The 288,358-nt window shown below is 43.4% G+C and overlaps 4 protein-coding genes and 2 long non-coding RNA genes across 13 annotated transcripts in view; 4 read left to right on the plus strand and 2 right to left on the minus strand.

Moving 5' to 3' along the window:
- Positions 1-221: 221 nt before the first annotated feature.
- Positions 222-52,296, minus strand: LOC308471594 (uncharacterized protein). The gene is made up of 11 exons (XM_080995791.1): positions 52,183-52,296; positions 49,232-49,391; positions 46,764-46,855; positions 43,162-43,394; positions 35,159-35,395; positions 33,388-33,465; positions 31,440-31,653; positions 25,350-25,558; positions 22,294-22,366; positions 11,495-11,612; positions 222-1,168 (listed from the first exon to the last, which is right to left on the minus strand). Exons 1-11 carry the CDS (start codon positions 52,196-52,198, stop codon positions 973-975), a joined length of 1,626 nt encoding a protein of 541 aa, XP_080851917.1. The 5' UTR covers positions 52,199-52,296; the 3' UTR covers positions 222-972.
- A 2,318-nt stretch (positions 52,297-54,614) lies between these two features.
- LOC308471607 (2-epi-5-epi-valiolone synthase-like) lies at positions 54,615-64,387 on the plus strand. The gene is made up of 5 exons (XM_080995827.1): positions 54,615-54,916; positions 57,875-58,508; positions 59,871-60,104; positions 60,811-61,063; positions 63,088-64,387. The coding sequence occupies exons 1-5, from the start codon at positions 54,750-54,752 to the stop codon at positions 63,174-63,176; spliced, it is 1,377 nt and encodes a 458-aa protein (XP_080851953.1). The 5' UTR covers positions 54,615-54,749; the 3' UTR covers positions 63,177-64,387.
- Positions 64,388-69,219: 4,832 nt separating this feature from the next.
- Positions 69,220-208,517, minus strand: MITF (melanocyte inducing transcription factor). Of its 8 annotated transcripts, none has more exons than XM_080995794.1 (10): positions 208,240-208,517; positions 121,309-121,555; positions 91,351-91,578; positions 86,442-86,528; positions 85,321-85,416; positions 82,400-82,517; positions 80,250-80,306; positions 78,120-78,195; positions 76,558-76,705; positions 69,220-74,057 (listed from the first exon to the last, which is right to left on the minus strand). In XM_080995794.1, exons 1-10 carry the CDS (start codon positions 208,341-208,343, stop codon positions 73,653-73,655), a joined length of 1,566 nt encoding a protein of 521 aa, XP_080851920.1. In that variant the 5' UTR covers positions 208,344-208,517; the 3' UTR covers positions 69,220-73,652. The 8 variants fall into 8 exon arrangements, with proteins under 8 accessions (XP_080851920.1, XP_080851919.1, XP_080851918.1 ...); XM_080995793.1 differs by having other exon boundaries at positions 80,250-80,324; positions 121,309-121,552; positions 208,240-208,516; XM_080995792.1 differs by having other exon boundaries at positions 80,250-80,324; positions 208,240-208,516.
- LOC308471702 lies at positions 78,211-80,256 on the plus strand. Its single transcript, XR_013983099.1, has 3 exons — positions 78,211-79,158; positions 79,253-79,629; positions 80,117-80,256. It is a non-coding gene; the product is annotated as an uncharacterized lncRNA (long non-coding RNA).
- Positions 128,682-136,278, plus strand: LOC308472121. Its single transcript, XR_013983308.1, has 3 exons — positions 128,682-129,261; positions 131,332-131,380; positions 134,805-136,278. It is a non-coding gene; the product is annotated as an uncharacterized lncRNA (long non-coding RNA).
- A 67,176-nt stretch (positions 208,518-275,693) lies between the features above and the next one.
- The window catches only part of FRMD4B (FERM domain containing 4B), a 240,086-nt gene continuing 227,421 nt past the window's right edge, over positions 275,694-288,358 (plus strand). The window contains exon 1 of the mRNA XM_080995685.1: positions 275,694-275,857. The gene's annotated coding sequence lies outside the window, so the exon portion shown is untranslated. The remainder of the gene's footprint in view (positions 275,858-288,358) is intronic.

Raw genomic sequence — 288,358 nt, forward strand, 5'->3', positions numbered from 1 at the left:
AGACACTATGTTTAAAAATGTGTATTTAAAATGCAAACTTTGTGCAGCATTTTTTAAAATGGGATGCAGGTCAACCCTGGGCAAGAAAACAGAAGACAGCACACAGTTCTTCCACTGTCTGTCTCTGCATTGTGGTGCAAGGGAAAGCATGCCACTGCTTATAAAATGTGGTCTGAGCACGGAACACCACCAGAGCAAATAACAAATGACAATATCAAAAATGAATTAGATAAAGAGATTTTAATTTTGCAGTGCAGAATGCAACCCCAACACCTTTTAGAGCAATTGCTGGAATCATTTCCATTTAAAGCTGGGGGGGGGGGGAGCTACAACACAAACCGACAAACATTGACTGTCAATCCTCAGTTTACTTTCTCAAGACAAAATCCTGCTGCAAGAATAACTTAGCATTTCAAGCATTTCTCTTCCCACCCCCCGTGCAATCCCCCCCCTATATTTGACATTACAGCTGCAGTAGAAGTATCAACAAATTTTCTTGATTAATTGAAGCAGTAATTTAGCAAAGATTCAAACACAACATTCAAGCTGGCAACAGGATGTCTTCTCTGTTGGCTAAAATATAGGATCCTACTTTATTTTTATTTTTTTCCAGTACAAAATTATTTGCATAGTGGCAATCTGTTTTCTCCACTGAACTGAATGTGTCGATAGAGGGAAAATCAGTGTGTGTGTGTACTAGTATAGCATTCAGTCTAGGGCAGATTTTTTTTAAAAAAATAAGCAAACCTCCACATGCTGACCTTTGTTAAGACAAGAGCTGTTGTAGATTGGGTCTAAAATAGCAGTTTGGAAATTAGAAGCTCTATTTTTTGGAGGAAGGAATTAATGGACAATGTCAAGAGAGAAGCTGAACACTCGTAACTCGTGCAGAACTGCAATGTGATCAGGGGAGTCTTTCCTGTGTGCCTGTCATTCCTCCGTATGCACTGAAAGAGCGTTTCCATTCCTTTTCTACCATAAGCTTTGCCCTCCTTCAATGACTAAGTTGTGGCCAGTCATATAATCTGAAGCTTCAGATGCCAAGTATACGACGGCAGCTTGCAAGTCTGTCACTCGAGCCAGCCTTCCGGCTGGGATGTCCGTGAGCCAGCACTGCACAAGAGGTTTCAGCTCCTCAGAATGGATGAGCGGTGTTTCGACAATCCCCCTGTATAAACATATAAGACACAAACCGGCTTGTTATGGCTTCTTTCTTTCTTTCTTTCTTTCTTTGCAGCACAAAATTGCAACAATACAAAAATAGCCCTGGAGGTACTTTTCAAACGAAGGATGAGAAAGATTCCAAACCTCCCTGGCTAAAAGCCACCAGAAACTTCAAACATGATTCCCGTTAAATGTAGTTTTTATGTATCATCATTGTGTCCTTCATTTATTTCCACATTAGCGATACATTATTTAGCATAACGTCCCAATTGAAAGATTTGCCTCACAAACAATCACATCATCTAAATTGAAAGTGACTTGCGAGCATTTACCTACAAATAGATTTTTTGGAACTGGACATAGCAATTATTCTATTCATTAGGAGACACTGCGAAAGGGGGTCTACAATATGTTCAGCGAATGCAGGCGGTTCACATGCTATCATTTCAAGAGGAAGGCATAACCATTATTTCTTTCTTTTCTAATTTTAGAATAAAAGTTCACGTTCACTAGGACTTTTCCCGAGAAGAAAATGTCAGTTAGTAAAAAGCTTGAAGGAACTGGCTCCTAATACACACACACACACACACACACACACACACACACACATATATATATATATATATATATATATATATATATATCCCCCAAAAAATATATGAATGAGAGCCAAAGAATCCACAGCACTCCATAAACATTTGGTGGGTGTTTAGGGCTTTAACAATAACTGATTTGTCACCCTCCTCCTTAGCAACATATTTGTATTTTGAGAAATGTTATAATTCTCTCCCTCCCAGTCCCTGTATAAATATATTTACATAACTGGGCCTAACAAGAAATTACATTTAACTTCTCAGAAATGACAATAACTAAAACCTGAGCTGCCAATTCCACTTCATTAGTGTGGCAGAAATGCATTCCAAATGTTAATAAAAATTCCAACATGCTGATAAATTAGTGCTTCTAAGAAACATGTGACACCTTGGTTAACATATTCAACCTCAATTATATTTCTCTTCAGCACCCTGTTATCTGGAACCTTTGCTGGCAATCAGAGGTGCTGTTTTTCAGCGGCCAATTTTCTAGATAATGTAGCTTATCAACACTGTGGGTAAACTTGCCAATGAAATCAGACTGCACTGAACCACACACGCGCTAATTGCATCTCTTTTTTATGCATATTTACAGACTGTCACTTCAAAGAAATCAGTGGCCCATTGAGGCAGCCAGTTAGCTGGAAGAATTGCCTCTTGCAAATGAAAATTAGCAAACAAGCTAGTGATAAATATGAAATGAACAAAGTCTCGAAATGCCGTTTTGTTCTCAAACTTCATCCTCATCCCAATTTATGCTTCCAAAGAAACAGGGTTTAGAAACACTGAATTCTGGGAACGAGAAACCTCCGCCTTGTACTTTTGTTTTAAAAGAAACTCTTGCGATATTGTTTAATGGATGTGGTTCAGACTTTGCTCTCTTTCTCATATACATGTTTTAATTTTTTTGCTTAACCGGGGCACTCTTCCACAACCCTACTTTCTTTTCAGTCTGAAACTGACAATAAACAGGATAGCTATTCAGAAATAATACCACACAAGGGCAACATGATTGACCTCTGGCACTATCCTGCATTCCAAAGTAATATTATAATCACAATATTATTTTCCCTAAGTAGTTCCCTATCCCAGTCTTCTCAACCCCTTGACTCTAGCACGTTTTCTACGAAAACAATTTGATTTTTCAGTTGCAAAAGAATATCAACAGGCTTATCATTTACTGTTACTCAACAACATTTTACCCCATATATATTAGACACATGCACACACATACAAAATATGAAACAATACTAGGCTTGGATCACACTGATAATAATGAGAATAACAACAATAATAATTATCAAAATGTGCTAGGTGCTCTAGGGGTAATGACGGATGATCCAAAGAAGGCCAGCCATTTTATTTTATTTTACTTTTAGTAGACATTTGGAGACTTGGGGGGGGGGGGGCCGAACACCAATCCCATTTTTTCAAGCATTTCCTGTGAATCTCTGATTACAATTCAGTGCCAGTTTTATTTGCAAATGTTAGCAGGGTGTGGCCTTAGGCTTCATGCTACATCATTTTATTTTCTATTCATTAGAAACTAGATAAACAGTCTGGCTTTGATCATTTAAACCAGATCCAAGATGCATCTCTTTCTATATGGAGATATATTCAAGAACCAATTGTGTAACAAATAGATAGATCGCTCAGTTTGTTTACCTTTTCACCAAACAAAAGGTTTTTTAAAAAATAAAATAAATGAATGGGTTTATTCAAATGAGGAATATTCACACAGAGATATTTGGTCGGGTGTATATGTGTGCAGTGATGCAGTTTGGTAATTTTAGACTCTGGAATCAAGGGGAAGAGCTCCTATTAATTCTGCTGAGTATGGCCCTGAACGTCTGCCTGAAAGTCCAATGGCACCCTTGCTGGGGGGAGAGGCATTGGGGGGGGCGCAGTCATCTCTGACAAGTCTGTCTAACCAGCAGTGTGTATAGTGGGGAGAAGGGAGAGCAAGCTTAGCTTCTCCTCACAACAAACAATACTGGGCGGGAGGTTTCTGCAGTAAGATCTTTGCAATCCTCCACTAGGGAACAAAATAGGATGAAGTAGGACTGCTTGAATGAACCTTTCCACCTCTCTCCATTTAACAGGCTAACAGGATCGTCAAACCTGTCCATTATAGTCCTCTAAATTTCTCCTTTTCCAATCTTAAATTCAGTTCTCCACATTTCCACAAGGTTTTTTTTTTAAAAAAATTGTCATGAACGTTCATCAGCATTTTAGTGTGAATTATTCCCAATAAACACATTTTTGTTGTATGCAGTTTTGACAAACGCACACATTTTTGCAAGCAGTTCTTCTTACTATACTGCCTTTTAATACGTTGTTTTCACTGCTACATGCATTTTTAGAATAGAATAGAATATATTTATTGTTTGGTTGTCAAACTGCCTCACAAAATTCAGACAAGCGTGCATTTTGAAGGATAGCTGTGTTTGGTTCACACATTGGTTCAAAATATGTGGATTAACTGATTTCTCAGTAAAATAAACACAAAATTTAATTTCGTCCTTAATAGCAGGACAACAACCAGCTTACTGAAAGGAAGGCCTCGGAAACCCTCCTGAGCTTATAGAAGTCCTGTGGACAGCGCTGCGGCCAATGCCTCCAGGCAAATAAAACCCAGAAAAACTGAAATTTCTGAAGTTAATTATGATATTCATAAATTATAGAGCACGGTACCACATAGTAGAACTTAGGCTTTTCGTTTAATTATGCTGGCGGTGGGAGGAAATTGAACATTTTATTCTAAAGACAGCATAATTTAGGACTGTTCTGGTTTGAAAAATAAGCAAACGAGAAAAATAATAACAACAACAACAACATAGTGGCTTGTAAGCACGCTTTTGGGTTCTTATACAAATATTAGATATCCCCCAGTATACTGCACATCTTCTGGGAGAGGCTCCGTGCCAAGATGGGCAATTTAATGCTGGAGATGGAAAAACCCTTTTAGGCAAATGTGCCTTGGCTCTTAACCATTCTGAGCGGTGACAAGTGCCAAGGTGTTAATTCTCTGCCTCATCTGGAATGCAATGCTGTTGCATAACAATGGCTTATCACACTATCTAGGTTCCCTTCACGGGAGATGCAGAACTGACATTTCGCTGCTGAAGGCAGCAGTGTGGGTTGATTTAAGACTCAAGTAGCCCCCAAACGATCCCACACTTTATGCCAGTGGATATGTTGGTCTTTGAGTGCCCTGTTTATCAGCTGCTCCCTTAGAATGGTCGCAAGAGTTCTTCTCCCAAAGTGTGTGCATTTGTGTGTTTTGGAGAAAGGGGTTTCCATCTGTGTATAAGTTGATTTCTTTCAGATGAGTTATTAATTTGAATGATTTAAGTACACTTCAATTACTCAGGAAGTGTTTAATCAGTAAAACCCACTTAATTGGGACATCTCCCAAGAAACTGCATAAAAGCCCAGAGATATTTAAGAGCAACTGCTGTTGCTTAATGGGGATGGTAATGCTGGTTAATTGGGATGCCTTTAAGTGATGTGATACGGCTTTGCTTGGTTCTTCCCTCTGCTGTCCTTTTATGCCAGTTCCATATACAGCGGAACCTTGGTTCCCAAACTTAATCCATTCCGGGAGTCTGTTCGATTCCTGAAACAGTTCAGGAACCATGGCGCAGCTTCTGATGGGCTGCAGCAGCTTTTTGCAGCCAATCAGAAGCCAGGCGTTCGGCTTCCAAAGAACATTCAAAAACCGGAACAATTACTTCTGGTTTTCGTTGGTTTAGAAGCTGAGGTTCCACTGTACGCACAAAAACTCATTGCCCCACCCCCAAATCAGTGTGAAGATGCTTCATCCAAACCTGAAAACTTTAGCATTCCAGATCTCTGGATTTTGTTGATCCAGATTGGAGAGCAGTGTTGGGATTGCTAGAATAATCGCTCGCAATCCAGCTGTTCTCAATTGGCCTTGTCATTCACATGTTATCACAAGAACTGAAGGTGCGCTTCCAAAGGAAGCTTCAGCTGTATTTATGTATGTATGTACCTAACCAAAGCAGCAAGGGATCTTTATGCATGGAAGTGGAAGGAGGAAAGAATACCCTCAAAGGAAGAATGGCTGATAAAAATCATGGAATATGCAGAGATGGCAAAACTGACGGCTCTGATAAGAGACACATTTAGAATCTTTCAAGGAGGACCATAAACTTTTTCTATATTTAAAAAATAATTTTCCATATGTGAAGTCCACAGCAGGGTTTGAAGTTTAAGGGGGGGGGGGAATAGACTATACTAAGATACCTGTTAAAGAGGATGAAACTGGATAGGATGGATTTATAAGACGCAATAGTATATATTTGTGATTATAAACATCGAGGATGGGTGAGTATTTTGGAATAAACTTTATAATTGCTGAGTGATAAAATGTAAGTTTGAATCTTGAAAGAAAAAGGAAGTGTAAAAAAAAGAGAGCTGTAGGTGCACTGAACATTATGGTGTGATTGAATTCGATTTGGACATGATCATGGACTAACTGCTGTGAGAATAAAGCAGCAGACGTTACCAACGATGGAGACCACAGTCAGTGGTTCACAAGAGCACAGAAGCTAATTTGATCACAGAACCATAGTGAGAAAATGGGGTTGGTTTCCTGGAAGTCTGATTGAGTGGGCAGCCTCCATAACATCCATTCCTTCTACAAAGTTATTCATGCCCACAAATCAATCTCCTTCCAACTCCCAAACCCAGATTTCTCTCAGACCAGGAATGGGAGACCTGTATCCCTCCAGATGTTGTTGGACTTCCACGGCCATCGTACCTGACCACTTGCCATGCTGATGGGAGCTGGAGTCCAAACCAACATCTGGAGAGCCCCTGGCTCAAATTTTGTGGGTTTTGAAGCTAACTGCCTAGCCCAAACAAAAATCGCACAATATCCTCTTTACACCACATTCACCCATCCTTCTGGGGATCCTAGGAAACCCAAATTCAAAGTCTTGGTGTTGACCTTTAAAGTCCTAAATGGCTTTGGCCCTGTATAACTGAAGGAATGTCTCCACCCTCATTTTTAAGCCCAGACACCAAGGTCCAGCTCCAAGGGCCTTTAGGCGGTACTCTCATTGCAAGAAGTGAGGTTACAGGGAACCAGGCAAAGGGCCTTCTCAGTAGCGGCGCCCTCCCTGTGGAACGCCTTCCCATCCAATGTCAAACTGATCAGCAACTACACAACTGACCCATCTGAAGCATCCCTGTATCAGGAAGTTTTTAATGTTTTGATGTGCTTTTGATTATGTTGGAAGCTGCCCAGAGTGGCTGGGGCAACCCAGTCAGATGGGTGGGGTATAAGTGATTAATCCTCCTCCTCATCACCCTGGTCATTTAGTTTGGGAGGCCCTATTGTTGTAAAAGTAACCCCATGCTTTCCTCTTTATCAGCCTGTCCAATCTTCCCCCATCCCTGCACTATATCTACCACTAATTGTGTGCCGTATATTAGGACATTTCTGTTGTTTTATGCATAACTGGAAACAAAACATAAATGCACAAGCAGATATGCATTAGTTAAGATATATGCATTAGCACTTTCATACTGCAATAATTCTGGCAATTAGATATTACTAAAGGAAGCCTTAGGCACCGACACAGCTATAAATATGGATTCTCTTGTAAAATATAGTTCAGGAACGCATTTCCTTATGGAGCTGGAGCCTGTACTTCTTGCTAAAACCCTGTAGAGCTTTAAAAAAATGTAACACATAGGAAACGGTGCATGCAGGGCTCATGTATTCACTTAGATAATACAAAACTATAATAATAATTTGTTATTTATACCCCACCCATCTGGTTGAGTTTCCCCAGCCACTCTGGGTGGCTTCCAATCAAGTGTTAAAAACAATACAGCATTAAATATTAAAAACTTCTCTAAACGGGGCTGCCTTCAGATGTCTTTTAAAGAGAAGATAGCTGCCTATTTCCTTCACATCTGAAGGGAGGGCGTTCCACAGGGCGGGTGCCACTACCGAGAAGGCCCTCTGTGAAACATGTGTCAAAGCTTCTGCAATTATAGGTATTACAGCCAAGGTAAAAGAGCTAATCACTTCAAAGTGCTTGTTGTTGTTGTTTAGTCATTTAGTCATGTCCAACTCTTCGTGACCCCATGGACCAGAGCACACCAGGCACTCCTGTCTTCCACTGCCTCCCGCAGTTTGGTCAAACTCATGTTAGTAGCTTCAAGAACACTGTCCAACCATCTCGTCCTCTGTCGTCCCCTTCTCCTTGTGCCCTCAGTATTTCCCAACATCAGGGTCTTTTCAAGGGAGTCTTCTCTTCTCACGAGGTAGCCAAAGTATTGGAGCCTCATGATCTGTCCTTCCAGTGAGCACTCAGGGCTGCTTTCCTTAAGAATGGAGAGGTTTGATCTTCCTGCAGTCCATGGGACTCTCAAGAGTCTCCTCCAGCACCATAATTCAAAAGCATCAATTCTTCGGTGATCGGCCTTCTTTATGGTCCACCTCTCACTTCCATACATCACTACTGGGAAAACCATAGCTTTAACTATACGGACCTTTGTCGGCAAGGTGGTGTCTCTGCTGCCTAGGTTTGTCATTGCTTTTCTTCCAAGAAGCAGCCGTCTTTTAATTTCGTGACTGCTGTCACCATCTGCAGTGATCATGGAGCCCAAGAAAGTAAAATCTCTCACTGCCTCCATTTCTTCCCCTTCTAATTGCCAGGAGGTGATGGGCCCAGTGGCCATGATCTTAGTTTTTTTGATGTTGAGCTTCAGACCATATTTTGCGCTCTCCTCTTTCACCCTCATTAAGAGGTTCTTTAATTCCTCCTCACTTTCTGCCATCAAAGTTGTGTCATCTGCATATCTGAGGGTGCTTATTGCCCGGTGAATAATGGAGGCCCATCAAAACAGGAACACAACAATCTTTTTTTTAAAAAAATACAGGTAGGCATGTTGGCCCATATGTAAAATTCCAAAACTCATCTTAGGGTGACACCTTTATTAGACCAGATGGCAACAACTGTGCAAGCTTTTGAGTTCAACAGGTCTCTTAATCAGGCTAGATGGCAAACAGAGCACTTGGGGTGGTGATGGTGGGGAAACAGCAGGAGATTGCAGATGTTCCATGAGGCAGAGGGCCTTCTCGGTAGTGGTGCCCGCCCTGTGTAACACCCTCCCATCAGGAAGGAAATAGACAACTATCTGACTTTTAGAAGACATCTGAAGGCAGCCCTGTTTAGGGAAGTTTTTAATGTTTGAAGTTTTATTCTGTTTTTAGTCCTCTGTTGGGAGTCGCCCAGAGTGGCTGGAAAAACCCAGCAAGATGGGCAGGGTATTATTATTATTATTATTATTATTATTAATAGCTGACACTTACTCTGAAGACCCACTTCCCTTTAAAATTTCACAGCCAAGAGCCCACTTCCGTTTAAAGAGAAGTACATGAATGGGATGAAAAGTTTAGGTTGCATATTTTCATCTTGTTGTGTCTGATGGGACTGTGTGTCTGTGGGGCCTTAATGATGCTAGTCTATACATTTGCTTATTCCATTTTTTTAATTAACATAATTGTAACATATTCTTCTAGGGGACGCAGGTGGCGCTGTGGGTTAAACCACAGAGCCTAGGACTTGCTGATCAGAAGGTCGGCGGTTCGAATCCCCGCGACGGGATGAGCTCCCGCCGCTCGGTCCCTGCTCCTGCCAACCTAGCAGTTCGAAAGCACGTCAAAGTGCAAAGTGCAAGTAGATAAATAGGTACCGCTCTGGCGGGAAGGTAAACGGCGTTTCCGTGTGCTGCTCTGGTTCGCCAGAAGGGCTTAGTCATGCTGGCCACATGACCCAGAAGCTGTACGCCGGCTCCCTCGGCCAATAAAGTGAGATGAGCGCTGCAAGCCCAGAGTCGTCCACAACTGGACCTAATGGTCGAGGTCCCTTTACCTTTAACATATTCTTATTATTACTGCTTTTTGCCCAAATTCAGTAGCAATGGTTGTTATTCATCAGAATCAACTAGCATCTATTTTTACTTCTACATGTTCTAGATTCAAGGTGATACCAGTGTTGTGTAAGTCTAAGTAGCCATGATTTGTCTAAACGTCACTTCAGGGGCAGTGAGGGACTTGCAAGATAATATTAATACCTCTCAATATCCATGGATGAAGCTTTACTGAATGGTTATTTCAACTACTGTGCTGGGGTCTGAGACGAGCCTTCTGCAATGTGTGTGTCTGCGTAAGAAAGTAAGGTGGTTGCCAATTTGAAGTTGACGAAGCAAAAAGATGTGTGTGGCCAGGAGCATTGCTTGGGTGCAGTTGCTCTCTTTGGAGCCCAGGGAGTCCATTAGAAAGTTAGTGTGCAGTGTAATGATCGGTGCCTTGGCCTTAGACTAGAAAAGACCCAAGTTCAAATCCCCACTCAGCTGCAGAGCTGGCTGGATAACTTTCAGCCAGTCCTGTGGACTCAGCTACATTACTCATGGTACAACGCTATAACCGCGTTATAAACATGCGACACCAGATGGCACTGTAGAGCCCAAAACTTTGCCTATGCGATTTTCCATAGAATCCCCCCCCCCCCACACCTTTCATTATAACCTTTTTTCCTGGGGGGACGCAGGGGTATGCATACCTCTAAACATTTTTGTGAATCTTTGTACTTTTGTCCATTTACTGTATTTATTTTCCCCGATTCGAACTATAAAATGGTGGTTTTCTTGAGTCAAAATGAAAGTACCCCTAAACAGTTTTTTTTTAGAAAAAATGCACTGGTTATAACCATTTAATTTCTGAATTAATTATAGCAGGGTTCCCCCCCCCCGCCCCCCGTGTGTAGATCCAGCCACAGTCTCTCAGCCTAATCTAGCTGACGGGGATGTTGGGAGAATAAAAGGCGGAGAGTGGATGCTGCCCTGGGGGGGGGGTCAGTCCAAGGCTTTTTTCCTGCCTCAGACAAAGGAGAAGATGGTGCCCCTCCCACTCCAAATTCACAGTTGAATTTTACTTTACACTGATGACAAGACAATGTCCTCCAGCATGCTGGAGGGCTACAGGGTGAGCTTAGGGTGAGCCCAGGGCAAATAGAGTGGCACACACAGCTCAGGTACCCAGTGTGGAAGAGAAATGTGTGTGCGCGCGCACACACACACACATGTATACACACACACATGCACACGAGTCTTGTATTTTTCCTTTTCAGAAATTCCCACCTTTAAGCCTTCAAAAATTAGGTAAAATGCAATTGATAATGAATGTATTTCATAAAAAACAAAAATTATACTGAGGTGACTTGTAATTGCTACCACCGAATGGAATTTCAATGATAGTAGTATAATGACGTCCCTTTTAAAGTGCCTGTATATTTGTCTGAGGTAAAAAGAAGCGTGAGGGGGAGACTGGAAGGGGGGGAATATTGTCTGTTAAGTGTCAAAAGCCTTTTCTTTTACCACAGAAGACTTGGACAGTAGCAAGGAAATATTTCACCTGGAAAAGAAATGTTAAAAACCACCCTTCACAAAATTAGAAAACCTGTTATCAAATGGCATAATCTTTTCAAAAATCCCAGAACATACACAGCAATAGAGACGACTTTTTGCTATGCACTTGGCATTTGTGTTATGCTTGAGAGTATTCTCACCCTTATTTAAGGAACTGAAGTTTTGCTAGCTAACAACTTTGCTTTCTTACATTTTCTTAACTTGAGAACTTCATCACATTCATCCTTATTTCCTCGCCGCCCCCCCAAACCCTACATGTTACTTACGGAGAAATGCAGTTCACTCTTACTCCTCTATCAATCCACTCCGTCCCCAACGTCTGAGTTAACTTTACAACCCCGGCTTTTGAAGCATTGTAAGCTAATTGCTTCTGTGGGTGAGGAACTGGATGGTTGGGAAGGGAGAAACAGAAATTTAATTATTACTTCCCGGCAGAGAAAGAGTAAATAAAAACTGAAACAGTTATTTGTAGAGGTTTGGCAAACAGGCAGGCATACCTTTCCATTGTATTATCCTGACTTTTGGATCAACAGAAGGAAAATGGAACAACTGCAAACAGACCCCCGGAAGTATCTACATTTTAGCAATGTAGCAAACCTATATGCTATTTAAAAGAAACTGCCACTGCGTTCAGTAAGACTTATTATTCCCATGTAAGTGTGTGTATCTTATGCCAGCCTAAAACTTATTATACCTGCAGATGCTTATTAAAATTAAAACTCAACGTATAAAAAGGCAAACAAGCACAAAGTTATAGAGCATGGGTAGGCAAACTAAAGCCCGGGGTCTGGATCCGGCCCCATTGCCTTCTCAATCCGGCCCGCGGACGGTCTGGGAGTCAGCGTGTTTTTACATCAGTAGAATGTGCCCTTTTATTTAAAATGCATCTCTGGGTTATTTTGGGGGCATAGGAATTCGTTTATATTTTTTCTCTCAAAATATAGTTTGGCCCCCCACAAGGTCTGAGGGACAGTGGACTGGCCCCCTGCTGAAAAGGTTTGCTGACCTCTGCTATAGAAGATCAGACATTTATGCAGATATTGGTACACTTCTGTCCCGGAAATGCCAATCTCTCAAAGCAACTTGACTGGTTGGATGCTTTGGATGGGGGGGGGGAGGGGGCGAATGCACACATGTCACATGTCAGTCAGAAACTAAAATGATCGGCTTTGTTAATTATAACGTTCACGCTTACAAGCGACTTTGGTATATTCTCCTCCTCCTTGCCCCTTTCCTTAAGCTGATATACCTGCAAAAAAGACAGCTTATTTTTAGCAACCAAACCATTTTCATGACATTTTAAAACAGAGTTTAGGCCCCACCAGGCAGTATCTATGAAAAGTGCCTATGAATTGATTTTAGAAGGAATTGATTTTAGAATGTATTTCAATTAATTGATTGAGATTTTATGTAAACTGTGTTACTTTTATTGTTGTTAGCCACTTTGAGCCCGGCTTCGGCTGGGGAGGGCGAGATATAAATAAAATTTTATTCTTATTATTAAAAATATTTTTTTTAAAAAAACTGAGAGGGAAATAGGACCATATTATTGGTCAATTTCATAATTAACATGAACTTGTTGACAAGGATGTATTTTAGACCCATTTTTTGTAATGCACATACAGAACTTTTCAAAGTTCAGACCGTCATCCCACCCAGAAATACCCGTTTTAGTAATCTATTCTTCATCTGGGCTATTTTTATTCCCTTCCCCTCAATTTTATTCTGGCGTTCATTCATTTGCTTCAGTATTTCCATGCTGACTTTTAGGGCCAAGCCCTTGCAAGGCAACTTAAATAAAACTGTCATAAAAATCATTAAGAACAGTGGCTTAAAACAGCAGCGTTTTGAATAATACACAGGTGAGCAACATATCATTGCAACTCAGCTAAAACAATTAAATCAGTTTCAGAATGGCAACAAGTATAAGACATATTTTTGTTTAATTGTTATTTCGATAATTATTGGGTGGGTGCAATTCTGCCACAGGTCACAAGTATGTGGAGTTTAACCATGATCTCCAATAGTGCTCAACCTGATCCCTGTATCACTACATTCCCCAGAAGCTCCATATCAGGCCACGAAACACTCTGCAAATTTTCTTTATTCAGTTTTTCTTTTTTTAATTACAGTAATAATAATATGCTTAAATGGTTGGAAGTGTGGTAAGATTTAGGCTTTTTTATTTCTAGAAAGAATAAGAAAATACAAATAAAAGGAAAACAAAAAAAGCCCCACAAATCAATAGTTAAATTATTACTGCATGTCAGAGCGGTTTTCATTTAATTGGGAGCAGTCCTATAACAAAGTCAGGAGAATTTGACCAAATAAACTAACTTAGTAAAACAACATTTTAAAAGGCTGTAGCAGATTTATCCTTCCAATTCATGTATTTTGCTTGCCTGCCTGCTTTCTCGCCGGTTTCTTAAAATCAACACGGTGGAAAAGAACGTTTTTGTTGAATTGTACAAAAGCATGTAAAAACATACCACATCTTGAAATCACTTAAATAGACATAAGACTGTAATCCTAGCCAGCCGTTGCCTCCCTTTTTCCACTGCATAATAAAACTTGATTAATAACGATTTTTTAAAAAGAATCCCTTTGCTTTACAACAGAGAAATCATTTTTACAGGCCCAACATATTTATTCAATAAGCTTTCATTACAAATATTTTCCCTCTTTTTGCTGTTGTTTGGTCTGGCATACCGGCAAGCAGCACTCCATGTGGGCTGGAGAAGAGGAGAGGAATCTAATTTCTTGATTAATTACTCTACTCAAGATCCAAGTTACATACAACTTTGGTAGTTAACCCCATCGCCCTTGCAAAAGTAGCACCTGCTAAAGTTTCCAAATATGCCTGTTTATGATAAATTACTGCATGTTTGCTTAAAGGGGCCAAACACTTTTGCATCTTTCCCATCTGAGAGTCTTTGTTTCCAGAAAAGCAGAAACTTATTTATTTATTCAGCCAGTTCTCTGACCTCTAATTCTGAACAGACCTATCAGGTGGCTTCCTGCAGTGCTTATCATACATTTTATAGGAGAAACTTTTGAGACTTCGTCCTACTTCATCCCACCCTTGAAAGCATAAAAGTTTGTTATAGAGATGGACAAATTTGTCAATTTCCGTTTCTCCCAGTTTCTCATGTTTTCAGTCTTAAGTTCTGTTCTCTTTTCCACATTTCTGCATCACTTTGCTTATTTATTTATTTTTAAATCCTCATTCAATAGCATTCTATGAATATACACATTTCTGTAGGTAATTTTGCCTGACATTTGTACAAGCAATCTCCCCTAATACAATGCATTATATATGTTCTTTTCAGCAACATATACATTTTTTGCACATATTACTTGTCTGGAAAACCGAGTCACAAAATTCAGAGACGTGCAAATTTCGAAGGACGGTTTTGTTTCCGTTCGTGTAGCGTTTTAGAAATTGCAAATTTGGGAGGTTTGCTCTTACACCGCATCAATTATTATCAGTGATACAGTCGGGGGGGGGAGCTATGAAAGGAAATCTCTCCTTGTTGAGTGAGATTGTGTGTATGCTTCAAGCTGCACAGCTTGCAGAACGAAACTGCAAATTGGGAAGAAGGACCGTGCAGAAGGTCCCAAATCCTATCTCCAGTCGAAAGGATCAGATAGCAGGTAAAGCAAAAGAATTCTGCCTGGGGTCCTGGAGAACCACAATTTGTCAGAGTGGTCAGTACTGTCATAGACAGCCAGCTAATATGATCCGATCCAAGGCAGCCTACTTTTTGGGAAACAGCCATGCTTAAGTCATTCTCACTATTTCTGATGCTTGTGCTGGGAGTGCCATTTATATAGACCAAATGGCATCATGAACATAAAAGAAGGAGGTACCAGCAGACTTGGAGGAATCTTGAGGTTTAGGGGGAGGAAAAGTCCTCATGGTGGGAACACCCTAAAACATCCTAATGAGGATTGAATTTAGGGGTGAGACTTTCCAAAAATCTCAATGTTATGACTGTCTGCATGGATTCTTTTCTTAATTCTCATCTCACAGCTTGATCTCAATTACAAGGGAATTATTCCTCCCTGGGTCCTTTAAAAATACAAACATATTATATGCATTATTATGTGTATCATTATAAATATAATATTACACACATATTTCATACATATCCCACCCCGGTTTTCCTAAGGTAACCAGCACATAAGTAAATATATACAAGAATGCCTATAAAATACTTAAGGATTAATTCCTTAACGCTGCAGAAATATAATACCACATGTGGTTTGACTATTTCATACTTTTTATACTCTCTGCAGGTACCCGTATTAAAATGTCTTAGATGCCTTCTAGAAAACTTTTTTATTTGAAGAAGCCTACCCAAATACATAATTTAGACTTGTATATTAACGTATGCTATTTTGCCTATGTGTTACTGCTAATGGCTTTATGCATTTAGAGGGTTTTTTTGTTTCAATTAAGCGTCTTACAAATCTTTCCTAATAAACAAATAAATAGGAGATGTATTTTGCAAATAATTCCCCATATAATGTGCCAGAGTGGCAACCCAGTCAGATGGGTAGAGTAAAAACAATAATATAAGAATATTTAAATAGACTTCAAAAACAAAGAAACCGACAGTTTGCAGGTGGCTCAGACATAAGCAGGCACTCTGTGCAAGAGGCAGTCCAATGTGGGCAAAGCTCACCAAATCCCATATGTAAGGGCATAAAGCAAGCCAGTGTAAGTTAAGCCAGTGTAAAGATACACCAGCTATACCAAACAGAGCGGCTGCTGCTCTGCCTGAGCCTGGCAGAAGGAAAATAAGCCTTTTTAAAGCAGTGTTTGATGCTGGTCATATGACCAAGGAGAAAGTATCCCCATGGTCCACAAACAGCCCCTTTTAGGGACTTAACACCAGGCTCAACTAAGCCAGATTTGGCTTACCTGGGATGAGCCCGTGATGCTGTCATATCATTGGCTGAGCTGGGGTTGGGGACCGAGCCGGTTTCAGGTGTGATCTTGCTGGTTTGGGGCGAGATCTCTCCCCAAATCACACAGGACCTCGTGCACTCTGCAAGCTCCCCTGCAATGATGACGAGATCTTGCCCGAAATCAGCACCAATGTCGGTGTCGCTTCTCCGCCTCATCCTAAGGCCTACCGACAGTGTTGCCTCCTCAAGGGTTTCCGCTGCTTGAGGCATTGGCCTCACTATTCCTAATGGGTGGGCCGGCCCTGGACTTCAAACTGGCTGAGCCAGGGAACAGAAAACAAAGGGAATGAAAGGGAGAGGATGGAATCCTGACCTCTGCACTCCACACAGCAACACTTGTGGCATACTACATGCATTTCTGAGTAGTATTTTGATATCTGAGAACCCACTCTTGCAGAGATATGACATTAAGAAGATAAGAAAAGCCTTGTTGGATTAGGCCAAAGGCCCATCTAGTTCAGCATCTAGATCCCTATAGGATGCCCCCAAGCACTGGCGGAGGAAGAGGAGTGCGGGGGGAGCGCACTGCCCCCGGCAGCGCGATCCTGGTGGGGTGCCATCGCAGCTGATCCCCACCTGCGCTGGGCGCCGCGCCCTCGCAGGCAGTGTGCCACACCCCCAGGACACGCATCACACCCCTGCGGATGGTGCATCATGCTCCCAAGATGTGCACTGCGCCTCTGGGACGCGCACCAGCCCGGCCCCCGCCTGCTCTCCGCCCCCCGGTGCCGGAGCATGGAGCTCCACCACTGCCCCCAAGCAAGACCCAAAGGCTTGAATTTATTGCAAACTTAAATTTTTAAAGTGCCGTTTGTTTTCCAGCTGAACAGTGAGCTCGTTTCCAGTGCTGCAAATTTAGGCAGAAACGTACTTTTAAATTAAACATTTCAGAGCAGAGTCGAAAAGAGATCAATGAATCACAGTGCCGAAAGTGCCCTTCTCGCGCTTTTAATATTATTAACAGGATCTCTAATCCAGTCCTATTATGGCAACAATGATATCAGGAAATTGTTTCTGGAAATGATTTTTCAGCAGCAGTGGATTACTCTGAACATGTCGGTTCAGCTCAGAGGAGTGCCGCTTTGCCGCTTTCGTGAAAAATAATGGTGTTTGAAAACATCTCTATATTACCCTAATCTGTTTTGCCTTCCCAGAATTCCTGATAGCTGTCTTGAAATAGCTGAAGGGGAGCTAGTATAGAAGATGGAGTGCGCTTGCTCTCACTTGCTCCAAAGGACCAATGGGTGGAGGAGGCAGCGATGGCCAGCACTAAAAGAGGATTGGACAAATTCATGAAGGACGAGACTATCAGTGACTATTAACTATGATGGCAAGGCTCTACCTCCAGAGCTGGAGGCAGCCTGCTTCTGAATACCAATTTATGGGAAGAGTGTTCTTGTGCTTGGGCCCTGCTTTTGGGTTTCCCACAGGCATCTGGGTGGGCACTGGGAGAAGAGGAGGCTGAATTAGAAGGGCCGCTGGCCTGATCCTGCAGGCTCTTCCTAGGTTTGTGGGTTCTCCCAAAAGTAAGGGTGGGAACACAGTGCCTTGGGAGATGATGGGCTCTCCTTCACTGAGAGCACTTAAGCAGAAGCTGGAGGACCATCTAATTGTGATTTATCCTGCATTGCTGATCCTGCAGGATGTTGGAACCAATGACAGTACAAGATCCCTTTCAACTCTAAAATCATTACTATTCTTTCCCCCCCAGCTCCAGTTCTTCAAATTTTGGCATTATAATATTCATAGTTGACAGACTTTGCCACAGTTGGAGGTACTGTTTTGAGCCTCAGTTCTCTTTAGGTCAATGGATCTCAACGCATCATGAAGCGTTTCTAGGCTGCTCTCTTAAAAAAAGCGAGAAGCTATTTATGCTGGCCTGACACGGAATGTTTAAACATCGTGAATGTCTAAACGTGATTCTTTTTCACGGAATGGAGTCTAAAATGTTTGTGAGATCTTCTACTTTACAGATGCCTTTGACTTGACTAGCAAGTCCTTAGTGACTCTCTCCCTTATGGCTTTGGAAATCCACACTTTTCACCTAGAGGGAGAGAGAGAGAAAGCTAAGCCTTTAAAGAAGGCTCTGGCTAAAAACTGAAGTATACTGGGTGCCACTGCTTCCTTGAGGAATCTGATGTAGAACCAGTGTTCGTACCTGCTGGTGTTTGCTTCCAATAGGCTTTGCTCGTATATTTGTAAATAAACATATTACATGATCTCTCACGCCTTTATAATCCAAATGTAATGCTTTTGTAGTCCTGCCACCAACGGAATTTCAGACCAGGATATCCTAAAGAATAACACTCTTATGCTGCCCATTCATTATGCATTCTTTTCTAGATGCATTGACTTTCCCATCTCTAGCAATTAGCTCCCAAAGACTGTTTCTTTTCCTTCTCTCCCTTTTCCAAACTTCCCATAAGCTATTCGGTAATCTAGTTAGTAGCCAACACAGTGCCCTATAGATGATGTTGGGGACTAGAGCTCCCCTCAGAGTCAGCTGAGAATTCTTCTTTTGGTCAGGTTAAAATCTATGCAGGTGAACAATTCAGGGGTCATAATGCTCAACTTATATATCAAATGATCACTGGGGGGAAAACATGTCCAGTGGCATCATTACGTTTGAGACAGATCCAGTGAGTTGCTGCCAATTAGGGAAAGACTGTACTGGTCTACATGGATCAATGGTCTGACTCAGAACCATCATTGTGCCCAATCTGACATTCTGTGAATGACATTTAATTAATTAATGGTCCTCTGTGAGCAGCCTTTAACATGGCTAGCCCAAAATCCAAAAGGGCAATCCACATATAGACTCTGTAACCTGAGAAATGAATGACCCTTTGAGGAGAATGAGGAATATCAACGCTGGAGTAATGCGGTCAGCATCATGATTATGTCTGGCCTCTCTAGTCTAAATCACCAGGCCTACTGTTCGTCAGTCATTTGATAAGGAAAGCTCATCCTCGATTATTTTCCTCCTTACTTAGGGAACACTTACTACCAGTCCAATGATGTCTAAATCGCCAAGGTGTTAAATGGCCATTTTGTAATCTATATTCACAGTGCATTTTCAGCCATTGGCCTTGCAGCCTAACTGCAAGCCACATGCATCATGCATCACAGGCCATTGAGCATTGCTGCTGTGCAATCTTCATTCCTGCAGACACTGGTGCAGGGAAGAGACTCTGCTAGACCATCAAGGGGTCATGTTTTATACCTGCCCTGCCCCTACCCTCTTCCTGAGACGCTTACAAGGAGGAGCTGCTCCCTAAGGATTTACTCCTGCTGTCTCTGACATTTTTGTGGGGACTGTCCTTTGCCAGGACCATGGATTTATTTGGACTTTAGTCTTTTTTATAAAAAAATACATAAAAAAGGTTTGTATTTTGTTGTCTTAAAATTTTGAAGAGTACATTTTCCCTCCTTGAATTTTATTCTCGTGTGTGAACCTTTGTGAGCTGCCTTGGGAACCTTTTTGGCTGAAAGGTGGCATGGAAACCAGCTTTAACTATCACAATCCCATTAATTCAAACAGGACTTCTACAAAAGCCATATTCAAATTTGGTGCACTGTAGACCTCAGCCTTCGCTTTCCATCACGTGTTCTGGGTCAGGTATTGGAAAGATCACCATTTATTGTACATTACCACTGAACAATAAACAATACAGGGAATGCATTTATTTATTCTTTTACTTTAATCCCTACAGGACTTGCTATTGTCCTAAACTGAGACCAGTATTTTCCTCCCCTTATTTTAAAAAAATAACCTTTTTTTTTGTTTGCAAAAAATGCCTTCCACTTGGGCAAGAGCGACATCTCTGGTATTAAAAACCGTAAGTGAAACAGCTGGTAAAAGCACTTGAAAAAAAAATTAACAGCAACATTATAAATGCATTTCTTTTCCTGAAGAAACAGTTAAAGTTACTAAGTAATAAACTGAACAGAATGTCATAGAATGTCAAACTGGGCACAGTAAAAATAAATGTTATTCCCAAGGAAAATAAAAAGACTGCATATTTATGTAACATTCAGCAGATGGACATGATATTAATATCGAGCTTTTCAGTTGCACTTCTATAGCTACTGGGCTTCTCTCTCTCTCTCTCTCTCTCTCTCTTTCTTTCTTTTTTTTTTTTTTTTGCCTAACTTGGCAGCCCACAGGCACCATTTGATTTTTGGATTTGGACAATCCTGCAACAGATGTCCAGACCAATAAAACAAATTCCTAAAGGGCTACGCTTAATTTGTGTAATTGATCAATTTTTGTTACATGGGCCTCAGTTCACCAGCATGTAACTGCCTTCCAGATTAGCTCTGCAGTTGGGATTTCGTTCCATATGTTGCAATAGTTTATTGGCTCCTTGACGACGTGGCTGATACAACAGCGCAAGTGGGGAGACACCTGTTGGCAAGAAGCCTCAAATAGAACAACTGGTATTAGAACAGAGGCAAGAGAGCCCAGCTGGCACACAAGGGTACACTCTCAGGCAAGGGCCCAAGGCTGGGATCGGAAAGGTCATTGCCAATAACAAACAAAGACCATCTTTCAAGGCCAAATGGGCCTGGATAGACAAGGCGACAGGGCAGAGGGTGGGTACAGACAAGGGTGTGAATCAGCAGAGGCAAATGTGGCCCAATTTGGCTCTAAGAGCTAAACCTGAGGTAGCGCTGATGCACAGCCTGCACATGTCACACCCGGAATAAGGCAGGAGGCTGCCTTATGATGAGTCAGACCACTGGGCCCATCTAGCTCAATATTGTCCACTTTGATTGGCAGAGACTTTCCTGGGTTTCAGGCAGGGGACAGTCCCAGCCTTGCCTGGGGATGTCGGGGATCGAACCTGCTACCTACTGAATGCAAAACAAATGTCCTGTCACTGAACCACGGCTCTTCTCCTTCTGGAACCAGGAACTGGTCTAAGGATGCATCAAATTGAGCAATTCAAAGGACGATGCTGGAGGCTAATCAGAGCTCAATTTCCATATACAGGGTGGCTCTTCACCTGCAGTATTTTGGGGCTGTTCTCCCCACTATATAGAATAGAGTAGTAGAACTATGGATTCCACCATGTCAGCTTTAAGGTGGGTGTTAAAGTATTATTGTTATTATTATTATTATTATTTTATTACAGTTGTACCTTGGTTGACGAACGCCTTGCTAGTCGAACGTTTTGGCTCCCAAACGCCACAAACCCGGAAGTGAGTGTTCCGGTTTGCAAACATTCTTTGGAACCCAAACGTCCGACGCGGGTTCCAATTGGCTGCAGTAGCTTTTCCGAATGTTTTTGAAGTCGAACGGACTTCCAGAACAGATTCCGTTCGACTTCCGAGGTATGACCGTATTGTGTATTTAATTTATATACTGTCCTCAAGTTCTCGAGGCGATTCACAAGATAAAAATACAGGATAGAAGCACAAAAGGGGTAGTTGAAACAAAACAGAACAATAACCCCATGCTTGTATGACTTCGCTTCTTATACTGCATAAGAAACTCTCCAAGTGCCATGAAAACAGCACATTAGGCAGAACTCTACACTGTTATGCTCATTCCATACTCTTGCAGGAAGCTCCTCACATGAGAGAACTTTTTTATTAAAAACAACAACTATACCTATCCTACCTGCAGCCTCAAGTGCTACAGTTCAGAATCTTACCATTTACCACATCATTCTGCATAATGGGTAAATTGGCTGTGAGCTTCCTGGGTGCATCGTGAGGTGGAAACATCCACCAACCAAGGCAAGGGACTTGAGTTCCAGTCCTGTATATAAATGGTGAAAGGATTAACACGCCTTTCACTCTGAGGGTGAATGTAGATTACACCCCACACCTTTCTTACATAATAAAATGTGTCAGCTTCAGAGGGCTTTAACCCCACCTCCTTATAGGAGTAATAAGTGCTCTAAAATGGAGAGGACAGATAAATGTTGAAAAATGATATCAATAAAATTTTTGTAGTACATTTTCCCTAATACAAAATGTCAGTGATTTACTTCTGCGCAATACAGGTTTAATTGATTCAAATAGCATCGGCAGTAATTAAAATATGGATTCTGAAGCACAACTGTTAGCTCTCATCACTCACCTATTAAACTTGCCATAGATGCTGTGTTAATTATCTTCCCATATCCTTGATTCAGCATAATGCGGCCTGCAGCCTGTGATAGAAATTAAAGGAAAGACCAGTGACCCCTTTTGTGATTCCGCTAATAATGACATGATAATAAATTAGTACTCACTTTTCAGAAGAGTTTATGTGCTAACTAATTTTCCCCTTCTCTAAAGTGCTTGATGTAAAAACTTGATATGGGGGAAATGGTTAATGCGGGAAAGTTTACGTAGCCATTTTAGTGCACTCCCAAAGTGCGGCTCCCAAAAGCCGTCAGCAAATTTGGGGTCTCTGCTTTAAGTCCTTAGAGCTGATGCTGAAAATATTAGCTTGAGTTTTTGTATCATTAGTAAATGCAAGATGAATGAAGCATCCCCCCGCCCAAAAAAAATCTGTATCCATTGCACTGGTTGTAAGCCCAATTCAACTTGCTAGTTTGACTTTAAAGACTCTAAATAATAATAATAATAATAATAATAATAATAATAATTTATTATTTGTACCCCGCCCATCTGGCTGGGTTTCCCCAGCCACTCTGGGCGGCTTCCATAGAAACAAAAAATACAGTAAAATATCACAGATTAAAAGCTTCCCTGAACAGGGCTGCCTTAAGATGTCTTCTAAATGTCAGGTAGTTATTTATCGCTTTGACATCTGATGGGAGGGCGTTCCACAGGGCGGGCGCCACTACCGAGAAGGCCCTCTGCCTGGTTCCCTGTAGCTTTGCTTCTCGCAATGAGGGAACCGCCAGAAGGCCCTCGGTGCTGGACCTCAGCGTCCGGGCAGAACGATGGGGGTGGAGACGCTCCTTCAGGTATACTGGTATAAATGTTTGTAGGCCACATGATTTGAAGGGCCACCTTCCCCCCCTCTTTTCGAGAGGTGGGGACAGATTGAAGAACTCCCTTCCAATTGAGCTGTGCATGGTCTCATTCCCAAGTGTTAAATGGATGTATAAAATACACCTCTTTAAGTCTGCCTTTTATAATTAAAGCCTTTCAAAAGAGCTGGCCCGGAAGGGAGAGTTCTTGAGTTCTGATATTGATGTTTGGCTGTTATTTTAAATTGTGCTAAAATGATTGTCTACATTGCTGCCACTGATGCTTAGTTTTATATTTTGCTATATTGAATTTGATATTCTCATGGATTTTGGAAAGAGAAATCAAGAAAAGCCATAATTTAATTTAATTTTGAAGTGTTTATCACCCACTCTTCAATGAATGTTTTCAATCTCTGAATGAGAGTTCCACGGCAATTCCTTACATGTCTAATCCTTGCTTTCTATGTTTGTAGCTTGGACTGTAGATCTTAAAACCTACAGAAGCTAAGCCATAGCAGTGGGATGTTCTGTTACTGGTCTGTGCTTCTGTACGTTTCTGCTCTAGTAGATAGAATATGGTGACGCCTAGGTGGCTAGTCTGATCCAATGAGATGATTGTGATATTACTGAATGCTAACGAGAGGCAATTCCAGATGGAAATTTATTGTGGTATCAGCACCGTTCTTGCATTGTCCACATGACATCATCATCACAATGGCAGCCTGATTTTTTTTATTTGTTTAACATTTAATCTAGAGTTCTGCTTGGAAAAACTGGTAAGTAACAATAGAGCAAGTTTTGGGTGGTGACATTTTGGTGAGTGGTCTCTATAGCCACATCCGTATTTTTGCTTGTGCCTCACCTGAGCACAGCCAGCCGTTTTGTTTTTAGTGACCCAAATGATGCAAGCATGCCTCCCTCCACCAATTGCCACATACCAAAGGCATTTTATTTATATTATTATATATTATATTATATTATATTATATTATATTATATTATATTATATTATTATATTATATTATATTATATTATATTATATTATTTCAGAGTTTCAACCACTCAGACAGGAGTAGCTATTCTATCAAAATCTCAACACATTGTGAGAGACTATGTTGCATATTGTGGTCAATATCCAATTAAGTAATTCCGTCAGCTCACGGATTTCTGGCTGTACAACAGAATCTACTTTCCCTCCGTTTCCCTCAATCATCCTGTAAATCTGTTCTGGGGGTTACTGCAACCCTCCAGAGCAAATCTGGAGAGGATGAAGGGCACATGAGGAGAGCTGTCCCTTATGGGGGTCAACCTTGCAACCTTGATGTTATCAGCACCACGCTCTAACCAACTTAAACTATCCTTGTGTTAATACAAGGTAACAGCCTGTAGTTGTGGTACATACATCAGGACCTTTAAAAAAAATTAAGTCAGAGGTCTTGTGCAAGACCTATTTTATCAGAATTTCAATCCAGCTAAATATCAGACTTGTGCAAGATCTCTCTTTCCTCTTTTCCCTAGCCTTTGACACTTGAGGAGCCTATTTTTATGACCTGACCTATTCCTGGGACTGTAATTTGTTATAAACAGTTTTTAATGTTATTTTAAAAATTGTTTTAAACTACCCTGAGACCTTAGGGCATGTAATAAATCAAATAAATAAATTACTAAAAAAAAGTGTGTTGTTTTTTAATTAAACCCCTAAAAAATAGCACAACCATCCGTTGTGCCCATTGAGAAACCTGATAATTAATGGGTGGTAATGTTTCTCTTGGGCTCTTTTGCATACTTCCTGCGCAGACAGATATAGAAATTGCCTGCACATCTGCAGATCAGGAAAGTACAGTATAGTGGAAAGATAAGCAGTGACTATTGAAGGGAAGTTTCAGAACACAAATCACAGAAACTTTCCACCAAGGATCACCCATGGAAACAGCATTATAGCATGCAAAGCAGACGGCCATGTGTGTGAGAGAGAGGGCCCTCACATGTCAATTGTGCACAAAGAAAAATTGAGATCCGAGCAACTCATTTGCAAGATATACCATAACTTCCATCAGGAAATGCCTTAGTAGATATAGTGTCAGCAAATTATTATTGCTAGAACCTTGTAAAGTAGTCAGGATCGTGCTAGCAAATCTCTGACCATATTGCTTTGAACGCTTAAAGACGGGAAACATGTTTTTATATAAAGCATTGCAGAGTCCGATACTCACCTGACAACACAAAAACAAGCCTCGTAAATTCACATTGAAAGTTTTGTCCCATTCCTCCAGAGAGGTGGCTTCACTTGGTGAATTCATGTTGATCCCTGCATTGTTACACGCAATATGGACTGTGCCCCACTTATCTACGATCGTAGCAAGCATCCTCTGCACATCTTCTGGTCTGCTTACGTCTGCTGCTATAGCAATGCTTTTTATCCCTAAATGAAGAAGCAAAACAAACAGAAAACATCTGACTTGCTTGCGGTTTTGTTGATGTTGTCATCTGTTTGCTCTTTCAACCCTCTTAATTACTGTGTGTCATTGCAATTAATACAGTAGTGGTAATAATTTACAGATGCATAATTTTCGAAGAAGCAAAACCATTTTGGGCAGTGTACAGTGGTACCTCGGGTTAAGAACTTAATTCGTTCTGGAGGTCCGTTCTTAACCTGAAACTGTTCTTAACCTGAGGTACCACTTTAGCTAACGGGGCCTCTCGCTGACGCAGCCGCGCAATTTCTGTTCTCATCCTGAAGCAAAGTTCTTAACCCGAGGTACGATTTCTGAGTTAGCGGAGTCTGTAACCTGAAGCGTTTGCAACCTGAGGTACCACTGTATGTGGTTTTTTTAAAAAGTAACATTTCAAAAGGGCTATGCACAATCAACCCCTTGCAAGGCTTTTGGATTTTGGCCGAAGCTTTGAACACCCTGCCATCTACTGGCAAAGGATTTCAACTGCAAGTCTTCTACTGAAACGTTTGAGATGCTGCTGTTGGTTGTTGAAATCTTTATTTGCGTCTTCTTCTCACCCCTCTTCAATTTTAGAATACAATTCACTGTATTTGGTGTGGGGGGGGGTTGTCTCTTGGCTGCAAATATATCTGAGAATGCTAGTACTCACAGCTGCCTCAGGAAGCAGAGCTATGGACACTGTGATTCCAGAAGGAGACTCACAGCTTTCAGGTTCTGTGAATAAAGTGAAGAAGTTTGGGGAATGCCATTCAGATTGTCCATTTGCACCTATTTCAATTTATTAGAATCAGGGCTGGAGCCCTGAACTTCCCTTATGTCTTGAAAACTGCATTGTGGGAAGTGACCTTTACTTTTTCTTAGGGTACTTTTGCAACGTAGTTGGACAAGGGTCAGATTAATTGGCCCACCCTTCAGCCAGGAATTACATTTGGCAGTTGCTGCTCTCTGCTCATGCGATGCTGCTTTTTGCAGGCTCAGTCTGGAAAACGCCTTTCGTGCGATTGGGGATGGTGGAATCTGACAATTTCAGCCTCCCTCTATTTCTGCATTGCAAAATTCAGAGAAGTGTGAATGTCAAAGAATGGCTGTGTTTCGGTCTCCGCAATTTTGTAGATCCATATTTACATGTGAACTGGATCTCCCCTGTCCCTCCCACACCCCTTTTCTGACAGTAAACAAAGAAGGCAGCTACTTTCCCAAGGTATTTGCTTTATTTCACTTCCCAACTTCCAGGTACGTGTAAATGCACCTAACCACTATGAATATGGTTGGGTACAGTTGCAGCCAAACACAGACCCCACCATGATTTATTGAGGTAATGTATTGGGGCATTAACTGCTTGCTGAATCCACAGTCAAATCCTGGCTGAGCTACTTACTCACCTGTCGGTCATGCTCAAACCCTTCTCTTTATCATCTACGATTGACCCCTGTGAAAAATGGGCCCCACAGGGTAGTTGCAGGAACAAAATTAGGTAAGGATTTTAAAAGTGCATCTCAAAAGTGCCCTATAGTTGATCATAATTTTGCCGGTTGCATATTGTGCCCATTCTAGGGTCAGCCAGCTAAGTCGGGCTTTGAGATCATTAAACTGGCTCATTCTTATCAAACTGTAACGAGCATATAGCTGCTCCAGGATTTTAAGAGATTGGGAAGCCCAGGTTTCCTGGCTTCCTGATCAACACAGGCCTGGGCAGCTGATCCAATGGCCAAGCACAACACATTTCAACATTGAGCCAGTTAAACTAAAGCAGGGCTTAGAAGGGTGAAATGCTCACATTTTGATAATAATAATAATAATAATATTTCTTCACATATTCCTACATGAAACAAATCTCTACGGAGCAATAGTCTTGAAAATGCAACTGATTAAATAAATAAAATGTAAACATAATTATAATGTAACAACAACCACACCCTCAAAGCTAAAATTGAATATTGTATTGAATCATCTTGTATAGGACCATTTTCCTATACATTTGTCATTATGTTGGCCTCTAGATTAAGGTGGAAAAATCTGTCAGTTTTGGTTTCACTCAGTTTCTCATTTTGCCCCTTCAGCTCTCCCCATTTCCACATCTGTTTGTGAATATATATACTTTTCCCCTCAAGGAAATCCATAAATGCTTTAGAGTATGTTTCTCTTAATATATTTTGTATATTTTGTATGCAGCTTTGCCTAATATACATTTCTTTGAAAAGCAAATTCCCTACTGCTATAATACATGTTTGTTGTTTTTACTAAGATGTGCATTTTTATGCACACTTTACCCTAATATAAGCATTATTTGGCTGCAGAATTGCTCTGCAGAATTTGGAGAAGTGCACTTTTTGAAGGATCTTCGTAATATTATATTACATGTTTCCCAAAGCCAATCTACCCCACAAGGCAAAGAGAGAAGGTATGGACCACACTGGAGTGGAAAAACAAGCCTTTTGCCTTGTTATAGGGAAGAATAACCATCCTCTCTATGTCTTCTCTGAAGGAAGCCCTGCTGAACTGAATGGGGCTGACGCCCAAGTAAGGCTACATCAGATTGCTGTCCTAAATCCTTATTCACTTGTATTGATTTCCTCTGAAGACATTTAAGTATTTGAAACCAAACTTAAACCAACTTCAACTGCTGGTCCATCTGGCCCAATCCTTTCCAACTCCTTTTGGCAGCAACTCTCTAGGTCAGGCTTCCTCAACCTCAGCCCTCCAGATGTTTTGGACTACAATTCCCATCATCCCTGACCACTGGTCCTGTTAGCTAGGGATCATGGGAGTTGTAGGCCAAAACATCTGGAGGGCCACAGGTTGGGGATGGCTGATTGAACTGGAGGAGTCAAGGATAGCTATCAAGCAATGCTCTTTCCCTAGCTATGGGAGCAAAGGAGCTCAGGTTCGTCAAGGTCTTCTTGCAGAGTTTTCCTTGCAAAGGAGCTCATGTCTTGCACAAATGTCTGCCTTCACCCAACCCTGCAGCTTCTCAGGTGCTCATTTTCACGAGCAAGCAAATTATTGGGGAGATGGCTTTAATGACATTGCTTTTAAAGCCTGAATGAAGATGGTGTTGACTGGGCTAGGGGTTTGGGAAGAGAGGCAAGGTCAGATTGAATTTCAAAGCCAGAGGCTCTCTCTTACTATCAGGTGTCCTCTCAATATGAGAGAGTTAGCAGGTCTGGATCCCATGGAAGCAACCTGATTTATTAATGCCCCCCTAGTGGAGCTGAGCCAGCATTTTTGATCCGGCAACCATTTTAGCATGTGTGATGCGCCTGTAACAATTTGCACATGAAGGTAATAAAGATCCCTGGACGGCGTTTGATCAGAACTGGCCCTAATTTGTTGTGGCTATGCAGCGGATGTGTTCTCTGGTAGCATAAAGAGCAGGGAGAGCAATAGCTGCTGTTTGGCTCCACTTTGTTAGGGAAAAATCTTAAATGCCACAGCTGACACATGATTTATTGTATGGAACACCTTCTTTTGCTGGCTGATTGATGTGTATTATATAGAACCGGTTAACAAAAGATTGCTCTCCTCTGTTCCCGTCAGTCATGCCTCATTGTATGTTATTTTTCCTTCAAGTACCCCAATGAAGAATTCTATATAGGGTAATTTGCTTTCCTGGTTGAATCATCTCTGCTAGGCAACAAGGATCCAGCTAAGCTAAGTTAGTCCTTGTTTACCAACAAAGAGTTGAGGCAGTAGCTTTAGAGAACTTGCTTGATTGTTCAAAACAATCCCCTTGGACGGAATATCTCTTAAGCCGCAGGTCACACACACCCGCCCAAATGTACTGATTCACCCGCCACCCCCAGTCTCTCACCTGCAAGGTGAATGCCATCGCTTTATGTAGCCTTAGAGAAACCTGACTGTTTGCAGCAGGACAGAAAATCTTTGGGATAAAAACCTCTGAGGGCAAGGGAGATCCAAAAAAAATAGCCCAATGAGGACTGAGCAATCTCAGTGGCCACAATATATCGACTAGCTGTTGGAGAGAGCAGAAGGAAGTTGGGGAAACGGAATGGAGTCGACTGGAGTGGCTGGCACACTGATTGGCAACCCTCTGCACTGCAACATTTTGTTGCAGCGTCCCACTTGTGAACATCCCACCTCTGACCTTTCCATTGCTGTTCTAAAAAGAAACATGCACAACGTCTTTGTACAAGAGCCATGCTTGGGAACTGAAATATGTAAACTTGCCAAATGACACCAGGAGAGCTCGCGGCGGCAGACGGCAAGAGCAGAATCATTGCATCCCGGACTAAGGATTTTACTGGCAATTGCTGGTCTGTGCTAACAAATGTTCCAGCCAAAGACAATGAGAGGTTTGTCAAGACAAGCAATGCCTGCTGGGCTGCCTTTGCCTTGGTGGGTTGTACAAAGTCCTTACAATTGCATTTATAGGAACCAGCGCTGATGGCAAATGTTGATGTCCAGGTACACGCTAAAAAGTCAGAGTTGTGTAAAAGATGCTGCGTTGGATTTGGGTCAGTGACCTTTGGCACTCACTGTTTCATTTGCTATTCTCCCTCGCAGGGCTGTTTTGAGGACGAAATAGTGGGGAGCAATGTATTAGCATACAGGAGCCAGAGCTCCTTGGAGAAAGAATAGAGTAGAAAAGTAAAGTAATATATAAATAAAGTGCATAATTGTTCTGAATGGTGTCCAGAACAATGGGGGGGTAGAAGATTATACTGTCTATCCAGCTCAGTATAATTAACACTGACTGGCAGCAGTTGTCCAGGGCTTCAGACACAGATCTCTGTCTGGAGATGCCTAGTGTGCAACTGGGTAAATTTAGATCCTGGATTTAATCGTCTTCTGCTCCTGCTCTTTGGGTGGCCCCTCAGTTGTGAACATAGCTGTCAACCTCCCCCTTTTTTTTGCGGGAAATTCCCTTATTCGAGCACCGTTTCCCTCTGCTTACCGCTGCTATCCCAGATTGTTAGATATCCCATAGACTGTCCCCGGGACAGGTGAGGCTGCTGATCCCTTATTTTCAAATCTGAAAGTTGACAGCTAGGGTTGTGAAACACACAGCATTTCCCTTCCTCCTACCATGCTTTACAACTACTTCTAGATGTCCAGATACATTACAACAGAGTTTCCCAAACTTGAGTCTCCAGCTGTTTTTGGACTACAAATCCCATCATCCCTAGCTAGCAGGACCAGTGGTCAGGAGTGATGGGAATTGTAGTCCCAAAACAGCTGGAGACCCAAGTTTGGGAAACCCTGTGTTAGAACAACTACAGCAACAAAAGACAAGCCTGTTTGTTTGTTTGTTTTTAAAAAGTTACTCTGAAAATGTGTTGTTTCACATTTTAAGCTCGCTTCAATCATAGCACCGTAAAGAGTTTTGTTTTTACTGTCCTGGTGCTAAGAACGTACTTACTTGGAATAGGCACTATTCCAAGGAAAGGATGATCCATATTTTTAACAGGAAAAATATATTAAAGTGAGCATATATACCCAATTACATAGCTGGGCCCCTGCTTTTTATTAAATTTGTGCACTGCCCCTCACCCGCAGATTCCAGGAGGGTTTGCAAGATAAAATTACAATATAAACAAACCAATAATTCCCCCTCCCACAACACATTTAAAAGGCCATTGGATGTCAATCAGCCAAAGGCCTGGTTGAAGAGGAATATTTTCACCTGGTGCCTAAAGGTGTATAATGGAGGCACCAGCCAAACCTCCCTGTTTGCTGGGTGCCATTGGCTAGGGACCATAAGATAGGGGCCGTGCCCCCAACCCAGCCCAACCCAGCCCTAGCTGCACCACTGGAGACGCCAAGGATTGAGCCTGGAACTTCAGCACAAAAAGCAGATGTTCTCCTGTTGCTATCTGTGTTTCATACCTTTGAGCCGCAGCTCACATGCTACTGCCTCTGCTTTGGCAAGCACCAGGTCCGCCACAGCTACTTTCGCCCCTGCTTCCCCCAGCGCATGGCAAAAGGCTCGGCCGATCCCCTGGCCTCCTCCGGTGACATAGGCGACTTTTCCGTCCAGCTGCAGGCGGTTGAGGATGCGGCGGCCACGGTGGCCCCAAAACACGTCGTCTTTCACAACACCCTTTTGTAACCAAAACAGAGGAATTCGCTGAGGCACGAAGGAAGCAAGCGTGACATGTAAAGATGAGCCGACACACTCTCACTTTCAAGAGCTTGAAATCAGGAAGCTCGGCAAGCCTTTCACCGTTAATGAGTGTATACATAGTGCCCCCATATGGATAAGATGTGGATTTCTAGCATGGGCATTTTTCCATGCTTAGAAAGAGTTGCATTTGCTGCTGCAAGCTTTAGGAAGGATTCCGCCAGTCCAACCCCCAGGAAGCGTAATCAGAATTAGCTCAACAATTGCAATGGATAATCAACATTTAAATGAGGAGCAGGACTGTGCCCTTCTCCCAAACTTTTTGCACTTGCTCAAGCTTTTTTTCTTTCTTTACAAAGTTGTTATTGCACTTCACCAGATCTTAACCTATTACAGTAATTGCAAGACTGGATTCCAAATATCATTGAATTTATCCATGGCAAGTCTGCGTTTATGTGCAAGTTGTTCATATGTTGCAAATTTGTATAAGTCTTCAATCCAATCGTAGAAGGGAACCACATTTTTACTTTTCCAATTCATCAGTATCAGTCTTTTGCCGTGGTAAGGGCACAGAGAGTCCACTCATATTGTCCTTTTGTAAGGTTCCATGTGCTGGGCATATAATTCAAAATGATATTTTGCTCTGTAAATGTAAGGTTGTTCTGTACAGTTCTGTTGATAGTTTCTGTCAGTGCTTTTTTCCCCTGGGGGGACACAGGGAAACATTTTGTGAATCTTAGTATTTTGTCCATTTACTGTATTTATTTGAACTATAAAATGGTGGTTTTCTTGAGTCAAAATGAGAGTACCCCTAAACATTTTTTTAGGGGAAAAAAGCACTGGTTTCTGTTACCTTCTGCCCAGAATCTTTCAATATATGCACTCACTCAAACTTGTGAATAGAGCACACACACAACTTGTATGCATCTATAGTAGGGGTTGACAACATTTTTGACACAGTGGGCACATTTGGAGTTTTGAGAAAGCGCCTTGAGTGCCAGCCCCAGAATCATAGAATTGTAGAATTGGAAGGGACCTCGAGGGACATCTAGCTGAACCCCCTGCAATGCAGGAATCTCAACATACGGTTGGTTGGTTCCTCCCCCCCAACCAATCTGAAAACATTCCAGACCTGGCTTGGCTTTGCAAATATGCTAGCAGTTTTATAAGGGAGCACGGGCAGGAGCTCACTGTTGCAACCACAGAGGTGTGCCAAAACAGCTGCAACTTCACTACTGCCCTTCCCCAGTCCTATGATGCCGCTGTTAGGAAGCAGACTCCCTAGTGCTAGCCCATTCACATGTATGACTACTTCTCAGGATAATATGGTGCTATCATGATTAGTGGCCACTGGGTGCTCAGGACTGTGTGGCTCAGGATTGCTGGTTAGGAAGTTTGACTTTATTTCCTTAGGGTAGATTCATGTTTTGTGTTATTTGTTTATTTAAAAAAAAAGTACGTATATGCCACTATATCACAACACTATCAAAATTCTTTTAGGATTATAGACATATATAATAAAAAATACAAATTAAAAATCAGAGGCCATCAACTGGGGGAGCAAAGTTCTGACTGGGAGGGATGCAAGTGTGTGAGGCCAACCTTACTGGCAAGTCAGTGGCGTGAGGGGAGAAACTTGCCAGATTTATTTTGTTTCTTTCTTTCAAGTTTGAAATGCACACAAATTCCTTTGAGAGAGAGGCAAATACATACTCCTAGGTTAGTCTCCTCATCGGCACATATCCGACTCCTTTGGAGAAGAATCAAGCCACCTTCCACAGGAAGGACCACCTTGATAAATGAAAACACACTTCATGAAACGTTTCAGATAAAACCTCATCCATTCACTTTGACCCCAGTCATGGCAACTATTTCAGAGAGGAATGTCCAAAACATTCGCAATGCCCCTCCCTCTCCCAGTAACAGGCGTCCTTCCCTCCCGCAGTGGTCTCAGGAAACACTCATTACAAACCACCTTTAGATACAGCAACGTCAGTTTTGAAAGGGATCAGTGGAAGGTTTTCTTCTATCTTGGTGGCGAAAACTAGTGTGTTTGCTGCTGGTCTGAACTGGGTCTGTGGTCTTGGAATGCAAGACTTCACAGTTGCCTGGCTTCTGTCAGCTTGAAGAGGGAACATAGAGGTGGGGGGGGGGGAGAGAAGCCAGTGTGGTCCTGGAGACCTAGGAGTAAGCAGGGCTCTCCTAAAGCTGTGCATGTTTGAGTTTACCTGAAGTACCTGGAGTCTAAGGCAGGCAGCCCTGCTGGGCAACAGCACACCTGTGTCTGCTCTTGACTTGAGACAGAGAGCACCCTTCCTTCCCTATCTTCCTTCCTTCCCTATTTCACACATGTGAACAGTGTGGAAAGATGCCCAGTGACAGCATGAGGGACATTCCCTCAGTGATGAGCGAGGGATTCGCTCGATTTCTTTGCCAGACTTACCCTTTCTCTCAAATTCGTCTTTTGCCCCAAAGCACCAGCATTAGACCCTGTCTGTGTCAGACTCAAGGAAAAATCCTGGGACCCACCAGAAACCCAATACAATTTCACAGGCCTATAACTATCTGATATGTAGGAAAGCCAGATTGACAGCTCCATCTCATTAGTGCCACACTAAGAAACATACAGTGAAAAGCTACGGTGATAACTTTTATCTGATTCCATCTAGTCTCCCCATGCCCAATGAGGCAGGCATCTCAGCTATCTTGAAACTTGTGGATCCGGCAGAGAGAGAAAATAAGCAGCTCTTAATGTATTTATTATTTAGTTTTACAGTGAATCCCACCAGAGGTTTCCTCCCACTCTTTTTTTACACTCACTCACTCTCTCTCTCTCTCTCTCTCTCTCTCTCTCTCTCACACACACACACACACAGAGAGAGCGCGCAAGGGAGAGAGAGTCTTATACAGTGGTACCTCTGGTTATGAACTCAATTCATTATGGAGGTCTGTTCTTAACCTGAAACTGTTCATAACATGAGGTACCACTTTAGCTAATGGGGCCTCCTGCTGCCGCTGTGCGATTTCTGTTCTCATCCTGAGGTAAAGTTCTTAACCCAAGGTACTACTTCCGGAGTCTGTAACCCGAAGTACCACTGTAACAGCAAAAGAGAGCAGCAGGCATACTTTGAATAAGCACTAAAAGCACCAAACATACTTTTAAAACTAGAGCACATATACCAAATCAAAAGGCCCGGGCAAATAAATTTGTTTTTACCTGGCAACAGGCAGAGCATTTCAGAGTGAGGGGTGGGGGGAGAGAGACAAACAAAGAAGGCTCAGTCCTCAGTCACCACCCACCTCACCTTAATGTGATTATAATATATTCCTATTAGCGAAGGAAGCTTATATAAAGATAATCAGTATGTTTATGTCAAATGGAAGGGAGCAAGCAGAAGCGCCTAAACAAACATAGCACTTCCACCCCGAAACATGCAGAAAGCTATTATAATATTGATGTCACCCTTAATTGTATCGCACTAACCTGCTCCGTGTGAGGATCTGAATTAATTACTTGATTCAGTTTTTTGACACCTAATACATTTTCATCTGCGGTATTCTCCAGGTAGGCCTCTCCTTTCATGAGGGCGTTCTCTATGCAGAGCATCCCATCCATCCTCAGCAAATGGTTCTCCATGACAAAGCGATAGTACTCTGCAGGGTTCCTTTGATCGGCATCAATAAAGACTATATCAAAATCTTTCCCCACGGCTGCTAACTCCTGGAATCAAAAATATTATAACCATGTCAAAGGAAACATCATAGCTATGTGTTATTTGGCCCCGAGGCCAAAACAAGTCAGGTGTCCTTGCTTTTAAACAAGCAAATGTCTTGCCTGCTTGCTTTTAAAAAAATACATAATAAAATCCAGCTGCCGGATAGTTCTGGTCAGGTCTAGCCATGTTCTTACAACTCTCACTTTGTGGATCAACATGACCCAAGCCAGCATTTCTAAGCTTCGCAAACTTAATACACAGTGGGCTTCACCCTGCACTGCTAGTTGACAATGGCTGGCAGTGGCTGGTGCAAAGACAAGAACGGCGCTCAAGCTGGTATTGCAGAGACACCTAAGGAAAAGAGACCTGCCGTGCTTTGAGTATTCAAATTGGAATCTGGACATCGCCCAACAGCCCAATCAGACACTTTCAAACATGGCTATCTGGTTTCCTTTAAAACGAACAGACAAAGGATGGATTCTAAGGGAAGGCACTTCAAACCCACTGGCACACAATCCAAATAACTTTTCCGTACTAGTCGCCGGCCATGACAAATCTGAATAAAAAAACAAATACACATAAAGGGATGCCGTGCCGCAAATAATAGTCTCTATTTAGATCTCTGCATCTCCCTTACAGTTCAATAATGCTATATTGTCCACGGTCTTCTTTCTGATTTTTTTGGCTGCCAGAGGAAAAAAGGGTGACTTTATGAGTCAATGAAGCGTTTACATCGCTAAGAAGCCACAGGACCTTCTCTGCTGTGGGGAGAGACATCTTTCCTGTACAGATGGTAGGGTGAGAAATCACCTCCTGGGTCCAATGTATAGCGGGCAGTATAGTAAATAGGGCAAGAGGCCCTCCACCTGCGGTTGCCCATATATAGAGAGTCTGTCTTCATACAGTGCTGGTACACCTTGGTGATTTCCAGTGATGCACCTTGTTCTTGACCTAAATGAGGTTGCAATTCTTCTACACTGCAGAATATATAGGATACAGCACAGGTAGCCAAGAAAGTGCACTACAGATGTTGTTGAGCTATAGGTCCAATCAGCTATGGCCAATACTCAGGGATGATGTGAGCTGCACCTCATTGGCTACCCCAGGGGCACCTAGTATAGCCGGGGGAAAGCACACGGCCCTTTTAAAAACACCGTTGGAATATTTCACTGTATGTGGACATCCACTCTTGTTGCTTCTGGATGCTATTCTATTGAGTACAGTTTATATTCACTAGCAAAGCTAAATCTCGGGGGAAGCTAGAGAGGGAATGCAATTTCTAGTAATAACAGCTCACAACAGTGAATACTATCCACTTATCCCCACAATTTCCAGCTATTTTGGACTCCTTTCTGAATTAACCTTTCATATCAAAAGGAGCAATTCTGCACACTAGAGACTCCGACACAATTTCATGCATAATTTATTCACTCAGCTCAACATTAAACGTGGAGTCCTTGACTTTGTCAAGGTGGATTCTGTTGGCAGACTTCACAAGCAGCCAAACAGGGGGAAATGAGATCTGCGCTTCAACCTCTTCACCTAGCCTGTCGAAGAAACGAGAGGAGGGGATGACAAAGGCAGCAAAGTCCCTCGCGCACGTCCACAGCGGCGCTGCAATTACCAGCAGCTTTTGCAAATGCGTCCTTATTACTTCCCGGTATTATCTGGTTAAGGCTTTCAAACGGAGCGATCTGAAACTGCGCCTCCATCAAAATAATAATAAGCCTGGAGGGCGTGAGGGAAAAGTTCCAAACCCGCTAGATAAATAAATAACATGTTACAACGGTGCCTTACACGATGGGGACCCTGTAGCATGTCATCAGGACGATAATGTATGGTTTCTGCCCTAATCAACGTGAGGGGTATCAAACACTCAAAACGTTGAGTGTTTGTTGTTGTTGTTGTCATGTTTATTCTCATTATCCTTTTATTATGAGGCAATTGTCTCCCTTTATGGGCGAGGAATTAAGACACAAGGCAAAGGAAACGCAAGACCCTTGTGGCCGCCACAGGATATCAAGAGTCTGGCTGTATCAGCAGCTCCTTTAACATGGCCTGGGTGTCTTAAAGAGAAAGGAGAGCATTCACAGAAGGCCACCGCATATGTTTTGCTCGGCATCCAAGCAAGCAGAGAAAGCCTGTGCAGCAGGAGGCTACGGGATAATTTTGCTTGGCAGCTGTTCAGAACAGCATCTGCAAAGGGATTGGGGAACGTGCGAGAGTAGGTCCGCCCTGTGTGCACAACCATCTGCTAATTCCCTGCCTTGTGTACCCAAATCCCTACTGGGGCACCTAGGCAGCCTGTGGGCTGCCCTATCCTTCAGTCTATGATCTGCGGCATGAATTAGAGCTTGCCTCCTTTGACCTTCTGCAAAGCATCCGCACAGGAAATCTTTGGCTTTAGCTTATTGGCGCGTCCATGCGAGACAATGAAAAGCTCCACGTAGCCAAGTCTCATATAAGCTCAACAGGGGCTGGCCCGAAACATTTTGATGCCTAAGGCAGCAAAGGAGAAGACAGTGCCCTCTCCTATTCCAGGTACAGAAACCGACCAGACTGGCATCTGAATCTTGCATTAGCGCTGGCAATGGGACAGCATCTTCATAGCTCCCCAGGGGGGTGACACATCTCTTCCTTCTGCATCATGCCATCTTTTATACACAGCCAGTGTGGTGTAGTGGTTAGTGTCTCAGACTAGGACCTAGCAGACTAGGGTTCAAATCCCCACTCCGACTCCTTGGGCCACTCACTGTCTCTCAACCTAGCCTACCTCCCAGGGTTGTCAATCTGAAGTCTGGTGGTTCGAGCCCACACAGCGATGCCTGTGGGCAGGATTCCGGCACTGCAGGAGGTAGAACTAGATGTCCCTCAGGGTCCCTTCCAATTCGTCAATTCTATGATTCTATGAATCCTTGGAGAAAAATGTGGGGGTAGAAGTGAAATAAATAAATACTAGTGGCTTTCTTTGTCTATTTGAACACTACTTTCTTATTCCCCATTTAGTAAAGCTGTCTTGCATAGGGTTGCCATGTGTCCTCTTTTTCCAGGATACGTCCTCATTTTCAGGGGTAAAAAACTGAGACAAATTGCATTTATTTGCTTTGAATGGCCACCATGGCATCCTCTTTCTTCTTTTTTTGCTCTTGTTTCTAGAGTCTAGAAACAAACATGGCCTTATCTCAGGCACCATAGCACTGTTTGGGCAGAGGGCCATGTTGAACTCCTTAGAAAAACGCTGAACTCCATAGCAGGGGAACACACTTATTAGTCAGCCAACTGTCACAAATGGCCGAGCAAGAAGTCTTTTGCAGGCTGGATGTTGAGCAAAGCATGGGAGAGGCGGGGGGAACTGCCTTGGTGCTGAAGCCATGAAATCTGTGTTGGAAGACTGTGGCCAATTTCAGTCAGAGTCTCCCATTACTATTATATGGGTGGCTACTCCACACTGCAGGGGCCTGATCTGGTCCCCCCAAGATCTCACCAATTTTGGCCAAAAGCATAGGCCCAAACTCCTAGGGGCTGAGGTCCCTTTCTCCCCCCCCCCAATAAAATATTCGAGGGAGCCTCTGTCCCAAATTGATGGGCATTGCCATTCAAAAGGTGTGTGGGGGCTACATCTTGTGATCAGTTATGCAAGGCGGTGCTTACCTGGGCCTCCCCAATATTTTATTCAAATTGACACCCTTGAACAAAAGTGGGGGAGTATAATACAGTGGTACCTCAGGTTAAGAACTTAATTTGTTCTGGAGGTCTGTTCTTAACCTGAAACTGTTTTTAACCTGAGGTACCATTTTAGCTAATGGGGCCTCCTGCTGCCGCCGTGCCACCGCTGTGTGATTTCTGTTCTCATCCTGAAGCAAAGTTCTTAACCCGAGGTACTATTTCTGGGTTAGTGGAGTCTGTAACCTGAAGCGTCTGTAACCTGAAGCGTCTGTAACCCGAGGTACCACTGTAGACATAACACTGGAATGAGGGGAGCCCAGAGCCCTGACAGAGATGCAAATGGCTCCCTCCCATCAGATAAATTATTTGATAAGTAGAGATAAGGCAGCAACCCTGATCTGAACGGATCAGCTGAGGAGGAGGAGGAGTTTGGACTTGATATCCTGCTTTATCACTACCCAAAGGAGTCTCAAAGCGGCTAACATTCTCCTTTCCCTTCCTCCCCCACAACAAACACTCTGTGAGGTGAGTGAGGCTGAGAGACTTCAGAGAAGTGTGACTAGCCCAAGGTCACCCAGCAGCTGCATGTGGAGGAGCGGGGAAGCGAACCCGGTTCACCAGATTACGAGTCCACTGCTCTTAACCTTTACACCACACTGGCTGTGCACCCCCCCTCTCTCCAGTTATTGGCTGCCAAATACTGTGCTTAGTACTGTGCTGACCCATAACTGCAAATGCTACTATTCCCACTTAATAAGCATCAAAAGCATGCCAAGTTATGTACCATCCTCTTATGCCATGCCTTTGTGCTTTCATAGGATCCCTTCTGCTTCAACCAAAGCTTTAGCTTGACAAATCTTAGTGCCAAGGTTTTGAGAGCCTTAGCAGAAGTGGTGAGATCTCCATATCAGCCTCAGTGCCTAACACTATATGCTTCTATTTGATCAATTAATATCTTGCCCTTCCTCCTAAAGAAGCCCAGGGTAGCAAAAAAATAATAATTATAAACATCTAAAAATAATTCCTTGTATTAACTTTTTAAAAAGCTATAAGCACCAAAAGACAAGCAGCAAGACAACTGTGTGTAAATGATCCTAGAAAGAGATCTTGAACAAGCTGGCCAGAGCAGTCGTCTAAAATGGACAGGCCCATACAAAAGCTTCCAGGTGCTTCTTATTTTGGGGGCTGAGCAACAGAAGGAGAGAGAAGGCTCCTGCTCTTGGTTCCAGACCTAGTGTGGCCATGTCAGGCAGTTCTCTTGAAGGAGTCTTCTATTTAAAGTGTTGTCTAGCCCAAGTCCAGTTTAAAGGTAAAGAATTCTAAGAGGCCTTTTGCAGTTGTCCCAAAACAGTTAGCACACCTCAGCAGGCTGAAGAGGCCACCTGCGTCACCTGTTCACAGACCTTCCCACTATGGCGAGGAAATCACAGGAGCTATTTCTAAATTTGCACATCTATGCAAATAAATTAGCATATACACAAAATTTATGCAAACTGTACCATTTTTTTTTTTGCGATGGGTAAGTGTCCGCCCTATCCAGAGTTGCCTCAGTTTTGCTTTAACGTCCCAGGCCTCATTTGCCTCTATGTGATGAATTATTTTTCAGTCTTTTGGCTTTGTCATCTTAAACAACCCTCCCCTCCACACACACACACACACACACACACACACACAAACTGGCAAGGAACAAATCTGGCAAGCAGGCAGAACACATAAGGCACCTCCATATGGCACTTATTTGAGAAGATGGTTCTACTCTCTCTCTCTCTCTCTCTCTCTCTCTCTCTCTCTCTCTCTCTCTCTCTCTCTGAGAGCAACTCCATCCCTCATTCAGTATTGTAATCTTCTTGGCCCATCTAACCAGAGTGCTTACTGCAGCTCGTCTTCAGTCTGAAGAAGCCCTTTTCTCCCTTGAATGGGCGCACCTTTAGGCACCAGGAAACCTCTCTGCACTAGAGAGGATGTGCTTGCTCCAATGCATACAGATTAGTAAACCCTGTGTTTGCGGGAGTTTCAGTGCTTTAATGATCATGAATGAAAGCTAACCACAGATATGGGATAAACCAGAAAGGGGCAATAGGAGGACAGGGAATGTTGTCTCTAATGCTACATCAATCCGATCCAACACACAGCTACTAACAAGGAGATCCTATGAACATTCTGCTGAATTTCTACATAAAGAGGGTTGCCACCTGAAAGGATGTGGCTGCAGCCCCTCCCCGCTGCCCAACCACATGAAAGCTGCTTCAGATCGCAGCAAGGTCCACTACCACAAGACCTTCAAAAGCTCAGATGTAATCGATGTCCAAGGTGGAACCAATCACAACATGAGCTCAAAAGTGGGCAAGAATATTTTCAGTTGATCAGTGTGTGTGTGTGTGTGTGTGTGTGTGTGTGTGTGTGAGAGAGAGAGAGAGAGAGAGAGAGAGAGATTCCTGAATGCAATACAGTGGTACCTCTGGTTAAGTACTTAATTCGTTCCAGAGGTCCGTTCTTAACCTGAAACTGTTCTTAACCTGAAGCACCACTTTAGCTAATGGGGCCTCCTGCTGCCGCTGCGCCGCCAGAGCACGATTTCTGTTCTCATCCTGAAGCAAAGTTCTTAACCTGAAGCACTATTTCTGGTTAGTGGAGTCTGTAACCTGAAGCGTATGTAAGTACCACTGTATGTTTGGTGGATAATGACCACTGTGGGTAAGATATGTGGTTAAATATGTATTTATTCCTCTTTTGGCATTTCCCGGTCTCTCTCTCTCTCTCTCTTCCCACCCACCATCTTTAGGAGCCTCTGTTCCCTCATTCTGGATATTCAGGGCTGAGAGAAAAGCAGCAGTGCTAAATGTGCTACAAAGAGTTTTGACTCTTTCCAACTTAACCCCACTTTGGAGGTATTGAAGACGTGCTGTCTTCTGGCCGTGTTTGACAATCTAGATCACTTAGCCTTTCGCAAGGGCTGTTTACAGCACGCCGTCGGAAAATCAACCGCAGCGCTCTCCTTTAAAAGTTCCATTTTCATGTCTTCGCTCCCATCCAGGTCCCTTCTTTAATCTTCACACTGCATGTACTCTGCTTGCCTCTAGATATTTTTATTCACAGTCAGTTACACTGAATGAGCACTAGAGAGCAACAGCAATTCAATTAATTTCACACTCTTTGCAGGGAGCCAAAAGGATTTTTAAAACCTTGCACCGTTGCAGGTGATCTGTAACATTCTCCACCCCCACTACCACTCAGTGTATCTGCCAAAATCATTGTATCGAGGTGTACATATTTATTTCCTGTCAAGCACACAGCGACAAAAGAGTCTGAGAAGCTTGCGACCGTTTAACTGAGAACCAAAGGCAAGGCAGCAGAAATAATGCAAAAGAAAGTTGCAGTGAGGAAGAGCAGGAAGAGCATATGAGGAATTCAGTCAGCCCTAACTAAAGCCCAGCTGGGTAGTGAGATGTTGGGCCTTTTTCAAGCTGTATCGTTGACTGGGAGACCTGATCTCTAGCAAGCCCACCAGAACAACTTTATATCCTCCTCCTGAACATGCTTCCCCAACTCCAATATTTCTATATAAAGTAGTACTCAAGAGTTCAGATTTAAGCCAAGCAGCATGGGGAAATCTGAGGATTGGGGGGGGAAGCAAATAGCGCCCTTTTCCTTTCGACTCTCAAACCTCCCTCCCTGTGTAGCACAGATAGGCAACCTTTATAACCACAAAATATGCATCTTTCTGATCCTAGTTCCACTCCAGGTTAGTATGAAGGTCAAGGTCTAGATGGCAGATTTCCTCTTTCCTTCCCTGCATTTTATGTAAATCACCTGGAGGCTCATGATGAGCAAGATGATTAATACATACATTTCCCCCCTCTCCCACCCAGATAAGACCCTCAGTATTTTGCAGCAGTATTCTGCACCAGGCAACTTGTTAATTGCAAGGGTGGGGTAATCTTATGAGCCTCGTCTAATTTGTATGACCTTCGTTCATGGAGTCAATCTTCGGTGCGTCTAATGAAGCAGCAAGGGAATTTAGAAAACAGGTGTATGTGAAGTTTTGCAATGATTAACAGTGTTTGTCACTTAGATTCAACAAACAGTTCTTAAAGCAAAACCGTACCTCCAAGGAGTCCATTATTGGTCCTATTTGTGCCCTCATTTTGTTGCCATGAGCTGAGAAATCAAAGGCCTCCTGGCTGGATTCTCCAAAATGGGGCTGTGTGGCACATATGGTTATGCTGCTATCTTCTGGCACTAGTTCAGCCATAGCCAAAATGGATGGGACTTTTAGTCTTCCTATTATCAAAATTGTTTTGGCTCCTGTCATATGCACCAGCATCCTGTGAAGTTGCCCTGGGCAGAAAGGAAAACAGGATGCAAATACATCACATTTCTACCATTTTGACTTCACATACACAAGTACCACTGACAATGTCCAAAGCATGAGACTTTTATATTTATACAAACTGACTAGAAGCTGCCTGGGGGGGGGGGGAGAGAGCTGTGATTTTTAGATTGGCAATTTCCATGAAAACAAAACACTCTTCTAGCCCTTGCGGTGGAGGTCTTGAGGAATATTGTGGGATGTGTGTTTAGTATCTGAAAAAGGCTTAAAAAATGGTTCAGGTAGGGCTTTCACAGATATTGCTTTGCGGTGAGCAACTTGTGTGGTAAATTTCTAAAATCGGATTGTTTTGTTCTGTTACGTTTTGTCGTCGTGCTTCTGTGGCTTATGGAAACCCCAACATAAGTTATAAATTATGGTTCCCAGGGAGTGTTTTGTGGGGGAGAAGCCATGCCTGTTAAACATGGTATTCCTGTCGATCTACGGCGCAGCTGGGGCCCAGAGTTTCACTCAAGACGTGCTCAAATGGCAAGCAAAGGCGCAGAATGATGATACAAGAACCTTTCAGAATTGGGACTATAACCACAAAGCGACAGCATCAACACGGAGCTTCAGGAAGTAACAGGCAATCATTTAAAATGTTAAAAGCCTTTTTGATAAATGCCAGCTAGCATTGTTCTAAAGCAGGGCCTGAACCGCTGAATATTTGAATATTTGCCCCTGTGAAAAAAGGCTTCAAGATGTTTCACATATCATGTTCCTGGGACATGTTAAGTCGATGGGGGGTTTGAGAATCACGAGAGATTACCTTGCATTTGCTCTTAAAGTCATTATCCCCAGACAGCAACATCATTTAAGAGATTTATCATCGCTGCTGCCCTTTGAACAATGTATTCCTGCTATACGTTTCCAGGGCACTTTGTTTCAATGATGTATTACTCAAAAGATGGCAACATCTGGGATGCACGAACCAGGCGATTTAGTGTAATAACTTCACAGAGGAGCAAAGGCACTGAGTGTTGAAATAATCTGAAATGGACCAGTATTCATCCCTGACAAATCATCCTCTATAAAAACACCCAGATTTTTGCAGGAATAAAAATCTGACTCCTCCTTCATTAATTTAATATCCTTCCTGCCAGCAAAATAAGTAAAGATGGCTTGAGGGGGAAAGGCTGTTCACTCATATCAAATGCTTGGACTGTACATTCTCCAGGAACGGAATAGGTTGCTACTGGTGTGATGGCAACAATGGGTTGGATCCAATGTTAATCCTACTCAGAGCAGACACATTTAAATTAATGGACACGAGTAACTTTGGCCCATTAAAACTTTGTTGTATACAACCCTATATCTCCACATCTTTATCTCCCATTTGCATGATTTTGAATTTATACATGGAAGCTTGTTGAAGCTTGTCTTCAGCCTGTGGGTGTGCACACCTATTACGTTTTATCTCTTTGTGGGGTACAAAAAAATTAGAGTACCTATGGACTGTAATAGGATTGCAAGCCCTCCTCTGAGACTGCATACTTATAATTTTCAGCGTGTTGATGCAAATCATGGAAATATCTGTGGGAAAGTACCTCTTTTCTAAAATTGAAGTATGACTGCTACTACGCAGAATGTGCAACCATTACTCCCCGGCACTGGAAGCGGCGTACATCCAGGGGCGTAGCTGGCATGCGTCCCAGGGGGTGTGGCATGCCGCCCGCGGGGGCATGACACATGTCGGGCAGGTGCGCAGCAAGCTGTGTGCATCCCGGGGCGTGAGCGGTGAGCGTCCCGGGGGTGCGTGGCAGGCACTGAGCATCACGGGGGCAGGGGCAGCCATGATGTCACCCCCCCGGGATAGCACCCAGGGCGGACTGCTCCCCCCACCCCACCTTTGTCTGCCAGTGTGTAGGATTGCCTCCTTTTGTGGCAAGGATAGAAAGGGAGGAGAAAGAGAACTGTGGACTCAATTGTACAAAAGCTGTGGTTTCTGCTGTGTATGCATGGCTGTCAAGGTTTTCCTTTTTTTAAGGGAAATTCCCTTATTCCAAATAGGATTCCTCGCAAGAAAAGGGAAAAGTTGACAGCTATGGTGTATGGCCCATACAACTGACCGCCTTCAAAACTGCTGTTTAGATGTTGCCATAAGCAGTACCCAGAATGCTCAGTTGGCAAGGGTGCTTTTCAGCAACTTAAGTTAGTTCGCCATTTTTACCCTTTTTTGGGATAGAAACAAGTTAGTACAAGTAAGTCATGCTTTGGTGACATCCTCTAGACAATGGTAACACACTTTAGGCAGGGTGTGGCTTTTTTGGGACTGCAACTGTTCCAGAATGCAGCGCCCCCGTGACTAACTGTGCAAACCAAATGCTTCTTTTACATACTCTGGCTTCTAGTTGGTTTCTGGACCCAATTCAAAGTACAGTAGTACCTCGGGTTACGAACTTTGCCCCAGGATGAGAACGGAAATGCGCACCAGTGGTGCACCGGCAGTGGAAGGCCCAATTAGTGAAAGCGCGCCTCAGATTAAGAATGGTTTCGGGTTAGGAATGGACCTCCGGAACGAATTAAGTTCGTAACCCAAGTTACCACTGTACTGGTTTTCACAAAAAGTTTCAGACTAAAACTCCCATCACCCCCAGCCAGCATGGGTGGGTGGGAATTATAGTCCCATACATCTGGAGGGCACCAGGTTGGAGAAGGTTGTCATAAATGGTCTAGGTCTGGGATACACCAAGGACCATTTTCTTCCAAGTGGACCTTTCCACACATTGAGATCTTCCTTAAATTCCCTGCTCCATTTATCCCATTTTTTATGAAGAGGATAGGGCTTTCTCTATTGTGCTTTATTGATTCTGTTCCCTGTGCTTGATGTTGGTGCTGTGTTTATTTGTTTTAGTTTTTATTGTGTATTATAATGTGTAATTTTTTTCCAATATTAGCCAGCTAACTTATAGAATCCATAAAATGGAAAGGCAGGATATCAGTATTTTAACAAATGAATGAATGAATCAGGCAGGCAGGCAGTCAACATTCACAACATTCACTAGATGTCTGCAACATTCCACAGGAAATAGTTGTTGCAGCCTATACACTACATATTGTAATAAATATAAACTACACTGGTATAAAGCTAGTCTACTCTTGGGTATAAATAAATAGTGCAAAATTATAAAACGTGATCACATCTCTATGCTTGCAGGTATGCATCTCATGGTTCCTTGGTTCTACCTAGAATTTGGAAATCCATATATGCTTTGTGAGTAAACATATAGGATTAGATGAAGCCTTTGTTGAGGTTTGCCAAATTTTACCTGCATGCAAAGCCTAAACTCCATTATCAATGTGCAAAACATAGCTATTTCATAATGCAAAGGACTCACCTTCTGCATAGCTTGAGAGCTGCTCTTCATTAGTCTTGACCTTCATTTCACTGAATTGGACATTCAAAAGGCAATACTTGGATGACGTTGTCCTTATAATTGGAAAGGAAGAAAAGGATCAACTCACTGGAAACAGATTTTTATTTTTTTTTTGGTACCCCCTTTCCAATAAATCCTTAGGCTATGACCCTTAGCTTGCTTTAGATAAATTTGTGAAGGACAGATCTCTTCGTGGATACTTCTGGTTTTCAGGTGCCAGAAGCAACTAATAGAACAGGTGTGGGGAACCTTTGAGTCACCAGATGTTGCTGAACATCCATCATCCCTGGCCACTGGCTATGCTTACAAGGACTGGTGGGAGCAGTAGTTCAGCAACATCTGGAGGGCCAAAGACTTCCCACTCCTGTAATAGAAGATGGCCATGATCTTCAAGTCCTACTTATAATCTTCTCAGAGCCACCTATTTTGCTGTTGTTGAGCAATAATAAGTTGTTGCATGGAACTCTGGCCTGATCCAGCAAGGCACTGCTTATAGGACTGTGGCCACCCATGTATAAGAATAGTCATTGTCCAGGCAAAACAGACATCAGAATGATGAACCCACCGAAGAAAATGTAAGCTCTAGATCAGTGGTTTGTACATATCGGTGGGATCACCTTGCTGAAGGAACCATCTTGTGTAGTTGGTCGTTTTTGGCCACCTAATTGGCAATGCTTGACAATTTTACATGCATTTATTCCACACTGAGTTAGTGTGGTGTCATGGTTAGAGTGCCGGCCTGCATCTCTGACTAACCTATCTCACAGGGTTATTGTGGGGAATAAATGAGGAGGGGAAGAACCATGTACACCACCTTGAGCTCCTCAGAGAAAAAGGCTGGGCATCAATCAATTAAACAATCAATGTAGATGGAGTGATACTAATTCACTCCATACAGCTGTTTTTTAAGGGGTCGCAACATCAGCTGCAATGTTCGAATAGCCAAGCATTCCTCCTCCTTTCAAGGAAATGAGATCTGTCTCAGTGGAAGAAAGCAGAACCCCACAAGGCTTAGGTATGAATACCTCCAGGCCAGCATTTGAAATAGACATCATCTGTTCCTGCTCTGCTCCCCACACAGTCTTCCATAATATAAGAAAAAATTCATAACCCATAACAGATATGCTCAGCTACTCCAAGACTGGAAGAGTAAGACATTTCAGGTAACCTCTTTGCTGCCCCTCGCCAGTGCTTGAACAACTTTAATAAGATAATGTATAGCTATTATCACCAGCAAGCGTTAGTCAGACAACTACCGACTATTATTTCAGCAACAGAACCAACACTCAGTTTTCCTATAACCTACAGACTGGAACAGTTTACACATTGGTAGCTCCTAAGAAATGAACAAACTTTTTTCTCTTCCCCCCATAGCAGAATATATGCTGATAAATGGGAACTATTTAGCAACCCAGGTATTATTGTTATAGCTGAGAAAGGAATAATGACAGTCCCAGTCAGGCTGCTGAATTAATGATACCTAAAATTAGCTTAATTAATTAGTTTAGTTACTAAAGCAATTTAGTTAGCAGATTAATTAATGCTCACAGAGTAAGTTATTTGAAGACCCAAGCTCTGGTGCATCTAAAAGCACAATCTTAGAAGTGTCTAAGTGTTTAATGGAGTTTTATTCCCAAAATAAGGCTCAAATCCTAACCCCATGTATCTGGGAGTAAGCCCGATTCAATAGTATACTTGGTTACAATTGCAACCTGTGTAATATTGTAGCCTAAATTAATTGAATAACTGGAGTGGGCCCACATCTACTGTGTATTTGTTTAGCATGCTTTTTCCACAGACTGAAATAAGAGCCATGCTTCATTCATTAAACTTTCCGATCTCCTATTTTCCTGATCTCCATTGCTTGGCTTGAGAGGCACGTGAGTAACAATTTTACTTGGATGTCTCATTATTTGCATTGTTTTAAGACAGGAGTTGGTTTAAGTTTGCCATTGTGAGCTCCCCTAAATAATTTTTGCTTACACTGAGTAATATAACTCCCCTCTCAATGCTGCAATCTGGCATGGGAGGGAAGCTGTAATATCCCAAAACAGTTTCTTTTGTTCCTTCACACACAAACAGACATGCACACAAACACACCAGCCTTTTACTAGTGGTAGATCAGAAGTGTCACTCTCACCAAACTCTGATTCTTCTCTGGTTGCAAAACAATCCCAACAGAGACTATCAAGAAAACCTTTTTGTAACAATTAGATTCCATGAAGAGAAATCACCTAACCATCATGGGCCATTAAGAAATATTCATTTTTTCCCCAGATTTCCATCAAAACATTTGTGATAATCCCACTCATGGCAGTAAGAGAGCCAACACATAACAATAGACTGAACTATACATTCACAATGTAGAGAAGGTAGCACAAGGAAATTTAGTCACACCTTCTGTCACAGCCAGATGATAAATGAGTTACCTGTTAGAACTTGCCTCTCTTGTCAGGTAAAGGTCCAGTCCTCCTGCTGCATCAAGAGCTTTCTGCAAGTAACATCCTAGCTCTTCAGGAATTCCAGGGTGACCATGTGCTACCTCTCTCGCTTTCTTGAGGTTCTCAACTATAGACCCAATGGATAATTCTAAAACAAAAGACCAAAGGCAAGAAGCTTTAAAAAGAAAATCTGTGAGACATCTCCATTCCTCAGGCACCTACGGGTGATGGTGATGAAGATGAAAAACTTGGTGTGATTTTTGAAGGAAAAAATAGATTTGTAGAAAGCAGTTGGCAAAATAATATGGGTTTGCCTATTGCAGATTGACATTTTCTAAGTTTCAGTTAAAAAAAGGAAAGAAGAGCAGGGGCAAAAGTGTTTCCTTTAAAGTCAGTGATTTACATAATTTACCTACAAAAGCACAGCTAACTGCTAACCGTGCCTTGCTGCCCATGAATTATGGCCTTGGCATCTGTAGTTTCATAACCCAACTCCACCCTTATGGATTATAACACCAAATGCAGGTCTCTAACATGGTGTGGGAATGATGACTGTTGAGCATCATGCTTGACTGCATAATAAGATCAGAAGTGAACATGGCATTTATTTATATTCAATATGGCATTCATAATGGATATTACACGTGCAGAATAGGGCACCACATCCTAACACTAGACAACACTGATGCATTTCTTTATGCAAGCCCATAAACGTGAGCCACTGAGGCATCCCCAGACAACGTGTTCAAATGGGACCTTACCTAGACGAGAATTTATGCAAACATTTGTTAATATATCTATTAACAAGCCCTGAAAGGTCCATTATCAGGTGCATTCAGTTGTTTTGAGAGGGGAGATCATGTCTAGCTTGTTTCAGAAGACAGCTCTTTTGCAATAACTAGGAGCATCTTGGAAGTAGGAAGCTATTATTCAAACAAGAGTGACACAATCATGCAATAAACGTTAGCAATTCAGATTTCTGACAGTACATGGAATATAAAGCATGAATGTATAATATTCATACCCCCAGAGCAATGAAGACTAGAGGACATTCTAAGAGAAAACAATGTTTTATTACAAATCTTTTAGGCGGCAATGTTTTATCAGCAATCTTTGTCACAAAGTCATATTTCCCCAACATGAAATATTTCTTGCAAAAAACCCCAAGGTGCATTTATTTTTAGTATTAAAGGTAAAGGACCCCTGCCAGTTAAGTCCAGTCGCGAACAACTCTGGGGTTGCGGTGCTCATCTCGCTTTACTGGCCAAGGGAGCCAACGTTTGTCCGCAGACAATTTTTATTTTTTCCGGGTCATGTCGCCAGCATGACTAAGCCGCTTCTGGCAAAACCACAGCAGTGCATGGAAATGCCATTTACCTTCCCACCGGAGTGGTACCTATTTACTGTTGTTAGCCGCTCTGAACCTGACTTCAGCTGGGGAGGGCGGGATATAAATAAAATATTATTATTATTATTATTATTATTATTATTATTATTATTATCTACTTGCACTGGTGGGACGCGGGTGGCGCTGTGGTGTAAACCACAGAGCCTAGAGTTTGCCGATCGGAAGGTTGCTGGTTCGAATCGCCGCGATGGGGTGAGCTCCAATTGTTCGGTCCCAGCTCCTGCCCACCTAGCAGTTCGAAAGCATGAAGTGCATGTAGATAAATAGGTACCACTCTGGTGGAAAGGTAAATGACATTTCTGTGCACTGCTCTGGTTTGCCAGAAGCGGCTTAGTTATGCTGGCCACATGACCCGGAAGCTGTACGCCGGCTCCCTCAGCCAATAAAGCGAGATGAGCGCTGCAACCCCAGAGTCGTCCGCGACTGGATCTAATGGTCAGGGGTACCTTTACCTTTACCTTTACTTGCACTGGTATGCTTTCGAATTGTTAGGTTGGCAGGAGCTGAGACAGAACAACAGGAGCTAACCCCATCGCAGGAATTCGAACTGCCAACCTTTTGATCGGCAAGCCCAAGAAGCTCAGTGGTTTACACCACAGCGCCACCAGCATCCCTATCAACAAGGTACTAAGGACCCAAATAGGCAAACTTGGGTCAGGTCAGCCTCATGCCCCCCTGCAGGTCTCAGTAATACAGACTTGGGCTGCTGCTTCATCCACAACCAAATTGTGGATGACTGATGTTTTATTATGGGATGACCTAGTGTTCAGGATCAGCACACACATATCCCACATACAATTGTCTATTGATGTTCTAATTTCTAATTTCTTTTTTTATTTTCCCTTGCTTTAAACTTTTTATGATTTATTGTCTGGTTTTATGTTTTCATGTAGTTGTAAATTGCTGTGATACCTTTTTTATGATAAAGTGGAATTTGGATATTTTTACAAGCAACAAATAAAACACAATTAGGAAGGCTAACATAAGAGCCTAAATCTTGTTGGGTGGGAGAAGGACCAGAAAAGGGCAATAGCTTCCAAATGTCTAAAGCCCCTCTCCTTACATAACTAGTCTTATCTCCAATATCATCCATCCCTCTAGAAGCCGCAATGAACCAAGAATTACTTTTTCCCCTTTTGATCACCTAGGTACTTGTCAGGCCCTGCCCTTACCTAAAACAACCAACAACTAGATCAAAGTGACTGCAAATAATGGTTAAATGACGGACAAATAACAACAGTTGAAAATCATGGCCAGGGGAAAGGCACCGTTACCAATACACTCATCTCCTCCCAGTCACCAACTCCATCCTTTTCCACCACTCCTGGACAGAGAAACAAACCAAAACAAATCAACAAGGTTTCAAATAAAATAAACAGTTCAACCAAGGTAACGTGTCACAACAAAATGTCTTCTCCCGCCCCCTTTCGTGATGCAGACCGAACTTTGAGGTTGAAAGACACCTCTCAAAAAGAAAAAGAAAAAGTGAAACACAAGGAAGTTGCTCAGAAGTAAATATGGGAAGGGTTACCTGCAAAGTGTGGCATTGTGGTACCCTTCACCCAGGCTTCTGGAGATGTTGTGGCTGATTGTACGAGATCAGTTTTGCAGAGCTGGGGAGGGGTGCATATCTTTTTGTCCACGTGACGGGCAGGGCCAATTATGCCAGCACGTTGGAGCCTGTGGGCCCTCTTACAGAACAACTTGGCTGAGGTGCAAGATCAGCAAGACTTTCTGCCGCCCTGGGGCATTTTCAAAATTTGCTCTTTGGCTAAGGAGTATAAGGACTTCTGACAGTATCACACGGCAGCAGCGGCAGCACATGTGCTTGTTTGTTTTATATAAGCTGATATAAGTTGGTCTTGGAGAGGGGACTCTCGTCGAACGAGATGTGTGCCTGGAATCTGAGGGAGGGACCAGCAGGTGCACTGAATGCAAAATGAGACCATTATACTGGGCGTCATGAGGCAGGACATGCAGATTGATTACAGTTGGAATCTGATGGGTCGCTTGTAAGATTCTTGGGGAGTGCAAGAGACTGGCCAGAGATAGTAGTAGTCACAACAAAGCTTTGATCTGACCTAGTGCAATGTCAGTGCTTTTGCTTTTCTCTGACGAATGTGCTGATCCTACACATGCATTACCTTTATAAAGATGGTAACTGTTCCACATGTGATTTAAAAGGAAACAAGAAAGCATGGGTTTTATAAGGTGTACAGGGTTCGCTCAACAAGTTGCTAGCTTGTTATATGTTGGATACGACCCATGGTGGCTGGGGCAACCCAGTCAAATGGGTGGGGTACAAATAATATGTATTATTATTATTATTATTATTATTATTATTATTATTATTATTATGTCATTTGGGGTGTGCCTTGAAAAGCCCACAGAGCTGAAAGAGGAAGTGACAAAGAGTGCCACTCTTTGGACTTCCTCCTTTCACTCAGTGCTATTTTTCTAGAAAAAGACCCGCTGGAACTCACCACGAACGCTTCCCTTTTCTCTTATAATGGCAATGGCGCCCACCTGAGAGTTGCTGGAAGTGAGTTGCAGCAAGTTCTGGCTGGAAAAAAAGGCCTGCTTCCACTTTGTGTATTGTTCAGAGGAAGGGGCAAAGATAACCACCCTCACCATTTCATGATAAAGGGGACTATGAGTGGGGTTCAAGGGAAGTCCTCAAGGGCAGCATTCCACCCAAGGTACCACACTGGCAACCCCAGGGCTTTGGGAAGGTGGCGCATCTTGGCCCATGTTCTGTGTCTGTGGAAATATATTGCATACTTGTATAGGGGAGAGAAATCATGCAGGAGCCCTGAAAAAGAAGAAGAGTTTGGATTTGATTTCCCGCTTTATCAGTACCCTAAGGAGTCTCAAAGCAGCCAACATTCTCCTTTCCCTTCCTCCCCCACAACAAACACTCTGTGAGGTGAGTGAGGCTGAGAGACTTCCGAGAAGTGTGACTAGCTCAAGGTCACCCAGCAGCTGCATGTGGAGGAGCAGAGACGGGAACCCGGTTCACCAGATTACGAGTCTATCGCTCTTAACCACTACACCACACTGGCTGATCATTCATAACTCTAGATTAGAATGGAAGACTGAATATTTTAAAAACACACTTTGTTTTTGGAGATGCTTTGGACTAGAAGACAACGTGGCATCAGCAGCTGTGTGACAGTATAACATAGTGGATAGTGCTGCAATTTGGATGGGAAGACCTGCCCTCAAATCACTGCTTAGACATGACCTTGCATGACCTTGAGGCAATTAGTTTTAGCCATGTCTATTTCATTGGGCTGTTACATCAATGAAATGAGGTGGGGGAGGCAGAGGTGTATTACTATGGGCTGCACTAAGGACAAGTGAGCTACAAATGTGAGAGAGATGAGGAGAAAACAGAGATTGAGAATTGTTGTGAAGATGATCTCATGCATTTATTTTATGTACTGCATTTACAAACAGCTTAATATTTTTTTAAAAAAAATCTCTAAAAGTGCACAGTATAAAACAAACGATATGTTTAAAAAACACAGCATAAAACCAACAAAACAGGAGCATAGAAGCCCATAAAAACAAATATAAAACACACAATTCAGCAGTGCCTTAGTATCCAGTTCTACTGTACAATATTATGTGGCTCTATCTCAAATACCATCAAGGCTTACATAAAGTTGTGTTATAATCAAAAGGGTCAGGAAGTTGAGATAAATTCCTGGAATCCTTCTTTTTATGGCATAGAAATGATTCAACATTAATCACTGCCTTTTCGTTGCAGGGCCTCCTGTTAGAAGTTAAGTGCACTCTAATTGTACTTTTTGATCATTATAAAACTATTGAGTTATACAACCCTAGGCTCTGCATTTTCACTGTACGTGTGTGTATGCACACGTGAGCACGCAGGTCCGGGTGATGTGACCACCCCTCTTTCATGTCTACAGATTAAGTAATGATAGTTTTGTAATTCCCCCCCCCCAGCCCAACCTTTTCACTTCACCAGGTGAGGAACACCTCCCATTCCAAACTATGGTCCCCGTGGAGCTTTTATAAGCAAACAGCAAGTCCCCCTCTTACCAGACACCTCTTGAACTAGACATTGCAACCATGCCACAGTCCAAAGAGATCTTCTTGGCTGATTCGAAATCTGGAACAAAGGGTTCCAAGCAAACAGACTTCCAGCTAGTGCGGGTCAAAAATACTTGGTGCCGAATCAAGAAAGATGAAACCATTCATGATGCTAAGAATGAGATCGTGGTCTCCCAGGCTAAAATGTAAGTAGATGAGGTTACTACTAATAATAATTTTATTATTTATACCCTGCCCATCTGGCTGGGTTTCCCCAGGTACTCTGGGCAGCATCCAGTAAAATATAAAAACATAATAAAACGTCAAATATTTTATTTGTACAATACTCTGTGATGTGAAGCAACAGAGACTCTATTCCTCTTATTTGGGTTAAGTAATCATGCATGGTCTCTAGAATGGGAAAGCATGGAGGTATTAGATGTCGATGCCTAGATTATCTGTTCTCATATATTGTCCTGACGAGTGTCATTGCTAAGCTTTCAATTTCAATATCAATATTGACATGCAGCCCAATCCTAGGCATGTTTACTCAGAAGGAAGTCTCCCTGGGTTCAATGGGGCTTATTTCAGTGTAAGTATTTTACTGGGTTTTCTTCTTGTTGATATTTGCATATATATATATGTATTGTATTTGCAAATTTAACAAGGAAAAGGATAAAAGATAAAATATAGTTAAAGAAGAGACAGAAATGGAAAGAAACAAAATAATAATATACAAACAATGCTGATAATATGGGTAGACCATCACCAGCTCACACCGCGGATACATTGGCCGTCAGCACACAAATATTAAAATTAAAGATACATTATAAGCCCTCCACGTGTCCGAGTAGGTATCCACGCAATATTGATGCCTATATGTAATATGCTTTAATGTAGCCAGGGTGGTAAGGTCCTCAAACAACTGTGTAATAAGCGGTTGTTATTTATCCTTCAAGGCTTAGAGTGCACAGGTCTCGTAGCCATCTGAGTATGGCTGAAGTTGGAGACAACCCTTTGAATTCAACAGGGTTGAAGCAGCCTATGGTCAGATCTGCAGCCTAGTCAGAATAAGAAACCAGTTTCGGTTGAGCATAAGTACCGAGGCACAAAAAAAGGAGACTGCAGTGGCATGACTTAATGATGTTGCCTCTCTCATTGTTGTGCTAAAGCTTTCTCTAATGCTTGGAAAGTCTTTTGAGCTAAAATGGAATTTGATTGGGGTTGGGGAAGGGATTTTCGATGGCAGACATTTCCAAATTCACAGACACGGGTAATGAACTCCAGAGATGGGGGAAAACAAATACAGTGATACTAAAAACCATCAGCTTGATCAAAAAGCATAATGCATTTGTCATAAACTTCAAGTGAAGTTTGCATCCTGCAGCAACATTAAAGGGGGGAAAGTCACAGATGGGTGAATGTCTGACAAGTATCCCCCTAAGGACAAACGTTACTTTCTGTACAGGAAAGTCATCTCTCCAGTTAATTAACCTTTGAGTGTAGGACAATCTCCTTCTTCTTGCAATAGAACACATTTGTGACCATTAAATATTAACCATGTTGTATTACTTCACATATTGCAGATTTCCACAATATTTGCAGTTGTGTAAAGATCATAATCATCTTTGTAGAATCAAGATGAATTTTGATGTAGACCATCAACGGTTACAGATTTTTAGGCTGCATTTTACAAAGGTAGAAACACACTTCGGTTCCTGTTCATTCTGAGTCACTGTGGAGCTGGCAGGTTCTAGTAGTGCAATGACTCTGACAACCTTGCCAGCAACAGTGTGAGTGAACTACAGAGATTCTTTGACTGTTGCACAGAATTTATGACAGAAATAATGTGTTTGATTCCCCTCCTCCCCCACCAACTTGCAATTTTATCCTTACAACAGCCTTGCGAGGTAAGGTAGTCTGAGAGGTGGTGACTGGCTCACAGCCACTCAGTGAATTTCACTGCTGGGTTCTTAAGCGTGTCTCTCCACTTCCAAGTCTGACACACCAACCACTACACTACACCTAATCAGGCCCACCAGGCCTCCCCAGTTGGTCTTGTGACAGGGTTTAGCCCAAACCATGCTCACCTGTCCATCATCTGACAACACACAGCATCAGGAGCAAAGCAGAAAAAAACCTGAGATGCTAAATTCAAAAGAAAACAAATCATTCCTTCCAGCTGCTGCTTGACTTCAGCCTTTTTAAAAGTTGGCACCTTCTTTTGTTGCCCTGCATAGCGACAGAAAAAGACATCAAGTTCAGAAAGTGCTGCATTCAAACTGAAAAGTAAAAAAAATTAAGATCACACCGAGGCCCCATCAGCGGCACACATTTAAGGCAGACCACTTTAAACAAACATGGCTTCCCCCAAAGAATGCGGGGGGAACTCTTGCTTGCTAAGGGTGCTGAGAATTATTAGGTAGCCCTCATTCCCCTCACAGATTTCGGATTCCCCAGAGTTCCCTGGGAAGAGGAATTGATTGTTAAACCACTCTGAGAATTGTAGCTCTGTGAGGGGAATGGGGGGGGGGTCTTCTTACAACTTGTGGCTGTGGTAAATCAGGTATTTCTTTTCATGGTAGCTAGAGGTTACCATTTTGTTCTCCTCAGCGTACCCCTGTGAATGATGTTACTTCCTCAGTACGTGATTTTGTACACCCAACAGAAAGAAAAAGAGAGAACCCAAGGCTTTAGAAAAGCCACAGAAAGAATTAGCAGAGGAGAGAGCAAAATGCAGAAGACTGAGGAGAGAAGAGAAATCTAAGAGAGCTTATTGGGCTAAATGGCAACCCCTCATTTGTTCACATTTGTTCACCCCTCTGTCCTTTAGAAGGACACCACATCTAGATGTTTCATAATGCTAGGTGCATTCCAAGGGAGAGAAAATGGCAGCCAGAGGAGGGACCTCTCTACCAGGAAGAGCTCCAAGGTGGCAGTGAGAGGGCAGTGAGAACAGCTTTTCAAAAAGATTAAAAGGAAATGATGGTGCTGTCACTGAAGATAAGAGTGGGTCTGATTTTCAGCAGGGTCTCCATCAAATGGACTCTGCCTTCCACATGCAAATATGAGAGTGAAAACTGTGGAGGGCATTTTGGCTCAGCCGTAGACAAAAGTAATACATATCCCATACTACTCACCCCCCCCCCCATAATTCCCAACAGATCTGAAACTGTCTCAGATGGAGAGGTATCCTGGACAGTGGAAACACCTATCTACCTTTGCTATAAGGTGGTGGAAACACGCGGTCTCCTGGATCCCTCCAACAAGACATTGCTGTACGGGCACATCAGAGATCCAAAGGAACTGGAGAGAGCCCTTCACAACAAAGAGGCCCAGAGGCGTTTCATTGTAATCGATAAGACGGTCGATGACTTGTATGGCACCGCAGTCAGAGAATATTTTGAAGCAAACTTGGTTCAGTGTAAAATCCTTTCCCTGACCACCACAGAAGAGACCAAATCCATGGATTTGGTGCTTGATATCTTGCAGGAAGTGCAAATCTTTGGCATCGACAGGCGCGCTGAGCCTATTATAGCAATTGGAGGAGGGGCTTGCCTGGATATTGTGGGGCTGGCAGCATCGCTTTACAGGAGGCGCACCCCTTACATTCGGGTCCCCACCACCCTCCTGTCCTACGTGGATGCCAGCGTTGGAGCAAAGAACGGCGTCAATTTCCTTCAATGCAAAAACAAGCTTGGGAGCTACGTACCTCCTGTTGCCACTTTCCTTGACAGAGCCTTCCTCAAAACAGTCCCCCGCCAGCACATCTCCAATGGACTTGGGGAAATTTTAAAGGTATGATGGTTTTGCTGCAGAGACTCCTTCCTCACTTTCACCAACTGCTTTCACACACTCTCTGCTCCTTGCAAGCTCATTTCCACGGATGCTCCCTGTTTATTCATTTCTCTCACAGTGATTTTTGCCATGTGGCTCTTCAAGAGGAAACTGGAAGGACAGGCCTCTTTCATTTATTGTTTCTGCATCTCTCTGCGACTCCTAAAGTGGTACTTACAACACCTTTTATCCCTTCCCTTCCCATGCACATCCCTCTACACATGGAAATGAGTAGTCCTGTGGAGCTGCCTTATGCTGATTGGTTGTCTCTTTAGCCCAATGTTTTCTGACTGGTAACAGGAGGGGTGCTCACCTGACCTCCCATCATGCACATTGCTGCTGCTTTCCAGGAGGTATACAAGGAAGGGAGAGGCAGCAATGAGGTTAGTGTGGTGCAAACACACCAGCAGAAACACCAGGTTGACTCCCCCAGTGTGTTTGCACTGCAACAACTTCCCCACTGTCTTTTCACTCCCCCTCTACCTCCCAGTAAGCAGCACTGATGCAGGTGACAGGAAGACAGGTGAGTGTCTCCACCCCATCAACTACTTGGCAATAGCAATCCAAGGCTTCAGGTTTGGGTCTTTCCCAGCCTTCTTACCTGGGCTTCTTTGCCTGGGCATGCCAGGGATTAAATTTAGAACCTTAAGCATGCCAACTATGCACTGTACCACTTAGCTATGGCACAAGTCTTCCTGATCTTGTCCTGCCCAATTCTTGCATATCCAGAGTCATTCTCAATGCTGCTACCTTGCTATTATATCCTATTCCCTGTATTGGAAACATCTTCTCCCTTCTTGCATTCACTGCTTATCTTTTACATATTCAGAGTCTCCCCACAAAACCCACTCCATTCACTTTCCTGGATCACTGCATGTCAACTGTTACACAGAGAGCACCATCTCCCCTCCTTCCTCTATCTGTACCTTTGTTGTTTCTTAATCAAACTCTGTCCAATGTCTCAGCATTTGTCCCATATAGCCTATTCACAATAGCTTTCACTGCATGCACTCCTTATGAAACACCTGTCTCCTCTTGTGGCTCATGTACCACATCTATTATGTGGTCTTTTTGGGTGAAACATCTACAGGACAAAGCTGTTGCTTCCTTTTCTCCTGTGACTGACTTTCACTCCCAAAATATCAACTTCATGTGCATGCTAAAGCCGCTCAAATTGCCTATGATCATCTCTGAGATCTACCCAGTCTCTTGTTTTATGTGTACAGTGTGAGGTCTATGCTTTCAAAGCAAGCCTCTTCCTGGCATTATTGTACAACCCTCATTCAGTCCACTGCAACCCTTCTTTCTTCCTTTCTGTCCAAGATGGCACTAATGAAACACAAGGGCCTGTTTGACTTGCTGAAAAGTCATGGGAAATTCTTACTGGATACCAAGTTCCAGTCACACAGCGGCTTAGTTGACCATGGTGACGCTGCACTGAAGACGACCAGAATTGCCATAGAAACCATGCTGGAAGAGCTTGCCCCAAATCTGTGGGAAGATGATCTGAACAGGCTGGTGGATTTTGGCCACCTTATAAGCCCAGAACTGGAAATGGTGAGGAGGAGATAGCATATTTATTGGTGAACAACATTTCTACCCCGTCTTTCCACCCAATGGGCTTTCAATAATAATATCTTAATTGCATGCTTCCACGTTTTCAGCTTGTGACATATCACTACTTGTACCCAGAAGTGTGTGATGATATTGGGTGGAATTTAGTGTCACAAACTATTATGGTTGTTCTGTAAGCGCAAGGATTTCTGCTTGCCAGGTGAAAAGATCCCCCCTTGCCTCCCTGGTGCACTATTTTGGGGGTTCTCCTGAGATCCCCATCTAGTTGTGGGGGTGCAAGGGGAGGGGAGGGGGCAAAGCAGAAGTCCTAGCTCTGGCTCCTGCTAGTGCAACTATTTAGCTGAACCCATCTCGCTCTATAGGCCAAGGGAGCCGGCGTTTGTCTGCAGACAGCTTCCGAGTCATGTGGCCAGCATGACTAAGCCACTTTTGGCAAACCAGAGCAGCGCACGGAAATGCCGTTTACCTTCCCACTGGAGTGGTATCTATTTATCTACTTGCACTTGACGTGCTTTCGAACTGCTAGGTGGGCAGGAGCTGGGACCGAACAGTGGGAGCTCACCCCATTGCGAGGATTTGAACCACCGACCTTCTGATCAGCAAGCCCTAGGCTCTGTGGTTTAGACCACAGCGCCACCCGCGTATATGCTATGCAATATAATAAATGCTTGTGCATCCTTCATTTCAGAGAGTTTTACCAACGCTGATGCATGGAGAAGCTGTGAATATTGATATGGCTTTCATGACTTACCTGTCCCACGTGAAGGGATTTTTGAGTGACAGTGAGAAGGCTCACATCATTCAGTGCATGGTCGCTTTGGAGCTCCCGGTGTGGCACAAGAAATGCACATGGCATCTTATCAAAAAGGCCTTGACGGAAAGATTGAAGCACAGTGCTGGGCACATGAGAATGCCTCTTCCAACTGGACTAGGAACAGCAGGTGCTGGGGTCATCCGCTTTAAGGGCAAGCTGAGAATGGTGTTGTGCTTCTTTCTAAAACACAATATTGTTTGTATTTCGTTCTAAAGTCCAGACCATCCTAAAGGCTCAGGATGTGGAGCAACAGAGTGAAAAGCAATATGTAAAACAAATAGATGATAGATAGATGATTGATAGATAGATAGATAGATAGATAGATGATAGAGCACAATAGGGTGAGCTCCCGTTGCTCTGTCCCAGCTCCTGCCTACCTAGCAGTTCGAAAGCACACCAGTGCAAGTAGATAAATAGGTACCGCTGTGGCAGGAAGGTAACTGGAGTTTCTGTGCACTCTGGTTTCCATCACGGTGTTCCGTTGTGCCAGAAGCAGTTCATGCTGGCCACATGACCCAGAAAGCTGTCTGTGGACAAACATCGGCTCCCTCAGCCTGAAAGCGAGATGAGCGCCGCAACCCCATAGTTGCCTTTGACTGGACTTAACCGTCCAGGGGTCCTTTACCTTTACCTTTTTTTTTTTTTTTTTTTAGAAAGATAGATAGAGTAGATGTCTCACTGTTGTCTTCCATCCAGGATGTGCCTGGGTCAACGTGGAGAATGTGTGGACCCAGTACTACCCACACATGCCCAATGAGGGAGGAAAGGGCCCCCCCAGAAGAAGCCCTCTCAAACCTGAAGCCAGCCCTGCTCACAAGGAGCTTTTCAATGCTCTGCACTATGTGTTCATTCATACTTTTAGCAGATATATGAATAAGCTCTTGCCAGACCTTTCCTCCTGGAACTCTGGTTGTAGTCTTGAAACCACTCACTCCAGAGCAGTTCCAACAGAGTTCTAATCTTGGTTCTTATTTTACACTGGCAGTATTTGTGGGAAGAGGGAAATGGTGGGGTGGGGAGAAACCTCTGCACCTGAAATCTCAACCATTGCAACCCCACAAAAGGGATGTAGGATAATACATTAGCATGCCCGTCACACAATTTGCAGTTCCATGCTTATAGTTTTAATTGGGTTTCCCTTTTAATTACAACCTTTTAGTAAACTATGACAAAGCATTTCCTTCAGATATTATACAACCACCAGAATTATTATACAACCTCCAAGATGTAATTAAACAGGCAACTTCAAGTAATTGCATTAGGGTTGACTAATTCCCTTTGTAAAGCTTAGCGGGTATCAAAAGCATTTAAGCAGCATGTGTAATTCCCATTACAAAACCAGACTTAGGCTCCAACCCTGCTCACACTTACTTGGGATTAAGGTAACCAAGTCTGGAAAGACTAAGATTCTGATAGTGGGCAATCTGAAAGAGCCAGGAAGAACAGCTGACAGAAAATGCTTTCTTCATCTAAGACAGGGACAGGGATCCCGTGGCTCTCTAGGTCCCAACTCCCATTAGCCTCAGCCAGTGATCAGGGATGATGAAGTTGTAGACAAGGAGGACCACAGGTTCCCCATGCATGTTCAAAGATGTACAAGCACTGCACATGGTTGCGAGTCCCTTGTCATCAAGTGATAGCACCCAACCCTGAGGCCACCTTAGCTCTACCTAACAGAACCACGTCACGAGCACAAAGCAAGAACTAAGAGCGATTACAAAGACGTAAATAGGACAAGTCTATCTGCAGACTGCCCATCAAGTCACATGCATGGCTCTCTGATTTTTTGAAAGGAAGTAAGCATTCAGAAGACATTTAACCACAGTGGGCAACACTGAGGAGAGTCCAAGGATCGCCAGTGAATCCATGGACAACACAAAATGCACACATAGCCAAGCAGCACTCAAGGAAGTGAACAAACTTAGCTGCAGACCATGGATTAAATAATGATATATATTGTATGGTCAATTAAGCATTCACAAAACGTTTACTCAGGGCAAAAATGCACACACTCACACCACAAATACAGAACTTAAACACAATGAAACAATTGCTCAGTTTATCAGAAACAAAAAGAAACTAGATAACTGTACAAATCTTAGTTTGGCACTACAGTAGTTTGGATTACTGATTAGAACTTTTGCTTTCCAGATATATTCAACGACATCAGCGAGGAAACCCTGGAGAGGGCTTACATTCTCTGGACCAGTGAATGCAAAAACACCTCTGCAGAAGCATGAATACAATGGAAGCAGATGAAAACAATAAATCACCAATAGAGCAACAGGCAAATTGGGAATTCAGATAAACAGCCAATGGGCACTTTTGAAGGACCGTTTGGCAAAATCCCAATACCTGTCTACATGAAGTATGGCAAACAACATGAATCCAAGATGAAATACCACCAGCCACTCCTTCTTCCTCCTTCTCCAAGATGGCTCTTAGGACTAATCCTTATACTATCTCTGTAGTATGGTTGGTTGTAGTCCCCATCTGATCAGGTTAAATGGGGAGACTTCCTGAGAGAAGCAATGCCAATACAGTGGTACCTTGGGTTACAAACGCTTCGGGTTACAAACTCCGCTAACCCGGAAGTAGTACCTTGGGTTGAGAACTTTGCCCCAGGATGAGAACAGAAATCGCGCAGCAGCAGCGGGAGGCCCCATTAGCGAAAGCGTGCCTCAGGTTAAGAACAGTTTTGTGTTAAGAACGGACCTCTGGAACGAATTAAGTTCGTAACCTGAGGTACCACTGTAGCATGGAAAGAACCATGTCATCTGCTTGCCTCAGGTAGTCTTCCTGGTTCACATATGACAGAATTGGCAAAAAAAATATTCTACTAACTGGATACTGCTTGGGCCACTCCCAAACTTTCACGACAAACCATCAACTGAAGAACTAATTAGTTAAAGAATGTTTTTAGATTAGCAATGTAGACTCCATCTTTTCTTTTCGTTTATAGTTTTTTTCTGTCTTCCAATTTTGGTTCTACACCTCGCGGTCTATCTCAGAGTTATTATGTGAATTGCTATTCAGTTCAATCCAATTCACCATGCAAGTCTTCACAAGCAAAAGTTTGACATCTAACAAGCGGCTTGTCAACTTGGGAGTCCAGATTTGCCCTGAGGAATGCGATTAATCTGATTTTGTAGCAAGGAAGCATTTCCATTTCGAGGCATTTTGTTGTGTTTTCCTGTAACTGGTGATTTGTGTAGAAGATGCGTACAGATCCCTCCTGCATTCAGTAGCTTATACGCTTCAAAGTAAAGAGAGCAAGCAGCCTGAGCGATGTTTGTGGCACTTTTTCTGATGAGCTTCTTTTAACATGCTGAGATACGAGAGTCAGGTGGCTGATTGTATGCATTTCCCCCCCTCCACAAATGCTGCTTCTTATGTGCATTGTACTGTATTGTATTTTATAGCTTTCATTAAATCTCCAAAGGTTGTCTGAGGTTTAAGGAGTTCATTTAACAAACTCGTCTGAGAGTATTAAGGAAGCAGACTTATCTTATTACTCCTGTTGACTTTTCAGCCTGAAATGCTACTGAGATTTGAGATTCTACCTTTCTCTGGAGGAAAGGAGAGGAGATGGAGAGGTTCAACCAACTCTGCCATAAGTCTGAAGTAGTTCAGCAGGGTTGGAGGGGGACTGCTCCTTTCTTGGCTTGAAACCTAAGCTAGCTTCTCCTGCTAGAATGCTGATGTGATCCCATGGAGAGAGGAAGGATGGTATGAAGTCTTCCTAATAGCACAGAGAGGGGGAACAGAGCCCAGGGATAAGGCAGAGTGGATAATTCATGACTAAGAGATAAGGAGGAGAAGGAGACAACAGAGGATGAGATGGCTGGACAGTGTTCTCGAATGAGTTTGACCAAACTGCGGGAGGCAGTGGAAGACAGGAGTGCCTGGCGTGCTCTGGTCCACGGGGTCACGAAGAGTCGGACATGACAAAATAACTAAACAACAACAACAAAAGAGATAAGGACTGAGGGGGTGATTGATCTAAAGAACTGAAGACCATTTGGCAGGGAAGTAGGATACGGTAAAATCAGCAGCAGAGGATAAAATTACTAGGAGTACTTTCAACCAGTTCACAAAATCTGGTATAAATCAGATTCCCTTAAGGGAGTGCCTCATTCCATATATCCATAGCAGTCAACTGTGCTCCTCAGACAGAGCACTGCTAGAGTTCCCACGTGTGCTCTTGGTCTGGACTAGAAATTGGGCCTTTAGTGTTGCAGCTGTAGCTTCTCCCACACTGTTCAAGGGGTGGTGGTGGTGGTCCCCAACCCCCAGAGCAGCTTTTAAGGGAGCTGTCAAGGAGAGGGGGGATTGTCAAAAACCACCACCCCTCACCCTTCTTCCAGACAGATATAAATCAGGCAGTCTTGTCCTCAGTGTTCAGCCACTGTCTGTCTTGAGCCGAGGCTGCCGGTGATGCAAATTACATGCTACATCCAGACAAAAGTACTTACAAATTGGAGTATTAAATCACGATTCGCATTAGAGCAACATGAATTTCATTGGGTCTTCATTGGATTAGAACTGATCATATGGAACTAATCTAATGTGGTGTGTGGATGTCACATTAGTTCAGCATTTGTCAGAGAAATTATGCAAAGCTGCAACGTGCAACAGAAATAACAAATCTGGCATGCTGGGCCAAGCCCGCGAACACAGATCTACCTTCAACTAAAGCCTCAGGCATGTCAGTTACCTGCCACCCACGGTCATTCCTACTCCCCGTCTGACTTCCCTCCAGTAAAAGCTTGGCTGTACCTTGAGCTGTGCCTATTGTGAAAATTTGCATCCTTTCTCCAAGTAGAGAGCCAGTGTGTGGAATGCCAAACTACAACCTGAGAGGCCAGGGTTAAAATCCCCACTTACTGGGGGACCTTGGGCCAGTCGCTGCCTCTCAGCCTAACCTACCTCACAGGGTTCTTATGGGCATTAAATGAGAAACGGGGAGAACCACATACCTCACCTCGAACTCCTTGGAGAAAATGTGGGACATGACTGCAACCAAGCAATCAATAAAGACATAAGTAGTATGCAGGTGGCGCTGTGGGTTAAACCACAGAGCCTAGGACTTGCCAATCAGAAGGTCAGCGGTTCGAATCCCCGCGACGGGGTGAGCTCCCGTTGCTCGGTCCCTGCTGCTGCCAACCTAGCAGTTCAAAAGCACATCAAAGTGCAAGTAGATAAATAGGTACCGCTTGGGCAGGAAGGTGAACGGCGTTTCCGTGCACTTCTCTGGTTCGCCAGAAGCACTTAGTCATGCTGGCCACATGTCCCAGAAGCTGTACGCCGGCTCCCTCGGCCACTAAAGCGAGATGAGCTCCGCAACCCGAGTCATCCGCAGCTGGACCTAACGGTCAGGGGTCCCTTTACCTAGTACAAATTCAGGTCTGTTCCTGGCTCTGTCTCTCATTGGCTCTGGCTCCACCCACTATTAGTCTCCCTGCCTTGCTCCCTACCAGTCCCATGGCTCACCAACGACCACCGGCCTGAGGATTTCAGGACTTAGACCCCCAGTTCTGGTTGCCCCAGATTGCTATCGTTTGATTGTAGCAGCCGTTTCTCAAGAACCATAGGCAGTAGAATTTGCCTTTTTTTCAGTTTGTGGCTTTGGGCGTTCCACTGGGAGGAAAAGGCAGGAAAATGAAATGAGAAACCAGCTGGTTCAACCTGGCCTTCTCTGATATACTCATATATGATGACGTGGAGGGATTTGACACTCTGAATGAACTCAGTTGTTAGACGCTTGCTATAACAGCCCCCCCCCCCGGCTGTTACATATACAGCCGCCATTTATGTCAGAAGTCATCAACCTACTGCTCATATGTACTCGATATACTGCTCATTGTTCTACACAAATTACTCAATTCGGGTTTGTGTGCCTATTTCAGTTTATTTTTAATGTCCTCCAGGCAAGATGATGGCATTTTAAATTGTGTATCAGTTTGAATAGAATTGTATCAGTAGTCAGTGTTAGATTACACAGCCAACACTAGTTTCCACTAGTTGTTTAGTGGAACAAAATTAGGAATAATTATGTTTCTCTATCTTATAAGGCGCTCTGGAAAATGGCAGTTGGTTTGTGCCATGGGGCTTTTTCAAGCCCATAAAATTGAGCAGTTTCTGAACCAAGATTTGGGTCTCCTGGATGTATTTCATACAGTTAAAAAGGTTCTACACATTTCTCGCTTTGCCCAACATTTTGCACCATCCATCTGTAATACTGGCCAGAGCCCACCAGATGGCACAAATGAACCTACATGAAACAAATAAAATGTGCATTAGCAGCAAGAAGACATTCTTATTTTTAGGCAGACTCGATTTCGGTTTTGGAATCACATCTATGGAACTGCAATCCCAGTGCATTTCAATGGTATACACAATTATTTGAGGTAATTCTAGTGCACTCAAGTATTATAAATCACTTTGGGGTTCAATTGTTGGCATGAAGTTACATGAGGAACCCTCAACAAACTGGGTAACATGGATCCTTGAACGATTTACTTTTTTTGTTGTTTCTTGACCATGTCTCTGTGTCTAGGAGTTCTTTAGCCCAGGAGATGCAGGGACAGGGTAAAGGGACCCCTGACCGTTAGGTCCAGTCGCAGACGACTCTGGGGTTGCGGTGTTCATCTCGCTCTATAGGCCGAGGGAGCCGGCGTTTGTCCATAGACAGCTTCTGGGTCATGTGGCCAGCATGTCTAAGCCGCTTCTGGCGAACCAGAGCAGCACACAGAAACACCGTTTACCTTCCCGCCAGAGCAGTACCTATTTATCTACTTGCACTTTGACGTGCTTTCGAACTGCTAGGTTGGCAGGAGCAGGGACCGAGCAACGGGAGCTCACCCTGTCGCGGGGATTCGAACCACCGACTTTCTGATCAGCAAGCCTTAGGCTCTGTTTTATAGACCACAGCGCCACCTGCGTCCCACAGGGACAGGGTGGCCTGATGCAAAAAGGAGACAAGTTGCACCTGCTGAAACCTGCACCTCTCTTCTACACAATTGTTATAAGAGCAGCAGCCCTGCCCTCTTGCATCTGGACATGGTAGACCTCAGAAGAGGGAAAATTTGTGCAGCCTGAGGGCCACATTCTCTTCTGGACAGCCTTGTGAGGGCCACATCCAAGTGGCAGCCAGGGCCACAAGCAAAGGTTGACAAGAGCAATGGGTAAAAATTACCTTTTTACAGTAGGCTAACACACACACACACACACACACACACACACAGCTATCCTCCATCCCCAAAATGCATGAGGTATTACCAGAGTTCAAGGACCCATTCTGGGCAGGTAAAACCATTTGGTGTTGCAAAGCAGAGCCAATAAGCAGAGGGTGGTCTGTAGAGAGAGGGGGTGGCCTGGGAATGATTTGGAAGCTGTTAAACACAGGGGTCATGAAGAGTCGGACACAACTAAACGGCTAAACAACAACAAACACGGAGCAGTGAAAAAACCCTGCAGTTCAAGAGAATAAAACGTGGAAAGGCCTCGTCTCTTATCTCGATGCAAAACAAGCAGCACTTCAGGGAAGGGGAGAAGACTATAAAGCTTCATTTGTCTACTCAGGCCTTGTCTGCAAGGCTTCATTTGTCTACTCAGAAGTAAACCCATCTGAATTCAGTCTGGGTACTTGAAACAATGGGATAATTCATACCCCATCCCAACATTTTGGGAGGGCAATTTGGAGCAGCCCCCAACCTGCTGACCCTGTCCCTCATGTATACCAGTGTGATATAGTGGTTAAGAGCAGTGGACTCGTAATCTGGTGAACTGGGTTCGCTTCCCCGCTCCTCCACATGCAGCTGCTGGGTGACCTTGGGCTAGTCACACTTCTCTGATTATCTAGTGTCTGGATAATTTGGGAGTGGGAGGGGTGCAAGCAGCTGCTTAGGCAGAAGGCTAGCACCCTCACAACACCACAAAGTGTGAACTTTAAAAGCGTTACCAGCATATACTGCATTCAAATATTATAAATAAAAAGGATTGCGAGGGAAAGGTTCTGTATGGTGTGCTGAGTTGTCAGTTAAATGGATCCAAGGGAAGACTAAATGGATGCCGAAGAGACAGTGTCAAGAAGTCACAGGACAGATGGTGCAGGAACAAAAGCTGGTCCCTTCTTCTTCAGCCCGATGCTTCCTTTGTCACACAAACTCACACAAAGCTGGAAACACAGTCCATTGGTTCACACAATGCTAAGTATTTCATTTGCACCATGCACAAATCATGTAGCCGTTGTGCGAAAAACCAAACACTTTAATCCATCTATTAGGAACAGTTCAAATTATTTAATTGGCTTACATTAATATTGATCCATAATTTACAGTGCGATGGACCATACACAACTTATTGCTGTGGCCGACAGCAGGTGAAAAGATCACTAACAGCATGGTACTAAGCATCCAGAACAAGAGGCAGTCATTTATGTCACTTTTTCAAGATACAGAGGCCTTTGATACCATCGATTTCCATTTTTCACCAGTGCATTTTATGTCCAAAAAAATAAAAATAAAAATGGTAAGTGCATTATTTTGTGCTTTGCTTTGTTTATTTTTCTCCATATATGCTTCCTAAAGGCTTTATAGGCATCAGAGTTAATATTGCTTTATCTATCTATCTATCTATCTATCATCTATCTATCTATCTATCTAAAAGTAGTAAGGAACATGTTCATGGCACTAATATATCTTGCATGGTTTTGGCAAGTTAAAATTGCTTGGTACTCTGTGTTACCTAGCTAGCCGTGTCATGACTCGCTCCCCGGTTTTGGCATCTGGGCTTGTGTAATCATTGTGGTTTGAAGAAATATCAGAACAGCCACATGCTCCATGATTTCCTACCACTTAGCAAGTGTCTCCAGCATCTCTTCCCCTGTAGAAGCACCACACTTTAAGGCCTAACAGTTCTGCAGCTCTTGGTTCAAAATAAAACAAATAAAATGGCTTCATTCAAGAATTTAATTCCAAGCTTGCAATTCTGGAAGTCCTACTCACTCCAAGAGATTTCAATGTGGGTGATATGAAAACTCCACCTTAAAAACAGAGGGGCTCCAAACATAATTTGAGGAGAGAAAAAACCAAAGTAACCAAAGAGAATGTAGACATGCAATGTTGAGAAAGCCCAAGGGATTTTGGAAACGCATGATTCAGCTGAAAAGAGCCATAAATCTGATCCAAGAGAAACCTAAACTAGGAAGTTTGCATTTCCCAATGTGCCATGGCAAAGCACGCTTGCAATTCAGTCACAGAGTAGGGTTCAATTTTATCAGGACCAAAGTGGTACACTAAACCTTTATTTCTTGATCCAAAAACCTGCTGAGTTGAACCATGGCAAAAAAGCTTTTCTCAACTGAACAGTTGCGCTATGTCTCATTTGTTATTACTACTATACTCAGGGCTTTGTATTTGCAATCACAAAATATGGTACCTAAACATGATACAAAGCATCCTAAAAAAAATAATCTTAGGCTGCTGTTGTTATCGTTGTTAAAAGCAAGTTTCTAGTCCTTGCTGTGCAAAGACAGGCTTGACAGTGTGGAAAAATAAATAATGCCTGAAGCCTGAGAAAGGATGTCCAGTGTTCTGAGGAGCAGGGATGGGGGTAGGTCTGAGCTTCAACATGCCCACTTGAAGTAGACACCTTGTCCCAATGACAAATGAAACATAATAGATTGTGCAAAACAAGCAAATATGTAAGCTTGCCTAATGTGCCTATTTTACATGGTTTGCATTGAAGTAAAAAAAGAAGCCAATATCTAGAAAAGCTAATATGTACAGGGTACACACAGCTGTAGTTCTCTACTTTTTACTTCTAAAGATACGGGCCACTTGCATTGTTAAGGATCAAGACTTCACTGAAGCAGACTGGGATAAAATTTGAACCCAGTTCTCCCGTATCAGGGGGGAAAATAAGCTTCCTTTCCACAATGAAATTCTAACTAGCTTCCAGCTGCTAGTATGCCTCAGGGACTGGGAACCTGCAGTCCTCCAGGTGTTCTTAGATTCCAGCTCCATTAGCATGGCTAGAGGTCCAGTAAGATGGCAGCTGGAACATCTGGAAGACCACAAGTACTCCATCACTTGGAGATGGCAACAGACCTTTCATGAGCTGTAACTTGCACCACATTGCTAATGATGGGCTAAACACCCGCTTGCCTCCACAGTCACTTACGGACTCATTGTTAAAACCGTGTTTATGGAAGACAATCTTACTCGGCTACGAGTGATCGCCAAAGAAAGAAAGAAGAAACAGGTTGGGCTTCTTAACTCGCTGTGAAAGCTAACATTACAATCCCAATCATGCTTACCTGGGAGTAAGCCCCATTCAGTTGGATTTACCTCCAAGCAGGCATGGTTAGGATTGCGCTGTCAGCACTAAGGCCGTTCAAATTTTGACTTCTACGTTAACAGTCATCTGTGACCATTATCACTGGCCAGATAATAGTCAAATTGGAGGGGGGGACCCCTACCACATGCAATTATTGAGTTGGAAGATATTTTGAGGTTAGGAGAAAATGCCTTCCTGTTCCTTCAAACCAGAGTTTCCACCTCTGATTATTTCTCCCCCCCCCCTTTTTTGTCTACATTGGCCTTTCCCAATCTGGTGCACCCCAGGTGTTTTAGACTACAACTCCATGCTGCTTGATGCAAGTTGTAGTCCAAAACATCTGGAGGGAGCCAGCTTAGGGAAGACGGGTCTATATGGATTCTTGGTGTTGCAAAGATGAGGCCCAGGTCTTGCTCCCCCAAGTTAGTGGTGCACTTGCAAAGGAGCATGATTTGGCCTTGGTGGTTTCACAGATGTTTAACCAAACTACACAGCAGCTGTTTGCTTTTGAGACTCGTCTACCTTAAATCCTGATTGTCGCCATACTTTTACCCTAGGGTTTTGAAGAACTATCAGCTGCCTATAGCTCGGGTTTCCAAAGCACAGATACAAAGCTGGAGCAGAAAAGAAGTCGAAGACTTCTGGAAATAGTGTCAGAATTCGCACAGGCTTGGGTGAAAGATTTGGGTGCTCTTGCTTCACGTCACGAGCACTGTGCCCCACCCATCAGCCACCATCAGCAATCCCCTCCTCCCAATCCGTCTTGGGTCGCACACTTCAGTCAGTGCTAGTTCACGGAGACTACGGCTAAATTTAAGGCACTTCACTCTGAATGAGATATGCTTCCCTGCCATTTGCAAGTCAGCTGGGTGGCTGGCTAGGGCGGGAAGCCAATCACTTGCTCAACTGGTAAGACCACACAACCACTGTATAAAATATTTAGGCATGACAATCATACAAGTATCACTACTGTTATTGCATAGGACTACGCTGGAGAAGATAATGCACGGAACATGCTCTCACGACAACACTGTTGCATGGTTAAACTTGACAACGTTGGGATCAAGTAACAGTTAATACCTGCAGATATAGTAAAATCCTCTTTCAACCTGAAAAATCTAACAGCGCACTAAAGGATATAGCAACCGTGTTTCTCAAGCATATTTCTATTTGTCCTGTATCACTAAAAATAAATACGTTAAGTTTGGGGTTGTTGTTTTTTCCTTTTTCCTTTTTTTTTTTTAACGCAGAGCATCGTCTTGTTAACTAGACCTAAATCGGTACTATGATTTAAAGCTCTGTCGGTGTCAAAACATTTCTTCCAAGTGAGACTGTAATATATAAAATAGTCACAAAACCACTCTTGAAAAGACAGGAACCTGCACAAAAGCTTACTTTGAAGTGTGTACAAAGAATGCAGAACAACCCCCTTTGTGGGGTTTTAAAATGTTAAAAATAAAATCATTGCGATAACTAGAGGCATTTTCTTACAAATAAAATACAAATGTACTCAGAATGAAAAAAAAAGTGAAAAATTCATGCAAATCAGGTAACTGTACAATGCAATTAAAAAAAACCAAAATCCAATTGGTTATATCCAATTGACAGAAGGTACTAAGATTTTTTTTGTTAAGAGCTTGAAATATTCACCAGTCTTGCATTGTTAAAATACCAGTATAGAGATTTCTTACCATGATTAAAAGTGATTTCTTAAAAAAACACACCCTGAACCATGATTTAGAAGGTTGTCCACTCACCGGAGACCAAAACAAAAATAACCACATGCCAATGTCATCAAATATCTCTCCGTGTCTCTTCCTACTTCATTCTAGCTTGTACTTTGTTCGAGATCACCGTGAGTTAGTTCTGTACAGGTGACCCACTGACATACATATTATTTTTAATGCCTTGGGAAAGATTAAATTGGATTAACAAGTACTGTATCTTTAAAAGGAGGCACTATTAAGTCAACACAAAAAAATAGTTTTACAAAGCTAGTCCTTTTTTTTGGTTTCTTTACATTCTTCTACGTTTCATTTCCATGTCAATGGGTGTCATTTACAGTTATGCAGGAAGTTTCACCTTTTGTGGATCATGGACTTGGCGATCAGTCTAACTCTATTGCTTTCAAGTAGACATGAGCTCACTTTGGAGCTCTTGGCGAATCTGGTTCACAGATGCAGTACAATACTTTGGAAGCATTGGTAGTTTTAAAATAAAATATACAAGTCTCTGCAAACATTAAAAAAGTCACATACACTGGGCTATTTGAAGATTTATATTAAAAGATAGTTATTAAGAAAACAGAGCAAATTACTTAATCTACTGATCAAGAAACAAAGAAGTCCACAAAGAGCCTTTCTAATTTGCTTTCACTAGCAAGCGTGGTCAGATTCCTCCATGCTCACGCTGCTCCTTCGGCTACTTGTTTTCGACGCCCCAGGAGACAACGAGGAAAGGAGCGGGTCGGTCACCCCAACAGGAGAGAGGGTATCGTCCATCAAGATGTCTTCCAGTTTGGAGCCCATTTTCGTAGCGACAGCATAAGTGCCGGCAGCTGACTCAGTCACATTGGCCAGGCTGTCGTTGAAAGTGATGGTGCCGTCGGTAAGGTCGAGAGTGGTTGTGCAAGACAGGTCGGGGTGGCGCTGCAGGACCTCTTGGCTGCAGTTGTCGACGGCGGGCTCCTGCTTGATGAGCCGGTTCACCATCTCGGGCGAGCAAAGGCCTGTGGACGGCACGATAGAGAGTCCGTGTGCTCGAGCCTGCATCTCAAGTTCCTGTGGTGGAGAACCATGCAGAACAGTAAACGTGTTTGAAGAACAATTATGAATTAAGAAATGGCAACTCTGGAAATGGACACTTCCCTGCAAAACAGACCATTAAATCCATGTGTCAGGCTTCAGGGAATCTCTCCTATTCTACGTCATCCCTGTGCTGGCTTATCTGTGCTTTCTGCCTCTGAGCTTTTTGTTCTACTACTCTCAAAGCACGCCGGGTCCTGAGAAGGGTGTGTCAGGAATGCTGTCTAAAGTCACTGAGTCTGTCAGCTATCTCTCCCTTGGTGTTTCTTCTTCTTGCTGCTCTCCCAATATTTCCCAGTGTCTCCCCTCTAAGCTATGACCTTCTGCAAACCACTGTTGTAATTCTATACCGTCCTCCTCTTTTTGGGAAAGTTCAGGAAGAGGGGGGGGTCCCCACCATGCCTCCTCAGTCCAGTCCCCGACATCATGTTATGTTGAATGTATCTGCTTGTTTTAAAATACCTGTTCTGTGTGTGTGAGTGGTGGGGAGGGCAACCAGGCTGGGAACCAGACTACCACACAAACACAAAACTGTCTCTAGATATTTGCACTGGTATTTGCAATTTTCGTTGTATAAGTTTCACTCTGCTGAAAAAGGAGAAGAAGCTTGGCTTGATTTACTTTGTAAAGGTTTGCCTTGTTGCCAGTGGCTATTCGCCACTGTTGCTTACTGCCGCATTCTCTGAGCTCCGCCCTACAAAGTCATGGCACAAGTAGAATGACCACACAATGACCTCCCTCTTCTCCTCCTGTGTGCCTGCCCCCCAAATCTACACTGGATGCGACCACAACCCTCTAGATCACAGCTTGAGGTAGGGAGGCTTGGAGAGAGAGGAAGTTGCTTTCACAGTGACTTGGTTGGATTCAACTTCTGCATTACAGTTTGACATGATGGCCTCAAAGTGGAGCTAATATGCACACTATTACTTTTTTTTAATGTTCCTGATACTTTTGTGATACAAACGGGGGAGAAGTTCTGTTCAGTTCACATTTAAAGGCACATCTACCTAAGTCACACTTTGCAAAATGACGCACAAACCAAAACAGTGTCATCCTTCGAAATCTGCCCTTCTCTGAATTTTGCAGTGCCACGTAATGTGTACAAATTGCATATAACTAGGGTAACATGTGCCTGGATACGCATATATAGTGAAAACAACATACAAACATCCAGTTTATTAGAGAAGCTGTTTTGCCAAAATGTGTATATATTAGGCAGAGCTGTGTACAAAAATGTGTCTATTAGGAGAAAGAGGCACAAAAAGGCTGGTGAATTTTCATGAGGGTGTGTGTGTGTGTGTGTGTGTGCGCGCGCGCGCTTTAAATGACCAACTGATGTGGGGGAAATGGAGAGAAACCAGAACTGACAGGTCCACCCATTCATATCCTACAGTACACTTGTTATGCTCTCCTGCATTGTAGCCCATTCTGATCTCTAGGTAGAAGGATGAGCCTAAGCATGTTTAATATATAAACAAAATGTAAATAAATAATCCGAGACCTCCTTTACCATTCAGGTATAGGGAAGTACACATTGCTTCCCACACTTGCGCTTCTGGAGCACTGCCTGGTGTCGCAGAGAATGAGGCCATGACTTCTATCTCCTTGGTTACAGAACACAGTGCACGTGAGAGGAAGTGGGAATGAGGGAAACGCCCCTTCACTGAAGTTGCTCTCTTCCCCTGAGCCACAGTTCTATCTAAACCCTTTTAGATCTCTTTATTTTGTGAAATCATTCAGCAGGGCAACTTTTTCCGGCAAGGATTCTGCTTTATGTGTTGGTGGTTTATTAAGATGTTCCGTATCTGTAATGTAGTGCCCTCCAGATGCTGTCGAACTCCAACCCCCATAGGTGCCGGCTCGCTGGAGCCCTGGGTGCCTGAGCACCCACAAAATTCCCCATGAAGGGGCTAGGCACCCACAAAGCCCATGGCCCCAGGCACCCACGGCCAAACTGGCGCTCTTGCCAACTCCCATCATTCCTGAGAGGAATCCTGACCACAGGCCATGCTGGCTGGGGTAGTCCAATAAGGCATGAGGAAATTTTAGGGCTGGTCCTGAATACTGTATCCATTTATAAAGCACATATTCTGCCTTCTGGAAACTATTTCCATGTTGCCTTCATCACTGCACCAGGATGGTCATACCTTGTCTTAATCATGCAAGATGTGCATAAGCCTTTGTGTCTCAACCCCTGGCTTGTTCTGAAAGTGGTGACCATCGTTTCCAGTTTGGACGAAACAGGAAACTATGGTTAATTGAAATGTCTTCATTTCATTCTGCTGTGTCACAATGGGAGAGGAGAAAGAGATGGATGCACAAGCAAAAGGCTCATCCTACATTGCCTGAAATATGATCATTTGAATGTAGTTCTTATGATTGCTGTTTCAGGGCAGACTAATATTAAGGGAGCAATCTGGAAAACACACACACACACATCTGAAGTGCCATTATATTTATGCATTAATCAGCAAACCTGTATTCTGAGCAAAAGGTGCCTGTTGGCATGTTCCAGTTTCTTTTGTCTGTTCTCTAGTTCTTTTGTACGTTGCTGTTCTCTTTGCAACTTGCGGATGTAGTCCACAGAGGCCTTTAAAATAGTTCCCTTATTCCAACGCATGTCCCTGCAAGACGGAATGTGAACAATCAAATCTGGAAAGAAGCAACATTGAGGGGATGGCAGGGGGAGACATTTGTAATACAGAAAATGCATTTACATTAATATGCTCCATTTTAGCGTAATCCATTTTTTTTTTTTTTTAAAGTGAGGATTTAATAGGTTTGCACTCAAACAACATAATAACAAAGCCTACTTTTTTGGTTTTTGCTGGGAAGCGGGGCTAATCAATGGTTTCTCATAAGAAAGTCGCCTTCTGTTCTTTTAGGCGGACCTACATTGCTTTTGAAGGGACACGGTTGGCGCTGTGGGTTAAACCACAGAGTCTAGGACTTGCCGATCAGAAGGTAGGCGGTTTGAATCCCTGCGACCCCGGGGTGAGCTCCCGTTGCTCAGTCCCTGCTCCTGCCAACCTAGCAGTTTGAAAGCAGCCAAAGTGCAAGTAGATAAATAGGTACCGCTCCAGTGGGAAGGTAAACAGCGTTTCCATGCGCTGTTCTAGTTCGCCAGAAGCGATTTAGACATGCTGGCCACATGACCCGGAAGCTGTATGCGAGCTGCCTCGGCCAATAAAGTAAGATAGGCGCCGCAACCCCAGAGTCGGTCATAACTGGACCCAACGGTCAGGGGTCCCTTTACCTTACCTTTACATTGCTTTTATGCTTGGTATGTAAAGCAGCAGCAGGCAATGGTATTCAACTAACTCAGAGTAGACCCACTGAAACTAATGAACATGGTTTAAGGAGCCATCCTAGGTATAGGAAGCCAGTGTAATTTATGCCAGTTAAAGTTAAGCCAGCAGATCCAAACTCCATTCAGGAGCAGTACTGCTGCCAGTTGAGCCCACCAAAGCCTGGCAGAAGGAAAGCAAGAATTTAAAACAGAGTTTGACTTACACCACCCTTTTTCCAGGGGAGAACTTCTGCCAAGTTAGGATCCAACCTAAGCCCCCCTGCCCCTGCCCTGCAATGCCCATTTTTCAGGGCTCACGTCAGCATAAAGGCCACTAGCCTGGCTCTGCAGGGATGAGCCAAGGTGAGCATAACTTGGCTGCACTGGGAGTTGGTCGGCTGAGCAGGAAATCCAATGCATATTAACTTGCTTATCCTGGTGAATCTCAGCTTTGGACTAAGTTAGTTCCATTAATTTCAATAGCTCTACTCTGAGCAAAACTTTGACTACTATCCACTATTTTGTTGGGTGGCTGATGTTGCCTTTCCCTGTAAGTTTTGAGGAACCCAGGTAATGTTTATTAGTTAAACATGTTCATAGAACTGGCAATGCAGTTGGATTAAATGCAGCTGGATTAAATGCCCTATGTCACAACAGTATTCCAGAGCTTAAGGAACATCCACTAATTTCTCAAAAGAATTTCACCCCTTGCATTTGATAACCCGTTCTAGGACATTGACAGTACTTACGGGTCGTTCGACTTGGGTATCAAAGTGCCAAGTTCTTTTATACGATCGTTAATATTGAATCGTCGTCTTCGTTCAACTTTTAAGGAATCAACACAAATTAGTAATCAACAACAGTGCAAAAGGTAACATAATTGTCGAAAGCATCATGCAAAATACGACTAAAGATATAAGAATTTTACTTAAGTAGAGATGGGACACAGAGATGCATTGATTAAAGAGCAAGAAGGAAGGAAGAAACCTCATTCTGCTCTTTTTTTTAATTGCCACAAAAGTCTGAGGCCACATCTGTTTTCCAAGCACATCATCCAACTCCCCCATGGGAGGTTAGTGGAAAGTTCTGCTGATTAATCTGAGCGACCTAGGAAGGGTATTGGAGGAAATCTTTTAGAACTTACTAGCACATGCTTATTATCCTTTACTGGTTTTTAACCTATGACTAAAGATGAACAAGACTAATCTTGTTTTGCTTTAGCCACATACCCAATGTTTTCCTAAACCACAGACCCTCTTTTCTGGTAAAATTACACATCACCAAGCACTGTCTAAATTCAAACTTGGTCCTATCAAATTCTGTTTTCCCAGTCAGGAGGTTGGTGTCCATTCCATGAATGGAAGGGTTGTTTGCATCCCTAGAAATGACTGAGATCCAGCAGAGGCTCCCACATGAGGACAGGAGGATGCAGTTCATTGATAATCCCTTCCCTCTATAGTGCCCCATAGCCCCTCCTATAGCGTTACTGAGAATTCCCAGAGAGGCACAGGATGCAGAGGGAGGGCAAAAAGCATATTTTATTCCTTCTTCCTGCAGAAGCCTCCTATGAGTGGAAATTGGAGGAATTATTGAACCAAGCACAGGTCTGTTATGCCATGTTTCTGCAAGAATCCTCACTTTTGATATGGTTTTTAGCTGAGAACTGTGTTGGGATATTTGGGAAGTATGAGCACCAGTGGTTTGCCAAGGTCTGATTTGCATCCAAATTCTTCAAGGATCTCTAGGTAGGATCTAAGGCAGCCTTTCTCAACCTGTGGGTCCCCAGACGTTGTTGAACTACAACTCCCATCACCCCTAGCTAGCAAGGCCAGAGCTCAGGGATGATAGGAGTTGTAGTCCAGCAACATCTGGGGTCCCACAGGTTGAGAATAGCTGATTCTAAGGCTTCCGTGACTTGCATTTGAAGAGCCTTCAGAATTACATCGTCTTCAGCAAGGCACTTGGCTAACCAAAAATTGTGCGAAGTACAAGCCACTGGAATTTCAACTGCACAAGCTTTGCGGAAATGGGTGAGTTTTGCTTCTAGATGGGGGCCTAATCTGCAAAGAGTTTTGGTTATTTTAAACTTACTCGATTTTCCCTGGAAAGGGAAAATCCAAATTAAAGGGTAGGGGAGAATAGAGGAGGGTATGTCATGTTGCTGCTGCAAAAAAACAAACACACACAAAAAACAACCTGCATGGCTGATGAGCACTGTTCGTACAATATACACTCATCTGGAAGTACCCAGGAATTACCGTATTTTTCGCCCCATAGGATGCACCGGCCCATAGGACGCATCAAGTTTTTTGGGGGGGAAATAAAGAAAAAAAAAATTATTTCCCCCCCAGACGCTTGTGGGGCCGGCAGCGGGGAGAAGCGCTCTTCTCCCCGCAGTCCGCCTTCAGACCAGATCCGGGGACAGCGGGAAGACGCGCTGCGCCTCCCAGCTGTCCCCGGAGCTTGCGGGGCAGGCAGCGGGGAGAAGCGCTCTTCTCCCCGCCGCCCGCCTTGAGATCAGGTCCGGAGACAGCAGGAAGACGCGCTGCGTCTCCCAGCTGTCCCCGGAGCTTGTGGGGCTGGCGCTGGGGCTCTCCTGAAGCCTGGAGAGCGAGAGGGCTTCAGTGAAAGCCTCGCTCTCCAGGCTTCAGTGAAAGCCTGCATTCGCTCCATAGGACGCACACACATTTCCCCTTCATTTTTGGAAGGGAAAAAGTGCATCCTATAGGGCAAAAAATACGGTAAGAGGGCAAACTTAACCTATTTCAATATGGACTGTGTGGTAAAAGTAATTCCAGAACATTATGTGTTAAACCATCATTAAACCATCATTAAACCATCATTTTCACAAATTAAATAATGAAAAACAAGAAACTTACTCAAATTGTGATTGTCTTTCTTTTGTCTCTCTTTGGCCAGCGCTCTCGCCTCTGACTCTGTTGGAAATACACATGCTATGCATGTTAACGAAGTAATTAGAATTAGAGATGTGTAAGAAAGGCAGCGTTAAGCCAAGAAAACATTCACACTTTTCACATGCACTTCTTGCATGCAGCGTCAGCACAAGACCCTTGCAATGCTTCTTGTTTAATATCACAGCATATTATCACGCAGTACTATTTAGTACACCCCATCCTAAATATTGGTGCAGGCTGGAAGATTAACAAGTTTGGAACATAAACTTTCAGGGCCAGGCACATGGCTACTAGTCGTTGGTGAGTAAGTTTTCCAAGTGGGCAAGGTATTGAAGTAACATTTTCACTTTAGACAGCAGTGAAACCAGGGATATTAAAACTCTTGTCCTTTTCCATGGAAGCCATTGCTTTCTGCAGTGAAATAAAGCCAACATCTCTTGTGCCTAAATATGAAAACCAAACTAGAAAGGGCTACATATGCAGGAGTTAACAAGTTTATGAAGGTCAGGCACACAAAATGTATAGTACATCTTTTGTGTAGGCCACTTTTAGTTTACGTTCCAAGTTAGGGCAATACAGGGCCCTTTATTATAAAAACAAAATAATGAACAAAAGCAGCATCTTCCTTGCTGATGCTGCATACAACACAATGGTGCATTATCTTTGCCTGCTGCGAGTCTTGCTATTTCCCCTTCGTTAAATAAAACAGGCAAATGGTAGACATTATGGAAGCGCTGCTCTGCACTCATGACTTGTCCCATCCATTCATAGATGCAACTGCAGCTCGGTACAATGTGACTAGTACAATGAACTGTCTGAGAGAACTTGACATTTCACGTTTCAACACAGGATCATTTATTTTCAGAGTACACTATGTGAACTGCTTCGGGATACGGTCTAACCTTGAGGAACTTAAAAGATTATTTAAAAAGGCAAGCGTCTAACTGCCCATTTGCCATGGGTCTGACCAGCACCGTCTTCACAGATTCAATGATCTACAATCATCGAGTCTTTCCACCACTATGTAGTATGAATGGCAGAAGTAAGAATGGCAACCATTAAGGCCAGCTATAGTGGGCCCAACAACAAATTAAGTTTTATTGTCAAAGTTTTTCCTTATTCCCTTAATTCCTACCTGCCCCCCAATGTATGCTTGCTTGATTTCCTTCTCCTTGACCGTGCTTGCTGCATCTCCACTGCAACTGCAGTGGTACCTCGGGTTACATACGCTTCAGGTTATATATGCTTCAGGTTACAGTCTCCGCTCACCCAGAAATAGTACCTCGGGTTAAGAACTTTGCTTCAGGATGAGAACAGAAATTGTGCTCCGGCAGCGCGGCGGCAGCGGGAGGCCCCATTAGCTAAAGTGGTGCTTCAGGTTAAGAACAGTTTCAGGTTAAGAACGGATCTCTGGAACGAATTAAGTACTTAACCCGAGGTACCACTGTACACTTCTGTGGCAGATTGGTAGATGGCACCCCTAAGTGTCCACTGTCTGTTACACAGCATCCTGTGGCGAGTGATTTGGACTTAAGAGATGCCTCCTGGTATGCTTTGTACTTCGATACCCTAAAATAAAATGACCTGTGTGCAATGCTGGTCTTTTCTCCTTTGAAATATACATCAAGCAGCAGCCCAATTCTTTTCCATCACAACCAAAGTTCTTCTTAAAAGCTGGAATCCGCAGCTTATAGACATCTGCATCCTTGCGGTGCTTCATACGTTATGGATTTAAAATGTGCCCGATGTGTATACTCAAAGCACCGACTGACTTGAAGCACTTTTAACACCTGGGAAAAGGATGCTGAGCTGTCCGGTCCAGCAGGGTTTTGATTTGGAAAGGGCTGTAGCTCAGTGGAAGAGCATTTGCTTTCTGTGCAGGTGGCTCAATAAATGGGATCTCCAGGTGAGGCTAGAAAACACGGAAACTTTAGGAAGCTGCTGCCAGTCAGAGTAGGCCATACTGAGCAAGGTAAACCACTGGCCTGATTCAGCATCCAATGTGCCTGGTATAAATGTATTACCGGGAATTTATAGGTTCAGCAGAATTCTTAAGTTCCTAGGAACACCTTTATCGGAAAATGCACATTTTGAAACATACTGTTCTAAGTTACCTGTGAGTTCCCTTTTTATATTAGGAAGGTTGGCAGGACAAGAGTTGCTGATGTTGAGTCCGGGGGGAGGCATGCCTTGATTGCCATAGAGGTCCACAAGATTGCCGGAGACAGGTAACTGGGGGAGACAATGGAGGGTACGGATTATTTCCAGTGTCCCATACGAGACCCTTGGATGCAGAAAGCTGAAGGAAAATGACGGCTAACACTTTTTGCACTGTTGGCCACTTGATAATGCAATTCTGCATAGGACACATACCAGGGCCGGCCCTCCCATGAGGTAAGGCAAGGCAACCGGCTCAGGTGGCATGGTCCATAGGGGCAGCAGATCCCCATGCAGATCTTCATTCCCCGCCTTGTTTCTGATGTAGAACTTCAGTCGCCTATTCTTCCCTAGTGGGTGCCACTTTGTGATTTGCCTCAGGCGACAAAACATTTTGGGCCAGCCCTGATCCATACTACGTATGGATAAGGAGATACCGGATGCATGCTTAGAAACAGCAGCTGGTTCAGAACACAGTTTAAGAGTGGGCTGCTCAGAGCGCAAACTTCACTGGCTTCCCTTGGGTTTCTGGGCACAATTCAATGTGCTGTGTTTGTTCTATAAAGGTCTAAATGGTTTAAAGTGGCTTGAGGCACAGGGGTCGCATTCATGGGGCTTTTTCAGATAAGGAAGTGCAATGAAAAGAAAAACACCCACACGACCCACAGCCACCTCTCAAGAATAAGGCAAGCTCAAGCATGCACCCACCAAAATTGTAAAGGAATTCTAAAGTGCCCAAAGAAATGGACAGGGGGAATAGAAGCAAATTATGGAGGAGAATTAATTTTCCGGGAAATTGGAAGGCAGGTTCCAGCAAACCACTAGTTAAACTCACCCACAGTTTAAGTTACCGGCATAACACTAAACCATGGTTAATCAAAAACAGAAGTGAAAGTTTCCAATCTCCACTCACCCAAGAGTGCCATCTTGAATAAAATATTGGAGGAGGAGGCAGGCAAGCCCCACCCTGAATAATTGATCACATGATATGGTACACGCACACCACTTCAATGGCGATGCCCATCAACTTTGGGGGGTGGCCCCCTCAAATATTTTATTGGGGAGGACAAAGCCCACTCGGTTCCTATGAGTTGGCTCCTATGCAGCCCCCCCAATACACACACTTTGTCTGGTTCCAATCATGAAAAAACATGGTTTATTGTGATGTCTCCGTGCAGCCACTTGTGACCTTAAATGAGATTTATGACAGAGATGAAGGGCCAGTGCAGAAGTGTATAATGCTCGCATTTCATGCTCCTAGTGTAAATGGCACTTTAATGATCTCTGTAGATGCTTGAGTAGCAATTGAGCACAGCTTGCAATGTAACAAACAGGGGCTAAACCTTTGCTGCAAAACAACAGAATCTTTGTTCTCTCTCTGAGTGTAGAACTATTTATAGGCTGCAGGCAAGCTACTTCCTCTGCAGGGATTTTGCATACCTCCTGTTTAGGAGTCCAGACATCTTACCACTGATAATGTTAAGACCGAGAATGCAAACAGCTCTCAGGGAAAAGCGCTGCACTTCCAAAGCAAGGTTAACTTATCCTGGATATTACAACTTGTTTCAGGCAAAACACTGCATGAATTGTGGCTGTGTGTTTCTAGAGGATGAAACATACTAAGACTTGGCGTTACTCTTGAATCCAGTACCTTCTACTTATTGCACACAGGGCCAGTATTCCTAGTTAATAGCTCATCAAGGCCTGTCCTAGACAGTGTTGTTTCACCTACCATTTTGTGGGTAAGAAAACAGAAGGAACACATAAAACTGCTTAATTACAACTACTTCTCTCATTTGCAAGTTGATAGCGGTGAAACGGTTGGGAAATGCCTAATCCAATGCTGTTCTTCACCCAAATCCAGAGGCAGTGCCTTGTCAAAATCCTTTCCAAAATAACAAGAGCACCTTTCCAAAATAACAGGAAAAGGGGAAGCCACAGATTTCAATGATGTGTCTAGAAACTTGTTCTAGACACTGGCCCTATGATCAGAGAGTCAAGAGAGTCACTAGAATTCTATCAAATAAATAAATATTGTTATGAGAATGGGGAGGAGCAGGCTCACCACAATCTCTAGGGTCAGAGCTGAAATTTGAGCAAACTCATAAATTCATGAAGCACGCAAAGGCTGGCTAATTAAAACTAAGCCAAGTGCTGTTGCATTCCATTTAGGATCAGAAAGCCCAGGCATCTTCACATAGCTAGCCAGGGATAAGCCAATTCATTAACATGACAAAAGGGGTTGGTGGCCTTTTAAGAGAAATCCACTGGTCTGGGCAGACAGTGGTTGCCAAGCTGTTGGGGGGGTGCTGTTTGAGGTGACAGGAAAAGAGTGTTTTTAGCAAGGTGTGCTAGGAAGGAGGAGGAGTGGGAGGACAAAGAGAGAACCAGCTTAGCAGACTGGGTGAAGGGAGGCTGCAAAAGATGCCTTGGGCTGCAGGGGTGCACAGCTGTGGAGAACAAGCCCCTCTTGAGATGGCCATCCAAACTCAGGTGTAAACATGAAAATAAATTCTATTTCTTAAAGCTACAACAGTCTCCACTGTGTCTTGAGTCTCAAAGAAACAGAGACCCTGGGTCAACGCCTGGAACCCCCTGGAATCTTGCTACCGATCAGCGGAGCGGTAGAGGCTCCCATCTTTTGCAACAATATGGTTGCTTGCAATAAACAGGCATTGTTCTTTATTTTAGATTAGATTGAATTGCTGATTACTATTTCAGCTGGGGAAGGCAGCTAGTTAAAACATGCCACATTTAAACAAACAAATAAACTCAACTTTCATCCTTACAGGCACTCTGAAATAGAGGTGCTGAATAATACAACAGCAAAACAAACAAACACACACCCCACCAAAACACAGAATATAAACACAAGTACCGTATTTGCTATTTGTAGGGCAGGATCCATTAAACCAAAGATTTCTTCATTATAACTTGACTCCAAACTGATAATGTCATCAATTACATCATCCATCTGTAATGGAAAGGTGGGACATGTAAGAAATAGGAACTATGTTCAAGAGGAGGCGTACTAATCTGCCAATGTGAAGAGAGAAACACTAACCAGCAAGATGCCCAGACCTTTAGCTACTCCCAATTTAGTGGCTGGAGCATTAATTGCATAACTAGTGGCAGTGTAGGGGTGGGTGGGGAGGAAGAGTTACAAGGAAGGGAGAACTGTACCCTCAAGTTCAGAATCAAAACCACATGCACAGTTTTCTCCTTGTCCTTTTAAAATAGAGTAGCAGAAGGAACAAGCCCCTTGTACCAAAACGTATATTAGTGAAATACTACAGGCATTCCTGGATGTGACCCTAAATACTGAAGTCAAAGAGGGGATATTTCAGCCATTAACACAGTAACAAAACCTAAGAGTGACACTGATGGTTTGTTTGGCACGAAGCCTTAGCAAATTTGCAGCCAGTTCTGCGATACGTATGGTCCGTGCTTTATACTTGATTGCAACAGTCGCATTTCACACTTTTAGGTGTACATTAAAAAAAAGTGAGTCTGGAATAGACACTGTTATTTCCGATTGCAAGGAGGCTTTGTATTTCCTCTTAGCAAAATGGGAATCCCATCCTTTTTCCAGCTCCTCTGTCAACTAGTAAAGCTAAAGGACCTCTGGATGGTTAAGTCCAGTCAAAGGAGACTATGGGTGCGGTGCTCATCTCACTTCAGACCAAGAAAGTCGGCGTTTTTCCACAGACAGCTTTCCAGATCATGTGGCCATTATGATTAAACCGCTTCCGGTGCAATGGAACACCATGACGAGTACCAGGGCGCACGGAAACGCTGTTTACCTTCCCGCCACAGCGGTATCTATTTATCTACTTGTACTAGCATACTTTCGAACTGCTGGTTGGCAGAAGCTGGGACAGAGCAATGGGAGCTCACCACCGCAGAGCAGATTCAAACCGCCAACCTTCTGATCAGCAAGCCCAAGAGGCTCAGTGGTTTAGGCCACAGCGCCACCCACGTCCCTTTGTCAACTAGTACCTGCATGCAAGATGCTCGAGAATGTGTGTTGAGAGTCTGGCATTCATTCTCCACCCTGTTGCTTTGCTCTTCAAATTTATAAAAGCCCTGTAAACATGAAAAATGAGAAATATAAGGAAAAGAGGCTAGACATGTGCGGGGGTTTACAGTTAAGGGGGTCGGTCTTCCTTAGAATGGCTGGTGTCGTGAACATACTAAATGCCAGAATAGTAACTAGAGAACTTTGAACCACAGTTTAAAATAACTAGGTAGGCCAGGCCCATTCGGGCTCACCCTGAATGCCAATTTTGCAATTGACTTGACATATAGCAGCTATTCCCATTCTCTGTACCAATTATGTGCTGAATGCATTACAGCTATGTGGAAATGGACTAATATGCGCAGCCCTAAATGTGACATGAAGGCTGGCAACATCAACCCCGCCATATGGGAATCCCTTGCAGACGACCGTAGTTCCTGGAGACAGACAGTCAGTTTGTGCATCCACAGCAGTGACCAGAGGAGGAATGACCGCTGGGAGGAGTGCAGTGGGATGAAACTCCATGGTGCATCTGTCGTAGCACAACTGGATGACTTTATATGTCCCAGCTGCAACAAAACATGTCTCCCTCATATCAGTCTCTACAGCCACAGCAGTGCAAAGGCAGATAATAGGAAGTACTTATTCATATAGTTTATAGTTAAGCTATGGAACTTGCTCCCATAGGAGCCAAGTTGGCTTTACAGTGCTGTTCTTGACTTTTCAAGCCTTATTTAGCTTCATACCAAGTTATTCAAAGGGCTGCCACAGACTGAAGATCAACTAGGGAGGCAGAAAGGCTGACAGGCCGGAGGAATCTGGCCTTTTCCATGGTGGCCCCACCGTTGTGAAATTCACTGCCCTAAGAAAGAGGATCAGCCCCTTCCATGCTAACATTTAAAAGGTAAAGGTAAAGGACCCCTGACAGTTAAGTCCAGTTGCAGACGACTCTGGGCTTGCGGCGCTCATCTCGCTTTAGTGGCCAAGGGAGCCAATGTTTGTCTGCAGACAGTTTTTTCGGGTCATCTGGCCAGCATGACTAAGCCGCTTCTAGCAAAACCAGAGCAGCACACGGAAACGCTGTTTACCTTCCCACTGGAGCGGTACCTATTTATCTACTTGCACTTTGAGGTGCTTTGAGGTCCTGCTAGGTTGGCAGGAGCAAGGACCAAGCAATGGGAGATCACCCCGTCGTGGGGATTTGAACCACCAACCTTCTGATCGGCAAGCCCTAGGTTCAGTGGTTTAGACCACAGTGCCACCCGCGTCCCTATGCTATCATTTAGGTGGTCTCATTTAGGTGGTCTCACATAGGGGCTTCCGTTTTGGTGTGGCTGTGGGTGAGTGATGGAACTGGATTACAGAAAGTGAAATGTGTTTTGGTGCTTCTGTTATTAATGGTGTGTCATTTGATACGTTATACGGTTTTTAAAATGTTTATATATTAAAATATTTGGATCAGTGGCATATGGATCCATTAAATGAAAACGATAATACAGGGAAGCAATGTTAAATATGCAAGCAGTCATTAGTACAGAAGGTCGGCAATAATAGGGTATTTAAAACAGATTTTAATAGTTAAAACCAATGGATGTGTAAATAGTGGAATGGTTGGACATACCAAGCTGCCAGTTAAAGAATATATGGCAGTCCACATAGACCCTGGAGCATTAGTGGGTAATTATCATGAAATTACAATGCTGGGTCACCTAATGAAACTAACAACCAGACAATTTGTTAAAGGCAGAAAAGTGTGTATCATTTATTTAAAACATTTATATGTTTTTCATCAGGATAGATTCCAGAGTGGTTTGCAAGCATCAAAACTATAATGACCATATGCAAAATACTTTGGCATATCATAATTAACTTACAGAATTTTCCATTATAAGATGCAGAAATGACCATTGGCTTAGTTTGCTCCAATAGGGGATTAGAGAAATTCAAAGAAGATAGGTTTATTAGAGGGTATGGATGAATGGATTGTCAGTTTTAGCTACACTGTTCCTCGTTTTTCTTAACTTCACTCATTCCATTTCTTCACATTGGTGCTTTTTTAAAACAGCCCACACATGTGCGCTTCTCTTAATAGACACCTTTTTTAAAAAAAAACCCCACACATTTATTTATCAGATATAAATAAATATCATTTATTTACCTAATGCTAGTCCTACTCAGAGCAGACCCATTGGAATTAATGAACATGACTAATTTATCTCCTTGGGTCTACTCTGAGTAAGAATTATTTGTAATATTTATTATTACAAAAGCAGATTCCTTGCATGCTTTGCATTCCTATAGCTTGCATTCCAAAAATCACAAACTAAAATATTTGTACACATTGCGGTATAGATTTTGGCATATTTGGAAGCAGTTCCCCACGATTTAATGAATTTTGTATGCATTTTTGTGTACCCTTGCCCCTAGCATAAGAGATTTTGAAAATAGTTTTTAAAAACCGAAGGTTGTACAGTATTACAGAAGCAAATTTCAAAGGATAATGATGTTTCAGTTTATGTATTTGTTCGGGAAGTTCGCTTAAAAATGCAAACCAAATGAATTGGCCCCTCCCTCCCTATCAGCAAACAGCTAAATGGAATCTCTGTGTTTGGAGGAAGCATGCCACTGATTGCTACTTCATGGGAGATGAACAACAGAAAATCTGGTTAGTCACTGTATGAAATAGGATGTCATTCTCTACAGACCCACAGTCACATATAACAAGTCTTTTCTTACGTTCCAAGTATGTGCCCTGGCAGGCAATTCAAAAATGTCACTGTGTGGTGGAATCCTGCCATCTGAATCCACCCTGAGTCACAATAACATTTATCCCAGAAAGTTTTGAAAGAAACAAGAAGGACATTGTATGCTAAAAGGTCAGTTGCATCCTTCCACACAGTGTATGCTAACACAACACAAAGAAAATCTAAATAATTTCGCTAAGGGTTGGCACAGGGTTTTTTTTGGTTGCTGTTAAGCAATGCATATTTTTACACCAGATGCATTCACATTAATACCGTGACTTGTTCTGCCTTCTTAAAAAATGAGTTACATAATTAGCTGTTAACAAGAGTAAATTAAAAAGCAGCATTCACGCATCGTAAGGAATGCACAGAGGGCTCCTGCTTAACTCTTCCCCTTGCGTGAGCGGGAGCAACAAACAATGATCACTTGCTTAGTGTTTGTTCCAGGTGTACAAACCATGGTTGGTTTGAGTGAAACAAGTCATGGTTCCTGGTTTCAATGTAATGTTAAGTGGAAGGAGTGAAGTGGGAGCATTTTGGTAGAATATTCCGTTCCAGGCATGATTGTTGTGCCATGATTGTTGTATGTCACATGCCTGTTTACACTCCCGCACAGGACAGCTTGCTGGGAGAATTTGTCAAGAATGTATAACTTGCTGCTGAAATGGAATACTCAGGATGAAACGGTAAAATCGGCTATGATTAAATGGGCACAAGACGTTGGACATAACATTATGTTCGCTGACTGGGAACAGTTGTGGACCACAGGTATGAAATTTACGGCATGTAATGCCTTAAGAGAGAATATTATGAAAATGATATACAGGTGGTACATAACCCCAGTCAAGCTCGTAAAAATCTATCATTTGCCCGATAATAAATGTTGGAAATGTAAAGAAACTGAAGGTACATTTTTTCACCTTTGGTGGACGTGCCCAAAGATTAAGGCTTTCTGGGAAATGATATATAATGAATTAAAAAAGGTATTCAAATATACCTTCCCCAAGAAACCAGAGGCCTTTCTCCTGGGCATGGTCGGCCAAATGGTGATAAAAAAGGATAGAACTTTCTTTATGTATGCAACAACAGCAGCAAGAATACTCATTGCAAAGTATTGGAAGACACAAGAACTTCCCACACTGGAGGAATGGCAGATGAAACTAATGGACTATATGGAACTGGCGGAAATGACTGGTAGAATCCGTGACCAGGGAGAAGAGTCGGTGGAGGAAGATTGGAAGAAATTCAAAGATTATCTACAGAAACACTGTAAAATTAAAGAATGTTAGAGTGATGTTGGATTGAAAATGAGTGGTTTCCAGCTGTACAAGATTTAAAGTTATAGATAAACTAAGATTAAGAATTAGGATTAAGGAAGTTTAAGGAAATGGAAATTTGGCTTTTAAGAGGTAAAATTTTAATGTTATATTATATTAAGACTAAAGATTGGGATTAAAAAAGAGGGAAAGAAATTGCTGGACAAACAATTTGAACTGGAATACAAAAGAGGGAGGTATGAGGAGGTCCAGAAAACAAGTAAATTTAAAGTTGGAAACGAAAAGGTGATATTGTTTTTAATTGTTCTTTCTGTCTTGTATTTTGTTTTTTCTTTGTTCTTTGTTTGAATTGTGTATTTTCCGTTTATGTTTTTCTGTTTAATCTTTTATTGAAACTTTAATAAATATCATTTAAAAAAAAAAAAAGGACAGCTTGCTGGGAACTTCCGTTTGTGTATAGCTTTTGCTTATGCTGTTTGCTTGGACTCGAAGGGGAGAAGACATGCTTTTCCCTTCGTCCTGATGCTGAATAAACTGCCTGTCAATACGCTTTACACAGCCTCTATCTGCCACTTCTGTTGCGTGTTATTCACTCTGCTGATTAGAGCGTGCTCAAGCTTCTGAAGGCTTCTGAAGCAGTGAGCCGCTGTTTGATGCTGAGCCATGGACCGGAGATTGCCAGCCTGCCGGCCGGTGGGCTGGAAACAGCTGGGGGCCAGAGAATCGCCCCCGTTCCCTTGGACGCATCCCAACACATTTGTAATAAATCAGGATGCATGGTGTGTGAACCACTGCTATGACATAAATATCTGCATGTTTAGATGGAGGAGGGATGATAACACAAATAGAAAACGTAAGATCTTCCTTACCTCCTTTTCACAGTTGGAGTTGAGCGTAAGCATGGCCATTGGGCTGTTTGGTGCGCTGCTTCCAGTGCCAGGCGGTATAATATGATCCCCTGGCTGATTTGGGCACGGTAAGCTTAGCGCCTGGTTGGTGTGCTTGTTTCCTAATGTAGTAGAGAGGTACTGCTTGACTTGCTGCCGTTGAGCTTGTTGGATGTGGTACTTGGTAGGGTTTTCCAGGTGAGTCTGCACCTGCAAAGGCATAATAAAAAGGTAGTGGCGCCTAGTTAGCGTTCATCATTTCAACATCAGTTTCTGTACATTCATCTGGCACGGGTTTATCTAGCGCTGAAAATTCTTAGGTTGCGCCTGGAAATACAGTTCATTTGCAAGTTCAGGCGTTAAAAAGAAATGCACATAAACGAAGGCAAACACATAGCTTATAATAAAAATCAAAGGCAGGTTTCGCAAAAGATGGCAGGCGGAATCCTACAAAGTAAGAATTTCAAAATGTCGGCAACATAGTGAACTTAGGTAATGGGAAACTAAAGATGAATTAAGTCAACTAGAAAGTTCAACTTTCCTCAAATTGCTGGAAAGTAGACAAAATCTGTATGAAGCAGCAACACACTTAATAGAAAATTGTGTTGACAAGGAATACAAGAAATATTTGACTTATCCACAATTATTTATGTTGGTCCTTATAGTAGAAAAATGAGCTTAACAAACATTAAAGCTCATATAGTAACTGCACCATGTATACGCAGAGACTTAGGCTCAATCGTTTAAAAATGGGCTTTATTTGATTCAATTGTTTATGTTGGCTTTCAGCTGAATAATGAAGCGAAACACAAAGAAAATGCTCATTCCATTAAATAAACTATATAGGCACAAGTAGGAAAAAGCGTATTACAGTATGTCTCCCTTACTATTCTACTTTACGGTAAAAGTTGTATCGAATGAAGTCACACCCCGAGTAGACACACTGAAATCAACAAACCTAGGTGAGTCGTGCCCATTAATTTCAAGAGGTCTGAGTCTTAATTAGTTGGCTATAACTCTAAGATTACAAACATTATAAAGCAGGAGGGTATGCATGTACCCATAGCCCCAAGGAAGTAACTGGGTTTAGCCATATGCAACTGTGCAGAGATTTTTTAAAAAATAAATAAATATGGTAACTCACCTGGTAATGATTATACTCAAGCATTTCCAGCATGACATTTATATACTCCTAGAAAACTAGACAACCAGTTTGGCAGCTCTCCTTTAATTTTCTCCTACTCCAGTTCAAAAGCTCATCCACGGACGTACTGTAAACAAGTTATCCCCAAAATGGCACAAGCAACTAGGGTATAACAGCTCAGGCTTATAATAACCTAAACTAATTAGTTATGCATGTAGAGAAACTGTTCACACAGGGGGCTTTTTTGGAGGCTGTGCAAGTCTGGCCTGACATTTTTGGGATTCATAATTTTTTTCCATGGCTTTTGACGTCATGCTTTTTCATAAACATGAAAGGGCCTTTTAAAGTGATGGGTTATCAAAGTCAGATTGATAGTTTGCTTAAGGCCAATTTGCCATTCAGCTTTCGTTCCAGTCATACTAGCAGACAATGGGATTTTTCTTTGGCAGTACCATTACTTGTTGTGTGTCTGCCGCTAAAGACGACACTGCAGGAAAACCACTAGGCGAGTTTGTCCACTATGCACGCTACGGCTAGGGAACGCTGCAACCTTCTGTCGGATGTTGCTAGCCGTCTCTGAGTTTCCACAATGGTTTGTTGGGCTCACTGCATTCTTACTCTGTACAGAATGCGGCTACGGTAGGATCGCAACTCGCGCACATTTAACTTGCATGATCCTTTCAGGACACCACTGGAAACCGTGGAGAGCTGGGACAAAGCCCACCTTATTCTGTGTTAGCAGAATTCCACTCTTTAAAAAGATACTTGCCATACATGGTAGCTTACCCAAAAGGTGCTGATAGTACTCTACTAGAAATGTGTTTTGGCTTTGTTTGCATTATTTCTCCACTCTTTTTACACTTCAGCCACAGAAGAGAATCTAACTCCCTGTGCATACAGAGATCTTCAGGATGCAATGTAAGCCAGCCTCATTCAACTGTAAATGTGAAAATTAACAAAAACCAGCTCAACATGTATTTAAAGTGTGCCCTAATGAGCTTGTATTGGAAGTGATTTATTGTGACTTTATTTCAAAAGTTAAAACCACCACAGAACAGACTAAAACAAAGTAAAAGGAAAGAATGAATTTTTAAATTGTTTCCTGATGCTAGGAGTATAGCACTATTTAGAATTAACCCTGTATTTTTGAATCAGCAAGTGATGTTCTGCCTCTACTTTCTACATAAGGTAATTCTAAAAAATCAAGACAATTATTTAGATAGATGTACCTATAAACCAAAGTGAGGAAAAACCTCACTTAATAAAGCCCAACCAAGTCTCTTTCTTCATATGTAATTTAGCTAATAGGGGCAAACATGGTCAGAAAAACATATCGGATTTCAAGTAAGACACGTATTCAAAGGGAGGATGTTTATAATAATGACCTTTTGTTCCTATTAATATTGCCCTAGGAACTGGGATTTGCGATTATAAAAAAAATAAAAAAATCAAATACTTTTTTAGCCTTTGCTCTCATTTCAATGGAACTTTTGTTTCAAAATGTCATGGGATATAAAAGAAAAGGTTAAAAATTTAGGTTTCTAACAATTAATGATGCCAAAACACAAGCCCCACCAACCCACATCAACTAAAAACATTTCATGAACTATGCAGTGCCTTTAGGGTTAGGCCAATTTCATTAGAAAACCAGTCCAGTCAGCGAGACGGAACTCAGTCCGGAAACAGGACTGTGAAACGAGGCTTCAACCCACATTAAAGTGGCTTTTAGTTTCCAGAAATGCAGAAAGGAAGCCTCTAAATGGTCTTGTAGTTTTGACTCCATGCTTGGTGACCAGTCTAACAATTCATGGTCCTGGCCAGTTTGCATTTCTTAGTACAGAAAGTATTGATCCGATGTGTAGAGATCTTTGCTATTCTAATTAATTCAAGAGGGTCCTGGAAGCTTCTCTGTGTGAAAGAAGCAAGCACAAGGTTCATGGTGTTTGGGTTATTCCTTCAGAGAAGCTGAGTACAGCTGGCTAAAACTGGTTCTGTTATCTCTTCTGTCAAGGTCATGCTGACTATAATAATAGGCCAGAAGGAGCCTGGGTATTCACTTTCTCTTTCTATCTCTCTTCCTTCTGGTGTGGGGTTTCGTACATAGTATACTTAATGGTGTGGCCACATGACCCGGAAGCTGTACGCCGGCTCCCTCAGCCAATAAAGTGAGATGAGCGCCGCAACCCCAGAGTCGGTCACGACTGGACCTAATGGTCAGGGGTCCCTTTACCTTTACCTTTATACTTAATGGTAAGGTTTAGTCTTATTATAAGTTATTGTAAATTTAAGTCGGCTGCAACTGGATTTCTTATGGACAGTGCCAATCCTGAATGTATTGGATTTGTGACCATTATGCTCATTTGCCTTCAGTAGCAGTAAAGCTCTGCTGGGTGAAATACAATTGCCTTTGGTCTATTTTGGGGGGGAATCCTGCAATGTGTGTAAGTTTTTACTCTGCTAACTATACATTGGAATCTGCTCTGGATCAATACTGAATAGAATTTCATGACAATAGGTAGGCTGCTCCAATGCTGCTGTTTTGCTAGACTTTGGTCTGAGCAAAGGAACTTTCCCATTCTCTCCCCTGCAACCCCATCACACACCCTTAAAATCACTTCCAGAGGGTTGATGGACCCTCCAGAGCAGATTCTGAGGGTGCAGATGGGGAGAGGAAAGGCGTGTCCCGTTGCATAAGTAGACATGTGCAGCAATGGATACAATTCCGAGTCTCCAAATCTGAAGGGCACCTGGCTCTAACTTTTAGGAGCTTCTAATAAAGGTCTTCTAATCTAAGGTCTTCTAATAAAGGTTCATACAAAGAACTCTGGGGATTCATAGAAGTTCACTTCAAAGGAAAAAGTTTTCGGGGAGGGGGGGAATCTTCTCTGGCTCAGATCAAAAATCTGATGGCGAGGTGTAGGAAGGGATGTCAGGTTCCTTGGATGGGAAATGCTTTACATAGACTCTCACAGCCTGGATCATGGGGACATGACAGCTCTTCTCCCAGGTGATTTCCTGGTGTGGCCTGTATTTTGACACTGTTAAATTCAGTGTCTGGCAGCCCATCTTAACACTCCAAGCATTGATTAAACTCCAACACACACTAGACCCAGGAATGTAGGGGAGTCAAGGCACAAACTCATAACTATAACAATACCCCACAACAAACTCATTACTATAACAATACCCTAAACCAATCAGCTACTCTCCATGTTTTATGATAGGATCTGGAAGGTGCAAAAACAACAAATGACAACCAGTCATCACATTTTGCAACATCACACAATGAGAAAAAACTAACTCTGCTTTGAGATGCTGTTTAGGATCAGGTAGCCATCCGCAGACAAAATAATCCATGTGCATTTGAATAATAAAAGCCACCATTATAGTTCTTAATGCAGCATTTTTATTTTTTTATTTTTCCAGTACTGTCCACAGCACAAAAGACCACTTGTTTTATCAGTATGACCATGTTTTCACGCTACATGCTTTTGCAGTGAATATTAAGTGCCACGGGAACAATTTGGCAAAGAATGGGAGATTTTGTTAATTCAAAACAGTTTTGTGCCACTTAAATGAGTTTAGCTATTAGACATCATAGTTAATAATAAAAATAAAGCAAGCCAGAATCTACCCTTCGTTGCCTGCAGCCTGTAATAGCTTTTATGTCAGCATCAATACCGAGAAGGTTGGATAAGCAGTAGCACAAAAAAACAATTTAAAGGCTTTCATTTTATCACACGATTAACATAATCATTAAGAGATTACCTTTTTTATTTTTTAAAAAATGCTACCGGTATTTTACGGTGAACATGTGCAATGGTTTCCTACTGAATTGCTTGGTTTTATTTCTCTGCTTAAATGAGCTGTGATGTTATTTATGTGCATACTGAGCCCACTGAATTATAATAAAATACTTTTGGATACATCGCTGAACTTGATGATCAAGCACTAAGCGCAGGATTATCGCAGTCACCTTCATGGAAACTCAGCCGATCTGTTTCATCTGCTGAATGAAATAACAGCCTCAGAAGTACTTGCATCATGGAAATATAGTAAATAAACAGGAAAACACTTTGCAAAAGGGTTAAAGGGAGTGAAGAAGCACTCAACTTCAATGGCTTGAGTCAGCTGGCCTACAGAAAATGGAGTTCTGACCCATATTGCTTATCTAAAGAAATTACTGGCTGTACACAGTTACAGATTAGTTTTTGAATTATCTATGTTTGTGGCAGCTAGCATACTGTGTGCTATATTCTGAAATCTCCCAAATTCCATCAAGCAAGGAATGGCCGATTCCCTTTTTTGGCCCAAGCGGAGACTAAAAAGCCAAGTTAATAGCAATAGTTCAACTGAGGGTCAGGCAAAGCAGTACTGAGACACTTAAAATATTCACCTCTCTTTACTAGATACTGGAGTAAATGTTTTTGAATAATGATTGAGCAGAATCTATTTTCAACTGTAAAGCCTTGTTTTGTACATTGCATAGTTGCTTAATAAAGCAAAGAAATGTGATGAATAGGTTGCTTTGCAGGCCTTTATTTTCAACAGCAGCAAATCTCATGAGATAATGGCTTGAATTCATGAATGAGCTGCTACAGAACAGAGGTTTCCACTTAGATGGAAGCAGAGATCAATTATTAAGTCACCATTTTGAATTTTACATTGCCCCATCTGTGATATATGAGCAACACCTTGATGCCTATGAAGGGGCTTCAGGGTAGGTATTTCACAGTTCTTCTTCCTTACTTCTTGTTCCTGCCTCTTTTTCTGCCCTATGGGTCCAGTGTTATTATTTTTAGAAAACAACAGCCAGGTCATCTTCATAAAATGAACCCAGCCAATGGGTGATAATACAAGCAGTTTGACATCACCATGATATTACCTAGCTGGAATTAATGGCATGACAGCATCATGAAGCCAAATCAAATTGAGAGCAATATTTCCTGTACTTACTCTGAATAGGCAACAATTTTTTGCCCCATTTTCCTGCCAAAACAATTGCCAACACGGGGAGGGGTGTGATTCATGGAGGTGAAGAAATATGTTCCCTTTAGGTTTCACCTCAGTCCTACAAACAAAAACGCTCCAAACCTACTCAGCACGGTAAACTGCATGTACTGCTGAAATACTATGAAAAAATTCCCTTAATAGCTATTCGAATCCCCATATGAGGCCTGAGGGATCTGTGTATCATGACAATTAAAACAACAGTAAAATGACCTCTTGTACACCAGGAAATAAAGTCGATCCATAATTTCAGAGTAGAATAATAGAATCTTAAGCATTGGAAGGGACCCCAAGGGTCATCTACTCCAACCCCCTGCAATGCAGGAATCTTAGCTAAAACATCCATGGCAGATGGCCATCCAACCTCTACTTAAAAACCTCCAAGGAAGGAGAGTCCACCACCTCTCGTGGGAGTCTGTTCCACTGCCGAACAGCTCTTACTGTCAGAAAGTTTTTCCGAATGCTTAGTCAAAATCTCCTTGTAACTTGAAGCCATTGTCTCGAGTCCTACCCTCAAGAGCAGGAGAAAACAACCATGCTCCCTCCTCAATGTGACAGCCCTTAAGATATCTGAAGATGGCTATCATATCTCCTCTCAGTCTCCCTTTTTCCCCAGATTAAACACACCCAGTTCCTTCAAACGTTCCTTATAAGACCCCTAGATTCATTTCACATGTACTGGTAGTAAGTCAGGTGTCCCCCATCCTATATTTGTGCATCTGGTTCTTCCTGCCTAAGTGCAGAACCTTACATTTATCCCTATTGAAATTCATTTTCTTAGTTTGCGCCCAGTTCTCCAATCTGTTAAGGTCATTTTGAATTCTGATTCTGTCTTCTGCAGCATTAGCTACCCTTCCCAGTTTGGTGTCGTCTGCAAATTTGATGAGCATCCCCTCAGTTCCTTCATCCAAGTCATTTATAAAGATGTTGAACAACAAAGGGCCCAAGAAAGAACCCTGTGGCACCCCACTTGTCACTTTTTTACAGGATGATGAGGTACCATTTATGGTTACTCTTTGGGTTCGGTCAGTCAACCAGCTACAAATCCACCTAACAGTTACCTTGTTCAGCCCACATTTTGCCAGCTTCCTTGCGAGAATATCATGGGAGACTTTGTCAAAAGCCTTACTGAAATCAAGATACACTATGTCCACAGCATTTCCCTGATTCACCAAGTTTGCAATTCCATCAAAAACAGACAGCAAGTCACTAAAATAAACAGAGTCATTTTTCCTTGTTGTGTGAATGTTTCCTATGTATGCTCTGACAATACAGCCCACAAGTCATATCTGAGAACAAAATATGTCAGAGGGATGTTCCAAACCATTACTAAAAGAAAGGTTTAGTAAAGTGAACTGAGAAATTTTTGCAAAAGGTGTTATGTGAGAAGATCATATTATGCAGGATATGTTTTGATATTAATTCAGTAGGAAGGAAACCAGAGCTTGTTTTTCAAAGGATGGCTGATGAATTATTAGGCTCCAACTAGATTTCTCTCTGTGTGTGGTTTGACTTTCTAGCACAGGCAAACAAAACAGCGACTTCTCACTTTGCTGTTAACAGCCAGGAACCTCTTAAGTAGGAGGAAATCCTCATTACACGCTTGCTTGTGTGATTCTGAATATAAAGCAACTTGGATGCCTTGCTGACATTAAACCCTTAAGTAAGACATTTGGTCACATTTCTGAGGGTGAGAGCAAAGAGGTTTCCATTGGTTTCAGTTTTAAGCCAAGCATATCATACCAACACAAGAGAATTTCAAAGATGGGGAATTATTGGCGCAAGCTTAAGTGAGCGGCATTTCATTTAAAATAGCATCTAGTTTCAAGCAGGAATAATTAATTCTAATTGGAACAAAGACAATAAGAGAAACTACAATAATTACAGGGATTGTTTAGTCAAGAGAGAAATAAAAGGTAAACGGTAAAGGACTCCTGGACAGTTAAGTCCTGTCAAAGGCGACTATGGGGTTGCAGGCCGAGGGACCCGGCGTTTGTTCACAGACAGCTTTTCGGATCATGTGGTCAGCATGATGAAACCACTTCTGGTGCAATGGAACACTGTGACAGAAACCGGAACGCACGGAAACGTTGTTTACCTTCCCACCGCAGCGGTAAATGAAGTAGAATGCTGCCATCAAAGAGAATTCATTCCCAGGCATTAGTCTCTTACAGGAAAGACACAGAGACTTGTAGCCCCTTATTACGCATGAACTTTCATGGACTGCAGTCCACTTCATCAGGTGCATGAGCTGTTATCTTGAATGTAATAGCACTTCAAGATAAATCAAGGATACTAAATACTTCATGCGTTAGATGAAGTGGGTTGCAGTCCACAAACACTTATGCCATAATAAGTGTTTAGTCTTTAAGACTCTTTGTTGTTTCAGGGAAATTAGTTGAGTTCCGGCTGATATGAAATCCAGTTTATTAACTTTTGCTGCCCAATGCATCAAATTTATTTATTTATTTAGTTATTGCCCTTCAGCAGTACGTCCCAAGTCTTGTAATAACAATCTAAAATGGAATATTAAAAGCAGTTAAAAAACAAATCCACAGGAATACAGTGATTCCATAAGACACCTATCTCTGGTGTCAAAGGTTGGGGCAGACAGGTTTGTTTTCATTATACAACAAAAACTGTATAATGAAGGTGCCAGACACACCTCTGTGGGGAGAGAATTCCATATCTAGGTGCTACCACACAGAATGCCCTCTTCTCAGGTAACTATCACCTGAACCTCTGAGGGCAGCGGAACTACCAAGAGGACCACCTCTGCTGATCTTAACATTCAAGAGTGCCTATATCAAAGGGGGTGGTCTTTCAGATATTGGGGGTCTAAGTCATTTAGGGATTTAAACACCAATGTGAGCACTTTGAATCAGGCCTGGAAACAAACTGGCAGCTGGTTTTAAAGCACAAAAAGCAATAATAATAAAAAGTTTTCTTTGTATGTAAGAACAGGAAAAGAGATGTAATGTAGCAAAATTAATCAATAAGCAGAGGCCATGTATAAACTGCAGATCTGTGGAATACATCTTCAGCAGCTGCTTAGGAAACAAAGTGAATAGCTGACCATCTTGGCAGTGAGACAGGAAAGACCAGCTCTCTGCCTTGCAGGCCTTTTTTTCCACCAGGTCCCTGACTGACTCCAGCTCCAAAAGCTGAGGCTGCTGTCGAGGCCAGAGACTATCTTGGCTGTCTCTTAGTGCAGACTCAGATCATCAAGTCTGAGCTTCCACAGCTGCTGTCTGCCATGAACAACCATGGGCGTGATTGGCAGCAACAGCAGCAATATACTATGCTCATGATATTTCTTGCTAATTATGCTGTTTTAGATGTGGGGTTTTTAAAAAATTTTTACTTCCTTCAGCGACGTTTTCTTCTGAAATGTTTAAGGTGAACAATTGTTTTGTTAACTTTGCTGTGTTAAATGTGCATTCTGTAGTTTACCTTTCTAATGTTTTATTTGGAAATTTTTTAAGGTAACATTTTAGTTTCCTGTTAATTATGTTGCTTTGAATGTATACTTTATATTTGACTTTCCTCAGCGATGCTTTATTCTGAATTGTTTTATTCTGTATTTTAATGTAGGTTGTAAACTGTTTGGGTTCCCTCTTTAAAAATAAAAAAGCAGTATAAAAATAAAATGTATAACAACAATATCTGTATGGGGTGTTCGGGGAGGGGTAGTACCTCTGGTGGGCAACACGTCGTGCTCCTTCTAGGGGAGTTTCAGGGGCAGAGGAAGGTGGGTGAGGGGGTGACAAAATGCCGGGTGGCATTCACCGCGGGGCCTGTAGCACCCAAGCCACGCACCTCTCCTGGGAGAGACGCGGTGGCTTGGGTGTGCACAGGCTCCACGCTGCCCAAACAGTCCGCCCGCTGCCTCCCCCCCCCCCAAGCTGTAAGGCATTTGAGTGGAAGGAGGCAGGAAGACTCTTGCTGCCCCAGGCGCCCAAGCGGCTTCCTCCGCCACTGGGAGTTTGTCCATCTTTGGTCCCCACCCTGCACTCTGTTCTCACCTGTGGCTCCTAGAAGCTGTCAGCATGTGACAGCAGCCATACCTCAGGAAACAGTTTCAGCTGGCTGGCTAAACCAGGTGAGGGTAGGTGATGGGTCTCAAACCCTCAGGGAGTTAGGGAGTTCCCCTGCATGTGAAGACAGGCTCTGGCGGATTGAGTGGAAGAGAGCAATAGTGGGTTCAGCAGTCAAGAAGTACCAACAGTGGAGGAATGGCAGATGAAGATGATGGATTTTGGGGAGCTAGCCAACCTGACCGGAAGAGTCCACGACCAGAAGGAGGAGGAGTACCAGGAGGAATGGATGAAATTTAAAGACTATTTAGCTAAATATGCTAAGATAATTTAAATAGAAACACTTGCAAGTACCAGATTGGCTTAAGATTTAAATATGTGAAGTTATAGAATAATATATCTAAAGTTAAAATGAATAGAAAGAAAGATGATAATTGATTAAGTAAATTTTATGAGAAATTAGTTTTGGAAAACTGTTACACTGATATACATAGTAACTCAACCAGGGGGATTCGAGGAAGTCACCTAACAATGTTAACAAAAGTGGATTTATTATAGTTAGGATTTTTGTTTGTTTATTTGTTTTTTGATGTTTGTTACAAATTTGGAAAATTAATTAAAAAAATCGAAAACAAAAAACAAGAAGGCAGTTTCTGCATGTGCTGAAGTGGGAAGTGAGGGGCAGATGGGGTTCTTCAACCTGAAAAGGCAGCCCAACCAGGAGAAGGAAAACTCTGATCCTAAACTTTCAGTGCCTTGAAGGATATCTTTGGGAGATTAAAAGCCTACGGAGTAAACTCTACACAAATCCAGAGTGGAGTCCCTAAGGCGATTGGATGGCATCTTGTACGCCACCTTCTAGAAACACCTGCAGTCAAGCTGCTGCAAAACCTATTGCTCTGCTTTCCTTTGGACCACATCAGCAAGGCCAAGAGGGAGGTCTTGTCTTCTGTGTAGCCCAGGACCTCCATACACACTGCCAAGGCTTGCGCCCCAGAGAGGTCACTTGGGTGCTGCTAACCCAGCAAAAACAATGCAGGGGGCAGCTGCGTCTCTGCAGCCACAGCAGGCGCTGTGATTCTCTAGCGGTTTGACTTCACCACCAGAGGCCCACTCCATTGTTTCTCAAGACAGGCACATGCCAACAACAACCACCATTTCAGAAAGTCAAAAATATCAAAATGGAAAACTCATCCCTCTTCTAAAAAGCTGATGTGCAAACCCATTCTTCCCATTAAATTTTCATCACCCCATTTGAAACACTTCACAATTACTAAAAAAAAAAAAAGAGTAAGGGCACAGCATTCTAAATGAAGCTTCTCTATTCATAGTACAGTGGTACCTCGGGTTACATATGCTTCAGGTTACATACGCTTCAGGTTACAGACTCCGCTAACCCAGAAATAGTGCTTCAGGTTAAGAACTTTGCTTCAGGATGAGAACAGAAATCGTGCTCCGGCGGCGCAGCAGGAGGCCCCATTAGCTAAAGTGGCGCTTCAGGTTAAGAACAGTTTCAGGTTAAGTACAGACCTCCAGAACAAATTAAGTACTTAACACGATGTACCACTTTACGAAATTCTGAATTTATATATGTTTTTAGGACACCTGGATTTTAGCAAAAATGGGATTGGTTTCAAAGATGTCAAAGGATCACAGTCTTTAGGGCTGTAGAATCCTCAGAATAGCTAGAAAACAGCAGCAGCAGCTGAACTAGAGAAGCTTACAAACGTAAAGTACATTGCCCCACGGCAGTCGGGGGCAAGGGACCTCCGTCGCTTTTATATCTCGGTTTGTTTAAAGCACACAGAAGAACGCTTCAATATGCTCCTTTTCAAGACACGACGCAGATTCTGAAGAAGTCAATAACAAAAATGTTGCCGTCAGAAGCTATTTCTTCCCCACCCCACAGCTAATGGCAGCTTTAGGGTCTTCCAAGGTCTTCTAGCCTAAGTGAACTTTTTTTTAATAGTACAAAGGATCGGTCTTCAGCTTTACATCACTGAGCAGCCACGTGCTTACCCCCCCCCCCCCGCCACCCTCAATGACAAGTTTTTCATATATTACTTACTGGATACAACACTTTCTAGACTCACTCTGACAATTCAACAAAGAAACATTGGATGTATTAAACTAGGGATGGGGGAAAACAAACACAGAGATACTTATAGTTACTTAATAATAATTTTCACCACAGCCTCCTCAAGTTAAAATTCCCAATCCTGTGCAGGTTACTCAAATAGTAAGCCCCACTGGGCTTGAGGAGATTACTGTCAAATAAGTATACAGCAAAGTGTTTTTTTTGGGGGGGGGTTGCTTTTTTGGTTTTTTAACCATCTACCATGTCCTTTTCCTTCAGCCCTAATCCCCCCCTTGTGGGATAACTGCAATAAACTGTTAGAGGTCTTGTGCAGGCTATATCCTTTTCTCTTCCCATCTCCTTCCTTCCCACCCACCGTCTATGGCACCTCAACATTGTATTTAATATCTTGGAAGGAAACAATCTGCTTTTGAGGTTGCTGTTTTTAATTATCCTGTTAGGTTTGGTGTAACTGTACAAAACTTTCTAGCCGTGGAAATGCATCTAGAAATGAGATACCATAGTTTTCTGTGTATAAGACTGGGGATTTTTTTCCTTTAAAAATTGTGCTAAAAAGTGGGGGTCGTCTTATACATGGATAGCGCATAGGGTGGACGTTTGATTGGTTACTGCCGTGGCGTGTTATTGCTGGCTGCGTCAAGGACTAGTATTGATTGGCTGTCGTTGGGGCAATAGGGTGGGCAATTGGCAGCTTCTGCCGGTGAGGGGACAGACGAGAGGCGGATTTTGCGATGCGTGCAGGTGATCAATTATCAGCAATCCCCCATAAAAAGAGCTCAACAACCCTCGGCAACCCCCCAAAAAAGCTCAACAACTCTGTGCCATCTCCCCCCATTTTCTTAAATTTCAGTCCCCCAAAACAGGGGGCGACTTATACATGGGAGTGTCTTATACATGGAAAAATACGGTAAGGAGCATAAATGACTAACCAACTGACCACTGAGTGTATGCGGGAGATAAAAGATTTGAAAAGCGCACTGTGAAACTGCTAGTACATCAGTCCTAAAGATATGAAAAGGGATGCAATGGCAGGATGACTTGTACCAGTGCACCCGGAAAGCAGCAAGCGGGTGATTCCTGCAAAGAAAATGCACCACAAGCCTATCATCCAGAGGCGAAGAGGCCGTTTAGTGTGGCATACAAAAGAGCCGTCCCTGGTCCTGAGGAGTTCTCCTCATCCCAGCAACTTTCCACAAATCCGACAGTCATGTTTCATTTTATTTTGGTTGGTTGGTTGGTTGCATTTACACCCCACCTGTCCTCCAAGGAGCTCAAGGTAGAGAACGCATTTCTCTACAAAACTTTTGTACCCCATCTTATCCTCATCACTATTATCAGGTCAGGCTGACACTGACTGATTTGTCTCCCAGGTCCTAGTCCAGCACTCTAACCAGTACACCATGCATATACATTGACAGAATTTTCCCCCAGTGCTTTATTTTTCCATGGGAAAAACCCACAGCCACCTGCATTTCATAATAATCAATGGACGGCAAGTGCTAATAATGTGGCCAGCTTGGCAGCTTCAAAGCTTTTAGTTTGGTTTACTAAATACATGCAGAATAAACATGCTAACTTAAAATCCCTCTCCAGGGCATCGGAACAACTTCCATCACAACCTGAATTTTTTTCTACATGAAATTCCCCTCATTTGCAAATTTCCTGAAAACCCCACATCGCTGGCCATGTAACAAATTGTTTGCAATATAGCGCATCGGGGCTGCATACTTGCTTTGAAACTTGTATTTTTTATACACACAAAATAACTTAGTGGTGTACAATAAACTGTTAAAGCCTGTAAACAAAAAAACCTCCAAAACTTTAAAATCCTCAGCTGTATTACAGAGCAACAAAAGCATCAATGGCCACCTGTCACTTTCATTTCATGTTTTAAGCATAAAGTTGCTTTTTGTCCTATCGTAACAGATATCAAAATGCAGAATCGAAACAGTATAAAAAAAGTGTAAAAGCGGTTCTTAAAATGCTTTTATGTGTTTTATCGGCAGTAAGTGGGAAATGCTACGTTTCAAAACAGTTAATAAATCAAATTAACAGTTTAAGAAACAACATCTCTAGGAAGCTCTATCGCCATCTGCCGACTACTTCAGGAAATACTATTGTCTGGTATTCAAGAGAGGCTTTGCATGACCTAACAAGTGCTAGACTGACTACAGATCAGGAGTTAATGTTTAGTAGCCTTTGAGAGCAAAGGTGCCTATATAACAGGGTTTCACAACTCAAATTGCTGTGATGCACACTTTTCAGTGTTTTGTTTTGTTTATTTTAAGGTCATCTAGGGATGAGGGCAGGAGGGCGATTCAGTTCAGTTCACATTTTAATGTGAGCCAACCTAATTTGAACTTGCCAAAACAATATTTGAAACCAAAACACAGCTATCCTTTTGAGATCTGTGCTTTCCCAAATTTTGCAACGAAGTTTGCAAAAAAAATAAATAAATGCCAAAAAGGGCACATATTAGGCCCTAATACATGCATGTTTTGGTACCTCTTTTGTTGTTGTTAGAGAACTAATGATTACTCTATATAAAAATGCATATATTAGCAAAAATAGCATACAGAAATGTATTACATTAGGAAAAACTGGTTGCAAAAAGGATACAGGAAAATGTCTATATTTGGAGAAGTTTGCACCAAAATGGTGTTTTCATGAGGACTTTTTTTTTTTTTAAATGCAAACTGATGCAGAGATTTGGTGAACTGACCTAAAAAGACTGGAACAAATGAGAAACTTATAGAAACTCAAATGGGAAGACTTGTCGATTGCTGTCAATTGGATGCCAAGAGGAGTAGCATCAGCGTCAAGGGATAAAGCCATGAGTCGGAACCAAAGAGCAATTCAGCTCTGGAGGAAAAGCTAGAACGCAGGATAAAGGAACAAACCAGAAAGCCAGGCCTGGAAAAGGATAGAGAAAGGTACCACAGCACAGGAAGAGAGTGCTGCTTGGGCAAAAGGCTTGACTGGGACAAGAAGCTGTTTTATGTACCTTCCTGCACAAAAGGGATTCAGTGGCCAGCATGGGTGGGAAAAGTACAGTGGGCGCTCGGGTTGCAAACGTGATCCGTGCGGGGTGCACGTTCGCAACCCGCAGCAATGTGTCTGCGCACATGCGGGTTGCGATTTGGCGCTTCTGCGCATACACAAAGCGCGATTTAGTGCTTCTGCGCATGTGCGATTGCCGAAACCCGAAAGTAACCCATTCCAGTACTTACGGGGTTTGGCAGGCCGCAACCCAAAAAAAACCACAACCTGAAGCGTCTGTAACCCGAGGTATGACTGTACAGTGGTACCTCAGGTTACAGACTCCGCTAACCCAGAAATAGTACCTTGGGTTAAGAACTAAGCTTCAGGATAAGAACAGAAATCGCGCGGTGGCGGCACGGTGGCAGTGAGAGGCCCCATTTGCTAAAGTGGTACCTCAGGTTAAGAACAGTTTCAGGTTAAGAACGGACCTCCAGAACAAATTAAGTTCTTAACCTGAGGTGCCACTGTACTTCATTGCCTAGGTAGATGCTGCAAACTCCTTGTTTTAATGAGCCTGAACAACTTAGTGTTGTCAGCAAACTTAGCCACCTCACTGCTCATCCCCAATTCTAGATTATTTATGAACAGGTTTTATTTATTTATTGAATTTCTGTCCCCAAGGAGGCCAGGACAGCAAACTACAATTAAAAACTACAGGTCCCAATACCGATTAAGCAAGGACTCCACTTTCTATGTCTCTCCAACTGGAGAATTGTCCAATTCCCCTCAGCCATACCACACATGGTCAGAAATCTGAGGTGATGAGAGTTGCATCCCAGGAAGGCCAAAGGTTTCCATTTCTGGTGTAGAAGAAGAGAAGAGAAATAAAGACCACAAACACAGAGGGGGGATAATTATCCAGAAGTAGCCACTCTTATAGGGAGAATATTGCAGCACTAAAGTCTGGTTTATAAATGCACTGTAGTATTGTTTTTGTTTAAGAGCTCAGCTATGCCTATGAAACACCTCAATCACAGTCGAGCGGTCATTATTTTAAAGCAGCCAATTTTATGAAATGAAGCTGAAATGGGAGAGGTTGGGCTAATTGCAAACATTCCTTGATGTATTATCTAGTGGTGTGTGGTAAAATCAGTGTGTGTCTTGATCCCTCTCCCCCACCCCACCCAAATCTAACCCCTTATTTATTTCTCAGGAGGTTAAAGGACATAGGGGCTAATTAAGGCCCCAAATGAATGAAAGAGAGAATCATTCAAGGTAAAGACCTGGGTTTTACACACTTTCTGCATCTCTGCCTGGTACAACTTAATCTTTTCTTTTCTTTCTTTTTTTACACAACCATTACGAAGGGGTTGGGGGGTAGAGAGCGAGAACGCTAATCTTGTCACGGTCAAGCAGGCTGAAATCGCCATGTAGTACTGGGCAAAATGCTACATATTTGTAATTTAGCCAATAAGAAATTCCTTAAGCCTCTCCTGAATGGCAGGAATGTCTCTGGCTTGTCACTTTCAATCCAGTCATTCTACAGGTTAAGCTCCGAAGAAAATAATGCTCCCCAAACTGGCTATCTGAAAAATAATAATAATTAAAAAGAAGATATAGCAGCAGAGGATATCTGAGCTGCATTTAGTTTTAAGAGGCAGTGTGGGTAGTGGTTAGAGGGCTGGACTGGAGCTGAGGGAAATCCAGAACAAATCCCTACAAAACACAGTGGGTGATATTTGGATTGTCACTCTAGCCTACCTCACAGGATAAAAGGGAGATGACCATGTATACCATATTCTGAGCAACTTGAGGGACAAGTGAAATATGAAAAAGAGAGATTTAAAAGATCATGAACTATACCAGCTTTGTAGAATATGGACTCACAATTACAGTATTGAGATACATGATACGTGAGTAATTTCAATTCCAGTTCCAAACACAGCAGTGTTTCCAGAGCATTCTAGTAGCTTCTGACACCAATTTCAAGAATCATGACTGTGGGGCAAAAACAACCCAACTATTGCTCTATTTCCATTCGCAGTTCTCTTTTTTTGAGAAACAGGAGGAAAGCCAGGTGTTCAGAAATATCATTTCATGTTTAATGAGATATCTATGCTGCCCTCCTAGGACCCCTTGGAAATGTGATTCTCTGAAATCAATAGTCCAACTGTTTAGGACGCTGCAAAGAGTTTCAAATGCTATTTGCTGATGACACATTGTCACCAGCCTTCTGCCTGCCAGTTGGGCCCCACATGAGTTGTCCATGTTTTCGTCACGGCAACAGACCCACCCATTTTTGCTTCACCCCTGGCTGTTCCTGTCACATGGCACTCCTTGCGCAGTCCCCCAGTTCTTCTGCTTTTGTTATTGAGGGAAGAAGACTGTTTTGCTATTAAGAGGAGACGCATGCAGGCCTCTTCCGAAATAAATAACTCCCCATTAGCCAGATTTTGTTAACAACCTGCTTCAGTGTTATTTCAGCACAGCAACGAGCTTTTCTCATTTTTATCTGTAAACCGCCTTGGCTCCCTGTCAGGGAAAAAGGTGGGGTATAAATAAATATCATCATCATCATCAAAAGTCTTAGATATGCCTGGCTCTGTATTGCTCTAGAATCATAGAATAGAATCATAGAATCATAAAGTTGGAAGAGACCACAAGGGCCATCGAGTCCAACCCCCTGCCAAGCAGGAAACACCATCAGAGCACTCCTGACATATGGTTGTCAAGCCTCTGCTTAAAGACCTCCAAAGAAGGAGACTCCACCACACTCCTTGGCAGCAAATTCCACTGTCAAACAGCTCTTACTGTCAGGAAGTTCTTCCTAATGTTTAGGTGGAATCTTCTTTCTTGTAGTTTGAATCCATTGCTCCGTGTCCGCTTCTCTGGAGCAGCAGAAAACAACCTTTCTCCCTCCTCTATGTGACATCCTTTTATATATTTGAACATGGCTATCATATCACCCCTTAACCTCCTCTTCTCCAGGCTAAACATGCCCAGCTCCCTTAGCCGTTCCTCATAAGGCATCGTTTCCAGGCCTTTGACCATTTTGGTTGCCCTCCTCTGGACACCTTCCAGTTTGTCAGTGTCCTTCTTGAACTGTGGTGCCCAGAACTGGACACAGTACTCCAGGTGAGGTCTGACCAGAGCAGAATACAGTGGCACTATTACTTCCCTTGATCTAGATGCTATACTCCTATTGATGCAGCCCAGAATTGCATTGGCTTTTTTAGGTGCCGCGTCACACTGTTGGCTCATGTCAAGTTTGTGGTCAACCAAGACTCCTAGATCCTTTTCACATGTACTGCTCTCAAGCCAGGTGTCACCCATCTTGTATTTGTGCCTCTCATTTTTTTTGCCCAAGTGCAATACTTTACATTTCTCCCTGTTAAAATTCATCTTGTTTGTTTTTGCCCAGTTCTCTAATCTGTCAAGGTCGTTTTGAAGTGTGATCCTGTCCTCTGGGGTGTTAGCCACCCCTCCCAGTTTGGTGTCATCTGCAAATTTGATCAGGATGCCCTTGAGTCCATCATCCAAGTCGTTGATAAAGATGTTGAATAAGACCGGGCCCAAGACAGAACCCTGTGGCACCCCACTAGTCACTCTTCTCCAGGATGAAGAGGAACCATTGATGAGCACCCTTTGGGTTCGGTCAGTCAGCCAGTTACAAATCCACTGAGTGGTAGCATAGTCAAGACCACATTTTACCAGCTTCTTTACAAGAATATCATGGGGCACCTTGTCAAATGCCTTGCTGAAATCAAGGTAGGCTACATCCACTGCGTTCCCTTCATCTACCAGGCTTGTAATTCTGTCAAAAAACGAGATCAGGTTAGTCTGACACGACTTATTTTTCAGAAATCCATGCTGACTATTGGTGATCACAGCATTCCTTTCTAGGTGCTGACAGACTGTTTGCTTAATGATCTGCTCCAGAATCTTCCCTGGTATTGATGTCAGACTGACTGGGCGGTAATTATTTGGGTCCTCTCTTTTCCCCTTTTTGAAAATAGGGACAACATTTGCCCTCCTCCAGTCTGCTGGGACTTCGCCTGTTCTCCAGGAATTCTCAAAGATGACTGCCAGTGGTTCTGAGATCACATCTGCCAGTTCTTTTAATACTCTTGGATGCAGTTCATCTGGCCCTGGAGACTTGAATACATCTAGACTAGCTAAGTATTCTTGTACTATCTCCTTAGTTATTCTGGGCTGTGTTTCCTCTGCTGAATCATTTGCTCCAAATTCTTCAGGTCGGGCATTGTTTTCTTTATCGGAGAAGACTGAGGCAAAGAAGGCATTGAGGAGTTCAGCCCTTTCTGTGTCCCCTGTTTGCATTTCACCATCTTCTCCTCTGAGTAACCCCACTGTTTCTTTGTTCTTCCTTTTGCTACGAACATACCCATAAAAGCCTTTTTTGTTGCTTTTAACCTCTCTAGCAAGCCTGAGTTCATTCTGTGCTTTAGCTTTTCTGACTTTGTGTCTACACGTGCTGGCTATTTGTTTGAATTCCTCTTTGGTGGTTTCCCCCCTTTTCCATTTTTTGTACACATCCTTTTTAAATCTTAACTCAGTTAAAAGTTCTTTAGATAGCCACCCTGGCTTCTTTAGGCACCTTCCATGTTTCCGTCTCATTGGTATTGCCTGACTTTGTGCTTTTGCTATCTCCCTCTTAACAAACTCCCAACCATCATGAACTCCCTTTCCTTTTAGTATTACTGTCCATGGGATCTCACCCCGCACTTCCCTAAGTTTTATGAAGTCGGCTTTCTTAAAGTCAAGAAATTGAGTCCTAGTATGCTTGGCTGCTCCTTTCCGCTGTATAGTAAACTTCAGAAGAGCATGATCACTCGCGCCTAATGATCCTTCCACTTCTACCCCACTAACCAGGTCACCAACATTGGTTAGGACCAGATCTAAAATGGCTGTTCCTCTTGTTGCTTCTCCCACTTTCTGGACAATGAAGTTGTCTGCAAGGCCAGTGAGGAATCTGTTTGACCTTATGCTCTTGGCTGAGTTTGACATCCAACAAATATCCGGGTAATTGAAGTCCCCCATTACTACTATCTCCTTTCTTTTTGCATGCTTGGCCATCTGTTCCAGGAAGGCATCATCTATGTCCTCCGTTTGGCTTGGGGATCTATAGTAAACTCCCACAATGAGGTCACTGTTATTCTTCTCTCCCTTAATTTTGACCCAAATGCTCTCACTTTGGCTTTGAGGTTCTAAATCTTGGATCTCTTCATAGGTATACACATCCCTGACATATAACGCCACTCCTCCTCCTTTCTTGTCTGGTCTGTTTCTCTGAAATAGATTGTATCCCCCCATTATTACATTCCAATCGTGGGACTTATCCCACCAGGTTTCAGTGATGCCTATTATGTCATATTTAGTTTGCTGTACCAAGAGCTCAAGCTCATCTTGTTTATTTCCCATGCTTTGTGCATTAGTGTACAGACATTGAAGTCCATTAATCATTCCCCTATGTCTCTTATTTAAGGATTTTTTCCTCCCACCACTAGGCCTGCGTGCTGTTTGCTCCATTTGGTCTATGACATTTGGATGATCATCTTCATCAATTGATAGACTCCTACCTTCAGGAGCACTGTCTCCCTCCCCCACATTAGTCAGTTTAAAGCCCTCCTGATGAGGTTTCTGAGATTTTTGGCAAAAACATTTCTCCCAACTGTTGTGAGGTGCAGCCCATCGCTTGCCAGAAGTCCATCTTCAAGAAACTGCAGTCCGTGATCTAAGAATCCAAACCGTTCCTGTTTACACCATTGCGAAGCCAGCTGTTCACTTCCACTATTTTTCCCTCTCTCCCTGGGCCACGTCGTTCAACTGGGAGGACAGATGAGATTACAATTTGTGCATTTAATTGCTTCAATTTCCTGCCCAGAGCCTTGTAGTCTCTTTTGATCTTCTGGAGGCTATTGCTTGCAGTGTCACTGGTTCCCACATGAACCAAGAGGAAGGGGTATTTGTCAGTGGGTTTTATGATTCCTTGCAGTCGTTCAGTTACATCTTGGATCTTAGCCCCGGGGAGACAGCACACTTCCCGAGACATCTTGTCAGGCCCACAGATCACTGCTTCTGTTCCCCTCAGTAGGGAATCCCCTATCACCACTACACGCCTCCTCTTAGGTTTGGTTGGGGTTCTTCCATGAGCTGTCCGTTCCAAGGTCGCCTGCACATTCCCTGAGGACTGACTTTGCTGCTCGTCTTCATATACCTGATCGACTGTAATGAGGGAGAGATCCTCAAATGGAGTCTGCTCTCTAGCTGCTCCCACAGAGAAATGTCAAATAATAATAATAATAATAATAATAATAATAATAATAATAATAATAATTTATTATTTGTACCCCGCCCATCTGGCTGGGTTTCCTCAGCCACTCTGGGCGGCTTCCACAGAGACAAAAAATACACTATAATGTCACACATTAAAAACTTCCCTGAACAGCAAAGCAAAGTCCCATTGATTGTGCCTCCAATTCAGTACAGTGGTACCTTGGTACTCGAACAGCTTGACTCCCTAACAAATCGGCTCCCAAACGCCACAAACCCGGAAGTGAGTGTTCCGGTTTGCGCACTTTTTCAGAAGCTTATCGCGGCTTCTGATCGAGTGCAGGAAGCTCCTGCAGCCGATCGCAAGATGCGCCTTGGTTGTCGAACCGTTTCGGGAGTCGAATGGACTCCTGGAACGGATTAAGTTCGAGAACCAAGGTTCCATTGTACTCTACAGTCGTACTGAGCCTGCTTAAGTTGATAATTACTGGTGTCTTTCTCAAGAACCTGGCAATTCTTTTTGGACCTCCTCATAAGAAGGAGTGGTTGCCTCAAGAAGCCTTCTACACATTTTTGAATTAAGTATTGGGCATCTCTCAACTAGGACTCATTTTAACGTACTGACCCTATTTGAAATGATCACAGTTGGAAACATTGACACTGGAACGGAATAATTTTACCATTTGCACAATATAATGGGGGTTGATTAGCAAACCATTCTTAGGACAGAGCTCAGCATAGGATGCGGGCTTCTACTTCACTGTGTTATAAAGTACTTTAAAAGCAGTATCAGGTAAATGATATGCCTCTAGACCAGGAATGGCCAAACTTAGCCCTCCAGCTGTTTTTGCACTACTACTCCCATCATCCCTAGCTAACAGGACCAGTGGGTCAGGGATGGTGGGAATTGTAGTCCCAAAACAGCTGGATGGCAAGGTTTGGCCAGGCCTGCTGTAGACATTAGGCAATTATCAGGGCTTGGATGAATGGGGCCGACTGAGCTAGGGTAGCCTCTTGCACTGCACTGATTTGAGAGCTGGGAACAGGGTTTGAAACTCCTGACTTCTGACCCAATGGAAATAGTCCCTGGAAAAGGTAAGAAATTTGTACTTCTTTGTATCATGTCTGGGTCCCCCAGACCATACTGGGGGTTTCAACAGGAATGAGAAGCCAGTGGAAAATCAAATGTGTATGTGTGTGCACCTTGTTCTTGGCACAGTGTTGCTAGTTGTACAACAGCGTTCTCTATAAATACTCTAGCTGGCATAGCATAGCCTCATTAACATACCTTTCCATAATCCCTGCATATCTTTATTTTTAAGGGGGGAGGGGAACGCTACGTTCCACATGCTTGCATTCTTGGCGTGATGTAACCACCTCTGTAACTGGGATAAAGTCAGGTTTTCCTACCAAACAGTCCCAAAGTTGATAGAGACATTAATTTGCTTCCTGATGAGATTTAAGGCAGCTCACAAATCTCTTTGCTAATCTTCTGTCTTTCAAAACAGAACAGTGTTTTTATTTAAAAAGAAAAAACACCACCAGGGATCACAACTGAAGACATTTTGGCACAGGAGCCACAGCCTGGGGCCTGAGGGGGAGAAAGCTTTGCTCCTTACACACATTTTTGAAAACGTTCTCAGTTAAAATAGAGCTCTTTCAACCAAAATCCAAGCCCAAGTTCAGCTATAGCTGTCAGCCAAGGGTGTGCTGGACACTCCTTCAACATTTACATTTCATTATTCATAATTATTTTTTTTAACTATCCAGGTTTGTTTGTTTTTTAATTTACAGAGCAAGAGCGCATGTGTGTGCGTACACACACACACACACACACACACAATCTCTTACCAGTGAAGATATAGCTAATCTGTGCTCAATAATTCTGCCTGGTATCAAATCAGGCCACTGTCCCACCTAGCTTGGTATTTGACTACAGTACAATGACTGGCAGAAGCTTGCCAGGGTTTCAGACAGGGGACATCCAAAGCCCTACCTGAAGATGCTGGGAATTGAAGCTGGGACCTTCTGCTTGCAGAGCATGTCTTCCAGGATGAGACCATGGTAAACCTAAGGTAAAGGTAAAGGGACCCCTGACCATTAGGTCCAGTCGTGACCGACTCTGGAGTTGCGGCGCTCATCTCGCTTTATTGGCCGAGGGAGCCGGCGTACAGCTTCCGCGTCATGTGGCCAGCATGACTAAGCCGCTTCTGGCAAACCAGAGCAGCGCACGGAAACACTGTTTACCTTCCCGCCGGAGCGGTACCTATTTATCTACTTGCACTTTAACGTGCTTTCGAACTGCTAGGTTGGCAGGAGCAGGGATCGAGCAATGGGAGCTCACCCCGTTGCAGGGATTCGAACCACCAACCTTCTGATCGGCAAGTCCTAGGCTCTGTGGTTTAACCCACAGCACCACCCGCATCCCTTATGGTAAACCTGGTCTGGCATTAATTGTATGAATCAGAGACAGGAAAGCTAGGCTGTACACACTCTGTGCACACTTGCTCTACAGAAACATGATAGTAACCTGCATTATACATTACAAGGAAGACTAAGATGCCATAATGTGCTGCAAGCAAAGAGGCGGAGCACAGGAGAATGACCATGATGTGCTATACATGAAAACCCCTGCTGCTGCTCCACTTGTGGAGTGGCTCTTGATCCAGCAGAAGCACCTGCTAATGTAAGAGGAAAGGAGACAATTTCCCCAGCACCCCACAGCACCTTCCACACTGGTTCCACAGCAAACCTCCAAAAAAGATCTGGGGAGTGGGTCACAGTGCAAATCAGCAAATGTTGCTGCTGTTGTTAAACTTACTAGTCACCTAGGTGGTCCCCAAGCAACTGACATTGAAGGACATATGCATAAATACAATAGAAAATAAAAATCAAATGAAAACATTTCATACGGCATGTTAGAAAACAAAAATAAGTAACAGCCCCCATTCCATAACAGCGATAACTACATTGGCAGCATGGTGACAAACAAACCAAAACCTCCACCCCAAACCACACCAATATAGGAACATAGGAAGCTGTCCTATACTGAGTCAGATGGTAACGAGTCCATCTAGCTCATGCCTGTCTACACCAGTGATGGCCAAACTTGGCCCTCCAGCTGTTTTGGGACTACAACTCCCATCATCCCTAGCTAACAGGACCAGTGGTCAGGGATGATGGGAATTGTAGTCTCAAAACAGCTGGAGGGCCAAGTTTGGCTGTCACTGGTCTACACTGACCGCCAATGGCTTCTTCAGGGTTTCCGATAGGGATCTCTCCCACTCCTACCTGGAGATGATGGGGATTAAACCTGGGACCTTCCGGCTAAAAGCAGGTGCACTACTGCAAACCACCATACAATACTCCCACCCACTGACCAGAAAATACAAATACAAACTCAAATACCATCAGCCCCCTTTCCCTAGCCCAGACATCCCTGACTCAGAATTCAGCCATGACAACACAGCATTAGTTTGTTTGTTTTTCCATCCATGTTAGTGGATATCTCTGCTGGATCAAGTTGTTCCAAACACTGGATTTCACCCATAGTGAAAGGGTACACAGAACAGGTAGTTCCAGACAATGCAAGCAATTTGTGGCCCTAAGAATCTTCAGCTGCAAGATCCATAAGACCTTCTTGATATTTTCAGAAGTTCTCCAGTTTCAAAAGTCAAGTTTCTAGTGTTTACGGCAGCAAAACTATTTGACATGTGATAAGGAGACTACTGGATGGGAATACACTGTAACTGGAAAGGCTTTTCCATGTTTTCTAACTTCCGCCACCAATAAGAATTTTAGTTTAGCATAGGAAATTTAGTTTCCTAAATTCATTTGGGAAATTCATTTTTAAAACTGCATGCAGCACTAATTTAATATATTAACACTGCATACACAGAGACAAGATATGCAGCTTAGCTTCAGCAATCTAACACATTATGTTACTCTTGGGCCCTCACAAACTGTTCACCCATTGGGTTTCAAAACCAGATTTCTATCGCACTGTTGGAACACATACCTTTTGTTGGAGGAACTAGGCACTAACATTTGATCTCACTTGACTTTCAAAGTGTGTTAATTAATTCAGCTATATAGTGGCTAAGGTTATGATCCAGGATGGAGTGGCATACAAAGGATGAACAAGTTAAATCAGTGATGATCGATTGGGCAAGAGATATATGACATTACATAATGTTTGAGGATTGGGAAAGATTGTGGAAGAAAGGGGTTAAGTTCACTGCATGTACAATGTTAAAGGAAAATATAATGAAAATGATGTATAGATGGTATTTGACCCCTGTTAAACTAGCAAAGATGTATCATAATTGTGATAATCTATGTTGGAAAGGTAAAGAAAAAAAAGGTACTTTTTATCACATGTGGTGGACCTGCCCCAAGGTGAAAGACTTCTGGGAAAAGATTTATAATGAATTGAAAAAAATGTTGAAATATACATTTATAAAGAAACCAGAGGCCTTTCTTCTTGGAATAACAGGTTTGGAATTGCCCAAGAAAGATGTTACATTATTTTCGTATGCCACAACTGCTGCTCGAGTTTTATTAGCTAAGAAGTGGAAAATGCAAAAAGTACCAACTGTGAAAGAATGGCAGATGAAGATGATGGATTTTTCGGAGCTAGCCGGCCTGACCGGAAAAGTCCGCGACCAGAAGGAAGAGGAGTACCAGGAAGAATGGATGAAAGTTAATGATTATTTAGTTAAATACATTAAGTTAAATTAATTGGAAAAAGCTTGCAATTACCAGATAGGCTTAGGATTTAAACAAGTTATGTGATGAATTAATATGTTTAATGCTGAATTGGTAAGATAGAATGATGTTAAGCGATTAAGTTAAATTTATAAGAACTTTGATTTGGAAAACCGTTAAAATGATATGCATTGAAATTCAACTAGGGAGATACGAGGAAGTCACTTAACAATGTTAATAAGATTAGCTTTAATAAGGTTATGTTGTTTGTTTGTTTGTTTGTTTGTTTGTTTGTTTGTTTGTTTGTGTGTTTATAATTTTGTGAAAATCAATTAAAAAATTGAAGGAAAAAAAGGTTATGATCCCGGAAGAGGGCCGGCCCATCCATGAGACAAGATGAGGCAACTGCCTCAGGCAGCAGGATCCACCAGAGTAGCAGTTCCTGATGTCCATCTTTCTTTCCTCCCTTGTTCTTGATGTAGATCTTCCCTCACCCTTTCTTCCCTGGTGGGGAGGAGGGTGTCATTTTGGGGCCCGCCTCAGGTGCCAAAATGTCTTGGCTAGGATAAAGCCAAGATAATAAAGCCCCACTCTCTCAGACTCAGCTCCCACCTTGCAACAACCCTGCCTCTTGCGAAGGTTTTCATTATAATTATTAGAATTAGAGCCAATATGAAATTCCATTAAAAGAATTATTAAGTTCAAACTATGGTGGACCTTGGGGAGTGAAATATGACTCCTAAACCTCATATTGTCTATTGCAGCCACCATCTGTTTCAAGATTTGGGAGCTACAATTTTGCTCCCCGACATCTTAGTGGCTGGAGGTTACTGTGTTTCTGTTCTCAAGATTATCAGAGAGCAGGAATAATTGTCCTCAGGAATGCTCATACCAGTAATCCATGAAAAGGAAACATGGTGGCCAACAACCAACCATAGCAATGTTGTGGTGCAACATTGCTACTGATATTCACTGCAAATTTCACCACTTTTTGTATCATTCCCAAATAGCCGAAAGTGCCCTAAGTTCTGGAGCCTGTAAACTAGGGAGATAAAAATAGGAAAACATTTTGGCTCAGATCTAATTCTAAATTGCACATGTCCATAAAGTAGCACTCCTTCTAGTTGCATAGGATACAATCCAACACACATGATTACCTGGAAGCAAGTTCTATTGAATTCAATAGGACTTATTTCTTGGTAGACATGCATAGGACCTCCCTGTAGTGTTTCAATATTAAATTCATGCTGGGTGGACATATTGCTTATTGGATAGACAAATCACTTGGTGGTCTCGTCAGTTACAATTTACTCTTACTCAGCAAGAATTTACAACATTTCTTTCAGTCCCTACTTTGGCATAAGATCTGTCATAGTCAAGATCAGACTGATGGAGAAATAGATGACAAACCATTTCAGATCAGAACTGACAGGCAGGCCCCTGCTGAATTCAAGAGAGTTCAAGGATTAACCGCAGGATTTTACGGTATAGAATTAAAACCTACATTAATCTAAAGCGTCTAATTATAGCTTCTGCACAAAGACTTTATGGTAACTATTTTCCAACTCTAAACAAATGAACTGCAAAGCTTTAAATCTCACGCACTGAGGTTGTTCACTTATGCACAAAAATATTCACACCCTCTAAAAGTTTTAATTTCAGACTCATGCTCTAGGGGGGTTATTGTTTTGCTGTTTTTGTTTTACTCATTTTCTTTTTTACCCTGTATTTTACTCTGTGAACTGCCCCAAGATCTTTTGATGAAGGGCAGCATATAATTCTCATAAATAAATAAATAGTCATTAGTTGCCGTCACTTCACTACAAGAAACGGATGCAGCCCATACAGACCACACATGGAATGGAATTCAATGGTCAAACTCATAACCTACATGCAACGTCCCCAATCCAATATCTGGCCTCTCCAGTTAAAAGGATTTTGGATAGCAAGACTTGAATTTTTATTTTATTTTTGTCTCTGGAGACCCTGTGGAGTGCAACACTGACCTAAGTAGACCTATGGTCTGACACTGTATAAAACAGCTTCATTTATTATGTTAAATTATTAAGGAGGTAGCCATTTTGTGAATGGACACCCTCTGGGGCAGCATTTTTTCAGAGCAGTCACAACATTCCCTCAAAATTCCAAGCTTGCCTGTTGATGATCCCTAGTTTACAAAAAGGGGAACATTTTGCAGATCCCCCTATTAGTGAGCAGAATTGACAAAGGTCTGCCTCAGAATGAGGCCGCTTCATATATCCACATGCCCATTTATTTTCATTGGAGTCATTTACTTTCATCTGAGTTCACAAAAGATGACAAAACCTTCTCAGAGTGCTTTACCCAACAAGGAACAAGACAAAAGATCAGGTTGTTTATTAGATGCAGTACATATGTTCTATGGAGTTTCTAGATCTTGCCTTGCATTCCATCAAAATCTTATCCCACACATCTCACGTTCCAAGAATATGATCCTGTGCAGCCACCTTCTCAGACCTAATTCTACGAAGACATGTAGGGTTGACTCCTGCAAATTCACCTGTGACCTTGCTTAGCCACCTAACATAACCAATGCCACCACAACAGCCATTGCTAATATTTGTTAATGTGCTTTAAGTTGGGGGTGGAAAACGTGTGTGTTCCAGATGGCGCTAAACTACAATTCCCATCATGCCTGGCCACTAATGATACTTGCTGGGGCTGATGGGAGTTGTATTTCAGTAGCAACTGGAGAGCCACAGGTTCCCCCACCCCTGCTTTAACTGAAGTAGTCTCTCTGCATTTGCAAACTAAGCTTTACTTTTAAAGTCCCCAATTAACTATATTGTTGGAGAGCCATAGGCATTGCTATATTGCAGCACACATATGGGCACACAGCAGTGAATATTACCCAACCATCAATTTAAGTGGGGGAAATACGGTTTATATATGTCGCAGGTGCAAAAGCAGGGGGGTAAAACTAACATCCAATTGCAGCATCTTTTCTGAATTTTGGAGTTACATAAATTATTTTCAAATTCAGAGTGTCGCTTAAAATTAATTGCGTTACTCTGCGGTAGCTGGTCTAACCCAACTGCGGTGAAGTGAAGAAGTCTGCATTTCTGTCTGTTCCAGATACAGATTCTCCCCAGTAATTAGGACACTGGATGAGGAAGGAACACAAAAGCTACAAAAAGAAATGAAGTCATTTGAGCAAAAAAGGATTACTAGTGGCAAACAGCAAAAGACCGTATTCCAGATTAAGGCTTTCTGAAACAATCCTTTGTGCGGGATCTTTCCTAAGTTTCTGAACAAAGCTATTCACCGGTATTTTTTCTTAACACTTATTGCACAGAAACCAGGAAATCTGAAAATGCAAGAATTCGGGTAAGTCCTTCCTTTTTTAATTGTCTGAAATTTGGGGGGCAGTTTTTTAAAACCGTGTGTTTCACATCCATTTTTTCAACTGAAGAAAAACTCACTCTTTTTGTTCTTAAATGCTTTTCTTTCTCTAAAACGTAGCTTTCATTTCCCGGCCCAGGTTAGACTTACCTGGGGAAAAGCACAGCAGCTGCAAAAAGGGGACGGGCGATGAAATTGATCGCACTGTTAGAAACACTCGTGCTAATTGTATAGAGAGAGACAACCTTCTTAATGGAGCTCCAGAGCCCCACGTTGGAAACTTCACATACCTTGAGGACTTCCATTGGCACTTGAGTAGCAGGAGGGAGACTGGCTGGGAGGCTGACGTTGATGGCTGGTGTCTGACTCAGCGCCACTCTCTGCTGCATGAACTGGGCTGCTTGCTGTTTCTGTTGCTGCTCTCGGCGCTCCTGCTCCTGCATCTGCTCACGCATGAGCTGCTGTCGTAGCAAAATCCGTGATGTCATACTGGAGGAGCTTAGCGGGGGCTTCGAAGCTCCAGGGTGCTCAGAGCTGCTGGGGGAAAACACCAGAAGACACAGATAGTTCCATTACTCATCAATTGCATTGGCTGGACTCGGTAGACTTGCACTGGGGGTGGGGGGGAGTACATGCGCCAGGGGAAGGGAATCTTTGTCAAAGCATACATAGCACGGGCTGAGATTTTTAACTAGTTGCTCGGTCAGTGGGTCTTAGCAGCCTGGTTATGTAAAATTCATACCTTTCCCTTTCAAGTTCAACTCGGAATGCATCGTTCAAAACTTAATGCACAGCTCTGATATGCATAGTTAAATACTGCTGCGTGATAAGCACTCAAATGATTTTATAACCACTACAGTTTAGGTGCATGTACCATAGAATCATTAAAATTGTAGAGTTGGAAGGGACCCTGAGAGACATCCAGCCCAATCCTCTGCGATGAAGGAATCTCAGCTAAAGCATCCATGACATATATATAAATAAGTTTTATTTTTCTCTCCTTTCAAACAAGGTTCCTTTTTGTCAAAAAGTCTGGTGGTGGAGCTAACCATTTCAAAACAATCAAATCAACTGTGCAATCCCTATACATGTCTACTACTAAAAAAAAGGCTTGATTTCAAAGGAAATTGGGTATAGGACTGCACCCTAAGTTACCGTTCTGGGTCCCTTGTTTTGATTGATTTCATGTAGTAAGGCAGAAATGCACCCTCACAGCTGATAAAATGGCAAACATGGAAACTGCTTTTTTATTATTAATATTCTGCAAGGGAGTTACAATATTGCCTGAGAAAGCACATGGACTCTGCATGTATTTCTGGGTCATGGCCAATCACCACGAGCATATTTTTGACCTTTAGATACTTCTTAAACAACAACACAGTCCCAGGACTATTGTAAATATTTCAGCCTAAATCTCTTAAAAGACCTCCAGGAAACAAGCACACAAGTGTATTCTGGTCTAAATTTAATCTGCTGGCATACTGCATCAAAGCATATAAAAATGGAAGTAACCCAGTACCACACATTGATTCCACAGCATGTAATCAAACAAGCTGATTGCCACTTATGTGAAGGGGAGAAGTTGTGGGGTGACTTTTCACTCACTGAACTTGAAAGTGAGTTTAAGTCTACAGTCAAACCTTGGTTCCCAAATGCCTCCGTTTTGGAACGTTTCAGCTTCTGAACACCACAAACCCGAAAGTAAGTGTTATGGTTTCCAAATGTATTTTGGAAGCCAAAAGTCTGACATGGCTTCCGCTTGAGTGCAGGAAGCTCCTGCAGCCAATCAGAAGCCATGCCTCGGTTGTCGAACATTTTGGAAGCCGAATGGGCTTCCGGAACGGATTACGTTCAACAACCAAGGTTTGACTTTGTGTGTGTGTGTGTGTGTGTGTGAAACCTTTATTGCGGTCTGGAGTTCATACCGATAAGAGATAAAGTATCAATATACTGCCCACCCCTAATATATATATGCAATTAAAATAGAAATTTAAATAAGGGAGTTTTCAGAAGTGAACATTAGGTGAGCATTTCCACCTCTGCAAAAAATGAAGTTCAGCCTATGGTTCCCTTTTAATCAGTACAGTGGTACCTTGGGTTAAAGACACTTCAGGTTACAGACTCTGCTAACCCAGAAACAGTACCTTGGGTTAAGAAATTTGCTTCAGGATGAGAACAGAAATCATGCACCGACGCTGTGGCAGCGGGAGGCCCCATTTAGCTAAAGTGGTACCTCAGGTTAAGAACAGTTTCAGGTTTAGAACGGACCTCCGGAAAGAATTAAGTACTTAACCCGAGGTACCACTGTAATCACTTCCAGGGAACCATACAAATTTCTCAGCAAAGGTAGGTAATATTAAGGACCTCCATGGATTCTATCCCTATAGATTTTGCTATTGAAAACAAATTAGGATTCATTTCTAGGAGGGAAAAGTTGTGTATGTTTTGAGAAAAACCCCAAATAGGGACAGAAATTGTTAAGAGTGCCCCACTAGGCATAAAAGATGGACAGAGCAAAGTCTCATCCTCCCCAATTAACATCCAGAGCTGTACATTATTAACATATCTAAATAAGCGTATTTTCATTCTTCATGTCAATAATCTGTAGTTTGAAATGTGAGTATTTTAAGACCAAAAAAAGGTTTAAACCCACATTTCAGACCGAACTATTTTTTCCCCCTCCAACATCCCGCCGCCCAAAAGGATGGGGGTAGGGGTGGAGAATGATGACCATCTTGCTGTTTCAGGCCTGTCAGGTTGAAACATTCCCAGGGAGACTGATCCTTTTGATAAAACAAGAGAAAAAACCTTTGCGGTGAAACTAATGCAGCTGCGGAATAATCGCACTAATTAGCTGCTCAAGAGAAATCACTGACTGTGATACTCACAGAGAAAAGGGAATACTTTCAATTAAGGGCGAAGTGTTCTCATATCCTACAATGCATCACAGGGAATCCCTAACTTTTTAGTGGGAAAGTTCATACCTTAGGTAAACAGCTACTGATTTTCATCAAAAGGAAAGAATTGGAACAGAGAATGCTATACAGTGGTACCTCGGGTTACATACGCTTCAGGTTACATACGCTTCAGGTTACAGACTCCGCTAACCCAAAAATAGTACCTCAGGTTAAGAACTTTGCTTCAGGATGAGAACAGAAATCGTGCTCCGTTGGCGCGGCAGCAGCAGGAGGCCCCATTAGCTAAAGTGGTGCTTCAGGTTAAGAACAGTTTCAGGTTAAGAAAGGACCTCCGGAACGAATTAAGTACTTAACCCGAGGTACCACTGTACAAATCCCCCAACAAGTACCATCTTCTTGTAGCTAGCCCAGGGCGGGGTGGGGAGAAAAACGTGTTGCTTAATTTTACATTAATGTTTACAGAGTGACAGATCTAGCATCATCACCTAGCTCAGCCTTTCCCAACCTTGGGTGTTGGACTACAACTCCCATCACCCCTGCCCACTGGTCCTGCTAGCTAGGGAAGATGGGAGTTGTAGTACAACAACAGCGGCGGGCCCAAGGTTGAGAAACGATGGTCTAGCTGTTCACCATTAATGCAGATCTCCCTCAAGCAATTTCAAACCCTACCATACTCCCTTTCAAAAATCTGTGTTTTATATAACAACTTAAGGAGCGGAAGACTGTAAGAATGTGACAGGTTGAGGCAGTTTTGCAAAGTTGATAGACACAAAGGTTAAATAAATACCGTATTTTTTGCACCATAACACTCACTTTTTTCCTCCTAGAAAGTAAGGAGAAATGTCTGTGCGTGTTATGGAGCGAATGCCTACGGATGGCGGGGGGATCTGCTGCAGTCGTGAGCAGAGGATCCATGGTTCCCCTTCCTTCCCTCCTCCGTGGCTTGCTTTGAAACAGCAAAGCGGGAGAAGAGCCGCTGAGTGGGGAGGAGAGAGGGACAGAGAGCCTGCTTGCTTTAAAGGAGCAAAGCGGGAGAGGAGAGGAGCCTTCTCCTCTTATACCCCTCTTCTGCATTATTAACAGCATCCTTCTCCACCCACCCCACGTGTGTTCCTTGTCCCTTGAGTGCTTTTCCTTCCCTCCCCACTTAAAACGTGGTTACAAAGCACGGATCCACATGGATCCTCAGGATTTTTGCACTGGGTCACCCCAAATTCACCATCAGATCACATAGCATGTCCATGGCTACAGCTTGCACCAAAAAAATCACGCACCCACTGTTGCCTGGGGCCGCAGTGGTGCAAAAACGTGGTTACAAAGCATGGATCCACATGGATCCTCAGGATTTTTGCATTGGGCTACCCCAAACTCACCGTCAGGTCACATGTCTGTGGCCACAGCATGAACCACAAAAATCATACATCTGCTGTTTCGTTTAGAATATTTTTTTTCTTGTTTTCCTCCTCTAAAAACTATGTGCGTGTTATGGTCGGGTGCGTGTTATAGAGTGAAAAATACGGTAAATACTGTAACAGTAATCTAACATTTTGACTGTTGTACCTTGAAAGATTGATAAACTGATCTCTTGTCCAAGGACAACCTCCAAAACATTTAAACACAGAGTATGAAAGGAAAATTCAAGAAGATTCTAGGCAAACCTGTAATATCAGAACCAGTTTCATATTTAGGGAATGCTCCAGAGCAAATTTAGGGGGAAAGGGGGCTGCAATGGTAAAAATTGGCCCTGCTCCCCATTCTGCTGTCAGGTTCCTTCCATTAGTGGGCAAACAGCATGATATCACCCTATGAAAGCTAAATGAATTTAGCTTTCATAAGGTAAATATATAATATATACAGTAAGGTAAATATAATAATATGGAAACTAGCTTCAACACTTCCCAAACCTATGGCAGATGTTTAGGTGGTTGGGGCCAACTGAATACCCAAGGGAAATACTACCAGATTTCACATTCTACTGTCAGTGGAACAGACTCCCTTGGAAGTCTCCCCCCCCCCCACCTCTTTTTCACAGAACTGGATGAAATTTACAGGCATAATAGCCCTGACAGCCTGCCACACAAATAAGCCCAAAATTATTTTGCTAGACATATTTTAATGAATAAATACATAAAAGAACCATCTATAACTTCGGCAGAATGGTATTGAATTTGAAGGTGTGTTAGCCCCCTTCCGAGAAGATGGATCCTGACAAATTTCAGAACTGGGGACCCTTGAACCAACCCTGCTTCACCTTGGACAAGCGCAGAATCCCTCTAAGGCACCCCACTTCAGTTCAGGATTTGGGATTTGTCAGAATACACTGCACACGCTGAGTTATGCGCTGTAGTTATTGAGGCTGGTGATCAGCGGCAAGCATCAATGCGCAAGAGGCCTCAGGCTTTTAACTCTACATATAAGATTTTATGATTGCTACCCTCCCCGTTAAGTGTGTGTTCTGTAATATGGTGGGCCCACAACTTATGCTCACTTTACATACACGATCACAACCTTAATGTGTGGGGCAGGTGTGTTTCTGTGTAGATAAATAAATGGAGAGTGGAGAAAACCCACCATTGCCTGCTCTCCAATTATTTATTTTCCTCACATCACTCAGTTGGTCAGAGTGTGGTGCTGATAATGCCAAGGTCATGGCACCCTCCCTGTGGAAAACCCTCCCTTCAGATGCCAAGGAGATAAAAAACCACACAACTTTTAGAAGACATCTCAAGGCAGCCCTGTACCGGGAAGTTTTTAATGCTTGATGTTTTACTATGTTTTAATATATGCTGTAGGGACGCGGGTGATGCTGTGGGTTAAACCACAGAGCCTAGAGCTTGCCGATCAGAAGGTCAACGGTTCGAATCCCTGTGACAGGGGATGCTCGGTCCCTGCTCCTGCCAACCTTGCAGTTTGAAAGCACACAGTGCAAGTAGATAAATAGGTACCGCTCTGGCAGGAAGGTAAATGGTGTTTCCGTGCGCTGCTCTGGTTCGCCAGAAGCGGCTGTCATGCTGGCCACATGACCAGCTGTACGCTGGTTCCCTCGGCCAGTAAAGCGGGATGAGCACTGCAACCCCAGAGTAATCCGCGACTGGACCTAACGGTCAGGGGTCCCTTTACCTTTACCTTTAATATATGCTGTAAGCCGCCCAGAGTGGCTGGGGAAACCCAGACAGGTGGGTGGGGTATAAATAATAATTTTTTTATTAATATTATAAGGTTCAGTCTCCGTATGGGACAGCTGCATATTCCTTCATTGAAGAACGCTGGACTAGATCCCTCCCAACTCTACAATTTTAGGGTTCTACCTGCACACCCATTGGGTTTTCCTTGCTTACAGGGCTCTGGGAAGGAGGTGCAAGGGCTCTGGGTGTGTCCCACAACCTTTCCCGAGCCTAATACACAGCCCTTCACCTTGTGGGGAGGGGGGCGTCCCACTATTTTGCTTTTGTGCACAGAGCCCCAGAACCAAACCCTCGCATAAGTGGCGGGCCAACTGTACTTCAACTCAAAGCGCCGCCAGGACTAAAAAATTTAAAAAGCTCTAGATAGTCAGACAGACATATGCTAAACCAGGGCATCAGGTTGCAACACATTCTTAAGACCTTGTATTTTGACTGGAGGTTGCACTTTTTTCAAGATCTTCCGTGCATGCAAAAAGCTGTATTATGCAACTGTTTTAACACACATAAGTGCATGTGCCTGAGCACACATGCCTCTCATCATCAAAATCACAGACCTGGAGAGTAAACTGGCAACCGGGGAGAGACTAAGTTGATTATAAAATGTTCTGCTCATCTTTGGTAGTAAGGAAAGAGCCAGAAACAGATTTAGCACAGACAGAATTTGAGATAAGCATAATGTTGCTTTTATTCATGCACATAATGTGGAGTATTCCGTTACCACGCGGGCATAAAGAGCATTCATTAGGTGTGAAACTCCAAAGTGGAGAGACATTCCGTTCCCATTCCTTTTTCCAGCTACTGCCAACAGTCCCCCCGGCACTGCTCCACCCACCTCAAAAATTAATTTTGGGCTAAAACATTCCCGGTTGAAGCCAGGCCTTCTTTGGCAAGCAAAACAGATTCGCATAAACCAGGACTGTATTCATATGTCCTAATAAAAGCTGCACACTTGCATTGTATAATCTCCTGGCCAGAAAAAAAATAGAGTCTTTAAGTTTGAAATTAATAGATCAATTATATATATAAAAATACCATCTGCATTACACATCAAACCTTTTGCCAATATTTGGATAAAGAAAGCCATAGCAGTAACAGGTTTGCTAGGGAACTGGCAGAGCTTGGCCTTTGCTTGGGACTCTCATGTCAATCAAACCCTCTGACATTAAGCATTCTAGTAACACCACAGTATTATGCTGATCTATGGCACCCGTTACTGGCTAAACTGGGTGGGGTGGGGACAAAAGACAAGAAGCAATGATGAACCTCAGGAAATACTGCACTGAACTACTAAAAGATCTGTCTGCTTCTTTTAAAAGTATATAATGTGCCCTAGGAATAAACAATAATTATTGGGGTGGTAGGTTGTTCTAAAAGTATCTATTCTGCAATTACATATTCCACTCACTTTTCCTTCCATCTGGGGGTTATACTGCGGCCTTCAAGTTAGTCAAAAAGAAAGAAAGAGAAAAAAAGTCTGAGTAAATTAAAACCTTCCAGCCACAGTTACAAGAAAGCAAGTCTGTCATAGGATGCATTAATGTAAACATCCTGCTCCCCAAAAAGTAAAGGTCTGAATTGCATTCCCAGCTCTGAACAAAAGCCGAAAGCTTTCACTAAGGAAGATTTATCTCTGTGTTGCTTGAAGGGGTGTGGGTGTGTTTTAACCTATTTGGCTTGATGCGCCATAGACATGTCTATTGTTACATCTAGTGTACGAAAGAACTAGATTAGTTTGGAATGTGAAGGGATGAAAGGATTAAAATGCGCCCTTCTGTTCCTCGCTACCCCCACCCCCAAATATCCAGCCAATCTAAAGCTAATCTTCAGGCTACTGCTTCGAGTTCCCAAAGCTTTTGCCATTTATGCTTCAAACAAGCAACAGGAAAATATGAACCACTGATTCATAGTCAAACAAGTGGCACTGGGGATGAGTTCTGTTCTGAAAGCCTGGTGCACCAGCACAGCTGCATCCTGGAAGTCCTGTTCATCTCCACGTGCAAAAGATCGAGGTCAGAGCCTTGCATGGGACGAAAAAAGTGATGGTTCTCCTGCTGTACCTCATACTGAAAGAACATATCTCAGCTACCTAGTAGACATCAATATGGTGCCTTCAACTGAACTCTGTTGGGGGTTTTCTCAGGTAAGCAACTTATCAAACACCACTTAAGATAAATTCCGCCTGAGTGTTTAGTCACTGCTGTTTTACTAAAGGTAGGAGGAGGACAAAATGGTGAACCGATGGTGCAGGGCAAGTTGAACTAGTAATAGCAGAGCTTTCAAGAGCTGAGCAATGCACCCCTCTCGCTAAAATTAATAAAGCAGCATTATTCAGCCAAGATGAGACACCAGTCAAATGTTTTAAGTGTCTGGGAACAGCATAACACGGCCTAAATAATCTTCTGATTAAAGGCAGCTGTCTAAGAAGTCCAGTGGTAAGTGAAGTAAAAAAACTTTTAACGTATCTGCTAACTGATTCATATTTTTTGGGATGGAAAGGGGCTGCGATTACACACAGTCCACACACAGAGGGTGCAATCCAGGTAAAATTAGAAGTTTATACTATGTCCCAGTGAAAAACTATGGCATAGTTGAATGCAGTTAAATCCAACCAATTTGAATTTGTTTAGGGTTGATTAAACCTTCTGCATCATATAAACAATCTATTTTGTGAGTGAAGGAATCCATATGAAGTCACAGGGATCAAACTACCCAATGATAAGATGGGAGCTCTATAATTCTTTTCTCTTAAGCAAGAGGAGCTTGAGCATTCTGCAAGCCTGACCAGAGGTAGGTAGATTTGGAAGAGACTGCTTAAATCTCCCCTCCTTGAATGTGTTCAGAATTGCTCTTTCCAAACTGTTTTCTAATGTGTTTTCTAATGAGTAATTTGGAAGGAAGGATGGATCTAGGGCAAATCTCCACTGATGTTGCTTTCCAAAAACATTATCAGATGCCCACCTCCATGGATACGTCCCTCAAAGAGTGAACCATGTTGCACAGTTCACAACTTTGTCACTTCCCAATAACTGCACTGAGCTTAGAAGGGCCACCACTCAGGGGTAGACCATATGCTTTGAATGCAGAATGCCCCTGGCACAACCCCTGGTAACTTTGCAGGGCCATGGGGCGGGCAGGGGCAAGAGAAGGTCCCAGATCTAATCACACTGTGTAGAACTTTGGTTGCCTTCAACTCTGCCACCCCTCCTCCTCTTCACGATGGTTGCAGCGGCGTCCCCTCCTTTCCCCCTTTGGTTTGCTTCTCCCTCTCTCTTTGCTACACTTTTAGCAACAGCTGCAGCCTCCTCTCTCTTTCCGCTCCCCCCCCCATCCCACTTTTTGGCAGCAACAGCAGCTGTGGCAGTGTGGTCCTGTGCCTCAACTTCCCTGCCTCTTGGCTCACTCTAGAAAGGGACGTGTTGGAGAGCATCTTTGGGAGGCAGCTGGTTTGGCCAGGCAGTGGGCTGTTGACTACTGCTGCTAGTGCTAGGCACAGCCCCCACCCCACCCCCGCTGCCAGTACATCAATCCTACTTACCATGCAAGGGACAGTCCTGTATCTCTAAGGTATATTAAGGAGTATCGCCCATCTGAAATCCCAGAGAGCCAGCGCCACTATTAGGGTTGCCATATGCCATCGGGAACTGCATCTGGGCAGGAACCCCTTTAATGTCAGGAAATTTTGTCTGTGGATATTTCTGTGGTTTTTTGGGGGGGGGCTCTAAAACTCATTTTTTGGGGGGGGAACCACTTTACTTAAAAAAGCTCAACGACTTTTCTGTTCGTACAGTGGTACCTCAGGTTACATACTCTTCAGGTTACAGACTCCACTAACCCAGAAATAGTACCTCAGGTTAAGAACTTTGCTTCAGGTTGAGAACAGAAAACGTGCGGTGGTGGCGCAGCGGCAGCAGGAGGCCCCATTAGCTAAAGTGGTGTTTCAGGTTAAGAACAGTTTCAGGTTAAGAACAGACCTCCGGAACGAAATAAGTACTTAACCTGAGGTACCACTGTATTTTCACTTTCTGAAATATGGCAACCTTAATCACTACAGACAATACAGCACCGAGCTATATGGACCAATGGTCTGACTCTGTATAAAGTGGCTTCCCATATGTTCAGCCTGGAATCCTTCTTAATAAATGGATCGCTAGCTTGTTTCTCCATGAAATTATAACCCTTTAATAGTGTTGCATTGTTTCATTGTTCGTAGAGGCAGAAATGAACTTTTAAATGGTTGTAAGGAGCAAGTCCTCCCACTGGTAAGTACATACTTCAGAATCATTACCTACTATTCATTCCTGCCCCTTTTAACCAGAAATGTAACAAACCCTGATTTGTAAATTGTGCACTAAGTGTAAATAGTATTACTAGTGTCTACTGTTGGAATACCCATGGAATACCCTGTAAAACATAATAATGGAAGCAGTTTAGAAGAGTCAATACATTTGTAGTCGACAATACACAACAACACAAGCCAGTGTTTTTCTTCATATATCTATTGTAACATTTTGTGCTTCATTCCTAAACTTAACAATTGATTGCAGGCTGTACTGAAACTGGATTCAACTGTCCTGTTAGCTGGCATGATCTAAACTAGAGCCATTTAGAAAACAACAACTTTGCATTCAACTTTGTCCTTTCCTGCCAAGGATAGAACAATAAACCTGGCAAAAATTGTTTTTATACACGGATTGATAAATGCATGCACTATTGATAATAGCTGCTGTGCGGCAAGTGTCCCACAGAATATAGGATCAAAACACCTGATAGAATAACCTAGATGCTCTGGAAAGCCTCAACAGTTAGGATAAAAAATCACAAGCCTCAACTTCCGTGCCGGGATAAAGTTTTCGCAGAATTGCAGTAGGTGCCCCAGAATGAGACAGCAGCAAGGAAATCCAACTGTTATTTCCACTCAGCTAGCCTTTAAGGCAAAAATGACCCAGACCTGAGTATATAGCATGCAGGACTGGCCTGCATAACAAGACATTTATTTTAGAGTTTAAGGGCCAGGAATCAAGATGCTTTGCAGCTTCTCTTAGTTAAAAAAATAAAATGTGCTAGTGATGGACAGGGTGTTTCTTTTGAAAAGGATAGATCAAAACAAAGTGCCCTGCATGTACAGGTCTGCATCCTTCATCATCTCATTCGAGTGGTTTGTACTAGGGGTGAAGAAGGACTTTCTTTTGTTTAGGATTTAAATGTGAACCTCACCTACCCAAACGCTATGTGAAATGAAACACAGCTATACCTTCTATATTCACGGTCTTCCAGCTTTTGTTGCGCAGCTCTCCAAGTCGAAAATGGGTACAAAAATATGTACCCATATGTGAAAACTCTGCATAAAAATGCATATAATAGTGAAAATGACATAAATGTTCGAAGAAATTGCTTGCAAAAAATGTGCACATTAAGAAAAGCTATATGCAAAAATGTGTGTGTGTGTGTGTGTTTTCAGAAAAATCTGTACTAAACTGCTGATGAATTTTCACTTTTTAAAAAGAAATCAATCACAAACTGATACAGAAATTAATAAATCGCAAACTGATACAAAAAGAGATGAACTTAAGACTGATCCATCCCTAGTTAGTAGTCATACTTTTTATTATGTTTATAATTTTTAGCATGTTACAACCCATCTGTTTCCCCAAAACATGAAAATGAGCTCATGTGTAAATAGTCACTTGCTAGGCTGCTTATGACAAACAAGAGGTCATCTCCAGCAGCAGGAAATTTTTGCTGAATTTTGCTTCATGTCATGAAGTGTGACAGAAGAGCATTCATGTGGGCTTGTACTTTTATATGCTAGTTTTGATAGATGCCAATTGGAGAGAATAGTTTCAAACTGAAAGAACTTTGAAGAAAATTCAACAAGCTTAGTATGAATCAACAGTGTGATGCCGCAGCAAAAATTAGAAACTAAAAACTAATGTTATTCTAGGCTTATTTCACTGTCTTCTGTCTTGGTCAGACCACACCTGGACTTCTGTGTTCAGTTCTGGACACCACAGATTAAGAAGGATATTGAAAAGCTAGAACGTGTACAGAGGAGGGCAACCAAGATGATCAAGGGTCTAGAAACCAACCAAGCCTTATGAAGAACAGTTGAGGGAGTTGGATGTGACTAGCATGGAGAAGAGCAGGCTGAAGTGATATGTTAGCCATCTTCAAATATCTAAAGGGTTGTCACATGGAAGACAGTGCAAGCTTGTCTCCTCCTCCACCAGAGGGTAGGACCCAAGCCAATGGATTCAAATTACATGAAAGGAGATTCCAACTATAATAATAGTATAATAATAGTATATTTTTATTATTATTATTATTTCCCCAGCCACTCTGGGCAGCTTCCAACAGAATATTAAAATACAATAATCTATTAAACATTAAAAGCTTCCCTAAACAGGGCTGCCTTCACATGTCTTCTAAAAGTCTGGTAGTTGTTCTTCTCTTTGACATCTGGTGCGAGGGCGTTCCACAGGGCAGGTGCCACTACTGAGAAGGCCCTCTGCCTGGTTCCCTATAACTCGTAGTGAGGGAACCGCCAGAAGGCCCTCGGTGCTGGACCTCAGTGTCCAGGCAGAACGATGGGGGTGGAGACGCTCCTTCAGGTATACTGGACTGAGGCCGTTTAGGGCTTTAAAGGTCAGCACCAACACTTTGAATTGTGCTCGGAAATGTACTGGGAAACTAAACATTAGGAAGACCTTTCTGACAGTAAGAGCTGTTCAACAGTGTAATAGAATACCTCAGAAGGTGGCAAACTCTCCTTCACTAGAGAGTTGAATGGTCACCTGCCATTTAGCTGTGATCTTGCTTTGCAGGGGTTAGACTAGTTGACCATTTCAATTCTACAATTCTATGATTTTAAGTTGTTGCATGCACAGAATGAGATCTGCTTGCGCAACAGTGCTCTTTTCCTCACCTCTCCACCCACTAAATCTGCTCTGGAGGGTTCTGCTCTGACACATCACCTTGGTGCGTCATCCAGTCCTAGAATATTGACCTGAGACAAACTCTCTCCAGTTTCAAGACAAGCCAACTTTGAACCATTGATCAGAATCAGAAGAATCTTAGACTATTTACAGAAATACTGCAAAATTAATGAATGCTAGAATGATGTTGGATTGAAGTTAAGTGGTTTCTAGCTGTAATGGTATAAAAGAATATGAAAAAATGGATTTTTAACAGGTAAAAATTTAATGTTATAATATATTAAGATTAAAGATCAGGATAAATTAAGAAGGGAAAGGAATTGCTGAACTAATAAATTGAACTGGAATACAAAAAAGGGAGGTATGAGGAGGACCGGGAAACAAGCAAATGAAAGATAAGTGATAGAAAGATTGAATTGTTTTTAACTATTTTTATTTTGTATTTTTCTTCTTTTTCTTTTTTCATTTTGTAATATTGTGAAAACCTTAATAAATATTTATTAAAAAAAAAAAGACAAAATAAAGTAAAAAAGCAAATTATGGCCACCAACTAGGATGGCTTTATATAAAAAAAAACAACAACAACACAGAATCAGAAGAATCTTTATTTGCATTAACCACGAGCCATAACAATAAAATAAAAATATACTGAAGACGGAGGTAAAAACTTAACTATACAAAATACATTCCAGAGGTTTACATCAAATAATAAAACTTATTCTAATTCTAATCCCCCCCCCCCTTTTTGCAGTTTTTGCTGTCACCTGATTATCTTGATTTGCTAGAAGAAAGGACACAGGAGCAACGGTTGAGCGACCTGTGACTATACAGCTGCAAATAAAAGTTTTAAATGTGTTGTAATGCAATCATACAAATGTGACACTAGATGGCGATAGTGTGCTATGCCAAATTCAATGTATTTTTTCAAAACCTTTTTATAAAAAAAGCATTTTCTCAGCTTTTTTTATATGTGTGTAGAGCGGTAATAACCTCACTCCTCGAATATTTATAAGGAGCGCAACCTAGAAGTACACGAGCGACTGATTCAATACTGCCACCTACACATGGCACAAATGTATGTTTCCAGCAGAATTTTTTGAAATCGACCCTCAAGTACAGTTGAAGGCAGCACATTTAATCTTGCATAAGTGAAAGAGCACCTGTACTTTGGAACTGTTAAATTTTGCAAACAGGGTGCCAATGTATCAGTTGAACGAATCCAGTTTGTGTAACCAACCAGTGTGTTTATGTGTGCATGCACAGTCACACACTCACAACACCCTGTGAATGCTCCCATGGTGATCAAGTTTAAAGCTATTTTAAAAATAAAATAAAAAATATCTACCATCTGCTAAACAATTGCAAGCATTTAGTATTTTTCCATTGCCCCTCCTTCCTGCCTTTAAAACACACCTTCACAAGCTGCTAAGCAATAAAGCTTTTGCTACTCTAATCAGAGCCTTCCTCATGACCCAAGAATGCTCACTAAATAATTATTAAACTCTGGAGGTGTGGGTTTGGTTTGTTTTTTGCTCGAGTCGCAATTCAAAAAAAGGCTGCAGGTTGATTTGCTTCAATGCTTCATTCTCTTTTCGGGACTGGTGGGATATGTTTCACCAAGAGCTACACAACAAGCAACTGCTGAAAAATTACTACTAGCCAGATCTGTAGAAGATTACTTTCCTGACCATTAAGCAATCCACCAACTACTTTGCTGTTTCCCCCACTGTTTTTACAGCCCCATACATTGAGCTACCACTGAGAAATTTATTTCTTGAACCACAAAAGGTGGTTCAAGAGCAGCACTGGACAGAGAACCCCAAAGATCAGACCCTAAGAGTCTGGGACTCCTCTGCTTCCAAACCTCATAATGAAATGTGCCACTGCTTTACTTTTTGTCTGTTACACCAGTGGTAATAGATATGTTAACTGCAACAAAGCAATGCCAACTGCAATTGTGTTTTTTTTAAGAAAAAAGGTTTTGCAGCTAAAAATATCTCAAATTAAAAATAAAACCGTATTATTCTGTAGTCTTCCTCTTCCAGAAAATATATATTCACACAACTCCTAAAGGAGATGCATTTGACATCAGAAAGTCCATAATGTGTTCCAAATTCAGTGTTTTGTCTGAGCTGTAAATTCATATTACTTTAACAACAAGAAAGCCACGAAAAAGATATATCACTTATCGGTTCTCCGCATTTTAAGTTATTATCATTATCTTGCTCAGGCAGACACAGCTGCTGTGCCTTTTAGATAGCAAGAAGCTGAAGCAGCACAGTAGGTTTAATCTCTCATAATGTTCTTTTTTTATGTGTATGTACATATATGTATATATATATATATATATAAACTTATCACCATGTTAAAACAGAGAGCTCTTGGCCCCCCTCAAATGAAGTGTCACTTACAGATAGCGGCTTTGAAAGGAGCAAGGAATGAACATCGGGATTCTAAGAGCTTCCATCTTCCCCCCCTTTCCTGTTTAAGGTGCTCTGCAAAGCCCTTGGAGAAGAGTCAAAGTCAAAGCAAGTCCTGGCACTGGATGTGTCACTAGGGGTGGCTCTTGATAAAGGCCATGGCAACTCCAATCCAAACGCAGCTCAGTGCTGAAATGGTGCCCTGGTGTCTCTGCATTAGCAGACCTGTTTAATCCAGCACCTACCTGAATAATATGAAACCGAGAGAGAGAGAGAGAGAGAGAGAGAGAGAGAGCGCACTTCGTTTTACCAGAGGAGGGAGATGTTGGCTTGGGGAGAGAAAGTGAAGGAACTTGTAGAAGTGAGAAGGCATCCGGCTGAAGACAGGACGCTATTTCAGCTGCTTGTTTTGTTCTCCTGAGCTACTGCACAATATATAGCACCATATGGTCTGGATGACTGATACCTTTGGGTCTCTTTATGGTGATACACACACACACACACACACACACACACACACACAGTGGTACCTCGGGTTAAGAACTTAATTCGTTCTGGAGGTCTGTTCTTAACCTGAAACTGTTCTTAACCTGAGGTACCATTTTAGCTAATGGGGCCTCCCACTGCCACCGCGCGATTTCTGTTCTCATCCTGAAGCAAAGTTCTTAACCTGAGGTACTATTTCTGGGTTAGCAGAGTCTGTAACCTGAAGCGTCTGTAACCCGAGGTACCACGTGTGTGTGTGTGTGTGTGTGTGTGTGTGTATCACCATATTCTTTATGGTGTGTGTGTGAGAGAGATCTATCTCTATCTCTATCTCTATCTCTATCATCTATCATCCATCATCTATCACCTATCATCTATCGTCTATCACCTATCACCTCTCTCTCACCATAAAGAAAGAGACCCAAAGATGTCAGTCATCCAGACCATACAGTGACACACCAGGTGTGAAGCACTCAGGACTTCTTAAAAATCAATTGACTTTAGCAACGTGGGTGAAAGGGAGATAGCATCTGAAAAACATGTGTCAGCATTTTACTGCATTCACCTGTGCTTCAGTACAGCAAGACCAAATAGATACCAGCAGAGTTTTCACACAAGACACTGGGGTTTTGTTCTCACAATTCCTGCAAGCAGTGCTTTAAGAACCCAGTTTAATTTATGGTAGCCCAATTATTGTGACATGGCTGCAGATCTCACTGCATTTTGTGGAAATGCTATATTAAGCTATACCCTTGATTGTTGGTTAATGAATCTTGAGTATTCTTGCAAATATTAATCATAGAATCATAGAATCATAGAGTTGGAAGAGACCACAAGGGCCATCAAGTCCAACCCCCTGCCAAGCAGGAAACACCATCAGAGCACTCCTGACATATGGTTGTCAAGCCTCTGCTTAAAGACCTCCAAAGAAGGAGACTCCACCACACTCCTTGGCAGCAAATTCCACTGTTGAACAGCTCTTACTGTCAGGAAGTTCTTCCTAATGTTTAGGTGGAATCTTCTTTCTTGTAGTTTGGATCCATTGCTCCATGTCCGCTTCTCTGGAGCAGCAGAAAACAACCTTTCTCCCTCCTCTATGTGACATGCTTTTATATATTTGAACATGGCTATCATATCACCCCTTAACCTCCTCTTCTCCAGGCTAAACATGCCCAGCTCCCTTAGCCGTTCCTCATAAGGCATCGTTTCCAGGCCTTTGACCATTTTGGTTGCCCTCCTCTGGACACCTTCCAGTTTGTCAGTGTCCTTCTTGAACTGTGGTGCCCAGAACTGGACACAGTACTCCAGGTGAGGTCTGACCAGAGCAGAATACAGTGGCACTATTACTTCCCTTGATCTAGATGCTATACTCCTATTGATGCAGCCCAGAATTGCATTGGCTTTTTTAGGTGCCGCGTCACACTGTTGGCTCATGTCAAGTTTGTGGTCAACCAAGACTCCTAGATCCTTTTCACATGTACTGCTCTCAAGCCAGGTGTCACCCATCTTGTATTTGTGCCTCTCATTTTTTTTGCCCAAGTGCAATACTTTACATTTCTCCCTGTTAAAATTCATCTTGTTTGTTTTTGCCCAGTTCTCTAATCTGTCAAGGTCGTTTTGAAGTGTGATCCTGTCCTCTGGGGTGTTAGCCACCCCTCCCAGTTTGGTGTCATCTGCAAATTTGATCAGGATGCCCTTTAGTCCATCATCCAATTAATAATTATCTGAATCCCCAATCCATACTCTGGAGCAGCCTTTCTCAACCTGCGAGTCCCCAGATGTTGTTGAACTACAACTCCCACCACCCATAGCTAGCAAGGCCAGAGCTCAGGGATGATGGGAGTTGTAGTCCCACAACATCTGGGTGGAGTGTCTTGGCAAAGTGGGAGAAGTCAATTCTTTCATTTCTCTAGTCTAGGCCAAGGAAGTAGCCAACCTTCCTCAGTAGGTGGGGCTGCCAAATTTCAAAGAACCATATACAAAATAAATGACTTCCTTATAATCAAACAGAAATCTGTACAGTATAATCCAGTTGCCAAGCCCCAATTATCTTTGTGTATTTTAGTGTCTGTAACACTAAATTTGCTGGTGTGGGGGAGAAGTGTTGTCATGGCTGGAGGAGGACAGAGAAGAATCTGGTTGTAAAACAGCCTGATTACAAGGGATTTGACTAATAGGATGAAAGTAACACAGGGTAGCATCAACAGAAGTTAACTGAGACCCAAATAAACTACAACATAAATAAGCTTAAAATGCTGTATTTCCCTGGCAGATTGCAGCCTGCCGCTTTTTAAAAGGAAAGAGTGTTCCTCTTTTAAAAAAATGTTAAAATGAAATGTTAAAATAAAATGGGAAGAAGCTGAATGAATGTATGCAAACCTGAATAATGCCTGAATGACTAAAACAAACTTCTGAATCTGCCTGGCCAGGCAGCATCCTCTCAAGTACTGTCTCCTTTAATCGGTTATTGCAAATAGAAAATTCACCCAGCACAAACAGTATAGACTCAGTATTGCTCTCTCAATGACTTATATAAAGAATGCGATACTATAATATTTACAATATCTAGGTTTAAACTGCAAGGACAGGTATGGCATACTCTTGAACATTCCTTGCTAAAACAACTGAATGCATCAGAATTAAATGCAAGTCCTTAAAATAACAAGGTTATCATTTTTTTAATGCAAAGGAAATTCTCAAACAATGGTGCTGTTTCATAAACCGATGTGGTCGCTCGTTCCATCTGAAGGGATACATCATACAATCTCTGCTTCAAAGGCCTTTTTTAAAGCAAACTTCCTCCCCATAGTTTTTACGTACAGTTCAGAAAAGCCTAATGTCACTGCTAAGGAGGAAGGAAGCATTTTTCCAAAAGTGATTGTCCATTTACTCAAAGGCTACCTGAACAGAACAGCAAGACGCACTAAAAAAGCTTTTTTAGCCAGAAGTTTAACATCATTTCATATGTCACTGTTTATATTCTATATTGCTAATTTAGCTCTGTGCAAATCAGAAAAGACCAATAATGGAAATATCACCAGGAAAGAATGTATAGATTTGTCTTGGAGTACAAGGGCCTTAAAGCCTCAGAGGCCGACTCAAAATTAGAACTTTTCACATTCTGTTGCAGAGATTATATTGACTCACTGAGAGTGGTACTGTTCTCTTCAAAGCAATTAGCATCCATTGGGTTTTACAGCCATTCTCTTTCATTCATACTTTTATGTTTTCAGCAAATGGTTACATCATGCATTTATTACTACAGCTGTTAGAATACATTTTTGGATTGCTGTTATCTTTAGTTTTTAAGAAATGTGTCGTTTGTTTTATCTTCCACTGCATTTCCAACCGAGTATCTATATATCTGTATCAATACACGCACATGCGAACCCAACCTCAGCACAATGCACACAGCCGACAAAAATATGAAAGTCCACACCACAATAAATCAGTTACAGCGAGCCTGCTCATGTTTACTCAAACATATGCAACTATGTATGGACACTGCAAACAGGGAAGTGGGTACAAATTGAAACTGCTTCTCTGAAACTGTGGCAAGTCGCAGTTAGGCAAAACAAGTCAGGTACTGGCATCATGATTCTCATTTACCCCCTGCTGGAACTAATGACAGCTTTTCCAGAAGGCAATTTCAATCAGGAAAGGGTTAGAAAATGCCTTTCTCCCCAGCGCCACAGATTTGGTCCAAAATCAAAGTTCCCTGCAGCTTTAAGTTAAAACAAGGTTGAGAAGTCTGATCATGGGTGCACTCAGTGCTTTTTTTCTGGAGGTACCCAGGGGTATAAAGGTAAAAGTAAAGGGACCCCTGACCATTAGGTCCAGTCATGACCAACTCTGGGGTTGCGGCGCTCATCTCGCTTTATTGGCCAAGTGAGCCGGCGTACAGCTTCCGGGTCATGTGGCCAGCATGACTAAAGCTGATTCTGGCGAACCAGAGCAGCACACGGAAACGCTGTTTACCTTCCCGCCGGAGCAGTACCTATTTATCTACTTGCACTGGTGTGCTTTTGAACTGCTAGGTTGGCAGGAGCAGGGACCGAGCAACGGGAGCTCACCCCGTTGCGGGGATTCAAACCGCCAACCTTCTGATCGGCAAATCCTAGGCTCTGTGGTTTAACCCACAGCGCCACCCACGTCCCCACCCAGGGGTATGCATACCCCTAAACATTTTGTGAATCTAAGTTTGGCCTCATTGAGGGGCAGCATTTCGATATGAGTAGGAAAATGAGAGTACCCCTAAACATCGTCATCATCATCATTATTAAAAGCACTGGGTGTTTGCCCTGTTATTGAAACACAACTGGCCATTTTCATTGGGCATACATAGCAAAGGCTACTGAAATTTCCACTGGGCTATCAGAAACTTTTCCTCTGCATGCTCCAAAAATTCTTTAAGATGAAAATAAAGGCTCTTGGTTCATACGAAATGAGCGGATATCTAATCAGACTGCATCATTGAACAGCATCAACTAGCAGTCCAGTGCCTGGCCTGTTTTTATTTTTAGAGGAATTATGGTATTGCCTCCTTGATTACTGTAAATGAACAGAGAGGGCTGTAACAAAATACTTTGATAGTTGGAAATCTCTTTCTAGCCTCAAAGTGCACACCCTTCAGAGCTGGGGGAGGAGGAAAGGCGGGGGGGGGGAGACAGCCTGGGGCTACTGTGGCAATCTAATCTTTAAAGCAGTGGTGAGGAAATTGTGCCCCCTCCAACGACATTATTGGAGTCCCAACTCCCATCATCGCCAGCACGGTGATGAGGAATGATGGGAGTTGTGATCCCAGAGCTTCTGGAGGGCTACAGTTTCCCCTGTAAGTGGGAGCCTCATAACTTTCCTAACTCGGAGTGCTTACGACACATCATTTGGATATTTGCGATAACATTAGACAGAAGTCTAAAGGCAGCATCCACGTAATGATGCCCTCTAGGCTGAGCAGTAGAGCTTCCCACCACCTCTCCTTTTCCCACGATGAAGGAACCAGCGCAGCCTTTCAGCCAACGCTATCCACAATGGTGGTAGTTCAACCGGTTTAGTTAAGTTGCAAAACCAGCGTTACTACTACTGCTGCTACTGCAGGAGCCACATGATGGATCAGCTCTAAATATGCTTTTTGTCACTTGGTTTCCAAAGGGGGGGGGGAGTGTAACAGTCTACACGGAATTGTTTTTACTTCTTTAGTTGTTTTTAAAAAGAGAGGCATAGTTGGAACAATTCGCATATGGCAATGATGAAAAGCCTTTTTGTGGCCTAAACACTGGAGAAATTGTTCCTCCTTATATAGCTTTGCCAGAGCCGTGGCGAATTTGCGTTAGCTGCTACGTAAATCGCCAAGAGGGCAGCTGTGACTTGCGACCTTTGGAGGAGGAGGAGAAAGGGAGAGCGTCTTTGCATCTTGCTAGCGGGCGTTCTGTCCCGCTAGCATATCATGTACCTAGATGGAATTATACAAGAATGATAATAGGAGTATTTTTAGCAGGCAATAAAGTCTTGAAAAACAACAGTCGGATGGAGGAAAAGGAAATATACCATACACTTGATTTATACTGCAACTAAAAAATTTGGTCTAAAACAAAACAAAAAAATATTATCTTAATATGTGAAAGCTAGGGTTCCCCCCACCCACCTACCCATTGCTTGCATCCCAGCCAGGGCCGGATTAAGGCTTGATGAGGCCCTAAGCTACTGAAGGTAATGGGGCCCTTTATATGTCCAGCTGTCCTTTGTCAACATCAAATTGTCACTGGTTTTTGTGTTGAATATATGCTACATGGTAATTTATGGACTTAATAGGTATCTAAAGCCATTTACACATAACAGAATACTGTATGTATTTTATCAAAGTAATTTTTGAACTGAAATACAATTAAGAAGAAGTATATCAATTGTTGTTTAGTCGTTTAGTCGTGTCCGACTCTTCATGACCCCATGGACCAGAGCAAGTATATTAATAGTGAAATAATTATTAAGTTCTAACTTAAAATGATTGGAAGCCCATTACTTACATCATAGGAGCCTACACAACACAAAACACTGTTGCTGCATGTAGTGGGGCTTTTATTTGTTTTTTATCTTATATTTTGGAAATGTACATCCAGTTTTTCCCCCCTTTAAACTTTTTTTTGGGGGGGGGCCAAGAGAGTGGGGCCCTAAACTATAGCTTGTTTAGCTTATATGTAAATCCGGCACTGATCCCAGCCTGTGGGAGGGAATTCAATGTACAGTGCTGCTTTTCATGTGGAAGCTCCTGATGACTTAGAGAGTTCCCATGCATGCCAAGAAATGGATGCCTCCAGGAACGCCCAGCCCTGGTGAGATATTTATGCCTGCGTCAGATATTCCTAGGGGCATCTTCTGGTGGTAGTGTGATAAAGAGTATTATGCATTACACTGAAATACAAAAAAGGGGGAGGGGGATAGCATCAAAATAACTCAAAAGAGTGACCTTCAAAAAAAAAATGTTAAGAAAAAGCTTCAGGTCCTAATGCATTTTGATAAAAGTTATCCTGACAAAAGATTTTTAACTTCTGAGAGAGAGCCAGAGCGGTGTAGTGGTTAAGAGCGGTGGACTCGTAATCTGGTGAACCGGGTTCGCGTCTCTGCTCCTCCACATGCAGCTGCTGGGTGACCTTGGGCTAGTCACGCTTCTCTGAAGTCTCTCAGCCCCACTCACCTCACAGAGTGTTTGTTGTGGGGGAGGAAGGGAAAGGAGAATGTTAGCCGCTTTGAGACTCCTTAGGGTAGTGATAAAGCGGGATATCAAATCCAAACTTCTCCTCCTCTTCTTCTTCTTGTTCTTCTTCTTGTTCTTCTTCTTCTTCAATGGGTACTACTGAAGTATTTATGTTCATGTGACACTTTACCTCCCCTCTACAGAAAGGTCACTGAGCAAAAGTCTTGGTAAGATCATGGACAAGGCTGTAGGCTCAGTGATATCTGTTCTGCATGCAGGAGGTACCGGGTTCGATCTTTGCTATAGGCAGGTAAGGCTGGGAAAGAGCCCTGGCTGAAACCCTGGAGAGCCTTCAATAGTCAGTGTAGACAATACTGAGTTAGATGGACCAATGGTCTAATTTGGTATATTCTAAGAATTAATTCAAATGCTTGTGAAAAGGACTAAATTATCAGAGCTGTGTACATGGGGAGGGAGCACATGTCTGAAGGCATCTTCTTGTCCATGAGGAGAGGAAATGGCTAGGCACATTCATGTCTCACTAAGCCACTGTTTAGAGCATGGGTAGGCAAACTAAGGCCAGGGGCCAGATCAGGCCCAATCGCCTTCTAAATCCGGCCCGCGGACAGTCCGGGAATCAGCATGTTTTTACATGAGTAGATTGTGTCCTTTTATTTAAAATGCATCTCTGGGTTATTTGTGAGGTATAGGAATTCGTTCTCCCCCCCCCCCCAAAAAAAAAGAAATATAGTCCAGCCCCCCACAAGGTCTGAGTGACAGTGGACCAGCCCTCTGCTGAAAAAGTTTGCTGACCCCTGGTTTAGAGTGATGTCTGAATGCGAGCAAAGACCTTAAAGTTAAGACATGGAATACAATGCCGCCAGCAGACAACTCCTTTGATTGAACAAATCTTACAGTATAATATATATATATTAATAGACTTCTACATATTTTTCTGTCTTTTAAAACTTATCTTTAAGTTTTAACGTTTTTAATTATTTTTGCTGCATTACTGAAGCAAGAATCATAGCACAAAATTCAGAGAAGTTCTGGAGTCTCTCACACTATGTTCCACACATGAGTTTGGGGTGTGCTTCACTTTGATATGTGAAATAAATTAAATCCTTGCGTATCCATTATGCCTTTCCATGAAATGCTGCTCAATATGGCTAATGGTAAAATGTCAAACATTCAAAACATGCCGATGTGAATCAATATTCAAGGAAATCTAACTTAATTAAAGAGAGGTCTCTAATGTCACCCCGTTTTCCTATTCTATTTTATACAAACCTTAGGAGTCCACTTTTCCACATGAGCATTATTAATGACTGTACGTAAATTGCATTTTGGCTGATTCTGCTTTTCCTTTAGACTCCCTCCACTGGAAAAAATACTACACCTGTGATTTTTGCCATTTATATATAGAATGGGAAGATGGATAATACACCTGCATTAACAATGCAAGTGACTCTGGCATAAGATGTTTCAGCAATTATTAGAAATATTTATTTCAGAAATAGGAGGTTCTGATTTTCCTAATCACATCCTCAAGATTTTTGTTCTGGGTAATCTATTTGGAAACGGCCATATTAATCATTTAGTTCTTGTGGAGAATCAACAAGTCCAAGATCAAATATTGCATATATGTAAGGTAAATATAAGAACCAGAAGGTGAAATGTAGTATTATTGTGGTTATAACTGGGTAACAAGTGAGAGGTGAAACGGTTATCTCTAATTATAAACTTAACTGTTACTTTATATGGAAGTCTTTGCGTGGGCAGCCTGCTGTCACTAAAGTTGCTACTTAATAAGGAAAAACTTATAGGTCTTAGTTGTTCACAGGTAAGTCCTTGTCAATTTACGTTTATACAAGATGTTTATACAGTCAAGTTCTGATAGGCCAGACAATGAACATTCTGTTAGCTCTCACTGGCACATAAATATAGGCCAATACACTGGCAGATACAGTTGTACCTTGGAAGTCGAACAGAATCCATTCCGGAAGTCTGTTTGACTTCCAGAACATTCAGAAACCAAAGCGCTGCTGCAGGAAGCTCCTGCAGCCAATCGGAAGCCACGGAAGCCCCGTTGGACATGTGGGTGCCAAAGAGCATTCGAAAAGCAGAACACTCACTTCTGGGTTTGTGGTGTTCGGGAGCCAAAACGTCCGAGTACCAAGACGTTCAGGATCCAAGGTAAGAGTGAATAGAGGAGGTAGAAGGCCTTTGCTCAGGGTCCTCTGACTAATTCCTCCCATGACTCATTCCTTGTTGTAGATGGGCCTCATAGACTCATTTTATAATCTTGGCTATATGTAACTGCATCACTGTTTTTAATTTTGCTTTTTAACACTAGATACATTCCCGGTATAGTTCTGTTATTGTTTGCATGGTTATGTGGTTAGTTTGTACATACGTTCATGATAAATTGCTACAAAATTATAAATAAATAAATAAATTGACACTCCCAACTGCCACGGAATAACAAAGCTAATCATAAGGTAAATCAATTTGTTGGACATCTGCTTTATTAATGCACACATACTAACACCCATCATTTTTTAATTATGGCATTTAGCAGTAACTAAAGCTCTCTGGGCAATATGTGAAAAGGATCTAGGGATCTTAGTACAGTGGTACCTTGGGTTACATACGCTTCAGGTTACAGACGCTTCAGGTTACAGACTCCGCTAACCCAGAAATAGTGCTTCAGATTAAGAACATTGCTTCAGGATGAGAACAGAAATTGTGCTCCGGCGGCGCGGCAGCAGCAGGAGGCCCCATTAGCTAAAGTGGTGCTTCAGGTTAAGAACAGTTTCAGTTTAGGAACGGACCTCCGGAACAAATTAAGTATTTAACCTGAAGTACCACTGTAGACCACAGGCTTAACCTGACTACACAGTGTGATGCAGCAGCAAAAAAAGCTAATACTATTCTAGGTTGCATCCAGATCGCACCGCTCTATTTTGCTATTTGAGTACTGCGTCCAGTTCTGGGCACCACAAGTTAAGGATATCAACAAGCCAGAATGTGTACAGAGGAGGGCGTCCAAGAATATAAAAGATCTGGAAACCAAGCCTTATGAGGAACGATTGAGGGAACTGGGTATGTTTAGCCTGGAAAAGAGGAGACTGAGAGGAGATATGATAGCCATCTTCAAGTATGTCAAGGAATGTCACATGGAAGATGGACTCAAACCAATGGATACAAGCAGTGCTTTTTTTCTGGGGGGGACGCAGGGGTATGTATACCCCTAAACATTTTGTGAATCTTAGTTTGGCCTCACTGAGGGGCAGTATTTCAATATGAGTAGGAAAATGAGAGCACCCCTAAACATATTTTTAGGGGAAAAGCACTGGATACAAGTTATAAGAAAGGAGATTCTGACTAAACACCAGGAAGAACTGTCTGATGGTAAGAGCTTTCTGACAGTGAAATGGACTTTCTCAGAAGGTGGGGGAGTCTCCTTTCATGGAGGTTTCTAAGCAGGCCATCTGTACTGGATGCCTAGCTGAGATTCCAGCATTGAAGGGTTGGACTAGATGACCCTCAGGATCCCTTCCAACTCTACAATTCTGTGATTCTATGAATCAATTAAAAACTCATTCAAAACCACCATTCCCAAAAATCATACATCAACTACAGCAGAATAATCCTATAAAACAATAAACCGTATCAAAACAGAGATTAACACACAAAGTCAGCAACAATGGTATGTTTTAAAACATAACCTAACATCCCGTATTGATTCAGTATTTGATGAGTGTTTGGGTGGTTCTGTTAGTCTTCAGGGTGTCATGCTTGGACAAGTATTAACTGAAACTCAAACATCTGGAAGCATTAGATGTTACACCACTTGCAAAATAAATAGTTATTAATTTCTATTTAAATCAAGCTTGCTGAAGTTTTAGATTTCCTCGGAAGATAGCTTGTGCCAAAAGAAGTTGGTAGGGAGTGCAAACTAATAATCTTATGGAACAAGAGATGCTCTCTTGCAATTGTTTTTATTCATTACTTTACACCCATGCAATCTGCAACTCCCTTAGGGCAAGTAACATTCCACTTTCTCTGCTAGCTCTGTTCCTTTACCGCAAGTTACCTGCAGCAGACTATCCCCTGTTACTATAGTCACTGCAATTTCTCATTTACCAATCCTTTAAAGACCTGGTGTGATTTAAAAGGAGATGCACAGCTGTTAAAGGGCTATCTACACTATTTTTTACTAATTGTTTTATCTACCAATCTTTCGGGGAGCAAGAATAGGGAATACAACAGAGGGGATTGGCAGGGCGAGGGAGAATCCCATGGTTCTGCATTGCAATTTATGAAACATAGCATCTCTGACAGGGGCGCCATCGCACCCTCAGGATTGTGGGTGCCCACCACTGCAACGCGGACGTGCGATGTCACACACACAAACATACACAGGCTTGCACAGTAATGTATAATAATAATAATAATAATTTTTATTTATACCCCGCCCTCCCCAGCCAAGGCCGGGCTCAGGGCGGCTAACAAGCAATAATAAAAACAAGTTGAATGAATACAACTTAAAAACAAGATTAAAATACAACATTAAAATACTGAAACATTAAAATATTAAGATGCAGCCTCATCACAGGAGGAGAAAGGAAAAAGAAAGAGGGGGAGGGAATCAAATTGGCTCCAAGCCAAAGGCCAGGTGGAACAACTCTGTCTTACAGGCCCTGCGGAAAGAAATCAGATCCTGCAGGGCCCTGGTCTCATGACGCAGAGCGTTCCACCAGGCCGGAGCCAGTGTTGAAAAGGCCCTGGCTCTGGTTGAATGTATAGCCATGTGCACATGACGTCACACATCCGCGTTGCGGCAGCAGTGACTCCTCTTCCTCCTATCCACAGCCAGCAAGGCCCCCTTTTCCGTGGAGAGGAGCTCTGCCTCTGAGCCACACCCCACAGAAACTGGCTGAACTGCTTCTTTCTCAGATGCCGCACCACTGTCATCTGCTAGCTTTTTTCATTGACTTTGTGGATGCCCAACCCCACAATTATATTATTGTGGGTGCCCAAGCACTCACGGCCCCCTGGAGTTGGCTCCTATGATCTACGGTAACAGATACGGTGAAGGGAGTCCAGTGGAAGCTGGGAAGGAAAGATGAGGCAGCAGAAGAGATTGGCAGAGTTTAAGGGGCCAATATCCCTCTCATACAAGTTCCAGGCACTAGTGCTGATTTTAAAGGAACAGTAATACCCAGTGCTGTGAAGAAATTGCTATTAGTGCCGCAGGTAATCTATCACAAGTGCAAATTTTATGGGTTTGTTTTTATGCTCCATAATACAGTGCTTCTTGAAGCAACACAGAACTAATGTCACTTAATACTGAACTGTGTTTAATACTAACATAAATGGTTTGAGTTAGAGGTGAGCAGCAAGGTAGATGTGATAAACAAGTTTGACGATGGCACCTAATTGTGGTTAAAACAAAATGGATTGTGAGGTGCTACAAGCTATAATAATAATAATAATAATAATAATAATAATAATAATTTTTTATTTATACCCTGCCCTCCCCAGCCAAGGCCGGGGAGCAAGTGTAAACTAATGCACTTTAGGGCAAAAAACCCCACCCCACCCTAATTTAATAGATATACTTAATGGGTTACCAACTAACGGTGTCTGGGATTGTAGTGGATAATCAATGAAGATGCTGTGAAAATGGCAAATCCCATCTTAAGACTCATTAGGAATGGGGTCAAAATTAAAACTGCCAATATCATAATGCCATTACACAAATCTGTGGTGCAAAGCATTGTTAGAGGCAGTAAGCCTCTGAATACCATTTGCTGCAAACTTCCCGGGCCATATGCCATAGTGGTTTAACAATCAATACTTCTTCCCAGAGAACTCTGGAAATTGTGGCTGTGTAAGGGGAACAAGCATTTCCTAACTCTTCTCAGCACACTTAACAGACTATCGCAGGCTTCCTCGGCCCTCCAGATGTTTTGAGACTTCAATTTCCATCATCCCTGATCACTGGTCCTGCTAGCTAGGGATCATAGGATTTGTAGGCCAAAAACATCTGGAGTGCTGAGGTGGAGGAAGCCTGAACTATAGCTTCCAGAAATGTTCAAGGGAAGCAGACTCTTAAAGTGGCGTCATAGTGCTTTAAATGTATAGTGCGAATGTGGCCTCAGCATCAGCTGGTAAAAAAAAGAAAGAAAATAAAGCCCTGAATACACACATAATATTTAGCGAGTGGATTAACATGTCATTAGCACATCCCATAGCTGTGAATTAACATTCAGATGTTTAGGAATCTTTCTTTGAGATTCCTCAGTCCCTGTTCCACATCCTGTTCAAACACGTACTGTTGCCAAAGTTAACTTTGACCGAGTCAGCTTTATGAAAATTAAAACATGTTCCTTAGAGGAAAACAAGCAAATTAAAAAATTCTACAGCACGGACTCCTGTTTCTAGTAATGGTGGAGGTTAGTTTGTTCAGCCTGTGCCATCCCTGTGCATTTTAAGCTGTTTTGCAGAAATATGGGGAAATGAAAACATTTCTGCTACTATCCCACCGAAATCTACCTTTCTGTGATTTAAGTCCCTCAGATGTAGTCCTGTCCTTGGGCGCAACAGATATTTTATTTTACTTTTGTTCCCTTATATGTAGCAGACCTCCGCTTACCATTTTCCATTCTGCAGGTGAAACATAGCCAGTTATATCATTCTATTTACTTATGTAATAATGTTTCTTCGCCTCTTGCATTTGAAAAGTAATCCACATGGGACGTTGCCAGTGCATGGATCACTGTGGACAAACTCTCCCTGCCCAGGAAAGGGCATGGTTGGTGCACCAGCCACAGGTGGTAACTGGCATTCTTGCAAACAAGGCCATTTATGCCTCAAGTGGCATCTTATTTATCCCTTCAATTTGGGTTGATCCTAACGGCAAGATATTCTTTTTAACTGCTAAAGGGAATAAACCAAACCCACACATCAATATTTTTTCATACATACAAGGGCAAATGTATACATACAAACTTTTGTTTCTAAACAGATGTTTCATATGTTTGCAGAAATACTTTTTCCTGTGTGGTAGTGAAACTTTCTACCGGTGTCCTCAATAAAGCACAAACTACCTATTTGTTAGGGATGAGAATTATTATTATTTTCTTACAAAGCACTGTGGGCCCTGAGCTAACATTTCAGGGTAGGGGCAATGCAAAATACAGGTGGTGCCACATTTTCTTTCTCTCTCTCTCTCTCTCTCTCTCTCTCTCTCTCTCTCTCACACACACACACACACACACACACACACACATATACACAGAGGCCCAGGCACCCAACATCTACAGCACTAGAAGTTTTCCCCCATACCTCATTTCCAAAGGAAGGTGATCTCAGCCAATGGAAATCTCAGCATATGGGGAGAGAGGCATGAATTCTTCCCCATTCAGCTGCATCTCCACAAAGACTGCCTCCCCAAGAGGTGATTTTTGGAAGGAAGTTGCAGTACATGAGGTGGGGAGAGTTAACCCTCCACCCCCTTATGTGTTGTGATTCCTCTCCCCCCCCCCCCCCACAAATTCTCCCTTCTATAGCAATTAGGCTTGAAAAAAGGTCCATCATCTAGTCTTCCGGACGATAGCTTCATAGAATCTGGTGGATCTTACTTATTTCATCGACCTGTAAGTAGCACAGATTTGCCATCACAAACATTGCCATTAACCAGCTGCCAGATCTATTGAAAAAAAATCCTCCCATGCATAGGAAAGCACAAACACAAAATACAGAATGCTGGGATATAAAGGAAAGGCCTGCTTTAAGGATTGCTGCTCTAATTTCCAAACTCGGTATACAACTCTTTCCTAACTTACCCTGAGAAGCCATTCTTTGAATCCAGCAAGGAAGCCTTCACTCTGACCCTGTGGTTCTGTTTCCAATGGCCCAATTCCAGCATCTGCACTGTAAAGTCTCACTAAGCACTAGCTTCCACTAACTGTCTGCTCTCACTCCTACTGCCCACCCCTTAACCTCTGTTACTATAAGAGAGAACTTCTGCAAAACGAAAATAGATGACTAATGCATGCTGCTTTACAACCACAACAAAAAAACTCAGAAAACTCAGTGCTAGTAATTGTCCTTCATTCTTACAATTAGCAGACCCTCCAAGTGTCCCTGTTTTCCAGGGACGTCCCTGATTTAAAGAAGCCATCCTGGTTTCTGATTTTATCCCAGAATGTCCCACTTTTCCTTAAGATGTCCCTATTTTTGTTGGAGAAACGCTGGAGGGTATGGAGTTATTCAACCCCTGAGCCATCTGAAGCAATCCTGTATAGGGGAGGTTTTAAAAAAATTGTTTAATGTTTTATTATGTTTTTTATATATGTTGGAAACCGTCCAGAGTACCTGGGGCAACCCAGTAAGATGTGTGGGGTATAAATAGTAAAATTATCATTATGGAATGGGACGTCCCTATTTTTGTGGGAGAAATGTTGGAGGGTATGAATCAGACCTCAAAATATTCTTTTCAAAAGCACAAAGCCTTATCTATTTGATCCTTGGCCAAAGAAAGACTCGGAAACCCATATTAACAAAATAGTAAACCACATCATATTTTTCAAAATGCCATTTCAGCTTTGGTGCATCGTTCTGTAATGCAAAATATCAGGTGTGCAAGTATGATTTTTTAAAAAAAACTAATTCAATATACTGTTTTTACCATTTTAAAAGCAGAGGTAATGCAGTGCAAACGTCTTCCTGTAAAAGGACCTAACTACTTTCCTCCAATCCTACTTAATACAATTTCCCTCCCCCCCCGCTGCCCCCCCCCAATAAGCCGTCTATAAGACAGCAGTGCTTGCATATACCATACTGCTTGGTTTGCATCCTGGAAGTGTTTGAAAATAAGCAGATCATCATTGGACATTTATCCGCTCCAGCTGCAACAAAACATGTCTCTCCCATATAGCCACAGCAGGTGCTACAACCTTTCAACAGTTTGACTTCACCCCCAATGGCGGACTCCTCCACTGTCTCCTGAGTCAGATGGATGCCAACACATCTAACCATACATAACTCATAAAAGTATCACTAATATCTGTAGAGAAACACAGGCTTAATATTTCCTGTTTGATTCACAGCTTTAACTTTTGTGAATTTTTTGTGCTTGTTTCAGGTTGCAAACGCACCCACGTTTTTAGCAGAATTTTGAAATAATTTCTGCTGCTTGCCATGCATCCACACTCAGTGACCACAAATTGCTCTTTAAAGTCCCCCAATGCTGGAAAAGCAAAAATAAGTAAGAATTTGGGGATTTGTCACAATAATGTTTTAAAGGAAACATGCCATCTGTATGCATAAACTGTTCCCACCCCTGATTTTGACCACAACCTAATTGAAGAAGAGGGATGTGCTTTTAACAAAAGTGGCTCTGCTTCCTGATGTGTTATAGGAAGAATGGAGGGGGAAATGCAGAAAAGGAACGGCTCTCTAAACATCTGTGTGTGTTCAAAGTGATGGATGAAATGAGAATGTAAGGATGAGAGACACTGGAAAACCATGAGCAAAGCTCTCTTCACACAAAAGCAGAGTGTGATTCATGCAGCGCGACAGACTTTTCAGTAAATGCACTCTGATTGTCCAGTTACGATAATTTGCAGCAATGTGGCTTATAAGTCTAAAGTTTAAATGCTTGCCCAGGATGCTACCTCAGGTCTGTTCTAGAGAGCTCGCCTCTTCGAGAGGAAACCTGTAATGAGGCCATACTGAAGTCCTGGTTCGCCATACCAAACAAAAAACAGGCATGGCTGCTTCAGATGAAGAAGTAGAATGGTTTTTTGGAAGATGAACATATCCAATTTAAAAAACATTTTTTCTTTTATTTTCCACCAACCTGACTATTGATTCCCCTAGGTGCCTGGCTAGCCTGCTGCTGTTGTACTTGAACTCCCATATGCCAAATGGGGAGGGGGCAGGCAGAATTGTAGTCCTATCAAATCTGGAGGACACCGCTTTGGCTACCTTTGCCATGGGTGATTTTAAAGGTGATTTCGACTGCGTCAGACCAACACGGCTACCTACCTGAATTTAAAGGTCATGATCATTGTTACCATGCTTACGAGGCACTGGGGTGGGGTGGGGCTATCTCCTAAACAGGAGGGGATCTCTGGAGGGTAGAAATTGAACCAAAGGCTTCAAGTAACAAGAAAGGAGGTTTAGACTAAACATCAGGTAAACCTTTCTGACAATAAGAGCTGTTTGACAGTGGAATGGATTCCCTCGGAAAGTGGTGGACTTTCCTTCATTGGAAGTTCTTCAGCAGAGGTTGGGCGGTCATCTGTCATGGATGCTTTAGCTGAGATTCCTGCCTTGCAGGGGGTTGGAATGGATGCCCTATCAACCATGCAATTCCATGATTCTACAAAAAAGCATTTCCCTCCACCCCAAGCACTCTCAAAAAGTTGGCTGATCACCAAGGGCAATAGTATATACCAGGCATGTCCAACAGGTAGATCACGATCTACTGGTAAAGGCAAAGGTAAAGGGCACCCCTGACCGTTAAGTCCAGTCACGGACGACTCTGGGGTTGCAGCGCTCATCTCACTTTACTGGCCGAGGGAGCTGGCGTACAGTTTCCGGGTCATGTGGCCAGTATGACTAAGCCGCTTCTGGCGAACCATAGCAGCACACAGAAATGCCGTTTACCTTCCCGCCAGAGCGGTACCTATTTATCTACTTGCACTTTGACGTGCTTTCGAACTGCTAGGTTGGCAGGAGCAGGGACTGAACAACAAGAGCTCCTGGTAAATCTCAGGTCCTTCAGCGATCTCCACACCCCCAAGAAAGAAGCTCAACAACTTTGGTCAATGCAACGACAATGGGTAGATCACTGCCAGTTTTTTTTATAGTGTGAGTAGATTGCAGTCTATTGGGAGTTGGACGTCCCTGGTATATACTATTATTAAGATCCTTAATTCTTGTGAAACAAAAGACTTGGCTTCATTTAGTTTCAGGTGTTCATGATTAATTTCCCATTAAACTACACATTAGATGCAAAGATGTACAATGGCAGCTCCACAGCCCTTTTTACTATCAGGGAAACGGCTTTAGAATGGGATGGTTGGAAGAAGAGAAGTAGGTGGAGAAATGGACTAACATGTTCTCAAGTTCCCAGCCACTTCCTTACACAGAGGCTTTTCCAAGAGTAAAGTGTCCATTAAGCAACTCTTAGATGTATTTACATATAACATGTAGCACAATCCAATCCATTAAAAACCTGTCCTTTTTGCATACAGCATTTAATTATAAAAAGGAAAGCATGCATTGGAACTAGGTAATAGCTTCTAAAGTAGGCATGGATGAACCAGCCTGTCTCCAATCTATGTATCACTTTCACATGTCTTCACCGTTAAGTCCATCCCAACCCTTTTCCTACATATATGTGTGTGTTTGTGCGTGTGTATTTAATCTGCACAAAGATATCACTCTGAATTTAAAGATGCATGTCAATCTCAACACATGCATTTCTAAATGCACTTTGAGCCATGTCAGAGCATTCACACCACAAAGCTCTGGTCTGCATTATATCGGTTTATATCAGGATTCACATTCTTCATGCATATTCTAAGCTTATGCAGAAATGAATGTTCTACCTCCTTGTTATATAAAAAATGATTAATCTAGGCTCAAACCAGGGCTTAAATGTGTCCCAAAGTTCATTTGATGATCAGATCCTGAGTTTATTTTGGGAAAGTGGTTATACTGAGAGATCCTCTGACCCAACGCCCACATTAAGATTAAGGGCCAAGGCTTCCAGAATATGGCTCCAATAAATGCTACTGCCATGTTTCAATTTTTGTAATTTTTAGGGAAAGAAAAAAAGAAAACGAAAACTCTAAGCATGGCTCAAGTATATCATTCATACGGATTTCATACTTCCAAGCCAGGGAGAGAACTTACTAGCCTCCAATATAGGTAAACATCCCCAAATGCCAGAAACATCACCACACAACTGAACTGCCTCAGTCCTTAAAAGTGGCAAAGCTGACTCTTTAACCAAAGCCCTCTTTAAATAAAACATTATTTTTTTAAAAAAAGGAATAGCTAATGTACTTGGAAAGTGCTGTATCGTTGTGTAAACAGATTTAGAACCCTCTCCTACGACAGAGACACTTTTGCACCTTCCACATAAATAGGAAAAGCTAGTAATTAATCCGTTCCGTGAGTCTCTTCGTCTTGCGGTTTTTTCGTCTTGCGAAGCACGGCTTTTAGCGGCTTAGCGGCTATTAACGGCTTAGCAGCTTAGCGGCTTAGCGGCTATTAACGGCTTAGCAGCTTTAAGAAAAGGAAACAAACTCGCAAGAACTCACAAGACGTTTCGTCTTGCAAAGCAAGCCCATAGGGAAATTCGTCTTGCGGAACGACTCAAAAAACGCAAAACCCTTTCGTCTAGCGAGTTTTTCGTCTTGCGAGGCATTCATCTTGCGGGGCACCACTGTAATTGCAGCTTTGGTGCTGTAAGAAAAAAAAGTGATGATTAAATGAACAGGACAACCTGCATGCACAGAAGCTCCAAGTTTTGAGGCTGCAGTGTCTAGATCAGGCATAGGCAAACACGGCCCTCCAGATGTTTTGGGACTACAACTCCCATCATCCCTAGCTAACAGGGATGATGGGAGTTGTAGTCCCAAAACATCTGGAGGGCAGAGTTTGCCTGTGCCTGGTCTAGATCAGCGTGTTTCAGAACTTCTGTGCTCGTTGGATAAGCTGATCCACTTACAAACCCCTGGTGTTCTTCTATCCATCAATTTCACAGAACTGCCTCTTCCCGCCAACACATACCTTCCAAATTATGAGAATCCTTAAATCCTACATACTTTACAAAGCGTGCAAAAGCAAATAAGTTCTGCTACATGAACCAAAGCACATAAAATGTCCCAAACAGTTACCATTTTGTTTTGTGCATGGCATGTTTGGTTCACAGGATTTTGGATTTTTATTTTTTTTAAACAGACTTGGCTGTTCCAACACAGAACATGATATTTTGAATCAGCTGTTGGTGCTAGCCAAAGGAAGCATCCGCTAGCTAAGAATGAATAAAATAGTATTGTATGTGGAAAATAACCAGAACATAAGCAATTTTATAGGCTCTAAGGAAAAAAACAAAACCCTGATGTGCTCAACATTCTTAAGTGCAAGCATTTCCAGCAAAATATAAATGTTTGATGTTGTGTCATTTTAAAAGGAGAGTTTAAAAGCAATTGCACTATAAGTATGCCTAACACTGATTCATTATCTGCCCATTTTGTTACTCATACTATCTGTACAGGATCACTGTGGAAAGCGTTTGCTTCTAAAAACAGAACAAGTTAACAGCAAGGATGCGGTCAGATTACATGCAACTCAAAATAAAGGGAGGAAAAGGAATATTTTGCTCATGGCTCACATCAGAAATCTGTCATGGGCTGGAGAGACAATATGTACGAATTTGCATTTTTGGTTTAGTTTACCATTTTATTTTATTTTTGATAACCCAAACTTAAGGTTTGGTTTATAAATATTTCCCCCCATAAATACAGCAGATATCTGACAATAATTGGTGAACATGCTGCCATCATATGTGGTGGCCTATGGAGGCACGCTTGATTGTCTCTCGAGACAGATTGATGCCAACAACCACTAGGTGATAGAAAGAAGAAACCTCCCATTTTTGCAGTCCCGTCAGGCATCAAAAACAGGAGGCTTACTGAGCCCCTCACAAACTGCAATATTGCATATAAATATGTGTATATTGGGAGCAATTGACACTAAAATGCTGAAGAATTTTTATGGGGATTTTTTTTTAAGGTAAACTGATATGGCAATGTGGAGAACTGAATTTAAGACTGGAAAAATGAGAGATTGAGAGAAACTGAAATGGACAGATTTGCCCATCTCTGTGCACAGAGGAAATAAGGCATAGGGATGTAAAAGGCAGAAGTGATTCAGCAATAAAGTGGGGGAACTCCATTCATGAGAAACTATGAAATAGAAGAGAAAGCCAGTACTAAGAAGTGGACTTGAAAGGGCAATAACAGTGCAATGCGGCTGGCCATGAAGGTCATGAAGTCCAAAACATAAATGTGTTTCAAATTAAGTGAACAATACTTGAGTCTACAGGCTTTAAATGGTCATTCACTTTCTCAACTCCTTCCTACAACAGAGAGTTATTCACTAAAATTATGAGGCCTACAGAACATTTCCGCCACATTACCACTGTTTGTACCAAGACATATTTAGGCAACCACTTAAGGAGAAGGAGACAGAGAGCTGGAAAATGCATTACAGTGGTACCTTGGTTCTCAAACTTAACCCGTTCCAGAAGTCCGTTCCAAAACCAAAGTGTTCCAAAACCAAAGTGCACTTTCCCACAGAAAGTAATGCAAAATGGATTAATCCATTCCAGACTTTTAAAAACAACCCCTAAAACAGGAATTTAACATGAATTTTACTATCTAACAAGGCCATTGATCCATAAAATGAAAGCAATAAACAATGTACTGAAATCACACAGTCAATCAATCAGTAGCTGAACTAGGTTCCACACAGTCACAAAACCAAACAAAAAAGCCGCGAAAACAAAACCACAAAATAAATAGCAAAAACAGACAGACCTCAGTGTAACACTCAAAACGGAAGGGTGGCACTCAAAACGGAGCACGTATGGCTTCCGAAAAAGGTTCACAAACCGGAACACTTACTTCTGGGTTTGCAGTGTTTGGGTTCCAAGTTGTTTGAGTACCAAGGCGTTTGAGAACCAAATTACCACTGTACAAGTTACTCAGCTTAGCACAAAGCTTGAACCCAATCAGATCAGAATTACGCAACAGGAACCAAGCTCAAAATCTGTTTTTCCAGATTATTTGCCAGCATGATAAAGGTACAACAAACACACACGCCCCATTCAACCCATAAACTTTGCTGCTACGTATTACGCAAGCATTTGAGGATGCATTTGTTGGCATGTGGCCAATAAGGACCCCTTTCTGGAGTCAACCTGGCCTCCTATCTAATGCTGGTCCTGCTACCTCATTATTCCCATCAATGGCCCCTTCAGGCAACAGCACCACATGGCACAGTTGTCTGATTCTGTCACCACTCATTCAACCCAGCCCCCTCCTCCCCACAGACATGTTTACCTGGCTATAAGATCATAAAAGCAATACACAAGCATGCTGGATCAAGGTCGATGGTCCATAGAGTCCAGCATCCTTCTTCTTACAGTGGCCGAACAGGTGGCTACGGCAAGCATGCAATAGTGCTCTGCCCTTCCCAGCAACTGGCATTCAGAACCACAATGGAGGTAGAATGTAGCCACCAGGTTTAGAAGCCACAGAATACCTCCCTGAATTTGTCTACTCCTCTTTGAAAGCCATCCAAGTTGGCGGCTATTGTTGTCTCTCGTGGGAATACGCACTGTGTGAATAAGTACTTTTCTTCCGCCTGTCCTGGATCTCCCAATATCCCAGCTTCATTGAATGTCCCCAATTTCTAATGTTATGAGACGGGGGACGGGGGGACTTTTTCCTATTCATACCATGCATAATTTTACATATACCTTTCTCGCGTTGCTTCATACTTGCCTTTTCTCCAAGCTGAAAAGTCTCAAATGTGATAACCTTTCCTCAAAGGGGAGTTGGCTCCATCCCTTTGGCCAATTTGATTGCCCTTTTCCAACTCCACAATATCCTTTTCAAAGGTGTGGCAACCAGAACTGTACACGGTATTCTAAGTGAATCATAGAATCATAGAGTTGGAAGAGACCACAAGGGCCATCGAGTCCAACCCCCTGCCAAGCAGGAACACCATCAGAGCACTCCTGACATATGGTTGTCAAGCCTCTGCTTAAAGACCTCCAAAGAAGGAGACTCCACCACACTCCTTGGCAGCAAATTCCACTGTAGTGTTCTCTGTAGCCAGCGGCATTTATCATGCATGCTGAGATCATAGGTGGCTCCATTCCCTGAAGGGCTACCGCCATGTTAGTTTTCCTAAGACGCAGTGCCTGATACACTGCATACTGGGGAATCTACCATGGCAGGTGTCTGCCTCAGACAGAGCCAAGCTCATAATAACAAGCACTGCCCCCCATAGAACCACATCAGTGGGGAGAAGGCATCTGGTGGTGGAGGCAGCAATAGAAGCGCAATACCATACTGCAACTCTGATAGGTGCAAGGATCCCAATGGCCGTGGGGCAGCACCTCCAGGGTGGGCCCTTCCAAGCCCCTGGTGCCTGAGAGATATCCCAGTCATTCCAGTGCAAAGCACCAGTCCTGCATGGTCTTACTTTTTCCTTAGGATTTATAGGTCAGGTGTTGGAGGACAGGGCAGGTGAACAAATTTGATTTCTTAGGCAGCAGCAGATCATGCTAACAATTCATTTCATATTTTTATTTAATTTATTTTATCACAATGCATTGTTCATTTTAACGTGATCTTACAATTTTTTCGTTTCTTCTTTGTTTTTAAAACTTCTGTGGGAGTCCTTTTGAGGAATGAAGAGTAAGACACCCCATAAACATGAACTACAAAGGAAGAAAGGAAGTCTCAGGTCAGTAGCTTCCACGATAATCTCACTGTTGAGAAATTCCTTCTAGCGACAGACCTCCTTGTCAGGGGAAGAAGAAAAAAATTGAATGCACCAAGGTGGAATGGTGGAAGGTACTTAACCCACTTCAGTTTCTCTTTCAGAATGCAGCATGAGCTTGCACATCGACGTATTTGCAAAACTCGTGGAAATACCCCACTTCCCCTCTGGAGCACAAACTGTTTCTTCATCTGACCCAGACTTTAAATAACCGCAACTTCTGTGGCTTTCACAAAATAACACTTCAGAAAAAGGCTTCTGTCTGAAGCCTTACAGGTGTGTAAATATACATGCATAGAACTCCCTCGGCGGACGATACAAAAACCCATTGACCGGGATTACATGCAAGTGTAGGGCCAACTCCACAGTAACGCCAATCATGCATTGACTGAGGCTATGGCTGAAACATGCATCAAAATCTAGGTGAGAGGTTTGTGCAAGCCCCTTTACGTGTTTATACTAACCTCTTCATTATGACTTATGTTGTTCCCCCCAAAGGCTCAAGGCCTAGGACAATAGTTGCCATGGCGCCCTTGTGGGATTTGCCAGTTGGTCAGGGGTACCACAGGGAGGTCCTCCTTCTCTCAACATCTGTGTGAAGCTCAACAACTGTGGTGGTTTTCTAAGCACAACAACTTTGGGGGTGTCAGGAATTTTACTTTTGGAAATATGGCAAGCCTAGTAGTATCAGAGGAGTCCAGAGGAGAATGCTTGTTATGCTTTAGGATTACAGCTACCAGAGTTTAGGCCTTGTATGTAATAATACACAGTGGTACCTTGGTTTACAACCATAATCCGTTCCGGAGGTCCGGTTGTAAACCAAAACAGGTTGTAACCCAAGGCACGCTTTCACCAATGGGGCCTCCCCCCCAAAATTGGTTGTAATCCCCAAAACATGGGTTGTAATCCAAAAACACACTTCCTGGTTTGACGTGGTTGAAATCAAAACAATTGTAATCCAAAGCGGTTGCAAACCAAGGTACCACTGTATTTCCATAGGTTCCAGGTGGAGTTCTGGCAATCACCAGTAAAAATAAAAAATTCCACAATTGATTGAGGGGGTGAAAACCCTTGAAGATGGGGGAACGCATGCCGTTCAGCACCTGCCATTTACAAATGAAGAGAAGTGCATTGGGATGGGGGGTTATGGGGCAGCAACGGAGGAAGCTGTGTAAACTGGAGAATTTCACCAGCATCTCAAGTAAATGCCTAGAGTCAGGGCCGCCACACGACATTTTGGCCCCTGAGGCGAACCACAAAATGGTGCCCCCATCCCCTTTCAGAGACGGAGGTGTGATTGAAGATCTACATCTGGAACAAGAGGGGAATAAAAATCTACATTGGGATCTGCTGTCCCTGTGGATCCTGCCGCCTTGAGGTGGTTGCCTCTCCTGGCTCATGGGTGGGCCAGTCCTGCCTAGAGTTCAAAAGATACCTGGAACATCTTCAAGGCACACATACATACAAAAGCAAAAAAAAAAAGGCATCCGACAGAGGCTTTAAAAATACATATAGGGCACTTTGATGTAGGCATCGGCGGTTTCAGAAAACACAATTTCTAAAGAGTTCCATGAAAAATCTAGCACACAAGTGCAATTCATAACAGCACACAAGTCCCTGCTCGCTTGATTCCATGGTCTTTTCCATTCACAAAGAGGCACCACAGTATTTTGAAGCGCAAATAATCAAATTCTGATTTGACATTTCAAAACATTAGAAAAATAGGCCTAGCAAATGGTTTAGGAAACTGCCTCCCAAAATTAGTTTCACCCTTTTTGGAACGGGTGGGGAAATGAAAGGGAGGGCCAGCCCTGCAGTCACAAGAAAATAAAGAGTTCCATTCATGCTACAAACCACATAAAACCGACAGCACTTGTTATCAAAGACGCCAGAATTTCAAAGCCATTTGTTTATTATTTAGGAGACTGCAACTTATAGGTGCTTTAAGGTCTGCACTCCCTATTGTTGTTGGGGTTTTGTTTTTTGTTGTTGTTTTTTGCACAAATCAAGCCGCCAGGTAAACTTCTTAGACTCTGCATACCCAAGCCTTTCTCCTATGAATTACATGAGCCAGTATACCTGAAGGAGCGTCTCCACCCCCATCGTTCTACCCGGACACTGAGGTCCAGCGCTGAGGGCCTTCTGGCGGTTCCCTCACTGCGAGAAGCCAAGTTACAGGGAACCAGGCAGAGGGCCTTCTCGGTAGCGGCACCCGCCCTGTGGAACGCCCTCCCACCAGATGTCAAAGAGAAGAACAACTACCAGACTTTTAGAAGACACCTGAAGGCAGCCCTCTTTAGGGAAGCTTTTAATGTTTAACAGACTACTGTATTTTAATACTTTGTTGGAAGCCACACAGATGGGCAGGATATAAATAATAAATTTATTATTATTATTATTATTATTATTATTATTATTATTATGAGCCACTTAGGTGGATTTTCAATTATTAAGTTTGATTCAGGATAGTGTGAGAAAAGTTCCACTCAGCCAAAGGGGCTTTTCTAATACCCTGTGTTGTAACCACTTGCATCTCTTGAAAATCTGCCCTTGATGGGTAGAGGGACCCTCCAGAGCACTATGGAATTAATTAATTACATTTAAATACCACCTTTATCTTCCAAGGAGCTCAGGGTGGTGTACATGGTTCTCTTCCCCGCCCCACCCCCCATTTTATCCTCACAACAACCCTGTGAGGTAGGTTAGGCTAACAGATGGTAGGTGGCCCAAGGTCACCCACCATGACTTGTGAGCTTCATGACTAAGTAAGGGAGTTCGAACCCTGGTCTTCCAGGTCATAATCCAACATTCTAACAATTATGCAACACTGCTAGGGGATGCAGCACGAAAGGTGAATTTTCAGAATTTGCACACAAGGCATTTCTGGCTTATTATTCATTTGCTTATTAAGTTTCTATACTACCCTTTACCTGAGAATCATATTGAGCGGTTTACAATACAGTGGTACCTTGGGTTACATACGCTTCAGGTTACATACGCTTCAGGTTACAGACTCCGCTAACCCAGAAATAGTACCTCGGGTTAAGAACTTTGCTTCAGGACGAGAACAGAAATCGCATGGCGGTGGTGCGGCAGCAGCGGGAGACCCCATTAGCTAAAGTGGTCCTTCAGGTTAAGAACAGTTTCAGGTTAAGAACAGACCTCGAACAAATTAAGTACATAACCAGAGGTACCACTGTATAAAAACACAAAAATACATAACATAGCAGCAAACAGAAGCAATGACCCACCCCTGCCACACACGCAGAGTTTAAAAGGCCATAGATTTATTACTATTTATTAAATCTCAGACCCTTAACATTTAATATGTATTTTACAAGATATTTTTATGTACATGTTGAATGCTGCAATCCATTAGAATTTGGGGGAATGCGTACATAGGGCTGTATCCAACAATGGACCCACAGAGTTTCACTTATGCAATAGACTTCCCCTTCCTCTTCCCTCTCCCTGCATGCCCCCCCCCTGCAACTCCCAGAAGCATATTCTGAGGTTGCACAGGGGGCTACAGGGGAAAGGAAAGGAGGGGGAAGTTCTGTTGCACAAGCTGAAGTATGTTGCACAAGCAGAACGGCAGCATTAGGTGCAACTCATGGACACAAAAGTCCAAAATATGTACACATGCAATCCCAGCTTCACAATCAGACATTCACATAAATAAATTCCCAAGATCCAGGAAATCTATGTAATACTGAATAATGGGATAGGGGAGAAGGAAATCATCGAAAGGCTACCATATCCCGCTTGTCCACGATCCAAACATCACATGCTCCATTGAAATATAGGAAGGCTTTCACAAAACATCCAGCATCATCTTAAATATTAGGAGAAGGAAACCAGAACCCCATTCCCAATTATGTGTCAGTTGCTGGGGATCATGAGCTGAGAGAGTGCTCTCGCACCCAGGCCCTGCTTCCCACAGGCAAGGGGTTTGCCACCAAGAGATCAGGACACTGGACTAGAGGGGCCTTTGGTCTGACCTAGCAGGGCTCTCTGTATGTTCTCACAGAGGAAATCAAAGCATAGACATACCAGGAACAAAAATTGCAACCAGTCCTCAGGCAGGTTCTTCCTCCTCTTCATCAATACCTTGTTCACAGCAAATGTGTCTTCTTCCTGGGCTCTCCCTGTCCCTTTTCCTTCAAGCTGTAACTCTTGACTCTTGAACCTCAGCTGCTGAAGTTCCCTGCCACCCTCTTCTTAATTATCCCTCGTCTTGTTTGAGTCTCCCAAAGACAAGCGGTAGAGTATAAAACAGACATAAGACACACAACAAGTAGCTTTAAAACAACTTTTCAAAAGATAAATTTAACAAAAACAGATAAGAAATTGCCTTATCGCACGACATGATGGCTCCATACATATAATCTCCCTCATCTTTTTTTTTCCTGAGGAGGACAAATCACGCAAGTTGAGACATCCCACATACAAGCATCTGTAAATGGTAATAATGGAGAGGTACATAACTGGGCAAGTGTTTGAACCAGTCGCAAGCTAGCAGTCGGCAAATATATGTGCAGATGGTTCCGACTGCCTTCTCTGAGAAGCCACTGGCTGTTTTGTCACTTGTTAAGGCTAGACTGACAGCCCTTCTCCCAGCTTCAAAACACCACCAGACCTTTGGTTAGGTGCACAGTCTGTTCCAGCGGCAAGCACTGTTGGGCATCTGCTGAGATGCTGGCCAATTGCCGGGAGTTATAATGTTAGAAAACTGCAACCTGTGCTGCTTATAGAACTAGTACGACTCATGCAACACATTGGCCACTAATATACAGACTATAATTACGAAAATGATTATACATTCTTTATCAATCTTCTGAGAAAAATACAAAACCTTCTCCAAAGCCACAGAGACTTGCAAACTACCCAACCTAAGATGAACTTATAATGTCTGATTTCAATGGATCTTTCAAGTGCTTAACTCAGTCTTTTGTTTTCTTTATCTTTTTAGGTAAGTTCATGAAGATACCAACAAAAGGTAAGTTTGGTGTTGTTCACAATACCGAGAGAAGCTAGTGAAGTTGTAGATGGATGTTAATGAAGTTGTAGGCAGGGTGCCGGCGTTTTGCACCTGTTTTGCCCTGGCAGTCCAAGTAATCGAGAGGCCACTGTTCTCCCCTGATGGGGCCCTTTTACTAGGTGTGATGGCCTGGGATTCGGACTCAGAGGCTGAACCTGAGGAATCCTAGCCTGCACAGGAGTCCCCACCTCCAGAACCAGCTGAGCCGGGGCTGGGGCCTGAGCCTAAAGGGTCCTCACCTGTGCTGGATCCTCAGGTGCAGGCACCAGCTGAGTCTGCTCTGGCCCCTGAGGTGATGGAGGACCCATTGCCTGCCGGTGCTCCACTCTCAGCCCCGTCAGGGGAAGCTGAGGTTGCCTCTGGGTCCAGTAACCCTCCAACCTCTCCTGAGCTGCAGAGGCTCAGGGCAGAGAGGCGGAGGGAACTAAGTTCCCGCAGGAGGAGTGCTTGCCTCCAGGCCAGGAGAGGCAAGTCACCTGTGGACCGGGGCCGCCCTATGCCTCGGGGCAGATAAAAGCCAGCCAGCCCCAGTCACAGGTTGCGGGAGCAACATTGTTGGTAGCCTGTTCCTGCCTGTACCCTGTCCTGCTCTTCTGCCAGAGTTCCTGACCTCACCCGACTCCCTGCCTTGGGCCCCGCTTCAGCTTTGACGGACAGCCTCCATACCGTACCCTTGACTTGGACTGGATTCGGACCTCACCGCACAGTTAGCCCTCGGGACCAGCATACTAGGGCTTGCAGGTACCACACTCCCAAGGTAGTTTTCCAGACTTCTTCAGTGGTCTAATCTCAAAGCCTTGATACGTATATTGATATTCAATTTCATAGAGAATACTATTTCTTGGCTTAAGCTTAAGAGACTGATTTGCTTAGCCTTTGCATAAGGTTTTGTATTTTTCTCAGAAGATTGATAAAGAATGTATAATCATTTGGGGGGGGGGTTATAATGTGGCTTTAATTGCTTAAAATGGTGAAGCCGTCTGGCCCAGGGCTCCACAGCACTTGTCAAAGACATATTTGGTAGCATGGCTCCTTGCCTCCATTTTGCTGTATAGCATAGATGGGGAACCTCTTTGATTTAGACAGCCAGCTCCTTAACAGCCCCCGCCCCTGTGGGTCCACTTTGACAGGTGGGTGGGACAGCCCACCTTTCAATCACTTGACGTCAGATGACTGTCAGCTAGAGGAAGGCAACCAACATGTCAAAGTCACTAGCTCAGAAAACAAAAGAAAAGTTGCTTGCTCAGCATTTTCCAAGGGCATCACAGCCAACTGGTTGTTGGCTGCTTAGAAAAAGTGCCCATCATGGGTCTGGCAAAACTACTTTCTTCAGGGATTGGCTGGAAAATCTGCCACACAGTGAATCCAGCAAGCTTGAACTCACTGCCCACCAGCTGATGGGTGCTGACTTCAACTCTGCTTTTCTGCAGGGATTGCTTTGTGATAAGAGTTTCCCTGCCTTTCATTGTTTCCCCCTTTTTTTACAGTCGCATCCAGCCACATTTTTGTCACCCTGTATACAACTGATCTCTCATGGAAGCCTGCTTATAACAGGCAGACACCAGTACAATTAAAACATGACTCTGCAGCTGACCTACAATTATCGTGTGTGTGTGTGCTGCCTCCTATTTATTGTCTCAATTTGTAAATATCTATCCAATTTGGACATTCCACACTTGGAAGTTATAGGAAATTAGTAGGGCAACAAATATGTAATAGGCTTGAAATAGCTGTGTGGCATAGTTTAAATGCCACATCATTCTGAAGCCATGTTTGGGGCATAGTTTCTGGCATTTTTCTCACTCAAAGCATCACTGGTTTATATATATTTATATATATGCAGTATGTGTTTTGTAGCAAAGCCCCTTAATATTGCTGTGTGGAAGGTCAACATTAGTTTATTACTTTCTGAACTGTGACAGCTTTCCTGAAAGTAGCTTTACCCATGCTGTTCAGTGATTTGTGCATAGTGATGAGTGAAAAATTATTTCAACATTGTTTTTAGGATGGCATCCACCTACAACTTTGTCACCTTATGTAGCTTTTTATATACAATACTTTTTATTAATTTTCAATTACAATCCAAGAATAGCCTCATTATAACAATACCAAATTATAATGCAATTACTAATACCAATCATTCAAATGCCAAATTATATAATTTAGGTGCCCCCCCCCATATGCTAGACTTGATGGTTTTCTTTAATTCTGCGTTCCAAAATCTTATTAATTTCAATTACATTCCGGTCAAAATAATAATCCCTTATACAACAACTGCAATATTAATAACTTCCATTTGTGTTGACACATTAAATGATTTATAGAACTGCAAGTGAGGCACTCAAACTATAGCCATGTTCTTCCTGTGTGTGGCAATTATTCTGTCTGTGATGTTTCTTCCTGTCCTTGTAAAATGTTATGTCTGTCTTTTCCCAGTTTTCCCAGTTGATGGAGACATCATGCCTTGGGCAGAGACCTTATGTAGAATTGATCCCACATGGCTGCCTCGTTGTAACTCATGGACTCACTTATTTTCTAAAGCACGTTCTGGATGTTCGCCAGTCTGCTACAAGAGCGAGGGAACAAGTGCGGCATCCATCACATGCCTTGCACTCTAGGCAGTTGTGTGGCTTGGGCCCAGAGGGAGAGGACCCCAAAAAACTGGAGCCAGAATTAGGGGGTGGATTTGTCTCAGACTCATGGCCTGCCCCACAGCAGCTAGATCTGGAAACCTGCCCAGCAGTGGCTCATGAGAAATGAAAAGAGAGCCAACAGTAGCATCCTCCCAGAAGTGGCACTACACTCATCAAAACAATGATGGGACAAGAAGAGAGAGCGATGTTGGAGAAGCTCTCAGTGGTGTGCATGAATCTATGGGGCTCTCCCAACCTTGCCACCACCTTCCTCTACTCCATTCCCAATAAGCAACGGCATTGCCACCAAAAAGATGCCCCTGCCTCTGCCCCTGCGCTATGAGCCACTGCTGGGTCCCAATTTAATTATCACCCTAATTTGGGCAGAGAAGAGGTACATGTGATCTTCCAAGCAAATGCCAGAAGAAGCAACTTAAACTATCGCTCTCTTATATAGTTTCATTTCCAATGGGGGGGGGGGGTAAGCCCATATTTCTCTTTGTGGAAGGGAAGGGAATCCCCCTCTCCAATGAAAGATCTCACAGTTCTGAGTGGTCTGAAAAGTCGGCTTAATTCCATAGAGTTTTGTAGCACCCAGCCAATCCATGCAGCCATACTCTTCAGCTACACTAGTCAATAATAAATTGATGATTCATGTTTTCCGTGTGCTGTGGTCTTTATTAGGTAGCATTTCCATTACTGTCTCTTAAAAGGTCTGTCTGGGAGCCTGACACACATTTCCCCTTAATTATACATGCAACTATATTTGTCTCTGCAGCCCAGATACAGACTCTTAATTGAGTAAGAGTATAGAGCACCCTTGATGATGCAGAGTTTCTAACAAGGGGACTTCCCAATACATAGGCCCATCCTCCACTGAGAAACAAAATTATCCACCCATTTTAAAAGAGAAACAAGGTTCCATGGTGTCTCCTTGAGTTCTTAAATAGTGCAATTATTAATGGAAACCTTTGCTAAAGGAAATTATATGTCCTGGCACAGCACTTTTGCATGTAAAACAAAATTTAAGTAGTACAATATGTCCCAGGAACATGTACTCCTAAACTGTATAATTTTGATACCATGGCTATTGCAAGTCTATTTCTTCAAAACTTTATTAAGCAACACTACCATGGAACTGCTAGATGTACATATAAGAGCAACAACAACTAAAACAAACCAAATGTGTCACTTTACAGAATCCTGTGATCAACAACCAGCTGATCACTAAGTCCTTACTTCATTACTCCTCCTCACAGCAATCCTAGGAGGTAGGTAACGTCCTCGGTTTTTCATAAAGGGAACAGAGGCACAAACCAAACGCGTTCTCCACTGCACCTGAGGGCAGTAGACTAGCTTAGGGCACTGGTTTTCAACCAGTGTGCCGTGGCACCCTGGGGTGCCATGAATGATGGTCGGGGTGCCGCAGGCAACACTGGTCTCTGTCCCTCTTTCCCTCCCTCCCTCCTCTGAAGCTCTCTCGTGTCTCTGCATACCAAAGGCTTGCACAGCTGTTTGTTGCAACAGCCCTGGTTACAAGCTCCCCAGGCGAATGGTGCCTCTGGGGGTGGCCAGTGGGAGCTGGTTGCCAGGAGCTGAGGTGGTCTCAGAGTAAGCAAACAAGTGGGCGAGGGAGCCCAGCCAGTCGGTCCACCAGCCCTTGCTGTTGGGAATGGACGGACCAGTCCTAGGCCTCTATGGGGCAGTGTGAGGAGGCACATCTCTTTGGGGCGGGGGGGGCAGCTCAGAGACCGGGGCGGCAGCAGCGGCTGCCCAGAGGACTCCCAAGGAGAGGAGGCTGAGGGAACACTCCACAAAGGAGGGTGTTCGGAAAAGGGTGAGAGGCTGCCAGCTCCACAGGCAAGGGGTGACATAACTAGGCTCCTGAGACCCACAGGGCTGCCACAGAAAGAATGTAGTCGGTCAAGGGAGCCGTGGACTCAACAAGGTTGAAAACCTTTGGCTTAGGGGCTTGTGGCAAGGTCATGTGCCACAGCAACTCTTTGTTCAAGACAACACAACCCATTGACTGTACAGTGGTACCTCGGGTTACAGACGCTTCAGGTTACAGCCTCCGCTAACCCAGAAATAGTACCTCAGGTTAAGAACTTTGCTTCAGGATGAGAACAGAAATCACGGCACGGCGGCAGCGGGAGGCCCCATTAGCTAAAGTGGTACCTCAGGTTAAGAACAGTTTCAGGTTAAGGACAGACCTCCAGAACAAATTAAATTCTTAACCCGAGGTACCACTGTATCTGTCCACAGCCATTGACTGAACCTAAGAACGTAAGCAGTGATCTGCTAGATCAAGCCATTGGCCTATCTAGCTCAGCATTCCGTTTTCACAGTGGCCAGCCAGATACCGATGGGAAACCCACAAAAGCAGGGCCTGGGTGCAACAGCATTCTCCCTACTTGCATGCTCCAACAACTGCTATTCAAAGGCATGCTCCCTCTGACAGTAGAGGTAGAACATAGTCATCTGGGCTATCAGCCGTTAATAACTTTATCCTCCTTGAATTTTTCTAATATTCTTGCTCCAACTCCTTGATCATTTCGGTTGCTCTCTGAACTTTTTCAAGCTCTACAATATCCCTTTTGAGGTAAGGCAACCAGAACAGTACACAGTACTCCAGGCATAGGCAAACTCAGCCCTCTAGATGTTTTGGGACTACAATTCCCATCATCCCTGACCACTGGTCCTGTTAGCTAGGGATCATGGGAGTTGTAGTCCCAAAACATCTGGAGGGCCGAGTTTGCCTGTGCCTGCAGTACTCCAAGCCATAGTTTTGTATAACAGCACTATGATAAACAGGTGGTTTTGTTTTCAATCCCCCTTCCCAATGAACTCTAGTGTCAACTTCGCCTTTTCAGCAAGGGTTTAAAATTACCAGTTGTTCAGCAACAGCAAATAAGTTTTTGTGTCCCCCCCCCCCAACAGCTATTAAAAATGCTGGTTGACTGTTGACAGCTCCACACCTTGGCATGCATGAATTTGCTCCCCACCCCCTTCATAATTTGAATTCCTCCATACCAGATCCATGAAATCAAAATTATAAGTCAAAGGTCTAAATGTTTCTGGCATGCTAAAAGAAATGGGGGTTGGAATGGGGAAGGTGCCTTCAAGAGGAATGCATGACTCACACCAAGCAAACTACTCCAAAGGGCTGATCTTCTCGAATTGAGAAATTTGTGCCCGGTTTCTAATGCAATACTCACACCTGAAATCATTATCTTGGGCCCGCAGCACGTAAACAAGACTATAACTGGAATGCCTACTTATTACTGATATTCAGTCTCAGAGAGGAATTGATCTGGGTGGCCCGTTGGCTCCCTTGTTATGCAAAAGTCTGTATCCAAATCCTATTCCATCCAGATTATGGGACAATTAAGTATGAGCCTCTGAAGGCTGAAAATGATTTTAAAAAACCCTATTAATATTAATGTTTGCCAATGATGCTGTCTACGTTTTGTTTTTTTCTGTCACATTGAAAAAGCAACCAGAAACAGGCAAGACCAAATTAGATTCAAGTCCTCAAATTTGGGAAACAAATTTCAGGTACATGGAATAAGTCAGCCAACCGAAGCAATGTTAGGGGAAACGTTATTTCAGTACCCAGCAACATCTTTAAAAAGTAAACCAAGTACATTTCCACGGGCTAAAAAACTGAAGAAACACACACACACACACACGCACATTTCTATTGTTATTATCAACAAATTGTAACACTAAAACAGGCAGAGTACAAGGAAGGTTCATCTGCATAGAATAAAAACGAACAAAAGGTTCAGGGTTCATCATTGTCTCTCTTCCTAGAGCCTATTAAAACAATGCATAGCCTGGGCTTTTCTTTTTCTTTTTGCAATTTATACAGTCATACCTTGGATCTCAAATGCCTTGGCTCCCAAACAAATCGGCTCCCGAACAATTGAAACCCGGAAGTGAGTGTTCCGGATTTTCGAACCATTTTCGGAAGCTGAATATCCAGCCTGGCTTCTGCGGCTTCCGATTGGCTGCAAGACGCTTCTGCAACCAATCGGAGGCCACGGCTTGGTTTTCAAACGGTTCCGGGAGTCGAACAGAGTACCGGAATGCATTCTGTTTGACAACCAAGGTGCCACTGTATATCGCTTAAATTCACAATTGTCTCTAAGGAGTGTATGAGAATCTCCATACAACGAAAATAAAACTCTGTTAAAATTATAAAATCAGGTTTTCAGTTAAAATGTATGCCATAATAAGAATATTAAAATATTCCATAGGCACCAGGAGTTCAAAAGGGAGCAGCAAACTCCACCCCAGAAAGGCAAAACAAAATACACAAATTCAGAATCATTAGAGCACTCCCCATAAAGGCACGGAACATAAGCTGAAGAGATTCCCAGACATGCAGACAGTGTAGACATAATAAGGAACAAGGTGGATGCATCCATACATAAAAGCACAGGCCTACAAATAGCTGTGTTACTATTACCTAGCCCAATGCAAAATCCAGCTTGTGATGTTGGGAGATTTAGAAGAATGAGAACTCAGGTTCTGAAAACTTTTAAAAAACTAGTAATTTTTAAAAAACTAGTAATTTTAAAAAAACTAGTAATTTGGAGTGGGGAGTTCACAAGTTATGGCATGAGACATGAGAGGGCCTTGGAACCCATCTGAAGAAGCACCCACAGCTGAAGAATGTGCAGGTTACAGTATTATAAAATGAGCTTTCATTTGCCATTCACCTTATCTAACCACTACAAAAAAGGCTGAACTAAAATTGGCCATACGCGCATCAATGCTTAAAATAAATATGCAGGACATGGGTTGCCCATGTGGCAGAACATGTGCCATGAAGGACTTCTTCCCAGGTGCCCACGGCATCCTCCCATCTCTCTGCAAAAATATATTTGGCTTGCAAGAAGCCTTCTATGGCAACCAGCTACTGGTGAGCTGTAGCAAATTACTAGTGAAGTAGGGAGAGTGTGTGTGTGCATCTGTGTTTATATGGTGCCCTGAACAGCTTCCTCAGTTTGCAAATGTACCCACAGGCCCAAAAATCTGGCAATCCCAATTCGAGATTTAATTTGATCCTATGCAGAGATAGCATTCTTCTATCAATGGGCTCAGCAAAAGGGTATAATTTGTGTTTGTCTGCTCAGTCATTTAACATGGACACACATGCACACACATTTCTCCTTTTCACACACAGCTTAGGCTTTATTGCCAATATGATCCTTTGTCGCTGATGAGGTTCCAGATTCAAGCCACTGAGGTAACAGTAAACAAGTTCTATAGCGAAGAGTTTCCATAGGATATTGCTTTGTGCCAGAAGAGTTGGGAGGGAGGTTCAACACCAGTTAACATGGTTTTTTTAGCAAGTAGTACAAGAACGGGAACAAATTTATCATTTCAAAGAACTGCAACAACTTAATATCCAGATGGGCAGCCTTGTAAGTCTGCTGTAGCGAATGCAACAAAGATTCTTGCGGCACCTTAAAGACTAGTTAGGATAGCTCAGTCTTAATTTCAGGGTCAAGGGTTCAAGCCCCACATTGCATTGCAAGGTTTGGACCAAATGACCCTTCTAACTCTACGATTCTATGACCTAAGCCTTAGTAGACCAGAGGAAATTTCCCATCTAACGAAGTAGCCTTAAAGACATGAAATGAATGAAATCAAGCCCACTGGTTTCAACAGATCTGCTCCAAGTATTATTTAGCTGGAGGTCACCCCTTGTCTTCACGCTGTCATAAGACACTGCTGCCTTTGCTGCAACAACTTAAGGCAGTGAACGGGAAGAAAAGGCTGCTGTTCCTAATCTTGCCAGTAAGTGTAGCTGTTTGACAGGGGAGAAGATACAAATGAAGGACGTTCTTTTAAAAAATGTTTTAAAAGAAACAGCGTAAGTTTCAGGGTTCTCACCATGCACACAGGCCCAGTTATTTGTCTGCTCATATTTACTGCAGATTCAACAGAACATACGTAGGAGAAACTGTGTGACAAAGCAGAAAGGGCATTATTACTAAGGGCAGAGCAGCTATACATAAATATAGTAAATAATAATAATAACAAATTTTATTGTTTATACCCTGCCCATCCAGATGGGTTTTCCCAGCCACTCTGGGTGACTTCCAGCAAAATATACAAAATAATAAAATGACAGACATTAAAAACTTCCCTAAACAGGGCTTCTAAAAGTCAGATAGTTGTTTATTTCCTTGTCATCTGATGGGAGGGCGTTCCACAGGGTGGGCGCCACTACCGAGAAGGCCCTCTCCCTGGTTTCCTGTAATCTCACTTCTCGCAGGGAGGGAACTGTCAGAAGACCCTCAGAAGTGGACCTCAGTGTCTGGGCAGAATGATGGAGGTGGAGACACTCCTTCAGGAAGCGTCTTAATGGTCCCTGCTGTGAAGTCCAAAACACAGTGCAGAAAAATACACCTTTTGCGTACACACACACACACACCTCTCTACCAGTTGTGTGAGATGAAATCCACAACATCAGTAAGCAAATCAAACAGTGAAAACATATTGTGCAACATGTTCTGAGCAAAAATGTGTGGTTTTTCCATCTTCTGAATGTTCGATGCCGTGATGCTCCTCAAAGGACCAATGCAATTTATTTTTTTTAAAATGCAGTTCCAATCTGAATCAGAATGTAGTGTAAGCATTGTGGGAGTGGGAGTTCCTTTCTGTAGCCCCAAAAGTGCAGATAGTCTCACATTCACCATAAAGATCGATATTTTTTTACAGCAATATATATTTTACAAAAGGCCACATCTGTATATCTATCATGGAGATGAGCAAGGCACCCTTAACTTCATGACTTAGTCATGCAACTCTAGACAGGGCTGGGACAGGTCATTCAGAGGGCTTTGTGGAGAGTATGTAAAAAGGAATTTAGCCTCAGCTGTATCAAAGTCAGGAATTTCACTGCCGCCTTTCTCTCAAAGCTTGGGAAATTGTGGACAAAGGTTCGTTCAGAGACTGCATTGTTCCTTGAAGTAAAATAAAATAAAATAAAAATAAAGAATTACTCTTTGCAGGCTTCTGCATAGCCCCGTCCAAGCTGTCATGTTTAGTGGTCTAGATGAGAAGTTTAACAAAAGATTCAACCTTAGTGTATGCTATGTTTTGGCATGAAAATTGAAACTCTGCCCCAATAAATATTAGGAGATTAGCATTCTGGTCAAAGGAGTAGTGCATTTTGGTCACTGTACAAAAGTTTCCAGCCAAAGCAACCAACCCGAGAGACATTAGGTTGGGTATTTGGATATGGCTTCCCACAATCCCAGCATAGGTACAATACCAATAATCCTCTGCACTTAAGCAAATACCCACCATCACTTAAAGGAAAGCAATCTCAATGGATTGTCCCTCCCCCCCCGGGGGGGGGACTGTCTTCCTTGGCACCAAACACTTTGCTGGAAGTTTCACACAGACAATTGAATATTCGTTTTTGTGTGTGTGCATGCCTCAGCCACGAGGGGAGAGAAAACCTGGATCTGTGGGATACTGATCCTAACACAACAGGCAGCTGTGGGGCAGAGAGAGGATCACATTTCCAGAATCGGCCTATATGACCCACCTTTAGCAAACAGTGAGTCACTCGTAAATACTGCGAGCCCTATTCTAAAAAATTATTATTTTTAAAGCTTCAGCTCTGAAAGCAAAGATGAAAAATAAGGAAAGGAAATAGAGAACAGGGTATGGGGTGGGATGGGGAGAACCTGGAAGAACAGAGGGATCGCTACTTGCCAGCCATGTTGCCATTATCAGAGATTCTTAAGCACAGCTCCAGCAACACTGGTGCAAAGGCATCCCTAAAATGTAAGTTGTATATTTTCACAATACGGTGCATACATTGCATGGCTGTGTTCAGTAAGGGCTACAACTAAAGTTTCCAAAAGTTTGACAAGCTATTAAAAACAGGGTAAAGGGCCATGACAGGAATCGCTAGTACTAGGACCTAGGAAATGGCAAAAGTAGGATTAGACGATGCATATTTTTAATTAATTGATATACTGCCTATATGACAAAATGGCAGTTCACAACTCTAAAAACCAATACATAATGAAAATATACAACAACAAATCTATCGGGGCATTAAAACATACCTAATTAAAATCTGTAATAAATATCAAACAGTAACACACATAGCACAACAACAAAACCACAAGTTCCACTCAGGGCGACACTTGCCTAAACAGGTGTGTCTTTGGGACCCAGTGAAATGCCAGCGCTGATGAAGCCTCTCATATTTTAGCAGAGTGGAAACTCTACAACACGGGTGCCACCAGTAGAAAAGCCCACCTCCATGTTAGTACAAGCTGGTAATCATTAGGCTGTGGCAAAAGTAACCATCTGCAGCAAAGGAGAGAAACGGACCGCTTCACCCAGCTCTATTAAGAAGCCAGCTCCGGCAGGATTTTTGTCTCCCTCAGTTGTCATCCAGCAGCAGTAGCTGCCACTCCATCCTCATTCAGCAGATCAAGAGGGGAGGTAGTGTGGTGTAGTGGTTAAGACTGTGGGAGCCCAGGGTTCAAATCCCCACTGGGTGACTTTGGGCCAGTCACTGCCTCTCAGCCTAACCTTCCGTGCAGGGTTGTTTGTGGGGCTATAAATGAGGAAGGGGGAGAACCAGGGAAGGTAAAGGACCCCTGGATGGTTAAGTCCAGTCAAAGGCGACTATGGGGTTGCAGCGCTCATCTCGCTTTCAGGCCAAGGGAGCCAGTGTTTGTCGTCAGACAGCTTTCCGGATCACGTGGCCAGCATGACTAAACCGCTTCTGACACAACGGAACACTGTGACGGAAACCAGAGAGCACGGAAACGCCATTTACCTTCCCGCTGCAGTGGTACCTATTTATCTACTTGCACTGGCATGATTTCAAACTGCTAGGTAGGCAGGAGCTGGGACAGAGCAAAGGAAGCTCACCCCGTTCTGCAGATTTGAACCGCCGACCTTCTGATCGTGCTTTAGATGGCAGCGCCACCCGCATCCCTACAGAACCATGTATGCCACCTTGAGCTGGAAAGAGGGAATATAAATCCAGCAAATAAAGGAATAAGTGAAGCAGGGCTGCTCAAGTGGCTCAGCTGAAAGATGGGCAACTTTCGACTGCTCCCTTCACGTTCTTTCTGCTCCAGCTGGTCATTATAAGAACTTTGTAACTAAGAATTAGTGCCTGAGCTTGCTTCCCCTCCCAATCCTCCTTCCCAATCCCTTTTCCTTTTGTGTTGTATCTTTTAGATTACAAAACTGAGCCCAGGGATTGTCTTGTTACCTATCTTTGTAAGCTGCTCTGAGAGCCTGAGGATAGAATAAAAAAAGGCTTTAAATAAATCCAAGTTAAGAAAGGCATGCAGCCAGGACGATACTGTTGAACAGAGGCGCCCGCACTGTCTTATTATCATGTCTTAATAATTAACTTTTCTGCATGGCTGATGTGTTCCAGTAGCATAGCCCGATCTAGAAAAAGGAAGCACAAGACAGCACAACAACCCACCAGCTTTAGGCACAAATCTTGCAACGTGCATGTATTTGTGGCTGCACACCATTACCAGAGGCTGGGCATCTCTTCCGCCAGCAAAACAGATGCTGGTGAAATATTGGTTTCTATTGCTCGCAACCGAAGAGATTTATATCATCTGACATTCAGAGACCACTGTGGAAACCGTTGTAACCACAGCATTTACTGCCGTCCTTCCAGAGTTCTGCCAGAAAGATAGCAGCGCAAGACTACCCTTTATTTGCAAAAAAAAAAAAAAAAAAAGGCGACAATATTTTTGTTCCCTGCTTTGTCAGTCCTCATGGCAACAGTAAGAAATACCCTTCAATAACCCTGGCACATGTCAACAGCTTTGTTACATCCCCAGATTGAAATGTTTGGCATAACTGTGTTTCACAAGCCTCCAGGATGACTGCAAAATCTGGCAACGTCGAGTATATTTCCCTCGATTTCAAAACCAGCTTTGGAGGCACTGAAGATATTTTCCCCTCTGAAACTTTTAAGGATGTCTAAATTTAGAGAGGGACTTGGACCGCAGCTTTAATTCTCTCCTTTTCTGACACTGCAGCACACGGAAATGAAGGCAGCAGAGCTATCATGACATAGCAAACCTGCCCAAAAAAACCCCAGAATTGTGAGAAAGGTTCATGGGTGGATTATCAGAGGGTGGCAAGTTTTGCTATTGTTTATTCCTGAGAGATTCCTTGGAGGCTATGGCTTTATCCCAATCCCAAGACTTCGCTTGCTGCAGTGGGGTCTGAAGAAGTATATTGGCAAAGACCAGAAGGTGCTCAAATTGAAAAACAAAATGTGATGTCCAAAATGGCCACTGGTATAAGGCAACCTTCCCCAACCTGATGGCCTCCAGATGTTTTTAACTGAAACTCCCATCAGCCCCATCCACCATGGCCAATGGCCAGGGATGATGGAATTTGTAGTACAACATTTGGAGGGCAACATGTTGCGATACTCTGGCATAACAAACATTATTTGACAAGTCATTCGTGTACCAGAGCACACTTGTGTTCTTTTTTCACAGTACAACTACAATTAGCATACAAATGTTTCAAGCACTGTGGGTGCAAACGAAATGTACACTTGTGGCTACAGTACCTCCCTAACTCTAAGCTGCATTTGTTCTCAAAAGCTTATTTAAATCTACACAATTTAGATTCTGATTCCCCTTTGATTTCGTTCTATCTGTGGCAGCAGGCAAGTGAGAGATCTAAATGTGGTAGGCACTCAAATTAAAAAGCATTTGTCCTTGCAGTTGCTAGTAAATGATGGAAGGTGTGGGAAGGAGCAAGGCTGGACAAGATTTACAGAAGTCAGAAGTGAGGCATTAATACACTCTATTCTTTTTGGCATGGATACTCCTAGTGGTTCCTTTGCCACAGCCTTCTTTCTTTCCATGGTTTCTCTGCCATTCCAATTCTCAGTGGAAATTTTTTGATTGTTCTGAATCACAGATGCAGATGTGTTAAAAGATTTGCCCGCAAACGACTCCAACAGCAGTATTCTACTTCCTTTGGTTCCAAACTTCTGCTTTTGTTGGCGCAGGAACACCCACAACCCAGAGTTTTGGTGTGTTTTTTAAGGTCACTATTGCAGATTATAAAACAAGGTGGGGTTGCGAAACATGCTTGGATGACCATTCAGTTCAACTGTATAATTGGGGAAGGACCCATCTGATGGAGAAAGCCATCACATAGTAAAATGCAAGGTGCGGGGAGGGGGGGAGAAATGAGCAAGGAACACTATTTTCAAAAGATAAAGCAGAAGACAGAGAAGGAATACATTTGGTAAGTGGATCCCAGATGGCTCAAACGCAGTACTATAAAAAGCAGCAGCATGCCCGGAGACCAGCTCTGTGCAGACTGGGCTCGACATAATATTTCAAATTCATAGAAGCCAGGAGGCACCGATCCTCTCTGAGACAGATGCACATAAAGTCTAGCATGAGCATTTTCCCTAAGCGAGCAGTCCGATCCTGGAAAAATCAGGGCAAGAAAGGGAAGAGAAGAATTGCAGCAGCAAGCAAAACAACAGCAACAGCAACAACTCAGTGACCTGACGCAGAAGGTGAAGGCAGGTCGTGTAACGCCGTATTTGGCATTCTAACAGCACCATGAATGAAGCAGACAGACGTGGCACATGGATGAAAGGTTCATGCATTATCAAGTGTCTGCTACCGATGCGCTGAGCTTCTGCTTCCAGTGTGGCATAGTGGATTTAGACTGGATAGAGATGGGGTCAAATTCTCACGCAGCCATGGGGTTCCATGGGGTGGCCTTGAGAAAGACATTTTGTCTCGCATCTCCCTGACATGGTTATGGTTATAGAGATGGGGTCATAATTTAGTAGGGGAGCACACAATTTGCACAAGGTCTCAGATTCAGTCACTGCCATGGCCAGGCAAAAGGATTAAGTAGCAGTTGCCCAAGACCCTGGACAGCCACGGTCATTCTAAGTAGACACTAATGGGCTAGATGGACAAATGAGCATATCTGGTACAAGGCAGCTTCCTATACCCTTTCTCCATTGTCTACACCATGCATCCAACCTTCACTTCTCAAGTCTTTGAATTATAAAAGGGAACTGGCCAGCTGCAGACCCTTTTTCAGATTGATAGTTATATATAAACAAATAAGACAAAGTACCAGATCAAATGTAGCTTCCCACTTTGTGCCCTGACTGTCGTGAAACTCAGACTCATGTTCTTCGCCTTCCTCTCATTCATATACCAGGAGGGAATTGGGAGCATCCACTCCTCTTTTAAACTAACCACAGTTCCCTGGGATATATTGAAATTCTGCAAATTGTTGTTTATTTAAGCTATAGTGCTAGAACGAGCCAGGAGCAAACCATGGTTTTAGATTATGGGTTATTCTAAACTCACAGTTGAATCAAAAATTAACTGTTTAAGCTGCAGTTCCCCTGTTCCATCCAAAAATGGGAAACTGTGGTTCAAACACATCAGGATCGATGAAGCAAAGTGTGCTGTAGGGTGTAGGGTCAAGCAAGTACCAAGGCAGAGGTTAGCAAACTCAGTGCTTGCAGCCAACTTAATAAACTATTAAGCCAGGGACATTACGCCTGAACTGGAATGTTAGAACCTCTCCATTGAAATAGCCCCTCTTAGCCAAAGAAAATGCAAGATAGCATCACGGGCAGTAGCTAAAAATACTACTTGGACAAGTAGTAATAATTCTCGTCTTGCATGTAAAAGACCATATTAAGTGACAATGTTGGCAGGAGCTACCTAGACAAGCGCCAAATTGAAACAAATAGCCATAACAACTGTGAATGTAATGACTAATGCCAGTCCCAGAGGGGACAGTATGCACAAGATTCTGTTTGCTCATTTACCAAAGAATTCCCCCCAAAGCATGTATTGAGTTCCCATCACCTGAAGTGAGACATTCTGAGTTGCAATGTAGTTTATGATGTAACTGCCCAACAGCAAAACCTACCAAGGCTGGATTGCAGGAAAGCTGTATATCAGTTTTCATACCCATGGAAAGACTTTTGCATCATTTCTTTAATTCATGGCGGGAGAACAGAATGTGAAACAGGTTGGCAAGGACCTGCCAACACATTAGAGTTATTTGAATGATTCATTAGCCTAGCTCTGAGGCGTTGCCTGTCCAAGGTCTAAATAAAAAAGCTATTTAAGAGCCAATTGAGGAAAAAATTGAGGAGAATGGGTCAAAATTTGCGTAGCATCTTCCATTAGACATGGAGCACATGTCAATGCAGTTCCCACAACTGCAGAGAAAACTGCCCTCTCCTGCAGCACTGCTTCTGTTCCCAGAAGAAAGACCACAAGACTCACGTTAGCATGTTTCATCCTGGCAAAACTATGGTACAGCTGTGCTTTAGTGCTATTTACTTCTCATTAATTAGAGTTGTTTTTCTGGGCAGCTGGAAAGGAGGGGAGGAAAGACATCAGATATCCAGCAGAGGTTGGGATACGAGAAAAATCAGAACACATTATGAGGCTATCTAAAGGGAGAATTGGTGGCCAGGGCAGCAGAAGCCATAGAACAAGGAAGAAAAAATAAGCAGGCAGCCACAGACATCGTGTTGACGGCTATTCTTTTAGTCTGCTAGAGGCGGCTCTCTCTTTGTGACAAGCCCATGGAGGGTGGGAATTAGGATATAAGGTGCACATTCCTCAACCCCAGTTACACCTTCACTGTGTGCCATTTCAGCAGCTTCTAACTCACCACTGAAAGGTTTCCTGTCTTCTGGTAGATGAAAGGACCCTGGTAATGTCACTTCCATGAATTCATAGGATAGCAGCCTCCCCAGTGAGCCTTCCCATCCCGTGGGGGTTCCTTGTGCTGGCTGAAGTGAAACGAGCTGCAAGCCTCCCCAAGAATGGATCGCCTCTCCAAAAGAATGTGATGTGTGAGAATGAGAACGTGATGCAAGTGATATGAATTGGGGTGAGCAGAAGGTAGATCAGCATCAACCAATAGGTCCAGATGGTTTGCAATAGATCAGCAAGGCTTTCTGATCCCTATTCTACAGTAGCAAGAAATCCCTTTATAAATGAGGTTGCTGAGCTAGAGAAAGGTTGAAGGAAAAGCAGTGGGGCAGGACTGTGAGCTCAGTTCTGATACCGAAAACAAATTCCTGGATTGAGCATGTGCCCACAGGTGCCCTGCTCCTTAATTCTGAGAGTATGTTGTGGCCACCCCAAGCCACTATCTTGTTTGGGGTCTTGCACCTTGCTCTAGTTGGTGGACCTGGGTAGATCCTGGAAGCCGGAAGGCTGCCCAATCCTGGTACACATATGCAAATGCTACCTTCTCCTTTCTTGTATACGTACATCCAATGATGAGCCAATCAAACAGCCTAAGAGACTTTATAATTTTGATATACAATACCCTCAAGCTTACCCGTTTTCTTTCGTTGTTGATTCGCACCAAGCCTACACTAAATGCTGGCAATGTGAATCAAGTACTATCACAGGAAGTGTATAGCATCCAAGTTAGTTTGATTTTAAAAAGAAAAAGGATGCAAGCATTCTTGCTTTGATGTAAGTTCTAATAGCTCTGCCAATGCAGTTTTGAAATATATCAAAGCTAGATCTGTACAACATACTAAAGCACAGGTAGCCTCCAGCTGCAGGGACCTCCAGATGCTGTTGGACTCCAACTTCCATCAGCACCAGACAATGGTCTGGAATGATGGGAGTTGTAGGCCACCATTCACAACATGCGTTTACAGCACTGTGATACCACTTTAAGCTTCCCCCCAAATAAACATGGGGGCTGTAGTGTGTTAAGCGTTCCGACAGTTGTTAGGAGACCTCTATTCCCCTCCTAGAGCCAAAACGGTATATATGAAACAGAAATGACCATTAAACACATGTGTACAAACAACATTAAAGAATAAAAATAGAACGTTAAGTAAAATATCAGCAAACAACAGAACAGAGCACTGTGGTGAATCTTACAAACAGCACATGGGAGGATGAAACAGAGTGGGTGCCGCTGCTACTGAGAAGCCCCACTTTCAAGAGGGTGCAAGATGGCATCCTGCCAACTGTGGTATAGTCAGCAAGGCCTTACTGGGAGACCTGAGAGATCAACCAGAGAGGGAATGGGGAAAGCTGGTCCCAAGTTGTTTAGGGCTTTATTATATGCCAGCAATAAACTCTTCAGCCACAAATTATCTTCAACCAACACAATTCTGGAGTGTGCAACATCATGATCTCTGTCCCACTGTGTTGAAACAATTTTTAGATTCAGATTTAATTGTTCTGGAGGAAAATGCAGACAGTGACATAACATGCTAAGTATTTTGGCACCACCTGCTGAGAAGCATGAATAAGCAGACTTAACCGCCCCTAGTGGGCAGACAGCATATTGATATCATGATGCCTTCAAAAAAACTTGAAATACTGGAATCGAGTTGACATAAGTTTTTTAGGAGGGCTTTCAGCATGGGTGTAGCCAGGAATTTTGTTAGGGGAGCAGGACTTTTATTGGGGGGGGGGGGCAGAACTGATATGAGTGGTCAGTTAGTGAAGTATTTCTATTGTTTTAATTGATCTGGGGGCAGCTGCCTCGCCTGTCACCCCTTTGGCTATACCCATGGGCTTTCCACAGATAAAGATCCGCAGTTGAAAAAGTCCTCTTCCCTTGCCATCACCCTCCAAGCCTCCCTCAGAGGTGGGACTTGGATAAGGGCATCAGAAGAAGCGTAGGTTTGCCTTGCGAGGGGCATTCCAGAAGATAACGGGGCCCTGCACCACAAAGAATTTTGGTGTTTATTATTAATTAATTAATAATGGCGCTGTGGGTTAAACCACAGAGCCTAGGACTTGCCTATCAGAAGGTCAGCGGTTCGAATCCCCGCAATGGGGTGAGCTCCCGCTGCTCGGTCCCAGCTCCTGCCAACCTAGCAGTTCGAAAGCACGTCCAAGTGCAAGTAGATAAATAGGTACCGCTCCGGCGGGAAGGTAAACTGCATTTCCGTGTGCTGCTCTGGTTCGCCAGAAGTGGCTTAGTCATGCTGGCCACATGACTGGCTCCCTCGGCCAATAAAGCGAGATGAGCGTCGCAACCCCAGAGTCGGTCACGACTGGACCTAATGGTCAGGGGTCCCTTTACCTTTACCTTTAATTAATTAATTAAATTTATATACTGCCATTCATTCCAGAGATCTCAGAGCGGTCCACAGGATAAAAAATACAGAGTAAAAGCACAAAATAAATAGCTAAAACAAAAACAAAACAAAAACGCTCCCCCAAACACCACAGAGTATTAATCAGCCAAAGGTCTGGTTGAAGAGGAACATTTTTGCCTGGTGCCTAAAGATACATAATGGAGGTGCCATGCCAAATGAAACTCCCTGGGGAGAACATTCCACAAAATGGGGAGCCGCTGTGGAACAGGCCAGTTCTCGTATTGCCACCCTCCGGACCTCTCATAGAAGAGGCACACTCTTGTTTAATCATAGGCAGATAGATCCAGACTCAAGTCAATTAATCGATATACAGCATCTTGAATTAGGTCACAGCCCTAAATTGATGCAAACAATGCTAGTCAGTGACAAAAAAAGATTAGGAACCCTTATCCATGCGATAAATTAAGACTCGCGCTGTGTCTACTCAGAAATAGTCACCCTGAATTCAAGAGGACTTACTCCCAAGTAAGTTTGTATAAGGTTGCTTCCTTGGCGATGTTTTCCTGGTTATATCACAGTGCCTTTGACCCAGGGCTGTAGCAGCAGATTGTGAGCAAAATCTACTGGCTCTTAACTAGAGCGGACACTGCAACATTTCTTATATCCCAGGCAATGAGATCAAGCTTCAGTGCAGCACCTCTGCTTTCCCTCCTCACCAGAAAAGTGTGGCTCGATTTACGTGCAGCTGCTTAATTTAATCCCCTTCACAGAGTGTTGTGCCATCTTGTAGAGATGGTTTTCCCCTTTCCCTCCTTCCACACTAAACAGCAATCTGGGCTAGCAGTCTGAATATTAAAGCAATATATTTGGTACTAAACCGAACAGACAATTAATCTGAACACATTTAGTCAATATTTCATTTGTCTTCTTTCACATCATTGTAATATTTTTATGGGTATCTTGTATTATCAATATAGATATTAATATTTGCAATGTGACACAAGTAAAAATAAAAGTAGTAAATAATAATAATAATAGTAATAATAATAATGGGCTATGAAGTAACTATGGCTGAAAAATTATGACTGCCCAAAGTAGCCCAGTGAGTTTCACATATACTGGTGTCATCAAACATTTTGGGCCTAGGGGCACATTTGCAAACTGGATAGTTGCCATGGGCACCAAACACATATTGCAACAAAGGGCATATCACATGTTCTATTGGCTACAATCAAAAACTTCTTTTAAGCCCAATTTCAGTGGGGAGGGAACCCAGAAGGCACCAGGAAATACCTCTATGGGTGCAAGAGCACCTACAGACACTGTCCCAACAACCCCCAGGCGAGTCCAACCACATTTACAAATATGATTCTGAAGATGGTGTGCCAATACCTCTTCAGTATCCATCTCCTTTATTTAGCTTGCTTCCAAATACCATGAAATGGTGCAAAAATGAGATACGAGTCCATGTTATCAAATGAAAGTCTGTTCCGGCTGTCATTAATAGTCACTTGGAAAAAAAACCTCTTCATTTCTGACCACTCTGCACCACAGGCCAATTGTCAGACATACCCTCGCTGTGACTCTGTCTCATCTCCAAAGGCTTTCATGTTTTAATTCTCACAATATTAGATTTGACACACCAATCTGGTACCTAATATAAAAAGGCAGGCTAATTACTACAGCAGGTTTATAAAAGTGAGAGCAAAACTCTTGATTTAAAAAGCCTAAAGCAATGCAAAGATTGAGAAGCTAATTGCATGAAGTCAAGTGCTGCAGAGAGTTAGCGTTCCTACAATGATGAGGTCCTGCCTGAAGGTGAAGCTTCCATTGTGTGGCCAACCTTGAATGGAAAAAAGGGTGGAAAGATTTCCCCCTCTCTGTCAGACTGTCAAAAAACCCCAGAATACTTAACAATCAAAATGGAAAATTAGGGCTAATGACCCAGCTTTTTCTAAATAGATGATTGTTGAAAATATTTCTTAACATGCACAAGATATACATTAAAACCACCACAATATCAGATACTATCAACAGAAAAAAGCAAAATCTGGAAGCCTCAAAAACTTCAGAAAAAGTGGCCTGCAAAAAAGACAATGCAGTCACTCTTCTAAACACTTTGAGGAATAAGTCATTGCTCAGTGCTTTGCATCCAGATGAGATGGTTATAATTATTATTATAATTTTTAAGGTGGCAGTTTATCTGGATGTGGCCGTATCTCTTAGACCTTCTATGATTGTTAGCTCTTAGCTTGTTACCTATGTTGTTCTGTATGCAGCAAATCAAATATTTATCACAGTCAACCAACCAGTACAAACTGTAAAAATGCATAAACACAACTTCAGAAGAACAGAGGTGGAGAGGCCAGGGTTTGAATTCAGGATTGAGCAGAGCCAATTGAGAATTGAACCAGAGAGACCCAGTACATGTAAAACATACGCGCTACCACTGAGCTACAGCCAGTGTTAAAAACTGAGATACAAAATCTAGCAGCTAAATGGCACCTTAAACCTAGGTTATGGGCGCAACAATGGAAAGTCTAAGCACGCTTTCTAATAGGAAGAATACAAGGCTGAAAATGAATGAACTGTAGCTAAAATACTATGTTCCTTTTTCACATAGTCTAGTCCTTCCCCTGCCCACCCACCAAATATTCTTCAGAAGGTCTATTCTCCAGTCTTCAGAGAGTAGCTGGAAGTGGTGAGGCAGAAAAAGGACCTCCTTTCCTTCAACTCTGCAGTTTTAATCGGAAATCTTAGGCGCAGTACTGCACCCAGAGCTCAGAAACACCCCACACTAATGAAATTCCCTGTCACAAAATGCACCTAGAACAATGGGAGTTTTGAACACTGACTATAGCGTTAACCCATGACTAATGTATTGATATGAAGGACTGGGTCAAGAGAAGACATATAACCTTGGGGGCAGCAACAGGTCAATGGCCACTGCATGATCACACCTTGAAGGGGGCCCCTGCAGTTCCATTTTCATTTATTTTTATTCTTTCCATGCTGCCTAAAACTGAATAATAATTACAAAACAAGCCATCAGGATCCTTATAGTGAAAGGATATGGAGTTTAAGAGCTGACACACAAACTTGCCTAAAGCCTTATGAGCTCCTCACTTGCTTGGATTTATAGCATGAGATGGAAGTATGAAAACATTCTTTATGAAAACTTGGCTCCCCATTTACAAAAGGAGTCTTCAGTGTACGTCTCATAAGGAAAAAAAGACTTAATATGCAATACAAAAAGCCAAAGGCTACACTTACGTTATTGTCAGGTCATTTCAGCAGTGCTACAGAAATGCTGCTGTGGCTTATGCACAACACACACACACACACACACACACACACACACTTGCTATTGAGAACCATTAAAACAGACAAGTTAGTGCTCGCTCAAAGAGCTCGAGTACTTTCATTAACACCTCTGCATTATGATGCACACTTCAGCCAGAAAGCTAATGTCATGAATAATAATAATTGTAAAGGCACTGGAGCAGCGATCGCAGAAGCATGTATTTGTTCTTCTGAGCATACCCTGCTAACACTGAGAGTCTGTCATTGAGATGCGCCTGCTGGGCAGGGAATAGAACAGAATAGAATTCCAAATGCATTCCATTGCACTGGCTGAACATAATGTTACCCTGGCGCTGCAGATTTCTCCTGGTGTTGGGTACCGTTGATGGAACAGTAACACAACACCAATAGTGCACAGAAAGGAGCAAAAATAAGGAGAGCTGAAGGAGTGCCGGGAAGAGCAGCGACACTTAGGTTTGGGCTCAGAAGTCAGTTCCACCACATACAATGCAGTAATGCCATGCTTAAGCAAAAACACTGCCATTTTTATTCCATCAGTGGAGACACCTACAGACGACTTCTCCGTTCCCAATGAACATGCACCTCCAGTTCAGGAGCCAACGGCAACACCACTAGCATATAAACCCCAACCATATAAACCATTAGCATATAAACCCCAAGAAGGGAGCACAGTTTACTTGATAAGGTGTGCAACATGGGACCGCATCACTTTTCCCTCATGTCTATGGAAACATGGGCATCACTTTGCCCTTGTGTCTACAGAATAGATAGGGACGGTGATTGGGAACTTCAAGAAAGGGAGTATGTTGCACAGGCAAGAAAAGAAGGACAGCTGAATAACAACACTTATCTTCCTCCAGAACTGCCAACAGAGGTCCTGCTTACGGCCTTTCCACAAGCATCTGGTTGGTTATGGTGGGAACATGAAGCTGGACTAGATGAGTCTTTGGTTATATTGTCATACATCTATTTTGCCTTTGGTTAAACTTCTCTTCTCCAAGCAAAATATATTGATAGAAGCATTCTTTGTGAGGACTTGGTTGCATGGTCTCCCACACAAGGGGCACAGGGTTTACATATACACTGTACAGAAGACAAGGTCCTCAACCTTACCATTGATTCCATCACTCCAGGAGAAAGCTATGGGAACAGAGCCACAGTTGTTGGTGAATCCAAAGCATCTCACTTCAGTGAACTGCTAGCAAAACATTTATGGTGTGCTCTTTTTCTGCATAAGGTGCAGAGTACGTAAAGCAGACAGAGTTCCAAAGCTATCAACAACAGGCTGGATAGGCAAGTATTGTCTTAATGACTGCATTATCTTCCCTGTATTTCATAAACTGTGCCCAAGAAGCAAGCTAAGTGATATGCTTGCAGAGAAAGGAAACACACTGCTGCTCCTAACTGGACCTGGGATAAACTTCCTTGCCCATTTTGCAAATAGCATGCACCAGACACTGGATATGAAGTAAGAACTGTTTAGCTTTTCCCAACACCATACGAAATCAGGAGAACAGACACCTTGAGTTAAACCAGGTGATTCAATAACCATCTGCCTCCTACCTTCTATTGCCAAAGAAACAGAAACCCAGCCACACCAAGTTTCAAAACCGGAAACTGAAAAGGTTTGATTCTCAAAAGTTACTCACAGAATTCCAATGAAGCCTTATTTCCTCTGGTCCACGGGGTGTGGAACTACATTTCTAAGGAGTGTATACAGATACCTAGGACAGGGTTATCTCCTCAAGATCCAGTTCCCTGGGCTAGGTCATGGCAGGTGCAGGCTACAACCTTCTTTGCTTGCATAAAAAGGAGCCATCCCTGGCATCTCCACTTAAGCAGGATCTCAGGTTTCAACCCCTGCCCTGCGACTTGGTCAGCATCTACCAGGCTGGGCTAAAAGGACCATTGATCTGACAGTAGAAAAAACAATTATATAGGAAGCCAAGTGCTCTACAATTTTTGGATGTGTGTCATTTTTTAAAAAAAAGGAAATAGTGCAAGTCTAATTTGGAAATTAGAATGGGAAAACTTGGAAAGGTTTAAGAATGGGGTGACAGGTAGCAAGGCTATCACCCAATATAACACCTGGAGGAGTAGGTATGGGTGCTCTGTCACAATATTTCAGCATCACACAACAGATAGACCTGTTCAGGTCTCCTTGATCTTCAGTTTCTCCACTGTCACCCTAGACAATCTGTTTTTGTTTAGCAACTCCTGTGTTTAAAACTTGCCCCCAGTTTCACAGTAGCCTAAAGGCTCCCCATTCCTCTTCTACAGCCAGATTATTATTTTCTGCACACACCCCCACCTAAATACTTTTCTGTATTTAATTTCTGTATGCAAAAAGCAAGTAATATGATTATTCCCCAAATGTAGAGCCTGTTAAGCCTGCAAGTTGCTTCTACTGCTCCAGAAAACAGACCAACCTTTGGGCTTATACTCCCTTTCATAGATTTGGAAATTAAATATGATGACAGAACAAAACATGGCCTGTTAGCCAAAAAGCAGGGTGGGGTGAGGCAGGAAATGTCCAAATGGTTCCTCTCATTCCATAGAAAACAGTATGCGAACATGTAGCAGAGGATGGAATTTTTTTTAAAAAAAAAAAGAAAAATCAAAGTGCAAGCGCTGAGCCCACCATATTTTTGTTCTCACAGGGACAGCAAAAAAGCCATTTGGCAATAGCCTTCAGAACACCATACCAGGCGCTGAACCACTCAAAGCAAACACCAAACAAAAGTTGCATATAGCAACTATGAAACCCAAAGACTTTTAAAGACCATTAGATATTGCATTATTCAGATCAGTTTGCAGCTGCTGGCATATCATAGAATCACAGAATTGTAGACTTGGAAGGAACCATCAGGGTCATCTAGTCCAACCCCCTGCAATGCAGGAATCTTTTGCCCAGACCCACGACCCTGAGATTAAGAGCCTCATGCTCTACCGACTAAGCTAACCCAACTTTCCCTTTCCCAATCAGTCAAGCTCAGAGGTAGATTTTACAACCATCCACCAACACAAGAATCCTACCTCACGGAAAGAGTCCACTGATGGGGGGGAAAAACACCCCAAACCAGTTTTCCTTTCTACAGTCTAGTTTTTATTGTAAAGGTACAGCATTGTGATTGGTTCTGAACTGGATTTAAAGTGATTGACCCAAATCTATCTTCAGAAGGCCTCCACAGAACCACACCAAATATCCATACACACCACTTCGAGCAGGCTTCCACAACCTCAACCCTCCAGATGTTTTGAGACTACAATTCCCATCATCCCTGACCACTGGTCCTGCTAGCTAAGGATCATGGGAATTGTAGGCCAAAGACATCTGGAGGGTCGAGGTTGAGGAAGCCTGACTTTTTACATATTATACAGTTTACATATGCATTTAAATAATTTAATAAATCAAAATTTAATGGCTCTATGAGACACAGTACATTCATACATCTCTTAATAGTGCTACACTTAAGATATGCCCCAAATAGTATTAGATTTTGTTTTGTTTGAAACCAGAAGTTGTGCTGAAAACCTCTCGTTAACTTTCCTCCTTTGTGCTTTCTCTACTACACCAAGGCTAGGAAATCTGTGACCCTCCAGATGTTACTGGACTACAACTCCCATAATTCCTAACCATTGCTCATGCCAGCTGACGCAGATGTGAGTGGGAGTCCAGCAACATTACTATTATTACTATTACTGTTAATTAAATTGGTATACTGCTCTTCATCCAAAGATCACAGGGCGATTCACAACATAAAAATACATAATACGTAATAAAACAAAAACAAACAAATAATCCCCTTCCCACAAACACATCTAAAAGGCCATGCAACTAGCCAAAGGTCTGGTTAAAGAGAAACATTTTCGCCTGGTACCTAAAGATATGTAATGAAGGCGCCAGACGAGCTGCCTTCTGAAGAGCATTCCACAAACAGGGAGCCACTGCAGAAAAGGGCCCTTTCTCATGTTGCCATCCTCTGGACCTCTTGTAAAGGAGGCACAAGAAGAAGGGCCTCAGGTGATGATCTCAGGGGGCAGGTAGGTTCATATGAGGAGAAGTCTGGAGAGTTACAGGGTCTCCATCCATGCTAGGTTTACACCATATTAAAGTCAGCAGGCATTATACATATTTGAGATAAACATAACCCACTGAAATATACCGCCATAATAAAATGCAGGGGCTGTTAAAAACAAAAGGCATGCTATAGCCATATATTTCTACCCAGACTGGCTATAATATGTGGTATTAGACTGGAACAGCGTAGCTCAGTAGCATTATAATACCCTGGAAACAATTAGAGACACCTCAGGCCTTCCCCTTTTCCTCTCCGTTGAAATTCTTGTTGAACAAAGCATACATCCTGTAATCAGATAAAAGTACTGTATCTTGGTTCACAGGTAACATATGGAGGAGGATTTATATAAATCAGATTTCCGTTTGGTGCCAAGACAATTCAAGAGACTCTTTCCATTTAAATGTGTCCAGACGGGACTACAATAAATACAGTACAGTGACAAGTTGAGAGGTTACATACCTTCAAAAACAACGAAGACAACTATAAAACAGAAAGCTCGCGCGATACATTCACAAAAACCGGAGCTCACCTTCACAACTGAATTGACTGGTGGAAGATTTCAAGTTGTCAGTCGTGCCTTCCCCGCCCAATCCTTCCATGCTCTCCCGATCTACCTTACTAGCAGGTGTCTGAGATGGGAGCTTCCCATCTCAGGCTCCTGGCTGCAGGGCATGTTACTAATTCTCCCCAATCACAGCAGGAAGAGGATGAGGTGTCAGCAAGTGATGAGGCAATGTTCTGCTAGCATTTGATTCACTGCTACGCTCATTAGAGACAGAAAAATTCAAGGAAGATAAAACTAAGTTCTATTTATCTTCTTTGAATTTTTCTAAGCTCATTTTAAAGCAATCAGCAGATGCAAGTCATGACAGCTACATACTCTCTCTCTTGGTTCAAGGGACAATTTCCCTCTGAATACAAGATGCTGAGAAACATGAAAGGGCCACTGCCATTGTGCTCAGGTTTAGCTGGTGGGCTTCTCAGAAGCATCTGGTTCACCACTGTGGAGAGCAATCACTTATTTTTGTAACTATGGTTCAGCAACTGAACCATAGTTACAAAAATAAGTGATGCCTGCAGGAAGACGCCAAGGCCTCCCTGCTTTTGATCCCCAGCAACTGGCTTTCAGAGGTAAACTGTGGCATTTTCCACGCTATGGGAAATCATGATAAGGTGAACCATTTGAAGCTCTGTCCATCATGCAGCCATTAAAGGCACAGGGCTTCTGCCACAAAGAGAAAATTTTGAACCCAATTGCAAACTCAGTAGTCTGCTATCTCTGGTACATGCAGGATCCTAGCAAGTTATTTGGCACCTCCACATTTTCTTCTTGAACAAGTGTGGCTGGGAGAAACAGAAACCACTTGCCAGCACTCTGTATGGAGAGCTAGGTCCTAGCTACAAGAGCAATGAAACTTTTGATGTTGACTCTGATCCAGAAATGCATTACACTATAGAGCAGATTCATATTGCAAACTCCACTAACTCTACCTGCAACAGGTGAAGCAACTTAAGCAACAGATTATGAAGTTTACATTTCAGAGGTTATCATAACTTCCACAACAACCGAGGAAGCCAAGGGGAAGTCATTACCAAGTTTAAATGCAATCCTACAAGGTGACTCATGCTTGTCAAAGCCATGTGCTCACGATGACACTTCACACATTAATTACACAGCTATTTTTAACCTCCCAAACTGTGTGGGCCCCATAGCATCCTCCCTACATCCCTTTTCCACCACTTTTGGAAGGCCAGTGGAAACAACCTAACTCTGTCTGTAGGAGTGTTCTTGCTATTGAAGGGAATCAAGTCATTTCTCATTTGATTATTTACTCACCAAAGGCAGAGACACACTTTTCACCAGCTATGCTTTCTTGCTTGCTCCACAAGGAGAGATGAGTCAGTCTACTAGAGGGACTTTATATATATATAGGAGGAATGTCTTATCCACACCCATTATCAGGCAATTTACATTTGTATTTTTAGCTTTTGGACCTAATCCTGCTTGTACTTTAGCCCATTTAGAGATGAACTCACAATGTGGATCAGCTCTGTGCAGCAAGATATTAAGTTTCTTAGAGTTTACAGATTTTATTTTTATTTATTCATTTCATTTTTATGCCACTTTATATTGTAAATAAAAACTCTCAGTTCACAACACATCAAAACATTGAATAAAACCATCCAAAATAAAACACTGCTGAAGAAAGTCAAAGAAAACGTATATAATCAAAGCAACATAGCTAACAAGAAACTAATATTTATCAAAATAAAGCATTACAAAGGAGGTCTAATAATAAGTGAGGGCCTTTTCAGACCTTGCACCCCATTTCCAGGAGTCTACCTATCACTCGTTCATTTTCAGCACCAGAGACTTTTTAAAATGATACCCGAAATTTGGTCTTATTCCATGGTGGAAGGTATTCTGCTTTTTTGCATAATTCAGTCTTTTTATTCTGCTGCTTACCAGTTTAGGTTTTATTGTGCTAATCGTTAGTATTAATTGAACGTATCGTTAACAAAGCTGAAGCTTGGCTGATTGGGCGGCATATACATTTTTTGAGCAATAAATAAACTAAAAGAGTAAGAGAAATTAAAAATACATTTGCTGGTTTCAATAATTATTAACAACAGGCAATGACCCCGGAGCTCTGTGTTCCAGGCACAGCTGGACGATCCGATTCAGACACACACACAAAAGAACAATATAATCACTTCCCCATACAAGTTGCACAGACCTCACTGCATATAGCTTTAAAACAAAACGAATCAACGCTGAATGTTAATTTAAAACAGAGGCAAAGCAATCAACAATGCACTTAAACTGGAGAACAGTAGGGAAAAATACACAGGGGATCCATGTTTAGATCAGAGAAATTAAACGTCCCCTCTTTGGCTGAGAGTTGCAGTTTCGGGGGGGAGGGTTGAGGGGAGAGATCCTTTATATTTAGTGGGGTTAACATGTTCTCCAAACCTTAAACGATTGTTAGTGTTAACTATGGTTTCCTGAGACAACCCTAGCCCTCTTCAGGGATTTAACATAGACATGTGAAGACTGAAGAATCATGGAATTGCTGTAAAGGGATATGGATGTGTGTGCTCCACCTGCGATGTATCTATGCAGGTTTACCAGCTGCACTCCCAACCTTTTTGCAAACTTAGCACGAAAGCCTGAAGAGGGTTTGATAACACCTTTGCCGGAATGTGTTCACAAGCCGCCTCCTCACAGGGTTGTCGTGGGGATTACATGAGGAGGGGCGGAAACCATGTAGGCCAACCTTGAGCTCCTTGGAGAAAAAGGTGGAATAGAAATGCAAATAACAAAATAAACCGTGTAGAAGTATAGCTCCCAATGAAGATCCAAATGCACAACTAGGTGGGCAAATGTACTTAAAGGCTGCCTTCAGCCCTCTGCGACAAATATACAAAAGTGGGGTGCAGGATAAAGTAAGCATGCATGGGAATACAGTGGTACCTCTGGTTACGAACTTAATTCATTCTGGAGGTCTGTTCTTAACCTGGAACCATTCTTAACCTGAGGTACCACTTTAGCTAATGGGGCCTCCCGCTGCCGCCGTGCGATTTCTGTTCTCATCCTGAGGTAAAGTTCTTAACCCGAGGTACTACTTCCAGGTTAGCAGAGTCTGTAACCCAAAGTGTTTGTAACCCGAGGTGTTGGTAACCTGAGGTACCACTGTATTGGGGGTGGAACCAACATACATGCCCCCAACTCTCTGTATGCTTTTGCCCTTACAGTTCAATGCCAAACGCCCGAGAAGCTAAGGTAGCCTCAACAAACCATCATTTGTAGGCATGTCCCTATCCCTCTTCACACTTCCACCGTCATATGTCCAGGGCGAATGCCTCCTCCTTTATAAAACTATGGCTTCTTTTTCATCTTATTTTTTTATTTAACAAATTGTCAAAACCTCTTAAGTGGCTGAAGTTGGCTTCTTGTAACAAACCAAAGCTATGATTAAGAGGGGTTTACCCACCCATGTTTGGACATTGAGACCAGCTGCACCTAATCAAAGATGGAAGGGGAAAGCTGCTAAACTCCTCCTTGCGGCTGCACAGGAGGAAGGGAGGGAGATAAAGCACTAGGCTCATTCTTGTAACACTGAGGAATGTTCAGCATTGAATCTGAGCAAGCCACAGTAAATCTAGCAACCCGACCCACTCTGTACAGAGCTCCCCTTCTAAATGACACGACCTATCTCCTCCATCCAGCTCTTTTTCTGAGAAGAAGGGGTGTGCACACCATTTGGGTTTTGAAATCTGGATATGCTTACATCTGCCTTTTGTTCAGCTGCTTTATGCTCTACGCTCTATATTTATCGTCTGAGGTTTCTTTATCTAGTTCTTATGATGATTCAGTGTGGCCGTAAACAAAGCCTAATAGCCTGAGGAAGCCAGATTTATAGCTGTCTTGCCTCACTGAGGTGGCAGAAAAGAGCTGTGAACCAGTGAATCAGGGTTTTCTCGAGTCTCATTAAAGCTTCCTATAAGTTTCGTGCGCCAGTATCAAACTTCCCCAAAGAGCCCCCCCCCCCCCATAATCCACTTCCAGTTTCAATCACTGTTAACAGCAAGGCAGCAACAATCGGACAACTTGACAAAATCTGAAGACCTTCTGTCTGCACTACGCCTTGAACCAACCAGGTATTCTGCTTTCCCTCCCACCTCCCTCGCCATCATACACTCTGAACAGGGTTTTATTTTAATTGTCTTTTTTCAGTTTATTACAGAACAACTTTAAGTTATTTAAGCACACTCCCCATTTCCATACCATCTTTCTACTGAATTCCCTGGTCACTTTACCAAAAGAACAGAGCTAACAAAATATTCACATTTATTATTGTTATTGCTATTAGATTTATACCCCACCCATCTGGCTGGGTTTCCCCAGCCACTCTGGGTGGTTCCCAGCACATATAAAGGCATAATAAAAGGCCAAACATAAAAAACCTTCCCAGTAAAAGAAGAGAAGAGGGGCTCCTGCAGACATAATCTTATCAAGAGTTCCCTTCTATGCTATGGGGCAATTGGACCTTCATAGTGGCGGCACCGAACCTTGGAACGCCCATCCCATTACATATCAGAAAGGTGCTGCTTCTGTGGTCCTTTCTGGCAATTATTATTAAAGACCATCCTTTTTCAACAAGAATTTCAGCTGCTTGTTTCAGTAATATATATATATATCCCAGCCTAGACCTGTTTTAAACTTGGCACTGTTTTGCTGTTTTGCATGTGTTTTTGCTGGCTATATATATTTTATTTTATTTTTTGTTACATATTGCTTCAAGAAGTCTCATGGGAAGCAATTCACCATCAGAAATAAATAATGAGCTAAAAGCCACAAAGCTCTGTACCCAACAAAGTTGTCCTGTTAGCATAAGAATTTACCCCCACACCCCACACCTCTCTGTGCCCCCCAATCTGTTCTGGGGATTCCCCTAAAATTCTGGAGAAGGTTTGGGGAAGAGGAAGTCCTGTTGTGCAGACAGACGTGCTGGCATGAACAGGACAACTTCATTGGATATAGCCCAGACACACAAAAGTAGGGTTAAAATTCTTGAATTTTATCCTATGCATGCGCATATATATATACAGTGGTACCTCTGGTTATGAACTTAATTCGTTCTGGAGGTCCGTTCTTAACCTGAGGTACCACTTTAGCTAATGGGACCTCTCACTGCCGCCGCCACACAATTTCTGTTCTCATCCTGAAGCAAAGTTCTTAACCCAAGGTACCCGAAGTGTTTGTAAGCTGAGGTGTTTGTAACCTGAGGTACCACTCTGTGTATATGTATATGTATATGTGTGTGTGTGTGTGTGTGTGTGCGCGCGCATAAACCATCACAAGGCTGTACCCAAAGAGAGCATGTGCACTGAATGCAATTCCCTTATGATCAACATTTAAATGAAGCAATCACCACAACAAGCACTTATGTTGACTCATGCCGGAAGTGGTAATTGACATGTGGAATTAGTCAAGCTCTCCATGCTTGATGGGCAGGTTGAGAGAGAGAGAAGAGCAACTGGAAATGCAGGGAGATGTGAAGAAAACCTAGCAAAGTTTCTGGATTAGAAATAACCACAACAACTATAAACTATGCCAGAGGCCCAAAGGAAAGAAATGGTTTTAAAGTGAGTGGATGCTTAAGAAACTGAAAAGGGGATATTAGACAGAAGCAGATACTCTTAAGGGTAGCAGGCACTGTTAGGAAGCAATAACTGAACTATGTTGATTAGGGACAATTGAACATTAAACAGTTGCGTTCCTTGGGGCATTCAGCAACATGAATGAAACTATTACTAACTCCCACACCTTTTTCCCTAACAAGAATCTGCTGCCCAGACTAAAGAGGTAGGTGGCACTGGTACAGGGCCATCCCTGTGAATCACCACTGGTAGAAAACCACTACTGTCTTCTGCACACTGTAATACATCTACAGTATTTAGAATAATATAGAGAAGGAAGCCACACTTGGGATATGTGCTAGTTCCTTACCCACCTTGTGTGGCTCTGCTCTTTATAGGAGGATTTCACCATTGTATTCTTCTAATGGATGATTTTGCAAATGTTATTTACCCTCAAATATTCCTTGCTGGTTCCTGAACATTTCCTGCCGTCGCTGCTAGATTCTGCAGCGCTGCTGCGATAGGCAGAATGGAGCATGGCCCTCGCCCAGGTGCCACCCACCCTGTCGCAAGCATGCTCACTCAGCCCACGAACCCACCGCTTGGCAGGCCAAGAGGAAGAAGAATGTGCATGGGCAGGATGGCGCATGGGTGTGCGGCTGCTAATCCTCTCCTCCCCAAACGCATGCTCCCCATGAGTGGGTGAATGGCTCCACCCACTGCTGTCTCCAACCTTTCCCACTGCCATGCAACCTAAATCGCCACATGACTCTTGGGCTTAAGAAGGCCACCCATCCCCTTCCTGCAATATACACATCCACACACAAAAGCCATGATTCTGTAAAAGCCCCTGGAGAGAGGCACACAAAAAATACTTCTGCTTAGAGCTGGGAGACGCAGTACTGCAGCCAGCTCACAGGCACATGAGTGATCTACTCTGTAACATCAGGGTGGAGGGAGGGCTATCGAGAAAGACTCAATATTTCTAATCACCGATCTTGTGATTCTTCAAGCCAGGGAGGAGGAAGCACAAGCTTCTTTGAGTTCCCCCTCCTTCAGTGCATGGGCTAGCTGGTTGCAGCAACTTCTGCCTCAGTTCTTTGGATCACGTCATCTTGTCCTGCAGCCCTCGCTCTGAGCAATGAGAAGTTCCAGGGACAGAGCTTCCTTTGGAAGGAGAGGGAGAGGGTGTTGGGACCCGGTCGCCCTGCCTGCTGCTAAAAGTGTGTGAAAGGGTGGAGAATGGGAAACCACCACAACAGAAATCAGGGTCTCCCCAATGTGGGCCTCTCCATACATGCTTTTCCCACTGTGCACTCATGATTATTTGTGCTCACAACGGGCAGCTATGCTTCCAATATTGCTTGTGCTTGCAAAAGGTTTGAGGGCAGACACGCTGCTTCATTTCCAATCAGTGCACGTCCTTCCTGCTGAAATCCTGTAACCTTTTATACCACTCATGTTCTTGTTTACAACTCTTGTTGTACTATAGTGCAAGAGTGGCTCCTCCAGACATCAATAATGTAGTAACATCAGCAAAGCATGACAGAACCACTGTTGTCCAGCAGGGGGAAGACCTTCTCATTCCAACAGGTTTTTGGGAACTGACTGCTTTTAATGAAAGGACTGTGATGCTTTTATTGTAATCATTGGTATGTTTTTAATAGATATTTTATATTTATATGTAGTTTTATTTCTATTAACATTTAATTGTTGTTTAATGATTGCAGGGAGGTTTTTTCCTATTAATATTTTATCTGCAGGCTGCCTTGAGTCCGTCAGGGGAAAAGGTGGGGAATGATGATGATGATGATGATAAAGAATGTGTGGACTGTCCATTATAAATATACAGTACTACTAATGCACTATTACTGTGTCAATAAGCATGCTGCAGAATGTATCTGCCAAAAAAAACGCCAGACTAGACAGGCCCTGTGATTTGATGCCTCCTGCATTTCTGCATTCTAGTCTCATCACCCAACATTACTTGCTACTCATTCATCAGGGTTTATTTGAGAAGCCGTGTACAGTGGTACCTCGGGTTAAGTACTTAATTCGTTCCGAAGGTCTGTTCTTAACCTGAAACTGTTCTTAACCTGAAGCACCACTTTAGCTAATGGGGCCTCCTGCTGCCGCTGCACCACCGGAGCATGATTTCTGTTCTCATCCTGAAGCAAAGTTCTTAACCCGAGGTACTATTTCTGGGTTAGCGGAGTCTGTAACCTGAAGTGTATGTAACCCGAGGTACCACTGTATTCCTGTTTCCCACTTGCAGAGCATTAAAAGTTCTCAGGAGAAGAACATTTTCAATCCCTGAATTCAGAATGAAAGCAGCAGCAGAGGAAATGTGATGGCAACATTATTCTTTGTAACTGCAACATGTATCTAGAGAAATTCATTTTCCTAGACACCATGAAGCTCTGGAGTGCTCACTTTAGGCATCATTTTACTACCACTGAAGATATAGGCCACTTGTTATTGTTGTTGTTGTTGTTGTTGTTTAGTCGTGTCCGACTAGGCACTCCTGTCTTTCACTGCCTCCTGCAGTTTGGTCAAACTCATGTTCACAGCTTTGAGAACACTGTCCAACCATCTCATCCTCTGTCATCCCCTTCTCCTTGTGCCCTCCATCTTTCCCAACATCAGTGTCTTTTCCAGGGAGTCTTCTCTTCTCATGAGGTGGCCAAAGTATTGGAGCCACTACTTCTGTTTAATGTAACTAATACAGAAAGTTTCTTATTAATCACCCTTCTGCCCAACTACTGCATTCATAAAGAGTTCATTATAACAACGTTAAATGGTAACAAGGGATTTTTTTTGGGGGGGGGACCTCAGCTTTTGCTTCTGTTCCTTTACGAAGACACATTTTGTTACACTGTAGCTCTGTTCCTCAATATAAAGCACATGTGACCTGTTCTAAATAAAGGATATTTTCCACTTCTTGCACAACTGGAACAGATATAAACAGTAGCCTGGACAAACTGAAGTGCAAAACTACTCAAGAGGAAGAGACTCCAGCAAGGCCGCTTTAACAAATAATAATCATAGTATACATATATATATTTGGTTGGGGGGGGAGAAATCACATTCGATCAAATTATTGATTATATTAATATCATTTAACAAATGCAAGTCCATGAAATCTAATCACACATTACAATTAATGTGTGCATAGTAAAGCAATTTAGACTAGCCTGGTTAAGTTTCAGAGCCCGTAATTGTTGAAAGATCGCACTTAGACATCTTTGGGACTTTTCTATTGCTAACTTTAATCAGAACTTCACAGAACAACTTCTACTTCTGCTGTTACTTTTAAGGACAGAACTTTTCATTAGTGATCTTAAACTATTATTGCATACCACCCCAATCTCCACAGCAATGAGAGATTGCAGGGACTTCCAGGGGCATCTACCCAGGGTCTTTGTTTCCTTTTGGAAAAGAGGTACAGCAGAGACAGTGGTATCTTTATGATATATGGCTTATTTACACATACATACAACCTGCGCCTATGACAGAGGGGTTCCCAGCCTTAAACTCCAAGAGGGTCTTGCCTCCTCCCTTGGATTCAAACAGACATCAACCATCATGCCCTGCCAGCTGCTTGGTGTCTCTGTCACATCACACCTTCTCCATTTCTCTAACCTTTAGCTTCATCTGTGAGTGAAGGGGCCTCACCCCTTTGATGCTTTGTGTTCTTCTTAATGCCGCATTCCCAAGTTATCACATCACACGGGAAGCCAGCCTGGCTTAACACATGCTGATTCCAGAGGGTTACCACTGTCTAGCACACAGCTTAATACTCACAGGTCTGGCCTAATACACATGAGTCTAATACAAGTTTTGCTATTTCCCAGTTTTAACACCCAAAGTATCAATTAAATTCTGACATTTGTTTGATCCGGTGATCACAGTGGTCTATCACCCACGAATTCCTAACACTATGAATATTAGATTTTGCAGAAGATAATGAATGAAGAAGTAGACTCCAGAATGGATAGAACAAGACACTTTATCAAGGTCTTTCTGGAAGGGGTAGAACTGCTTTATATTAAGGATACTTCAAGATTCAAACAACCAGATATGAAAGATGGTACTTCACCTTCTCATAAATCACATTCTCAAACAGATTGTTTTTAATTTCTGAAAAACTGATAGGCAATGTTTTAGAATTCAACATTGAGCCAATTGTATGTGCTGATCAGAGCTTCATATCAGTGTTACATGAATCTGCTTCTGGGCACACAAAAACATATTCACAATGGAAATAAGAATTATATTGTACTACAAGACTTACATTTTACAAAGGACTGAAGAAAAATAAAAAACATTTAGTTAGAAAGAATAAAAATGGTAGATGCTCAACAATAGTTTTCTGGAACTCTGGTGAAGCCCTTACAATTTGTGTCACAGAGAGGGAGGGAGAGAGAGTTTAGTATTGATAAATGAGTTAAATATATTAAGATGTAATCCTCTTCTGTGTTACACTGGCTGAGGGACTTTAGATTTTTGCAGAAGCCCTGCAACACTTTGCACTATCAATAGATGAGTATGCCCATGCTGAAGACAGCAATAATATATCATGCTGAAAGCAGTAGAAAGCTGTAATTCTGGCTACTGGGGAACAGGGGAGTAAAGAGTATGATAAAAACAAACTAATTAAATTGACCTATAAAGCCTTATATAGCTCAGGACCAGCATGGTCATTGCTTTTCATCCTCTGAGGCCCTGGTCTTTCTTCGTGTGGCTTCACCAAGGGAGATGTATATGCTGGAGACACAAGAATGGTCCTTTTCTGCGGTGGCTTCCTGTTTGTTGAATGCTCTCCCCATGGAAGCATGCCTGGCTAAAATGGCCCACCACTAAGCCCCTTTAGCCATTGGCTATGCTTCAGTTTATGTCATGGGGTGTTTACAAGCACTCCAATCCACAGAATAAAGCCATCAATAAACAACAGTTCATAGATGAACAGCACAGCTTCTGAAAGGTGAAAGGAAAGATAGGTTTTGATGGCAGGCGTGCGTCACAGGCAAAACTCTAGCAAGAAAAAACCTTGAACAACAACAAAAATTCCTCATTGTTAAATGTTACTGACACTGAATATGCAGGTTTCAACCCCTGAACATGGCTGTACGAGTGGGCAGTTGAAAATCAACTGATGCTCTCATACTTAAACAAAGCACACGTGTCAGTGGCTGCATCCCTGAAACTATTAGCTATTTGATTCTGCCGACCTGTGCAAGGGCAGAACCCCTGACCATTGGCCATGTTGGCTGGGGCTGATGTGAGTTGGAGACCAGCAAGCTTTAGATGGCTGCAGATTCTCCATTCTTGTTCTACAGTGAGAACAGCTCAGATAAAGAGCAACCCACCCTTAGTTCTGATAACATGGAACTTTAAAGTCTCCTGCAATGCATCACTAGAATCCTAAGAAAATTAAGAGAGGCATGCTGGAGAAAAGTTTCAACAAGCCCAGGTCCCTGTCTCTTGCAGTGGCAAACCAGATTCTTATGGGAAGCAACAATGTGCTGTTTTGATGTTGTTTGCAGCACTGATTTTGTCCTGGTGTGTTTTATTATTTTGAAGTAAACTGCTTTGAACACCAAGAAAAGCTTCACAGAAATTTGTTGATTAATAACAATATATCAATGTTTTCATAATAATTTCCAATGCAGTTGAGATTTTGGGGGAAAGGGGTGGGTGAAAAGTACAGCTCTGACAAGTTTCCCACAGTGAGCCTACTTAACAACTGCCAAATTAAGTCAGTCAGCATTTATATTGATTCAAGTCTGCAATATTTTCCATTTATACAGCATCATCAGTGTGTGTGGCTCTTTTCAGAATGTTAAGAGAGCAGATTGCTGTCTCAAAGAGTTTCGTGTAACCCAGGTACCCAATTTTTAATTGAAAACGTACTCCCAGAAACAGCAATACTTCAAAAGAGTTAGTAATTACAAAAACAACATAGCGACTTGGCTTGCTTTCAGATCAGATTTAGAGACTGCTGACAACAAAAAAAGATCCATATTTATCATTATTATTAATTTCTACAGCACTTTTTTTAAATAAACAAAGTGCTTTGCTGTTCTCATCTTATTCATTACTTGGATATGTCATACTGAAATCACATTTCTCTTGTTGGCTTTTGGGCAGTGATAGGCACTTCCAGATGACGAACTGTGTCTCTCTAAATATTGGACTACAACTCCCATCATCCCTGACCAATGGCCATGCTGGCTGGTGGTGATGGGCAGTACAGTCCCAAGGACATGGCCACAGATTCTCTATCTCTGCTTTAGGAAGTTACGGGCTTTAGAGGGAAGTTTCACAAACTAACAAGCTTAAGCTCTTATCACAGTTCCCCAACATTAGCATGCGATTGTAGGCCCCCAGTCTATGTCCTAGATGAAATTCATCATCAGCCCTCCTTTCCTCATTGTCCCCCCCCCACACACACACCTCAACCCCCAGACCACACACTCAAAGGAAAAACCACCAGCATGAGAATCGCTCTCCTTCAAAAGAAGACCAAGGATACTGCAGGAGTATTACAAAGTATTTTAGTTTTTCTTTGCGTTTGAAGAAAAAGCATTCCCGATCTTCTTCTTTTTTACACAGTATGTAACACTATAGCACACCTTGGTTACAAAGGACCTAATATTTTGCACATAGTTTAGTGATATGTGGGGAATTATCCAAGATCATCCAACAGGAAGCCATGGAAAACAAGCGCAGCACGAACACAACAGATCTATCTACAGCTTTTAATTCAGGAAGAAATTGAAAGTGGCATGCTTGCCAAGAAGAAAACACTGCAAAGTAGAATCTTGAAACATTCAACAAGGGCCCCCCTCCTTTCATAGTGCTCTTAGAACATGAAACACATGCATCGTAGAGAAGGTAGTAAATTTCATTTATTTCAATACTTTGTTTTAATAATGTATTTAGGGGGGCGATGTAGTTTTGAAAATGATTTTACAAGAAACCAGGGAATGGGAGGAGGGAAGTCAAAATCAGTATGTATGTATGTATTGTTTTATGTAGAATTATTGTTGTTAAACTGAAAAATAAAATGTATTTATTGAATTTATTTTTTGAATTCATATACTGCCCTATAGCCACAGGTCTCAGGGTGGTTCACAGAATAATAATAATAAATGTATTTAAATTTCAGCAAATAAATCACAATTACAAAAACAGGTTCCACCTTTCTTCAAGGAATGTTGCCCAGCAGTAGACCACATTCTGCACACACACACAAAAAGTCCTCAACTCAATCCATAGCATCTCCAGGTAAGGCTGGAAAATATTCTTGTCCAGAATCACAAAGAGCTGTGCCAGTAAGGGTAGGCCAGGGATAGCTACCAAGAGGGCATTCAGGTGTTGACTCACATCATCCCAACCATTGGCCATAGGCGCTGCACATGCTAGGGTTGCTGGGAATTGTAGTCCATGCCTGGCTTAGTGCCATGGAGCAGTTGGCTTCTCCTGGCCTGCATATTCAAAATCCGCACAGAAGGCCTATCCAAGATAACCCCACGTTGGTTAGGCTGCAAGTCCACAAAGGCGTTCCTGTCCCAGATCCCTCTAGGCACAATAGCTGCAGGAGACTGGTCTGGAGGAAACTGCTTTCACTTTCAAAGTAATGCCCTGGGGCTTAACGCTACCCTTCCAACCCACACTGACATTGCCAGGTGTAAAACGCAGAGGGAGGGGAGATCACAAAACAGCCAAACTCGAAAGCCCTAGATAGGCCTGATCCGTGCATATAGCACCAAACAGATTGAAATTCCCAATGCGAATCGGGCTCAAAAGGGTGGGGAAAGGAGAGGTGGTGACTCATCGGAAAGAGAGGTTGCATATAGGGGTGCCCAAGCTTTTTTCAAAGAGGACCAGATTTCATGAAGTGAACATGCGTGACGGCCGGCCAAAGTTGTGACCTTTTTTAAGGATTGAAGTTGCTGAGCTTTTTTTAGGATTCTACCCCAGGACGTATACTGCCACAGGGGCCAGACTAAATCGACCAGATTAGGCCCCCAAAACAGACTTTGGACATGCCTGACGTCGAATTATAGAATTGTAGAGTTGGAAGGGACCACGAGGGTCATCTAGTCCAACCCCCTGCAATGCAGGAATATTTTGCCCAACATGGGGCTCAAACTACCAACTAGGCATGCCTTCCTTGAATGCTTTGCCTGGCTAGAATGTGCCTTTTAAGTACGATAATACCTATTGCTTGCCTGGATACAACGTGTGTGTATAGAAACCTGTGGCTTTTGTGTAACAGTACAGAGATAGAAGTCTCACCACTTCTGTACCCGCCACTGGGATGTACCCTGTACCCATGATTGCACAGGAGGGAATGCAGCCCTTGAGCTGGAAAAGTTTGCCCCCTCCCCAGTAACATAGCTTGGCCTGGCCTTCCTCTAATACCCCCAGGCACAGTACAGAATGTGGCCATGCCATACAAAGTTGCTCCTCTCCATCATGCCAAACGAAACAGTTCCACAAACATCCCTCCATTCACATCAGAGTAACAGGAATAGGAGCATCAACTGCAGAAAATCTAAATATGCACCAGATATAAGGTCTATTATATTTATTGTGGACCTGCACAAAAAGAGAAGCTGACCAACCAGCCCCTTTTTATTTCCGCTTTGCAGCAATTCTAAGAGAGTTTTAAAACTCTTGACTTTATATTTACTTGCGCTTAAATCTACCTATAATGCACGTGCATGTGCTTCTAGTTTTCAATCTGTCGTGAGTTAGCAACATTTACACGGAGCACAAATGTAATAGTCGGTGAAATGTATACTTTGAAAGAGAGTGAAGAGTACTATTTAGTTTCATGGCTCTAGCTCATTATCATCATACAATACAATCTGGCCCATCCATCTGAAACATTCCAGAACTTTGCCTTACCCCCCCCCCTAAAAAAACCCAAAAACCACGGTGTTTATTTACATGGCCACTCCTGGATGGAAAGCTCACAATTCAACAATATAGAAAATTATTGCAATTCAAAAATCTGCCCGAAACAGCCAGTCCGGGACATTCACTACAATGAAAAGGGATGGGGGTGGGGGAAGATGAGCCGTTCCTTCTCCGCTCTGCTTTGCTTCATACCCATTTAACTATTAGTGGAAGTCTGTAACTCCTAGTCAAGGCCAGATAATGCCTCTGGTGAGAATGTCTAACAATACCCTTTACATAATACCAGCCACAGGGCTTGGCCCCTCCTCCCTCGCCCAAACAGTAACACACACTAAACAAAACTGCTATTATGGCAGGAACCACTCGCTAAATGGCTGCCTTTATATAGCTTCAATCTGTAAAAAGATGTTTCATTTCAATGTATTTAGCAAAAAAAAAAAAAAAAAAAACTTTTACAAACAGCCTGATTCTGCAGCACAGAAGTAAACAGCAGGCACATAGTTGCTGGGTATATATTTCTTCTGTAACATTCCCCTCTTTTCTCCTCCTCCTCTTCTCTCCCCCCCCCCCCCACTCTCCAAAAGAGACACCAACAAATAGCCCCAACGCGGGAGGGGGGGGCGAGCAGGCGTGCTCACGAGCTGCTGACACCCTCGGTCTGTTTTGCCACGCACGCTTCTCGCACCTAAGTGAAATGTGCGCCGACGCCGACGCCTTGGCACCCTGCAGAGCCGTGCCAGCCCACACACATTACTTACACACACACACACACCCCTTTGCAAAGAAAAGAAAACCCAAAGGGGAGGTGGGGGAGCCTATGCAAGCTGCTCTGAGGTGTCGGAGCAAAAGAAGTGGAGCCAGAGGCGGAGAGGGATACTCTCCACAGGCGCTGCCAGGGAGGAAGGGGGCGGAGGGCAAACGACGACCTGTCATTTCCCCCACCCGCCAAGTGAGCGAAGCATGCGTGTGCGTTGTTGTTGTTATCGTCCTGCGGTGAAGTTTCTCCTTCTTTCTCCCCGGAGGCAGAAGAGGAGAAGGGGGTCGTAGGGAAGGGGACTCCCGGACACCGGGCAACGGCTCGGGTTTGCAAACAACAACAACAGCAACAACAACAACAACAACACACCCCGACTTCGGTCAAGGGGTTTGAATGACAGCTGGGACAGGAGGTCCTGCGCAGAAGGCGAGGCGCCTCGACCCAGAGAAGAGAGAGGAGATTATTTGACGGGGTGGGGAGAGTGGTATGGGGAGACACGGCGTTGTAAGGGGAGGGGGCGTCGGAAAGATGGGGAAAAGGCAGAAGGGGGGTGCAAGTAAGAGGAAAGTTGGAAGGAAGGGGGAATTTGCAGAGAGAAAGAGAAAGAAAAAGAAGGGGCTGAGGGCAGTAAAAAAAAAGGCGCCCGGTTGCTGTAGCACTCTCCCACCCGCAATTCCTTCAGAAAGGTTGGAGATGGGCTGCGGATCTGCACCCGCGTCCTCGAGTTCACACAAGCAGGGCCAGGTCGCCCTTCCAGATTTAGTCCAGAGTGGCGCAGGGAGGGGGTGGGGAGAAGAGGCTGGACGGTCCTGCTCTGGCAAGAAGGGCAAAGGAAGATAACTATACACTGTATACGGTTGGAGGTAAAGGGTGGGGGTGGCGACGGACGGAGGATCGCGCCCCGGACCGCAGCCCCCCCCCCCCCGCTCACCTGTTCTTCAGCGGCTGGCTCTTCAGCTCATAGTAGGTCTTGGGCTCCTCGTGGAACTCCTCGCCGACCTCGAAGTCCGGCACGATCCCCGACTCCGCCTGCATGTCTCCGGCAAGGCGAGGGAGCGAGGGAAGGACGGAGAGGCGAGGGAGGCGAGCCGCGCCCGCCCCAAGCAGCGCAGCCCTGCGCCCTGTCTGTGCGCCCCGCGGCTCGCAGAAGCGGCAGCAGCTCTCCAGCCCCGACACTCCCGGCTTGGATGGACTCGGCTGGGCTCTGCTCTGCTCTGCCCACGGCACAGCTCCGCGCACACCTTCCTCCCGGCGCCGCCTGGGATTTGTAGTTCTTCGCGGGGGCGCTGCCTACCAAGCCCGACCGCCCGCTGCACTACGACTCCCATAAGGCCGAGCGGCTGTGACGCAAGGCCCGGGGGGCGGGGCGCGGAGAGGCACCGGCGCGCGCCCTGTCAATGTCAGCAGAAAGCCGCTCGCCAAGGGTACAGCGGCGGCGGCGGCGGCGGCAGCAGCGCCCCGCTTCGGACGCGGGAGGCGCCGGGGCTCAGGCCCGCCGGGGAATCGTGCCTTGTTCCCACGAACAAGGCTGGCAGCGGCGGCGGTCGTCGTTCGCAGGGCCCGAGGTGCTTGCACTCTGCACGTGCTCAGACGTGCCCTCGCCTTCACTACATGCTACGGGCTGCTGGTCCATGTTCACACACCGGCAAGGCCAAGGCGCTCTGAGCATACCCTGAGACCTCCGGGTATATAAATTCAGTAAATAATTTGAATTATGCTTTTGAATTATGGTGCTGTAGGAGACTCTTGAGAGTCCCATGGACTGCAAGAAGATCAAACCTCTCCATTCTTAAGGAAATCAGCCCTGAGTGCTCACTGGAAGGACAGATCGTGAAGCTGAGGCTCCAATACTTTGGCCACCTCATGAGAAGAGAAGACTCCCTGGAAAAGACCCTGATGTTGGGAAAGATGGAGGGCACAAGGAGAAGGGGACGACAGAGGACGAGATGGTTGGACAGTGTTCTCGAAGCTACCAGCATGAGTTTGACCAAACTGCGGGAGGCAGTGGAAGGCAGGAGTGCCTGGCATGCTCTGGTCCATGGGGTCACGAAGAGTCGGACACGACTAAACGACTAAACAACAACAACAACAAAATAATAAGAAGAATAATGCTCAGAGGCACCTTCGCTTCTGTGAGGTGTGCCAGGAGTCATGCTCAAAAAGCCTGTCTGGAAACACTTCTGGTTGCATGGCAGCGTTCCCACATGGCGATGTCAACACTTGCTCTGCGCTTTGATCGCCACTCTCTGCCGCGTAGTCCACACTGAAAGTTGGTTGCTCAGCAAAGGGCGCGTGGTAAAGCCCTGGTTCATTCGCATTTAGACCTGCCATTGGGTGGGGGTGGGAAAGCTCTCCATCCTGAAACCTTTTGGGTATTATTTTGTCGCAAGCAAATCCATGATCACACTGAATAATGCTTGCTTCATGAGCTCAACGGGGCTTCTGTCCTCTGGCCAGATGCATTTCCCAGCAAGTTGGCCAGCCTAGGAATAGAAAGGCTATTCAGTGCTCGAGCACGGAGTCCAATGCAAACTTGTAACCACCTCCCCAACCATGCTACAAAAAGGCCTGTTTTTAAATACTGTACTTTGCTGTCATTTAGTTCCACGTCTAGCATGTTAGCCTGAATTTTTCAACCTCATGGTAATGGGTTTGCAGTCCAGGCCAAGCCTGCCTGTAAATTCTAGTCCTGCAAAGTGTCCTCTTCCCCCTCTGCCCCACCTTTTGGGACTATCTAGTTCCAGCAGTGTGAACTCAGGCTAAAGGCTGCAGGTGATTTTTTCCTGAAAAGATCTGGCATAGCTTGATGCTAAATCCTGCTTGCTGAAAATAGATCAGTGTGTCGACATATTTAAAAGATCACAAGCTCACTCCTTCTTTTTACTTCAGATTAATCCAGAATAATCATCACGAACTATTTAACAATCAAACAAGGATCAGAATGCTCCTATTCCTGCATAAACAAAACCACCCTTTTAACCCTTCTTTGGGTAAATATGAATGACCACACAACACAGTAACTTACTACAATTTGCACTTCACCTCTTGCTCAACAAACCACTTGTTCAGATCCTCCTGGCAAGGGAAAATTTAGCACACTTCCACTTCTACAGATCTCTGACCATGTGTGGAAATAGGGTAAAATTATCCATATCACTACACGGTGTTTATATGCACATCATTATAGGATAAGTTTTCTCTCAATAAGTAGGATTCTATATTGATCCTTCTAAGCACCCTGGAATGTGATCCAAAAAATGCACCTGCTCTGACTGTTAAACGATTTGTAGTGCATATTCTAGAAACTGGCAGTTACTCCCTCTAATTTCTGATACCCAGAGGTGATTGCCATTGCTTATGCAGCCAAAATGGCACCATCCACCCAAAACAAGGAGGACTGGGGAAGCCTCAAGGTTTGCAGAAGTACAACAGGACATTAGTGGGGGGGGGGGAGCCCTAAGAGAGAAAACCATTCAGTCAAATATTGATTCCTCTTCCAAATCCTTGCTCCCAAAACAGCTTTTGAAAACCCTTTCCCACCTCATACAAGCAGTCCCTACCACCCAGCTCAGTGTACATGTGTCCTTGCAGGGACAAAGGTTCCAGTTTAACATATTTTAACATTACACTGGAGGTTTGGAGGCAGAGATTGGTCATGGATGCTTTAGCTGAGATTCCTGCATTTGCAGGGGGTTAAACTGGATGACCTTCAGGGTCCCTTCCGACTCTACAATTCTATTATCCCACCACCTGCATGTCCAGTTACAAAAGGACCCCAGATATCAGGGCTGGGAAGGACATCTACCAAGGACCCTGGAGAGCTGCTGCCAGTCAGAACAGATGATACCAGGCAAGCTGATCCTACAGAGAGTAGCACAGAGTAGCTAAATGGGGTCACAGGCATCCAACACACATATGAATTGAGTAAAGGGACAGAATAAGTAGATGGCAGGAAGTGGTTTCCTCTTTTATGAAGCAGACTCCTGGAGAGGTGTGTGTGTTACAGAGTCAGGCAGGTCATGATTCAATGGAGGAGGAACAACTTCTTTTCAATTCTCAATTACATTTTTTTCAAATTCATACATTAACCATTATACCCATACATTGACTTCCCTTCCCTCTTCCATGGTTCATTTTAATTATCTATTACTACTGCAAATTCTAATTACTCCATATTTTTTAAATTTCCCTTTCTCATCGTATCTCTGGTTAATTTACACTGCTGAATTTACATTGCTAACATTTTGACCTGTTTACAATGATGCTTCAGATATTCTACAAACATTTTCAAGGAGCAGCTTATTTTGGGAAGAGTTAGTGTCCATCCCTCGCTTTCTTTTAACGCCCCTGGTTTTCTTCAAGGGACAACTTCTTTAGTGATGTGGCCGTGTCTCTCCGAAGTGACTAATCTTATTTTGAATTCAAAGTAGATGATGTAATATATCCTGCACTGGGATAATTTATATTTGGATATGACATGTGCAAATGTTTGATTTTACACAGAGTTTCCTTATCGGGCATGTGTGGTCTGGTGAGTAGGGTGGGAGCAGAGTTCTGGCTCTAAAAATGCTGCGTGGTTTGGGGCCAGTCACATCAGTGCTGCCTCAATTCCTCCTTCCCCCTCCCTGCCCCCTGTAAAATGGGAAAAGCTAACAACTTGCTCTGCACCACTATTGTGTTCTTCACTATTATAAAGAGTGTAATAGGCATATAAAAGACAGATGCCAGTATTCCTACTCACTTCTGTTGTGCCCAGAAACAAAATCTAGGGTGCAGCTACGCATGCAGATAGTAGCAGATTTCAGTTGCAATTGCTGGGGACGCAGGAAATCTCCTAGGAAATACAGAACATAACAGGTTAAACCATGTTTGTGGTGGTGTCCCCAACTATTTACATCTATGTAAATAGTTGCCATCGAAAGAATAAGAGGATATTTGATGGTATTGCTGCAAAACCTGGGGTGTATGGGGTGTTAGGGTAGGGGTAGTACCTCTGGTTGGGGGGACACATCATGATCCTTCTGGGGTAGCTTGTCCACATTTGCCACCCCCCTTGCATTCAGCTCTCACCTGTGCTTCTGAGAAGCTGCCAGTATGCGACAGCAGCCCTGCCCAGAAAGCCGCTTTGACTGACTGGTAGCCAGTGGGACTCAAACACTCAGTGAGTTGAGGATTTCCCCAGCATGTAGATGAGACCAATAGTGGGTCCAATGGGCAATTAAGTGGTTTCTGCATTTGCTGTAGAGGGAAGTGAGGGGCAGATGGTGCTCATCAACCTGGGAAGGTAGCCCATCTAGAAGGAAAACTCTGATCCTCAGTCTCCGCTGCCTTCTGGGATATCTTTGGGAGGAGAAAGGGCTAAGGAGTAAACTCTACAAAAATCTGGAGTGGAGTCCCTAAAATGGTTGGATGGCGTCTTGTACACATAGCTGTCAACTTTTCCCTTTTCTTACAAGGAATCCTATTCGGAATAAGGGAATTTCCCTTTAAAAAAGGGAAATGTTGACAGCTATGCTTGTACACCTCTTTCTGGCAACTCCTGGCAACATTCCAGATCTCCAGTCTCTGGTCACACCTAGGGCAAGAAGTTCCATTGTCTTGTTAATGACCTATAATGGCTCTCTTAGTGGCCCTAGTTTGGCCAGGCTATCCAGGAATTCCTTTGCAGCTTATATTCTCCCCTCATATCACAAATAACCTAAAATCCTAGCATTTATTAATTTTAGTGTTTAGGGGGACATCCCCCCCTCAATTCTGTAACACCGTGTTACTCCATAAAATGTCAAAATAAATAATAACTGCCACCCTTGATCATTACTGGATTGTGGCACCTCTGCATAGCTGAGAAATCAATAGTTACAGGACTGAGGGGGTTGGTACGGATAATGACTTTGGGTCCCAATCAAGCCTGTGATTTTGTATCAATAAGTTTGTAGTCTGTAGTTGGAGAATGGTGAAGTAGACAAATAAGCCTCTTTTTTAATGGGTCTGTTAGGCATTCATTTACATGGCTAAAGACTTGGTCAAGTACAGATGTGTTGCCATAGGAACAACTGCCTAGTGATGTATTTTCACAAGCACTCACCTGGCTGGAAGCCACCTTATCCTGTAGGTCAGGAGCTAGCCTTTGTCTAGCAAGCTCTAGAGGTGAGAAGACATAGAGGCTTGACTTGCTCGCTGTGCTGAATCCAAAGCTTTGGCTAGAAACCTAATGAGGAAGCAAGGTCTGTTGGAGTGTATATGCCGTGAGTCCTTCCAACTTATGCTTAGGTTTGTATACATGTGTAAATAAATAAAACCATATGTTCTAAAGATACCACCGTCTCCAGTGACTTTCATCCCAATGAAATCAAACCCTCAGAGATTGGATAGTGTACAGCAATACATTTTGAATAACTTGAATCTATACACACTCAATTGTCCACGAATGTTGGCTCAGTAAACCATACCACTTTACTGTTTTGTATAGGGGAAAAGGATATGTCTACATATTTTAGGTATGCTTTGTGACATCCACTGCAATGTTATGATGCAATGGCATAACCATCCTGCTCTCTCCCTTCTATGTAATAGCATTATGATGATGGCGATGATTTAATAGTTAACAGCTTGCAGTCCAAAGTGCTAACAGGCACATAATGAGCTGATGGTGACATAGCCTTTCGATGAGCTTGAAGGCAAGTTCTGCTTCCAGAGCTTCGCCTTCGACAATGTGTTTTGTACATCTTGGTAATGAAATTATGACTCCTCCGAAAGGGAACAGCAGCCACCTACTAAGTTTGGCTGTGCAAGATGTTAAGGAGTTCCCCCAAACAGATGAGCCACAAGACAGGTGGAACAGATTGCATAACAACGAAAAAGGCCGTCATCTTTGATTATATAACATGAATGTTCTCTTTCCAATTTAAAAATTTGCGATCGTTCATTAGTTAACATTTGGCATGGAGGGGGTGGGGAGAGAGAGAGAGCGAGAATAATTCAGATGCAATACTCTACAGCCAAGAAGAAAGAAAGAAAGAAATATAAGAAACTGAGGGTGCGAAATATGGAGGAACACATTTGATTTGGTCTTGGACGAGATAGCCAACATTTTTATCAAGGGGGAGTGTCCCGCATGTACCTCCCACATCCTCATATGTTCACGCAGAAGCGGAGAGTACAAAAAGAACAGGCAGAGTGACTCAGCACTTCTCTCCCTGCTTCTGCACTTAAACGTGGGAAGTGGGGACGGGTTATTTACATGTAAAAAAGCCCCGCTTCCCACGTGATAAGCCGAGGTGGGAGAAGAAGAAGCACGAGGCAGTCATGCTGCCCTTGGCTTCCCATTTCTGTGTTGCAGACAAACTGTCTGTCGCTTAGGAACATGTCACATGGGATGGGGTCAAATGGTGAGGAACCCTCATGAAATCTTCATAGCGTTATGAGTTTTGGGGTGGGGAAAAGTTGAGCCCCTTCTAACCCCTGGACCCAGCATGTGTTGAAATATAAGCCAGGCTAGCTTCCTGGGTTGAGGTGATTGCCTGGGTGATGGTCCATTAAGAGAACAAAGGATTAAGGGGTTCAATAGGGGAGGCCTCCCTCAACAGACAAAGCCAGAGTTTGAAGTAGAATTTGGGGGGCTTTGAAGCAAAGCAGTAAGCAGAGGGGAGGGGGGAAAGAGAGAGAGAGAGAGACAGAGAGAGAGAGAGAGAGAGAGAGAGAGAGAGAGAGAGAGAGAGAGAGCGCCATGGTGGATCTCTGCTGGAATCCAAAACTGTGGCTATGGGAGAAACAAGGTGCTTTGGGGGGCTCAAGTTGTATAAATGTGTAAATAAAACCATATATCCTAAAGACACCGCGGTCTCCGCTGTGCCCCATTCCAAAAGGATGCACAACCCTTGGTTATCATCTGGAACCCCTGGAATCTTGCACCGCTTGGAGATTGGGGTGGCATTCAACTATATATTAAAATCCATATGTATTTAACTGCAAGGAGAAGCCTTTTGCTCTGGCGAATGATCATCAGAGCTCAGCAGTAAGAAAAGTTTGCACTGTGGAGTACAGTGGTACCTCGGGTTAAGTACTTAATTCGTTCCGGAGGTCCGTACTTAACCTGAAACTGTTCTTAACCTGAGGCACCACTTCAGCTAATGGGGCCTCCTGCTGCTGCCGTGCCACCAGAGCATGATTTCTGTTCTCATCCTGAAGCAAAGTTCTTAACCTGAAGCACTATTTCTGGGTTAGCGGAGTCTGTAACCTGAAGCGTATGTAACCAGAGGTACCACTGTATTTGTGGTCCATGTTCCAGCCAGCTGCAAAACTCCATTCCGCTCCCTTTCAGTCAACATTCCATGCCTGCTGATCATGCTTAATATTTATTGAGCTACTTTGGAGTCATCCCTCCCCACCCCACACTTAAGTTCTCCACCTTCCCACAACTGTTGTACTTCTGCAAACCTTTGGGGTTTCCCCAGGCTTGCTGATACCTTCCTCTTGTGTGTGGGTGGCACTATTTTGGTTGCATAAGGATCTACACGTGGAGAATGAGTTCACTTTTAGTAGCTAGGATGCTCTCTGTGGTGTGCAGGAGATTCCAGCTTCAGTTCATGACCACACGGATCCAAAATGTCTCAGGGGGAGGCAACAGGTCAGAAAAATACCAGTTGGTCCAATGGTATGACTCGGTGTTTAAAAATATTCAATGTGCGTTAGAGGTGTGCAGCAACCACAACAATTCACCTTGTATCTGTAAGCAGATCTGTAGCCGAATCTGTATTTGGAAGCAGCCTGATATATTTCAGAACCACTCAGTGCCTTCCCTGCTCTCACAGCCAAAGTTCTGAGGAGAACGGCCACCCAAATGTTAATAATAATAATTCATTATTTATACCCCGCACATCTGGCTGGGTTTCCCCAGCCACTCTGGGCGGCTCCCAACAGAATATTAAACAGAATAAAACATCAAACATTTAAAACTTCCCTAAACAGGGCTGCTTTCAGATGTTTTTTAAAAGTCAGCTGTTTATTTCATTGACATCTGGTGGGAGGGTGTTCCACAGTGCGAGCTCCACTACTGAGAAGGCCCTCTGCCTGGTTCCCTGTAACCTCACTTCTCACAGGGAGGGAACCGCCAGAAGACCCTCGGAGCTGGACCTCAGTGTTCGGACTGAACAATGGGGGTTGAGACGCTCTTTCAGGTATACTAGGCCAAGGCTGTTTGGGGCTTTAAAAGTCAGTGGCAACACTTTGAATTGTGCTCGGAAACGTACTGGGAGCCAGTGTAGGTCTTTCAGGACCAGTGTTACAGGTATATGTTCTCGGCAGCCACTCCCAGTCCCCCAGTCTAGCTGCTTCATTCTGGATTAGTTGTAGTTTCCCGGTCACCTTCAAAGGTAGCCGCACGTAGAGCGCATTCCAGTAGTCCAAGCTCCTTTCTCCAAACCACTGTGACTGGGGTGCGCTGGGGAAACAGTTTGCCGTGATTAAAAGCTAGACCTGTCTGCGAAAATGAAATATCTCAGCCTCTCCACCTTCTCCCTTCTTTCTACACCCTGTCGCATCTTAGGCTTTGAGCATTTCTCATTCAGTTTGGGTTTTATTTCTCAGGGAGGATGGGGGCATGGGGAGGAAGAATAGCCCTATGTGTTTAACTTTATGGAAAAACCTGATCTGTCCTTCCTTCCTTCCTTCCTTCCTTCCTTCCTTTTATATTGCACCTTCTCCCCTGCCCCACGTAGGTGCTCAAGGTGGCACAGATAGTTCTCCCCCTCCTGATTTAATTCCCACAACAACCCTGTGAGGTAGGTTAGGCCAAGGGGCACCTCATGGCTAAGTGGGGATTCAAACACTGGTCTTCCAAGTCCTGGTTCGACAATCCTAAGCAGCTCTCCTTGTTAATAGTGCAATCGGTAATGTGAAGACTATCCTGAATCATCCCATTCACCTCATTATTCAGGGTACACACAAAGCTGATGCATTCCTCTATTAGTGATTTTACGCATGTACGCACGCATGCACACACGCACACACACAAGCACACACTTAACTGGTAATTCTATCCAATAAGGAAATTAAGAATACAGCTTGTTCTTAATACATCCATGCTGACCACCCCCTAACCACTCAGTACACTCTGATTCTCTGAAACTGAATTGCTCGTAACTTTTGGAAGTATAGAAATCACATCAATTCCTCTTTCCTTTATTAATATAAGAGGTTATAGACGTTTTCCTCCACAGGAGCATATATTTCTTACTGGGTTAGATCAAAGGTCCATCTAATCTAACATCTCGTTTTCACAGAGACTAACCAGAAGTTTCTGAGAACTTTGAAAACAGGACGTGCGGTCAATAACCCCCACTGTTTCACCTTTCCTTATCTGTGAAATAATTGTTTATTTCAGTCTTAAACAACTTCCAAATGACATTTACTACCCTAGACGATTTCCATTTTAATTAATTCCCTTATTTCTGAGAAGTTTCCTTTTTTTTGCAATCAGCTGTGACGGGGTTTGGACTTTTGGGCAACTTTCCACTTACATAAATGGAAAGTGGATTTTAAATTCTGAGACCTGTTCCATTCAATGCGAGTTCACATATACAGTAGCAAATGATTCGGAGATTCACCTGAGTAAATATTTCAGTGTTTGTGGCTTCATTTCTTTATCTCCCGCTTCTCTGAATGTATTCCTATTGTCACATACTGACTACTGCCTGTCAGATACCTTCTGCAACTGCCAGGTACCGTTAATGTCGACAACCTCTGCATGTCAGCTGTTGAAAAACTACCACAAAGATAACTGGTACATGTCAGGCAAATACCGAGTGCTACGGCAAGCCAGCTGTTAGAAACCATCAATCCTTGATTGCCACATGTCACATGACGTTGAGTATACATGTCAGACATTGAAAAACTGGCTGTGACGGCATGCTAGCAGTCAGATACTGTCAAATATCGACTGCTGCTGCATAATCTTTGGATGTCAAAAACCACTGCTGAGTAGAAAGCAGATGGTTGATATGGGAGAATCTCAAGAAGTTTTGCCATGGATATGATGGCAAAAGCCAGGTTCTGATTAATTCCCAACCTCCCTCCCCCCCACACCCACCAAAAAAACCAGAAACCCTCAGTAATGTGAATTTCAGCACCATATAATGTTCCATAGGAATGCACCTCCTTTGTAAAGATTGGAACAAAGTAGCTATTAGCTCCTACTCCTTTCCCATGAGATTTATTAGAATAGTCATACAGGCATACTTTTTGTAGGTTAACGATTTTGTGCCAGAAATAGGTTTGGGGCATAAATAGGAACCTATTGTTAAACTGTGCGCAACGATACATTTTTGCTTTTCAGGGCAAACTAGAGGCAATTTCTTTCCGGCAAAGGCCTAATCTCCACAGCGATGCTCAACCTGTGCCTAGGTTGTACCACTTCAGAGTACAGGTGGCTCACGTGACTATACACTTCTCCATAGGCAAGCACATTTTACCACCTCAGAGAGAACTATGGTCGCTTCCAGACTGTCTATATTTTGTGGGAGAGATTCAACTGCATACGAGAAATTTAGGTTTGCGAAATTAACTGGATTAACCACCTTTACTGGTTATGAAAGTAGCAGGGGAATACACTAGAAAGTGTGGGATAAGCTATGGATTTATGGGAAGACGTACGAATATTGCGCAAGCAAATCAGGATGAATGCTCAGTGTCCTATAACTTCCCTGAAAACAAATCCGTACGGATGCTCAGTAATGACTGGGCATTGCACAACTCCCACATAGGCTTTGTGTGCAAGCAAATCAAAATGGACACTCAATAAAACAGGTCATCTGGTGAAAGACTAAACCAAACTACCAAGTCACCATGGAAGACTTAAGAGCAAAGCTCACACAGGTAACAAATTCTCCAGTAAGCCATATCACACTGTTAATGTTGCAGGCAGATTGCTTTATTTTTCACTGTTTTCTAAGCAGCCTATTAAAGTGATTTCAACATTTCCATGCCAGAGGCAAATGGTGCGTGGGGGTGTTTTTCAGTAGCCTTGTATATGGTAAATACATTTATAGAGGCACTGTCATACTTCTGATGTCTTCCAGATTTAGGGTTTCTTGTAGCCATCAGCCATCAAATGTTGCATAATAGGACATTCAGGGCAAAGGAAGCTTTGGAAGCCACATCCACACCATATGTTTAAATCATACCTATCCCACTTTAACAGTCTGGGCTTCCTCTCCAAAGAAACCTGGGAACTGTAGCTTATTAAGTGTGCCTGCCCCGACTAGACCTGCTAGATCTTTTGGACCACCGGGGGGGGGGGGAGGGGGAGAGTTATTCACGGTATTGCACCCTATAGGTATCACAAGGAAACATTGCTGCAGTGCATTATACATTGGGCTGCCTCTGAAGACGGTCCAGAAACTTCAGCTGGTGCAGAATTTGGCAGCCAAGCTTCTCAATGGATCAAGACAGTTTGAGCATATAACACCAATCCTGGCCCAACTTCAGTGATTGCCAACTAGCTTCCAGGCCCAATTTGAAGTGCTGATTTTGACTTACAAAGCCCTAAATAGCTCAAGACCACGATACCTCATTGCCTTTCCCCAGTGCTATTTTTCTGGAACTCACCATGAAGACCTCCCTTATCCTCTTAAAATGGCAATGGCGCCCACCTGAGAGGTGCTGGAACTGAGTTTCGTCAAGTTCTGGCTGAAAAAAAGCCGCATGTGAACCAGCCAGGACCCTGTGATAATCATCATTTTTCATGTGCCCTCTCCATGAGAGGTCCGGAGGGTGGCAACACGAGAACAGGCCTTTTCTGCGGTGGTTTCCTATTTATGGAATGCTCTCCCCAGGGAAGCTCGCCTGGTACCTTCGTTACATAACTTTAGGCCCCAGGCAAATACATTCCTCTTCTCCCAGGCCCTTGGCTATTTAAACCATCTATGGCCTTTTAAACTGAGGGAGGGTTTAGTTTTTTGTTTGTTGTGTTTTTATGTGTTTGTAATTGGCCTTAACTGAGATTTAGGAGAGAGGTATAACATGGGCAGGGAGTGGTTCTCAGATTTCCTAGCCTGGAAAATAGATGGCCACCAAACCTGGGTTCCCCCCAGGCTCCCAGGACCATCTTCAGAAGGAAATTATTCTACCTCTTACCCATCTCTACTTCCAAGCACTCCTACAGTCTGCCAACATGATTTTGCATCTGCTGGTAAACTGACAATATGTGTGGGTCACACAGAACTTTGCCAGTCAAGCATTCAAAAGAACAAACGTGGGGTGACCAGATGCAAAGGAGGCAAGAGGACTGTTGTTTTTTTAACTAAGCTGCACCATTTTTGTTGAAACAACACATGGGAGTGTATTTATAGCTCAGCTGTCACAATAGGACAACTAACAACAAATTGTAAAACAGAACTAGAGGTACAGATTACCTGTGTGGCACATATCAGCTCCCCAGCATCTTCCTTCTGGTAGAACAAATACTTACTTACACTCTTTCATTTAAAGATAGATGTCTTGCCATAGCTGTCAACTGTCCTTTATTTGGCGGGAAACTCCCTTATCCCAGCGCCATGTCCAGCTGCTGTCCCTTATTGATGATGTCCCTTAAATTTCCCGGGTTTCAAAGGAAGCAGCTCCTCTCCCTCCCTCCCTGCTGGGCAACTGTGTTGCTTGGCTGCCCGGCCCACCCCCCCCCGGCCTCCTCTCACCAGCCTCGGCCCCTGGGAGCCCCTCCCCGCTGGGACTGGTGGGAGCCTCGGGCCCTTCTGCCGCCATCCTCCTCACGGCTGCCGAACTGAGCGTCTCTGCATGGGATCTGCCCACCGCCGCCGCCACCGCTCCCGCTCCCGTACTGCGGCTGCGCCGCCGAAGGACCCAAATGAGATGGGCAGCCTGGTGCGGCCTATGAATTGCTGAGGAGCCTTGAGAGGAGAGTGAGAGCAACCATAGAGAAAGCAGTTAAGAGAGAGGAGGAGGAGGAGGAAGCGCGGGCAGGTGTTCCAAGGGCTAACCATAGAGGGGAAAAGTGGAGGAAGGACCACAAGCGCTTCTCCCATAGATTTGTAGTGGTAGACTAGCATAGATGGTCTGATCTGCGGGTTTACTTCGGGCACTATTTCCCCCCCCCCTTCTTCCTCCCGCCCCGCCTGATGGAACTGAGAGCTGCAGATGGAGCAAGAGAGAAAAGATACAGAACTGCAGCAGCATCTTCGTAGCTTGGACTTTGTTTTGCAAGAAAAGTGGTGGCTGCTTGTAGTTATTTAATTGCAGTGTTTCATCAGCTGGTGTCTTGAGCAGCAACCTCTGGAAACGAAGGGCTAAAAACTGACGCTGCTCTCCAAAATTATCTGGTCCCTTTTAACTTCATATTTCAGCTGGTTGACTAAAATCCCTTATTTTGGCTGCTGATCCCTTATTTTCGAGGCTGCTGGTCCCTTATTTTCAAATCTGTAAGTTGACAGCTATGTGTATTGCAATGCTTTCTATGCTATGAAAGCCTAATGCATCTAGTCGCTTTTACAGCACTTTCCCTTTGCCTTTTTCTCTCAGCAAACCATTACTCCTTTATGCTGTCTCCTTCTTTGTCCTGAGGGAATGGGATCTGGTTCTGAACCTTGCACAGCCAAATAGGCAACCTCGTGCCAGCCTTCTGCCAATATAGTGTGAGCCACCGGTGCTATTCTCAGAGCCGTACTGATTCTTGCTGACGTGATTGCTGATAGCTCACAGATACCTCATGGTGGAAAGCGGAAGGATGCCTGCTCCCAAACGAATAGGAAACAGCCAAGTACTGTACAAACTTCCCCAAGCACAATCGAAAGGAAAACGAACACAGAGGGATAGTCTCAGCTTCTAGGGACATCAGGTGTTTATGTTCGCATCAAGCACTGCAGAGAACAACTGTTGCCAGCGAGAATTTAACATAATCTTAGGAAATGTTTAATACATTTCCCCACCCTGTGACTGATCCCAAAAAACACCTGTAAACTCTGTGTAAATGATTAAGCAGGGTAGATCATTATGGCCTGTAGCATGCTAGCAATACCACCATCACCAACGCATGAGGTATCACTAGCATGCCACACAATTCATCCTAACCACAAGAGTATGGGAATATTCAGCAGCACTTGACATCCAAGGTGTCCGCTGGAGTCCTTAGTTTTCTTTTCTGGGCTAGGAATGAGCAGGTCTATCAGCCTCGCCTCTCATTACGTGTTCCAACATTGCAGCTACTCTAGTAAAGGCATGGATTCTCCTGCTGAGACCTACTCCAACATAATTCTGCAAACACTTTTATTATACTAATCCAAAAGCAGTAAATAGGCACTGATTCTCACGGGGTGGGGGGTGGGGGGTGGGGTCCACAACCATAAATGTCTCACTCCTCCATTTATATACCTGCATTTACTTTAAATATCTAGATATTGTTTGTTTGAAGCATATTTATTTATGTCTCCAGACAGGAAAAGGTCCTCATACAGTAAACCTCAGTGATGCGACAGGTCCTGAAGAACCTTCAACCTGTAACCCTAATTATACCCTGAAGTCTTCCCAATTTGTACCAGGGGGCTCTTTTTCCAAAGCTGCATTTCCAAAGTCATAATCTTCTTTAGTGATCACACGTAGCCTAGTAAGATTGTCTTGCATAAACACGGTTTTAACAATGAGTCTGCAAGTGACTGTGGAGACCAATTATGGATCCACATGTCCTTCCACAGTGGGGACATTGGTTTCCGGGCAGGAGTTGACCACAGTGTGGATTTTCCAAGCGTCCCTTCCTCCTAGCACATTTCTCTCTTGCGTCCTAAGTTCGAGTGTCTTCAAAGCCCATTACACCTTTGGTAAAGGCTGTTTTCCAACTGGAGCATTCACAGGCCAGTGTTTCCCAATTGTTGGTGTTTACACTACATTTTTTTAAAATTTCCTTGAGACAGTCTTTAAACCTCTTTTGTTGACCACCAGCATTACACTTTCCATTTTTAAGTTCAGAATAGAGTAGTTGCTTTGGAAGACAATAATCAGGCACCCACACAACATGACCAGTCCAACGAAGTTGATGTTGGAGAATCATTGCTTCAACACTGGTGATCTTTGCTTCTTCCAGTACACTGGTATTAGTTCGCCTGTCTTCCCAAGTCATGTGTAAAATTTTTCGGAGACACCGTTGATGGAATCTTTCGAGGATTTGGAGATGGCGTTTATAAGTGGTCCATATTTCACAAGCGTACAGTAAGGTTGGTGTTCAAAGCTGAAATTGAGGTTCAGCTACATGCTATGTCAAATCTTCTATCTTTGAGGGAGTCAAATCTGAAAAGTTTTCTGCTTGGATGGGCCACACAACTCTCAGTAATGGTACATGTGCTCTGCATGTACAACATCCCACATCCTTGGCCTCCCCAGCTACAGGCCCTGCCCAAAGCAGAGAGAGCCTGCCAGTCAAACAGAAAATACTGGGTCAGATAGCCCAATGGTCTGACTCAGCAGAAGGCAGTTTTATCGAAATTTGTATTGCCACATTCAGTAAGTCCAAGCACCATCACCTGAAATATTCCATATGAATGCACCCGCTGCTGCAAAGGCAAAAGTATCTTCATGATTGCATTCAAATGCATTATAGAAATTGCCTGTGTTGTTGCCATAATGTCACACAGTGCAGCTGGCGCAAAATCAAGATGCTGGTTCTCTCTTTCTATCCTCATTAGAGAGGACCTGAAATGTTCGTTTCATTCCTCATTTCCACAGCAGCACAAGGTGTGCATTACAGCTTCGTACTGGCAACAGCTTTTCATTGCCTGCCTGGGAGGGACACACCTGGCTAATCAGGATTTTTTTTTATTAAAAAAAAACACTAAAAATGCTGCTATTGCTGAGTCACTTGAAATACTTTATTTCTTACAGCAGGTGCTAGTTGCTTTATACTTTTTTTTTTTAATGAGGTAGCTTTCCAGTCAGTAAGCAAAATGCAATTACGACTGAATCCGAGTGGGATATTTAAACAAAAAACAAAAACAACCAAAAGCAGCCCCAACTGCCATGGAAAGCAAGTATTGCAGATTGGATCCTTCTCCGCATATACTGAATGTGGGGTGAGGTAGGGGGGGAAGGCCGGATCGAGGTGGTTGCAGGGGGTCCTGCTGCAATTTTCAAAATAGGATCTGCCTTTCCCCCAAAGGAATGTAGGAAATAAGGTACCACAAAAGTTTATTCAACATTATATAATGTCATAACCTTCCATCATCTACCAAAAAAACCACACACCTCTGAACAGTTTCACAAGTCTCAGCAAACAATTTTGTTTTATTTTATTGCCAACCTTGATAAATGAAAATACTCTGTGCACTTAGCTCATCATTGTTTGGGCTCCCTTCCAGCTCAGAATTAAATCCTTCTTTCAGTGTCATAGCGAAGTCCTGGAAATATTACACAATAGCGCCTGCACATGTTTAGAGTTCAATCTTTTCCAGATTTAGATTTGCCTGTGAATCCCCATTGCTAGAAATTGCAGGTGGGTGTTTGGTTGGCTAGTGTGAGAACAGAGTGCTGGACTAAATGGGCTTTTGGCCTGATCCAGCAATTCTTCTTAAAATTTGTAATAACCTGGCTTCCTATAGCCCTCGCCTGTAGAAACGTTTAGGGCAGCTAACAGACTTATGCCCGGGTGAGAATTGCCAGTCTTAGGAGCTGGTCCCCCATACAGGGGCTGTTGATTCAGTTTCTTTATTTGTGCGATTGCAGTTGGTCAATTAAAGACTAAGAGGCTCTACTTCATACAACTGGCTCCTCCACACAATTTATTCTAAGTTGCAAGCCTGCTAGCCGCACACATTTCTGCAAATGGACTTTTAAAGGGGTGGACCAGGGCATAGAATTGCATGCATTGTCAGTCACTTGCGGATCTTCAAGCTCTAAAACAGGAATAAAAATTACCTTTTTTTTACTGTGAAAAGCTATGGGTAATCTGCATCTGTTTTGCTTGCCAAAGGTTCTGGGTTCAATCCCTGGCATCTCCAGGAAGGGCTGGTAACAGAATCCGTTCCAAAAGTCCTTTCAACTTCCAAAACATTAGGAAACCAAGGCGCGGCTTCTGATTCGCTGCAGGAAGGTCCTGCAGCCAATAGGAAGCCATGGAAGCCATGTTGGACATTTGGGTTCCAAAGAACGTTCGCAAACCAGAATACTCACTTCTGGGTTTGCGGCATTCAGGAGCTAAAACGTTCGACTCGCAAGGTGTTTGGGATCCAATGTACGACTGTATTGGCAAAACTAAGCTATATGGACCAATGATCTGACTTGGTTAGAAACTGCCTGCAAAAATTATAATTATTTGTGTGTGGCTAGCATTATTTGTCACAAATGATCTTTTTCCTATAACTTTTTAAATCCCACAAGGTTACGTGAAGATTAGCTAATCCTCTGGCAAATCAGTTCTTTTAAAACAGTTGTGTAAACAGACCCTCAGCCTGCCAAGCAGAGAAACATTATTCCCATGGGATTTTATAGGAAGAATGAAATGAAGCAAAATGAATCGCCAAGAGCCATAAAAACAATTGGTATCAGAGGTAGGATGAAACTCCAGGTAATCTGGCTCCTAGGTAATTTATTTTTAAAAAGCCCTGAACAATGCCTCTTTTCATCTACCAAACAGAAGATTGTTCTTTTGATGCCATCGCAGAAGAAATTGCTGCATTCTATTGCCAGGGACTCCACACGTACAAATTGTTCGTTACTGCTGATTTAGCTCCTGCGTCATGCTGGTTGCAAAAGACACTGATTGGTGGAGATCAGATATTCTGTTGATTTACATATTTTCATGAGCATGTTTTTCCAAGGAAGGTGCGTCTGGCTTGCATTCTAGCTAAGCCTAAGTAACTGTCAATCACAGATTCACCATTCATCACCAGGGACAACTTCTGCTACTGTCAACGGGCAGTTGGGTACAACTATTTATCTCAAAGGAGGTTCTGCGGCATTTCTTGGCAGATCTGCACACAGTGATCTGGAACAAATGACACTTTGGCTGTTCCATAATGAATGAAGTCAGGGGGGAAATATATATATATATACAATCACACATTTCCCTTCCAGACCCTCCTGCCAAATCATTTCCCTTTCCAACAATTAATTTTCCTCAAAAATTATTCCTCACCTCATTTCCTCTCTTTTCAAAATCCTTTTCTGCTAACATTCCTTTCCCTGAGAGATTTCCTCCAAAAGTCATTTCTCTCCAAAACATTAACCCCCTCCCCCAGTTCTCCCCTAAACAGACTTTGCTTCCATTAATATACCCAATATTTATTTCTTGAAAAGATAAGTTTGCATCCAGGGCACTTTACAAAAAGCGAGGGGGGGGGCGGAATAGAAATTTTCTTTTAACGTGTTAAAAAGAAGAATACATTCACAGTGCAATCCTATATTGGTAAGCAAACCCTTTAACTTCAGTGGGTCTTACTCCCAGGTAAGTTTGTGTAGGAGTGCAGGGTTCAATACACTTACAAAGCCTTCAGATTAATGCCTCCAAGTATTTCTTCTCCCTTGTGAATAAAAAAGGTTGAGCTGGGACTGTAAAGAAGATCCTTTGCATCCTCTACTTGAATTCAAAGAAGCATTGGGACCAGAAAGAGTGCTCCTAGAATCATAGAATCATAGAGTTGGAAGAGACCACAAGGGCCATCGAGTCCAACCCCCTGCCAAGCAGGAAACACCATCAGAGCACTCCTGACATATGGTTGTCAAGCCTCTGCTTAAAGACCTCCAAAGAAGGAGACTTCACCACACTCCTTGGCAGCAAATTCCACTGTCGAACAGCTCTTCCTGTACTTTTAATTCTGTGTCCAGGCCTGCTGTTTATCAGCTCCACCTGGTACGCAGGCTGAGACCCTACCTGCCCATGAACTGTCTCGCCAGAGTGGTGCATGCCCTAGTTATCTCCCGCTTGGACTACTGCAATGCGCTCTATGTGGGGCTACCTTTGAAGCTAACCCAGAAACTACAATTAATCCAGAGTGTGGCAGTTAGACTGGTGACTGGAAGCAGCCGCTGAGACCACATATCACCAGTCTTGAAAGACCTACACTGGCTCCCAGTACGTTTCCGAGCACAATTCAAAGTGTTGGTGCTGATCTTTAAAGCCCTAAACGGCCTCGGTCCAGTATACCTGAAGGAGCGTCTCCACCCCAATCGTTCTGCCCGGACACTGAGGTCCAGTGCTGAGGGCCTTCTGGCGGTTACCTTGCTGCGAGAAGCCAAGTTACAGGGAACCGGGCAGAGGGCCTTCTCGGTAGTGGCACCCGCCCTGTGGAACGCCCTCCCACCAGATGTCAAAGAGAAAAACAACTACCAGACTTTTAGAAGACATCTGAAGGCAGCCCTGTTTAGGGAAGTTTTTAATGTTTAATAGATTATTGTATTTTAATATTCTGTTGAAAGCCACCCAGAGTGGCTGGGGAAACCCAGCCAGATGGGCGGGGTATAAATATATTATTATTATTATTATTATTATTATTATTATTATTATTATTATTAAAGATTTGTCTCCTTTTTCTGCTGCAAAGGAAGGGCCAGCCACCACTTAAATTCAATCTGCAAGTGCAAAGAAAGAGCCTTCTTTGAAATTTCCTGCAGCTGACATCTTATGGCATCAGGCCTGAGAAAAGTGAGCATGGAAAGCCCTGAACAGCCTGGCAGGCCAACCCCTCAAGCCTGGTTGACCTGCTTAGGCCTGTAGGCCAGAGGTTCACTGCCAACCAGTGGTGGCAAACCTTGGCACTCCAGATGTTTTGGAACTACAACTCCCATCATCCCTGACCACTGGTTCTGTTAGCTAGGGATGATGGGAGTTGTAGTTCCAAAACATCTGGAGTGCCAAGGTTTGCCACCACTGGATACCATAAAGACAATAAGAAAGAGAAGAGAGGTGATCTGGAAGGAGTAGTGGCAAGAGATTGGGGCCAGAGCTAAGCTGGGAAGAGCTCTCCTTTAAAATCAGCAACCACCAGTTCAGAGCAGTAGAACGAGCCACCAGAAGGCATGTTGCAAGGGTTAGGCCAGGCCTGGGCAACCAATGGCTCTCCAGATTGGACTCCATCTCCCATCAGTCCCAGCCAGCATGGTCAAAAGTCAGGGATAATGGGAGTTATAGTCCAGCAATATCTCAGGGTCTACAGGTTTCCCACACCTGGTTTAGGCCCTCAGAGACACATCCCACTGGTGGGGATTTGGACCAATGCAAAGGGCTTTTGAGGGCTTTTACCCTCAAATCAGAAATAGCACACCTCCCCCTATAGGCAGTTGGAGAAACTGCCTTTTTGTCCTAAGTACAGTGGTACCTTGGAAGTCGAACGGAATCTGGAAACCAAGGCGCAGCTTCTGATTGGCTGCAAGAGCCCATCAGAAGCCATGGAAGTCGCGTTGGACATTCGGATTCCAAAGAACGTTTGAAAACTGGAACAATCACTTCCGGTTTTCCATCATTTGGGAGGCAAAACGTTCGAGTTTAAAGGCATCCGGCTTCCGGGGTTCCACTATATTTCCTAGCTTGGTAAAGGCATCAGTGCAGGTGCAAAATTAGGAATTCGTTTTGCATTCTCAACAGTAAAGCTAATTGCCCAATGCAACACAGCAGCACCAAGTCGCCAGCAGCCATTTGAATGAGATGTATTCCTATCACCCTCTAGAGCTCTATTTTCAAACAGTCTATTCATAGCTTTCATTTAAAAAAGGGAAAAAAGCACACCCCTGTGTCATTCTAACATCAACAACACTTGAATCTAAATTAGTACCTGAAAATTTCATTGCATAGGTGAGGTGGAAATCTTCCCAAAATGCACTCTTCATTTGGCTTGGGTGTGAAGTAAATAAAACAAAGGGGTTTTTATTTGTCCTCTTATAACTATTTATACACAGTACAATTCCTTGCACTTCCACAACACAGCAAAGAAGGGCAATACATTTAGTTTAACTTGAGGAGAATGCCACATGCGCAAGAAAAAAATTATTGCAAACCAGCCATTAACAAATCTGATCCTGCTCCATAATATTAATAATAAGAGTAAGACCCAGTGGTATTCATGGCTGATTGGGAATAATAAAAATTATTATCAATACCATCCCACCTTTCTTCCAATTACATGGTGGTATAAAAGGGAAAAGTAAATAATTTTGACCTTTAAAGGCACACACCATATTACCTTTCATCAAGTGGTTAAAAATTTTATTTTTTGAATTTTAAACTTCCTTTGTTTTATATGAAATATTATTTGGGTATTTGTATGAGGAGGAGGAATGTTAATTGTGTTTGTGGTGGTTCAAGGTTTTTTTTAATATTTTAATGAGAATGAAGGAAAAGAATTCTTTTTTTTCAAGGCACCATATATGTTTCACAGCTCCCCATTTTATCCTCACAAGAATACTGTGAGGTAAATTAGGCCGAGAGACAGGGACAAGCGTCCTGAGGTTCATGGGCAAGTGGGAATTTAAAACCTGGGATACATTCCAGTTACTATACCACCCTGACTCTCTGGTCAGAATATATGTTTCTGAATATTATTTTTCATCTTCTATTCAAGTGCTTTGGTTGTGGCACACTTAGACCATCTCCCTCACACACACGGTCTTGAGTTTACTTTCTTTCTGCAAGATGAGGCAGGATGCTGAGGTCCCCAGTGCTCCCTCAGAAAGACTGAGAATGGTTTTGGATGTGCTTCCTTTTTTCAGCAACTCTTTTTTTATTATTACCCTAAATACAGGGGGCTTGTCCACATGTTACACGGAGCACATGGGCAAGCTGCCTCTACACGTACCACGTATACACGTATACCTTGTGTGGAAGCATGTACAACAGTTGATTTGTGCATCTCAGGTATACAGACGGCACACTTGATGAATGTTAAAACATATAAGTGTACAGTTCAACTATTTGTGTACGCAGATTGTACACTTGCTGGATATAACATGTAAATACTCCTACCATGAACTCTAATATGGCATGTACATTGAATCCATATACACATGGGTGTATTTTTATTTTTACTTCTTTATTGAGGATTTGCAGTGTTTTCTTACAAGATTAGCAAAGCATTAAGTGTGTGTGTGTGTGTGTGTGTGTGTGTGAGAGAGAGAGAGAGAGAGAGAGAGAGAGAGAGAGAGAGATTCTATATAACCTGTAACTGAGAAGCAGGAAAATAACTCCAAATGTGGGAGGATTAGCACTATTGCAATGAGATTTCCCCTCTGTACTTCCCCTACATGTGTCCCAAACCACCCCCAGAACAGATTTAGGCGGCACAGGGGGAGGAAGAGGAGAAACATTTCATCACACAGGAGAAATCCTTGCTCTGACAGAAGATTCTCTCTAGTGCTACTTTGAACCCACAAGTTACGTTTTAATTGTCTGGTGCATCATGCTGTCTCACAGGTATATAAATATGGGGGTTATTTTAACTGCTTCTTTTATTCTAAAAATGTATGTATTTTTGACACAATTTGGTCACCTTTTGAAACATTTTTGAGTGTTGACAACGAACGCTAATCCCCAGGGACATGACATGAGCAAAATGTGTCTTGTGTGAAGAAACAAACAAACTCTGCAAATAAGTGAAATGTCAGCTTCCTCTTTTGCTGGCTTCTGACTTCCCCATATCCCTGTGTATTTGATTCATAGAGATACGGACGCCAAAAAAACTATGCAGAACTGCAGAGCATATGGCGTGTTTTAATCACATGCTGTTTAGAAACACCCCCAGGAAAAATAGCAAAAACTGAGGTGCGCTTGTTTGTTATACTAAATCTGCAGTTTCTCATTCATGTTGTATTTTAGAACCCTGTGAGGAGTCTTAATGCATCTCTGTGCTCCCTCTTCCTCTCTTCAGACTTTTCAAATTTTATTTAGCATTCTCTAGCAGAGTTGCTGACGTCAGTATCAGCAAGGATGATAGACCCGAACTTGCTTATTTTTCCAACAAGTACAGAATGGACAGGAGACTCCTGACTCCATCCAGTTACAATTAAAGCCAGTGCCACCTAGTGACGAAACTATATAATGACGCTATCCACATACCTTTAAGGTTGCCATGCAGCATGGCATGCAAAAAGTTAGCCAGGAAAGATTTTCCTTTCATACAGAGTGATGGGAAACAATTTGCCTGCACTTGCTAGGCAGAGCCAGTAGGAAATTGGGCAATGCGGCACAGCAGGAAAGCTAAATTTAAGCACATGAATATATTTTCCCTACCATATGTATGAATTTTGCTTAGGGTGCTGTATCCTAAAAATGGAGGGCAGGGGGGACATTGGCAGCAAATTTCTCCCTGCCAAAGGAAGCCCAAATTGAAGGGCAATGTAAATCCTATTCAGGCTTTTTAATCCCCTTTGTGGTTTAAATCACATGAGGATGTTAGACTCCCTTGGGAGGTGGCAAGCTCTTATTCACTGAAGGTGTTTAAGCAGGGGCTGGACCACTCATCTTTCAAGGATGCTGTAGTTCCATTCTGCATCCAGCCGGGGTTTGACTAAATGTCCTCCAAGGTCCCTTCCAGCTCTTCATCATACACTGCATAGTTTGTGTTGGACTCCATCACCACAAGGTTCAGTGGTGGTCCCTAACAAAGATGGCTTTGGGGAAGATTGATCTACCATTCCTACTTAGGCACGATGGGCAAATAGAAACTCCATGTTCGAGGGCAATATACTCGGAGTATCAGATGCTCAGTACAAAGATGAGATATTAGGATTAGGATTATTTATTAAATTTCTCTGCCAAGCTTCATCTGAAGATCTCAGAGCGGTTCACGAGATAAAAATGCAGTATAAAAACACAAAATGAAATAGGAACAAAGTGAAAACAAGAATAACATAATGAACATAACATAATGAGGACAAGAACAAACCAAACCAATAACGCCCCCCCATCCCCACTATAATGTCCACTCACGCTCTTCATCGTGAGCTTCTCAGAGACATCTCTCTCTCACTGCTGTTGGAGACAGAATGGAAGAGTGTTGGTTTAAACCAGAAAGGAAAGCCAATTCATGCATTCTTTGGGGTCTGTGTCATCAGGGCAGGGCTTGGGGGCAGAAATTCAGAGCCCCATTTGAGCAGGGGAGGCCCTCAGATGCAGCAGGGCTGAGGAAGTTGTACACCTTGCCATCTAAAGAGGAGGCCCTAAGGCCCAGAGTCCAAACCTAGGCTAGAGAACCCTCCTGATGTTGTTGGATTCCAGTTCCCATCAAACTCAGGTGGACTGGGATAGTGGGAGTTCTAGTCCAGCAACATCTGGAGGGCCACAGAGTACCCCAAGTCCGGACCCAAGTTACCTGCATGCATTATGACTGTATAGAGAATTGGGGCAGATTGTTTGCAGCAGGAAAGATCGGAGCACATGCCGATTTCAGATTTCTTCTGAAATCCACAAAGCTTGCACAGGAGTACATCCCATTGTGCACAGTGGGAATCTCTCACACGAAAGTGTGCATAAGAGATTGCAGCCTCAACTCGCTTAGCGTTGCTTGACATTCAGCCAAGTGAAAGAAGACAGTTGCTATTTGGCAATTCTATCAGCAGGTGGCAGTGCAGGTCTAGGATTGACTCCGGTTTTTAAGAGCAGAAACTTAAAAGGAAAGGTTGCTTTTCAGGACCATTTCATTTATATCAATTATTTTGAGAGGAAGTAGAATTATCTCTAGCAGTATTGGGGTTTGCGTCGAAACATCAGTTAGATGTTCTCCAGCAGCCTGTTTTCTACACTCCAGTTTACAATTCAAACTCTGTTTAAGGACAGTTTTGCCCACCTTGCTCAACACTGACCAAATGAAATCCTGAGGGCTACACTTTTATCTACTTACAGCTGCTCAAGCTCTGCCCATGAGTAGTTAGACACTGTTTCCTACCAGGTGGGACAGCTCACACTTTCAGTGCTGGATTTACATATAAGCTAAACAAGCTATAGCTTAGGGCCCCACTCTCTTGGGGGCCCCCAAAGAATTTAAAGGAAAAAAACACCTGGATGTACATTTCCAAAATATAAGATAAAAAACAAATAAAATAAAACCTACATACAGCAACAGTGTTTTGTGTTGTATAGGCTCCTATGATGTAAGTAATGGATCCTGCCTGCTAGCCTGCTCCCTAAAATATCACTGGTTTGCTCATTTCTATATATAGGGTGCCTACATTCTACATGGACTGTTATGTGCAAATGGCTTTAGATACCTATTAGGTCCATAAATTACCATATAGCATACATTCAACACAAAAAACAGTGACAATTTGTTGTTGACAAGGGACAGCTGGACATATAAAGGGCCCTGCTCATTGTCCACAATGGAAATTTCAAAAAGGTTGATGATTTATATATTTTTCTAAAGAACCAGCATTTGTAAAAATATATAAACAATCATGGATACTTAACACCAGTGCTTTGTTTCTTAAAAAAATGTTTAGGGGTACTCTCATTTTGACTCACTATTTTATAGATCAAATTGGGAAAAATACAGTAAATGGACAAAAGTACGAAGATTCACAAAATGTTTAGGGGTATGCATACCCTTGCGTTCCCCCCCCCCCCAGAATAAAAGCACCGTTACCACACTTTATGACCAAGTGGAACACTGAAGTCTGCCTCTGATATGTAACTTGTGGCAAGACTCTGGCATCATAAAGCCCTCGATTAGGCAATTTCAAACTCTGAGATTTAAATTCAATGGAAGCATTAAGCAGGGGTGGTGCAGCCTATTTCGCCACCTGAGACAAAGCAGGAATGTGCCTCCCCACCCACCCCTGCCCTTACCAGGGTTGTGCAGTGGCACTCGCAACAGCAGTGTCCAGCGAGAACTCGTGCGTTCTCACTAAAATCGCATAAGATCTTGTGGGCTCTCCAAGATCTTGTAAGATTTTGGCAAGATCTCCCTTGAAACCAGCACTGCCGCTAGCACCACTCCTCTGCCATTCTGTCTCATGGAGTTAAGCATGTGCACCAAACTTCTCCTCCAGTCAGTGAACCCATTCTTTCTTTATCAGGGGAATGGTAGTCATTCAGCCAAATCATATTTCATCCCATTACAGTGGTACCTCAGGTTACAAACGCTTCGGGTTAAAAACACTTGGGTTACAGTCATACCTCAGGTTAAACATGCTTCAGGTTGAGTGCTTTCGGGTTGCGCTCCACGACGACCCGGAAGTAACAGAACACATTACTTCCGGGTTTCACCACTCGCACATGCGCAGATGGTCAAAATGACGTCACGCGCATGCACGAAAGTGGCGAATCGTGACCCGTGCACGCAGAGACGCACGGACGCGGGTTGCGTTCGTTTCAGGATGTGAACGGGGATCCGGATTGGATCCTGTTTGTATCCAGAGGTACCACTGTACAAACTCCGCTAACCCGGAAGTAGTACCGCGGGTTGCGAACCTTGCCCCAGGATGAGAACGGAAATTGTGCGCTGGCGGCATGGTGGCAGCAGGAGGCCCCATTAGCTAAAGTGGTGCTTCAGGTTAAGAACGGCTTCAGGGTAAGAACAGACCTCCGGAACGAATTAAGTTCGTAACCCGAGGTACCACTGTACTAACATTCGCTGGCTACTCTGTGTGTTTAACCGAAAGCTATTTGGATATACCGTATTTTACTGGTAGCATCAGTGATTTTTTAAAAGGGGGTACTGCAGTACCGGCACCTCAATTTGTTGTTGTTAAAAAGATTACTTTAACAACTTCATGGTGAGTACCTATTTTTCTAGAAAAAAAGCACTGGCTAGCATCATTTTGACAGAGGATAGTACACAGAGGAGCCACAGGGGAGGAAAGGTATACATATCAGTCTGGTGGTGTCAGGGAACTGCCATCGGAAGGAAGGGAAGTGAAAGGGCTCACACAGGTTGGGAGAGACTCAGCAGCTGAAGAGGGAACCAGTAGGGGGAGAGGAGCTGAGCTGAGGGAAAGGGAGCTGGAGGGATGGCTCAGAGACACTTCCAGCGAAAACAGTGGGGAGGTTTCAGGACCTCCTGTAGGGACACCCACTCCTCGCCGGAAACTGTCACGCAGAGAGTCCAGAAGACGTGTTTCCGTTAAGGAGCTTTTATGTTGGAAGCGATTCCGAAAGCAACCACTGTCGGAATCTGCCAGCGACTGACGGAGCCATGTTTAAGGGGCTCCGTTACAGACAGAGGTTTGCAAACTTGACCAAACTCTGAGGGACTAGGATTTTACACACAAGCAGCTCATCGTCCCATCACAGCATTCCGACAGTCTTCGTGAGCAGCTTGTGCAGGAGAAGGCATCATGAGCAACCCAGCCGGAACCGGAGAAGCAGGAGCTGGAGCGGGTCCAAGCCTGGAAGAAAGGTACCGGGTGTTGGAGGTCCAGCTAGCGCTGCAGACGGCGAGGCTTGAGGAGAGGAGGGCTCAGGATGCAGACAAAAAGGGGAAAGACACCCAGCTCGTCAGAAAGGTACCAGGATTGGTGCAGAAGTTTGGGGGGGAGCCCAAAGACTATCATGGCTTTCGGACAGAGATGCAATATACCCTCAATCTGCAGTTTGATGAATTCCCTGACGAGGAATCACGAGTGGCTTTCGTGATTGGGCATCTTGAAAAGGGGGCGAGAGACTGGGTTAGACCCCTGATGGCAGCGAATAGTGACGTCCTAAAGGACACGATGAAGTTCTTTCGCGCCATGGATCTGATGTTTTCCAGCGATATTGAACAGGGAGTGGTCCGCAGACAGTTAATGGCTTGCAAACAGGGGAGCCGATCTGTCCGTAAGTACTGGACTGAGTTCACCATGTTGATCCATAAATTGGGGTGGGATCTATCGGCGGAACCCATTCAAATGCTCTTTGAAGAAGGGCTTTCTTCGGCTGTGAAAGACGAACTTTCCCGGGCGCCCAGGGCGGAGTCTATGGACCAGCTGACCAAATCAGCGCTGACCATAGGAGCGCGCCAGGAGGCGAGAGCATTGGAGAGGCGGGAAGGGAAGGGGGAACGTTGGAAGGAGTTCCGCATTCCAGACATTCCAGAGCCAACTTTCCCGCCGGCAGAGCCGATGGAAATCGGAACAGCGCGCGCGCGCGCAGTTTCAAAGCCCAGTGAGGGGGGAAAGAAGGAGGGAAAAGGCGCCCGGAAATGCTATCTCTGCCAACAGCCAGGTCACTTTGCCAGAGTCTGCCCCCAGAGGAAGGAATGGCAAGGGATGGTAGGAGCTGTGGAGGGAAGAGAGGAAGAAATACCGAAGCAAGTAAAAGCCAACGCCTGGCTGCCACCGTCGGGGCACAGCAGCCAGGCCAAAGAGCAGTGAAAGTGCCCACGCCAGAACCTCCTAAACCCGCCCTAGTGATAGAAGTGGCGCTAGAGCTGCCAAACGGACACCCTCTAAAGATAAAGGCGCTGTTGGACTCAGGCAGCTCCTGCAATTTCATGAGCAAAGAGTTTGCAGCTGAACACCAGATACAGACGATCCCTTTAAGCAACCCCCTGCAGGTGACCACGATCGATGGCAGGGAGCTGTTGGGAGGAGAAGTCAGCTTGCAGACCGTCCCAATGATAATGAAGGTGGCAAGGCACACCGAACTGATAGCGTTTAATGTGGCCACCTTGGGAGGAGCTCCCATTATATTGGGGATGAGCTGGCTAGCGTTACATGATCCGCTGGTGGGCTGGCATCAGAGAGTGGTTTCTTTTGGTTCAGCACATTGCTTAGAACACTGCAAAGAGGGAAAGGGTTTGGCAGGGGCCCAAGCCACCCTAGCAGGGACTGAAGTAACGGAGAACGTGAAGGTACCACGACAATACGCAGATCTCCGCGACGTCTTCAGCGAAAGGGAAGCTGACCAACTACCCCCGCATAGACCCTTTGACTGTCAAATCAATTTACTCCCTGGGGCACAGCTCCCTGTAGGCAAGCTGTACGCCATGTCAGACAGAGAGATGCAGGAGCTAAGAGAGTTCATTGACAAGAACCTGAAGAGAGGGTTCATCAGAGAGTCCAGGGCGGTGGGGGGCAGCCCAGTGTTTTTTGTGGATAAAAAAAACACGAACAAGCCAAGGCTTGTGTGTGACTTCAGGGCCTTAAATGCAGTGTCAGAACCAGTGGCTTTCCCTATGCCCAGGATTGACGACATTTTGACAAGGGTCAGGAAGGGAAAGATTTTTACTAAACTGGACCTAAGGGGGGCGTACAACCTGATACGAATAAGGAAGGGGGATGAATGGAAAACCACCATGTTCACCCCTTTGGGGGCATTTGAATATTTAGTTATGCCCTTCGGCCTACAAGGAGGCTCCGCGTGCTTTCAATCGTTTATGAACCACGTCCTGGGGCCTTTGCTTTACAAGAATTGTGTGGCCTTCTTAGACGACGTGTTGGTGTATTCTGAGAATGAGGAGCAGCATGTGAGAGACGTCAGAGAAGTGTTGAGCAGGCTGCAAGCCAACCAGCTGTGGGTGAAACTGGAGAAGTGTCAGTTTCATACCAAGGAGGTGGAATTCCTGGGGTATCGCCTGTCAGACAAGGGATTGGCCATGGATCCCGGCAAGGTCCAGGCGGTGCTGGAATGGAAAACACCCAAAACAAGGAAGGATGTGCAGAGGTTCCTAGGATTTGGGAACTTCTATCGTAAGTTCATCCGAAACTTTGCCCACCTGACGGCGCCCATTACGGACTGTCTCAGCAGTAAGAAGAAGTTCGTTTGGACTGAGGAGGCGGAGCGAGCATTTGAGGAACTAAAAAGGGCCTTCGCCTCGGAACAACAACTCCTGCATGTGGATTTACAAAAACCGATGAGAGTGGAAACTGACGCATCAGACAGAGCGATTGGGGCGGTGCTTCTGCAGCCAGGGAAGGAGGAGTCAGAGTGGAGACCGTGTGCCTTTTTTTCGCGAAAGCTGAACAAATCCGAGAGGAACTACACGGTGTATGACCGAGAACTACTAGCCATTCATGAGGCGTTCCGGAGATGGAGGCACCTGCTAATTGGCGCACAACATAAGGTGCAAGTGTGCACTGACCACAAGAACCTAGAGTATTGGAGGACGGCACGAGTGCTCAACCAACGGCAAGTGAGATGGGCCCAGGAGTTCTCCAAATTTAACTTTGAGATTTGTTACGTGCCAGGCCCAGAGAACATTAGGGCGGACGCTCTCTCACGCAAACCTGAATATTTGGAGGGGGAGGGAGCACCCGAAGAGAGACATGTCATTCCAGAGGACCGCTGGGTGTGTGGGGCGGCATTGGTGGGACAAAGAGAACTGGTAGAGGAAACAGAGAATGATGAATACGCCCAGAATAAGCTCAGAGGTCTTAGGGGTGAGGGAGAGGAACCAGGGGGTTTCGAGGAAAGAAATGGAGCTTTGTATTACAAAGGGGCACTGTATATCCCTGAAGGAGACTTAAGGGGGAGGGTACTCAAGCAGTTGCACGACAGCCCCACGGCGGGGCATTTTGGACAACACAAAACCATGTGGTTGGTCACCAGGGAATTTTGGTGGCCTAAGGTGAGGGAAGATATACGGGAGTATGTAAGAGGGTGTGAGCAATGCCAGCGAGCCAAAGGGGAGAGGCGGGCACCGGCGGGGCTATTAGAACCCTTACCAACCCCAGAACGACCTTGGGAGGCAGTGTCGATAGATTTTATGACTGATCTGCCGAAGTCCAAGGGGAAAACAGCCATCATGGTGGTGGTAGACCTACTAACAAAGATGTGCCACTTTGTAGCCTGCTCGCATGCAGTCACGGCGGAAGAGACAGCGAAGTTATTTGTAGAACACATTTTTAGGTTGCACGGGGTGCCATTGAGGGTGGTCTCAGACCGAGGAAAACAATTTACTTCCAGGTTCTGGAGGAAGCTCATGAGCTTACTGCAGGTGGAGGTCAACTTTTCGACTGCCCGGCACCCTGAAACCAACGGGCAGGCGGAAAGAGCAAACGGGGTCCTCCAGCAATACCTGAGGTGTTATGTCAATGACAGAGAGAATGACTGGGTAGAAAAGTTGGCGCTGGCGGAATTTGCCTACAACAATGCCGAGAATGTGTCCACAGGGATGAGCCCCTTCTTGGCTAATTATGGGTGTCATCCCAGGGCTTTCCCAGGGGGAGAAGGGGAGAGATGGGGTGTCCCGGCAGCCGAGCATTTTGTAGAAGAAATGGAAGCAATCCATCGTCAGCTCCAACTCAACTTAGAAAGGGCGAAGGAAGAATACAAGAGGCAGGCAGACAAGAACCGAAGGGAAGGTGAAACCATAAGGGTGGGAGATAGGGTGTGGCTGTCAACCCAAGGGTTGCCGTTCAAAGGAGGTTGTAAGAAATTAAGACCCAGGAGATTGGGTCCCTTTGAGGTCATTCAACAGGTCAACCCAGTGGCTTTCAGGCTCCGGTTACCCAACCACATGAAACTGCACCCAGTATTTCACAGGTCGTTACTGTCACCGTATGAGGGGGGACGAGAAGGGATGGCCACTCGGGGACCGGTCATAGAAGAAAGGGAATGCAGCAGCCATGTGGCAGAAATCCTCGACGCCAGATGGAAGGGGGATCAGGTGGAGTATTTGGTAGCGTGGGAAGGAGAACCGGAGTCAGAAAACACTTGGGTAATGGCAGAAGATATCAATGACGAGGTATTGATAGAAACGTTCCATCAAAGGTTCCCAAGGAAACCTCAGCCTGTGGAGAGGTTCCGGAGGGAATACTTTGGGACCACCGATGAGGAGGAGGAGTTGGAAGGATTCTCGGAATCGGAAGGGGAAGGGGAGATGGACTCTGAGGAGGAGGAGTACTTCGAGACCAGGAACCGCAACAGGTGGAGAGAAGTGTTCGGGACATCGGAAGATGAAGGAAGTTCATTCCGGGGTTTTGCCTCCTCACCGCCCGTAGAGGAGGGGGCGAGAGGGGATGAAGGGGGCCCTGGAGGGGAGGTGGATGTCAGGGAACTGCCATCGGAAGGAAGGGAAGTGAAAGGGCTCACACAGGTTGGGAGAGACTCAGCAGCTGAAGAGGGAACCAGTAGGGGGAGAGGAGCTGAGCTGAGGGAAAGGGAGCTGGAGGGATGGCTCAGAGACACTTCCAGCGAAAACAGTGGGGAGGTTTCAGGACCTCCTGTAGGGACACCCACTCCTCGCCGGAAACTGTCACGCAGAGAGTCCAGAAGACGTGTTTCCGTTAAGGAGCTTTTATGTTGGAAGCGATTCCGAAAGCAACCACTGTCGGAATCTGCCAGCGACTGACGGAGCCATGTTTAAGGGGCTCCGTTACAGACAGAGGTTTGCAAACTTGACCAAACTCTGAGGGACTAGGATTTTACACACAAGCAGCTCATCGTCCCATCACAGGTGGCATTATTTGAAAAAGGAGTTGCTAGTATCTCTGTTCCTGGAGATGCCGTGAACTGAACCATCATTTTATACAGAGTACTTGCTAAGCCAGTGTTGACCTGCGGCTTAATTTAGCAACAAGATTATTCAAGGGGAAATAATGTACTAAGAATAATAATAAAAAAAAATCCACCTTTGTGTGACAAGGAATCCCTGCCAATAATAAACTTGGCCAAGGAGCATGAAAAGCCAAATGGCCACTTGGAAACTTAATTGAATTTCCCACAAAATGCACTGGTAACAGATGTGAACATAACCATATAAGGAAACATTCAAGAAGTTGCTAACGAGTCACCCTAATATCCCATCTCAATCCTAAATAATCACAGGGGCAGTAAAATAATATCTATACTAGGATGGAGCATGGGAGTTTCCAAATTATGCAGAAATCTTTCTCAGGCTGGATACTTAAAAGACGAAATAAGTGTAAGGAGATATTTCGGGGAGATGGCATGACAACCCCCACCTGCAGCTTGTTTTGGTAATGACAGTAATGAGTAAACACACACACACACACACACACACACACACACACACACACACGGTGCCTGCTTCTAAGTACAGGAGAATCAGGCCTTCATTGAAGTTTATAGTGGGTAGGTATTCTTTCCTCTGGGGCAGCTAACGCCAGTGAGTACAACAGAATACTGATTGGCAGTTTGGAGTTTGACCAAACCACAGTTTAGTGTGGGCCCCTTAAGGAAACTCTAGGCATAGAGACCTTAGCCTAAGTTGCTGACTCTGACAACTACACATGTGCACAACACCATTAAAGCTGCAAAAAGTTTCTTCGGGCACAGGATATGCAGCCTTTCTCTATTTTCTAGGAGTGTTTTAACTCCCCTGCTTTATTTTCCTCTTTTAGATTAGGGCACCTTATTTTTACAGAATTAGGAGTGTTGAATGCATTAGTCATAAGTGCTGACCCACATATCTCTTATATGGTTAACTTGCATCTGTTAATGTGCATCTAGCTCTCTATGCTCTTTTCCTTGTAATAAACTGATCTTTCATGGAGATCTGTGTGAGAGTGATCCTCGGGTAAAAAGGTATTATTCGGCACACACTTGTGGAGCTGTTTCTCCACACAACAGGACTCGCCTCTCTAGGAAGCATGTTTCAAGGGACTCATGTACATGTGTGCCCACACATGTTCTGTGGCACGTGTGTAACAATACATATCTGGAAACATGCATCAAATGCACACTTTGGAAAAACATTATGGAGGATAAGGCTTTCACTGTTTACTAGCCATGATAGGTGCCATTAACTGCAGCTTTCTGGCATAGGTTTTCAGCAGGCATCTTCCTCCTAGACTTCCTGACTGCTACAGAACTTTTAGACTTCATGTGAAACATAAATAATATTTTAGTATTTATTCTGAACCCCTTTAAGATCCTTTGATAGGCTGAGGCAATAGTATAACATGTCCGTCTGTGACGTGTTTAATTTTAAAGAAACTGTACAAAACACAGAGCCTCAGTTAGGACAAAAGGGGGCAGCCCAATGAGATAAAAACAGATACAATATATGAAGAGGAAAGACTTATCTACAGCCAGAAAATAGGACTGTGCTGCTGTGGGACCCTGAAATGCCATGATACCAGGACCATGTTAAAGCTACAGATCTATGGGTGATAGCTGACTAAGCCATACTTAGTAGACCCATTGATTTCAGTAGATTTGCTCTGTGACTAACACCCATGGATGTCACCCGTCATGCAAACAATGAATAGTCTTGCAGCAAATTAAAGGCTATCTACCATATTGGCTTGAATAGAAGCCTCACTTTCCCCCCAAATTACGACCATGAAAAGTTAAAATGTGGCTTATATTCACGACCTTATGGTATGCAGCCAGGAGCATGGGGTAAACAGTGCCAGGAGCGCAGCAAACCGGGCTGCCCCATATGTAGTCCCCCAACCTCTCCCCCAAGCCGGGAAGGGAGAGAGTGAGGAAGGGGAAAGGCTGCCAGCAACACAGTGCAGCCCCCCCGCCCCCAGTATGCAGCCAGGAGCAGCAAGGAATGGAGCGGCTTATATTCAGGTATTTTTTCTTTCTCTCTCTCCCCCCCCCCCCCCAATTTTAAAGGTACGGCTTATATTCAGGTGCAGCTTATATTCGGGCCAATATGGTAATTTATAATGGCCTAAGGCCCTAAGCTTTCGTGAACTAGGGTCTGCTGCATTCAATGCCTGAAGTGCTACCCTAAGTTTTCTCTATTCCTATGTGACTTTGATAACAATCCAAATTGCTGAAATGAAAACACTCATAGAACTTATTTTATGTACCAGAGATACTTTTTATTGGATATGCTCTGTTGCACCGCATTTTAATGGCACTTATCCTCAACTGCTTTAGAATACTAATGATATTTCATATGATCCGAGGAGTGAAGGAACAGAATCACATTAGTCCTCTCTAATAAAGCTCTCTCACGGAGAGCAGGTGATAATCTCACTGGTTTCCAAATGCAACTAGCGAGTAGTTAGTCAGACCACTCAAAGATTGTGGCGTATTTTTGATTTTATGGTAGTGTCACTAGATATATATATATATATATATATATATATATATATATATATGATTTTGTTTTTAAGTCAACTTTTAACCAGTTTTTACATGAAGTATGAGGATAAATCAATAGTTATTTCATTCTACCTCTAGGCCTTAGGGCATATTGCAATTTTAATATGATATTTTACACTGTACTCCAAAGATATGTCTGTGCCCAACAGACCCAGAAGCACCTTTCAACTAGCTGGGGTGGATGGAACTGAGTGCTGGATATTTCATACTCTCCAAGTGACAACCCCAGAATTACAAATGCCATCTGGCTTTCTGATTTTATCCTGAAATGCCCCTATTTCCCCCACCAGTGCCACCACCGAGCTGAGGGAGGAGGATGAGCCAGCACTTGTCAGCTGTTGTGGCAGCGGTGGCTGCAGTGAAGCATTCTGTTGCATGTCCACGGCCTTTCTAGGCCTGCCACAGACAGCGGCGCAGCTAGCCGCTTAGGTGCCTGGGGCAACACCTGTGCCCTGCAACCGGGGGCGGAGCGAGCCGCCCATGGGGGCAGGGCGAGCCAAGGCAGGGTGCGCTGCCTGGAGCCTCTCCGCAGCCTCCTCCTCAGCTGTAGGACAGACAGGCCAGGCATAAGCCCTGTGCAGCTCGAAAACGCAGCACGGAGCTTGCAGGCACCTCAGGAGAAACACGCTTGTGCTCAAGATTTCTGCAGAAGAAAAGCTTCATGCTTTACATCACAACGTGAACAAGGCTTTTTTGTATGGGGTTCTTGGGGAGGAGATTTACATGCTTCCACCTGATGGAGTGTAGGTACAGAAGGGAATGGTCTGTAAGCTACAGAAATCCCTAGATGGTCTCAAACAGGTGTTGGAATACCAAACTAACTGAGACATTGCTTTCTCTAGGTTTTCACCAAGGCAAAGCTGACCCATGTGTGTTTGTCAAAGAGGAGGGGCAAAGCAAACTGTATTGTTTATGCTTTGTTGATGATATTCTGATGTTTTGGAAGAATCAGGCTTTGTACCAAAGCACCCTAGCTCAGCTGAAGGAGCACTTTGACATGAAGGATCTTGGTGAGGTATCCAACTATCTTTCTCTGCAGGTGGAGAGGGACCAAGCAGGTAATTTTCTGGTACACCAAGCACAGAAAATTGCTGATGTATTAACCAGGCTAAATTTGGTTGATGCAAACCCAGCAGACACACCGATGGTGACAGGTTACCAGGTAGATAGTACTGCTGAAGCATTTTCTGACACTACATTGTGTGACGCCCAGTGCCCCCCACCTCTGAATTAGGCAGATTCATGGAGGAGAGGGCTGTCGAAGGCTACTAGCCATAAAGGCTGTGTTCTGCCTGCAAAGTGGGAGGCGCTGGTTTCTGGAAATCACTCAAGGAGAGAGTGTCCCTGCAGTGGTGTAGGAAGGGCCGTGCGGTGGGTGCAGGAGTTATTTTTTCAAAAACACATATATTTGCCATTTTGTCACCCCCCTCTCAGTGATGACACCCGGGGCGACCCGCACCCACCGCACCCCCCTTCCTACGCCTCTGGCCTCCTTTCTTGAGCAACTTATAGCGGCTGCTGGAGAGCAGGTGAGGAAGAGCAGAGGCTTCGTTGCCGAGGCCCTGAGGTGCAGGCAGAGGGCAGGGCTGCCTAGGTGGGAGAAAAGGGGGAGCAGAGTCTGGATCCAATGAGTCTGGATTTTTTTTAATAAAAAACTTTGTGTGTCTGCCCCTTTCTAAAAAAATGTTTGTTGGTGGGTGTGTTTCTTTTTTGTAAATCTGCCAAAGAATAAAATAAAATTGGGATTAAGGGCTTTTCTCAGGACAGTGGAGGGGTGTGTGCTGTGTTCCCATTGGTGTAGTGGTGGTTGAAATTCTCTGCATGGGGCAAAAGGAGGGTTATTTGGGAGTGAGTGAGAAATGTCCCTACAGCGGTACCTCGGGTTACATACGCTTCAGGTTACAGACTCCGCTAACCCAGAAATATTACCTCGGGTTAAGAACTTTGCTTCAGGATGAGAACAGAAATCGTGCTCCGGCGGTGCAGCGGCAGCAGGAGGCCCCATTAGCTAAGGTGGTGCTTCAGGTTAAGAACAGTTTCATGTTAAGAACGGACCTCCGGAACGAATGAAGTACTTAACCTGAGGTACCACTGTATTTTCATGTTGGAGGATATGGTGTTTGTGTCTTCAGCCCTCAAGGCAAGGCACCTGTAAAGATTCTAGGCAGTGGAGCATTAGCAATCTGCTCAAGTTCCCATGTGAGTTGTAGTACCAGGCTCTTTTGGGCAAAGTGCTCTCTTTGTGCTCAAAGTGCCTTTCCCCCAATAGTTTCCAGTCACCAGAGGGTCTCCCTGTGAGTGTGACCTGAGCCAGAGAAATATTGTCTCTTGCCACAAGGGATGGGGTAGAAATTTGAGTCAGTACACATTTAAAGGCAAGCCAATGGAATTTCCACTTTCCAAAACAATATAAGAACTGAAATATAGGCATCCTTCAAAATATGTACTTCTACAAATTTTCTAGTGCATTCTCCAGCCAAGTAATTGTTGGTCTTTGTTTTGTGTTTTGGTTAAATGCTAGGTATAATAATAAAAGGAGAATTCCCTGGATTCCTATATCCAGGTCTGGGGCAAGTACTCTTTGGTGAGAGAGCCACAACAGAGATTTAAAATCACAAAATGTGCAGCAAAGTTAAGTATGGAAATATAGACTGTTAAACCTTTGAAATATCCCCTTCTAAGTTGCTTCCAAAGTTCCCCACTTCCCTTAGCATAGAAAGAGACCACGTTTGGTAAATTAAAAATGGTTTACTTACAAACTCTTCAAAGGTCAAATTCATGTGCTTTTCCATACAGCTGTAAGAAAACACAGGCAGTGAGACTGAGGTTCCAAAGTGGTGAGAATTTCTGAATTATCTGCATAGAAACACAAAGATGGTTTGGTTAAGCTACATGGTCTAAGCTTAGGGCATCCAACTTAGACCTCCTTGCTAGTAGATTTCACACGATGGAATGGGAAGAACAAAGGCTTGACAACCCTCCCTCCGAAGGTGAAGGGAAGAGAGTAGTGGCACACCTTGTATTCTATCAACACAGTGGTGCTTCTGCAGCCTTTCTCAACCTTGGGTCCCAGGATGTTTGTTGGACTACAACTCCCATCATTCCTAGCCAGCATGACCAGTGGTATGCGATGATGGGAGTTGTAGTTCAAAAACATCTGCAGATACACAGCTGAGAAAGGCTGTTCTAGAGTGTCCCTCAGTTAGCAGATCCCTCTGTCAAGCTGTCACATATAAGCAGAAATTGGCAATTAATAGAATCTGACCCAAAGTTGGGGTCCATAATTCAAATCAGATGTACATGGCCAAGGTGGCACAAAGATAATCTGTTCTATTCAGAGTAGAGCCATTTTAAAAAATGGACCCAAGTTACCATGGGCCTACTCTTTGTGGGACTAGCATTGGATACAACCCTCTCCCCTTAAAATAAAAGTCCCAAACACTTTCCTACATACTATTGTCCTCTTCCAGGAGTTTCCAACGGTAGCGGCCGAAATAGAGAAATAATTTCTCTGGAAATAATTCAAATGGATGACATGAGTAAGAGGTACAAAGGTCTTCCAAGAACATCTCTTCAATGTAGAAAAGTGTTTCTAAATTAATACTTAAATGTAAAACACTCAACACCGCCGTAAATTTAATATCCACAAAGTGTTGGCTGAACGCTATGAACGAAACCAGGGCAGAATGTTTAATGGAGTGCTTGCCAGTATACTATGCATTATTTAAAGTTTAATTTGCTACTGCTGGTACCTTTCACACTGATGGTGTCCATAGCGGCTTTTCAGAGCAAGTTCTCTCAAGGAACCATTTGAACATTCTGGTCCTCAAGCTACAGTAGTCATTTAAAGATCACCTATTTTTTATTTATTCAAAATTCTATTTATTTTATGTTTATTTCATATTCCTATATAAAATTCAAATGTGGGTATTTTTTAATGCATTTATTTACTGGATGGTAATCTGTTATGGATGCTTCAACTGAGATTCCTGCCTTGCAGGGGGTTGGACTAGATGACCTTGGGTCCCTTCCAACTCTGCAATTCTGTGATTCTGTTAACAATGGCCTGTAAATGGGAAATTCCTTCTGTGTACATATTTGCTTCTCTTTTGTAGTTTACGGTATATCTTCCTTTCATTTCAAATGGAGCCCACATTAACATTTTCACAGACCAGTACTACGTATTGTGAGTCACAAGATAGCTGCAAAGAGGCGAATATAGAAAGTGAGGGTGAGTTCCCAGTGACCAAAAGGAAGGAAGGAAGGAAGGAAAAAGCAGCCAGGCTAGGAACCCTAAGGGAAGGTGGAAAGGGAACTGCTGTGGAAAACTTTCTGAGACAGAGAAGTGTGAGATGAGGAGCAACGTTGAATTCTCGACAAGGGACTCAGCTATACAGCTGCAAATAAAACGTTTTAAGTGACACACGATGGTGATACTTTATGGGAAATTCAATGTATTTTTTTTATTTTAAAAAAAGCATTTTCAGAGTTCTTTTTATATGTGTCTAGATTCCACCTAGGAGAAGCATGAAGTGGACGAAAAGGAACGGAAAGGTGGAAGCTGGCTTGGCCAACTGGCCAAGAACAAGCTGGACCACCACATCTTTTCTTTGGTGTGGGGGGTGCCAAAGAGGGACAGGGATGCCATTAAAATTCTCCCCTATGTTCTTGAGAAACCTCTTCAGTGAATGCAAGGCAAAAAGACTGCTTCCCTGGTACATCATTGCTGCTGCTGCGTTGTTAATAATACAGTCGTTGTGTTAATCAACAGGATGGCACCTCTGTGGGGGCAGACTTACCACCATTGCCCTCCCAGGTGCTTCCCTTTCATTTTCACCAGAGATAAAGAAGAGTTTGGATTTGATATCCCGCTTTCTCACTACCATAAGGAGTCTCAACGTGGCTTACAATCTCCTTTCCCTTCCTCCCCCACAACAAACACTCTGTGAGGTGAGTGAGGCTGAGAGACTTCAGAGAAGTGTGACTAGCCCAAGGTCACCCAGCAGCTGCATGTGGAGGAGTGGAGACACGAACCCGGTTCACCAGATTACGAGTCCACTGCTCTTAACCACTACACCACTCTGGCTCTCGAGTTCGCAGTGGACCATCTCACCTGGTGATGAGCCCCCGCCAGCCCTGAATGGTATCTAAGCCAAGAATGCTGCAGGGCCACAGAGTGCAGCACGACTCGCACTTGCAGTGTGGGCTGGCTTTGTTTTTGTGCATTTTAGTTTTGATTGTAGCCCCCTGTATCTTTGTAGTCATTTTTTTCATTGGCTTGGATCCTAACTGGATTGAAACAGAAGGGTTCCTGGGAACCAGAGGAGGGTCACACTGGAGGGTGGCATTTTTCACTAGTCCCCCCTTCCCCTGCAGGCCCTTGCGCTGCTTTTCGTGGTGCACTTAAACTCTCTAGAACTGTTTTTTGAGGGGACATGGAGAGATCAGTGGGGGAAACCAGCCACCCTTCTGCTGATGGGAGAGCCCCATTAGCAGAACTAAAGGTGGCGCTGTGGTCTAAACCACTGAGCCTCTTGGGCTTGCCAATCAGAAGGTTGGTGGTTCGAATCTGCACAAAGGGGTGAGCTCCCGTAGCGCTGTCCCAGCTCCTGCCAACCTAGCAGTTCAAAAGCATGCCAGGGCGAGTAGATAAATAGGTGGCGGGAAGGTAAACGGTGTTTCCGTGTGCTCTGGTTTCTGTCACGGTGTCCCATTGCTCCAGAAGCGGTTTAGTCGTGCTGGCCACATGACCCAGAAAGCTGTCTGTGGACAAATGCTGGCTCCCTCGGCCTGAAAGTGAGATGAGTGCCGCAACCCATAGTCGCCTTAACCGTCCTTTACCTTATTAGCAGAACTCCATTTACAGGATGTGCCTGTCAGCAAATCCTTGGTTTCAAGGCATAAGCTACTGTAATACTGGATTTATCCTCCCGAATTATTGAATTGTTGGTTTTATCTTACTTGAATTTATGTTTTATCACAATCTCCTCTTCCCTCCCCCCAAAAAACATGTTATGTATTTTGAGAAAAAGTTAATGTTTATTGTATGGTGCTTTGGGAAGTGTTTAATATGGAAAAGCAACATATAAATAAACTCAGCTCAGCACTGTGTATCACAATTCTTATTTGTGTAATTTTTAATGTGGATTTTATTCGTATCTTAGGTTCAAGGACCAAGGGAACTCTAATAATTACACGAGTCAACCCTGACGGGAAAATACCACCGACAATTTGTCTTAATAGCACAGTGCATGTCTCAAACTGGTAGCTGTTGGTATACATGTCAAAAGCCTCATCGTGGAAAGCAGGGGCATTTATTTTAAAATTAGCCTCGGAGATGCTTTTCATATTACATTTTTAAAAAGCAGCAGCAATGGGCCAATGCTGTGACAAGCTTGCTCATTTTTTATTTCTGCCATCCCATTACTCATCTATAGTGCTCCCTTTGTACGTCAAACGTGCATATAAAATATACCCGCCTGTATGAAAAATGTAATTTAAATATAAAATTTGCCCTAAAGTTAGCAGGCTAGAATAAATTAGAACAGTTGAATGATCTGTCACTGACATGGGCAAGTTATGCATAGACTTGGTGGGTTGCAAATCTTGCGTCCCTGGCTTTCTCTTTTATAATTTTTTGACATTTGATTTGACAAGGCAGGGAAGTGTAAAATGATGTTGTAAACCAAAACTGCCTTTCACTAGTCTATCAACTACAACACTGATTTCAGGCTATCGTGTTGTGAGCAACAGACAAATTACCATGGTAGACCTTTCTGATTAACATGTTTGGGCTCCTCGCTGTTCCAGGGATATGTGAGCTGACAACTTCAATTCAATTAAAAGCATCGCAAAATGGACCGATTTCATTAAGTGGCACAGAACAGCCACCATATCCCATTCCCCGTGAGACATTTTGATGGGATCACTTCTGTAACAAGTAGGAGTCACACATCAAATTCTGGCCTTTGCTTTATAAATGCATAATGCACCACACCAGGGACGAAAATAATGATCTTGGGAGTCAAAGGTAGAAACCTTTGCAGCCCGAAATATAAAGGCATCGCACAGAGATCTGTGCTGCTGGAACATAATCCCTTATACTTTACCATTCAGGCAGATTAAAGATTCATAGCCTGTGTATTCCTTACATAAAGCATAACTCCTAATATCAAATCTGGCTAATCTTTTTAAAAATAAGGTTTCTAGTCTTCATTGTTGCAGGAAACATTTGAAAATAGCGGAGGCTGTGAAACCGCACATATCTACACTGTAAGCTGAGTTGTCATATATGTGGGAGGAGATCAAAGAGTTCTGCACCTGCTCAAACAGGGCTTAATTTATGCATCTGATTAATTAGATTCTAGTACAGGCATAGCCAACACAGTTCCCTCTGCCCCAGATGCTGTCGATCTCCAACTCCAATTAGCTTTGTCCAACATGGTCAGTAGCCAGGGATGTGTTTGCCCCCCCAAATGGAAACAATTGTAACATTTGGTTGTAAAACTGCTGTGAAAATTGGAGGAGAGTATGTATTGGTGATGTAACAAACGCTGGCCAATCATCCACAGCTGGCTTTTGTTTCTAACATACAGAACCAACTGCCCTTCCTATAACTTTACCCGAGAGAAAAAGATCCATTTGTAATAACAACTGTGAAAGTGTTTCCAAAACTGGTTGAACTCCAACATTATGTTTTTCCATGATCAATGTGCATTGCTTTATGAGGTTTTCAGCACAATCATACACATCTCTTCTTAGAAATCAATCCTATTAAGTTTGATGGGTGTCAATATATATGACAACAGCCTTCACATTACCTTGTGAATGATAGCCATACAATCCCAATCTTATCAATGGATTGGAAAGAATGGTCATTCTTATATCTTAAATAATGCTCAGCATTCCATATGGCTGGACTGGTCTCATGGATATCTCCAATTCCCCAAAAATAAAGTGTGTGTGTGTGTGTGTGTGTGTGTAGAGAGAGCTTCATGAATCTCCTTTTATTTCCCAGTTTTAAAAAATTGAAATATAATAGGAGTATCAAATATTCCCACCGCTAGCTTTTAAAACAAAGAAAGAAGCTGTCTTGACACAAATCTCTTGAGGCTGTGATTTTTACAGGTGCTGAATGCTTCTATACCATCAACATCAATTGGCAATGACACGAATTAAATCATATCTGAACATATAATTGTGTAGCGCTAAAGATGAGATTGTCCACAATGTCAAGTTCAATCATTCAAAGGCACCTTTAATGTAGTTAGCCATGGGGTGGGGTGGGGGGTAAGAAGCTTAGCAGGGAACCACACCTAATAAAGCACTGCTTTTACGAGGAATTAGCACCCGGAAAATGCCAACAATTGAAATAATCCAATTTTGAAATATCCCTCCCCCCATTTAAAAAAAAATGGCTTTAAAGTGAAATGATAGAACCTGCTGCTTTTCTAACTCAATGGCTTGTGACAGAGCTTTAAATAAAACCTCAGCCGCAAATGACGGAGCTTAATCATTCCAGTGAACATGGGGGAAATCTACTTTTCTTATTAGTCCTCATTACAAGGAATGCCTAGCCGTAGCAATTTCAGCACTCCTCCAAGACTTGCCTACTAAATCTTTCACATTAGCAACGGCCCCATCCACTGAAAAGCCAAATGCCGAGGTTTTACAGATCTTCCCTTGAAGCCAATTTCAGGCCTTTTAAACCTTTGCCAAACACCACCTCAGCTTTTTTACAGTCCTGTTTTCATGCCAATAAACGGACTGCTCATAGAAATGGCATGCTCAATGCACCTATCTTTAACCAAAGTTGTCTCCTGACTTATTGTTCGAGGCGGCTTGCATCCATCACATCCGTGAGCAGAAGGGCAAAACAGGCAATTTTCACAAGATCCCATTTTCTACTTCAGGCTCTTGCGCTACCTCCCATGCTGTTCTGGAGGGTACCCAAACTGTTCAGGGATGAGCTGTTGGCAACTCAGTTGGAAGCAGGTGTTGGATTTCACCAGCTTCAGCTGGAAAGTGTGCCAGAAATGGCCACAGTGTTTTGATCAGACCCAACAGCAAGACATGACAGAGGCGTATAAGGTTTTGCATGGTGTGGAGAAACAAGATAGGGAGAAAACTGTTCCTTTTTTCTAGATTGCGCATAACGGCATCTTGTAACAATGTTGGGAGTAAAACAACAATGCTTGCAATAAGCTCCTTGGACTGATGTGGGGTGACAGAAAGAAAGCCAACCTTTTCCTCCTCACTGATTGCTTCTCTTTTAGTAACTACTACGGAGTGAGCTCCCGTTGCTCGGTCCCTGCTCCTGCCAACCTAGCAGTTCGAAAGCACGTCAAAGTGCAAGTAGATAAATAGGTACTGCTCCGGCGGGAAGGTAAACGGCGTTTCCGTGTGCTGCTCTGGTTTGTCAGAAGCGGCTTAGTCATGCTGGCCACATGCTGTACGCCGGCTCCCTCGGCCAATAAAGCGAGATGAGCGCCGCAACCCCAGAGTCGGTCACAACTGGACCTAATGGTCAGGGGTCCCTTTACCTGCTAGTAAAGTAGATAATTTCCTTTCAGGATTTACTTTCTTCCTGCTTCTTCTCAAAGTTCAGTGTGCATATGAGTCAGCATGTACTAACGTTAACTTCTTGACTCCATCTTGGCTGCGTTCAAAGCCTGTGCTTAGAATGGCCTTGTTTGCCTTCAGAAACAAACTTTTCCTTATCCTTGCAACCTGCAGTCTTAACCAGATTATGTCTTTCTGAACACTGCCGCAATATTTTTAACAAACTCCAACAAATGCTAGATCTCTGGGCCATCCAATCATCATGGGATGTTGGAAGATTCAGAACAGAAAGAAGTACTATAATGTACAGCACACAATTAAACTACAGAATTTAGGCTGCTTGCATACTCCTGTTAACTCTGCGTCAAGGAGCCCCTACAGCTGTTTGGGGCAGGCATGCGCACATGACATTAGCCACTATCTATATCTATTCTGTAATTTATTATGAAATACAGTGTTTTGATGCATTTTCTCCCAAGCAGCCTTCAAACCAAACAGGAACAACCTAGCTGTATTTTAAGCCAGTATACGTGTATGCGGGTGGTACTGTAGTCTAAACCACTGAGCCTCTTGGGCTTGCCAATCAGTTCGGTGGTTCAAATCCCTGTGACAGATTGATCTCCCGTTGCTCTGTCCCAGCTCCTGCCAACCTAGTAGTTCGAAAGCACACTAGTGCAAGTAGATAAATACCGTAGGTACTGCTGCAGCGGGAAGGTAAATGGCGTTTCTGTGCGCTCTGGTTTCCGTCATGGTGTTCTGTTGCACCAGAAGCGGCTTAGTCATGCTGGCCACATGACCTGGAAAGCTGTCTGTGGACAAATGCTGGCTCCCTCGGCCTGAAGTGAGATGAGCGCCACACCCCTAAGACACCTTTGATTGGATTTAACCGTCCAGGGGTCCTTTACCTTTGCCTTTACCACACAACCTCCCTCTCACAAGATGGCCATCAACTGGATGGTTTTAAAAGAAGACAAGACAAGTTCATGGAGGTTGAGGCTATCAGTGGCTATTAGCCATGATGGCTGTGTTCCTCCCTCTAGTGTGAGAGGCAGTTGTCCTCTAAATGCCAGTTGCTGGGGATCACAAGTGGGGAGAATTCTGTTTCATTCAGTTCCCACAGGCACTTGTTTCGCCACTGTGACTTGGGTCTTTGGCTTGAGCCAGCACATCCTTAAGAAAGAAAAAAACTATGCATTTAATTACAAGCCATAAAGGTATAATAACAAACGGTGTAAGAAAAGTCCTCCTGGACGAGGCTGAAAGCCTATCTAGTCCAACATCCAGTTTCCTATACAGTGGTACCTTGGGTTACAGACGCTTCAGGTTACAGACTCCGCTAACCCAGAAGTAGTACCTTGGGTTAAGAACTTTAGCTCAGGATGAGAACAGAAATTGTGCAGTGGCAGCGGGAGGCTCCATTAGCTAAAGTGGTACCTCAGGTTAAGAACAGTTTCAGGTTAAAAACAGACCTCCGGAACGAATTAAGTTCTTAACCCGAGGTACCACTGTAGTTGCCAACTATAGGTAGCAGAACATATAGGCAGAATCCATCTCCCACCGTTGTTCTCCAGCAACAGGTGTTGTGAGACATGTTTCTATGACCCTTGGGCAGCAATGAGCCAGCAGCACTATCATAAATCTGGGTGTTCAACTAAGCTTCACTCATTGAAATTAATGAACCTAGCTTAGTCATGTTCATTCATTTCAAACAGTCTACTCTCGTTCTTTTTTAATAAAAAAGCTTGCCACTCATTCTTTGCAGAATGTATCGCTTCCTCCAAAAAAGAACAGGACGACACACCAATGAAATGCTCTGAAGTTAGTTTTAATTTCAAAAATTTCCATAAAGAACAGATAGCTGGATATGTTTTATGGGGTGTGGGGTTGCGTCAAATTAATTTATACTCAGAGCAGACCCGCTGAAATTCATAACCCTTAGTTAGTCATGCCGATTAATTTCAATGGGTCTACTCTGAGTATGACTAATGCCGGCAACAACCAGATAGAAAGATAGATCAACATTTGATGCTAATATCCGTTAGCTTTGCAGTCGCTTTTGGAATGAAGAGTATTTTCTTCGGTTCAGCGCACAGCTATCACGAAGCACCAGTGTAGGAATAAATTATTATTTATGCAGGAAGGCAACATAAAAGAGCTTTCCTCCACAAACAATGGCCATAAAATAAAATAAATAGAAACCACACTTTTAATCCCAAAATGTATTTCAGGGTAATACACATAAGAATTAAAAAATTGCAATAAAATACTACAATATTAAATATTAAACCACAATAGAGGAATAAAACTGTTCAATTTGTTGAAAATGCATTCTTTTAAAAATGACTGGGCAGATAAAGAAGTTTTAACCCAGTATCAGTCCTGACTAGGAGAGCCTTGTTGCAGAGGGTGTTCCATAGTTTTGGGATTACCATAGAAAAGTCTCTCTTGTTTATTTGTACACATGTAATATGTGTCTTCCGTACATGGAGCATGGAGAAGGATTTACCATGTTGGTATGAGAGGAGGCTCTCCTTTAAACATTTGGGCTCCAATTTCTTCGGGCTTTAAAGGAAAGTACCAACACTTTGAACTGGGCTCAGCACCGCACTCTAACCAGCTGAGCTATCCAGGCCCTGCAAAGTGTGAAAACTTTGTAAAGAGGCATTAAGAATTCACTGCATATTTAACTTAAATGTAAAGGTAAATGGACCCCTGACCATTCGGTCCAGTCGTGGCCGACTCTGGGGTTGCAGCGCTCATCTCACTTTATTGGCTGAGGGAGCCGGCGTACAGCTTCCGGGTCATGTGGCCAGCATGACTAAACTGCTTCTGTCGAACCAGAGCAACACACGGAAACGCCGTTTCTCTTCCCGCCGGAGCCGTACCTAGTTATCTACTTGCACTTTGACGTGCTTTCGAGCTGCTAGGTGGGCAGGAGCAGGGACCTAGCAATGGGAGCTCAACACTTCGCAGGGATTTGAACCGCCGACCTTCTGATCGGCAAGTCCTAGGCTCTGTGGTTTAACCCACAGCGCCACCCGCGTCCCTCCACTCCTAGGTAAGCAGGTACAAAATTTCTGACAGAGTTCAACAGGTTCAGCCAGGGCTGGCTCAAGACATTTTGCTGCCTGAGGCAAAGGGCAAGATGGCACCCTTCCCCAAGGCACATACAGAAGCCAATTGGACTAGCAGTTGAATCTTACTCCAATCCTGGCAAAAGGATTGTGTCTTCCACTGCACTTGAGGGGAGCAGGCTAGCATAGGAGGTACAGGGCAGGCCACATGTAGCTCACATGTCACTCACTGCCTCATCATAGTGCCATCCCTAGGTTTAGCCTTTGGGCCCTCCACTTCAGCTGCAAAAAAGGACAGAAATGTGCATAAGACAAAAAGCGTATGCAAATTTTATGCAAGCCTGTGGGTCTGAGGCTGGAGACCATGACATTCACACACACACACACACACACACACACACACAAACACAGAGTGACAATATGATACGGCAAACTAAGTAGGTGCAATACAGTACCTGCAGTTTCACTGAATTGTGTCCAGTACAAGCATTCTTCCATCATAACCATGGCCAGAGCAAATAGAGGATAACAGATTGACAATGTGGGGGGAGAGAGTAGTAAATGAGCAAACTGGTGTGCAGAAATAGGAAGCTCAAGGGCATTCACTGATTAAAAAGGCACCGTTTATGTCCTTGATGGATGATTCAGTGCCCTATACAGGCATAACACCAAGTGATATGGAAAAGGCCAGGCTGTTGAAAACTCATCTCTAAGCATCTGAAACATGTGGAATTAAGCTTCAAATTATTGTCCTCTTCTAAAAGGCTCAAAGTAGGTTATTAAGACCCGGTCTTAGCTATACTGCTAAGACTTGTCAAGCCTAGTAGCAAAATACTCCTTTATATGCAACTGGGATGGGGAATGTGCAACCCTCCAGGTGTTGTTGGAATACAAATCCCATCATCCTTGACCAAGGGCCATGCTGGTTCCAGGTGTACAACAACATATGAAGAGTCCTTCTTCACTGATTTAAAGTTATCAGGGCCCCCTCCAAAGCCTGGAATTTGCCTTCCTCATATTTCATAGAATTTGACTTCCTCATATTTCAATATAGGTTAAGTTTATGGATCCATTTTAGGACAGTTTTGAATTCAGTTATGAATTTTGAGAAATGGAGAGGGGAGTGATGAAGTTATTAATGAACCCCCTTTCAAATCCATCTTCTTTTCTCGATGGGAGAGCCCCACAAGCTTTATTGTTAATTATTTCTGCCTTGTGATTGAAGCACCTGGCCAAAGAGGTCACCTGCACATTGTGACTCTGATATGAAAAAGATGTGTGGGCAGGATTGTTTAAACTAATTAGTTTGCAAATGAGTGTGAATGAGGCAGGGAAATGAGGCATGTTGGGCGAAGCGATTGGGGAAAGTGGGGGGGGGGGGGAGAATGCCATGCCATGCAATATGTATATTTACAACAGCAGACAAACCCACAGTGAAAGAAAAATATTGCTTTTGCCAAAATGTGCAAACATACTAAATATTCAAGAGGCTAAAGCAAAGCTTTCTCTGTTTGCCTAATCTCATTAGCTATTTGCCAATGAAAGAAAATAAACTTTTTTCTCCACTACACGATTGCAAGATGTGTAAAAGAGCCATTTGCCTTGTTTCTCACCAAGACAGCTAATATTAAATGGAAGCATTTGTTACAGCTTCAGCCTCGGGAGAGAACCTGCACACACTTCTTTCTCAAGCACCTCAACATCCCTGTTACAAAAGACACATTCCTAGAAATTGAGCAAGGATTTATTTCATAAATATTTCACAAATAAATACAGTCTTTTTACAGTGGGCATCGCCAATGAAAGAAGACACCAATTTGCATTAGAATTTGCTTATGTTGGTGTATGTTTAGAGATAAGGACTATAATTGAAGTAGAAAGATAGTACATCTCATCATTCTGGGGAAGAGGATGCTCAGGTCCCTTGGGTGTACCTGCTCAGGCTGATGTCCAAGTACTAATGTTTATGGGTGACTCCAAGGCGCCTGTCCATCCCACTTTTCGCTTTTAAAATTAGACTGGGACCAGACATCCCCAGCCAACTGAGCCCATGGTCACAGATTATGGGAGTTGTAGTCCAACAACATCCAGCAGCATCTGGTGACCCAAGGTTGAAGAAGGCTTAAATAAAGGATGCCTTCGAAAGAGGCCTGTACTCTGTAAAAGAGGACCCTAAATCCCATACAGATGTTCTCTTTTTGTGCATCAAAATTGTGAAGATTTTCAGCTGTCATCCATGCCTTCCTACGACAATATAATCTGATCCAGCTGATTCATTAGCGTTGGGTTAATGTTTTTGAAGGGCCACAGAATATAAATCAAGGCCTTTGAACCTCACTTGCTGTGGTCCTTCTAAGCCTAGAAAGCCAAAGTCTCTCCAGGTCAGAACCTCAGAAAGCCAGAGTCTCTTCAAAAACAACTGCAACTGATAAACATTTTAATAAATAAATGAAGATAGATCAGCAGAGGGCATTTTGTGTGGCTGGCACAGGCTCAGTTTTTAAGTATTGCCAAGACTAGTGTTTCTGGTGGACTGTGGATATCTCTATATACACTTGTCATTGGGAAGTGCCAATTATTTCGGTGGGTTTTTGTTTGGACTTGGATTGGGAAGAGCTGGGCAGGTGAGTAGAAAGCTGAATAGTTACCACTAGATTCCTAAGTGTGAAACACTGGCGACAAAATCAGTATCAGTATTCAAAATAAGGGGAGCAGATTGCAAGCCTGGCATACTATGGATTTGAATAAGTTGATGACCCATTGGAATTCATGGAAACTATGTTTCTTTATTTGAGACAATTCTACACTGCTTAATTATTTGCAGCTCTAAGCGGTGTACATAAAAACAGTCCACTGAAAATGGAACAGTAAAACAATTAACAATCACCATAAAACTGAAGCTGACTCTGGCTATCTGACTGTCTCCGAATTTCAAGAGCCTGCTCATTTTTATTTAAAACAGGGGGGGAAACTGAACAAAACTACAAGGTAAAAGCAGTTTACGACGGTGACCTGTATTTTAGTTTGGGTTGCATGTATGTACAATGAAGGCTGATGAATGACATTGGGCCTGACACACTACCTCACAGCACTGTTGTGAGGATAAAAGTGTACCTCATGAACCTTGCTATGAGTTCTCTGGAGGAAGGATGGGATGCAAATGTGTTAATTAACCATGCAACATGTTAGGGTGGCCCTGTGGGTTAAACCACAGAGCCTTGGACTTGCTGATCAGAAGGTCAGCGGTTCGAATCCCCGCAACGGGGTGAGCTCCTGTTGCTCAGTCCCTGCTCCTGCCAACCTAGCAGTTCAAAAGCACGTCAAAGTGCAAGTAGATAAATAGGTACCACTCCGGCGGGAAGGTAAACGGCATTTCCGTGTGCTGCGCTGGTTCGCCAGAAGCGGCTTAGTCATGCTGGCCACATGACCCAGAAGCTGTACGCCGGCTCCCTCAGCCAATAAAGCAAGATGAGCGCCACAACCCCAGAGTTGGTCACGACTGGACCTAATGGTCAGGGGTCCCTTTACGTTATGTTAGGGTTGGGGCTGTTCCCTGTAAGAAACCCTGAAGAACAGCTGCAAGTCAGTGCAGACAATACTGAACTAGATGGAATCAATGGTCAGACTCCTCTGTACCTATAATCCAATTTTAATTAGGCCGTGATAAATTGTCTTGCTGCTGCATATACAGCTGAAGTCAAGAAATTATGGTTTTGCATTTATAAAGACCTGCTCAGTTGATCAGGTTGTGTATTCAACACCAGGCACCTCTGTGCAGTATAGGGCTGAATCCACATCTCTGACCTTTCCTGTCTGGAACAACATAAAAGGCTGTATATTTGCTTTGATTAATAAAGGCTTGAGGGTATAATTCCACACTATCTGACATCAAATCTAAACACTCTATTTTACAGGGATATAATTTATGAAAGTTTGTCTACCAAACACTAAACCACAACAGCCTTAAACAGCACTTAAAAACCTAGCTGCCAAACCTCTCAAGTGCATTAAAGGGAGAGGTCAACAGTGTGTATGAGAATGCCTTCCTTGACTTCGTATTTTCCTTTGAAATCATCTTCAAATGCACATGGTTATTATTCATACCAAGAGCAAAAATGACTGGACAATCTGCAGAGAGAGACTGATACCGTTCACTTAACCTAGAACCACTTAACCAGGGCTAAGCCCTCACATACCCCTCAACCACCCAGATTTATGCGAAACATCCGGGAATTACAGAAGCCATCCTGGCTTCTGATTGGATCCTGAAATATCCCCTTGCACTCTGGTGCAAGTCAGCTGGCTCCTGCAAGAGCTCAGGACCAAAAAAACTCAAGTGTCCTGATTTTGATCAGTGGGATGTTGGAGGGTCTGCCCTCAAGCCTACCAAGTGGGAAAAGGAATCATGCCAGACTAGCCAACAAGAACACTTACTTTTTAACTCTATGCAGCATTTATTTCTCGTATCAGAGTAGATCCTCTACATCTCTGTTAAATGAAATGAATTGCTTTGGGGAATCCATATCAGAAATAAGATTGAGGCAGTTCTAGCACTAACCTAAGAATATTTATTTATTTTATTACATTTGTGTCCCCCACATCCCTCCAAGTCGCTCAAGGTGGCATAAATGGTTCTCTTCCTTCCCATATTTTCCTCATGAGAACCCTGTGAGGTGACTTAGGCTGAGAGGCAGTGTCTGGGCCAAGATCTCCCAGTGAGTGTTATTCTAATGGACTGAACTTCACTGCACAAATACTGAAATGCAAAGTATTGTGCATGCAAAAGCGTGTTCCCTTGGAACTTTTCTGCAGTGATGTTGCTGATGTTTTAAAAAATTGCTACACGCTCAATGAGTTTCAGTGTGCTCCGAGTCCTCTTGTTCTCTGGGTTTTTCACCATAGCCCTTCCCCACAAACGTCCTCTCAAAGAGCTGTATGATGTTTCTGTGTAATGAATTATTGACCTAGAGCACAGTTTTGTTTCTTCTTGTACAGCCTTTTGGGTTTGATATGTGGGAGATGTGATAACGAAATTAGAACGACGTCGGTCTCTCCAAAAGTGCAGTTAATTGTCAATCCAGAGTTCGGCTTAATCGTTTGAAAAAAGAACATTTGTCAAACACCACCAGAGTTTACCCCTCAGCTTTCGAGTCCTCTCTCGCCGTCTTCCTGGGGCAACGCTGTCTGGCTTCACAGATGTTCATTATTTGCATCCACTGTTAATTAGTTTTCTAGTTATTCATGCTAGAATGGTGACAGAGACAGGCTGGGGTTATCTCCCGAGAGGCATAACCAAGGGGCTTCCAAGATGCTTTGTTCTTTACCATTCCTCCATCTGCAATGCCCGGTTCTCAACCAGAACATCCATTTTAGTCATGCTGCCAGAGGCCAGCTCCCTTGGGGGACTTCTAAAATTATGAACACATGAGTTTTATTTCTCTCCCCCTTCCACCCACTCAAGCTCCCTAAAGATACGGGCAAAATACTTTCAAGAGAAGCACCATGTCATGAAAGCATTTGACAAAACATACCTGCGCAATCCATCTCTCTGTTGTCCAAAGCCCATCTTTCTTAGGGAGGGCCAATAGACAGTTCTTCCACTCGTGGCTGCTCTTTCTTCATCTTCCTGTAGGACAACTCTTGGAGACACGTGCAAAACAAGTTGTCTGGGCAGGAGGGAGTGAATTGTAGGGTAACAATGAATCTTTTCACTCTCTAGGGCAGAGTTGAGGAACCTGTGACCTTCCAGATACTGTTGGACTACAACTCCTATCTTCCCTGCCATGCTGGCAGGGAGCTGAAGTTGAAAACATCTGGAGGACTACTGGCTTCCCCATCCCTTTTGTAAAAACACAAGCAGAGCCCATGACAGATGCTCTAGGACTGGAGCACGAACAGGTTCTGGTGTATGCAAAGTGTGTGGGGTCCACATGAGAATTGGAGTTACCACCATGACAAAACTGCAATGTACATTAGAGTGGTATCATACCACTTCAAATGGTCATGGATTCCCTCAAAGAATCCTGAGAACTATACAGAGAATGGTTAGGAGATCCCAGTTCCTCTCACAGGGCTACGATTCCCAGACTGGTTTAACAAACAACCCCTCTTCCCAGGAAACTCTAAAAACTGTAGTTCCATGAGGGAATAGGTGTCTGCTAACAACTCTCAGCATCCTGCAGTTCCCAGGATTCCTGGTGGAAGAGAGCCATGGCTGTTAAAGTGGTGTGAGGATACTTCAAATGTGTGTTTGTTTGTTTACATTTATACCCCGCCTTTTCCCCCAAGGAACATTCTGTGAGGTGAGTGGGGCTGAGAGACTTCAGAGAAGTGTGACTAGCCCAAGGTCACCCAGCAGCTGCATGTGGAAGAGTGGGGACGCAAACCTAGTTCACCAGATCTTAACCACTACACCACACTGGTGATGGTGAACAAGACCATTGCACTGTTGTTTTGTGATGGCATTTTGTGATATTGTGGTCTTATTGCTGGTGTTTCATTTTTGCATTTTGCTATCAAGTTTTTACCGCCCTGAGAGCTCTCGTTGAATTACAACTGGCAATATTCCACTGGCAGCCTGCATACGTTTTACTCATGTTCTCCAGCTTATGCTTGGAAGGAAACAAGGGAATTACCCACAAAGTTTGGACGGAGGAAGCAGCTCTTGCACACCCACCCCACCTCGTTCCTCCACCAGACTGTCTTCTAATATCTTACTTTCTATAAGAGGAGGTAGATGAGCATCATCTCAGACTCTTAGGGTACTTCCAGATGGATGTTTAATTTGGAATCAGTGCTCCTCATGCATGCAAGGGGTTTTGTTTTGTTTGCACTGATCTCACAACATCACTGGTATGAAAATGCCAGCCCCTAGTTTTCCCCCACTTAATCCAGATTTTCCCTTTCTTGGGAAAATCCAATAAAGGCACTGGGGGGAACACATGTTGCCAATGACCCATTTCCAATATCTCAGTGACCCATTTGCAAATTAAGCCCCTACTTGAAAGTACCCTTAGATTTGGTAAAGAGATGAGTTGATCATACTTTCTCTCTGTGGCTATGGAACAATCTGTTTGTACCACACAGCCATTGGTCCTTGGATTTTATCACAGCCGTACAGGATTAAAACAGCAAGTCGCAACTTAAGTAAGGAGAGGAACAAGGTAATGCAGTGCCTTATCATGCAAATCTATGCGTGTTTACTCAGAGGTAAGTGCCACTGTGTTCAGTGGGGCTTACTCGGGTGTGCATAAGATTGCAGCCTTAGCAAGGCTAATCAGTCTGCATTCCTGTAAACACTTACCTGGGACTAAGTCCCATTGAATTCAACAGATGTTAATTCTGTGGAGACATGAACAGAATTTACATATACTACGTAAATGGTTTGGACACAATCTAGAGGACACAAAAAATGGTATAGGATGAGGCATCCTAAATTAACCTCACCAATTGACATCTGCAAATATTGATAGCAATAAGCATGGAGGGACAAAGCAAACCTGCAAAGTTATATTGGAATCAGTAGAGGCTGGTGTCCAGAGGGAATGGTTGCACAGAAGGCAGGAGGCCAGCAGTAGGTGGCGCCAGAACCAATAACAAGTAAAGTCAATTGATTCTGGCTCTGTTCCCATGCTCCTACTTGCTGAAAAGGTCTGTATAGTTAAAGCTATGGTTTTCCCAGTAGTGAAGAATCAATGCTTTTGAATTATGGTGCTGGAGGAGACTCTTGAGAGTCCCATGGACCGCAAGAAGATCAAACCTATCCATTCTGAAGGAAATCAGCCCTGAGTGCTCACTGGAAAGACAGGTCCTGAAGCTGAGGCTCCAATACTTTGGCCACCTCATGAGAAGAGAAGACTCCTTGGAAAAGACCCTGATGCTGGGAAAGATGGAGGGCACAAGGATAAGGGGATGACAGAGGACAAGATGGTTGGACAGTGTTCTCGAAGCTACCAGCATGAGTTTGACCAAACTGCGGGAGGCAGTGGAAGGCAGGAGTGCCTGGCGTGCTCTGGTCCATGGGGTCACAAAGAGTCGGACACGACTAAACGACTAAACAACAACAAAGGCAACATTGAGACTAAGGAGAAGGAAGGTGACAGTCAGGGCCACAGCTTAGGCTGGCTGTTAGCAAGGAGGTAGACAAGTGAGAGGGACAAACTGAGTTTGGTGGGGCTGTTGAATGGTTTCTTTATATGTAAAGGTTCATCATTGTTCCACTCGATGTGTATGTCTTTAAGGGGCCAGAGAAAGGGCCAGAGCAAAATAACGAGACCCAGCTTTACAGCTGTGAAACATAGCAGGTGCTGCTGAGTTGCACTGATTAAGCTGTGTCAGCAATTGGGTGTAGTATATAAGGAGCAGGACCTAGCTCTCCCATTACCCTGGGGGATGGGTTGGTGGTTGGGTCTGGTTTGTTGATGTATTTAGTGTAAATGGAGTTTTTGTTTTTGTAATTAAAACCTTGTTTAAGTTATTTTTGAGTCCCTTTTTAATGCATGGTCTCCCCAGCAAGCTCTCTGCAGCGCTACCATACTGCAAAAAGCCAACAGGGGCAGTACCCCACTCATCCTGGTGGACTTGCCTCCATGAGTCGGAATGTGAATAAAGAGCCATGAACTTATAGAAGCCAAGAGAAAATATATGAAAAGGAGTTGAAAACAAGGCAGAAGCTATTTTTCCCGAGTTACTAGGAAAAGGGAGGGTATGTGTTAATATAATAAAAAGCAGAACAACTGTGTGTGACAGAAGGTGGATAAAGATGGGAAGAATGGCATGTGGAAGAGGAAGGGGAGAAAAGTTCTTTTTTTTAATGAATAGGATCTGAGAGTGCTGCAAAGTGTGGACAGAAACAATCATAGAATCATAGAATCATAGAGTTGGAAGAGACCACAAGGGCCATCAAGTCCAACCCCCTGCCAAGCAGGAAACACCATCAGAGCACTCCTGACATATGGTTGTCAAGCCTCTGCTTAAAGACCTCCAAAGAAGGAGACTCCACCACACTCCTTGGCAGCAAATTCCACTGTCGAACAGCTCTTACTGTCAGGAAGTTCTTCCTAATGTTTAGGTGGAATCTTCTTTCTTGTAGTTTGGATCCATTGCTCCGTGTCCGCTTCTCTGGAGCAGCAGAAAACAACCTTTCTCCCTCCTCTATGTGACATCCTTTTCTATATTTGAACATGGCTATCATATCACCCCTTAACCTCCTCTTCTCCAGGCTAAACATGCCCAGCTCCCTTAGCCGTTCCTCATAAGGCATCGTTTCCAGGCCTTTGACCATTTTGGTTGCCCTCCTCTGGACACGTTCCAGTTTGTCAGTGTCCTTCTTGAACTGCGGTGCCCAGAACTGGACACAGTACTCCAGGTGAGGTCTGACCAGAGCAGAATACAGTGGCACTATTACTTCCCTTGATCTAGATGCTATACTCCTATTGATGCAGCCCAGAATTGCATTGGCTTTTTTAGATGCCGCGTCACACTGTTGGCTCATGTCAAGTTTGTGGTCAACCAAGACTCCTAGATCCTTTTCACATGTACTGCTCTCAAGCCAGGTGTCACCCATCTTGTATTTGTGCCTCTCATTTTTTTTGCCCAAATGCAATACTTTACATTTCTCCCTGTTAAAATTCATCTTGTTTGTTTTGGCCCAGTTCTCTAATCTGTCAAGGTTGTTTTGAAGTGTGATCCTGTCCTCTGGGGTGTTAGCCACCCCTCCCAGTTTGGTGTCATCTGCAAATTTGATCAGGATGCCCTTGAGTCCATCATCCAAGTCGTTGATAAAGATGTTGAATAAGACCGGGCCCAAGACAGAACCCTGTGGCACCCCACTAGTCACTCTTCTCCAGGATGAAGAGGAACCATTGATGAGCACCCTTTGGGTTCGGTCAGTCAGCCAGTTACAAATCCACTGAGTGGTAGCATAGTCAAGACCGCATTTTACCAGCTTCTTTACAAGAATATCATGGGGCACCTTGTCAAATGCCTTGCTGAAATCAAGGTAGGCTACATCCACTGCGTTCCCTTCATCTACCAGGCTTGTAATTCTGTCAAAAAACGAGATCAGGTTAGTCTGACATGACTTATTTTTCAGAAATCCATGCTGACTATTGGTGATCACGGCATTCCTTTCTAGGTGCTCACAGACTGTTTGCTTAATGATCTGCTCCAGAATCTTCCCTGGTATTGATGTCAGACTGACTGGGCGGTAATTATTTGGGTCCTCTCTTTTCCTCTTTTTGAAAATAGGGACAACATTTGCCCTCCTCCAGTCTGCCGGGACTTCGCCTGTTCTCCAGGAATTCTCAAAGATGACTGCCAGTGGTTCTGAGATCACATCTGCCAGTTCTTTTAATACTCTTGGATGCAGTTCATCTGGCCCTGGAAACTTGAATACATCTAAACTAGCCAAGTATTCTTGTACTATCTCCTTAGTTATTCTGGGCTGTGTTTCCTTTGCTGAATCATTTGCTCCGAATTCTTCAGGTCGGGCATTGTTTTCTTTATCGGAGAAGACTGAGGCAAAGAAGGCATTGAGGAGTTCAGCCCTTTCTGTGTCCCCTTTTTGCTTTTCACCATCTTCTCCTCATTCCCTCTAATAGCAAATTCGGGTGGTTGAGTGCCAACAAGCCACTGAAAAAGCCAGAAATAGAAGCATCAGCATGCCTAGGTAAAAATGTAATCTTCTAGCTGATTGTAGAAAACTAATGTTTTGGGAGTGCTAAAATGTGGAATCAATCTTAGGTGCAGAGGACAGAGCATGGCATGTGGAGCTAGACCGAAACTGATCCAGTCAGGGGTGGATCAGGAAGAAATCTGGTGGGTAAAGGGCAAAACAAGGGCAGCCATTGACCTGATGGGTCATTTTGACAAAATTTGGTATGCCATAGGGAGAGTCTGGCAGAATCTGGAACATCATTGAGAAGACTAGCAGAGTCTGGTTGCTTAGACCTGTTAAATACTGTCTGGTTCTCTGCCAACTCTCTTATATCATTAGCATGCTAAATACTTCCACAGTGTACTGTTTGTCTCCTTGGTGTCCCTAGACTGATTTAAAGAAAAGCTAAATTAAAGCTCTTGCGGCGAATTGACTTGAGCCCACCACAGTTTTTGTAACACAACTGGTTGTCTTAAATTGCCTTGTTTATTGATGGTGAATGCAGAGGGTATACATAACCACCAGCTTTGGACAAGCAGTGCTGCTGTGATGACAAGTTGCAGAGAGTTGTGTTTCCTTCAATGCAATAAGAAGCCAAACTTTCACCCAATAATTGCTGTGTGGAGTGGTCTCTCTAGATAAATGGCTACAGAACTCCACCAATCTGGGCAAGTGAGGGACAGGAGAAACTCCACAAAACCCAGAGCGCAACCACTTGGAGGAGAAGAAGGAATTCAGTGTTTAGGAAACACTGGATAGAGTCTGCATGAACACCATCCATTTAAAGTGCATTTCCACCCACTAAGAATTACTCTGTATGCTTCTTCCAGTAGCACCTTTAAGACCAACTAAGTTAGTTCTTGGTATGAGCTTTCGTGTGCAAGCACACTTCTTCGTGCTTGCACACGAAAGCTCATACCAAGAACTAACTTAGTTGGTCTTAAAGGTGCTACTGGAAGGATTTTTTTTATTTTGACTATGGCAGACCAACACGGCTACCTATCTGTATCTGTATGCTTCGTTCAGGCAGCACTTTATTTCACTCCCCAACATTTCCTTACCTGTTAATTTCCACATTTTATGTGCTCTGTCACATAAAAGTCACATCTGGAAGTCTAGTGGAATCTAGGAGAATGTTAGCCCTAATTTCCACTAATTTTATTGTTTCCAGGAAAAAAAATCACTTGCAGCTGATTTAACTCAGAAAATTGTGAGTTTTGCGTTGTAATTTCAGGTAACAAAATTTGGGCTGGTATCCTGGCATACCCACTGTTTAAAATTTGGAGTGACGTGGCAACATATGGAACAAAAAAATCACATTTCCATAACACAACAAGGGGCTGAAGCGTGAAATGAGTGTTAGAAACCAAAACAGAACCACCAGCATTATAACCAGTAAAACTAACACAGTAAATGGCAAGATGTCTTTGTGAAAAGGCCCCCACAAGGCAGACATTCCAGAGTCCATTGAGCTTTCAGAACCACTTGTTTTGGAGATATATATATATATAAAGTTATTGGTCTGATATTGGTTTTAAAGTATTTGTAAGTTTCTTTATATAATGCACCTGAGTTATGTATTGGGGCTTTGGGCTGCATTTCCTTTTGTTTGTAAATTGAATGGTTTTTAGTATGGTGGTACCTCGGGTTACATACGCTTCAGGTTACATACGCTTCAGGTTACAGACTCCGCTAACCCAGAAATAGTACCTCAGGTTAAGAACTTTGCTTCAGGATGAGAACAGAAATCACGCGGCGGCAGTGCGGCGGCAGTGGGAGGCCCCATTAGCTAAAGTGGTGCTTCAGGTTAAGAACAAACCTCCAAAACGAATTAAGTACTTAACCTGAGGTACCACTGTATTGTTCTTTTGTACTTCATGATTATTTCATGCAAGCTGCTTTGTGAGGGATATGTCTAAAAGACAGCCCCTGGTCAAATTGCTTCTATAAAGGGGGAGGATCTTTGTGTTTCAAATTCCTAACAATAGAATCTAAAAGGAAACTTAAGAACATACAGAGTTACACTTAATTCTATACTTGGGTGTTAAATCCCATGAATATCAGTGGACTTGAGGGCAGTGCACAGGGTCACACTCTGATATGAAATTGCTCTTGCCCTCACTTTTCTATGGTTTAATAGATCAGGGCATCAGTCTTGCTTGTGTTATAATATAAAAAATCAGGCCCTCTGCAACCTTTACTGTGTTTATGACATAGGGTGCCACTTCAGACTTCCTGACTCCAGAGATAGCAAGGAGGATCCTTTGATAAACTACTGTATTTTTCGCTCTATAACACGCACCCGATCATAACACGCACATAGTTTTTAGAGGAGGAAAATCCGTAGGCATGCCACCCGTAGGCATTCCCTCCATAACACGCACAGACATTTCCCCTTATTTTCTAGGAGGAAAAAAGTGAGCGTTATGGTGCAAAAAATACGGTATTTGGCTACCAGGGAAACCTGTTTATCTGTTCCCCCAGGGTTGTATTTGCCTCCAGACAAACACGGATGCCTATTTAGGCTTAATTTATGACAACTTGGAATTGGTAAGATTAAACATGTTTGTCCCAAATGTAGGAATTTATGCTATTCACCTCACATAGGCATGGGGATAATCCTGGGGAACAAATACTGACTTGCATATTTCAAAGGCATCTGTTGATGCCCCCTTTTGCACATTCTCTCATTTTGCATGCACATCTGGGAGATGTGCAACTAATCCAGAATGCAGCAGCCAGACTGGTGATTGGGAGAAGCCGCCAAGACCCCATAACACTGGTCCTGAAAGACCTACATTGGCTCCCAGTATGTTTCCGAGCACAATTCAAAGTGTTGGTGCTGACCTTTAAAGCCCTAAACGGCCTCGGTCCAGTATACCTGAAGGAGCGTCTTCACCTCCATCGTTCAGCCCGGACACTTAGGTCCAGCACCAAGTGCCTTCTGACGGTTCCCTCACTGTGAGAAGCGAAGTTACAGGGAACCAGGCAGAGGGCCTTCTCGGTAGAGGCGCCCGCCCTGTGGAACGCCCTCCCATCAGATGTCAAAGAAATAAACAACTATCTGACTTTTAGAAGACATCTGAAGGCAGCCTTGTTTAAGGAAGCTTTTAATATTTGATGAATCAATGTATTTTAATATTCTACTGGAAGTCGCCCCGAGTGCCTGGGGAAACCCAGCCAGATGGGCGGGGTATAAATAATAAGTTGTTGTTGTCCAAAATCCATTTAAGTTTGAGATTGTGCATGGGTTAATAAGCATGGATTAATAAGGGCGTATGGGGTGTTAGGGGAGGAGGAGGACCTCTGGTGGGGGATATTGTCATGCTCCTTCTGGGGTAGTGTGTCCACATTTGCCCTCCCCCCCCCCCTTGCACTCAGCTCTTACCTGTGGTTCCTAGAAGCTGTCAGCATGCAGCAGCAGCCACACCCTGGGAACTGCTTTGACTGGCCAGCTAACCAGGTGAGGGTAGCCGATTGGTCTCAAACCCTTGGTGAGTTAGGGACTTCTCCTGCATGTGAAGACAGGATCCTGCAGATTGTTTATTGTTTTTGTTTTAATAATCTTTATTGGTTTAAAATACAGACATAAAAGATTGTTTTCAGCAGACACAAAGAAGAAAAAGGAAAGAAAAAGAGTCAAGATAAAGAGAGAAAAGAAAAAACTGTATACAAAAAGAAACTGCATCGTCTCAAATAACAATCAAATAAAAATTTTGGATGTAAAACTTCCAGTCGTTCTCATTACACTGTTTATGCTGTCATTGTTTTCTCGCACAGCTTTGTGTTATATCATATTTTTTTCATATAATCCAACAAAATATTTATTACATCAGTCTGACTGCTTCAGAAGTTCCCTTCTCTTATAAACATGTCTTAGGATCAGGAGTGGAATAAACACACACACGTTTTCCTTAAAAAAATAAAATAAAATAAACACTGTGTATAAGGTTCTTTTTCCACATGGCATTTGATTTGCCAAAAATATTGTTTTGCCTAGGTGGGGCAGGGGTGAAATCTACAGACATTTTGTGTGTGTGTGCATGTGATTTTTCTTTAAAAAAAAGAGAAGCATGCTACAAATGGCGAGAAGACCACCGATAAGGCCTTCTCATGAGACAATGGCAGCTAGGCAATAACCCTGCCAATTGTGGGGCCTGAGATGGTTGATACTGGGGAAAGCACTCGTTTAGGTACTTGGGTCCCAAGTCACTTAGGGCCTTGTATGATAGTACTGCTCCCTTGAATTGAGCCAAGTAGCTCACTGGCAGCCAGTGCAATGCTCTCACAACTGATGACACATGATCGCATTGGGCTGCCCCACTTACCCACCTTGCAGCCACATTCTGCCCTGGTTACAACATCTGGATCATATTCAAGGGCAGCCCCATGTAGAGCGCATTACTGTAGACCAGGTGGGAGGTCACCAGATCATGAGCAACTGAGGCCAAGCTGTCTTGACCTAGGAATGGCCATATCTAGTGAACCAACCTAAGCTGGGCTTAAGCACTTCTTGAAGCCACTTGAGACTCCAGTGGAAAGCTGGAATCCGCTCACAAATTACAAAGTTCTCTCAAAGTACAAACCTTTTTCTTTGGGGGGGGGGAGTGCGACCCCCTCCCAGAACAGGCTGAACATCTAATTCTTGAACACACCCACAACACTTTGGTCTTATCAGCCTCAATTTCTTGGCTCCCATTCATCTTGTCACTGCTTCCAGACACTGATCCACCTTCCCAGTTTCTCCTGATTCTGACGGAATGGAAATAGAGAACTGTGTGCCATCCTCTCTAGGGGTTAATGTGTGGTGGGGGAATGGCTGGGGGTGGGTGGGTGAGCAGAATGAGCAGGGGAACAGCCCCTAGTTTTCTCATATACAGAGAAGGAAATTACCAGCTTCATTTCCAGCTTAAATATTAACACTGTGCTCCATTGAATCGCTGTCAGCCCAATCCTATACTTGCTTATGATTTGGCAGCAGTCCCAATTTATTCAATGGGGGACTTCTGAATACCTCTGCAGAGATTTGCAGCTTCAGGTTACGGGTGAGAATGGCAAGAGAGATTAAGCTTTGTGCAGAAATAATTTTGCCGTTTTGTACATTACAGCTCTCTAAATCTCCTTCAAATATGGCCGACCACGCCAGAAATGTTTTCACAGAGCCCTTTTAAAATTTGATAATAATATAGCAGTGGAATAGATAAAGAGTATTTATCTCAGCAGCTATAAATTTTGGCTGACCTTTAGAAGCCATTTAGAGAAGGCACTTACTCCTTTGACTTTGATTGAAGATTATTTGTGGAAGGCAAATGGATGCCAGCGTGTATATACCACTGGAATATGTGCCAAATGTGGTTATCCGTGCCAAAGGAAAGGAGTAACGCAAAACCAAGGCACTCTGCTCTGGGTTTTCTCTGCCTAGATTACTAGTTTCGAATTGAAGTTAATATGGGAAGAGCTTTCACACACACACACCCCGCCCAGGGTAACAGACTAAAACTATGATTAGTTGGCCCCGTATGCAAGTCTTTGCCAGTCCCACAACAGCTTCCATTTTTTAATGCCATATATTTTAAGATGATGAATGGCTCACACATCACCACTGCCCTGATACAGCTCAGTGTTCCCTTACCATTGCCCCCCCCCCACATGACATGCTGCTGAAGGTAAGGAGGATCTGTATACCTGAAGGAGAGGCCCTGGCAGGTGGCTCTCCAGCCTCTGATTCAGTACAGTGGAACCTTGGTTCTCGAACAGCTTAGTTGATGAACAAATAGGAAAACCCAGAAGTAAGTGATCCGGTTTTCAAATGTTTTTTGGGAGCCGAACGTCCAACGCAGCTGTTGGCTATTGTTTCCGGGGCGCCTGTGCCAATCGAAAGCCGCACCTTGGTTTTCGAACGTTTTGGGAGTTGAACTGACTTCTGGAACGGATTAAGTTCGAGAATCAAGGTTCCAATGTACCTCCAAACAATGCTGCCATGGGTGTGATGATGGCCATTTTCTGAAAAAGGTTGACTCAAAATAGGAATAAACCCAACTATCTCCAGGGAGCCCCATTCAGATGATATCCTCCCCTGCCCCTCCTCCTCCATTCCACATTACAGCATCTAAGCAACATAGTCAATACTTAAATTATTGGGGGATGGAGCAAAGACCCCCATTTGCTACTGTTGAAGGCTACTGGAAGGAGGGATAAATTGGGAGGAGCCGGAGGAAGCCATTTGTGGATTTCAGTAAGGGTCCTCCTACCTCCCCCCACCCCCTTTGAAGCTCTACATATTGTACTGGCTGTTGAGTGACTGTCGGCAGTAGCAGTTGTGTGGGAATGACTCATAGGGTCCAAGTCCCTGGTCTTTGGCACCGGGACAACCCCCGCCTTCTTAAAACCTTATATATACAGTGGTACCTCGGGTTACATACGCTTCAGGTTACAGACTCCGCTAACCCAGAAATAGTGCTTCAGGTTAAGAACTTTGCTTCAGGATGAGAACAGAAATCGTGCTCTGGTGGTGCGGTGGCAGCGGGAGGCCCCATTAGCTAAAATGGTACCTCAGGTTAAGAACAGTTTCAGGTTAAGTACAGACCTCCGGAACGAATTAAGTACTTAACCCGAAGTACCACTGTATATGACTGATTTCCTTCTGAAAGTTCATTCATACAAATTAGTACAGTTGGAAATGGAAAAGATTCCGTTTGACTTCCAAAACGTTCGGAAACCAAAGTGTGGCTTCAGTTTGGCTGCAGGAAACTCTTTTGAATCTGATTTTTTTTTAAAATGCTGCATCTCTTTCCTCTTCATTAAGAGATAGAGGCTATCCACAGACTACAATTCAAACAGCCCTTGATAGGGCTAAAAGAACTTCCAGGCAGGGAAGAATGAACAGAACAGGGTTTTCGGTTCTATAGAGTACAATTGTTTATCCTCCTCTATTGAAAGAGTTATTAAACAACATTGGCATGTCATCTCCCATATTCCAGGCTGTGAAAATTTGCAAGTTTTAGGCAAAAGGTGGACTAGATCATTTAGAGATGTTCTTACACACACTGATTTATTAGACTATCATAGTGAGGATCCTCATATATTGGTGAAAGGGCATTATAGATGTGGTCACTGCACACGTTGCAGATTTGCGTTGCCCGTAAAATCATTCACTCATACAATGAATGGACAAAAGATTGTCTTGCAACAGTTCACAAATTGTTCTACTAAAAACTGTGTATATTGCCTCCGTTGCGCTTGTGAGCTGTTATATGTAGGCAGTACCACTCGTGCAATTAGGACCAGAATTTCTGAGCATAGGTCCAAAATACGAAATATACAGTGGTACCTTGGGATGCGAACGGGATCCGTTCTGGAGCCCTGTTTGCATCCTGAATAGAACGTAAGACATGGCCGTGTGTCTGCGTGTGCACGGGTCACGTTTTGCCGCTTCCGCGCATGCACGTGATGTCATTTTGAGCATCTGTGCATCTGAGCACGTTACTTCCGGGTTGCCACGGAGCATAACTTGAAAACGCTCAACCTGAAGCACATTCAACCCAAGGTATGACTGTATGTCTAGATGCCCCATTAGTCCAGCATTTCCAGCAAGCAGCCTATACAGAGAATGATCTGAGTTTTTTTTATCTTGTGGACCTTCAAAAAACAACCTTTTAGAACTGTAGATATACAAAGAGCCTTGTTACAAAAGGAGTATAAATTAATATTGCAATTAGGAACCTTGGATCCAAAGGGTTTGAATACTGAATTCGATCTGGGATGCTATGTGTGAGTTACGGTAATTTGTATACTGTTGTTTGGTTGTAACAGAAAAGTGATGCTGCACCTTTAACCATGTAATCATGTGTTTGATTCTATACACCTGTATTGTATTTAACTGTTATGAGTCTGAACACTAGCTGTGCTTGTGAATACCTTCTTTATCCTGAGCAAACGGTTTTGTATGATTGGGTAAGGTATAGTAATAGACTGATATTTTCTAATTGTTATGGTTTACCACACATTGTAATTGGAGTACTATTTTGTATCATGCAGCTTTACAGTCTGATGAACCGTGTAGCAAAACCTGTAATATATCCGGAGAACAGGTCTCCTTTTGCCTACTTGCGTTATTCTCACCAGGGTGGTGGCTTTGATTTGCCTTCCCGTGATTGATCCATGTACACGGCTTTGTGTTTCCAACTCAGGGCCCATTGAAGAACATCTCATCCAGTTCAAGCTTTGAAAAACTTTTTCATATTCTCCAGTGTGCTACTCTTGCCGTTGTGGTGGCACGGCGTTGCCATTCCGTGATTGGACTTACGCTACTTGTTGAACGGTTCATTTATCGAGTCTGTATAACGTTTACTGTACATGGTAACTTGTTAAGATAGAGTTGTACATTTATCCACTCCATGTTTACAGTATCTCCAGGCTTTGTCTTCCACATGGCACCTTAGTATGTTTATTGTCTGAATGGTTATATCCTATCTCTATTCTAGCTATTATTCTAGTAAATTTGGTTTTATACTTATAAGTCAGTTTGTGGTGTTGTTGTTTGGTTGCATGATTATCACTGTCACCACATCTGATACTTTGTGTATATATTTTTTGGGAGTTGTAGTCCAGCAAGATCTGCGCGGTGGTTGCACCATATTGCATCGCCGAGGTCTTTGGACTCCAGCTCCCAGCATGGCCAATGGTCTGGGAGTGATGGCAGGCAACCACGCTGACTACCACCTGCCTTCACGTGTGCGACCCGATCCCACTGCAAAGTATCACCGGAGGCCGCCGGAAAGTTGTCTGAGCGCAGCGCTTCTTCCGGACGGTCCAAGTCCTCGCTCAAGCCCGCAATTGGCACGTGGGCGAGACTCGCCTTTTAAGGCGAGGGCGAAGGAGGGTGGGGCTGCTCCTCCCTGGCGAGCCGTGGGGAGCCTCTTTGCCTATTCCCTGGGCGGCGTTGCTTTCTGCCAGGCGGCGAGCGCCGTGCGGGACCCTTTCCCGGCCGCTAGAGCCCTCCCTCCCTCCTTCCCTCGCTCCCTCCCTCCTTCCTTCCCTCTCTGGCGCAGGGCTGTGCCATCTCCGCCGAGCGTGCAGGAGCAGCATCCGCGCTGCCTGGGCAGAGGCGCAGCAGCGGCCGAGCGAGGCGAGAGGGTGGCCCGCGGCAGAGGCGAAGCGCCCGGGAAAACAGCGCGGCCAGGCTGCGGGAGAGGCTTTCGGCGGCCGGAGCAGCCCGCTTTCTCACGTGCTGCTCGGAAGGGAAGCGAAACTCAGCGGCGCCGGCGGAGTTCCTGCTCCTGTCGTGGGGACAGACGCATCTCCTGCCCGCAGGAGCAGCCGCGACCAGAGCGCAAAGGTAGGCGCGTTTCCCCCGCTGCGAGAGGGACGCATTGTTGTCTGGTCTTTGGATGCGCACCCCTCCGCGCGTATGGAGAGGGATGGGGTGCCTTGCGCTCTCTCTCCATCTGCAGCGGGGAGAGAGAGAGAGACACAGAGAAAGAGAGAGGAGCAGCAGCAGCAGGAAGCCAGGAGCCCCAGTAATAGCCATTGTCAGTCGCAACAAGCTGCCCGCTCGACGCTTCCTCGGCTGCGCTCACGCCCAGCAGCGCCGGGAGGGCGGCATTGGTGCAGGAAGGCTTCCTCGCTCGCCGGCTTGTTTTTCTCCCTCCCTGCCTGGCTGCCAGCGAAAGCTAATCCTCCGGGCTGTTTCCCCCGCGTCTGGGTGTTCCCAGGAACAAAGCTCAGAGACTAGGGCAGGGTGTCTGGCTGCGGGCACCCCGAGGCTACACTCGAGCCCGGCTAGAAGTTTGGGCGTGTGGATTATCATATTATCTGTGGCTTCCCCTCCCTGCCTTTCTCTCTCTCTCTCCACCCTTCTCCTCCTTTTTCCTTTTGGATTTGTGAGAGCTCTCCTTCCCTCCTTTTTTTGATTGGCAACGTGCAAAAAACCCAACCACCAAAGCACACAACCCATGTGCTTTGTTCTTCTGAGCGATCTGTGAAGAGTGACTGGAGAGCGAGCGAGGGATGGGATGTTTCACTGAGCAGCAAAGGAGTTACTTAGCTGCGTGTGGACTCGAGCCCCGAGGCTGGTATTGAAGGAGCACTTAAGCGTAGAATGGAGGCAACTTGTTCAGGCCAGCCGGATTCTTTGGTTTGGGATGGAGGGGTGGGGGCAGGGAGGGGTGAGTGAGGACAGATGCGATGCTTAGAAGGGAATCTCCTCAAGCTGTCAGTTGCTCAACCCACAAGGGGTGTGTTATGATAATACAAGAGTCCAAAGAGGGTTGCAGATTCAGGTGTCTCTCATGCACACAGACAAGACACTGGCACTGCTTTCAGAGACATCTCTGGCTGGGTGCTCCTGTCCAAAGAAGGCAGGAAGAGAGGAACTCCCTTGACAGCTCTCTGGGTGCAAATCTGGGCTCTGGAAGAGTAGAGGCGTCTCCCGTTCTAAGAGTTCCAAGCTTTCCAGCATTCATCTGATTGGGGGGGGGGGCGGCTTGTAAAAGGGATGAGAGAGAGAGGCTCTTCAGGGTTAAATTTCCAAGAACATTCTCTTATCTGTGGGACTTGAGCTCTCTCTTATCAGGAGTAGGAAATGTCCAGAGAGGCTGCTGGTTTTTTTTCTCTGAGCTCACAAGTGCTGTAGTGCTGCCCTGGCTTCCCATTGGGGTTTCATTTTGCTGGGCAAGATTAAAAGCCAAAGAAAGAAAGAAAGAAATTGGGGGGGGGGTTAAACAGATTTTGGTGGGCGGGTGGATTATATGAGTTTCAGTGGAGTAATGAACTAATCTATCCATTTTAAATTTGCAGTTGGGAAAATATATTTCTGAAAGCAGACACATACTTTATTCTCTGGATGATGTGCCCATGTGGTTTCAGTGATAGGCATAATCTTAGGAGAGACATCCTTTCTGTGTGTGATAGAAAGGAGAATGCCACTTTTTAGGAAGGTGTTTGGCACCTGCAATCTGTACTAACCAGGTGTAGCTGATGTGGCGCCCCCTGGGGGTTGTTGGGCAGCAGTTCCCCACACCTGTTACTAATGTTTGTATGAAAAACAATCCATTTTTAAAAAGATGAATATCAAAGTGGTTAATTATACTTTAATTACACTCACAATGTGAAGAGATTTTTTTTTTTTAAAAATTAAACTAAAAGCTAAGTTGTGGTCAGAAAATTCAAGCATTTTTTAAAAAATGGCAGCATTATATTTGGCGTTATACACATCATAGGAAGTTTTGAAAAACTTGTTTAATAAGGAGTATTTAAGCCTGAAAAAACTTCAAAAAACATTTCTCCTTGAAGCCTAATAAAAGGTGAAAGACATAACGATTAGGCAGCAGACCACCTCCCTTTTCTGTAGCCTGTACAGCAGGTATGGGGGATCTGTGGCTCCAACTTCCATCAGCCCCAGTCAGCATAGCCAGGGGTCAGGAATAATAGGGGTTATAGTCCAGCAACATTGGGAGGGCCACAGGTGCTCTACAGAGTGTAGAGAAACTAAAAACCTACACATTCCTATGCGGGTTTACTTAGATGTTAAACACTCTGTGATGAAAGACTCCCTATCAGTGCAATGTCTATTAGGTTAGCCTCATTGAACTCAATTCAGTTTACTTCCAGGTGTACACAAGCATGCAGGATTAGGCTGAAATACTACCTACACTTACTTGGGAGTAAGTCTCATACTGGGACATACTTGTGACTGTATGTGGAGATGGTGCTGCACAAGAATGTTGATTTTAAAAAAGTACTTGATAACCAACTTAGTCAGGAGTACACACATTGTGCTTGCTTAATGTGTAACAAGTGAGTGACTACAAACATGTGGTGCAAGGAAAGTTTATACACACACGCAGAGAGAGAGAGAGAGAGAGAGAGAGACCCTGTCCAGCACAGGCAGTAGGCACTATGAAACACAACGAGTAGACAGCTGTAGTAGTCATCTGACAGCAACGTTTCCCACCTTTTCCCCTAAGGAAGCTAAAGCCCAACTGCGGTGCTCTGCTGATGTGCAAATGGTCACATACTATTTCTCTATTATGTGTTACTGCTCTGCACATGCTGAGCAGATCAAAAAATAAAACCTACCAACTTGAGATCCTGACTTTACTGAAGTTCTGATCTGGCTGGCTTTTTTGTGGTGTTTGTCATACCGCCTTTCCTTTGTCCGTTTCCTCCCTCAGTTTCCTACAATAGTCCCTCTTCCTGCATTGTTTTCTGTGTCCATTTCCCTTCTTTTTGCTTTTCTGTGCTATCTCTCTCCTAATCACAAGTGTGGTCATATCACGCTTCAGTATTGCATTCCACAGCTGCTCACCCCAAATCACACACCCTTCGCATTTAAACCTATTTAACAACCTTTAATATATATATCCTTACAACAAGCCTATGACACTGAGGTCCTCCTCTGAGGGCCTTCTGGCTGTTCCCTCACTGTGAGAAGTGAGGTTACAGGGAACCAAGCAGAGGGCCTTCTCGGTAGTGGCGCCCTCCCTGTGAAAATCCTCCCATCAGATGTCAAGGAGATAAACAACCATATAACTTTTAGAAGACATTTGAAGGCAAGCCCTGTATCAGGAAGTTATTAACGTTTGACGTTTCATTATGTTTCTATATTCTGCTGGAAGCTGCCCAGAGTGGCTGGGGAAACCCAGCCAGATGGATGGGGTATAAATAAAATGTTGTTGTTGATGATGATGATGATGATGATGATGATGATGTAGGTTTGGCTGAGAACTAGTAACCACATCAAGTTTCCCCACTGAGTTTAATGGCCAACAGAGATGTCAACCTAGGTCCCAGTTCAACACTTTGACTGCTGCACTAGCCCTATTCAGACAAATGTGTGAGGGCAGAAACTATGATGAATACAGCCACTATGGTGAAATACCATAACCCCTTCACAACTTGGTGGGGTGTTTACTCTCTGAGAGCCAGTGTGGTGTAGTGGTTAAGAGTGGTAGTCTCGTAATCTGGGGAACCAGGTTTGCGTCTCCGCTCCTCCACATGCAGCTGCTGGGTGACCTTGGGCTAGTCAGACTTCTCTGAAGTCTCTCAGCCCCACTCACCTCACAGAGTGTTTGTTGTGGGGGAGGAAGGGAAAGGAGATTGTTAGCCACTTTGAGACTCCTTAGGGTAATGATAAAGCGGGATACCAAATCCAAACTCTTCTTCTTACTGAGCACTTGGTAAGCTAGTGGTTGTAGCATCTTGCCAAACAGTGAGGCGGTTGTTCCCCCCCCCCCCGAAAAAAATAATTCCTCCATTTCTTTGGATTTCTGTTCAGGCATGGACCTGAGGTAAAATTTGCCTCAGAACCATTTTCCCAAATGGTGTCCAAGTTCACAGAGGTGTGTTTCAAATTAGGAAATCATCATTGCCACTCTTTCTGTGACTAGTTTAACTGAAATGTAATTTGTATATGGATTCCTGTATATATAAAAGTGGCACTTGAGTCCAAGAGAGAGCTCTGTAAAAGGGGCTTACAGATTTTTGTTAATTGAGTATTTCATTGGAGCCAAATTTTAATTGGATTTTTGGTTGGAGACAGAGTGGCAAATAACAAAACAATATCAATAATATATATATGTTTTAAAAAAAATGGCAAGCAAACCAGATATCTTCACACAACTAATTCAGAGTTGCCAGAAACAATATACGTATTTCAACTTACGACACCATAATTCTGTTAGGCATGCATGCCCCACTTCTGAGCAATGGAATGTTTTAGGGGTTCAGTTTTCTTTGGAAAGAGGTTACATGAAGCTTGTTTCATATTGTAATATCTGAATTTATTTACAAATATACAAGGTGAGCCTAGGATAGAGGTCCAGAGCAGTATCACCCCAACAGATACTGCTCCCCACTAGAATTCTAGGAGGGCCACAACCACCGTAGAATTATTGCCGAGGAAAATTCTGTGTCTCCTTTCAGTCTGATCCACAGAACTGCAGGCTTAGACCAACCCCTCCACCGCAGGCAACAAACAAACAGATGAGTCCCCGTTTAAAAAAGGCAGCAGCTGAGTTGATATCTATCAGTTAAGATGTGCCCCAGCAAGATATGACCAAATCAGTTTCTATAGTCTCTTGCTAATCCTGGATCTTTTACTGTCAGAGCCACAGAGTGAGGGCTAGTCCACATTTCAACAGTATTTAGCTGTCTATCCATTTCCCCACCAATCACATTAGACCAGAGTTGTCCACTCCCACATATATTAGAATTTGTTTATGAAGAGCAACTTTGGTCTTTCCCATTCACACCAGCAGGTGCTCCATTGTGATTGTCCTGGCCTTCTAATTGGTTGATTCTATTATGGTAATTAGGTACCGAAAGGGCATGCACATATAGCACACCAATGGCTGCACACCCAACTTGTTTGTTTGTTCTAAATTACCCACTCGAGAAGTGTCAGGCAATTTTAAATTTGCTTGTGCAGTTTTCTGGTTTTGTGCAAATCTGATCGATTTAAGGGGGGGGGGATTCCTCAGTTTATCTGATTTTGCCTGTATCCGATAAACCCAGATTTACAGGGGACAAGCATCAAGATTGGTGTGGTTTGAGAGTAACATGTGAACTACACAAATTAAATAAGAAGGGATGCAAAGACACAGTAAATTCCAGTGTGGGCAAGCTCCCAATCTTGTTATGAACCAGTAGATTTATAGTGCAATCCTGTGCATGTATACTCAGAAGTAAGTTCCATTGTGTCCAACAGGACTTACTCCCTTGTAAGTGTGTTTAGGATGCAACCTTACAGTGTAATCCTCCACATGTCTGCTCAGAACTAAGTCCCATTGAGTTCAATGGTACTTGCTCTCAGGTAAGTGGGTATAGGATTACAGGCTTAAATTCACCTTTTCTTATTTATTTGCAAATATTATTACTAACTTCAAACTGGTTGAATTTGGCAAACTGAACATATTTTAGTTGTCTCATTTTATACTGATGCGTAAGCAGATATCTAATCTAATTGTTATCTGTGCCGCTCCAAATGTGGGTGTTTTATGACTCTTTTTTTGAAATTGGCTTTTGTTTGTGATTATTTCTAGGCTATTGTAAGCCACTTAGAGATTTTCCTTGAAATATGAAGCAGTATATAAATTGCCCACATAATAATAATCACCAGATCCATTGCATTAAGCATGCTTCCGTTTCTCTGCCATTGCCTGAAAATATTAATGTCTTCCAGTGTTTTCTCTTTCCTTCTTCCTTCTTCCTTGTGCTGGTTTCTGCTGAGAGCTTCGGCCAAATGAGAGATTTGGCCAGCAACTCTGGCCTCTCTCACCTAACTGAGCCAGGAGGATTAAGCTTGGTGCACAGATGAAAAGTGGAGCGAGGCAGATGCATGATGAATAGAGAGACATTTGCAAACCTTGTTTAAGTCCCCATGGAATGGCCCCCTGCCACTTTGTTCTAATTTAAACTGATAAAGAGAAACGGGGGTACACAATCTGGGTGCTAATTAAACAGAGCATCAGCCAGGCCAGTAATTTGAAATAATCGAAAGCAGAAGCAGAACCGGCTTGTTAGTTGAAGCCTTTTAAAAACAAACAAAAAAACAAAAATGTATTTGGATAAAATTGTGGCTTCATCTTTTACGGAGATGGCAAGCTTTATGTCTGGACTGTGCCACTCAGTACTGTGCAAGATTGCAGCCTGTGATTCACAGACCACACATGACCGGCCTCTAAGAATGATTAAAATACAGTGGACGCTTGGGTTGCGAACATGATCCGTGCGAGAGGCATGTTCGCAACCTGTAGTGCCGCTTCTGCACACGCGCAGGTTACAATTCGGCGCTTCTGTGCATGCGCAAAGCGTGATTTAGCATTTCTGCACATGCACAAGTGCTGAAACCCGGAAGTAACCCATTCTGGTACTTCCGGGTTCGGCGTGATGCGCAACCCAAAAATGCGCAACATGAAGTGGCTGTAACCCAAGGTATGACTGTATGGGAATCTTCAAAAGATGCTTCTTAGTTTACTTTCTTACCTTACTTTCCATTGTTTTAATAAGTGTCGCAGAAATCCCCTTTCTGCTGGAACCCAAGCAAATAAGAAAACAGCTCCCTCTCACATTACATTGCCAAGGTGCTTTCTACTACTGAAAAAGTTACCTTGTGAGTTAAACAGAATGACTTACAGAAGTGTAAACTTAAAAAGGAATAAAAAGTTACCGCTAATACTTAAGAGTGCCCTGAAATGCTGAGCACTCCTGGAAAAAAAGATGACAATTGAGAATGGGACCTGAAAGTACAATGACATGCTGCGGTTTCAATTATCTTTTTGTGTGTTCCCCAGCCCTGCTTTGTGGCTTCACCATCCATAATGATTCCTTGATCTCTTCAGATAAAATACGGTTACAAGTTGTGAGGAGAGAAATTGTCTGATACGATCTCTCTCCTGATAAATGATTTTGCCAACCACCCTCCCCTAAATTCGCCTCTGTCTACGCTGGGCTGATATAGCAGTTGGCCAAACTCCTCCAGAGAACCTAGCAGAGCATAATTTTTTACCTTTCCTGGTTTTTCATATTATTGATTTTTAAACCTTCTTCAGCTCAAGCAAAGAAACTTGACACAGACCGTTTCTTGCGGAGAATTTACTAACCTAAGCAAATTAGAATGTGTGTTGGTGGGGTCCCTGTACATAACCAAGGGCACTTGCCTGTTTTCCTTGATCTGTTTTTGTTTCAAAAACTTAATGGCATTTTGAGAAAGAAAGAAAAAACACCCCCCCACCCCCACTGATACTTTAACATTGTCTGGGACAAAAAATATATATCCCAGTGGCAGAAATATCAGTTGAACCCAGTGCTTTTTATGTACACAAAAAAACTGTAAATGGGGAGGGGGGGGCGTTTACTATGGTATAAGTGACAACAGCCTAGAACTACATTATGCAATGAAAAGTATGCTTTACCCTATTTGATAAGTTTTTAAAAAAGAGTTAGAGGCATTTATTTGTTCAGATTTACAAATACAGTCATACCTCGGGTTTCAGACGCGTCAGGTTGTGTTTTTTCGGGTTGCTGACCACCGAAATCTGGAAGTACTAGAATGGGTTACTTCCAGGTTTTGGCGGTCACGCATGTGCAGAAGCACTAAATCGCGCTTTGCACATGTGCAGAAGTGCCGAATCGCAACCCGCGTGTGCGCAGATGCTCCGCTGAGGGTTGCGGACGCTGCAGGTTGCGACCGTGCATGCCACATAGATCACGTTCGCAACCCGAGCGTCCACTGTATAGGGCTGCCATTCTACACACACTGGGAGGTGAATTCCAAGGGTTTTCTTGCAAGAAGACATGCATAGGATTTCACTCGTTGTTTGTCTCTGGCATCTGCCAACCTGGGTAGCCAATGTGGTTCGTCTCCCCGCCCCCCCCATGTTGTTGGAGTCCCACCAGGCACCAGCCAGCATGGCTAATGGTCAAGGAGGATGGGACTTGTAGTCTAGCAACTTCTGGAGGCCTGCAATAATCTGTGATCTCTTGCCCCTGGACAAGGAGCTTCTCCTTTAGCAATCCTGGCTTCAGTTGTAACTGTGAATGCTGCAAGTCCAGAGAAGCAGGACGTTTGGAACAGGCGCTAAATAAATTGCATCTGTTTGGTTAAAATAAAAATGGCACGCCTGATAAAGTATTAATTTAAAAGGAGAAGGGTGTGTAGAAGATTGTGCATCTCTACTTCCCTAGGATTCTGTTTGTGTATTTAAAAAAAAATAAACAAGTGCAAGGGAGCGACAAAATTAATTTCCTAGAGATGAAAATGGAAATTGGAACGATGTATCTTCAAGTACTGTGACAAAGCGAGACTTGGCCTCCGCCCAAATACAACCTAATTGAGATTTTTTAATATTGCTTCCTCGGTGCCCTATAACCGCAGGCAGGGAAGTTACAGATTGACTAGGATTACAAAAAAAGTTATCTCCAAGTGGGTGACTGATAAGTTTGTTTAATTTATATTTTTTGAGATCATTTGCATAATTTTACTACTGTACGGTAAAACACTTTAAAAAAGAAGAAGTTGCTTCATAGGAGGGAATGTCATGTCCAAATTAATTTTATATACAGTTTGTTCAGGAAACCTAATTGGAGCTTTGAGAACAAATATGCCCACTATCAGAGGGAGCTTAGTGAAAAGCAAGGTTTTTAGAATCTGGAAACAGGGACATGATTCAGTTTCCTGGGGCCTCAGTCCTAACCACACTTACATGGGAGGAAGCCTCATTGAATTCAGTAGGATTTACTGTGCAGTAGACAAGGTTAGTATTGAAGTTAAAGGTGCAGAAAGGTGTGCTGGTATAGGCTTCCAGCCTTTGGTCTAGTGATTATGGGGTAGAAGAAAAAACTAGTTTTCGGAACTAGCTTGGAAACTGAAATATGCTCTTGACTGGAGGCTGTGGGGAGGGAGGGAGCAATTTTTTATTTGAGTCAAGGTGCAGTCCAGGATGCAGAACCTGTGCGGTTTTAACGTGGCCCTCAATATTCTTTCCCTGGCCCTCAAGAATGTCCTCACGACACACTCTCACTTCCCAGCCATGCCCATGACTGGTCTTTCTCCGTATCTTCCTCAAATGTTTTTGCCTGGCTGGAATGTGTCCTGGCTGGCAATGCTTCTTGCTGACCTGGATGGAGAGTAGAGAGAGGCATGTACAGAACTCATCTTGCTGTACGAACGTAGGTGTTGCATTCATTTCTCCACTCACTTTTGCCCCTGGCCCTGTCGCCCACTGAGATATGGCCCTCAGAAAATTCCCCAAGAAAGAATGTGGCCCTTGGCTTCTTCACCCCATCTGTAGTTCCAGGTACTGATTCCATTGTAAGGATTTGCACAGTAGAATTAAAGGAATGGTTGTGGGTGAGAGTAGCTGTTGTCAACTTCTACAAATCAGGGGAATCAAAGGTGGTGCCTTTTAGGCTGATTTGTGCCAGATAATCCCATTTTACAAATTAGGGACCAGGGAGGCAAAGCCTTTTTCCATGTTAGGATCTATAGTACCTATTAACTGTTTTATTTATAATGTAATTCAATATACATAGTTTTTCCATCCATCACAAGGTTTCCTAAACTTGGGCCTCCAGTTGTTTTTGGACTACAGTTCCCATCATCCCTGAACACTGGTTTTGGGATGATGGGAATTGTAGTCCAACAACAACTGGAGGCTCAAGTTTGCGAAATAATGATCCATTAGGATGCATAAGGGGCCTTAGCAACAATATAAAACATCTCATTAAAAACAGAAGCATGTATAGCCAGAGGTGGGGAACCTGTTGCTCTCCAGAAGTTGTTGAAGCCCAGTTCCCATTAGCTCCAGCCAGCTTGGTCAAGAATGATGGGAGTTGTTGTCCAGCAACATCTGGAAGGTTACATATTCCCCACCCCTGATATAGTACAATGAGAACTTGAAAAGGCATAGGAGCAGAGAATAGGCTAGTATATTATTTCCTTTTTCTGGAATAGCAGAATCATAAACTACTGTCTAATGAAAACTCAGTGGTGTGTACTCTCACAGCATCATCTAGGAAGATGCTTACATTTGTCCCTTAGCCCATCCTTGCACTCTTACAAAGCAGTGGTTAAATGTTGCACCATTGTATATAAAAGTCACTTCTGGCTATATATGACCTTGCTTTCTGCACATCACCCACTTTCTCTTTTGGCTTAATACCAGCTGTTGATGAATGCGCCAGATTCTCAATAGGCCCTTTTAAAATAAGTGATGCAAGCAACACACTTTCACAACATGCTCGCAACTTTATTTGCTTCCTTTTCTGCAAAATCTTGCATTTGGGAGAAGAGGTGGGAGGTGGTCGTGAGTGCTGTACAGCAAACCCTGGGAATGGGGAATGAATGTTTCCCAGCCTTGATTTGCGTAACGTGCCTGTTGCCTTCTTCTTGAAGGGGAAGTGGTTTTTCATATTGAGGATAATCAAGTATGAATCTATTGTGTAGTATACAGTGGGAACTTTTGGATTTCTTCCTAACTATTGCTCTGTTTTAAAAAATACACTGAGTAGGGTGTTGTTGTTTTTTTGCAGTTCAGTGGCCCTCTATTACAAAGAGTAAATATATATGTAGATATTGGTGGTTAGAAACCCACATTCAATATCATCACCACCCTGGCAATTTGTAGGGCCTTAACGCTATGGGGCACCAACATAGGGTACCATTACAGAACCCTGGAGAGCTCCAGGCAGTCAACAGTGTTCTGACAATTTCTGAGACTGAACCATTTTATTCCTCCAGGGCTAGACTACCTGTCCTAGGCTCTGCCTCTTACCTGAAGAGTGGAAGGTCTTAAAAGGGCAGCCCTCTGTCTTAGAGCCTACCACTCCCAGTCTTGATTAATTTCCCCAAGGCTCATTGACTGCACGGAAAGTGGCAAGGGAATGTGTAGGATTCCTGGTGCAGAAGACAGCTGCTCTAGAAGAGCAGGCTTAGGGATTGTTGACTGTGGAGACACGATTCGGATGTCCTTGGTTCAAGGGCTGTCAGCTTGGGCCTGGCCATGATGTTAATCTTGTTCCAAACACCCACGTCTCCTGTGCCATTGATGTGACTCCTCCTAATCTGGGTTGTAGTAAAAAAATCTAGGTTGCTGCTTACAGTGGGGCGGTCTGGAGTTGACAAACAGAGTCCATACTTTGGCTCAATCACTTTTATTAGGCAGTCACAGAGGCTTTAGTCATATGCTGGGTCTTCTCCGCAGCTCTTATGAGGAGGAACGCTAGCATGGATTCCTCTCATTTGGCCCCATCTTATCACATTACCCTGGATCAATGTTGCAGAAGAAAAGGGGTTAATATTAGATGCCATGTAGTATAATACTTTTAAAGATACGAGCTACGAGACAGAAAGTCTTTAAATTCAAGTCTCATCCAGTCATAAGCTTACCGGTCAGCCTTTTATCATGATGTTTCATGTGGCTGGTTTTTATGTTTTCAGTTTTTACTTTATGTTATGAGCTGCCTCAATGTCATTTGGTGGAGAGATGGAATGCATGTTTTTACAAGCCTTGAGGAGATGAGCCCCCTTTTTAAAACATCAGATTGTGGGACAGCAACAAACGATCACATTTGCAATGCCAAACCTAGAAAGGAGAGGCTTTGTCATCCACTGAAGCAGCAATATCGCTCAGCACCTGAGACAGGTAAAAAAGAAACCACATTTAGCCCTGTCCTGCGGGAAAAGTTTGTGCACATGGCGGCATCTCAGATGAATGCAATTCATTTCCTTTCCCAGAAAGTAGTGGCACTGATGAGTTATGATTTTCACATGTGTAGCCGTATATCCAGATACCTCATGGAGGTGAATCACTTTAAGATGCTATTTTTTAAATGGTCATGTGAATAAGTCTAAGGTGGTTCTGTAAAAGATCTGCCAATTTTCATCTACAGTAAGGGTTCCTCACCGCTTTTCACCCTTGGGCAATCCTCTGTGGGTCTCAAGCCACTGACGAGTGTGGCCACCCATTTCCCCCCACAGCACACAAAAGGCAGGCACACAAACAGGCACACAGCCCCCCCTCTCAGCTGATCCGTGCAGATCACTTGTGGAGGTGAGGTTACCACCCCCTTTTCCACTCATCCAATTTGCATCCCCATCAGGGTGCTGGGCTCTGTGCCATACGAGAAATAAAACCAGTTAATGACAACTATTCCCCCCTGTGCCGGTAATCTCTCTCTTTATAACTGCATGTTGAACACTCATAATCAAAAGCTTCAGCAGTCAATTGCATAGTATAGCAGGGCAGGGACGATGTTAATTAAGGAGAAGTGCGAAATCAAAAGAGGATCTTGTTATCTTGCTGCTGGGAGTCAAACTAGGTGTGATGTGGGAGAACTC

The sequence above is a fragment of the Podarcis pityusensis genome, assembly GCF_964106645.2.
Source record: "Podarcis pityusensis genome assembly, chromosome: 2".
NCBI classification, from domain to species: domain Eukaryota; kingdom Metazoa; phylum Chordata; class Lepidosauria; order Squamata; family Lacertidae; genus Podarcis; species Podarcis pityusensis.

Bases quoted from the DNA above. Each gene is read 5' to 3' on its own strand.
- LOC308471594 (XM_080995791.1), bottom strand. The intron at 35,396-43,161 runs GTACGGTTTTGC...TTTTGATTCCAG, and splicing joins CAATAATGGACTCCTTGGAG to GAGTTAGCAGCCGTGGGGAA. The intron at 1,169-11,494 runs GTAAGTAACATG...ATGTTTATACAG, and splicing joins AGAGTGAACTGCATTTCTCC to GGGGATTGTCGAAACACCGC.
- MITF (XM_080995792.1), bottom strand. From the start codon at position 208,343: ATGCAGGCGGAGTCGGGGATCGTGCCGGACTTCGAGGTCGGCGAGGAG. The intron at 82,518-85,320 runs GTACTTGTGTTT...TGTCTCCCCCAG, and splicing joins CCCTACAAATAGCAAATACG to TTACCTGTCTCCGGCAATCT. The intron at 80,325-82,399 runs GTAACTTAGAAC...TAACATGCATAG, and splicing joins TATAAAAAGGGAACTCACAG to CATGTGTATTTCCAACAGAG.
- LOC308471607 (XM_080995827.1), top strand. From the start codon at position 54,750: ATGCCACAGTCCAAAGAGATCTTCTTGGCTGATTCGAAATCTGGAACA. The intron at 58,509-59,870 runs GTATGATGGTTT...TTTCTGTCCAAG, and splicing joins GACTTGGGGAAATTTTAAAG to ATGGCACTAATGAAACACAA. The intron at 61,064-63,087 runs GTGCTGGGGTCA...TTTGCTTTCCAG, and splicing joins AACTGGACTAGGAACAGCAG to ATATATTCAACGACATCAGC.